The following is a 211,645-nucleotide window of genomic DNA, read 5'->3' as shown; positions in this document are numbered from 1 at the left end:
GGCAGGTGTGCGGACGGTGCCGGCGGGTCGGGGCCGCTCCCGCAGGGATGTGCGGGGAGGGTGTGCGGGAGCCCCGCACCGCGCTGCCTCTGCCCCGGGATCGACTCAACCGCGACAGTGCCAAACTTCGGGCAGGATCGCGGTCTGGTGGGAAGCCTCGCTTCGGGATGCTGTGCCCGGTGTGAGGGCAGCCGTGGGCCGCTAGGGTGTGGGGTTAGGAGGTGCCTTGCGGAGCTCGTGTTCCTGACAGTGTGGATTTGGTGGCACGGAGAGTGGGACACCCGCACCTGCAAGGTGCTGCCTCGTGTCTTAGTCTCTACTTTGCTCTAAGTGCTGCATGCATACAATCGTGGTACCAAGGTTTGAAGAGACCTTTTAAAATCGTCCGTTCCGACCGCCACCCGGCACTTGACACTGTAACCCCTGAACCACTAAACCGCATCACCCAGCGCCAGATCCGGACACCTCTCGTTACAGCTCCAGGGGTGGGGACACCACCACCTCCCTAGGCAACCTATTCCAGTGCCTGGCCACTCTAACACTGGCATTTTCCCCAAAATCTAATCTGAATCCCCCCGTCTCACCTTAAGGCCGTACAGTTGGGTGCAAAGGGCTCTGCCTGCAGGAGTGCCCGGGGATAGCCTGGAGCCCTGCCCGGGGCGTGGGCTGGTGTGCTGGGTGTCTGCTGGGTGCACAGGCAGCCTAGCGGTAGAAATGTTTATATATGAACATCAATATGCATAGCCTTGATAATTCCTCAGCCTTGGTACAAGGGGCTCAGAGACCTAAGCAGGCAGGGATGGCCACATTCATGTCCTGAAACAATAGATATGTTTTCTATGTTTACATTTGCTGTGACAACAAAGGTACTCGTGCCAAGTAAGAGGAGGTTGAAATTCAGACTCTTTTGTTTGTAACCTTGTGAGAAGAGACTGATTTGGGCAAGGGAGCTCAGCCTGTGAGGGATGAAGTTCCAGGTGCTGTGAGGCCAGTGGGGCTGATAGGAGCTCCTGGTCTCAACAGTGTTGGTGAGCCAAGTGTGAGGTCAGGTAAATGGAAGGACTTCTTGTGGGCTCATAGCCTTGAGAGATCTGTTGATGAAGGGGCTGTGAGAGCCTTATCCTAGACTGAGTTTTGCCCCTTCTAGGACTTAATTTGTATTAGAGACCATTTATATGGGACGATAGTGTATGGTGGTGCTTGTGAGCTATATCCAGGGCATCTGAAGCGTGTGCTCAGGTGGACACGTTCTCTCAGGAAAACGTACTTGATGGCGTGCATGGTAGAATAGCTTTGTTACAAAGTGGCTGATAAGTTTGCTGGGCTTCAGTTTGCTGTGACAGTGTTGTGGCAGCACTCACAAGCTATGCATGGGGTGGGTGGGGCAGCAGGAGTTCGGAGAGTCTTGCTGCTTTGCAAGAAAGGGACCTGTGTGGGGACAGGAGAATTGGAAGTTTTATCTCAGAGCAGTGGATGCATGCTGTATTTCTCAATTTGTTGTCAGGGCAGTGTAGAAGGCACTGGCATGTGGCAGCATTGATTTGATATGTGATAATGGAGCTGAGGAGGGTTCTGGAGAGCTTGTAAACCTTGCCCCCTGCAGGGGCTATGTTGACTCATGGAGGGATATGTTGCTTGCAGGAGCAAATACCTGTGCCATATATTAAGTTACTGTGAGAACAGTGCAGGTGGAAGCAAAAGGAAGTGATTATTCACAAGGTGCTTGGATGGTTGGTTGCGGGTGCAGTTTTTAGGTGAGCTTGTGACATTGCAAGGAAGGGTCTGCTGGTGGAGAAGTGGTATTGTTTGGGAGGCTCATTCTGGAGGGGCAGGTGTTTGTGCTGCGTGTTGTTTGGTGTGAGGGCAGGGTCAGCAAGCAGGTGGCTGCGCAGTGGCTGTGCAGCTCATGAGCTAAGTGGATAGTTCATGACAATCCAGGTGAGCTTGTAGTCTGATAAGAAAAAGCAGCAGATACTATATAACTATAATTAGTTACAGGTCAGTAAGCAGATTGTGTATGTCCTTTTAGTTGTTGGAGGATTAGGATTTTTTCTTTGTGTATTTTACCATTAATGTGTATGTATTATCTCCACCAGAGAAAATATTTCCCTGGATGTCATTGCTATTAAATATGTATGATGTAATTCAAAATTGCCTAAGAACCCATGAAGAATTAAAACCCTCAAACAACTACATTAAAAATAAACTATTCCCGAGAGGGAAGGGAAGTAATTTGCCCTTGGAGTATATAAAGTTTTTATGTTTTGTACAGCACACCTTTACCAATAAAATATTGATATGCCAAACATCAGGGACCTGTAACTGTTTAAGAATTAAGGCTGCTGTTAAAATTTAAAAAAATAAATGCTATAGCTCTATGCTGCCACAATTATTTTTGTTTTAACTCAATGGTTACATGAATATTTAACTTACTCTAGTAAATAAGCCGTAAGTGTACTCCAGCATGATCAAAAAATCTTTTTCATTCTAAACAGCTGAGTTCATATAGTTTAAGAAATAATAATAATAATAAAAAAATCCACTGCCCAAAATTACAGAGTTTTCACTAACAGAAAAATCCAATGTTTGAGTCTCTAGCTAAAATCTTCCTATATTTTTGCAGGAAATGGTAATATTAAAGAAATTCCCATCATTCTGTCAGATCTATTCTTTTTTGGTAAATATGGTTGATAACCTGGTTTTAATTGGATAGTGGGCAAAGTTTTAAAGGTTTCAGTAAAAATGTCATGTCCCTGTGTGTAAAATGATTACTGTAATTCATAATTTAAATGAAGAACTTCAGTTTTTGTTGGAATGGAAGTAATACTTTTAAGTACAGTGCAGGCACAATGGAAATTGTTCTTATGTTACCACTATGGTATCTGAATGTGTTTGTTTTTTTCAATACCATGTCACCACTAGCATTCTGAATGTTTTTTCTTATTCCCTAAAATTCTGAGTTTATAAATTCAAATAATTTTGTCCCTTATTTTAATAAAATTAGCAAATCTTTATCTGAGGGATTATCTAGAAACAAAATTCAAAGGATCAATTAATTAATTTTTTTTTCCCCCCTGGGTGGAACAGTGCAGATGTCAAGTACACCAAAAAAAAAAAAAAAAAAAAAAACAACCCAAAAAAAACCACACAAAAAAAACCCCCAAAAAACCCCAGTTTAATGGCAAAGGTAGGGGGTTTTTTTAAATGTTCAAATAATGACCGTTGTCTACACATTGTGCCAACAAAAGCCAACTTAAAATCATAAGTCTTTAAAATGGTATTCAGTTTATGTGTTAACTCTAGTGAGGAGGTGGAAATTTCAGTGGTTGTTACTATTCCTGAGGAACCTAAGACTAACATTTTTCATGCCTATATTTACACAGCTCTTTATGTAAAAGAGTGCTCATGGATAAATTTGATATCAGATTTCTGAGTACTCACAATTTCTATAGACAGCTCTACCCTTGAGGATACATTAGTTAGATGTTTCTTGGCATATCAGGGCCATGTTTGTGTTTCTCAGTCACTGTAGACAGCTTCTAGGATGGCTGGATGCAGTGTCCCAAGTCTACCTGTGCAGGGGGGAAATGGGCCACTGAATAACTAAATCAATATGATTCCAACAGAAGCTGTTTATTGTTTACATTACATGTCAGGTATAGATTCTAGGTCTACTATCCACGTGGGCATGCATTTATGGGTTGGCTAAGCTGCTTCTTCATGAGGCAGGCACACATCCTTCAGGACATCCAATTGGTCAAGCGTCCATCACCACGTTGTGCTTCCCCTATCTAGGGTTTACATTTTTTGCAGACATTTTCTCAGCTCTCTTCTTATTTTTGACCCTGTTGTTTTCTCAGTAATCTTGATGAATTCCTGAGATTTCTAACAACAAAACTGCAGGTGATTTGATAAGATTACTCACAGCCAGTTTGGCTGGTGCATCAGAATGGCCTATTATACAGATACATTGCTACACACCTGCATTTTACTCAATTGCAGCATTATGTCACAGGGTGAAAATGAGCAAGGACAGAACAAAATTACACAAGGCAGTGGGTCAGTAGGACTAATCAGTGTGAGACTACGAGTCAAGAATAAGAAATGAGGCAACTGGTCACCAGCACAGAAGAAATATTTCCATTCTGTTCAGATAGAAGAGGAGGTGAGAAGAACAAATGTACTTTTTTCTGCAGAGACTTAGTGCTTGAGAGTAGGTAGATGGTTGAGCCAGCCAGTGAAGTAGTATCATTAATACCAAAGTTGTTGATCACCTACAAGCTTGAAAGATAGTGTGGTGCCACACTGAGTGCTTGGGATTGCCATGATCAGCAGTGCTAGTGTTGGCTGCAGTGCTGTACATCAGTGCTGCGTTTCCAACAGCCAGGTTAAGCTAGCATGGTGTATAGAAAGATCTCAGTAGTCCTCCCTGTTGTGCTGTTCTCTCCTACACTTCAGTAGTGGATGTGCCTCTTTTTGTGCCTACACACAGAAATTTGTCTTGTGCTTATTCACGCTTCTTTGGTCTTGCTAATAAAAACTTTTCATCAGGATGCCATCATGTGCACCAAGATCAGTGAATGCACTAAACAGTGGTAGTGGATAGAAAGACTTGTGTAGGGCATCATGTATGGAGTCAAGAGTGAGAAGAGTACAAAAAGTGATTTCTGTACAGATTTTCTGGGCATGTTTGTAGCAGGGGTTGATAACTGCAACTAATAATTAACTGTCTCTTAAAAAAAAATTTACTGTACATTAAAAAAAAAGGGGGAGGATTTTTGCAAGTCATTGAAATAGTGTGTGAATGAAAATAAAACATTAACATTCTCTTAAGTCTGAAGAGAATGCTGTGACTGTATTCCTCAACAAAATCTGATAGGCATGTGGTGGTTGCAGCCATAGTGTGACAGAATAAAGAATTATATCAGTGAACTTCCCTAAATACCATTCTCCTTTCCCATGCAAGATGGTTGCACAATGCCAAAAAAAAAAAAAAAAAAGGATGACAAAGATTTTGTGTTCTAAAGAAAATATATAATTTTAAATAAACTTTAATTATATTGTTTACAAAATAAAGATACTGTCTAAATAGAACCATTATAGTAATTCTTATGTATATAGGAAATAAATCCAAACTATAGAAAATGTCTTAGTTGCTACTTAATAACTTGCAGAATTTACTTTAACTGAAGTATTCATGTAGTAAAAAGACAGAGAAAGAAGATGATTGGTATTATAGAAATTAAAGTAAATGAAACAGGACACCATCTTCATTTTGACCAGGACAAGGGATTAGAATCATAGTTGAACTAGATAGTGTACATACCAACAGGGAGCAGGTGCTCCTTCTCGCTTGACTGAGCTGCTCATGTCACCACTTGATAATCCCCCAAGATTCAAGGGAGCTGAAAGCATGTGGGCTAGTGGCAGTGCCATATTTTTAAATTCCCTTATTAACTCTACTTGTTCAATTTTTTTTTTTCTTGTGTTAGAAGAGAAGATAGTGAAAATGGGTTTAGCAATGTTTGACAAAACACATCATGGTCTTATACTTGAAGGTGTAATTATTCTTTATGTTTTGTGGGTGAATCCAGTAAAACCTGTAAACCCAATGACACAGAGCAAATTGGACCTAGTACTCTCCAAATACACACAATTAACCATTGGTAATAATAACAACTTTATTTTAAGTGCTTCAGTTTCTGTGAATAAAATTGACTGTAACTTCTTGACATGTCTTGTTTGATGTGATGCTGTAGTTCTTTTACCTCTACTGCAGACCAAGCTAGATTTCTGAGATTCCTGTGTAATGCATCTCCCTTCCATCACTGTACTTCAGTGCTTCCTTAGTCTTATTTAATCAGTAGCACAGCTTTGGGTTTCTTCATAAACACCATTAATTTTTGAGGCTACATTTTCTTCATGCAGGAAAAGCCAAATCTTTATTGTATAGGTCATATTTTATAGGATTATCAGAAGGCACTGTGTTAGATCTTACTGGTGGACAATACATTCACACTTAGTTCATTGGTCGGTGCATGGTATTTTGCATACCTATCAAACTTCTGTATTTTTAGTTTACATTTTTTTTCTACAGATTCTCAGGAGACAGATCTTATTGCTTATGCAGGTGCTAGTTGTTTTTCACTCAAGAATAGGTTGTTGTGTTAACGAGCTCTCATACCAGGATTGTTTTCGCATGGCAACTTGCAAATTACTTAGCTGCACCCAGAAGAAATGACAGGTTAGCTATTAATTTAACAGAGCAGGCCTGATTTTATGAGGCCTTTCTTGCATAATTCTTCTACCTATGACAATTAGTAGTTAATTTTCACTCTATGGGTTTGATTTTCTGCTGTACCCACAAACTTGGATGTCATTTACTGCTAGTTTAATATAGAAAGAACAATATGATGTCACTTTCACACCTTTGCTGCTTGTATTGTTTCCTTACCCTAAAATGTTACCTTATTTCAAGATCCTCAGTCATGCCTATGTTTTCAGAGTGCTTGGATTAAGTGTTCTATCATTTTTCACCAAGAGAAACCTCATTTTCCCTATAAATCTTTTTCAGTATCAGTAGTTTTTACTCATGAATCAGTGACTCAACATTTACATTAAAATAGGGACAAGGTTTTATGAACGTTATGAAACTTTCAGTTTGACTTTAACTTGGCTTAAATCAGCTCAGTTCTTATTTTGGGTAAGAATAGGGAAGAAAACAGTTTTCAAAAAAAAGTATTGATGTCATGACGGGGAAAATAGATGGTCCCATTGGGTCGGGAATAAGGTTTTCTCAATGTTTAGTGGAACTGAGGGAAAAAATACATGAAGTGGGTAAGCATACAGTGATGTTCTCCCCAGCATAGACATCAGCACTGGCACACTGTTTTTTGGGAAGCCCAAGCCAGAGGCTGAATCCCCATTTTTGGAGGCTAAGATAGACTTTCTGTGCCATCAGTTCACTTTTTGTGTCTATTTAACATGTCCTTCTCAACAAGAATTTTATAATAAATTCCATGAAATAATTTATATAAATAATTTACTTAACTTTGTATAATCACTATATACAAATATATGCAAATATAACAATTTAAGTATTTGAAATGGCATTGCTCAGTCCCTAAAATGTGACTTCCTAACACATAAAGAAAAAAACTGGCATAGTTTGGGACTAGTAAACTCTTTATGAAAGCACAGAACTGTCACAAGGTGGAGAGGAATAGCTAATCTGTGCACTAAGATGTATGTGTATTTTCTTGTTGTGGCAGTATTGAAGAAGGGTAAAAGAGTATTTTATTTTAGTTTTTATTTTGGAACAGAGGTCATCCTTCTAAAGGTCACAACATGCAAATAAGAAGTTGAGTCAGAAATTTAGAATTAATCTATGAAAGAATTTAGCGTGGCTTTCTTTTCATGAACTACTAAATGCTGCATGGTAATGTTTATGGAGGTTCTTTTTTATTCTTGGTTCCTTGGTTTGTTTACTTGAACAAAACCAGAATTTTAAAAAAAGGAGTCTGAGGGCAGAAGAGGTGATGATTAATTTCTCCAGAACACAGAGTATAGGTCATTTTCTTTAGGAAGGGCTGTAAAAACGATTAGAGCCTTCAAGGCTCTCCATTTTTTTTTTTAACTCAATAATTAAAAGCTTTTCTGAGTGTAAATTATAGTTCTGCATGAAATGTTAAGAACAAAAGTAATGTGAACTTCCACAACAGAATTGCGTGAACATTCCCACAACAAAAATGAGTGTGAATGTTGTTTTCCCATGAAACTTTCAGCCTGCAGTTTTCAGAGGAAAAAAAAGAGAATTCCACAGTATTTTTATCATGGCACTAATCAAACAATGAACTGACTCCTTCATCATATTAGAACATCTAAAGTACTGTTTTCTGCATGTTTGTCTGAAATTATTAAAGATACTGCTAGCCTTTTGTACATGGGAAAACTGCAATCAAGGCATAAACTTGGAAGGAAAATGGAGATCTTCCCAGGATGCACAGAAGAAACAAGATGGAAAGTAAGCAAAACAATAGATTAAATTCTGACCCCTGAATTTAATGGAAAAGCTGGCACTAACTTTAGCTAAGTATCGATACTACTGGGAAGGACATAGTGTAATGATCATTATGCTCCATGGACAGTGAGTTGCTTTGATGTCTGTGTCAAAAAGTTACACAGAATTTTTGATAGTTTAGGGGATGACAAGTGTGAGCAAAGTGAGGAGTACCTTCTTGTGCACAGAAAAAAAGTAAGTAATTAGGAATCATCATCTTGGAAAAGATGCTGCTCAAGGAGAAGTGATAGAATTTTAAAGGTTCTGACTGGCACAAGGAACAGAGAATAGAGGACAATTAGTCATGCTCATATCAAAAGAAAATGGGCACAAAATAAATCAACAAGCAGCAGGCTAAGAAAGAGAATGCTTTGCAAAATTTTAACAAAAAGATACTCTTAACATAGGATGTTTTAAGTACCAAGTGCATATGTTAAAAATTAATAGAGAAATTCATGGATGAGAGGTCTGTCAAGCAGTATTAAGCACTAGTACAGAGAAGCAGCCTCCAGCTCAGAAGGCCCCTTAGCAGGGGAGTGCCAGAAAGGATAGGATTTGCAAGGGGAGGTTGTTAAGCTTTCCCTGTTTTCCAAAGGGTTTGCTGTTGGCACTAAAAGGTCAATATAGGAAGCCATACAGTCTTTCAGTCATCGCACTTACTATCTTTCAGATAGTTCAGCTCAGTATGCCTGTTCTAGGACATCAGCAAAGGCTGGGGTTTGTCAGTTTGATGGTGTTAGAGGGTAATCTTCATGTTAAAGGTGAATTTCTTCTGGCTCAGAAGACTGATTCAAAGCCATCTACATTATTTAAACCCAACATATGGACTGCATAAAGAATCCTGGGCATCAAGGGCTGTCTAGCAGCACAGAAGAGGTTATTTTTATATTATAATGAACAGTACAAACAGGTGAGCCTCATCTCAAAATAGGCCTTAAGCCCATACCCAGGAGCACAAGAAGTTGCCTGTTTTTTAAAAATGGGGAAAAGTAGGCTTAATGCTTCCATGTGTAGAGAGTTGATGAATCTAATTTTCTCAGTTCAAGAAACAGACTGATAAACTGGAGTGGGTTCAGGAGAGGGTCACCAGGGTGTTGGACTGTGTAGCAGTTGTTTTCTGTGGAGAGGGGAGGGAGCTGGGCTTGTTCAACCCACGGAAGAGATGGCTGTGGGGCCCAAACAGCAGGCTGGCAGGGAGGCTGGCCAGACAATAGAGTCGATGGGCCACAGTAAAAGCGACAGTCAACATACATTAAAATAGGAGGATCTGACTGAATATATGGGGGGGGAAAAGTGTTAGGATAATTAAGCAGTGGATCAAATAGCCCAGACAGGATTTTCAACATCTGTTCTTGAAGGTTTACAAAATTTGACTGATAAAACCTTGAGCAAGCTGGTCTGGATTCATTGTGACCCTGTTTTGAGCATGAGGTTGGACAAAAAAAAGCGCCAAGAGTCACTTCCAACCTGAACATGTCAGTGATTAAAGCCACTGACACAGCAACTGTATTTGGATAGAAGATAGTATTTTGGAGAATGCAAAGAAAAACATTATTCTCAGCAATTGCACCAGGAATTGGATAGTAGGGCAGTAGCACAAAGCAATATCCTAGAGGAAGAATGGCATGAGATTATGGCTGCTGACTGTGAAGTTTTATCATTAAGACCTCTTTGTTCAATAGTGGCATAGCAGTAGTTCTGTAAAACCTCTGTAGTTTTGACTTAACAGAAGAGCAAATTATTCTACTTTCTGCCATTTCTGTCCTATCTAAAATGTATGCTCTGTAACAATGTGGATCATTTATCAGTTAGTTTTCAGTGAACATGGATGCAAACAAACACAGCTCTGTATATGTCTGTAAACTGAGACAAAAACTTTAAACATGTAGAGTCAAAAAAGACTGATTATGGCACTGGAACAGGTTTCCTAGAGAAGTTGTGGATGCCACAATGCTGGCAGTGTCCAAGACCAGGTTGGATGGAGCAACCTCGTCTAGTGCAAGGTGTCCCTGTCCATGGCAGAGTGATGGGAGCTAGATGAACTTTAAGGTCCTTTCACACTCAAAACCATTCTATGATTCTAAACCAACTGTGTAGAGTCAGGCATGTGTATGTACATAGTGAGGAACAATCTCAGTCTTGATTCCATATTGAAAGTTCTGGCTTGTATAATTTTCATTATTCAAGACCCAAAGGAATGCCAGGGCTTCAAGCTACCACTAAGGCTTAATTTTCCCTGTACCCAGTAAAAGAAACAGCAGAGATGGATGCATATTACAGTAATACTTTTTCTTCTATGTTTTGGACAACGACTTAGTTTAAGGTACTCTTCCTGTTTCATGATCTCCTACAGGTGAACTGCTTTCCTCTTTGGGTTGCAGTTGAATAATCGTTGAAGGAGGTAAGGAAAACAGATGGTATTAATAGAGAAAGAGTGTTATAGAAGCTCACCATTTTTAATCAGCGATTCAAATAAATAATTTTTAATCAATCTATAATTACAAAGCACATCGATTGTAGGTGTAAGAATCCCGTCTCAGCAGCAGAAGCCTTTCCCGGCGATTCGGGGCATTTTCCTCTCTCGTCCACCAGAGGGCACCCGCGGTGCAGGTCTCCAGAGCCGCGCAGGAGGGTCGCCAGAGATCTCGGGAGAGCCACATCTCGTAAGCTTTACTGGGAGAGATTTCACATTTCCGCAGAAGTTTCAGCATAGCAAGAACTTCGGGAGTTAGTGTGTAATATAGGAATGATTTCTCTTTTTAAAGTTAAGTATAAATCAGTTTTAAACCAAATTTTTCAAAACTAAAATGGATTGTTCCAAATCTTACTTTCCTCGTCAAGCTCTGTCACTATTGATGGCACCATTGCTTTCCAAAGCATTCAAGCCTATAAAATGCCCATAAATTCAAGCATTCAATGCCATCATAAAAAATTCCATTTCTGTAGATATGCACGGCTAGAGCTTACCCAAACTCTATTTCTTCACTATATATTCAAGTAAGAATTCTTTTCTATTAATGTATTACTAACTTACCTAAAACATTCTTTCTAATATTTGCAACCGCAGAATTTCCATTTCTGAACTCTGATCAGCTTGGTAATTCAAGAACAGATAGAAAATCATAATAAATATGGTCTTGTTGATCTTTTCACCTTCATCTTTCATTTTCTGTTGGTCTCTTATTTGTTACGTGACAGACACACTAGTATAAGTTTGTACAATCCTGTATCTCTTTTATGTATTGACAGATCTTGGTGACTGTTTTCCTTCCCTTATTCCAGCACTGATTTTTCTTTGTCACAAAAACGCTCAGTTCATTTGCCGGATTCTGTCCCTGGTTTTTTTGGACCAAAAAACCAAACCAAAACAACAACAACAACAACAACAAAACCAAAAAACCCAAAAAAACAAACAAACAAACAAACAAAACAAAACAAAAAGTATTTTTCAGTGCAAAACAGCAGAAATATACATATTATTTTGTAAAATGATGCATGGCAGATATTCACTTAAATTATTATGTGCTTGTATTTATTTTGTGTGTATATTTGCTTTGATATTAAAAAACTTTCCACTTCTGTTTTTACTGGGTTCTTATTTGCTTTATTATAGTCACCAAATTAAACAAGTCCACCAGAAATTTTGCTCTATTTAAGGTATCTTCTTGCTACAATGTCCTCAGTTTTAACCAGAGGAAAGAGCAGTGCCTAAAAGAACCACGTGCACAGGCCGTACTTTCTGTAGAAGCAAAGGACATCAAAATATCCCACAAAGCATGTTTTTAGTCACTCCAAGAAGAAAAACCCTGGTGGGAATCTGGTATGAAGAAGAGTAGAAAATACATACCCAGATGTGTTGGTAGCCACATTTTTTGACCATCATTTTGTGACTAACATTTTCCTGGATTTCCATGTTGGCTGAATAAAAGATGTAGAGGAAGTACAGTCTGCAAAGAAGACACAGTTTGCTTTCTGTGTCAGCATGCTTGCTATTATAGAAGGATGTTTTTTGGCATGGGAATGGTCTTTGGTTAACACAGAAAAGCCTTCAGGACACCAAATCACAGCCTACACACAGGGCAAAGTCACTGAGAAAAATGACGCAGAGTAGTTCAAAAGTACACAAGGATGCCAGCTGGGCACAAGTGGACACGAGAAAGAGTCCAGCTGGATATGAAGAGAAATCTCTTCACCATGAGGAGAGTCAAACAGACGAGCAGAATGTCTGCAGAGATGTTGCCTCCCTCCTTGGAGGCTTTCAAGCCCTGACTCGCTTTACTACCTGCTGCTGATTACTATTTTTGTAGCACTTCACACCAACACTCTTACACTGGTAAAGTTATTCTGTTGTAGATATTGCTTAAATTTTCCCCTGCCTTTGGTGGTGTCATCAGTTACTTTTCAGTTTGTTTGTTACATTAGGTATCAGTTCAAATTTGTCATGTTTGTGCAGTCTCCATTTTGCAAACTGTGTAATGTTACCTATAATGTTACAATGTAAATGTCATCTGGCAGGTATGTATGTTTTTCCCTGTTTTCTATGAAATAACTTACACTTGTTGGTCTTTCATAAATTAGTTATTTTGTGGTTTTGTGTTCTCTTAAGTAGCATACTCCAAGTGTGATATTTTCTGGCATTGTACAGGTTGATTTAAAACATTTTCCAATGTGTAAATATTTATGTTATGACTGTTAGTACACTCACCATCATCTTTGCTCATGTGTGGTTTCATGTTGATCACCTTTGAAGTCCTAGCCATTGCAGATGTTATCAGGTTTTATTCCATTTGGGTTTTAGCTGTGTTGACTTTTGGCATCATTCAAACAAGTAACACACTACACCAATGTGTTGAAAATATGAGCACTTTCTTTAAACACACCTGACATTCAAAGGATGGATTTCTAAATAAACCAAAAGCATTCATTTTTGTTGCTACTAGCTATTTCCTCCTTCACAATGGGGTTCTCTAGCTATATCTATGTTGGGTTTTGAGAGTATTCATATGCATGCCACTAAAATTAGACTGGGTTTGTAAGTAAAGCAGGTCTGCAAGAAAGGTCTCAGTGCACATTTTTGTATGAGATAAAGCAGCTCTGAATGATAGTAGCATACCATTCTACTTGATAGTAGTGACTAACCAAATATTTTTGAAAAATAAGCAGTTATAAGTTAGATGAAGCATTGCTAAGCAACTTCAAAATTTGTTTCAATTCTACTTTTCCAGTTGTCAGAAAAATAATGTTCTCACATATACTTAGAACATTCTCTCAAAATTTGGAGATTGCTCAGCTGGCTTGCTGCAAAACTATCACGTTACTGCTAGATAAACATAATTAAATTGAGTGCAAGGCTTTGCTTTCCTTATCTAGAAAACATTGTGAACATCTTGCTGTTGACATGAAAATGACTGAGTAGGAAATAATGGTATGTCCATTTTTGTAGGGTGATTAAGATTGTCCAGGGAAAAGGTGAGACAGTGAAATCAAATACAAGGTTTTATTTGTGAGAGTAAATAGTTAACCTTACTGAGCAGCATACAGCATTTTGGACAGTTGAAACATTTTAAGGGAGGTAACAATAGCTTCACATGCACTGAGATGGCTTTAAAAAAGTTGGGATTTAACAGAAAGAAATGCTAAGTAGCAGGAGTGTAGCTGCACTACTGCTTTATATGGTATTGCTTGTGTAACTCTGCCATTGTGTTAGCTTCCACTGTCCAAGCATTCTGCTTGCTAATTGATGTCAATGAGCAGGAATGGGTCCAGAAAAAGTTGCTAACCAACCAAACAAAAAACCCACCTACCACAAAACCACACTGCTTTGTAGCAAAAAACAGATGAAATTTAAAAAACTCCTCAATCTTTGTTATTCAGAAGGAGTTGAGAATGGCCTAAGTTTGTACATAGAAAAGACCTCTGATACCATAAGGCTATTTAATAGATAAAGGCATATCATAATCCAAGTAAGCAGTCTCTTTCTGGTATATTTATTTCTTAATTGTGCTTTTTCTGAGGATGACAGGAAGCATTGCTCATACTTTCTGTTTAGAGTGAAATCCTGGAGTGAGGTCTCCAACACTTGTAACTCACAGCCCTAGCCACTATGGGGAGGTCATGGAAAGCAGGTATGACATTCTGGCCCAAATGAAGTTTATGCTACAGCATATATTGACTTAGTGAATTCAAATTTTCACTCTAAAAAAAAAACCACCAAAAAAAACTTACCAAACTTCCCATGCTCAGCAGAAAACCAGAAATGTTTTACTTGCACTGACTTTCTAGTTCTGTTTTGCTCATTCTTTCCAGCGAGATCCTAGAGTGGAGCTACATAGCAGTGGCATCCTGCAAGCAGCATAGGAGAGAACAACCATGTGCTAAATAAGCAAATCTCACAGCAGAAAGCAGGGTCATTAATGGAATGGGGATCAGTCCTGTGGGAGAAAGTTTATTTCAGGAAAAACAGTAAGAAAAGGAACGACAAAAATTTATTTCTAGATAAGGATTTTTTAAATATGTTGAAAAATGTTTCAGTTTTAAAATGAACCACACTGACATTTTTTAGTGTTATTTAAGCAGAAATTAAGTGGGTGAAGCTATTTTCAGGGGGGTTTCTCATTGTGCTATTTTAATAGTAGAGGGTATTTCTTCTGTTTTCATTTTTTCCTGACTTGTGGCGTTGTTCTTAATGCTGATAGCTTTTCTGTAAATCATTGTTAAATGCACTTCTCAGTTGTCAAAGTTATGAAGACATTTTAACACATATTTTAACTTCAGAGAAAAGAAGCTGAAATACGGGGGAAGATGGGGAAACTATGGCTCCCCATAATTGTGGCTCAGTTATGGATTAAATATTTCTTAAAGCATCAAAAGCATACCCATTGGCTACATCAGTAAAGGGAGATCCAATCCTTAATTGAGTCAGATTTATAGGGATTTTTTGTCCATGCCCACTTACACATCTGGAATGTACCATAGAATGATGCTTCACTCTTGTCTCCATTTACTGATAAACAGAAAAACTCACAGGACTCTAAAACTGATAACATCATAAAAAGAACTGCCTTGCATAGTATTCTATACTGAAAAAGGTTGAATAAGTCTGAATGCATCAAGATTAGCTTGTGTTTCATTAACAAACAGATGAAAAGAAATCTAGCCCAACCCATTTGGCTACCCTATATCAAAGGATCCCCTAGTATCTTAATTTTCACTTCTGTTTCTTTTTATCTTATGGCCTCAGCTCCTGACTCTCATACTGGTAAATAATTCAAAGATAGAGTAGTAAATCACTAAATTATTCAATGTTTTATATTTTAGATATCTTAGTTTTCATAGGTGATGTCCTGGGTTGAAGTATATTCTATCACCATCTTCGTGAACTGTTGAAACCATGTGAGGCAGTGCTCCCTGCCTCCTCCACTCTGAATTGTCTTCTGTTAATGGGCCCATCAGCACCTTTGCCACACAACGCACAGATAACCCCCTCCTGGACTATCTCCTGTTAATGGGCCCATCAGGCCTTATCACATGACTCACCATCCCATTGTGAGATGCTCCACCCAGAGGGAGGAACCAAGCATTTCAGCCTGGATATAAGCTGAGACTCTGAACACCATAGGGGTGCTTACCCACTGGATTCCCAGAGGATCCGAGCTACCAGACCTTTCTACGGGATCACTGCTTCAGGAGGACCACCTCATCTGGACTGCTTCCATCACTCCGCTCAGGTTGTATTCTGACTCTGCCAGTGGTCTTTTGTATTATTGCATCTATTTTATTTTACTTTCTTTCCTTTTGCTCCTATTAAATTGTATCTCTGACTTGGAGCCTCTCATTTGTTTTGCTTTCAAACCACTACAGGTGACTAGCGAGAGCCTCCCATGTGGTAAGTGTCATCCTCCCTCCTGTCCCTTTTCCTTCTATGGTTTTCCTTGCCTTGTCTCTCCAGTCTAGAGACAGCTGTCATCATTCAGGCAAGGCAGAGGGTTGCGGAGTTTGATGGGACAGCTTCTGAACTCAAAGTGATGGCAATGGCATAGACTGAGAAGTATTTCAGACTTCTGAATTAACTTCTGACATGAGAAATTATAGTAAGGTGGGGATCTGAGCAGTTACAACTATCCCTCAGTACTGCCTGGGACCATCTAATATACAAGTGGAGAATGCTCTTTTACAAATTTTTATGTATCTTTAATACTCTGATAAAATCACAGGAGTGGAAGTTCTCCACTCAAAATACTACCTACATTTTTAATCATCTCTCAGATAATAAAGTTAGATTATATTTAAAAGGGGTATGCATGCCTTTGCTACAGGCCAAGGTAAGTTTGTGTTAATGAAACTCTTGAGGAGATCGAATGTAAATGGAAGGCCTTTATGTAGACGTAACTGAAAATTATTATTTAATCACATCTGTTGCAGGCAATGCTTGTGGGATATTCATTAAAGTCCTCTGTACACTGAATTTGACTCAGTTTATTAGTATCAGTCCAATTTACTTTGCGAACAATTTACATAATTATAAAAATATGTTTTAGCAGTGTAGGTCATTTTTGTAGTTAACTTTTAGTCACAAAAAGAATATAAGTATTTCTAAGTATATAAGACTACCTTATCTAAAGATATCTAAAAGCCATGTTGGTCGTAAAGTTTATTTAAACTGGTTGGAAGCCCACGGATTCTATAAAACCTTTAACCATGCCCAGATTCACTTCAGAAACTAAGGTGTCCTGTTGAAGTTAACACTGTCACTCTAAAATCAAGAGAGACACTTATAAAGAGCAGACTCCAAATCTGTATTCTCCAAGGGAAATTACACCTTTAGTTTAGACATCTCAGGTGCCTCACATGACTTGCATTCAGGTTTCACCCCACTTGCTGGTTGCTTACACGTGTTGACAGGACCATAACTCACTTCCACAATTCCCTTGGCCTGAACTAACTGATAATGCTTAAAGCTGGATTTAAACTTGTGATTAAACTACTTTAGGTTTATTAGCTCTGTAGTCTTCACACCACAGGAACACAGAAAATCAAGTGAATGTGTGTAATCCTTTGTCTTGCTGTAATTGCAGAAGTGTGCTTTGATGTACACAGCTTCCTTCTCTGTGCACTGGTAACACTTCTCCAGAGGTTTGCTGTGATGCACCACAAGCAGCCATGGGATACACTCAGACTCCCACTGATTTATGTAGTAAAGCTCAGTACTACAGAGGACTCTAAAGGAGGCTTGCCAGATTTGTCATTTGGAACTAGGCTAGTCTAACTTGGCAGTCAAACCCAGGTTCTGATTGCAAGAAATAATTCTGTGGGAATGATAAATCCTGTGTAAGAAGAAATGTGTGCCTCATGCAAGCTCTTGTTTTTGGTTATGTAGTCTTCTTCTTGCAGGCCTTCTGTGGTTAGGGTTTTTTGGTTTTTGTTTGTTTAATTTGTGTTTCTTTTTTTTCTCACTCCTGCCAACAGGCTTAGTGTATTCTGTTCTAGCCTATTTTTTTTTTCTAATTTTATTCTCCAGGCATCAAATCCTCTGTTGAAGTAAATTTTAAAGTTCCCTAAGGACCAGTGAAGTATCTGTAACTCATTAACAGTTCCTTAAAGAAATAACCTCTATTCTAAGTCCTGGGAAACAGAATGATATTGAAACAGGAGAGACAAGCTCAATGTTGCTGATGAATCTTTGACCAACTCAGTCCTAGAACAGTTTGTGAGTTCTAATTTTTTAACAAATCTGACCTTTTAGTTTTAACACATGCACCAGAATTACTTCTTCATAAATAGGTTTGAAAGCATGTCAAGCTATGATTATTCATACTAAAAAAAATTTTCGACAAACACAATTTTGTTATAAAAAAAAAGTTGTTTCTCTCTGAAAAGTGTCTTCCCCTTGTAGAAGCCCTGAAGATAAAGAGCTAATGTGTATATCTCATGCACTGATAGGGGTGAAGCCAACGAAGGATTGTTGGAAACAATACACTGTGACAAAGAACAAGATGTGGCTGAAGAAGAGTGGGGGCCATATGGAGGTGAAGCAGCCCTTTTCTGGGAAAAATGTCCTTGTTTTGGCTCCTGGAGATAGGTACAACACAGTACAGCACTGGCACTGGAATGAGGTGAAGATGCTGGCATGGACTGTAAGGGAGGATCAAACCCGCTCAAGATCCCTGAAGTCCTCCAACCCCTTTCCAGAAAGGTCTAGAAGAACGAATTGCACCTGCTAACTGATTTATTTAGAAAGAAAATTAACTCTAGGGCTACAAGGGCAACAAAAATGCATCTCCAAGAAGTCTGGCCACATCAGCTGGATCAACATTGGAGCCAGGACTGGTGATTCTTCCCTTCCCTTCCCTTCCCTTCCCTTCCCTTCCCTGCCCTGCCCTGCCCTGCCCTGCCCTGCCCTGCCCTGCCCTGCCCTGCCCTGCCCTGCCCTGCCCTGCCCTGCCCTTCCCTTCCCTTCCCTTCCCTTCCCTTCCCTTCCCTTCCCTTCCCTTCCCTTCCCTTCCCTTCCCTTCCCTTCCCTTCCCTTCCCTTCCCTTCCCTTCCCTTCCCTTCCCTTCCCTTCCCTTCCCTTCCCTTCCCTTCCCTTCCCTTCCCTTCCCTTCCCTTCCCACCATGTGCTTACCCTAGGTCAGGATGTGAACGTTTGTCATGTAAAATATGACCTCAGTAAACAATTGCCAGTCTAAGCTGTTTGAACATAGTCGGTTCCAGCATTAATAATTGGACACAATAAGTCAATGGCTAATTGGCAAGATTAAGTACAGAGTTTACTAGCAAGATTTATCTGGATTCCACTCACCAGGAAAGGGAAGAAACCAAAGCAGTTTGTAGCAACTCCAGGCGTCATCAAAATGGCATGTTCATGGTAAATCACTTGGCCTTGCTCCAAAATTGAATTTCTCCATTTTGTATAAACCAGTTTTGACGTGCTAAAAATAAACAATTTAGAGATTGAGGCAAATGTTACGCTTGATATATTACATGGCTACATTTCTTTAAAGAACCTTCCATTTATTTAAATATGGCCCTTCTATGAGGTAGCATTGGAATTTGCATTCCTAGTGAACAGGAAAATTTATTTGAATTGCAGTGCATAAACACACAAATAGTCATGCAAACACGGTCTGATAGGTTCTCCCTTTGGACTGTCATCTTCTATTAGTGCTGAAATCCTCAGCTCCCAAAAATTCATAAATACACAGGGTGATACAGGATGTTGACTTGCAAAATGTATAGGTCAGTAGGCTGGTTTAGAGGGCATGCGACAGCCAGATCTTTTCTTCTCTTTTTGCATGCACTGCGGTCTTACATCTAGCTGCAGTCTTTTAGATGCTACTGAAATCAGGGTTCTTTTACATCAGAGACCATAACTAGATAGCTCTAGGCTTGCTCATCAAGCTTACATAAATCTACAAAACTACTTTCTTAAAAGTATAATGGTTAAACCCTGAGAATATTACTCCTAGATGAGAGGCAAATAAAGTATGTGAATGCAGAGATACAGATTAAATATGCACTTATTATGACTTTCTAGATTATTGTGCCTATTTATTCAGCAATAAATATAAATAAAATACTTGTCATTTGAATATTTCATTTTTTGTGTTGCTTGACAGTATTGAAATTGAGCACTGAGATAGCATAATAGTAAATAGCTCTGCATGAGCTCAGAATCCTGGATGTGTTAATATAATTGTAGCTACTATGTTGATAAAACTGTTCACTATATATCAGTTCGTATGGCATATGCTAATTTATAGAAATTACTTTCTAAAAATTTGAAACTCTTTACAACTAGACCTAGAAAGTGGTTATTTATCATAGTAGTATTCCATTTTTAAATACTATTTGGGCAAATTAGCTGGTTAGAAAGGACATAACAGTAGGAGACACCAGCTAATACTGAGACTTGAGAACCCTTAGGCATATTTGTTACAATTTAAAATCTATGTTTCATCTTCCTGAAGTTAAATCAGGCACAAAGTATTTTCTGAGCTGAAATAATGCTGCCCATTAAGTCTGCAGGTCTTATACAGCCTAGTCTACTTGTAGGATCTTAAACTCTGCTGATACCTTTTTTTGCTATTTGCCTTCATTTTCCCAATATTTGCATTATATAAATTTTAAATTAACACATTTTACTAATTTATAGATGCTTTCAGACTATGTGTAGGATTTTACACATATTCATACAGAAGTATTAGGCAAATACCTATACTTCCCAGCAAAGCTGCCTAAAACCTGGCCATGACCTTTTCATTATGTATAATGACTTTTAAAGACATATGGATACTTCAATCTAAAATAAGCCAGAAGTTGTGGTTTGACTTGTTTTGGAAAATCACATTTCAGCACTTCTCTTCCTAAATTAGCTGCTTGACAACTTACTTTTTTCTTGTGCAATACAAAATCCACCAAAAAGCATGCATTTTCTACTTTACAGGTAGGGCAGATTCCATATGAAGGCAAGAAGAGGAAGAAGAACTGTGGTAAACTTCATTTTTTATTGTGTATGTCTTTGGTTTGTGAAACAATAGAACTTGTGGCAAGCTGTTTAGGGCATGGCTATATGTGTATATATATATACACACACATACACACACACAAATATATGTATTTGTTCATAGGAAGAAAAAGTAAGGTATGCCTTTTACTAGATAAGGAATATTTTATTGCCATTAATCTTAGCAATGTTTCTCTAGGCCTAGACTGATGTTTTACTGAATTCTCCAAATCCAGAAGTATTTCAGGTTTGAATAACTTAGGTTTTGAATTTTTGAACTAACACTTTAAAGAGTAGTATACACTGAGAAATGAATTTTTCTGGAATATTAATGAATAGTGTTCAAAGCATATGATACAGATTTTGGCATGTTTACTACTGGTAAATATAAGCAATATTTCATGATATTGATTTATTTACTTTGAAATGTATATATTTTGAATTAAAATGCCACTATGAAAAAAAATGAAACATATTAAGACCCGATAACACTAAACACTGTGAATGGTTATTTTTTTGAGATTGGGTTTATCAGTGATATTGGAATTCAAGATAAAAAGTGTACATTTTTTTCTTTTTTTTTTTTTCTTTTGGTTGCTGTACCACTTACTAGCAACTGGTTATTTTAAGACATGTTGTAAAGGGTCAAAGAGTGAAGAAAATGCCTGTGCTAAGACAACAAATACCACAAAACTATAATGTATTCTGTCTGTATTTTTTGACTTATTTTGGCCCCTCTACTGAAAATCTCAGTGCTGCTTAAGTATGCTGTAGAAGAAGTAGCAGTTGGATTTTTTGTTTTTTGTCTCCTATAGCAGAAACGAAGTGACATTCAGCTTTTCTGTTGGCTTTGCTGCTTAGGAGTGCTTAGTATGTGTGCACATGCATATAAATAATTCCCTTTTTATGTAGTTTTTTTGCCAAAGTGCCCTCATTTGAGTGACATTTTTGCTCCATTTACATCAATGTCAAAATTTCCATTAACTTCCCCAGGGCTCAGATTCCACCTGTTTCGTCTAAGTTCACCATAGTTCAGTCTCATGTATTTAAAAGCATTTATATTTTAATTGCTTCAGTGGAATGCAGTTGTCGTGACCGGCAAATCTTGCAGAGGGCAGAAAGGATCATCTGGCAAGCAACAATGCCACATAAGGGCTTACACAACGGAACAGAAATACTGAGCACTACATTCAGTGAGAAACTGTGTGGTGAGGGGCGTTTCAAATTAATCTCCTTTTACAACATTTTTTTTCAAATAGGATACTGCTGCTTTTAAAGAGTTTTGTCCAAGTTTACAGCTTCATTCCTGCATATCTGTTGTTGTAAGCAACAGTTGAAAATGTGGGTCTAACGAGATGGAGACAAAGCTGTTAACATCGCACAGACAGAGCGAATTATGCAACTTGGCTGGTTTGGATATCTAATCATGACAAAAAAGAAATAAAGGCTGAAAGTGAGCGCTAGCAATAAAGAAAAGTTTTCTACAAAAATAAGTCAGTGCTTTAGCTCCCCAATTCTCTCACCTTTTCCCCCTGCATCTTGCCTGCAACTGCAGTTGTAGCAAAAGCTGTTCAGTGGAGCACTTTTGCCTTGGCACAGGAGATGGAACGTTCTCCGCATGTCTGTGCTAAGTATGGCTTCAAACCCAAATTTCTCTACTTTCTGCTTCTTGCTGTGTTTGCCTTGACTCTTTCCTGGATCCAGGTCCAATTCTGTCTTCTGTGTGCTTTAGCTAAACTCTGAAATAGCTGGAAAAATGTGTTGCTGCAAAGACAAGATGGGATATCATCCATTTGCTCAAGGCATCACTGCTGCTTCAGCTTAGATTATCAGTGTTTCCAGTACTTCCCAGATTTAAAGCAGATAAGACAATGTATAGACATTTTCTCTGGAGTGCATCAGTAACTGCAGGTGAGGAAGTGTTTGGGATTTCTAAGCTGTTAGTGGCAACAACAGATGTGTCACCAGTTGTGGCTTTGCTTATGATATTACGGGAGGCAGAGAGAAGCCTTTTTTTGGAGGTCATGACAGAGGTTTTTAAACAGTGAGGTTTTTCTTGTTCCCAATTTTCATGTCACTAGTCATTTGAACTGTTTTTAATAATGTGAACACTGTTGCACATAAATACATACGATGACAGTCCCTAATGTGGTGCTCCTCAACCAGTATAAATCACTGTAATTCTTTTATGTGAACTAGAATAATCCTGTTTAATTGAAGATCTGGCCCAGAGTAAAGGAAGTGTATGTGTTAGTCAGGGAAGGTTGTAGCAGTTTCTAATTCTTCTGCTTACTGCTTTCATGCAGATGTGATTTTTTTTTTTTTTAAGTTGACATGGTCCAAATAAGGTATTTAGTTTTCCAACTGCAGTGTCAGTATTTTGCAATCGAAGCAACATCCTTGGTTCAGGAATTGTTTCATTATTGCTTCACAGGAAATGACGACTGTATTTGGGTCTGGACCTTGAAGCATTACTGAAATTTTAAGAGGCAGAAATGTTTCTTTTAAGGATAAACTGATTGTATGTGCAAACCCTTATGCAATTAAAATGCTTAGCTACTTCAGAGCTTATACTTGATTGAAATTAATGAGACTTTTTATATTCATGTAAGGTAGATGAATCCATGTATTTAGGACATGTAAAAAGAAGAAAAAAAATTAGAATTTTTGTAGCTTGCAGGAGCAATGAGAAATGCAGTTCTTCTCAAAAAAAAATTATCATGCCTTTTACTAGGGGCAGAACTTTTACAAACAGGATCTCACAACTCTGAAACACAGAATTAGCGCTCAACCTTGAAGCCTTTATCAAATGAACAGTCTGAAGGAGAAGAGTGCTCCGATGATTTGTCAGCTGTGAGATTGGGCTCTTGTACCTCACCCTGAGAGGTAAGATAGCTTTACTTTCTATAATTTACAGAATGAGCAAGCAAGAAGTGTGACTTGCCTAAAGTTACACCACAAGTCTGTGGCAAAGCTGTGGAATAAAACACCCCAGCAGATGTGTACGTAAGCTGCAATTTCATCTTTCTTTCGCGATTCTAAGTTGGGAAGAACAACAACTGTTTTGAAATTCAAACCAGGAAGATAATCATGTCTTTCCATGTGATTTGTTGGTTATCCTGGCTAGTTATCTTGATTGAAATGAGGAAACACATTCCAAAATCTGCTGAGTGGGTGGGAGGATTTTAGGTATGGGAGCTGGGGTAGAAGAGAGTTTACCCTATATATTTTCTGAAGACCAATTGGTTTAATTGATGTTAAGCTGATAAATTTTCCTGTGGCCACCTTCCTTTTTTTCTCCCATCAGAATTATTCACCTAGAAAAAGGTAAAATATGTCTTGGAAATATATATAAATATATATAAATCATATACATAAGTCCTACTCTGTCTTCTGTATATCTGTTTCTGGTTGTTTTACTTCTCTCTGTCCTTCTATCTAGTTCACATCTTTAAGTGAAATACGGAAAACTGCCACAAGCACACTTGGGGAACCTGAAAAAAGTGCAGTTTGGCACATTCAGATAAGAGCCAGTGGCAGTGCTCAGTCTCAGCATTTCATCACAGATAGATGATATTATAAGTGCAAGAACATTCAGGTTTGTAAATGACAGATTTTAAAAGGCAAAACAAATTTCTGTAATTCACTGTGCATTACAGCATCAGTGCCATAAATAGGTGTACTCTTTGTTTCTTGCATGGCTGATTTTTAAATTTATGATGAAGCATATAAAAGTACATAAAATTAAAGTATGCCTACACTTAAAAGATAAAAGCTAGTTTCTGTCAGTGTAGTAATGTACATAATTGGTTCTTCACAGCTAGAAACCAGATACTCTTTCATTCATGCCTTCACACCATGGCTGTCTAATTTATGGAACTGTTGAGAGGGTGCTTTTTAGATAGGTAGGAGGAAGGAGAAAAAACGCCAAACATTTCTTACATTGTTACCTGACTTGGGATGTACACATAGGATTATGTAAAATCTGTGTCTGGGTGGCTGTTTGTTCTTTCTTGCAGGGTATTCTGTGCTCACTGAGTGGGAGGGTCACACTGTGAGACTAATAAGGACAGAGCTGCATCCCCCTCTACCACTCTTTGGAGACTCACTCCAGCAACTCCTCCGCATTACAGCAGCTCTGTACAGGCATTTCCAGTGCTTCTAGGGGACACATCAATAAAAAAATTAAAGGTAAGCCACTCATCATTTGTAGTCAATTATCTAAACATCTTACATGTGCACACCCACGCACACTACACCATTCCTGGCTTGTTTTGTGGTGTTTTTGTTCAGGGGTTTTTGATTTCCAAAACTGTCATTTAAGTTTATCATTGCTAACATTAACTATGTCTTATATAAACATGATCTATACCGTAAGTTTTTAACGTACTGTAATCAGCCTGTGCTATAATATTCTGCTAATGACTGCGTAAATACATTGTATATGCTAGTGGGTGACTATAGCTATATGCGAAGATATGCAAATATAAACAGCCCAGCTAAATAAGCAGTAATTTACAAAACTGATTAAACTGTTGCGAGTTGCCACAATGCTGATTGCGCATATATTTACATTTAAAAACCTACCTTGGAATTAGCACGCGTGCCGGCCGGCCTGCACGCAGTTGGTGGGACCGCGCTGGTGAGTGAGCAGCGGCACGGGCGGGCAGTGCCCTGCGGGGAGGGGGCACCGCGCCGCCCGCAGCTCTCGGGCAGAGCCCGGGGATGCCGCGGGCCGAGTCCCGGCCCGATGGGGCCGGCTGGCCGCCCCCGGCCCGCGGCGGCCCCTCACCTGCCGGCCCGGCGCAGGTGCCGCCGCAGCGCCCCGCGGAGCGGAGCTGCCCCGCTCGCAGGCGCCGCCGGCCCGGACGAGCTCCCGGCCCCGCTCGGCCCCGGGGCTGCGGAGGAAGCGGCGGCGGGCGCCTGCCCCTCGCTCGCTCCCCGGGCTCCCCTGGCTCCCGGCGCCGCAGGCAGGGGCAGGGAAGACGGGGCGGGCGCGGCGGAGGGAGCCCGGGGCGGGGGCCGGGGGCGAGGCGCGGAGCCGAGAGCTGGAGAGCGGCTCGGGCAGCGGGGCGGGGGCGCTGCCCGGGTGCCCGCCCAGCCGCGCCGGGGAGCTGCCCGCTTGCCTTCCCGCCCGGAGGGTCGGACCCTCCCTCCGGCAAACGCGGCTCGATCCAAGGGAAACGAAGCTGCCGGCGCTGCCGAGTTAGTCTGTGCTGCCGAGGGCTCGGGTCGCTCCACGGGCGCCCCGTAGGCTCCGGTGCGCCTGTTGTGCGAGGGAGCGGAGCCTCCTGGAGAAGCCGGCGGGAGAGGATCCAAGCCCGGAGGTGCGGCGGCAGCGAGGGGGTGGCGATGTTGGTGATCAGAGCCCTTCGGAAAACCAGACCTCCAGAGCGGCAGCTCTACTGAATTCCCGATGCCTGCTTGTAAAGCAGGTGCAGGAAATTAAATGATAATTTATTTGAACATGTATTCTCTTTGCTGCCGATGGGAAGGCTAGAAAAGTTAATCATGATGTAGTTGCTGTCAGTGCGTGACAGAATAGCTTTGATGCTGAATAAGGTGCCTTGCGAAAATAATTACAAAAATTGCATCTTAGGTATATTATTTGCTTTTCTGACAGTAAACATTATTAGAAAAAATATTAGACTTTTTCAGCGTTGCATTAAATTTATGTGTATTTATACGTCGCGGTTGGCTTAGGAGGAAGCTTTTGTCCTCTAATGACAGTACCAGTTTGTGTTGTTGAAGCCTGTACTTTTGTGAGATTTAAACTGGAAAATGAATATTGGCTGCTCTAGGCACTTTGCAAAGTGGAGAAATACTACATTTTGGCTTCTTCTGTGGTTAAACTCGAACAATTGCATGTTGCCTTTGTTCCATTTGAGGACTACTTCATTAGTCACTGTGAGTTTTGTGACACCAAACAGTATAGCTAAAATATTGAAAATTGAAAAATAATTTGGGGAGAAATATCAAACAAAAATAGTAATTACAAATGAAATGAACATTCAGTGCCTTTGCAATTAATATCTGCATGTTAGTATTTCTAAGGTGTTACTTCTGAGTTTATTAATAAAGAACTAAAAAGGAGTATATTCATCATCTATTTCCAAACTGGCATAAATCTTTTTTGTAGCTCCTTAAACAGATAAATTGCACACTTGTATGTCACTAGCAACTTCCTCTTCATAGTTACGAAGTTCTTGTTTGTAGTTTTCTGACGAGGTGAGGTGAGAAGAATGAGATTGTTCTGAATATGCTTATTTTTTGTTTCAGATTTGTTGCCGTTTGTTCACTTGTGTCTGGGGGGAGATGAAGTACATTGGATCCTGCATAGTTTGGCTTTGTATGGCAGTCTTCCTCCTTCCTGTTTCTACTTCTGTGGCTGTTGGTGACCAGACAGGTACTTCCACTTTTCTTTCCCATCACAGACCAAAGGCATAAAACTCAGTACTGAAAATTTTTAGTATTTTGCAAGAGAACATAGAAAAGAAGCAATATGAACAGGTAAAATCATACAGGTTTATTTAAAATCTCTTTTCTGAAAGCAACTAAGTTTGAAGCAGTTCCAAAGCAGCCTTTCTGCTTCCTGTGCTTGGAACGTTCCTGTTAGGAGGTAATTGTAGTTCCTAGGAGTTTCGTTTTGTACTTCTCCTACCATAAAAAACAAGATTATAAATCAGAGTTTTAAAAGCTTTTGTGAACAAAATCATGTGGCTTTATTAGAGCAGACCAGTTATCACATTGGCCTAATGCTCATGTTAACCACACCTATACTTAATCCCTAGACTGGGTCATATGTTTCACACATAGTGGAAAAAACCCCTTTTTCCTGAGAAGATGGGGGAAAGGAATAGAAAGATATTGTTTGATTTAAAAGCTGTTATCTGTCTTCTGCAAATTTTCTCGTATTTCTCTGTTTTCTTCTTTCTCTTGCTTTCCACATGTTATGTAGTGTTATCACTTAAAGTCTACATTAACTCCCCAGAATGTGATAAATTCTGTCTTAAAGACACATCACATGTGCTTGTCAAAAATGGAACATCAGTTTTCTAGAATTACTCAGCCTCAACAAGTACTTTAACTATTATTATAATTTTTTACTTATTATAATTTTCCTATAATTATTAGCAAGGAGAACATGTTTATGGCTATTTAAATTGAATTGGATTTTTTTTTCTCAAAAATAAAATTAACTCCTAGTAATGCTGTTCCATTCCAGAAATCTTATGAAAGATAATAGAAACTACACAGACACAACAACTTTGAATCTCAGTAACACATTTGTAACTCAGGCCCAAGAAATTTAGTAGTCCATGACTAGGAAAATAATCCTTTTACTACCCCTGGAACCTTTAAGTAGTAATAATGAATAAATAATAAGTGTAATGTGTGGGCTCTGAGGTAATAATAATGCATTGTGAAGAGCCAGAATTTAAGTCAAAGTCTTTTTCCTCTTATATTTTTAGGGCAGTGAGGCTAAGTGCTCTGCTGATGAATTATTCTTAACCCCTCTGAGAGAGCAAGCCTACATCATAGCTGTGGAATCATTCTGTCTGAAAGAAGAAAAATAGGTTTTATTCTGTCATTTCTAGGTGGTGGGTTGCAGAAGGAAAGTTTTTAAAGTGCTAAAATGGTGTGAGTACAGAAAGTTCCTTAGCGATATAGATTGAAAATTGACCAAATTCCAGGAAGCATTGTCACTTTTTTTTTCTTTTTTTTTTTTTTCCCCCTAATGAAATGATGCCGTAGTAAAAGCTGGGACAGCCACAGAAAATGTGGCAGATGCACTGAACTGTGAATAAATCGTGTATCTGAACTGTGTATTACGTTCTGTTAGAAGTTTGTAGCTAAGCAGCCAGCAGTGAAGTTGCAGTTTTCCTTATTCCCACAACTGGATCAAATAGGGGTCCAACTGAACTGCTAGGAAGCAAAGGAGAGATTGAACCTCTCCTGTGAATAACTGAGAGTGTGCACTTGAAAGAGGCTTCTTCAGTTTGTGGTGGTACAGGCAGATGGTGAGGAATAACAAGTCAATAGCTGCCAGCTTGAGCAGCTCTGCCAACTACAGGTGTGTGAGTTAAGCTCAGAGTTAAACTTCAGTTGATAACAGGAAAGAGACTGTACAATAGTTTGTAGGGATGGTTACTATACAAAAAGGAAATGCAAGTTACAGACCAGAAGGCAGGAGTTGGGAAAGAATGGACCCAGCAGTGGTAAAAGTAGTACAGATCTTTCTGCCAACCTTTTGTTAATCTGCTCTGTTCTGCTGAACCAAGTCCTCTGTGTTGCAAAGTTGTCTTGTTCCAGTTTAAAAATTTGTATGCAGATGAATCTGTTACAAATTTGAAATGTTCTTTCTCCATGAAGAGAGTAATATCTAAAGGGGTTTTTTTGTTGTTTTTCATATCTTGCACTCAGTCACTCTTTCTTCGGCCTTTGTTCCCACCCATGCACAAGTTCTGTTTAAATCAGCATCTGGCCTTCAATATCTACCTAGATGATCTTTTTGGTTGCCTTCCTTCAACAACACATGCATAGCATTTATTTCTCTGGGCTAAAATAGATGCTTTTCCAGCAAAGCACATTTAGGTAGGGTCTGAGAGTACTATATTTACATCTTGAACTTTCTCACCTGATCTACTTAAATCTAAAGGAATGGCTTCAAATACATGGAAAAGGGTAGACTAGAGTTAATTTGAGGGTGGTGAGAGAAAGAAGTGTGTTAGGGGAGTGTATGTACACATACACTTGTGTGCATGTGTCAGGGAGAGCTTTCTGAGCATACATATGCGCTAAAGATACGTTGTGACTTATTCATTGGGCCAATATTGTAATAAATAAACACCAGTATTGAAGAAAGAGTTAGAGGCTGAGAGAGTATACTGGATCTTCTTGGAGCAGTCCTCTTTAGGCTCTGAGGGTGCCACTAAGCATTAGACTCACATAGAGGATTTCTTTCAGTTTTCATGTTTTGGTATGCTTAGTGTTCATTAGAAGGAAGAATTCGCTTCTCATGATGAAGTATAGCAAATCTGAGAGGAGGGAGTTCAGGAGTTTTCCACGGGCATATTTTTGATCTTACTGCAAGCATACTTTCTTCATGTTGTCAACTTATTACTATTGGGAATATTTGGGGTCGAGCATGGACGTAAGCTCTTTCTGTAGTGACATGTGAAGATCTAATTTGATCATTCCTGTCTCATTTCCAGATCCTTGCTTCGTTTTCAACTTTCTTTTACAATTACTGTTTTTTAAAGTCACTTGCTAATCTATGAAAAATGTAGTATAAACAAAGTCCTGGGACTTAACAGGCATGGTGCACTTTCCTTGTCTTTTGACATGGAATGTGTTGTGAAAAGTATTGGCTATGGATCATGATTTTAGATAGGCACTTTAACCCAAATACAATGAGTGATTTCAAGTATGCAAATCAGTTCAGCTTTTTGGTTTTAATGTTTCAGTACAGCTAGATACTTCTTCAAATCAATATAATGACTCTACAGTAACTCTCACATACAATGTATTCATATTCCTGATATTCCCATCCAACCTGGCCTTGAGTGTTTCCAGGGATGCAGCATCTACCACCTCTCTGGGCAACCTGTTCCAGTGTTTTACCACCATTATTGTAAAATCCAGTCTAAATCTAACCTCTTTTATTTAAAACCATTACCCCTTGTCCTGTCACAACAGGTCCTGGTAAAAAGTCTGTACTCATCTTTCTTACAGGCCGAGTGGTCTGTAAGGCTGGAGTAAGGTCTCTCTGGAGCCTTCTCTTCTCCAGGCTGAAAATCCTAACTCTCAGGGGAGATACCCCAGCTCTCTGTTCATTTTTGTGGCATTCATTTGCACCTGTTCCAGCAGGTTCACCTCTTTATTGTGCTGGGGCCCTGGAGTTGGATGCAGTAGTCAAGGTGGGGGCTTCTCATGAGAGCTGATGGGCAGAATCACCTCTCTTGATCTGCTGGCCATGCTTCTTTAGATGTGGCCCAGGATCCATCATTATTCTCAAAGCATTCTTGTCAGGGCTGCTCTCAATTCCTTCAACCCTCGGCCTGTTTTGATACTGACCCAATGGTCTGTCGCAATAGGACACAAAATAAAGATGCTTTACTCCAGTCAGAAGACAGTAGAAATCAGAAGGCTTCATTTACAATTCATTCAGCCCTTTTATAAAATGCTGTGCTAAGAAGACACGTTATTGGTCCATAGGGCTGACACCTCTCCCATTTGCTAAGTAACAGAAATAGCAAACAACACCTGTTGTTACAGGAAAGGAATATTGTTTACACAAGGTTGTTTTGGGAAAAACAAAACTGTTGAAAAGTTTCCCTTGGGAAGAGCTAGCAATTCTCAGGCTCAGAAAATATCGGGTCTACACAGGTCCAGCACCTCATGAGGTTGTTGAACCTTACAAGATTCCCGTGAGCCTAATTCTCAAGTTTGTCTAGCTCCCTCTGGATGACATCCTGTCCTTCAGGTGTGCCAAGTGCACCAGTCAGTTTGGTGTCATCTGCAAATGTACTGAGGGTGCACTCAATCCCTTCATCTATGTCATGAATTAATTAAATAACATCAGTCCGAAATGTTACACCATTTGTCACTGATTTCCATCTGGACATTGAGGAGTTGACCACTCCCCTCTGGATATGACTGTCCAGCCAATTCTTCATCCTCCAAGAAGTCCACCCATCTATTCGCAACCTCTTCAATTCAGAGATATTGTGGGGACCATGTCAAAGACCTTGCAGAAATCCAGATGACATCCATAGCTCTTTCCTTGTCCACTGATGTAGCCACTCCATTGTACAAGGCTATGGAGTTAGTCATGCAAGACTTGCTCTTGGTGAAGTGGTGCTGGTTGTCTCAAATAATATGAAGTCCTGCTTTTCATGACTTACCCTTCTTTATAGGAGAATATAGTTCTCCAGGGGTCTAGCATGAGTATCCTGATTTTTGAACTCAGTTACTTGGATTTCTTATTTCTGCCTGCCAATGCTGTTGTGTTACTTCATAACTATCTAACTAGTCACCAGAGTTGAAGTTGACTTCTTTACTGTATCATCTTCCCTTCATTCTTTCCACCCTTGTCTTAACATATACATTTTAATATAATATAATCTTTACAGAGTAAAATAGCAAATACAGTATTTGTTATTTTACAAAAAACAGAATACAAAAAAAATTCACATCTTATTTCCTGGTGCCTGTATACTTGAGGCTACAGATATGTAGGAGATCTGAATTCTTGACCTTATTTGAAATCAAGCTGGCTGGGTCTGCTTATCTTCAGTATGAATATGTTTGAGATGGACTCACTGGATATCGTTGCTGAAATTTGCAAGTGTTTGGCTAGCTCTGAAGAGGCTGCCTATGTCTGTGTATATATGAAACCTGATCCAGTAAGCGTATGAGAAAAATCTTGGGTAATATAGGTTTCTGCCTGAAGCTTGAGTCGACACAGGATGTGGGTATACATTAGGTTGGCCTTTGCTGTTTGGCCACATTCATTGGTCTTGCCATGGTTACTGATGGAAGCTTCAGTGCCTTTGCAATGTATATGTCAGTGGTGGTAGATGGCAGCTAAAAACTTCACCTGATCGTGAAGTTTAATTATAAAGTAGCACATGGGTACTTGTGAAGTGGATCTAGTCATTACAGGTTGCACTAATCTGGAGAAGCCAAGACTGCCCATTGGAAGTTTCAGTTCCCACTCAGGAAGTGCACAGAAGAGATATCTGTAAGAGGGAGACGGAAGCACACACCACAGTCTCTTCTGTCCTCGTTTGCATGGAATGGAAAGCTGAGCATGGTGCCTAGATAGAAGTTGTAGTGTGCTTCAACAGGTGTCCTGATCATTCCAGGAATTTGGAACACGCCATTGCGTGTTGCAACAGATATGTCTAGATGCAATGCCCTTTTTTTTTTTTCTTCTTTCATAATGCCATTAGAAAGCAAACAAAAAATTCTTACTAATCTTAGTGGTAAGAGAGAAGACGATGATCTGAGATGTACCTGCTTGGTCTGCATAAATTAATATTTTCAAGATTATTGGATTGATTTTATATTAATAAGCTCATAGCTAGAACTCACTGATTTGTAAAGATCCAGGCCAAATTTTTTGTATGGATAGGTAAATTCATTAATTTAAAGACAAGTTAACTTGACTGTTGATATCACTGGTTTAATATGAATTTTTTAGTTCAGTCCACACAGATGCAATTTTATCACGTGCAGAGCAATCTAGTGTATAAATGTAAGTTTGTTCTTACTATTTCATGAATTTTATAGTAATGTATTTTAACAGGCCAGATAGGTTCATGGTTTCCCACTGGATTAGCAGTAAGGGTTTATCTTGTTTGTTTTCTTTTCTGTATATCTTTCAAGTTTCCTGCACGTCCTCATTGAAGACTATAGAAGCTGGGTAGTTGTAAAAGTAGTTGTTCTTTACTGCATTGCTAAAATCAGCCTCATAAAGCAAAGTTGTTACAGTCCGTGCCAGTATGCAGAAAACCTTCTAGCATGAAGTCTACAAGTCCCATGAAGAAGCACCAGCATCTTATCAGTAGCAACCACGGCAGTGGCAACAACAACAGCATCCGTGATCTGTGTTCCGTGAGCATGTTAGCAATCTCAAAGCAGGGCATTTTATTCTATTTTTAACCAATCAGGTGGAAACACAATGTTACTACAGTCTTGCTAAGATTGATGAGGGAAAGTACTGTAATTTCTTACACAAATTCTATGTATATAACTCTATCTTGTTCTATCTAGGAATACTTAGCAGGATTACATTGTTTTTGTTATGACTAGAACTTAGTTAACTTTGCAAAAGGCAATGCGACTTGAACTTTAAACTAGGCTTTAGGGCTTCTCTTACTAATACAGGCTCTTATTTGTTTAAGGCACTCTACTTATTTAAAACTGTACCTGCATTTCTACCTTATGTCTGTGTGGATTTATGTATTTTAGTTTCTTTGATGGTTTTAATTCAGCCCTCACATTCCTGAACACCCCTGGACCTGTGTGGATGGGGCCAGAGGGATTTTACATCCCAACAAATATCTTCATGTAGACCTTGTCCTTCAGCTGCCCACATGTTGAATGGGCAAATTACCTGTTTTGTCTCAGGCTAAAGAAAATTTAAGAATCTGCTAGCAATACTAAAAATCGTGGAAGAGGTTAACTATACAATCTGTAACTGCAGAAAGAATTTTCATCACTGTATAGTAATGAAAGTTGTCAGTCTTGGTATGGAGAGGGTTTGGTCTTGTAATTTGAGAGTTTTCCCTTAGCTCTCTGGTAAAAGGAATAGCACTGAACTAAAGGAGTGCATCAGCAGCGTGCAATAGAAGATTCACCGTACTCTTTCAGTTCTTCTGGGGATGTGGAATACAAACAAATTACTAACGCTTGGATGGCCTATCTGTGCTGTGACTGTTATGCCACTGATAAAAATAGGTCCATGGTCCAGTCTGTGGCATGTGAGGAATCATTGCTATCATCTGGATAACACAAAAATTAAGGCTTGAGTCTTTATTTGGACTTGGAAGAAAGTGGCTGTGAGGAATAGGCTTGAACTTTCTAGTCTTTCACTGCTCAACACTCATGTAAGTTAATGCTGAAAAGAAAAGAGCACTTGTGTCTCAAGTTCTCTAAAGCTTACATCAGTTTAGGGTAAAATTAGCAATAAGTACACTCTGCCTGCACTTATAAATACTGTCAAGAATTTAACCAAAAAGGGAATCTGCCTTGAAATTATTGAATATTTTTGTAAAAAGCCCTTAGGAAACATGTAGATTTAAGGAAAACATCTGTCCATGTATGTCTGACAATCTTGTGCAACTTCAGCCATAAATGGCTTCCTTTAGCCAGCTTACTTCTTAGAGCTATAGTTATGTAAATGTACCCTAACAACATTCATTGTTTTAGAGAGTAGAATATAGAATTCTATAGTTTAATAATCTGAATTTGATTGAAGGTTGAGGTTTGTTAACTAAAGGGCATCTAAGGTGAACCTGTTTCTGTCCCATGCTGTGTGTGTATGTATTAACTGGTGTACTGAAATTGCTGTGTTACTGTGTAATTTCAGCGAATGCTTTTCTCACTATATAAAACTTCCTGCTAACCAAGAATGATGAAAGATTTCACTTCAGAGCTTTCAACATGAATATTCTTTACAGTTTGGCATCTTTTCTAGGGAAAGGGAATTTACAGAGTTTTTCATGCATATATTTCATCTCATTTATCTTGAAACTCTATCTGTACATGCATATCCACGTATTTATGGATCTATATAAGGGAAAGAAAAAAAATATTCTCTTAGAGCCTAAGAAGTAAACTAATTTATCTGTGATGTTACTTGTAGTAGTCAATTGTTAGTTGTAACTGTAATTTTACACGTGGAGGACATGGAACATAATGAATCTTACAAAAAAAACCCCAAAAAACAAACAAACAAACAAACAAACAAAACCTACTCAAAAAAAAACCCCAAAAAACACAACAAAAAAGTGTTTTGCCCAGTCTATTCTTTAAATACTTGGCATAGCTTTCATTAACCATGGTATCAGGAGTTGTCTTCATGTCTGAATTATATGGTATATTTTCACTTTTATTAGTTATTTCCAATTGGCTATTCTTAATCCAGATCACGTACTGAAATATATTTAATAGCATTTAAGAGTTTTGAAGGCTAAAATGCTTTCTACATAACTACAGGATTAAGGACAAATTTCACATCCTTTAAGATTACAAATATAGCTATTTTTAATACCAGTATTTGGTCTGGTTGCTCTTACAAAACATTTAAATATAGATGATTTCCAGGTTAATCATAGAACATGGCTTCATTTTTTTCATGGAACTAGTGCTTCAGAAAGCACCTTGACCTTCACTGTTCAGCAGCTTCACATACACCTTGGACATCTTTTTAGTTGCATCAGTTCACAAAGCTCTTTGCTTGATAAGCTGACAGGACAAATATCAAAACTTGTCATCTTTGATTTGCTAGTTTTTTTAGGATTTAGCAGGGCTGTTTGCAAAACTTGTTAACTAGTGAGCCTTATTTCTGACCCTTGCGCAGAAGTGACATTTTTCTGTATTTCTTATGGACATTCCTGTATATCTATTAAAAAAGAGCATAAAGGACTTACTTCAAGTAAGAAGTAATAATAATAATTTTGCATACAAATAATACAGTGTCTTATCTAAGGGTTCAGTTAGATTTAACTTCGGTTTACCATGTTCCAAATTTTAGAACGTTCTGTTTGCTTACCAAAATACTTTGGTTCAGACTTGCTCCCCTAGTTAATTTTCAAGCTTTTTTTTCCTAAAATGTAATATTGTTTCAAATTCATGAATGGGGAGAAATATTTTCTAGTAATGCAGTGAGAAATACAAAAAAGAACTTGGAACATATATTACAGCTTTATATTGTTGTAAATGGAAACAATGTGGTACAAATTTAATGGTTTTCTTCTGGCTGTATTGTTTTTATGAACTTTAATCACAGGCAGCTGAATTAAAATGTGATACCAATTCTATCTGCTTATATTATTGGAAGTGAAGTATAAAATCTGCTCTTGTTTAGATTTTGTAATTTGGTTTGTTGCTGCTTTTCATATCCTAAAGAAACGTTCATGTCAATAATACCATAACTTCCCTGATAGTTTGTTCAATTCCTGTTATTTGGATAACATTTTGCAATAGATACTAAACTGTGTTCTCTTGAAGGTGCTGTGTGTCCTTTAATGAAAAAAGTTACCCGTCATCTCAAACTAATCAACAGAGACAGTCTTGCTGTATCAGGTAAATGACCAAGCTAATATGGATATCTATATTAATTAGCTGGTAATGATTACTGGATGTAGTCATTGACTGAAGCTGGCCTTTAAATTGGAAGGTTAGGACAGAATGCAATCCCCAAGCATGAAAACCTGCTGCTGCACTCAGGAAGGTGACATTAAAATCAGAACATGTTTTTCCTTAAATATTGGTTCAAGTTCAGAAGCCACATTAATTTCCATGAGTTTTTCCAATCATCCTGCCTTCTTATCAATTAGGATGATAAAAGGAACTAGAAAATTCTCTTTTTGGGTTTTAAAGTCATCTACCAAGTGAATTTTGCATGAATAGTTATAATAAAATAAATATTGAAAGTTTCTGTGACTCCAGGTTCTGCTTTTCAAAATAGCTTGTCAGTCCATATTCTAGAAATGCTAATATGCTTGTATTCAAGTATGCTAAAAATGATTATTTACTTACAGTTTTTAAATTCCATTAAATTTTATCATATTGTGCTGTGTTTTACAGGGTTTGATCTGGCAGAAAGCTTTTCTTTAAGGCAAACATCTTGTGGTGGGGTAAAGATCTGTTTTAAACTGGGAAGTGCCCCTCTCATTAGAGATACAAGGTAAGATACTAGTTTCATGCTTAGCTTTTAAAAGAGAGAGCTCAGACTCAATGATACTAATTAACTGAATCACTGAACATGTATCCAAAAAATGCCACAGAAAGCAATATGGCTGTTTTAAGACTTTTTCACTTTTTTTTCTGTGGGAAGCATTTTGGTTTCGGTGCGCTTTCCTTCTGGAATCTGGGAGTATGTAGGTAAGTTAATTGTGAATAACAATTTCTCAAATCATGGTTCTAATTCTGAAAATTCTACTTGTAATACATTAATAGTTATAAAACAAAGGAAACAAATAACTTTTATGGTACGACAGGAAGTATTATACTAATCTCCCTCAGTGAAGTTGTCTGTCCTCTCTCTCACTACTGCTGGCAAGGATAAAAAGAGAGAGTATCACCGTTTCCTTGAATGCTATTTTTTTTATTTTCCTGGTATTCACATTTTGCTTCTGAGCAGCAACAGAGTAGTGGGCACTCTGTAGAGGAGAAAGTAGGCAAAATCCTATTCTGGCACAGAGTGGGATGAAAAGCAAGAAACTGCATGAAAAATCAAAAGGACAGTGAAAGAGAGTAAGGCAAAATTGGATTGGATGGATTTAAGTTTGCATAGGGACAAGGAAATGTCAAGAAGCAGTTAGGAATGTAGTTTCAAGTTCCCTGTGCTCGGTGGAGAGAGAGGATCTTCTCAGAGCTTCTTGGTTGAGATGTGCTCTGAGTCATGGGACTGTGGTTTCTGTACAGCGTGTTCCTGTGATGACGAGGGGAGCAACTGTATTCCCATGTCTTCAGGTTGGGTATTTTGTGTTGTAAGAGGTCTGGCTCCAGCTTGCCTAGTAAAAAACCACACCTGGTCCTTGGACTTCCCCTTTGCTTGGATCCTGGGCATTGCACAGAGGGACTGTGAGTAGCATGAGGCCAGGGGGAAGGAAGAAAAGAGTTGGAGGCACCCAGACACAAAACAAAGTGATCTTTGTGAGAGGAGAGTGACTACAGAAAGAATTTGTCTAGCAATTTAGAATATTTAGGTTCTCCAAGTTTTTCTGATATATTAGATACTGTAAGTGCAAATTTTTATACTTGTGTAATTCTGCAAAGTTAAACTAATCACAATCTTTTTTTTTAATACAATGGACGCTAGCTATTGAAGGAAAATTCACTAGACAAAATTATTCGACACAACGAGTGCTCTTTGTTTATTTGGACCTTTCCAGTATTATCCACATTGTCTTTAGAAGAAGAGCAGGAGATAGTAGGTAACACCTATAATTGTCTTTACTAAAAATATTTTGAGAGATTTTTAGTAAAAAAACTTTCCTTTAAAAAAATTAATAATTTTTTCCGTTTTTAACAAGTATTTTTTTCCCAATTTATGGGAATTTGATGGAAACATGAGAATTTAGAAAGGTAGAAAATCAAGGCAATAACAAAAAACATGGAGCAATTTTCCTTTGGGCATAAGAAACTAAGTAGTGCTAAGAAGTGCATCTTGTGTGCTGACTTTATTTTGAAACAGTAAGAAAATCAGTGCCAAAAATGGAGCAGAGAAAAGCTAGAAATCGCAAAAGGGTTAATTATTTAAAATTCATCTTACTTTGATGTAAAATTCTTGATTCAAAGTACTGATTTCTAAGAATTTCTGAGTGGTTTCAGAAGTGGTCTGAGAGGTCATGTTGAGGTTAAGAAACATAAAGCTTTTTTCTCGGCTTTATTTAGTAGGCCTGAAAACTGATGTCTGTTTTTTCTTCTTTTGAAAACTGTTTATAAGTGAAGGCAATGAAATGGGGAATTCACACCATGGCTGATAGCTGTGACCTAGCAAAACCCTAACTATTTGCAAGGAAAGTCACAATGGTTGTTTTGTTTGGCCTTTTTTTTTTTTTTTTTTTTTTTTTTTGTGCTACATAGTTTTTTCCTATATTTTATCTCATCAGCTTTTTGAAGGGAGAGAAAAATGGCTAGTTTTTCTTCATTGTCAGTGTAACTTGGCCAGGGGCTAAAGAATTTCAGTTAGGGGTAAACCTGGAAGGGAGGTGGCTTGGCTTTGATGGTCTCTTGGTTCTCACGTTCCTCACCATCCCTGTTATTTTCTTCTGTGTTTTCTCATTAAAGAAAAAAACTAAAGAGAAAGTCTTTCTAGTTTCCCCTAAAAATATGCATCTCTAATGGATGAAAAATTTAGCTGGATGAAGCGACTAAGATGATGATTAATAAAATGCAAATCAGTGCTAATATATGAATAAAGTTAGGCTGGAAAATTAATATAGTTAGGCAGAAAATTAATATTATGTTATTGATGATAATAAGGTACAAGATGAGATTTTCAGTCATCTTGCTGTGCAAGTAAGTACTACCTCATACGTATACCTTCCTGAATAATAAAAGGGTTAAAAGTTATTTTCAATAACATTCAAGCATAGTAGAATTTCTGTTAAATCCTTGTTCTTCATGGCAATAATCTTGCTCATCCTTTGTTAACCTTTCTTCACAGCAATGCATGTCATTAAAAGATGAATTCTATTCTTAATTATTTCAGTTTGTTGAATATAAATCGGCTTTTTGATATTGAGATAACACTTTGGACAAATGGTTTTTATAAAAAGTATTTGAAGTGTTTTACTTTTTAAACTCTTCTGAAGTTTTAGGATGTTCTTTTTAAATAAGGGCAGATGGCAGTCAGGGGCATGAAGTCAGGTTTTGGGTTTTTACATGGTAGGGTTACAATAAAGGATAGTCAGAAAGTTGGGTATTTGTCATCATAACCTTATAATTTACTATCTCAGTTACCTATGAGCAATATCTTTTAAGTAATTATTTTTATTTAAACCTACTTCTCTTACATTATGTCAGGTTGTGTGGTTCAAGACCCCTTGTGTTATTAGATGGCCTTAGGGATCATTCTACCTCAGAAAATATTTTAGTAGATGTGGAGTGCAGTAAGCAGCAGAACAGTGTTTGTTATCCATCCTGCAGGAAATTGAGAGTATCTGATTAAGCTGACTAGCAAGTATCAAGTAACTTGGCACATCTCCTCTTGCATTTCATTCATACAGTTGTAGTGTGGGTAATAGAAAACTATGCTGTGCCATTTTTCTTCTGTGATGCCATTTTGGTTTTTTTCAATGGACCTGGAGTAGTGTTTCACCTATTTATATGTTGTAAATAATTTACAATGCACTGTCATCTTGGGAAATTGATTACGTTTATTTATGTTTGACTTCAGCTGTAGGTCTTTATCTCTTTCTGTGATGCAGTTCTGTATATATTTTTATATTCTGTCTTGTGATAACAGATGGATAGCTTTTCTTATGCTTTATGTAAATGACTGTAAAATATTAATGTAATGCCAGTAACACTTTCCTGATTAAAAATGTGAATTGCTTATTGAAGTTCTTTGTGGACTTTAACAGAAATTATTCCTGAGGAAAGAAGTGTATCTGAGCTTTTGAGTCATAAAGAAACTCATAGTAAAGTACTGTTAGGCAGACAGTCTAATTATATAGTCACAATCACACCACAGAATCATAGAATAATAGTAACCATATAGTGGTTTAGTCTTATCTCAACAAATAACTTATAGAGTCATATTTCTTCTCCAGACTTTAACATGTACTACCCACGAAGCCTATTCTAGTGTGGCACAGAGTTTGCTGGCAAAGGAGAACAGGGCATTGTGCTAGTAGCGTTCGTTCCTTTAGACCTGCCAACAGTATTCGATAATTCTGGACATGAATCCTCTTAGGTTTATCTGTGTTCTTCAGTTGACTTAGAGTAAATAGTTCTATGATGAATTAATTTCACTGTGTTTCTCTAAAGATGCATCAGACATCAATTGTTCCTCATTCTCACTTTTCTGAGTTGCTGGTAGGCCATTTTTTTCCTCTTCTGAAAGCACCAATAAAGGAGACAATAAGCTGGCTTCGGCTGGGTTTCAGAATGTTTTTGAAATGGATGTTCATGATTAGCAAATCTTCATGGCATAGTCACAGCTTTCTTATTTTGTAGTTTGTTTGGCTTGACAAACCGTATTAATTTACTGAGGAGATTATCATAGCTGGCTGTTAAATGATCTGAGTTACAGCAGTTGGGATTACTCTCACGATCCTTTTAGGAATTCTTCCCCTTTCTTTGTAAGATACTACAAAAGAGCTTGGATTTTGTCTGTATTTGGACTACGAGCTCCACAGCAAAGTTGTTACTCACTGTTTCCAGAAGAGCTGTGGCTTGGGCCTTATTTTCAGAGAAAGTTTTTCACCTCCTTGGGATGTCTAGCTACTGGAGGAAGAAATACCATTCCCACTTGCCTCAGTAAATTCCAGGTGGGAGGATTCTTTCTGCTAAGAACAGAAATTAGTGATGAATAATACCTATGTGGGGTTTTCTGTTTGTTTTTAGTGCTAACCTTTTTAATCACGAAAAAAATGTGGCGGGAATTCCATTTTCCTAGAACACAGCTGGCATCAAGTGAGGGGTTTTCTGTGCTCACTGTTAGAAGCCTTTCCATAGCCAGCAATTTGCTTTCCCAAAGCCACCTATCTCTACGTGATTTTGCAACCATTTACTTTGCTGTCTGTTCTCTGGCTGTATCTGCTGAGACCGCTTTCTTCACCAAACTGAAAAAATACTGAGTTCCTTTCATAAACTTCAGCTCTCCATGAAGGTCTCATGGGCATGATTTTTTTATTAATTTTGTACATGACTTTTGTTTTGAGCAGAAGAGTTAGTTTCAACAGTTTTGAAAAATATTTTAAGATGTATTTTAGGAAGTTTTTATAACTATTTCTTTAAAATGGTACAGAATAGAGAGATGTGATAGTCACTGGTTTCCAGAAGAATTCATTGCCATTTTCAGTCATGCTTTAAAAGCCTTCAATGAGATATTATCCCAGTTTTGAGGCAGCAGTTACAATTATTCAAACCAGCTTTTATCTGTGCTCACACAAAAGTTCTGCTTGCCTTTGGTCTGTTAAAATATTAGATGGTTATGCAAGAAAACACCTCTCCTTTACTATACCACATATTTATTTGAGGTTATTTGAGCAGTGGGAGCCAACAATGCTTAGACGGAAATGTCTGGTATTTTGGTTACAGGGTATTTTCAAGAAAAAGGCCTTGCCTTTGGAATTTGATTCTGCAGTGTGGGAGCCTGAATGTAGTACAAATACTGATGTTTCTTCTGGTCTTTTGAAGTAGTGGATCAGAAGCTGTAGTGATTCAATCTTTCTTTTATCCTGAAATAGTGTATTCTGTGTTTATTTCCAGAAACTTCAACACTTACTCTATTTTAGAAACTAAAAAGAAGAAAAATATAGTGATTATTGTTGAAAGAACAAATTGATGTTGTACCGACCTCGTAAATCCCAATTATTTAATTTCATTGCTAAGGAGAAAAATGAGGCTTCTTACCATGTAAAATGACAGACCAATGCTTCAAGAATAATCACCTGTGAATGTCTTTCTGCATTTTGGGGCTTGTTTCTGCCTGAAAAATTTACAAGAAATATGGCAGTTTTAATGGATTTTTATGTCCATATTGAGTTTGAATCATCATACAATTTAACATATAATTTACTATGTAGAAAGAATTGGGAAAGCAAAGGTAAAGACAGAGGTGGCAGAGGGGAAGAATATATTTAAAAATGTATAGCATTTACATTAAAAGCACACTGTGAGGGAATAGAGAGTTAGAAAATCTTTTTTAATTAAACCACTGACTGTAACAAATTAGAATTCTTTGATCTGTAGTGTGCTCCCCTGACGGTGGAGCACTTAGCGGAGCAGTGTCATACCAGTTGAAATGGTAAAACACTGTTGGATGAAGCAGACTCTTTCTTTTGCTTTTTTTTTTTTTTTTCCTAGTGATGATATTTTTGCTATAAAGAACTTGCAAATAAAGGGAAGAGGCTTTTGTGAGGTGTGTTCTTTAAGGACACTCCTCCGCTGCAAGAGTGTGCAGGAAACTGGCAGTGTCCATGTAGAATCTCATGTACCTCATGGCAAGCAATAAACAAATCCAAATAAACAAAGCCAAAATTATTATTTGGAGGAGAATAAAATTAGGAGCTTGCTTTCACAGCACCCATCTCTATCTCTCAGCCTCATCTCACTTCCTCCACATCAACATCAGCCTCTCTGTTCAGCGAGGCTGGCGGCTGATCCCTGTGGCAGTGTCATCTCAGCAGTCACAGTGGGGAAGGAACAAGATAGCCTGTCCCCAACCCCAGCAGCACTGCCTTTAGCTAAAACAAACTCTGAAACTGTTCCTTCAGTTTGTAATGGTTTAACCTGCCCTGTGGAAAACAATCCCAGTGTTCCAATTAAAACAACGGCATCTGCAATTTCACTTTTGCTATATATTCCTGTAGGGAATTCCCTTCTATTTTCATCTGATTTGGATGCCAAAACTATTTTTCAGTTTTCTTGTTTAAGATAGCAAAATGGAAAACATAGATTTTCATAGATACTACAATTGCAAGACAAAGTTATTGTGTTATTAGATTTCTTGATTCAGCAGGAGATATTTACCTAGATGCTTCTCAATGACCCTTGCTCAAAAACTTGGGCACAAATTCTAAAGAAGGTTGTTCAATTTACCAGTACATTAACTGAAGGATCCTTAAGTGATGCCAGAGTGAGGGGAACTTTCAGAAAAGTTTACATGCCTCTTACTCCCTGCCAAACATGCTGATTTTTAAAATTTTTGCAGTGTTTTCTTGGTTTATCTTGGCCACCTTTTTTTGAAGCAAATGTCTGACAAAAATGAGTACAAGGACAATGCAGATCTAAGTCTTTAACAAAGATTGATAGTCTTAGAACAAAAGTGCAGTTGCAGAATCAGTACAGATGAAGTTTTTTGGAAAACCAGAAGAGCTATGGGTATCTACAGCCATGCTATATGCAACCATAGAGAATTCAGTGGTAAGTACTGGGCATAATGCACGCAGCTGAGTATAGGCTGTAGCCCCATTATGTTGTATATGGAGACTGAAAGACCATTTATCAGTTTTGCTGATTGAGCTGAGAGGATTCAAGTGTCTTTCAAAATGCATATAATTTTTCTAGCTGAAGCAATGGTGCCACATGCTTCAAAAGTAATTTATCAGCAGACTGGAAAAAAACCCAAAACAACAATCAACCCTGTAATAAATCAGATCTTTCTTTTTCTGGCTTTTGTGATTTAAGACTGTGTAATCTAGTTTGCTTCAGCTATGCTGTCAGGCTTTTCTCCTCTTAACTAAAGTTACATCTACAAAAAGATGCTTGTGTTGATATATCTGTGTTTATACTAGGCCTTTTTGTTTAAAAATGTCATAGAGATATCATACCCTTCCCCCCACCTTGCCTCTGAGTTTTTAGGTTTTATATCTAAAAATAGTTAATGGACTGTCTCACAGCGAAACTGCCTGGTGTTTTTTTCATTACCCTAATTTTCATTTATTTTTATTTCATTCTGAAAGATTTTTGGCTTCTAGCATTTCTATGTGGTTAGCTCTTTACAGTTTTTATCATCATGCTATAAAGTATTTTTTTGTTTATGGAGATAAATTGACAAAATTTTAAAAATACTTCTTTGATTTTAAATGGACAGTCTAGTTCATGTTCTGGGTTTTTCACTTAGAGGTCTCGGTATCAATTTGAGTTCAGTCCTAAGTGTACAGAGTTTGCTGATTGCAGTCTTGCCTGTCTCGAGTGAATATTTGTCATGCCACAAACTAATTTCAAAACTTGGAATGATTTAATAAACTTCAACTTGAAAAACAATCTGTAATCTATAGGAACAAGATGTACAGATATTGGTATATTAACAGAACCACATGCAAGAAATCATGTTATTTTTGGATTTAGTAAGTGTGACTAGTTGCAGTATCTCAAAATTCTATTTAAAGAAAAAATCCAAAAAGTACTCTGGGATTGGGCATGACAATTTAGGCTTTGAATAACTTATTGATGGTTCCTAATATGGCACTGTGCTTCTAATTTTCATGGGGTAATTAGTGTATCTTTAATTTTAGGGATTAGATTACTAATTATTGATATACCTATATTAACAATGTTAATGTTGAAGTCCTTGATAAACTTTGATTTACATCTTTTACTCAGTTTTCTTTGTGAACTCTGCTGAGAGTTCTGCTTAGATTAGATGTTAGGAATTTTTTTTTTTTTTCTCTGAAAATTTTGCAAAGCATTGAAACAGGCTGCCCAGGGATGTGGTGAACTCCTTATCCCTGGAAGTGTACAAAAGCATATGGATATGGTACTTGAGAACACGATTTATTGTGAACACAGTAGTGGTGCTGAATTGGACTTGATGATCTCGAAGGTCTTTTCCAGCCTTAACAATTCTGCAAGTCTATGATTCTGCAAGAGTTTGGTAAGAAATATGCATGCTCATAGTCTATGGTGAACAGTATTGATTTACTCAAATGCTTTTGAATACATATCCCAAAAATATCCATTAATTAAGGCATGTGGAGTTTGCTTTCGACCACTCCTGGGAAGTAACAACACAAATAAAATTATTGCAGGGCCATGACTCTACACACCTTTTTTTTTCTTCTTACTGGATCTGTGTCTTACATGAGCAGTTCAGAATGCTAAACATTAAATGCCAGTTTGAATTAATCGATGGAACTAAAAGAAAAGTATAATGGTGTTCACCAGGAGTGTATACAATAACAGGAACTGATTGCCAAGACTTGCAGCAAGAAGCGATATTCCAGCTCAATTCTTGTACCGAGGACCCTCCGTGGTGAATGCACTTTGAAGTACAGCATGTGCAATTGCAGCATTAAATTATTGCTCTTGCTCAGGATGGACACCTATCAGTGAATTATACAGAATTAGTAGATAATGCTCACTCATTTTATAGGTAAAAGTGGTATTTGGAAACAGTGGGCTTGGGATGTGAGTCTTCTATTGCAGTAGTTTGTTTGACTTTTTTTTTTTTAATATCTCCTGTGAGATTAAGTTGCTGAGAATTAGAATGTTTAGCATATGACATGTGGACAATATATGATAAGGACAGTAACTAAAAAGAATAATCATATGGACACAGGCACTGGAAGAAAATGTATTACAAAAGGACTAGGTATAAAATGTAAGTTCTAGCAATATTTTAGCAATGAGGCTGTATATGATGATTTGAATGTCTGAAAAGGAAATGCCATCTGATATCTGTTAAGTCAAAAAGAAACATAGACTTTGAAACTATTTCTTTTTTTTTTAATAGGCTATGTTTCTTTCCACAGAACTTTTTTTTAAATTTAGAAAGTGATAAATAATTGCATTACTGTTAGTATGTGGAGACAGATACGCTGTGCTACCAGGAAATTACATAAGCTTAAGATTGGTTCGTTGTGAAAGTGTTAGGAGCACAAAAAAAACCACTTTGTGATTCAAGATAGCTGATATGATTTCATGGAAAGGAAAGTCATGACTCATTAACCAATTAGAGTTCTTGAAAGATCAAAGAGTAATCGCATAGCCTTGCTTCTTTTTTCTCCTTAAAAATAAGTTAGAATTGCTCATATGAATTCATATTATGCCTAAGAGTACATTTCTTACAGCATCCTTATTTTTTGATCACAATTACATTTAAGTGTCATCTCTTTAAAAATTTACTTTGATTTTGTTCAAACACATAAATAAATGTGTACTTCTACCCAGCTGGCTCTAGATGATCCTGTGTGAGCAGGGGGGTTGGAACAGATGACCTCCAGAAGTTCCTTCCAACCTCAGCCATTCAGAACCATTCTATCATTGTATTATAAACTGTTCTATTGACAGTTTCTCTTCTTAAGAATATAGTTTCCCATAATATTAGGTAATTCCATTGTCAAGCATGTAAATTATAGGATAAGTGTGAATTCATCAAAATTCAGGTTTTGTAATGGGGTGATGAGTGAACTAAGTACTTCCTTTTTTCAAACTTCCAAAATATTCTTTTCATCTCATTGCATGCTTAAATGTTACCATTTTATTTTATGAAAAATATTGGTGATTATAGTGATATTTTCTTTACTGTTACAACTTTTCTACTTTTTATCTACTAGTCTGATATATACATTAGGTAACGTTCTTTGAATTTTCATCAGCAGTACAGATTCTAATCTCAGTCTTACTGTTGATAAAGGTGTTAATTGTTCATTCCATTTCTGTTATTTTGCATGAAAATTACATGGATGATTTAGCCTCAAGTTGCTATAGTTGTTGCATTGGTTTAATGCAAAGCTTTTCTGCTGTGGAGCCTTCACTATTTTGAAGAAAGTTTGTGAATTCCTAGCTTATCACGCTTCCTTGCTTGGATATAGGAGACCTAGCCTAATTCTCCAGTCTGAGAAGGGCTCCCAGTCATATTCAGTGTTCTTTTAAGCTGGGTGTGGTGTGTTCTTTTGACATGATGCTTAGAATTCACCTAAATAAAATGTTTATTGACTTATCTGTATCACTGCTTGAGGTATCCTCTCAACACATCTGTCTTGAGCCAGATGCAAGACCCCATCTCTCTTTATAAGCCTTGGTTTTTGTTTCTCTTCTAGTACTTTAAACGGAATACCTGGACACTCCCCAGCTGGATCTGATAGTAACAGGGTTAGGAAGTCACAGGTCTTTGGTCTATCCTGTTAAATATAGTTATGACTCAGCAGACAGCAATGTGGGTATTTTTAAACTGCATTTATTTTTAACCCCATTTGATTTGTAACTTACAAAAATTCTCATTATTAGAGAAATTGTGAGAGTTGCAGGCTAAGTTGTACATACTCTTGTGGGGTTTTTTGGGTGGGTTTTTTTTGGTTTTTGTGGGTTTTTTGTTTGTTTGGGTTTTTGGGGTTTTTTGGTTGGTTGGTTGGGTTTTTTGTTTGTTTGTTTTTAACTGGACATTAATTGGACAGTCTAAGTCCTGAGACTTAATAAAAATAATTTCCAGTTTCTGAAAATGCTAGTAAGGCTTCTGATGTGACGCAAATAAGGTTTTTGGTTATTTCTTTTCCATACTCATTTACTTAAAATTTGTGAATGTTGACAGTTTTTATAAACAGTAAAAGAGCACATTATTTTTCTAGTTATCCTTCTGAGTGTAAGCAGAACAGCAGGCTTAAATATGCATAGACTATTCATGCGGTGTGTAGGGGGTGTTAAAGCAAAAGCATGTTCTCTCTGCAGCTTCACTCTTGCAGCTGACAGCGACTTTTTCAGGCCTGACCTTGCTATCTGGTGTCATTAACCTTCTTTCTTACTTGGATCTCTTCTCTTGGTAACTCAATCTTCTCTACTTACACCTTCATTTTTGGGGAGGTCAGCTGGAACCAAGACAGGTAGATTTACCCATTTATAACAGACCTGGAGGCTTTAGTGCTTTTGGTCTTGCCTCTGCCATTTTTCTCAAACACTTTTTAGCACAGCAGGCTTGCAACTTTAGCCAGGAATGAGTTTGTTTATTTATAGGCAGTCTTGCATACTGAAGAAGAGGAGGCTAGTTATCCAGACGATTATTTGGGGTTAGGAAAAAAAAGCACCCCTCAGTTTGGTGCAGCTGAACTCCAAAGAGCAGCCCTAACTCTCCTTTTCCAGTGCCAGCCATGCTGCTAGGTTCACTGTGAGCGCTCAGCATTTTCATGAGAGGGACGCTGGCCTGTGAGGTGGTTTGCCCTTTACCATCAGCCAGGGCTGTCTAGGACTTGGCAGAATGAAGCCGGGAAGGAAAGGGAGAGCCTGTTCCAAGTGTAATCAGCAGTTCACTTAGCTGGTACTTGTTCCATTGGTTCATTGTAAAAACCTACCAGAAGTTTGGGATGGGGATGAGGGGAGACTAAACAGGAAGAAATTGGGTGTTCTATGGAAACAACGTTTTTAGGTTGGGTAGCATGATGTCATGCAGAAATACACAAGGTGCCTTCCAAAACCCCAGCGTGAGAAGTAAAAGGGTGTGAGTCTCTCAGCACGAAGCTCTGCTGGAGCTGACTCACCCTCCTCTGTACCAAACTAAAGAGACCATTGTGCGATCCGTTAGTGTCTCTAGGTGTCTGTACAAATGTCTGAGGAGAAATGGATGCTTTGATTTCTTCCTCCTATGGGGAAGATTATATGGATATATAAGCCAAATAATTCCTGATGTCATCCTTCCTTTCCATAATATGAAGTGCGTTTTCTCTCTGTCTTCATGGTCTCCAATAGACAAATTGTCTACTGTAGTTTGAATTTTCTTTACTTTTCCTGGCAACAGCCACCACTTAAATATACAAATATTTAATACTGTACAATCGGTCTTGCTTCAGGGTAGGAAGCATATAAAACCATATGCAGAGCAATTTTCTCTGTCAGTTGCCTGCCAGAGGTTACCATAATTTTTTTTCATTAACATCATCAGAAGGTTTCTTGATTAGCTGAATAATTTCATTCCATTGTAGATAATCATATTTAGCATAAGAACTTAATATCTCATTGACTTCAGAGTCTGACAAATAACAGACTACTCTAATAACTAGACCTGTTGTGTTTGTTTCATTTCTGGGAGCTAACTAGAGGGACCATGTGAATTATGAAACAGTTCCTAAAATGTCAAAATAAAAACATGGGTAGATGTTGAAAGAAATATCCAAAGTTCCTCTTAAAGTATTTAAGTTCTCATCCTCTTCTCTTGATGGTTGCCATCCACAATTTGATTTTAGGATATTTAGGACAGAAAAGTGGCATTTCTGCATAATCTCCAAAGACCAAAACTCTTGATGCAATTCTTGAATGAGCTGAAGAAAATTTAAATCTCTGCCATTGTCTTAAGCACATCTTGGGTTTAAATTTTTAACAAAGACTGTATCTTTGTAGGCAATCAAACCCAGTAAGAAAAGGACAGATCATCACACTTCTCTGGATTCTGCTGTTAATCTCCAAAGAGAAAACTTTGGGGGTTTTTTGTGTGTTGCTTGTGAGAAATGTCAGACCCTGAGTAGATTTTTCTGTAGGTGCAGTCAATTTACTAGTGTGGTTCTGAATAAGGAAAAGCACTGAAGGTTTCTGGGATGTTCATGCTGAACCATTAAGACCACGTTTTCTTGTATGCAGGGTGGTTTCAGTCCCTACAGTGAATCACAGAAGTAGAAACCTATTATGAAACTGGGGATGAGGGATGCACACATCTGAAGCTCTGCATGTCAGTACTTAAGACAAAGTAGAATGAGGAAGAGCACAATTCTCAACAGGAAATTATTTGAGTTCAAAACAGATGGTTTTCTCTTGATTACTTTTATATTTTCTTGTAGATGGATGTTGCTGCTACCTACGCTGAACACAGATCTTGCATTAAGAGTGTTTCTTTTGTTTAGATGACCAGAGAACAAACAATTGAGAGATGGGGAGAAAAGAAAGAAAAACGTGGGTCTCTAGTTCTTTCACACAGGGGAAAGCATTTCCTCTCCATCTGCTTTCCCTGAATCATGGAACTGGACACTTTCTGGTATTCCTCTGCCCCATGCTGCTTAAACCAGCAAGTGTGTAATTTCATCAAAAGTGCTGAAAGCTGCCTTCTACAACAAGACTCCAAAATTCTTTGTGGACCTGAAATTTCTAAAAACTTCATCAAAATTTAGCAGAATTCTACTTAGGAAAAGGAGAAGAAAATTTGTTATATTTCCAATATCCATTATTATATATTATTGCTTTTAATTGTGTTGTTCTTTTTACTGCTGATTTTTTTTTTCCAGAAAACTTAAAATACACAGAAATAGGCTAAACTCGAAAAGCAGACAGTTAGTTTGACATCTTTAAAATCAAAGGAAGACTGGTCTTTGACTTTTTTAGGGACAGGAGTTCACCATAATTCCTGTAAATAAGGATAGAGAATACTGCTGGAAACCCTAGGGTAAAAGTACTTTGCACAGGCATAACAGTTTTGGTATTTCTGTGCCTCTTTCTTACCACTATTTTTAAAAATTGCTTTTAAAATTTTGATATCAATACTTTAACTTCAAAAAATTCTTGAACAAACCTTTATATTAAAAGAGTCAGCTAATCTATACCTGCTCTGTAAATGAAAGCAGAGGCGTGCCGAAGTATATTAAATATTAGGTAAATCCCTCTTCTCAATGCTTAAATAATCTGCAGCTTTGCTTTCAGCAGTACATTTCATGAGTGGGTTGAGCTCTCCCTAAGTAATTAATAACTCTTAAGCTGTCTGAATAGTTTCCCTTGAATTGCATCATATAATGTGTCGTATGAAAACAACTTGAGGCCTAACGTAACATGAAACTATATAGTGCGTCTTAATGTGATTTGAGGAAGATGGATGGGAAGGAAATTATTTTTTATTCTGACAGAAAAGACAGCTGTTCTTTGCTTTTATTTGAAAAGAATTTAAAATACACTTTCTAGGCAGGGATTGGTAAATTGTTCTAGTTTGTTGATTCCTGTTCTTCTGTTGTACCAGTCAAGTTAGGTAAGAACTGAGAATCAAAAATATAGCAATTCGTGGTAGAAATATTGATAATAATGTGGAGATTTTTGTATTTGATCCAGCTGAGCTTTTCCTTTTTATCCAGATCAGGTCTGAGTTTAAACCCATTGCAAACATGAAAAAGTTAACATTTCAGTGTCTCTATCAACGAAGTACAAAATAAATCATTAACCAACACAGGAAAGTTTTTTTAAACTAACTGCTTGAGCTCTGGTCACAAAATTATTGTAACATTGTCATGTTACAAGTGGCATATACCAGGTAATGGTATATGTCAGCTGGAAAAGATATGTCTTGCCATAAATTCTAATCATCTCTCACTTCACTCTCAGGAAATGCAAGTTGGCTCATCTTTCTCTTCTTGGAAGATATACAGCAAGCTGGAGGCTTCATTGATACTTGTAAATACGGAAGTTTATCATATACTGTAGTGTATTCTCATTCGATATGGAACAATTAGAGTTCATAAGATTTAAAAATAGATGCTGCTTTTCCATTAGTGCTTTTTTTAAAAATAAAAACAAAAGGTAAATAAAGGATTGCCTTACTAAATTTGATATGGGTAACTCAATGCTGCTTTACAAAGATAGAACTGAAACTGTTTATAGCACAGTGAATACACAGTTAATTCATTCATAATTACTTCTTTTAGTATGCTTGCACTAGCAGTTCCAAGTGGTATCTGCATTGCAGAACTTTTGAGGAAACAAGTGAATAAAGAAAATACTTTGCTAAAAATCATTCTATACTTAATCTTTATAAACAGTGGAAAGTATGCACAAATACAGTGGTAATATTCATGCAACATTCTTGTAACTTCTCTTCTAGTAACCTCATAATGTACAGTCCTAATATACACCTGTTTTTCGGAAAAATTATGGCTACATTTGATCCAGTAAAAAGGAGGAAAATGCAGCAAAAACCTTTGCAACTCTCTATATGCTTATACTTTAATAGAGTGGCACACAGTTTTTGCAAGAGTGTTTGTGTTTGTTGCCATTCTGGCTGCATTTGCCTCATGTTTCAACCAGTGAAACGTTAAGAAATACCTGAATGTATGAATTTGTAACATATCTATGTACAATCTAAAACCTTGTAGTGTTGGGAATCTTCCTGCTGGCTATTGATGGTCTCCTCAATTTGCCAGCTGAGGCCTCTGCCAGCTGAGGCCTCAGTCCAGCAGACCAGGGTGGTATAAATTCAAACCCCTGTATTCAGTTCATGTACTTCAATTCCTGCTATTGTTTTCAGTAGTTTCCACCAAGGGTGTGCTTTGCTTTGAGAACACAGTGCTCCATTCATCAACTTAAATTTTTTATTATGTACTACTGACAACATGGACAGAGGGAGAGAATCAAACTGTCAAAATTCCACCTAAAGTATAATTTAATCAGGCTCTGGGCACCTGAGTCTGAGACTAATTCAAATTGCCCACTCTCAAGCACCACCCAACCCCTAGTGGCGCCTAAAATGAATAATTTTGGACAACTGATTTCCCCTGGCGTCTGGGCATAAATTCCAGGAATGCTTAGAAGCACCATGGCTTAAGCAGACAGGCATGTAACTCCCACCCAAGTTTCATTGTGACTCAAAGATATGTGTAGAGATGGCAGAACATTGCCCATGTCCCTAGAGGCACATAAGCCATTGACTGTGCCTCAGTCATACACAGTAAGCTTGGACAGCATTGGATTCAACAGAAACCACAGCAGTCATGATGTTTTGAGTGTAGAAGAGGAAGAGAGCACCTTTTTATTAGGCTTAAAGTTTTGAGCAGTCATGTGGGAAGGATGTCTGGTTTGGTAAGGAAATTAAACAAGAATGGGAGAACTTAACTGTTGGTCCACTGAAAAGGATATTTTGTTTTAATGAATACCTCCGATTTTTTGCTCCCAGGTGTGATGATGTAATTTTGTTCAGACACTGTTGTCCGAAAAGGCATCTGGTTGAGAGATCAGATGCCAAGCATACCCTTATCTGCCTGTCCGTGTTAATTTGTTCTTTTGTCTTGTCTTTATAGATAAATTTGCACAGTTACCAGTTGCTACCCATATTTCTGTAACATTATAACTTGCTTAGAACCTGTCATCTCTCCTGCTGCTTTCGGTGAAGACACCATGATTTCCTACCCTAAGTTCATGTTCTCTGTTTGTGCTGTGTATATATCTGTAGACTTTGAGGTGAGCTTGGTGTAGGTTTCCTTCACCCTTTTTGTCTTTCCTTTTCTTATTGTTTCTATATTGTGCCATGTAGAAAGGTTAAATACTCTGTGTTGGAGTACTTTTTGGGTGGTGGAACAACTTGCTTTTGAATTTTTATATTAACGTTTAATGTTGTTCCTTTATTGTTTTCACGCTATACATAATACCTCATAAGTTTTCTCAGGTTTTAAATGTTTGTAGATGTGATCAGGTGAAACAGTATGGTAAATATTCAAAGAAATTCTGAATTTCAGAATCAGTATTCTGTGAAATTTAGTTCATTTTTCCATTTGGTTTTTTATTTGTGTCATCCAATGTCATCATATATTTACTGTTTAAAACGTGTACATACTTTGCCTCTTTTTGAGGATTTTTAATTTAATTTACAGAGTAGAAGATACCATGGTAACAATACTTAAATATCACTTAAGTGTCTTACTAATCATCTGTACCTAAGTCACTTCAATGCTCAATGCATCCTTTTTTTATTCTATTACAGTCACTTGAAGTCGTTCAGGGAGCAAGAGCATATGAGATATTGTGTATGGTAGCAGATAGCCTGCTGGTGTTCTGGGTATTTCATCCCATTATTTTGTTCCTTTTAATATTCACCATCTGGCTAGAAGGGTTGACTGTGAAGTGTATACTTTAAAGCATCTGTTAATGATTTTTTGGTCACCAGGGAATCTCCACATAGGTACCAATGATAACTCTTCTCAAAAAAAAAAAAAAGGCACTGCTTCTTAACTGTGTTAAGTTGTATCTCTGGTAGTTGTATATTAAATTTTTGATGTTTGTTGTCCAGATACTGGAACAGGTTTCCCAAAGAGTTGCAGAATAATTTCCATTCTAGATAGTTCCAAATCTCTGCAGGACAGGACCTACAGTAACCTGATACAATTTTCAGGTTGTCCCTACTTTAAGCCCAGAGTTAAATCCATTGACCACCAGAAGTACTTTCCTACCTAAGTTAGATTCATGAAATAACTGAATTTATCCTTGGTCCAATTCTGCTTAAATCTCGCCTGTTTAGTTGACTTCACTGAAATCAGTAATGTCCTTAAGAATTAATTTGATCTTGTCTGCTTTTCTCATTTCTCCCAATATAGTTTTCTTTTTCAGCTCAAAGGTAAGGGAAGTTAAGAGTGAACTCCTGCTGGGTTTTGTAACGCTGACCCATACCTTAGCTCTTCTTTTGTTTCCTGAATAGTTTGGTAAACAGTTAAGGAAGGTAAATTTGTATCATGTATTCTCACATAACCAAACTTATTTCAGAAAATTCTGAAAGAAACACAATTTTAAAAGACTTAATACTGCAACACATCTAGATAGCTGTGAAAGTGTTAGGAAGGCATACAGTAAAGAGCGATGGAGTGGTGGGTGGGTGTGGGTGTGTATAAAATAGTGCCACCTTGCCCAAAGACTGCTTCTGCTTCTCTTCCAGACCTACAGTAACAATCATGGTTTCCCCTCCTTTCATTTGATGAAGAATTCTGATCATTTCTCTTCAACGGTTGTCTGTCCTTTGTCCATTAATGTGAATTACGTAGTGTCCCCAGTATGGAACCTAGCTGGGAAAGTTAATTGATTTTGGAGAGCTAATCAGATGCTCCCACAGCCAGATATCCTGTCTAGCTTACAGCTGAAAACCTGAGATACCATCTCCTTAGCCTGCCTGGGGTGCAGGAAATCATAGGGCTGATCCCATCTGCAGATAGTTTATTGTTCTGCAGTCACAAACTCATGCCCAGTGAAGGCATTTTTTTATAAATCATGAAACATATTCTTTATGCTATATTTGAAATACAAAGTATGAAATCTAGGTCTAAGTACAGCCAAGCCTATTCTCTTTTGCCTTGCCTTTTGACATTCCAATGTCTATAGCTGTACAACAGCATAGGGTCCACTAACAATGTGGGACAGCAGCCAATTTGGTCCTACGATAAAACAGGAATCAGCTGTGGGAAATAAGCCAAAGAAGCGTGATTCCCACATAAGGGACTTAAATAGGTGCTAGTCCTTAAAGAAGCTCTTTGGCAGGATTTAGGCTTTTCTGTACAGGAGGCATTTTTCCTGAGATCCTAAGTACAACAGTTTCCAGGAGGGCTGTGGGGCTATTGTTTCATCAGCTATAGTGCTTTGGTCTTTCTTTGCCCCCACGTTTGTTGTTTGCTTTATTTTGTTTTGTTTTTAAGAAAACCTGTATAACACATTGCCATAAAATTATAATCCCATCAGTATTTTTTTAGAACTAAGCCATTACTTCACATGATGGTAGGAAATAAAATGGCGGAAATTTTTCTGCTGTGCGGGGGGTCCTCAGGCTTCCTGAGCTCTGATCCAGGGAATGCTTTTTGCAGCATGGCAAGCTAATTGCAAACAGCAATGTGAACACTTTTGCTACTCCTGTGGTGTGTAGAGATCTGTGGTTTTAATTTTCTCACCTCTGTCTTAGAAAATAAATACTTTGAAATGCAGAAGCTTCAAATTAAATAAGTTGATTGTACCATCCTTGTTTATTTAGTACAGGATTAGTGTATTTTTAATGGTTACCAAAGTCTGTAGAGTTGAGGTAGGGATTTCACTTTTTGTGAAATACAAACTTTTCAGAGTTCATGGAACTGATGTTGCGGTGCATTCTATGATATAGGTCAGACTTTTTTTGAGACCTTGATGCATCTTAGGTAAGAAAAGAATAACAGAATCAAACGACAGTAAATCATTTGTTCTAAAATACATCCCTTTTTTTTTTTTTTTTTTTTTGAGCTTGCTAAAGTCCAACTGTTCTGATGTTCAAGATGTCCGAGTCCTTGCCCATGGAGGTCACTGGATCAAATCCCTGCTCAAAGCAGGTCCAACTTGAAAGTTAGACCAGGGTATTATGAGCCCTGTCCAGCTGTGTTTTGAAATTCTCCATGGATGGGGATTATTCCACAAATCCTCTGCAAAACTTATTCAAGTATCCCAAGCAATAAACTGGGGAAAGATGTATTTTAAAATATGTGGAACATTCACTTTGCATCATTTCTTTTTAGATTCTTCTTTATATTAATCACAGATGCTAAAAAATTTAGAACAAAAATTAATTACAAAACTTTAAGTCATTTATTCTTAACAAGAGACTGAAATGTACTTTTAAGAAGAAACACTTCTGAATTCTGAGGCATGTGTATGAGTGGGAGCAAGTGTTTGACTTCTTGTTTTCACCAGGTATTATTTCTGTTAATTCCTTTAAAGTGATGCCTTTTTTTATACAAATGACAAGAAAGCTTTTTCCTCCCTCCTGTTCCAGGCAAGTATTTCCAAATGGTCTTCCTGAAGAATACTCTCTAGTTGCTACGTTCCGTATACGGCGAAATACCAAGAAAGAGCGTTGGTATATATGGCAAGTTTTAAATCAGTATGACACACCTGAGGTTAGAGTCGTCTTTGGTTTATTTCTTCTTCTTCTTGAAACTTCTTCAAAGTTTCTCCTTCTTTTTTCCCCCATGTAATATGGCACATGTAATAATGGATGTTTCATTAATGGAATTAGCTAAAGTTTATATGAAATACAGACTGCTCTGAGGTAATTGATAATTTGTTGCAGAATGACAGATATTTAGCAAAATCTATTCAGTTTAGACTGCAAAATAGAATAAATGCATGTTATGATTTGTAGCTGATAAATATTTACCAAGTTGCATAGAAGGATGCTTCATAACATAATTCTTGCCCAGTGTATGTAGTTGAAATATTTTTGTTATACATGGTTTACGTATGTGCTTCTTTCTTATGACTTTTAAATAACCACTTCTTTTATTTTGTCTTGCTTTCAGATCTCTGTCCTCCTGGATGGTACAAAAAAGGTGGTGGAGTATATGACCAAATCCTCTCAGGGAAATATACTGCACTACACTTTTAAGAGTCGAGAAATTTATCCATTGTTTGATCGGCAGTGGCATAAGCTTGGTATTAGCGTGCAGTCAGGGATCATTTCCCTCTATTTGGATTGTAATTTAATTGAGAGAAAGCAGACTGATGAAAAATTCACCATTGACTTGCAGGGAAGGACACTGATTGCCTCTCGTGCTGCGGATGATAAGCCTGTAGATGTGAGTAGTATAAAAGGACAAACAGATAACTTGAAGTAATGTTTTAGCCACGCTTTTACTAACACACTTGTAAAGAATCACGTAGATAAAATGTTCAAACACAGTCATTGTTTTTGAGTGTGTATTCTTAATTTGAAGTCCTTAAGTGTTTTTCTCCAAACATTATTCAATGCTGTAGCATCTGCTAAGACAAAGCTGTTGCCAAAGTAACTGCATAAAACTCAGTCCTGGTTTAAGGAGTCTGCTTTTCTGTATTTAATTTGGAGAAAGAGCCACCAAATTACTACAGATATATTATTGCTACATTTAAAGATATCTTGCAGTCCTATTTTTTTCTTTCATTTATAGTGAGATTTATTTATAGGTTTTTATCACAGGTCTGTTACACTTTTTCTGTTTTTGATAAAGGGGAGACACAAAATAACGAAGGATTACCTCTGTATTGAGGTCTTCCAGAGTAATTCAGCTATGAAGAAATAGGGGCACATTTTCCATAGTTGTCTCTACCTTACCCAAAAGGGAGGGATTATGAGATGGCCGGAGGTGTGTTTCCTGCAGCCTTTGGTGCAAGAATTCCCCAAGGAAAGCCCATTATATTCTGTGCTTTTTTCTGTCCCAGGTATACTCTCCTCTGTTTCCTCACACAGGGAGGAAAGTAATTTGAAAGTAAGTCATTTGAAAGCACAGCAAGTAATTTGAAATCTTCAGGAAATATCTGTTTGTTTTAAGTACACTGACATGCAGCTACCAGGTTTAAAGCATCTGCCTTGGAGTTTATAGTGACCATCAGAAAGCTTCAGTGATGTTATGTACACTGTAGGGTTCCAGAGGAAACTAGCACATGGTAACTGCAAGCTAACATTGGAGGAGGAATCATTCTTGTGGGGCATTAAGCACTTTGGCCTGGACTCAGAGCTCTTATTTCATGGATCCAAGCTCATGCTTTGTTTTATATTCTAAGACTTGAGTTCAACGTTTTTTGAAATGTGTGTACAGTCTCCTCATTTCCAAATAGTATGCAGGAAAAAGAGCAGGGTTTTTTTGCTGGTTGCATGATATGAGCTGGATAATTCTGAGTGGAAGTTGTCAATTAGGATTTCCATGTTTGCAGGAAAACATTACAGGATTAAAGCTGATGGAGGCAGCAGAACGGATCCTGTACCAATGGTCACTTTTCTCAATACTAAGTACAAGAGGGAGGTTAAGAGGATATAAAACTGGTGCAGAAAGAGGCATATGAGGACAAGAATAGCTAGAATTTTACTTGCTTCTCATCTCACCAATCCACCCAAAATCTCTGAAACACAAGCTTTATGTACAGAATTTGTGATTTTTGTTCTTCTGGTGATTTATTGGTAATGTCCAGGCAAAGGTCTGTCCAAAGCAATAGATGTCTCTGATAGAGCGTTTATCAAACCTTTATTTTAGTTTCCTGCTGAGGAAAATTGCATTCCTGAAAAGAAGGTTTGCAGAGGATGTCTACAAGGCTAAAATGCCTGTGTTATATAGCAAACCAATACAGATGGATGCAACTTACATGAAAATAAATGAAATCTAAAATGTGATTTGCATCAAAGTAATAGACTGCATAATTTGTTCCTTAAATAATGAGCCATGTAATTGTTTTGGATTTGTCTTTTTCTAGCATTTCAGAAATGTGCAGTGGTTCAAAGAGGAAGTTTACTATAGGAAGATAAGAAAAAGCATGCCATAATGCATAATTTTCTACACCTCGTATTAATTTCTTTTATATTTCTTAATAGATTGAACTTCACCACATAGCAGTTTATTGTAATTCACAACTTGCAACAGAAGATACGTGTTGTGAAATATCTGCAGACTTGGTAAGTTATCTGTTAAAATTCAAATGTTAATACAAAATAAATTGCTTTACTGTTTCTTGCTAAAGAGTTGTAAAAAAATTCAATAGAGGTGGTAGTTTAATTACCTTCTAAAAATGAATTTCGTATCTGGAGTCATGGTACAAATTTTTGCTGCCTAAATTAATGGTACAGTGGAACATCAGCAAAAGGCACTAGGTGTTGCTAGTGCTTTTTAAATGCATTTCTTAACATAGATTTATGTCTAATTAATAACTCAAGAAGCCTCAGAGAGTAGGAAACAAATCGCTGCGATGACTTGAGAACAGTTTCAAACAATAGAGGCTGTTTCAGTAACAGTTGCATCTTGTGAAGCTTTACAGATGATATAAACAAAGACCATGAAAAAGTGCATGAGAGTGGAAGAGAAGGAAAAATGATGTTCAGTTTTCTTCTAAAATGTAGGAATGGGTCTTTCATAATTGGCAAATTATAGTGGTAGGTTGATGGTTGGACTTGATCCTACAGGTCTCTTCCAACCTTGATGATTCCATGAAATACTTTCTTCTTTAGAATGCACATGCTGATATGTATATACTGTTTAACATAAGGGAAAGCATTGATTTAGTTTAAAGGGTTCACTTTTCCCTCTTGTTTTGATAGACAAGAATCAGTGCAAACTAAAAGACAGCAGAACCACAGCTTGAAGTTGTAGATGTAATTATTTTGCTCAATCTAGCCCATTAAATAAGAAAAAGAAACCACAAATCACCTTAGAAAGACATTGTGTTAAATTATTGGCCTGCTAATTGTAAGTAATCTGTAAGATCAGGCTCCTCTGAGACAGTGGACAGTGGCATCACCACCAAGGTTGTAGTCAGCAAAAAAATTCCCGAAGCATATAGAAGAACTGATTGTTTACATCCACAAAGAGATAGGGGAAAGTGTACCTGGATTGGAGAGACAAATCTGCCCAAGAACAGAGTAGCAGAAGACTGCTATGTGTTCAGAGGCATGAAAGAAGCATGATCTAATTTCAGGGGGAGATTTCAATTTTAAACAATGATTAATAGTTGAAATATGTTTCTAAATATATTCTTGATAGTAATGCAGACTTTCTCTTGAATGTATAAGCTTATGAAAAAGTGAAATGAATGAAATTTCTGTAGATTCTACTTGGTGCTTGGAAATACAATTTATTGAGAAGTTATGACACAGTGGCAAAAAAAGCAAGAACAAAACAAACCCTAATTATATATGAACACAAAAAGCTCAACAGTAGGCTATATAGCTAAAAGCATCATCAGTTTCATTTGTATGTCTTATGTTTAAGATGTAAGAAATGGTGGACTACTTGTTGATGACTTTCATATTGAAATTAGCATTACAAATTCTGATTTATTTTTTCACAGCTTTCTTACCCGTTATAACAGCTATGTTTTCAGTAATTTAAAGGAAGGAGTTTATACTTGGATGCAAATTTCTATGCTGAACAGTAAATCCCAGGGCAATTTCTCTGACTGAAGCCTTAAGAAAAAACCTTATTACGTCTTAATGAGAGTTTCTGAAAGTTAGCAGGTTCTGTTGGTTTGTCCTGTAGTATTTCTTCAGGTTGGCTCAGTTCTCAGGAGTCAGAGACAGGTAAATCTTGGCTTCAGGGCTTTTTTGTTTGTTTCCAAGCTGCGTATGCCAGAAATATTCAACAACAAAAAAAAAAAAAAAAAATTCCTTCGCACTCACTTTTATATTTTGCACTTAGAGGCTGGGCAGAGGATAGGATAAGACTGAGATGTACTATCTTTTTTTTTCCTCCCTGTGGACATTTTCTGTTTCACTATTTCTAATTTTGAGAGACTTTATTCCTCTTTATTCCCCTGTCTTTTGGAAGAAAGAAGTGGGACACTCATAGCAGTTTTAACGGGTATTGATTTTAGAACAGAAGAATCGCAATATCTAGAATTCATTTTTTTTACAGCTTTTTTCTCTGTCTGGAAATTGTTGCCACCTTCCATGCGTGGTTTGTACAGGAGCATTAAAATGGAAGGTAACTTAAAGCTAGTGGTTGTATGGTATTTACCTATTAACAAAAGTGGACCCAAAACCAGAGAATCTTTTTTTTTGTAGTGCCCACGTGAGGAGAGGTTACTGACTACGACTTCATCACCACTGACTGTTCATGCCACCAAAATATACACACTTCCAGGGATGCAACAAGAATCTACACCCAGATGCTACTGCTTTCCAAATAAAGTATAAAGTTTTCCTGTCACTTTTTAATGCATCATGCTGTTTAATCCTGTTAGATATAAGAATAGTTAGCGGTTGTTTGTTTTTTTTTCCGGTCGTGAAAAAATCTTACTGGTTTGCAGTATTGTAACATGCTTACATTGTATTTCCCAGTTAAAAAGCAGTACATTTTGGATTTAGTTAATGTGAAGTTAGAGATGTCAGTAAGGTTTAATTGTTTGAATATACACCCAAAAAAGTACCATGGTAAAACTGAGAATTGTATTTAGGCATTATATTTTGTGTAAATGTTTTTACTTGAGAATGAATTATAGTCTACATAATGTTTGTTTTCTTTTAATACTTCTCTTGGGTGTTGCACCATAGTTATTGAGTCATTTGCTTTGTTAGGCATTTTTGACAAAGACAGGAAACCTAACTAAATATATTTTAGATCTGCTTTGTTGACTTTTTTATTTCTTTTAAAATCAGGGTGAAGCAGGATTGCCGGGAGTAGCTGGCTTACCAGGCCAGAAAGGAGAGAAAGGTGAAAAGGTAAAATATCACTTGAATCCTCTCTTTCAAGTCTTGTCATTGGTTTATCTTTCTTAAATAGGAATTATATGGTTCCTGTTATTCCTTAAAGGAATCTGCCTGAACACAGGTTAGATCCTTTATCAGACAGTGTCTGGCTCTGTGTTTGAGCTCCCTGCCAGGCATCTTTGGGGTCACCTCATCAAGTCTGTGGAACACAGTTTACCTGCCTGGGAAGCACATGCCTCCCCAGCCCCATCACCAGGCCCTGGACAGAAGGTGTAAATATAGACTGACAAGAATTTTTCCATATCACGTGTGTATATCACTGCGGATGGACAGAATTCCATTTGGTGAAATCATCCTTGCAATCATCAGTAGGAGGGTATGAAGTATGACGTCAGTGTATTCTTTTACAACAAGCATACCTGAAACTTTGTGAAGCGTTGAAAAATTGTGAAGAAAGAAGAATCTGACATTGGCAGGTCTCTAGGGCAGGCCAGTTGGTCCTTTCCTTGGGCCCTTTCTGAATTTTCCTGTAGTGCTTACCATGACATTCTTATGCTATGTAGCTTGGAATTTCCTAATTATATAGGTCAACAGATCAGACGTTTTCCTTTCACACTCCATTCCTTAAATTTTGTTGAAGGATGCTGCATTAAGACATGTCTGGGAATGTGTTTTCCATGTGCTATTAAACTATTGTAAATCTGCCACAAAGACAGTGAGATAGAAATTGAGTTCAGGCAATGCAGTGTGAGAGGAAGATGCCTAGAATGTCCTAATCCACAGGTTAGGATGGAGTTATCTTAACCCAACATCCTACTTTGCAGCACACCATTTATTATGTGATCTGAAATAGTTAGTGAAGACAGCCAGGGGCTGCTCCTACAACTGTAGTGTCTGGCTGAAAACATTCCAGTTCTGAGAAGGCTTATCTACACAGTTGGTTGAAATTAAGAACATTCTGTGATAGTATATTGCCCTCCACCACAACTCCTCCCCTCCAGTGCATATTTCACTTTTGACACAAGCTGTATTTTTAGGCAAAAAAAAAAAAAAAAAAGAAAAAAGGTTCAGTCATGTTAGTTTATATAATCCAGCTGAACCTAGAGGGACTGCTCTGAGTTTCCAGACTTAAACACAAAGTTTTGATCCTGAGTGTATTAAACAACTGTCAGTTTTTAGTTTTACACTACGCCACCAGCATAGGGAGTTTCCTAGCGTTTTTTGGGGAAACTGCTCTTCTGCTCCTGACCTGATCCATTGAGACCATTGTTGCTCTTAAGTTGGGAAAGCAGACATCACAAGTCTGGGTTTTTTTGCCGTTTAATCTCCCAGCCAATTAGCAGTATTTTCCATGCTAAGCATAGTGCCTCTAAACAAAGCATGTGAGTGCCTGTTGTGACTTCTGGTTCTGTTCTTCCACTTGTTTTACAAGAAGAGCCTCATTGCATGGATTCTCTCTGCATGGAACTATCTAAGAGTCAATGAACCCTCCTGCACCCAGCAGTTTAACCTAAAGAGAGCGTATTGACATTTGTGAATGTCCTTTCACAAAATTGAATGAATCAGCAGCGTAAAGTCAGGGCTGGTACACCAAGCAGGTAGAAAGCTACTTAATTTGAACTTTTCTTGTAATTGACCAGTACTTGCTACTTCCTAGCTTTGCAGTGGGTGGGATTTTTTATTTTTTGGGGAGATGGAGAAGGGGGGTTGGATGGAGGGCACAGTATGACTGTGATCAAGATTGGCTCACTGACCTTTGGGAGCAAACAAATCTTGTGCTAAATAGTGCCTGCCATGATGGAGCGGAAAGCAGCATTCTCTGAGATTTTAATACCATTTTTCTCATTGACTCTGCATTTATGTAAGTTTTCAGTAACACTCATTCTCAATGACAGCCTTGTTACATCAATAATTAGATCTGAACAGGCAGAAAGGTTTCAGAACATTCCAGGCATGTAGGATACATGGTTTATTGTCAGATTATGTAAAGGAAACGAAGAGACTCTGGTTGAGCATCTTGTAATATGTTATACACAAAATAGGCAGCTTCTTGATAACTTTGCTGGCCAGTTACAAGAAAACTGCTCTTCTCTAAGTTGTATGTGGCTCCTAAGTATGTTTCCCCCTTTGCTTGTGCTCAGCTTCTCATTTTATTGTTTCTTTTGCTTCTAAATCATATTACTATGGGCATCCAACTTACTATATTTAAATTTCCTTGCCATTGCAGCATCCAAGTGAAAATGTTAATATTTTACCTTCTTTCATGAGAACTTTCTAATTGTATTTATATTATCTCATTTGATCATGTTCAGCACAACAGCTCTTATCCTTTTATTTATCTCATTCCAATTTCCCATTCACTTTAATTAATTGTATGATTGAATTTACATCTTTTTTGTTGCTGTGGGATTGACGAGGAAGTCTCTACCTACACAGATTGACATTAAGCTATATTCAATCCTCTCAAAATGGCCCTTTTCTTCAGTCTAATGTCATTGTTCCCTAAGGTCAGACTGTTCAGGAGCATCTAAGCTATCGCTAAGTATAAAATATGATAGCTTATAAGCCATTTTATGCATTTTGAATTTTATTCTTAGCCTGTGTCCAGTTCATTCCTGTACTCTTGGCTCATCTTAGTACCTCTGAAGAGGTCTGAGCCAAAATTTAAAGTATATTGCAGGCCCAAAAGAGTGAAGTGCCATATTTTCACTGGAAGAAACATTTATGCAAATATTGATACATCTCTGGCAAGCTGTGCATCTGAACAGGAGCACCTCTGATCAAAATTATGCCATTTGTGTGGATGAACTTCCTGTTTGCATACCTGGCCCTCCATTATGACTTCATGAGGACAGTTCTTCACTCAAAACTATTCTCAGGTACTTTGGACATGAAATAGGTGGTTTGCTCTGCAGGATATTTTTGCCAGGAGATCAGCTTCTGTTCTTTAATTTCTCAGTAATTAAAACTGAAAAAAATACCAAGACCAACTTTGTTTGCTACTTACTAAGTTTACAATTTGGACTATCCCTAAATAATTTGCTGTATTATTCTCATGGCAGCTTGATTCTTAGCACAGTGTATTTCACAAGTTGCAAGTGGACACAAGTTAGGTGGAAGCCTCCTGTGATCTTAACACATTTTGATATCTGCTGTGGAGTTGGGTTTTGTCTTCTGCTGATCTGAGTGAGATATCTACTGTGTTTTCTATTTGGTTGCAATTTGTACTACTTCAGCGTCATATTTAGCTGCTCAGAATCTTACAAACGTATTTGTTGTTAGCAAATGTCTTTTGATAATGTTGTAAAGGTCCTGTTTTGTCCTCAGTATGTAGAAATTCTTGCGAAAGACAGAATATTGATGACCATTAATTGGAATCATTGCGTATATGCTGAATATATAAACCGATTTTCTCTCTCTCAGAGCCTAAAAAACCCCTATGTTTTCTGCTTTTATTTCTTTTAATCAGACTTAGTGCTCATGAAATATTTTAAATTGAGATCTAAACAGAATTAAATATTTTGATTTAACATTAAACTAATCCTCGCTGTGCTAATAGGTCATTGGTTAATGCTGTAAGTGAAGTAGGGACCAGAAAGCCAGAGGCAGATTGTTTTCAAATGTTAAAATGCCTGTTGATGCACACCATGGAGAAATTTATTGCTATTCAACTTCGTTAATTTAGATTTTACTTAAGGAAAAAGACATTTAAAAGTCTATTTTGGGATTGGTAGAGATAGGTTTATGCAATGTATTATTGCCCTAGGAAAATATTTGTAATAGAGTGATATGAAAAAAGATCTCCTGGAGAATAAGTGAAGTGTCTGAACTGTTCTTTCTGCCTGTTTTCCTCTCTAGCCTTTCTTTCCTGGTACTTTGACTTTCCTCTTAAAATCCAGTTGACTTGAATCCACCTAAAGCATATCTATTGTACTATACATCCTGGAGAATGACTCCTTTCTGGCCCAGTCTTTGTTGCTGAGGTTATTGACAGGGACCTAGAAGCTGGAATTCAAGAAAAGGAAGAAAACTGAGCAAAATATGGCTGGCTGGCTGGCTGGCTGGCTGGCTGTTATGACAATGTCAGCAACTTCCAGTATACTTAGTAAAATAAAATCTTACCAAGCAGAAGGAAAGACTTCATGCTTACCAACCTAGGAATTTATGGATAGTCCTACTTATGTTTTACCATCTAATCATCCAAGTTTTCAAATTAAAAAGGGAAAATATCAGTAGGAATGCAACAATTTTTTTCTTATTAAAATTCTGGAATGTGACTTATTGTCTTTTTTACCATATTTGCCATTCTAGTATTCTTCTCAGTCCTGAGTTTAAGTCTTCCTGAGGAGTGGAGATGGTGGCAGCAAGTCCTCACCACACTGAGGTGCTCAGAGGTGTGGAGGATGTCACACTTCCCCAGTGGGGCCATTCCAGAGCTGAAAGAGGAGCAGGGGAGACAGCAGTCACTGGCACTGGTGTAGGAGTTAAACCAGAGACACCCAGCTCAGGCCTTGGTGAGGCTGAGCTCCTGCACTGATGGGACAGAACACAGCTGGGGGCTTCTTCTGGGAGTAACACGGATGATACTTCCTCATCTATATACTCCCTGCTGCTCCCACAGAACCAGAGAAACCCTGGAGTCATGCTGCCTTTGGGATGAGTTTTCTTTCTCCTAACATATTCTCTGAATATGAAATATTTTTTTTCCTTTTTGCTAACAGACACATTTTTTTTACCTGCATATTTCTGGTGATATTGTGTCCTGGTTTAGCTGGGACAGAGTTCATTTTATTCACAGTAGCCAGTGAGGATGTGTTTTGGCTTTGTGTTGGAAACAGGGTTGATAAGACAGGGATGTTTTCATTATTGCCAAGCAGTGCTTGCACAGTGTCAGAGCTTTTTCTGCTCCCTACCTCACCCCACCAGTGAGGGGTTGGAATTACAAGGAGCTGTGAGGGAGCACAGCCAGGACAGGTGACCCCAACTACCAAAGGGATATTCCACACCCTACACATGATGCCATGCTCAGTATATAAAGGAGTGAGAAGAAGGAGGAAGCAGGGGGGTATCTGGAGTGATGCTGTTTATCTTCCTAAGTCACCATTATATATGATGGAACTCTGCATTCCTGGGGATAGCTGAACACCTGCCCATGCATGAGAAGCTCAGTTGAAAAGGATTTTCACTGTCACCCTTAGTAAATCCCGACAGTAGTCTTACAGCTCATGGTTCTACCTTTGGCTGTTGTTACACTGTGTGTACCCCATAGCCTATAAATGCCAGCCTTGTACTACTACTGTACACCACCTTACAAAGCTGCTTTCCTGGCAACTTATTCTTCACTTTTGTGAAGGACTTTAAGGCCTGCAGAAGGAAAAGAAAATGCCTTTAAGAAAAAAATAAAAATATTAAAGATGCATTTCCTGTATTTTTTGTTTTAGTCTGTGATATTGTTTATATGAATACTATTAGATACCTATATTATCTGATATATATATTCATGAAGGCATGGAAAAACTGCCACCTTTCAGCCTGTGGTTATTAAAATCACAACTAGAAGATAGAAGCATAACTTGCAGATCGAATTTGCAGTGGAAAATAATTGTCTTCAAGATGGGGAGTCAGTCTGCAGTTAGTGGAACAGAAGTGTAAACATACCTTGGTTAATTGGCTAGTAAGTCATACAGGATAAAGGCTTCCTGGCATATAGCAGGCTGTGTAATTTTAGACTATACAGTGTATAAAAATACACCGCTGAAGGTAACAAAGTGGTACTGGTCTATTAAAATACTGGCAAGTGGCAGAAGGGAACAGAGGATGCATAGATAAGAGAGTGACTCTGTGGGTGATTAGATAAGGTAACCTTTACCTCTCACAGTACCAGTGGATTCATGCTATTCACACATACAGAATTTTGGCCTATTTTTGGGACAGAGCTGCTTAATGTCTTTTTCCATCCTCTGGGTGAGGGGACCGAATGCATGCTCAGTAAGAGCAAGTCCTGTGAGGAGTGACTGAGGGAGCTGGGGGTATTTAGGCTGGAGAAAAGAAGTCTCAGGGGTGACCTTATTGTTCTCTACAAGTGCCTGAAAGGAGATTGTAGGCATGTGGGGGTCAGCCAGGCAGCCAATGACAGGACAAGAAGAAAAGGCCTCAAACTGTGCAACCGAAAGTTCAAACTGGACATCAGGAAGAATTTCTTCATTGAAAAGGTCCTTGGAAGGAGTTGCCCAGGGAAGTAGTGGAGTCACTCTCCCTGGAGGCATTCAAGAAACAACTGGATGTGGCACTCAGTGCTATGGTCTCATTGACATGGTAGTGTTCACTCAAAGGTTGGACTTGATGATCTTAGAGGGTTTTTTTTAACCTTTTTGATTCTGATACAACTCTTGATTGTGTACTTCTGGCCAATCCTACTGCTCCTTTCTCAACTTCAGAAAGGTTAATATCTTCATTTCAGACGAGAGTAATGATGTTATTCTTGCTGGAGAATGTTCTTTTCTTGGTAGAAGTAGAACACCTAATGTTTTGTTTTTAAATGAGCACTATGTGGTTTCAGTGCTTTTGTTGGCATCCGAATGATTTTTATTTTAATTTTTTTAAGCCTTGTACTTTACATTATTTAGCAAAATTTCTGAGTTTGTTTTCTTATGTTATTTTTAAGACTTATGGTCCAATTTACAGCTGCTCAGATCTTCCATAACTCTCCTGATCAGTCAGTCATTTGTCTCTCAAAGCTAAAATTTTCTTATAGATTGCTTATGGTTTGAGTTTTGGTTTCTCTGAGAAGAAAAAAGGAATGGAGAGAGGCATTTAAGTAGTGTCTTTCAAAAATATTGCAGGCACATGACTTTATATAAATCTGTATTACATGTTGAGCTTTCTCAGTGTAAAGCTGAAAATGGGCCCTCTTGGTTTCAGTCTTCTGTTGCAATTAATTCCTTTAAAATTAGTGGACTTGCTTTTATGGAAATGTGGATTTGCAAGTATTTATCTGATGAAGGACTTAGTTGTTATGGGTGTTTAAAATGCATTTATTTTGCTGATTTTAGTGTTACATGTAAGGCATCCTCCTCCACAGTGGTTGCATTACTAAAAAGTCAGGTAGGAGATGCTTTTCTATTGAGTCTGACATGATCTGAGTGGTTGTTAACCTCAGAAGTCTGCAGATCTTCTAATTGATGGATTTGTTTTGTAGGGTGAGATGGGTGCGAAAGGGCCAGATGGTGCTGCAGGTCTGCCTGGTGAAAAGGTATGTTTGTGTTTGTTGATATGTGATTTAACTCACAGGAAGTGTTCATTATGTCAGTGGCTTCTCTGTAATTGTGAACAGAAATGGGAGGATAGAACATTTCTGTTGGAACATTCGTGTCTTCCCTGCACTGCCATGTTTTTATAGCACACTGAAAAAGCTGTTCAGATCAAGAGTATTCCCTGCCAATGTGCATGTTTGGTGGGGGTTTTTGCCCAAGAAGAGGAGGTTATATACAGAGCTGTAGGAAGCTACTTGTTCCACTTGCCCAGTTCGTGGTCAGCAAGCTTAGATAAGAGCTCTTGTGTGCTCAACAGTCTGCTTGGTAGAGCTTGAGATAGACACCATTGACTTCTTAATCAAAGATTTGGAATAGCCATGGCTAAGAAGGCATCCCAGCCTAGTGGTGTATTCAAGGATAAGTTTTGCTTCATTTCAGAATGTTAGTGTGCAAAATAAGACCGTTGTATGCTCTTATTGGGTTCAGTGGTCTTACCTGTATTAGAAGAAGCCTGTAAGTCTAATATCTAGCATCTTCAGTATAGAGACAGCCCTCATCCATTAAGGAAACAGCATGTTGCTGTCAGGCTTAAACTCTGTGGGTTTACAGGACATAAAATTATGAAATTGTCTTTTATTTTTACCTACTATTTCTGACTCAAATTGTGATTTTTTGAAAAATGGGAGGTAGATGTATATGAGCGAAGTTGAGAGTAAAAATCAAGGTATTTGTTGCTGATGTTAAATTATATTGGTAGAAAAATGGACAACAGGCTGAAAAGATGTTCAAAGGAATTTGCAACATTGAAGAACTGTCAAGTGGTATGTAGAACTCAGAGAAAGCAATAGGCAACTGATGCAGATGAAGAGCAAAACAAAGGAAGCATAATGCATTTCATGCCAGACTGGACTAGCTATTACTATTCGGGAAAGTGATCTTGGAATTACAGATCAAGGAAAACATGGACTGACTGTTTAGCATGAGTCAAATAAACAAACAGTATTTAGGAATTACCAGGAAGGGAATAGGGAGCAAAGCAAAAGTATTTTAATGTCACCATTTTTAATGAATCCGTCTGTATTATGCTGCAACTTGAATGATGTATACAGTTCTAGTTCTCACATCTCAGTGTGAATATAATAATACCAGAAAAGATTCAGAGGCGTCAAGAGTGCTCAGGAGCACCAGACATCTTCCAATTAAAGTGTGACAATGTGGACATCAATCTGAAAAAGGCACAATTCAGAAAAAACGTGTCATATTCTGTTCTCTGTGCAGTCCTGAATGGAGCAGAAGAGATTAATAGGGATTTAATTGTTTGTTATATTCTTCAATGTGTGAATTAGGGCATCAAACCTATCTGATAGCAGGTTCAAAAAGGATTGAAAGGGCTTATTCTTCCTGTTACAATATTACAGTTTGAACACCACCACAGAACTTGGAAAGTCTGAAAATGTATTAGAAAATAAATGGACTAAAACTCCATGGAGTATGTCAGCCTTCTTGACCTTCAAGAGGCTGGAATCTGGGAAAACCACAGGAGAAGTCTTTATGGCTGCCCTGTTGTTATATTTTTCTGTAGACATCTGCTGTTGCCACAGTTGTAGTCCTGTAATTGACTGGAGACACCTTTGTTTTGATCCAGATCAAGAGTGTTTTATTTTACTGTGCTCCTAGATGTGAATTAATGGAAAGAGTTATTGTAAAGCATTGTAGATTGAGATTGATCTAGAATGAAGCTGTGTTTTCCCTTGGCTCTTTCTGTAGCTCCTACTCTGATGTTATCATGCTTTAAACTTACCAGGCTACATTGCTTTTCCAGTCCAAGTTATTATTACAGTTTCCATGGTTAATATTGTTTGGGTTTTTTTGCTAAGTGCCTTGCAAATTCATTGTCAGGCCAAATCCCAAAGCTCCTGTTAGTTTACATGAAGCTCAATAGTCAGATCTTATTTAATATCCAGACATGGTACTTTTCATGAACATTACAACTCTTTTAATTCAGCCTATATAAAATACCCTTGCTGCAAATTAAAAACGAACAACCATGAAATACAAAACTGTTGAAGCTTAAAACTTCTAAAATAAAAAAAGAAAGCCAAGTATTCTGTACATGCATAGCTAGATGAAGAAACTAAGATCATCTATCCAGCTTCTGCTAGCCTGAGTGGTCATGTCTGTATGGAGTAGTGCATTGCTCTATGTGTCAGGTCTTTTTGGAGCTAGAATGAATATTTTCCTCATGTTGTGAAAGGTGCTAACGTGTTCTCTCCCAGGTGATGCATCAAGAGCTATATACATTTGTAGAATCTTTTACTTTTGTGCTCCCTCAAGTGTGGTGTTCCGGATGCTAACACTGTACATAGAGTTAAAGAAAAGGGAGGAGCAGCACCAAACCTGTTTGAGTTGAAGAAGCATTTGGGCAACACCTTGAGGCACAGGGTGGGATTCTTGGGGTGTTCTGTGCAGGACCAGGAATTGGACTTGAAGGTTCTGATGAGTCCCTTGCAATTCAACATATTCTAAAAATACTCTAAGCACTGTTGTTTGCAAAGGCATTTCCTGTATTTCAAGATGTTGAGGTGCGGACTGTGCAGTGCTGGGAGAGCATTCTGAGAAGTTACTGCTGTTTTTGTATCCTCTTGAAGCCTTCAGCACACGTTATCTGTTGTTGGAGATGTTAAATTGCTTAGAATTGGCTTTTCTTATATTTTTTCACTGTGTATTTCTGAGCTCTGTGCACATGTGCCCCTGAGTCACTAGTTAGAAACAGGAAGCAGGAAAAATAAATGATACATTTTTTTTAATTTAACTGAAATTTGGGGCTTCAAAGAACAACAAGGTGCTCTTGATAATTTTCCCAAAACCTATCCACTGCTATGCTCCTTTGCTTATACTTCATTCCCTGGGGAAAGTTCCAGAGAATAAATAAGCAATAGATTTTACTCATGTGGTTATGCACAAGCAACAATATCAATTAATTTGACCTATTTTAGATATTTACCTTAGTATGAGATAAACTTGGCTGTTGGAAGTCCTGTTTCTTTAGACTGATTATCTCAAACATACCTGACGTAGTGAAAAACTAAACTTAGAATAATACTATGCAGTGAACTTTATTAATTGAGATAATCTTAACAGGAGAATCTCACAGAACACTGTTTGATGCTCACATACTTAATTTTCAAGATATGAATAAATGGTGAGACATCTGTGAATCTTCATATATGGCCTTGACTTTCAAGGATGTTAAGTGTGAGAATTGTTCAGTCTGTCTTCAAATGTGACACTTTGCCTTCTGTCACTTTCAAGACATACTGTCACTGACAACATAATTTCCCATTCACTAACTGCTACAGTGGATTTGCCACAATCTGCTGGCTAATAGGTGCACAAGTAAGTGGTGTCGACTTCTAGGAGGCTCTTGCCAATTAAGAGGTTGGATGCGCTGAAGGCTACTACAGAGAATAGAGTTTAAGACTTGATGACTCTAGGGCAACATAAAAATAGCCTTTAAACCCTAAAGAAAGCAGAGAAATGTTCTGGCCATAATTCAGCAGTTTTGTGGATTTTTCTGATGCAGTTCTTGTAAGCTGCCAAAGTAAAAAATGAGGTTGTCATCGACTGGTGGTGCACCACAAGATGCCTGTTGTCTCATCTGCCTTTGGGTTAGAAGAAGTCAGTGTCATGGTGCTTATGACCAATCTAAAGAGTCAAGAATCTTATGCAGACCCTGTGGAGCCCTACCTCAGGCCCCTAAAGTCACAACACAGTAGATAGGACCATTACATATGTGACTGTCTATTTGATGTCCTCCTATCTAGTTCCTTCATCCCTCTCCTTTTTCAGGAAACTGTCTTGAGAGATTTTTCTTTTAAGTAGTAAAACCTACTTGGGCGAACAGGACAAGCTCTTGAGATTATCAGAGGAGATAATTCTGAGGTATTTGTTTATAATTCTAAAGTAAGAGGGTAGTAGTCATTCCTTGGAGGGATATTTGCTTCCTTTGTAAGCTATCAGAAAAGATGGAATACAGTGGCACAATCCCTTTCCTGCAGTCAGAACTGATTTTTAGCTCAGTCTTCTGGGCACACTTCTTCAAGGTATCTGTCAAACCATGATACAAGAACAACTGGAAGTTATGGTTAATCAGAATCCCTATGTGTGTGAGATCGTAGGCTCTGTCCTTCTGGCTATGTTCAGCAAAGGCTGTGAGAACAGAAGAAATGTGTTGAAATAAGCACTGTGTTAGCCTGCTTTTTGGTGATTAGCAAGTGAAATTGCCTCTGAATACACTTCTGAAGCCATTTAGTGTAACTGGATTGTAGCCAGAGTGCTGGTTATGGCATGAGAAATTAAATCTGTCCCTGAGGTGAAGGTTTGAAGTGACTGGACTGATTTAAGATATATTATGACCTAGGCTTCAGAAATTAACCAATCCTGATCTAGCAGTTAGACTCATTATGGCAACAAAACCTGATTGCTCAGCCATTAAGAATGGTCTTCACCTATCACTGCTGTGTACAGCATCACATCACTGGCATAACCTGAGCACAGTTAATACACCACTGTAGAGTATTTCTATTTTTAAAAGTTTACTTATTTTCTTAGTGTTCCTGTACTACTGAAATGGAGAGACAATGTTCCTGTCGTGTGACCCACAGGCTTCTCCCTAAATGAAGTCATAATGTCTTACTTCCATACAGGTTGAATTTGTGCAGGTCCTTTCCATAGCACCCACTGGGGGATTGTTACAGACTTCCCTGGTGTGTTTGTGTTGGGTCTCTGCACAAAGCGTATCATGTGATGGGTCCTTCCACTACTTACAGGGGGTTTATGAAAAAGGAGAGAGAGCTACCTTTTAAATGGACAGATAATGATAGGACAAGGGGGAATGGTTTTAAACTGAAATATGAGAGCTCTAGATAACATGTCAGGAAGAAATTCTTTACTCAGAGAGTAGTGAGGCACTGGAACAGGTTGCCCAGAGAAGTTGTAAATGCCCCATCCCTGGAAGTCTTTAAGGTCAGGTTGCATGGAGTCCTGAGCAACCTGGTCTAATGGGTAGCATCCCTGCCCATGGCAGAGGGGTGGGAATTAGACGATTTTCAAGATCTGTTTCAACCCAAGCCTTTCTATGATCCTCCCTTTATGCTGTATTTCCAGGCTTTCCAAACAGTCTGACAGCACTTGGAACCATGATTAGATATCAAGTCCTCAATCCTTAAAAATGTGTTAGACATTTTATGAGGATAAGGGGGGCTAAAAATTCCACCAACCACCTGATCTCAGTGTTCTCACTTACACGGAGCTCATTTTTTATTTTCTTTCATGAGCTTTTTGTAAATTTGCACAAGCTGGGTTTTATTTTCCTCTGTATAGTTGAGATTTTTTTTTTCCTGCACTTCTTGTGTCACTCATCCAAATAAGTCAAGTCCTTTCCTTCCCTTTGCTTCTAGCTCTATAATGCCATGGCAACAAAACTCCAAACTGAAAGTTTATTTAAGTTCTGGATGCTAAGTTCATGGAGTCTTGTTTGGGTTGTGGAGTTATTTTTTGCTCGTCCGTGATGCCTTGACAGTCAAGGTGAATTTCTCGAGCATTTTGGCACATACATTTTAGAGAGTAGACAATCTCTGTACTTGAGAAGTTTAGCAGAAGAGTTCCTGGTCCTGAGACATGAGCTGCCACCTGTGGCAGGTGCTTTCATACAAAGTATTAAGCCTCTTGGGGGGCTGGGGACCTTATGACTCCCTCCAAGTACCTGAGGGGAGATTGTAGTGAGTGTTGGTTTCTTCTCCTAGGTAACAAGTGACAAGATAAAAGGAAATGGACTCAATTCACACCAGGGGAAATTCAGATTTCATACTAGGAAAAACTTCTTCACCAACAGGGTGATCAGACATTAGAATAGGCTGTTCAGGGAAGTAATTTGAGTCAACATCCCTTTAAGTGTTCCAAAAATGTGGCATTTGGTGACATGGTTGAGTGGTAGAGACATCAATGGTTGGACTCAATCCTAGAGGTCTTCTCCAACCTTAATGATTCTGTGGCTTATGTGTGTTGAGTCCTTCTAGTCAGAAAGGCCTTATGCTTCTGAGAATGTGCTGATGGCAGTAAGGCTTAAAGGACTCAAGGTAAGTAAGGTGAATTATTTACTCTGTTCCTGGCCTTTCCATATTTTTTCTAATTTTTCTATTATAATTTTTTTCTTCAGTATCAGTGACTACATTCCAAAAAATGAAATCGATGTACGCAGCAAGATAATTCAGAAAATTCAGATTTACCGAATTAAACTGGATTTTTCAATTTCCCTTTATCCAAACCTCTATAGTAATTGCTTTCTCATGATACAATGATACAATTCATGGTGATGGAGATCATGTGTCTGTGCTTCTTAAACTACATTTTGTGAAATACTTGTGGCAACTTTCACTTTGAATATTTGACTTTCAAATGACTTAACTTTATTGTTTTAGGGTTTTTCCATTGATTTTTTGCAATCTAGATTATGAACACTAATCTTAAAATATTAAATATATTGAGATTTTTTAAATAGCTGGTCTTGCATGTAAGCTTGAAAGAGTGAGATATTCATTATGCTGTGCATTTGCTACTTCTCTCTATAGATCCTCCTGCAACATATTAATAAAATAGTTTAGATTAAAAAGAGAAAATAAGTGCCTATGTAAATCAAAAAGTGTTTATTTCTACACAAATTAGATTTATATTCAGAAGATTTACCAAATTAAACTGGGTTTGTCCATTCCCCTTTATCCAAACCTGTATAGTAATTGCTTTCTTATGATTCATAGTATACGATTCACAGTATACAATTCATAGTGATTGAGATCATGTAAAATCATGTGTAAAATGTGATTGAGATCAAACTCGGACCAGAGAAAAAACTAAGTGTACATTTCAAGAGATGTACCAACTGTATGAATGCTATTTTTACTTCAAGTATTGCAAATGAGATTTACATGAAATGAGTTTTACATGAGACTGTTCAGCAGGTAACTGTAAAAGGATTAGTTCTTATTTTTCAAGCATGTGTATTTGTGATGATGATCCAACAAAATGTACATGAACTCACATATTTTTTGAGCTAGAAGATAATACTAGAATAAATAATGCTGCTTGCAGTGTTGTTTTTCTTGATTTAACTGTGTCCTATGGTTATCTTCACTTTTCTCAAGTCCAATATCACTGTCCTGTCTTCAGTTTTAACTGTCTTGGAAACCAAACACTGATTATTTCAGTTTTGATAAACTTGATAATCCTTTTGGAATAGGGTTCTCTTTATATTTGGAACTGGTAAGGAAATAGTTAGTAAAAGGCGACTCGAAATGGGATATAGATACCATTTGTGGGATGAATACTATCAAGACTGCTTCCTGAACAGTCCACTTTGCATTGCCTGGTGGGAAGAGCTCTCCTTTCCCTTAGTGGTACCTGAGAAAATGAGTTTTAAAACAGCTGCATTATGAGATTATTTTTTCAGTATAAAAATGGCTTAGAAATGCCTAATGCTTTGTTTTCTGACATGATTTAACTTGTATACATGAACTTAAAATTTTGGGAAAAAAAAATTTACATGCTAGTGTAGCATGTGACTTCAAATTGCTTTCAGAGATGTTTTTAATACCCCTCTCCATACTGAGTTACTACAGGATCAGGGCTTCAGTGTCATGAAATCTACAAATGGGAACTTATTAAATGTACATCCAAATCAAAACATCATTGTGAACATCCTTGTGACCATTGATCTTCTTTCCCCATTGCTCCTGCTGGACCATGCAAATTCTAGAATTTTCCAGGGTATATTTGACTTTGCAGAAGAGCCATGGATATTTGTCCTGTTGTGCCAGTTCAACGTATGCTTCTGGAGCATTAATCACTCGTGTAAGTGTACAAATCTGAGGAGGCGTTGGTGTTGAGTTTTCAGTAATGCAGTCTTTTCCTTACAGCTGTCTTGAAAGATCTCTGGACATATTGCCTTCTACATTTCATGTCCTGTACAGATCCTTGACAGGGATCAGGATATTTCTGAAGTATCTCATCAGCGTCTTTGAGAAAACTTCCAAAATGCATGTGGAGCACTGGATAGGTACTGCTTAAAGCCATCTTACTCAGTTTATCTGTCTTTTGTTCCGTGCCATCCAATTTATGAGCTCCTGTCACTGCTAATCAGTTATATTTCAATATTCTTAGATCAGGTACGGACATAAATTGTTTTATACAGCTTCTGAAAAGTCTTTGTGCTGCTTTGCTCTGGAGTCTCTAACAAAAACAAAATAACATAATCAGTAACAGAAGAAAAATATTTGACATCAGAAATCATTTCAAAGTAAGAGCTGTGAGCTGTAAGAATGTGGTCCAGTTGGAAACTTTATTATAACTAAGTTTAAAGCCTTGAGCTTCAGAATTGCTGGTGATGGTAAATCAGGCACTTGCATGCCATCTATTGCAGCAACAAATTTTCTACAAGTTTTGTATTCTTTTCATGTTTACAGTGATACCTTAGTGTAAAATAAATATACATCTGATTTTAAGAGATCGAGGCATATGAAAATAGTCGGTCTCAGTAGATTTGTGATACATAGATATGCTTAAAAATAAAATAAATTATATTACTTGAAAAATATACCTTAGATCATTATGTTTTCCAAAACTTGTTTCATTGCTTCGGCATGTATGGTTCTTGCCTGCTTTCTCTTGCTCTCTCCTTAGCATTACAAGAAAGTGTTTTGAATAGCCTTTGATCATAAATTTGATTCCAGAGAGCCGTCTGCTATGCTGACTTATTTTTGCCTTATTAGGTGATTTTTGCAGTTCACAACTCCAGGAACTGTTGAGCTCCCTGGTTTTTCAATTGCTAATGCCAAATGACAGCAGTTCAGTTCAGTTCTCGAGAGAAAGCTCAGTGGAATCAAATTACCTGGCGTGCAGTGGCACTGCTGGAGTGTTATTTCCATTCTGGAGGGAATGGTGCTGGTGGCTGCTGTAGGTGTTGGTGAGCAAAGACTTCATCTTTTAATTAAAGAATCATTGCTTTTTGAGGGAAAGGAAATATACTTCAATCTCATCTGAGGAAAGTTACAGCATTGTCTTCTGTGCTCTCATGGGTTCCCTCAAAATCAGATTAGTATGTCTCAGTAGAATAAAAGTACAAATGTGATTTTGGAGCCAGACATTACTTGTATTGCTTGGCACCAAAGCTGTGGTCTCCTGCAGGCAAGTGACACAGGTGAGATAAGAGTGGGAGGTATAGATACCCTCTGGTATTTGCATTGGAACTGCAATAGCCAGCAGAACGTGGCTGGTCATGGGGGCTGGAGTGCAGCACTCTCCTTTGTGATGTGATGTGAGGTGTGACCAAAGCAACCAAAGGTCACCCACCATTCATTTTCGAGGGGTCTGGGATGTTGGGAGCAAAGCAGAGCATGACATAGTGCCATGCAGGGCAGGCCTTTGTTAGCCTGTTATGTAACGTGGAAGTAAAACATAATGCGGTTGTTAAATAATGCAGTCATTAAATGCAGCCCTTTGTTCTGTAATCAGAGAATCATGAATACTCTAGCTGTGAGTCTGCCTGGCTCTGGGGTTCTTAGCTGTGTTTGAAAAGCCTCAGTCAGGACCTCATAGAGCTTGAAAGGGCAGGGAGAGGCTTGAGGATCCTTCTTCAATTGCTTATAAATTGTATTTATTGGATTCTTTCTGGAAGGTTTCTGTGGCACATAGATTTTAGTCTTGTCTGGTTTTTTCCCTTCATTTTTGAGGGTTGTAGACTGTAGGTTTTGAAACTGAAATTCTGAACTTTCTACATCTCATCAGAATGCGGAGCTTTAAGTACCCATTATTGCACTGTAAAAGTTGGCAGCACTGTGTTGCAGGAAATGGACTAATTGGGGAGGAAGGAACTTTCTCACTGTACTGCCGCATTGTACATCTTGTCTGACACATTTTGCTTAGTTTTGTTTTTCTTTTAAGGCACTAGTTATTGAACTTCACAGAATACTAGATTTTTTGATCGGATGAACAATTGATCTATATTAGGATAGTTATGGATATTGCTATTGTGCTTCACTTATATTATATATAAGAGTATTTTTCTGCCTGGATAATAACTCCTGTTATGAGTAGCACACTGGATTTTTACCCTATTCACTAAATGTCAATCAATGCAAAACAAGCACATTTTTTAAAAAAAATCTTCATTTCATACAGTAGAAAATTTCTACATAGTACAAATTATAAGAGGTTGTAGATAATACTGTTGGCTGTGATGACTTGTGGCCTGTTGTCTCCTTCGCCCTTTTTATAGTGGGTGAGTTATATTATTAAAATTTTAATAAATCCAGCTCATTTTTAATGTCAATGAATATATTTCTTGCCCCAAACCCACTAAAATTGTAGCATGGGTTTTATATTCCAAATTCAATGTAAATTTTTTTTTTTAAATTCACAGATATCAAAGTGTTGGAAATAAAAACTCCATTTTGTCAGTATAGTAAAATCATTCACAGGTATTGCAAACCAGAATGGGGTTTTTTGGGGTTTTTTTTTGTTTTTTTTTTAGTTCTCCCTGCTAGCCTGTATTTATAAACACCTAAGATCCATACTGCATGTCTCAAGTCTGAACTGATTAAATCAATGTGACATGCTGAGGCTGGGCCAAGTCTTGTCTAATCAGCAGTCAGTACTGTTGCTCTGGCATGAGGCTCCCAAAAATAGAAACACAAGAAGTCAAACAAGTAAGTGGAAGGGCACTAAAAGAAAAAGTGCTGCTAATTCCACTGTTGACTTTTTGTCTAGTGGATTCTTGTTCCCAGGCCACACTAAGTAAAGCAACTGGCATGGGGTGTGTGTTCCTGCAGATGGCTCAGCAGTGACACACGTGGACCAGCTGGGTGACAGGTGTTTGATTTGTGTTTAACAAGTACTTCACACAAGACAGATTTTTTTTTTTTTTGCAGATACTGAGAAGCTAGTCAGCTAATGTTTTTCCTTCAGAGTCAACACCCCTTTCACTATGCTCCCTTTCTATTGTGAATGACAGTTCTTCTGATTGTCCCACACACATGAAAATAATATGATGTTATTTTGAGCTCCCTGTTTTTTCAATTACTAAAGCTAAATGACAGCAGTTCAGTTCTCGAGAGAAAGCTCTGTGGAATCAAATTACCACAGAGAAATTAATTCATAATTAACTTTGATTAATAGCTGTAACCTGTTCCCTTTACACTTGGAAGATGCACAGCATGTTACTTCTAGCTATTGACAATAATGTCTCAAGAAATAATTATTTAGCTGTCCACCTCGCAGAATGAAAATTAAAACTATGAGTGGAAGGAGAATGCCAGACTTCTGGGCGGTGGCCATTGTACTCTGTGTTAGTGTGTCTTCCCATAACATAACAAGGTTTTGGGACTGTCTCAGACAGAGTAACACAATCCTGGAGTTCCTTGTGCAGTGGAGCATACAGTATTGATAAAGGTGTACCCAAGGCCACAAGGGAAGAGCAAAGGTGGGAAACTATTTAACAGGTGGGAATTGTGTACCATGTGTACAATGCTGTTCCTTAATAAATTTTTTAAGCTTTGTTGTAAGCTGCATTACAGCACACTGCATAATTGGAGAGAAATTGTCTCATTGGAAATCTAGGGGGTGGGAGGGGATTGTGTTTTTTTTTAATGAGAAAAAGACATTTGTTAGTCATTGCCATGATAGCAACTCTGCTAGCAAAGGCAGCAATAAAAATAGAAGAGAACCAGGATGATTTTGCCAATCATCTTTGATTAATGGGAACCTAAGCAGGTAGGATGTGTAATGTAAGAGTGACTGTGGCCAGTTTGTCTTCCCCATGCCATTTCTCCATACTTTCATCTGAACATTTTTGTCTTCTGTTATTAAGTCCAGGAGTTGGAAAAGGTAAAGTTTCAGGATCAATTAAGAAAAATGCATGACTCTCTGCAGTGACAGGGTTATACTACCAGTGTTGTCAAACAGCCAGAAGAAATACTACCCTCTAGAATACAGTGTACTGGCAGTACTTCTGCTGAACCACAGAAGAATGAGAAAGGAATGCAGCTGGAGAAATGGGTGTCAGAGTATTGTTGATTCTCTAAATAAACATTAGGCTTTAATGAGTGGATGGTTAAAAACTCACACAAAAAGCTTGTGTCCCTTGGATAGCGGACAAGTTGCTTTCTGTGAGGCATCCCAGATGTAGTACGCAGAGTAAGCTAATAAGCCTCAAAGAGGTTAAGAAAAGGCCTGAAAAATAAAATTACAACCCTACTAGGCTGAGATGTCATCATTACCTACAGAGGTGATCAGAATTTATGGAAATAGAGACTTACCTTTAGGGAGCAGCTCCAGGACTCCTGTGCTGACAGTAGATCTGCTGATCCCAGATTCCCAGGTTAGTCTAGGTGAGTTGGAGTATAGATATGTGCTTGCTATGTCCTCCTAATCTTTCTCCAAAACACGGTAAATGTCAAAAAGCAGAGTTTTGGAAGTGAGGAGAGACATTTCTTGGAAAAGCCTTAAAAATCAGTGTGTAAGTGGAGACCTGGAAACTGTATCTTGAACTGCTTTATTTATCAGTGGTCGAAAAGAGGTTTGCAGCTGCAAGCACACCAACAATATGGCATTTCAGGAAAAGTACTGATACGAAAGTCCTTAGATTAGAAATTTCAGTCTATATGCAGTTCTATTTATTTCTGATTTACCCTAAATGATTACTTTTTCTACTGCTTTTATGCATTTCATATCTGTTAAACATTGAAGGTTAAACATTCATATCTGGTTAAACATTGAAGTTAGTATTTAATGGTCTGTGGGACTGACTTTTAGCGTAAACTTATATTTGTGCCAGCTGAGAATCTGCCTCCTGAATCTTCAGATTGTGGGAATGGATAGCGATAATGATGATGAAAATGATAATAGTTCTCTTATGAAAAATAGCTTCTGAGATGTAAGAGGTTGACCAATGCTGTTTACATTCCTAATATAAACCTGGGAGTCCAAATATTATGTTGAGTATAATAGTCATATTGTATTATATTATATTATATTATATTATATTATATTATATTATATTATATTATATTATAATAGAAATACCTCAGCAATATGTTCATATTGAATAATGCTTTTTAACATACATCTAGAATTACTGCCTTTCAAATATTATTTGAGCAAGGCCAATTAGATTACTTTCCAGTTCTCTTGAAACTTTAATAGGATTTGGATTTGCTTTAACACTATGTTATGGTTGGATTAGCAATAAATTAATAGATGGTGTGTAGGTCAGGGCAGTTTTCTTTTTGACAGATCTACTGTAAGGGAAAAAACAGTTGCAATAAACTATGAGTTCTCCATGAGTATAAGATCACTTCAAATTTCCTTCAGTTGTGTTGCTTCAGATAATGGAAATATCCAACTGGTTAGACTTAATCTTTTAAACTGTTCATCTATATTCCTTATAAATCTTTGAGAATTTTTTTTTTTCAGCCTGAAGTCTATTTGCATTTTCTTACTACTCTACAGGAAATGTTCTCGTGAATTTTATTTGCATTTTTTATGCTCTGTGTAAGATGTTGTAGGTCAAATGAACTGGATTGTTTTCCAGCCCATGTTTAATTTGTGTCTGCACTGCATATTTAAGTTGTCACCTCTTCAAGGACGTGCAGTAGCAGTGAATACCACTTGTAACTGCCAAAGGCAGAGAGAAGACCTACTGATAGCAGAGGCTCTGCTTCTGCTGATACATTTTTGATAGCACAGAAGCCAGTCCTTGACATATGTCCCAAAGACTTTAGTCAGTTTCTTACAAAAGAAAAAGGAAAAAAAAAGAAAAAAAATAATAAAATGCAGTATACCTGGCTGTAGTTTTGCAGGACAATAAATTGAGTGATCCTTTCATCTTTGGTTTTTCAGAACAGCTCCTCTGACTTCATCTGTTGGGTAGGAATAATTTGTGGGAAAAAATATAAGAAAAAGCTTTTGGCTTATGTACTTTGTGTATGAAAATGTTTTATGTATTTAAATTAAGATATGCTTTATGTATTTGAATATAGTTATTGTGTGAGTTGCATGCTTTTTGAGGTATGCTCATAGCTAAAAAAAGGAAACTATGCCTAATAGAGAGAGTGCAGTCTGGAGTAAAGTGCTCTGTAGCCATGTTCTTTGATGCTCTGAGCTGCCTACAACTGCTGATTCTTTAGTTTGAATACAAAGCACCAAACCTCAGATTTTCAAGTGTCATTTAATTTGGAGTATATTACATCCAGTTGCCTGAATGAGTGGGCAAGTCGGACTTGTCCGAAAGATGGGTAATGGGAAGTGATGGGAATGAGGAAAAATTAGTGTCTTCTGAACTCAATCTATGTTATAATGTGCAAATAAGATCAGTAGGGTTATTTCCATTTGCCTTTCTCTTGAGCAGTAACTTAACATGAGCCCTCTAACCTGCCCTGACCCCCTTGGCTGAACCATGGTGTATCGGCTCCACTGGGACTGCTGTGGAAGCAGGACAGAGCAAAGGAAATGAGCTATTTACCTGTCACAAGCCCTTCCTCATCAGGCTATTTTAAGGGAGGATCTTATTCTTGCTCACATGGATCAAGTTTGCATCAAGGATAGCGCTGAGTAAGTACCCAGAAGTGCTGGTGGCTCAGCAGTAACCCAAAGGGAATGAAAGACTTGGTAGATGCAGTGAAGCCAAAATGTCATCATGTTCAGCAGAAACTGCTTGTCCCAATTAACCGAAGAAATTCATGGGGCAAGTTTTATAAATATCTTTTGAATACCTTTTTATGCAACTAAAATTCTATCAGATGATCCTAACCATTAACATGAGCCTGTTTAAAGAAACAAGGAAATATTCCAGTAGGCTAAGAGAAGTGTCATATAATGGACTGTAATTTGTGTGGGATTTTTATCTGTTCAAGGCAAGGCTTAGCCCCTGCTGGTGGCTCTGCACTGCCTGGGTACGTGCTCCACGTAGGAGGATGCTTCTCAAGCCCACTGACAGTACGTTGTTGTTGAACATTCCACTCCATTTCTGCAATGCTAAAAATAGTTGTCCTCATTTTAAAACACCAGGCTATTAGATTATTCGAGGGGTCTGGCATACTTAGACTAATGGAAGGCACATATCCATAAATTATCAAAACACAAAGTAGTGTTTGACCGTGCTGATTTTGCTTCTATTAAGATGAGTTTCCTTGCTAGTAACCCTGGAGTATCAAGCCTACTCTGTAAATCAAGCTACTGGCAGTGCCCCAGTAAATTTAAAAATAAAAATGTTTGGTTTTCGCATTGAGAATGGAGAAGCATATGACTGCTTCTTGGTGGCTGTCTTTTTTTGGTTTCTTTCAATTTTGCAGAATCATGTCTGAAAAATGTTTAAAGTATTTTACAGTAATTGTTTCTCTTTCCCAGCCTTGAAGAAAATCTCATGAAGTTTCAACATGTTTGCCATTATAAATCTTGTTACTGCTTAAAATAGTCAAATAGCAAAATGCATTCCAAGTGATTGATAAAAGTTTCTTTCAACACTTGGGGTTTTTTGGTTCCTTTTCCTTTTTTGGGGGGTTTGGAGTTTTTTTTTTTTGTGTGTGTGTGTTCAGATAGTGTGATTCCTAATTCATTTTTTGCTACCATATCATTTGACAGTACAGGTAACAAGCAATGCTCCTCGTAAAGTTCATATGCTTGTATGTTAAGATAGCCTCTCCTTTCATTCTTTTTATTTTTTTTTTAATGTGAAAGCCCTTTATTTGGGGATAGGAAAAAGCTAAATGTTGAAATCAATGCATAAAAAACTGATGTAGATGCATTCTAAGAAGGTTGTTATATACACACACACAAACCATCTTACTCTTACTTTCAAAATACTTAGGAATAAGCCAAATCTCTAATTTTAGAAGGTGTTGAAGTGCAATTATAACCTGAAAAACCAATAAATTAAAAATATATTAAGGACCATGTTTATAAATACACTGCACATTTCCTAAACAGTTAAAGCAATCACAACATCAATCATTTTAGATTTAATAAGAATCAATACTGGTAGTATTGATGCAAAAGTGTATTTTTGCATTGTTGTATTGAAGAAATAATAATTTGTAGAGCACTGATTAAACAATGCAAAACAAAAGACCTATGGCTTGTCTTCATATAAAAGCATTGTAATTGTGTTTTGGGGGTGTTTTTCTAGCTCACAGTGATCCAATATAGCAGGAAAGATGAAATGTTATTATCTGGTAGCAGAGTATAAAATATTTTTCACAATCCATTCTGTAAATCTAGAGAAAATGAAGGGCTAAAGATTACTTGTAATGGTTAATTAGAATTTTCCCCCAGTATACTACCATGTATTGTTACAGACGGGAGCTGGAAAGATGTTGGAATCTGTGCCATGAGTTGAGTTACAAAATTGCCATTTTAGCAAGCTATTTTAAAATGTATTTTAATTGTTGAATGTCATGAGGGCTTTGCATTTATTTGCTTAATTATTTGTATCATTCTGATGAATAATCATTCTTTTATTGGTTCTTTCTGTTTATAAGAGAGACTGGAGTTTTTTCCTTTGTCTCCATTCTTTTTATGTCTGAGGCATTTGTCTCCTGCTTGGCTTGGAATCAAACAAGTGATCTTTCAAAACTTTCTTTTGTTGCTGAATTTTGGCATGGACAGAAAACTCAGTTGGGTGGTGTGCAAGTTACTAGGGCCTACTTCTGTCAAGAACATCAGATCCATGAATGGAATGGAGAAAGCATTTCATTTTAGGTTCTTTTAATAAGAATTCTAAGGTCCTATTAGAAGCCATATGAGCACAGATGAATTCTACCAGAAGTTAGCTCAGTAACTATAGTTTAATTATTACAAAAATTAATGTATTCATGGTGGCATATTTCATGAATCTGTAAATGGAGGGTGTTTCTTAGCTTTCAGTGGAAGACCCAGGCTCTCATGAGGTCTGTAATTATTTAATGCACTTTGCTAAGAAGAAATGGAAAAGAAAATTACTGCAGTATTTTATATTTTAATTCTAAATGAGACATTATTAGGCTTTTAACTATACCTTTTCCTTGTAAGTCTATATATTAAATGCAGAGTTGAATTGTCTGTAGCTCTCAACTCCAAGTTCTTGATTTGTGGTTTTCTTTTGTTCAAATGCTCCTTATTCAAATATTGAAGAGGAAGTTTACTGTGTTACTCAGCTTGAATAGTTACCTTTTAAAAACTTTTTTGGTTAATAAGGTGTTTGGTTTTACTTATGTGCAGTTTCTGTATGTAACTTTTAAGCATCTGGTTCCCCAAATGGAATTTGCAAACTCAGATCCTTAATTTTCATGGGCACTGTAAGGAGAAAGTCATTTGGGAGCCAGGGGTGACAGTCAACTGCACAGATGACTTACTTTGCTCTTTTTTTAAAACATGGGTTAGAGGACACAGTAAATTAACAGTCTATATACAACATTCACTTGGGAAGTAGGGCAAGCCTGCCTGGTTGCAGAGGAGCAAGATTTGCATTTCTTCCTGCTGAGTAAGTTTGGCACTTGGAGATGAATGAAAGATCTGGAATGCCCCTTTGAGCAGAGCCTGGAAACCAGCAGTCAGCCTTGTGCTTACAGCTCCCTGTTGGACCCAATGGTTTAAGGGTCAGGCCCTGTGTGCTCAAGTGCCTCATATGTACTGGGGAGACAGTGGAAGCTGTGGTACACTTGTGGGGGTTTTAGGTGCTTGGGTAGCATGCAAGTGTCTTCTGGACTGTCTCCTTTGGAATAGAGCCTGAAATAAAGCCTGAGAAAGTTTTTCATGTGATCAAAATTCACTAAATTTTGTAGTCCAGTTTTCTGAAGCAACCTACAGTTATATCTGCAACAGAACTAGATAACCTGTAATTGTTAATGGCCTATTATTTTGAAAGTGGAGAACACAATAACCAAATAAAAAGTAACAGACATGAATAACCCTCAAAATTAATTCAGTTATTCCATAGAAAAGGAGTGAGAAGCAATGCATGCCCAGATGCCTTTTTCTCTTAATTTATCTCAGTCATGAGTTGGGTCTCTAAAAGGCTGGCTGTGTACTGTTTGTTTCAGGGGGAAGCTGGCTTGGTAGGTGCTCCTGGCAAACCAGGTCTTTCTGACTCCAAGGCAGAAGAGAAACCAAACAAATACACAAACAAACAAAAAAGCGTTTCATTCTAACCATTTGCAGTCTCAAGATCCTTTTTTACCAGCTGTCCGGTATCTACATAATTGGCTCTTGAAATACATATCCAGTTTCTAATATTATTTAATGTGGAAGAGGAACTTTACTATTGGCTTCTCCTTCAAAAGAGAAAGGACATGTGGTGCTGGGATACAAACCTGCCCAGCAGTATTATTTGACATTAAGACCAGTTTCCTAATTCTTCAAACTGTACAGGTATTTTCAAGTACAAGATTTCAGATTCAAATTTTGAAATTTGAGAGTCTTAAAGTCTCAGCAAAATGAGATGAGGAGCAGCACTTCTTCCACTTTTCCATTTTAATCTTTTGCTCCTTTCCAGAAGTGGAATATTGTAGGAAGACCAGAACTTGAAAAAAGAGACATATTTATTATAGACCTTGCTGGTAATACTTGTTAAAAATGCCTCTTTTCATGGTCAGATTTTTTTGTTGATTGCAGATGTTTTTAATAGCAAATATTTGCAAGTAAATCTTAATGTCTGTCCAGCTAATAATTTTAGAAAATTGTAGGGGAAATAGTTCTGCTGCTTCAACAAATTGACAGACCACACAAAAATTTCCCCATTATTTTGTTGTTATTAAAATTTCAAGAAAATGTTCTGCAATGTGACCTTGATGCGATTTGTGTATCTTTAGGGCAGACACTTCCTGTAATATAGCACAAGGGGAAGGAAGGAAGGAATTTATTTTTTGCAGATGAGGTAGCCAGCATTTCGCTCAGCAACAAGATTACCACAGTCTATCAATTTCTACATTCAAAGCCAGGATCTCACTGACTTGTACTGTAGGCATATTTAAAACACTGAAAATCAGATCAGCAATCCTGCAATGTGTATCAGGACAAGCAATCAATGATTGTCCATGACAAACTTGTGTGAAATGTTTTGCTTAACTTAATGTGAGTATTTTGCCACACAAAGGAGAATTTAAGTCAGTCATACATGCTTTTTAAATTTCACCTTTTTATTTCTGCAGCATTCAAATTCTTTGAAGTAAGTTACCAGTGGCTCATACTGTTATATTTTTATACTGCCAAGTGGAAATCTTCTAAACTTCTTTACCTACATTTTGTTGACTGTATTTCTTCTTATCTCTAATTTGGAATATTTTGGTTTTTAAATTCAAATAATGTGCAAAAAATCTGGGCTATTTCTTAAACATAAGACACTGTTGATCACTAACATTGGTATGGGCAAGAACTGACTTGTTGAACAGCAACATGGCTGAAAATGATGGAGAGGTAGACACAAGACTGCGTTATGAGCTAACAGTGTTCTCCTACTAGAATAAAATAAACCACATATTGGACTATATAATTAAAACCACACCTAGCAGATCAGGGGGAGATATTTTCACTTCTTTGCTTGGTGGTGCTGCACCTGGTGTGCTGTGTCATGCTTGGGAGAGTCCTCCACCCTCACTTCCACAAGAGATGTGGAAAAACCAGAGAGGGTCCAGCAGGGAACCAGTTTATGTTCAGGAGCCTAGGAAAAAAAGACATCTGAGGAGAGTTTCAAGGAGAAAATTTTTTTGAGTCTGGCAAAGAGGAAGCCAAGGAATGATTGAAACTGTCCTGCAAATCTGAGGAGCCCAGCTGAGGACAGCTTCCTAAAACCCCAAGAACACTTCATGTTGTTGTGCAGGGAGTTGAGTGAGTATGGCCAGCAGAGATGAACAAGATGCTTCTGACTGACCTCAGACAGAAAAGAAAGTAAACAGTGGAAGCATGAGTGAGCTACCCAGTAGGAATATAGAAACACTGCCAGAGCATGTGATAATGGAGTTAGGAAGGCAAAAATTCATCTGGAATTGAAACTAATTAAGAGAGTTTTAAGGGAAGCATGAAAAGCTTCTGTTAAGTGCATCCACAAAAAAAACAAAGCTGAAGAAAACATTGACCTGCTGCTTAATGGGGTGGGGTATGAGGAAAAGGCTGAGAGTACCCTTTTTTTTTTTTTTTTTACCTTGTTTTCTTCTCTAACAAGTTTTCCCCTCAGACCTCCCAGTTTACTTAAGCATGTTAGCCGAGAGTGTGATGATGAGCCACTGGCCACCAAAGCAGAAGAGAGTGTTAAGGAGCACTTAAGCTACTTGGATGCTTGCAAGATAGAAAACATTATGCATCCAGGGGTGCTGGGGCAGCTGGCTGATGTCACTGCAGGGTTCCTCTCTGTCGTTATCAAAAAATTATGATTAGTAGGGAAGGTCACTGATGACTGGAAACAAGCAAACATCGTGTCCATTTTCAAGAAGCATCCATTGAACTTCAGGCCAATCACCTCCACTTCTGTCCCTGGAAAAAATATGTAGCAAATCTTGGAAGGTATGTCTGAACAGAGGAAGGACTAGAAGGTCACTGCAAACAGCTAGTGTGGATTTACCAAGGACAAATCACACTGACCAAACTAATTGCCTACTCTGATAAAATGACTGTCAGTTGGATTAGGGGAGAGCAGTGGATGCTGTATACCTTGATTTCAGCCAGGCTTTTGGCATAGTCTTCAGACATATAATTACACTAGATCCTGTGAGGTTCTGACTGGATAAATGAACAAGTGGGTGGAAGATTGGGGTCAAAGGTGGAATGATGCTATGCAGTCTGACTGCTACCTAATAACAAGTGTCATACCCCATGAGGCAATAATGGGATATTATTTAATGTCCTTAGTAATAACATGGTGATGATGGGGTTCTCAGCAAGTTCATGGTCGTTATCAAATGCAGGGTAGTAGTCAGTGCACTGGAAGGTAGGGCAGGAACGATATTGTCAGCATGCTGGAGAAACAAGCTATCACAGAACTCTTAAGGTTAAGCAAAGGCAAACGTGAGGACCTGCCTCTAAGAAGGAATACTCTCATACCACAGTACAGGCAGGGTGCCAAATTTCTAGAAAGCAGCTCTACAGAAAGGGAGTTGGGAGTTCTGCTGGATGCCCTTTGTTTGCATAAGGCCAAAGGCATCTTGGGCTACCTTAGCAGGTGCATGTCCAGCAGACTAGGAGAAATGATTGATTGGTGAGTGCTTGTGAGACCACATCTGGAGTTCTGCATCCACTCTGGAGCTCCCTGGAGAGGATAATGAGCAGCTCCTTGAGCTGAGTCCAGCAGAGGCCCACCAAGATGGCCAGGGCTTGAAGCCCATGATGTAAGAGGGAAAGCTGAGGGAGCTTGGGCTTGTTCAGCCTTAAGGTGAGATGATTTGGAAAGTGGTGGATGGTATGCAGATTCATTGCTGACTGTAAATACTGGGTGGGTGTGGAAAAGCCAGAGTCAGATTCCTATCAGAGGTGTGCAATGAAAAGATGAGAGGCAATGAATACAAGCTAAAATTAGAGAAATGTTGACTCTACCTCAGAATAATTTTCATATGATGAATTTGGGATTGAGTGAAAACACAAATGGGAAAGCCAAATGAGGAAAACACTTCCATGAATTTTTAGAATAAGTGTTAGCTGTGTTGTGGAAAGCTGGGGAAAAATGGGAATCATAGAAAACCCAGATTGGACAGAGTTTTAAAAAAATATCTGACACGACTTTTCACAATAAAAGGAAACTAGATGAACTGAATAGAAATCATATACATTTGTAAATTATTTCAGGAATTAGCCTCTCATTTTTAGGTGAGGACATGCAGAATTTTATTTCACTAGATATCATTTTGTATGCTTGATCTTGGGCTCACTTCTAAAATTGAGCAGTTGATTGTATTAGCCACCCCTGCCAAAAGAAAAAAGTAAAAGGGAGCCACTGTAGGAAGTGTTGGAAAGTCCAGAACTATTTGATAATTTATACTTCTGCACACCTCCAAAGCTTTGAATTTAATTCCCAGATGTGTAGTACATGATCAGTACATGATACATTACTTGAAAGATTTGACAAAATGCTGCTAAGAAATTTTGCAAGTTATAGTCAGCTGTTCTAGTTAACCTCACTTAAACCTTATACTTCTATGTAAGGGAATTACTCTCTCTGAAGGGTGAAAGAATGTTTAGACATTGCTCTTGGTTTTGTTGGTTTTTTTTTTTTTTTTAAGGAATTTTAAAAAACACCATAAGCTTTCCTTTGGATATTTTCCACTCTTTTCATCTACAGATGTATAAAAAATTATGTGTGTTGTACTGAGGCCATCAGACTGAATTCTGGAGACCAGAAAAGACATGCAAACCATCTCCTGCTAGATGATTTGAGGGCAAAAGAAAAAGTTTGCATTCTTTTAATTAGGCAGGTTTTGTGATGTCTGAACATAATTTTGCCCATCTGTCTTCTGTATGTCCCACAAAACATTCATGTACACATTAATAAAAACCTAGAGCAGGTGTTATCTTTGTATAGTATAGCCAGTCTGCAGATTGCATTTGATGAAGATGTCAACATAGTAACCTGGTACACTATGATCCTTTTCTGAGCTAAAAGTTAGAAAATTAGAGCTGGAAAGAGCATTTTAATAGGCTTTTTTCGAAATACCATCAAGCAAAAACTTCAATCTGCTGAAATAATCTGAGCTTGAGTTAGTAGTTTAAAACTCACCTCTTCTGTGTTTTCTTTTTCTTTATTTTGGTTTGTTTTTAATACTTGGGTAATTGGATATGGTTTTCAAAGTGAAAGAAGTTAGTTTTCATAAATCATATCTGTATGTTTTTTTCAATTGATCTGGGTTGGAGAGCTTCACAGTTGACTAGTCATATTTAAAATTAAAATTAAGGAATAAATGTATTAAAATCAGTTCTGCAGAAGAATAGTAGTACTTTAATAAATAGGTCTAGAGTCAATAAATAGTTGAGAATTTTTAAAGCTGAGAAAATCCCTTAGGATAAATGGAAAAAAAAATTACTCCTATTAACTGACAAAACTATAGAAAACCGTATCATTTTTTGTTGACATTTCACACCTTTTTGAATGAGAGAAAATCAGCATCCAAATTATTTCATTTTTACTTTATAATAAATTTCAATGCAGTAAAGTTATTTTAAAGAATACAATTACTTGAACAATGTTTGTTTGAGATTTGTATTTTACGCTTTTGTGTTCCAGGGTGAACGTGGCTTTCCAGGTAGTAAAGGTGAAGAAGGTGAAAAGGTAAATTATTCTGTCCATGTAATTTATTGGTTTAACAATATGATACATGGCCAACCAAGTAGAGCTTTGTTCTGAGTGCCTACCTTAACCCTTTAATTAATAAAATTCTTAAATTTTTGACATGTAAATGCTTAAGAATGAGAATTTCTTTATGTATTTACTGAGTGTCATCAGGGCTTCTTTTAGATTTTTTTTTTCCTATAAGAAAAGGTTTTATGAGGAACCAACAGAGCCTCTGCAGTGGCAGGAAATAGTTCCATAGCTTGTATTAAAATGGGAGCTAAACTGGCTTTGTGGAAGGCTGTCTTGCCTGATAGAATGCCAGCATTGGGTGGCATTAGATGATGCAACCCAAACTTCTTGTGTTACTTCTCACAGGTAAGTCTTCCCAGGTCATCTATCAAAGGCAAGTAAATGTGTGTTGAGGGACAAGTGGAAGCAAGAGCTGGATTATAGCTTGTCTGATAGGAATTAAAGTAACAGTGGTGATAGTTTATGGTTGTAACTTCAGTTCTTAACCATGTTCATGCCTGTTTACTGTTTTTTCACTAGTTTTGGCTGGTTTGGATTAGGCAACCTGAAATAAGAGTCTTTTCTTGAAACAGATAGTTTCTCTGTGCTTCAGCCTACTGTCTAAAAAAGGTGCAGAAAAGCATTTCTGCTGAATTTATATATCATAAAGATGAAGAATGACAGAAGCTGCTATTCTGGCAATATTCAGACTGATGAAAATAGAGAGTAGGTGGCAGCTTCTGAATTTTAAAAAGTGTAATATATTTGTGAGTTAGGCTGCTTTGGACATGGATATATTCACTCACCCACTGTACCTCTTCAGAAGTGTCAGACAGCTTTCTGTGTTAATATTTTAAAGAAAGCATGCTATGGATTAACAGAATTGAAGCAGATTTAAAATGTGGAGGGTTTTTTTTAGGAGGAAATATCCCATTAACCAAGAAGGAAGAAGTATCAGAAATAAAAACCAGCATCCATAGCAACTAACATTTATAGTGTGAGAATTCAGCCTCTAAAAAACCACTTGTTAAACTTGCGTGTTTCTAACTCCAGTGGCAGATCGTGTTTCCTAGGTAGTATCATTATTCATCAATTCTGAAAGGCTTGTGGATTTTTTTTCTTTTTTTTTTCTTCCCCATATTTGCCCAGTAGCTGTGCTGTGCTCTCCTTGAGTTTAATGAATAAATTGTGTTTGAGCACAGGCACATGGTTCCAGCTGTTGCTGCCACTCTCTTTCCTTGATTTCCCTTATTTTAAAGCAGAGATAAAATGACCCAACCACTGGTAGTCACATTTTTCTTATGTGGAAGCTAAACGAACATGCTTAGGCCAATTTTTTTCTTTTTGTCTTGTAAATTCAGATGATAATGAAAAGGTCACATTTAAAAATACTTCCAGTGTTTATTATTATGCTTACTATTATTTATTATTAATGCTGCATTCAACTGCCCTTCAAATTAAAGGAAATACAAGAGTGGAAGGATCTTTATATTTACCAGTCATAACTCAAAATAGTTTGGGCTAGTCTCATCAGAAGCTACACACGATATTTGTGTGGAAAGCATGTGTTTTAAGGCTGTGGGAAGTAGGTCTTTAGCAGTTATTCATTTCAGATTTAATTCAAATAGTTGTTTAAGAATAACAATAACAATGTAGAGTTTCAGATACTAAACTCCAACATAAAACAAAATTTTTGCACAGTCTATTTTGCGTATCACCTAGGGTGGGACACAGCTACCTCAGTGTGGGATATTTGCCATTCCAGACTCCCTGCAGAAGCACATGGAAATGAGCCGTCCTCAACTTTTGGTTTAGTGATCCTAACATTTAGTAGGATCGAATACTTGAAACCACCTCATCCTTATACCTCATTTCATCAAATGAAAATAGTTGTTTTTTGTATTATGTTCTGCTTTGGCAGAGCAATCCTTGTAAGGATGTAAGAGAGACAGAGACAACTGAGGTGACAGAGAGTGATCATTTGTACATTTCAGTTATGGGAAACATCTATAATGTGAATTATTGAGGGAGATTCCTTTATGCTGTTTAAGAGTTTCTCTGCCACACTTGGTTCTTCTTCAGGAATCTAAAAATCTTGTTCTGCTTATGGTCGTGGCTGAACTTGGTTCCCTTTACAGAAGCCAACAGTGGTATGGGAAGTACAGACCGTGCAGGTGTTATGTTGCAAGTTTTGTCTCCAAGGGAAATATACTCTCACTGTGAATTTATTTTAATTATCCTTTGTATTCTGTTTTCTTTGTGTTACATAGATTATGCATAATAGATTTGTGTTACATAGATTATGACGTTCTTATATGATAGTCTTATAACTGCCACAAAAACATTGGTTTACCCATTTATAGCGTGACTGAAAAAGTATATGCTGAGAGCAGTTTTAATTGGTTTGCTGCCAAGTAGGCAGATGATATCATGGGGATCTGTTCTCCTTCTACTACTGCTTAGAATTTTAATGTTACCGTATGGGATAGAAAATATGCCTATTACATTTCATGATGATAGGAAGTCAGAAGGTACTGATAATAACTGGAAGAAATCTTTAAAATACAGGATGTTCTTGGTAAATCAGAGATGTAGCCTGAAAAAAGAAATGAAATTGCAACTGAAAGACTAAAATGTTCCAAAGTGAAGTATTGTCTGCCACACTAATTTTAAAAAAATCCTATTAAAAAGTACTATTTGGTATTGATATGGCTTCAATTTTAGATTTTGAAAGGCCGGCACTGAGAATGACTGGTGCTCTCTATCTGATGATACAGAACCTTTGAGGAAGGATTGCATGATTCACTCTTAGTGTGGAGTCAGCTGAAAATATGTGAACAGTCTTCAAATACATAACATTGCTGCAAGGAGGAAAGAAATGATCTGTTTGTGTGTCTGTAGCGCATGCAGAGCAGTGGGCTGGAAACGCAGGAGTGAAGATGCTATGTAGCCATTAGGAAAGGGTTTTTAATTTTAACACTGTTGCTTGTTATGGAAGTAATTTCCTCTTCCAGTGGTCTGCAATTTTTATCCTGGTAACACAAAAGGGAATAAACTGAAGACTTGCTTCATGAAAACACAGGAGATGAGATTATCTTAAATGACCTTGCCATTTTCTGTTAATGGCAAAATTATGCAAGGTATCCCTTACACTTATTTCTAATTCGTCAAGCACAGAGGAAAAGCAAGACAGTTTCTTTTTGAACATACATACTTGTTTGGTTTTAATATCCAGTTAATAGTTTTCTGTGATAGGACTGTAAAGCTCTGGAACAAGTTGCCCAGAGTGGTTTTTCAGCAGCAACTTTTCCTTGAGGTTTTCAAGGCAAGTCCTGAGCAATCTGGCCTGGTTAACAGGTTTGGGTCTGGATTTCAACCTCTGTAGGTTTCAATATCTCAGACCTATCTTGAAACTTGCAGAGGCTGAAATCTTATTTATTATTACTTATTTTGATACTAGAAGTATGTGCATCACTTGGGGGTTGTAACAGGCCCAGTGCCTGCTAGCTAGGTTGGAAAAGTCTATTGAGACCGTCAAGTCTAACCTATGACTTAACGCTACCTTATTAATTAGACCATGGCAGTAAGTACCACATCCTGTCTTTTTTTAAACACTTCCAGGGACAGTGACTCCACCACCTCTCTAGACAGCCCATTCCATGCCCAGTCACTCCTTCTGTGAAGAACTTGTCTAATGTCCACTCTAAATATCCAAATTAGACAGATAACCTCTAAGATGCCTTTTTCCTTTGTTAAATCTGTAATTAATTATTTTTCCTCCTGGTTATTTGCTTTCCTTGGTCACTCCAGTTAGTACTCTTTAACCAGGTCTCTGAGTTTTTCCTGTTGTCTTGCATACATTTTGGGTTATAACATGTATTTTCTTTAGTACACTTCACAGATATGATTCTTTCTGTAACTGAGCTAGAACACTGACAGTTCAATTTTCTGGGACACATGGAATGAGAACACCATTTGGATTTCATTAACATTTAGCATTATATGTGGAACAAACCTAAATTTTATTTGAAATAGTGGTTATAAAAAAGCCAACACATTTACATGTTAATTATAGCTGAACAAACATGATTTGTTGGTCACTAATGGATAATAGTCATTTCATAGAGCTGGGAATCCTAAATTCCTTGCCTTGCTTAGCTATTTCAAAATGCTACTATACAATCCCTCTTTGTGTTTTAAGTCAGAAAGGCAAGGTACATTGTTATATTACTAAATAACAGGGATAGCTAATATCTCAGAAGACTTGGAAGCTGTGACAGTAGGAGGATTGCTGTGCTCTGGACAGGGACTCTTCAATTGCAGTTTTGCTGGACTGGCTGCTTTCCTTCATAAAGCATATGCCTTTTCTTCTCACACTTGAAATAGAGGATTTTAAAACTGGATGTCATTGGACCTGAACTATGTAGCAGTTTATGTGCTGTGATATGCACTTGTAAACACTTGATCTCTGACAAAGTTATTATTTTGCTATAATTCTGTGATTAATATTTCTTAGTAAAATGATATTTAAAAGTCACATGTATTTGAATAAGGGCAACTTTGAGAACAAAACCATAATGATAGTTATTTTTTATTTCCAGAGTTTCATCCTTTTTACCTTACATATTCCATGCCTTAATTGTGCTTTGGCCTGTGTATACATATGAGAAGAGAGGAGGAGTCTGGGTCTTGTCCAGCCTAAATGTAGAAAAAAATTTCATCTGCCTAATTTTCTTCTAAATGCAGGATGTTCTTTGTATATATTTACTATTTTCTGAAGTACAATTTGAATTATCCCAGGAAACAGGGTTTCATCTATTTCCTTTAGAAGACAATTCCTAATAGATCTTAGTGTCAAGAAGATTTCCTTGATGTTCAACCTTTTCTACTTCATCATATAACACCTAATAAAATACTCCTCTGTCTATCTTCTATGCATCAAGAGCACACAAAGCTATAAACTTCCAGGGTGTCCCCAGGTGTAGTCTTTTGTTTCAGTCTTCAATATGCTTTTCTTAAATAAGCATAGGGAAATGAGGAAAGAACCACCTTTCCTAGGTCTATCATGCTCATTTGAAGCTAGTCATTATTAGTGTTTCTAATATTTTAATGTCTGTATCATAAATTTCAGTAGTAAAACCAGACAGCTTGAGTACTGGGGAAGCTTCCAATTTACTTGAAAAGTAGAAGCTATTGCACATAGATAGAGGACAAAGGTCTACAATTAAAATTACTAAAAAACTACTATTAAGAGAAGTTCGTAACAACAAACACTGCTCACAGCTTCTATTTATGAGCTGTAGATTCTTCTAGAAATGCATCAGTCTGAGCAAAAGATTATAAAAGTAAATTCCATAAACTGCAAATCTTGGTGTAACTATGGACACTACCTGCTCTTAATGTTTCTGGAGTATGGAACAATGTCCAATTTGCATTACAGACTTAGGATCCTATTCTCTACAATGTGAGTGGAGTTGGTGCCACTGCGCTTAAAATTTGTCTCTTACCTGTGCTAGCCATCAATGCAGATACTTTACTGAGGCAGGGAGAAGAATATTTGAAATCCTGTTTCATGCAGGTGAGACTGAGTACTTTACCAGCTGGATATAAATGTGAAGAGTGATTTTTCATACTTGTCTCCCAGTGCTGCATAGGGAAGTATACAAGTTTTCCTTCTCATCTTGTAACAATATAGTCATCTCTTTGAATCTTCTCTTATTTCTCTCCCTAAAATATTTGCAGTCACGTTGGCATCCTAGTAAGCTAAACATTAACTTATCAGGTATTTCTGTGGTATTTGGCTTGATCTGGCCATCTTCCTGTTGCTTAATGCTCTTGCCCTTTGAAACAGGCTTAATCAAAAGTGTCTGTTGGGAATAGTGCCTAGCCTATGCTAACTTTTGAACTGTGCCTGGGAATTATATGAGGAAATGCTAATTGGTCTCATTGAAATGCCTGCAAAAATCCTTCACAGCTGGGGTCTATCAAATTATAGAGATGACCAAGTCCTAGGTCCCAAGCTCTATCACTGTTTCATTTACTTACACATACCCATTTGGTTAGATTAAATGTTCATCAGGCTCAGCATCCTGCTTCTAATGATAGCCTGAAGTGGTGCCCTGGGAACAAGCATAAGGACAAAGTAAGGAAACATAGTACTCTCTTCCAGCCTTCAATTATTTGAGACTGCATCTCAGCAGATGTGTTTTCAGGGAATGGACTTTTCTCTGACTACAAAGTACAGTTTTCTCCTGGATTCATGTAAACTTTGAGCATCTGCAATATCCTGTGGTGAGGAATTACACCGTTTATCTTTGTGTTTGAAGAAATACTTCCTTTTGTTTATTTGAAACCTGCTTCCTCTTAATCTGATTTCATGTCCCCTACTTTTTCAGAAGGTTCCTGTTCTCCTTTTCAGTATCAATCAAGAATCAATAAGCTTCTATTACACATTCCTGAGCTGTCTCTTTCAAACTGAAGAATATCAGTTAACTTAGTGTCTCCCCCTATGAAAAATGTTCTGTATTGGATCATCCTTCCTAGCTGCTTCTGGATATTACTGAGCTCTTTTCCAGTGTTTAAAGATGGAAAAGGCACTTCAGTCTATGTAATATCAAAGTGAACTTCTTTGTTTTATTCTCTGTGCCTCCTTGTCTCCCTACAGGGACTTTTCTATCCTCTCTTTAGCTTTTAACTTGAGCTTTGGCCTCAAGATCTCATTCTTGGTTATTTTGAAATGGTCATTACCAGTCACTGCATTTAGGAAGTTGTGTTTGTATTCACTGGTGTTATGGCTACATAGGGGATATAAGGATTTTACAGTCTTCATCATTTGATGTTTATCTACACTGAACTTCATTTGTCCCCTTGTTATGTCGTTTCATCTTATAATGACTGTATTGAGTTTGCCACAGTTCATCCTCATCTGTTTTATCGTTTTAATTTGGTATTTTCACCAGGTTGTTGTGTACTTCAAAATGGTTTTCTTTGAGGTTTGAGTATAAACACTCCAAGTCTTGCTGAGAGCAAGATTAGCAGAAAACTGAATTTTCCAATATATAAATGCTGGTGTGGACTCTCAACATCTTTCTTCTTTGGTTCAGAAATGTAATATTTGATAGGTCTGGAGGGCTTTTGGCATTAGAAAGGTATCTTTATCTTAAGCTCTGAAAATGGCCATTTGCACATATTGAGTACAATTGTTCAAAAGCATCTTGAGCCTGGCAGAGTTCCGAACTCTGATGATCCCTGTGGGTCCTTTCCAAATCAGAATATTCTGTGCTTCTGTAATTTACTTTGGTCCAGAAAGCTCTCCAAATTCCAATTCCTCCCACAATGTGGGAGGTTTCTTGCACGGTAGGCCCAGATGTGAATCTGTGGAGAAAAAAGCTGGCACGGTGCTCTGCAGAAACAGCCATGCCTGTTCTGATGAGCTGTGTGGGATATCAGGAACATTGCAGCTTCCTTAGGGGGCATTTTGTTGACTTATGAGGTTTTATAGTGTGAGCAGAGCACTGAGTCCTCTGGATGTACTGCTTCCAGTAAAGGTGCCTTCTGTGCCACTTTGGAGATTTCTGTGAAGTCATATCCAGAGAAGGATGACTGGATGTCATTGCAGCTATAATTCCTAGAGAAAGCTGTTGCTAGTTTGGAAACAAGGCTGTAAGCTTTTTGACTTGTAGCTAATAAATGGTAAGTAATTTAAAATTAATGTAACAATTTTTACCTGTAACACATTGTGTAAATTTAGCAACTGAGAACTGTTGCAGAGAGTTATTCTTTATGAAAAAGACTGAACTGACAGGTGTCTAATGAGAAGAAGCAATAGGATAATCTAATAAACCGTATTGATGCCGCAATATTTGAAACTGACATTTAGCATAAATTGCATATATGCTTAAGGAGCTTTGTAGTTCCTATAGTTTAGCCTCATACTTTGACACCTCTTTAAAAATTCTTTTGTTTACTATTTATAAAATAGGCATGAATGCAAGGATATAAATTTGTAGATGAAATCACAGTATCATGGAATGGTTTGATTTGGAAGGAGCCTTAAAACTCAATTAGTTCCAGTCCTCCTGCCACGGGCAGGGACACCTTCTACTATACCAGGCTGCTCAAAGCCCCATTCAAACTGGGCTTGAACACTTGCAGGGATTGGGCAACTTCTCTGGGCAACCTGTTCCAGTCCCTCACTACCCTGACAGCAAACAATTCCTTTCTTTTATATAATATAAGTCTATCCTCTTTTTCTTAAAGAAGTTTAAGTCAATGGGCTCTGTATGTGAGCTTTTGCAATTTTGAGTGAGAGTTGTTTTCAATGAGGAAAAGGATTAGAATTTATGAACAATTTGATGAAAGAAGAAACAACAAAATGGTTACAGACGTTGCTCACTGTAGATGAGGAGATGACAGAATTGTTTTCATTAATATACTAAAAATAGAAATCAGTGTGTGCATATGAGCAGGGGAATCTTTCTACAACCTGCAAAGACAGATGTGGAGTTACTACCGAAAAGTCAGCAATATCCATCTGTAAGTATATTTAAGTTCCAGACCACTTTTTTTTTTCCTCCACTTAGCAGTAGTTGATGTTTATTAATGTAATACTGTCAGTGATAAAACTGGTCTTCCTCCCAGTCTCCTCCTTTCCATTTGCTTCTTCCTATCCCCAGTGTCCCTGTGCACTGCTATTGCAACTGTTAGTTTGATTCCTAGTAAAATAAACAAGTCAGGGAACTGTTTAGACCAAAAAAGTGCCTCTTTTTACTGGGTTTATGTCCCATTCTGTTTCTCCAGACTGGTATGTGGCTATTCTTCATCAACCAATGCAATTCAGAAGAATAGGCATATTTAAGTGACTAAAAGGTGCTGCAGACCTATACAGATTACTTTTGGGGTTGGAGAAGAGCAGTATGATTTTTTTTTGGATGAAGCTACACTGCAGGATGTACTTTGGGAACAAGCCTAAGGTGCTACAATTTCTAATGGCTCTTGAATTCATGAAACCAGATTAGAACTACTCCAGTGTAGGTCTGGAATAATTCCAACAAAACACAGCATTAACATCTAGTACGCTGTCCCATTTTCTCCATAAATCATCTTTTTTGTGCTTCACTTTATGCTCATATGGACTTAAATAAAAAATACTTTGAAGAAGACCTGACATAACATGACATGGAAGTCAAGAGTATTAAGGCTGTTAGAAAGCACAGAAGTTCAAGAATGGCAAATTGTGCAGAAGGATGTGCTAATGTAGCTAACCCAGTCAGCAGCTTTATGATGCTACTTTTTGCAATATATGCATTTATCCTCTTTGTGTATTGTTAAATTTTAATTTAAGAAGTCAAAGAAGCTGGATTTGAAAAGCATCTATTTTGCAACCGCTGCTGAGAGTTTCTGTGACTGTAGGTGAAATTTAGGTGAAGACTGAGTCATCTTAGATGTCTACAGGGAGCATATCACTGATCTTCCTGGTATGGTGAGGTGCACAGATAAAGAAAAAGGCTTTATCCTGGTTGCCCTTTTAAGTTTTATGTACTTACTGAAGGCTAGCAATATGTTAAACTCCTCGTTTTGGTAGCTGGCCAGTAGATACTGTCCAGATTTCCCAGGATGACCTTTCTAAAGGTAATTCCTCCCATTCAGAAGGCTGCAGAATATTGTCCCACCAATTTATTCTATACCCACTGATTTTTCACTCATCACTGCACGGTGATTTAGCTAGAAGAGAAATGTAATTGTTTCTATGGATGGTACCCATAGAATCTATATGGGCTGATTGTATGGACAGTAGCCAGGAAAGTGGGAGCTTTTAATTTTGATCCTCTCAAAAGGGGAGAAAACTATCTGAATTAAATCTCTACTTGCTAAGTTTTGTGCAAAAGGCAGAAATTTCCTACTTTTCTAATTATATTTTGAGCTGGCCTTAGTGAGGTCTGACTGAGCAAGGTGGGTATATTTTGAACACAGATCAAGTCTCCACCTCAGATAAATATCCATTAGGAGACTGGACATACCACATCTTTAAACTGTACCAGGGTTTGTATGAGCTTTATTAAAACATCAGTTTCCTGGTATAAAATATGCATTTCTATGACCTTAATAAACTTATTGTAGTCTAAGAAAATAGAGATAACTGTTATTGCTGTCTGTGTGGGCCTGATGAGCATGGTTAATAGTCATAGCTACAGAGAAGGCTATTATTCTGGCTGTCATGTGACAGAAATAAAGCTAGAAGTGCAGCCTTTGGCAGAAAAGACATAGCAGTCCATCAGCTTGGGCAAACACTTGACGTGGCTTTAGCCATCTGCAGAACATCTTTTAGAGTATAAATAACAATAGCAAAAGCTATGAAAGCATGTGTGTCTAAAAAATACTACGTTCTGTGAAAGCAATACTATTTGTCAGCTGATGTCAAGAACAGATTGGCTTTTGGTTGCCTTAGGAGACAAGCCCTGAAAAGAAACTAGTTTATTCCTCCTACGGAAAAATCTTCATTCAACACTAACACCAACCCGGTATAAACAGAAACCTCCCCACTAAATGGCAGATAGAATTTTAAACAATTATAGCTGCAAGTCAAATCCATTTCTAGTATTTACTTAAGAAAATGAAAAATAATCTGCTCAGTAAATGAGACAGATTTTTCTTTTGAGGTTTTAATCTATTGATAGATACACAAGATACTTAAGTGCAAAATTACTGGGAAGATCAGCGAGGGGAAGCATAGAGCCAAATTCAGTTAGTAGTTTTGCTCTTGAGCAGTGTAAGAACAAAACTTAGGAATAGCTCTGGGGTTTGTGCAAGTTGAGACATATTATGATTCCCTTGTGTTAGGCAATGTACAAAGACAGGGTGGACTATTTATTTAATCCAAGGGTTATTATAATTAAAATGTAAGAATTAAGACAGAAGATGGATACTTGGAGAACAACCAGACATGATTGGCTAATTAAAAAATAAATAATTCAAAAAATGATGCTACATCTATTGTGCAGATTTTGTATTCATAACACTAGAGGAAAATTGGATTGAAGGGAGTGGTTTTTGTGTGGAAATAAATGGCATGACCTTGTGTAAGCCTAGTAGTGCCAAGCTGTGCACTGAGTTTTTACACTTAGATGTCCTGGTAATGTCCTGGTTTTTAAGTGTGTGTGCATGAGAACCTTCAAAGGAGAAGATAAATGATGACCAGAGTTTTAACTATGACAATCCTAATGGGTAGGTGAGAACAGGATGAGGGAGTACTTGTGAAAATAGCCTGGATCAAAGTAGAAGCTGTGTAGAGGGATGAAAAACACTTTTTCTACGGTCTGGATGTGGACTGTATCTCAGAGACTCACTCCAAGATAATTCCAGTTCTTGCTGACTAACAGAATCAGTGTTTTTTGCAGTGACAAAAAGAGGAAGCTTTCTCAAGTTAAAAATGTTGAAAGAAATATTTAAAACAATTCAAACATAGATTAAATATGAGGTACTGGAAAGTTAAGACATGCTCTTGGCGAGGAGTCAAGTCTGGATGTAACTGATGACTCACAGAAATGATTGTTGATTTTATATTTGCAGATGAGATTAGCCAGAGACACTGTAGAAGGAGAGGAAAACTGGACCATGAGTGTTCCCTGTATGGCCTCTGCATGGAAAGATGCATGTCTGAGTTGTCTGACTGAATTCAGGAGTCTTTATACTTTGGAAAACCTTTTGTTTTTGGATTATGAGGAAAGGTATAGCACAATAAATTATATGCAGTACACCAATTTTTAAACTGGAATGGTATTCTATGTGTAGAATTTATAGTAGAACTCAGCCAAATTGAGTGAGTAAAGAATAGAGTATCCATTATTATTCAGAATGATGTTTTTTTGAGTTTTTAAAATTGGGGCTTTCTGGGGAGTTATGTTAAACAGCTGTTTGCATCCACTAAAGCCTTTGCACAGAAATACCAAGTAGGATTTGAAAATGGTGATCACCATGAAAAAGCATAGTGACTCTTCCTTATAAACACATTTTGCTTGACTGATGATACTTTCTGAAGAGGGTATTAATATATTCAAGTGAATGTTAAGAATACATATTATCTAGGAGACTGAAACTCTGCTTTCAGATAGCTCATGCTTTAGATTGTACTATTTTTCTTATTTCTGTGAGTAAAATTTTTATGTTGGGTTAAGAATTTTTCTTTAAAGTTAGGTCTGGGAATAGATGATCAAATGATTACCCTAAAGAGTGGAGTTTTGATTGTTGATTTTGATAGTATTTTTCTCCTTGACATTGAAAGTTTTAAAGGAAAAGAAAAACAAAATTAAACGGTTGTTGACAGCATGAGCCATGGCAGGATAGCATACAAAACAAATTGTGCAAAACACAAAGTCTAAATTTTGTGTGACAGAAAGAGAAGCCACTGTGAGCGTCTTAAGCATGATTAGGATATGAATTATTTATGTTGGGACATTTATTATTGAGAAATAAACTAAATTTGAGATTGTGATTAGATTTGCATACACTGTAGCAAGCAAGAGTAAGCCAAAATCTCAGTATTTTTTCTTCTTGTGCTGGCTAATATATGTCACCCAGAAGGATGAGGTTGTGTCTTTATGTTTCTTTTACCTTAACAAGTCTCTTAGATGAAAAAACGTTCTGTGTATCTTATCTTTTCCACTTACCACAGCACATCTTAATCCCTTTTAGTATTCATTTCATTAATGATCTCTGGCTCTGGTCATCACTAGGGAATTTTAGGCAATCTCTTAGATTTCCACAGGATAGGATTACACTGAAGATAATAACCAAGATGAGACTCAGTAAGGAACACATTAAGAGATCATAGGACTTTTCACTTGTGTTTTCAATCAGGCATTGCTGGTAGCCTTGCTGTGGCATTTTCTAGATGTAAAATAATAGAATTGGACATTATTTAAGGCGTAGTTCTCAATCATAGTTCTGTAGGCTATGTTATAAATTTTTTCAAAAAGGCTGTGACTGAAGACACTGTTTTACCTGTCAGGGTGCCATGGAAATAATAGACTGTTTTAGAAATCGGTGCTTGTGGATGCTGCGATGGGAAAGTTGAACTTTCAAAAAGAATGTATGAGAAAGGAATGTATGCCTAAGCTATTTGAATGAATGTGGATACAGTCCTACAATCTAAAGAGGTTGCTAGCTCTTCAGAATATATTTATCAGTGTACTCCTGTTTTGCCCCTGTTATTTGGTTTCATTTCCATTTTGCTCTTCTGTATCTATGAACTCATTATTCATTCATTGTCCTTAGAAATAATGGCACATGGACAGAGGAAACATCTCGGTCGTATTGTTATTCTGTACATTGTTAGCGTTTGTAATAATGTTTGTCTGTCTTTCAACACCTTCATGAAAAAAGAAGACTTTGTTAAGTGAGAGAGTTTTGACTCCTTAAGACAGATACCTGCAAGCACTGTAATCTTTACTCAGCAAGGACATCATCCTAAGAAAAACTAAAACTATTTTGACAGGTGACTTTGGCACATTTTTCAAGAGAGGGCGATCATAGCAGGACCCAGGAGCAGTTGGGAGGAAATGTTATCCTGAAATAGTGTTCAGGTTATATCTGCCTCGCCCACAGGAAGACACACATACAATGGAGTATTATCAAGTCTGCTTAGAGCATTCTCAAGCAAAATCTACAGTTAAGACAAATTCATCCTAATTTTAGATCATTACAGTACTTCTCCTCCTTTTCAATACAAATTCCACCCTCCATGCCCCATTTGGCTACAAATAAAATCTGTTATTTGTATTATCAGTATGGAAACCTTGATGTCCCATTTATAGCATTTTTTTTCCCATGTTTGAGATCCATCAGCATATTCTATGTTCATTCTTTCCTCCTAATTTTTTTCACACTTTCTAGTTTGGAGAAGAGCAGAAAAATATGATGCCCTGAATGAACTGTTATTTTTCACTGCTCTCACCTGTGGCAAGTAATCTAGAATAATTGGAGGTTTTTTTCAGCTTGCATTTGACAAATGGAGAATGGAGTTTAGCCTTTTAAAAATGTCTTTGTGTTACAGATTTCTGTGCGCTATGTGATCCATGACAATACCCAGATCCTTTTCTGTAGTAGTGCTACAGGGGTTATTCTTGTTTGTGCATTGGATTTCTCCATTTGGAAAGCACTACACTGAAAGTTTTATTGGACTTGGGGTTTGGGTTGGGGTTTTCTGGGGTTGGTTTGTTTTGGTTTTTTTTTTTTTGGTTGTGGTTCTAATTGATCCAAATAATTTTACAATATAAGTTTTTTCTACAAAGAGTAAAAATGAATGGCTGCCTTAGTCCTGATGACAGAATGAGGCAGTTCATTGATGCAACTTTGGAGTCTTAGGCTGGCCTAGATTCAGATTGTTCTTTGCTTAAGGTTTTGCCTTTAGTTGGGGTGGTAATTTGCCTTTATATGGCCTCTCTGGTTACAAATGCTTAGAGCTTGCTTAGGAATGTGGCGTGTGGCACCAAGCAGTAATTAGCCCCTGTGAATATTTTCAGTATTGCTCAGTCTATGTAAAAAAAGCAGGAAGGAAAGATGTTTCTCCTGACATAATATCCAGTATGTTCAGGCACAACACTTGTTCAGGACTCTTTCACAATACAGCAAAGGCACAGTTTGGAATGAGCAGATTTTTGGTCATTGTTTCTTGATAAATGTATCTACTGAACTGTCTGTTCTCCATAAAATTTTGTGATTTATTCCTTTGTCTGAGTAACCTAAATGTAATGACTTGGGAAGTCACAGGTTTTGAGATGACGTCCTTCCTGATCATCCCTGTTGACTTTTGTTTTCTATAATAGAAGTGTATTTCTGCGATGTAATATACTGTCTCTTTCTGACCCTGCTTAGGAAAAACTCTTATGTTCTACAGGGTTACAGCCTGTTTGGAAATGAGCTTTGTGTGTCACTCTTGTTTCCTTGCATAGTACCTCCCAGTCTGAACTGAGACAAAATCATTAGTTTTGCCTTGCTTTCCACTCCTTTTAAATGTCTCTCAGCAGTCCTGAGGTGCTTCACCTTGTGTATATCCATTTTCCTAAAGCATGTTATCCCATATTCTATGGAAGATTTACAGGTTGGGAAGTAAAAATATTATTGGGATGGAGCTCTTCAAAACTCCAGCTCTTCAGACATCTATCAGAAAATCAGAAAGAAACAAAGGTTGGGTTTTTATTAACTGAAGTTGTAGATTTTTTAAATTTATAACTTATGCAAGAAAAATCAATAAGCATTATTATGAGCTGAGATCAGCTTTAAAGAAGCTATGGAGAACTGGTCACAACACAATAAAATTCATGTAGAGCATTCTGCTGAGACAGAGCTGTAACATAATAGGAAAAAAGTATTAGAAAAACAGCAAGTCATAACTGTCTTAAAGATATGTAGCTATAATCATGGAGTTTCAGAGGTTAAAAATTATAAGGCGTCCACACTGACTTAGTGGTTTTATATAGCTTGTGTACTTAGGAGAGTAATTCAGCAAGTGTTAACAATGGCACTTTAAAATTCTTCCAAAAACTAATACCAGGAATTCCTGATTTGTATCATTATCAGGGTGGTGTTGCAGAAAAATCTTCATCTTTTTAGTTCAATTTTTAGGTCTTTAATGTATTGCATTTCGAAATATATTACTTTGCCATTCTTGCACGGGGGAGATAGTGTGCAAGGAAAATGGGGCAATCTTAAAGTGGTCAAGTGAGTAGGAGGCTGGTATTCTCATCTTGCCGAGGCTGTGGATGCACCCCTGGCCCTAATTACAGGATGCTATCACTGAATTCAGTGCATCCATTATTACACACAGCAGACTGAATCCCTCCCAGCAGTTTTTCTGGAGCAACCCCATCAGCTTGTTCCATCAGGGTAATGGAATGCAGAACTCACCCAAAGAAATACAAATAATTCAGTGCTACATCGGGTTAGTTTTAGTTAACTAATAAAAAAGACTTAACGCTTTCAGAGTTTTGTCATCCTGTTTTTGCAATAGTCTTTAATTTTCTCATCTGAATGTAGTATAAGCAGGCAGCGGCACTTCATATAAAGTGACATTAATGCATTTTTCTCTCTTTTTGTTAATCTATAAGGTACATTGCCACCAACCCACAATGTTGATTATTAACAGCCTCCTCTGCACTGCAGAGTGGCTTCAGCGACTCTGCAAATTGGCTAGATTTGAAGCTGTTAATTATGCAGTATAGTGTGCTTCATGCAGACAAATGAGCATGACTTGGCTCAGTCCTTGTGAGAATAAATTGTAAAAATTGGACCTCTGTTTGGTTTGAATTCTGGCTTCGCAGAGAACACGGACGTTCCATATGACAGGCTTGGCAAGTACCAATTGTGTACTCCATTAAAAAATCGGAATATGTTCATAGCAAAGTCTCACACCTGGCAGAAAGCCAGGGGCTCTGCAGAGGTCCAAGGCTCAATTAATAGGTGGTGCTTTTTATCATTTTGTCAAAAAAACTGAGGAACATCTTAAATCCAAATATTGTGTAAATCATAAGGAATGGGGGGGTTTCTTTCTCTCCTACATTCAGCAGCCACACTTGTCTGTGTCTAGGGCTGCCTGGCGGCATTTGGAAGTCACCGTCTGCCTGCTGGAGAGGAAAAAGAACGTTCACCGACACGTACTGCTCATCTCACAGCAAGGCAAATGATAAGGGAGGGTGAGGGGACAGGAATCTTTTAGTTAGGCTCTCTGTTTAGCTTTTTATGGCAATGTAGATGTTCCATTACAAATCATAACAAGATACTTTTACCTTAGGTTTTCATCTATGCATCAAGGTGTTTACAGGGTGCTGATACTTCTGAAGAAAATCTGTACATATTTGCATCATTTTTCTTAAAGTGTGAAAGCAGATACACAGGCCATAGAAGAAAAAAAACAGCTCCATTAATTGGAATGATTGGTAAATCTTCTAGAAATATATTCAGATAAGGAGATATTATGTCAAATATATGTATGTAACTTTATAACTGTTGCAAGATTGTAGCAGTGTAACTGATACTAGTTGAAATACCTTGAAAGCAGTATTAAATGTTCAGTATGTCACACTGATGAAAAGTAAAATGTCATTTTTGCAGTTCTAAAAGTTTAAGTGAGCTATTTAAAAAGAACAGTACGCCTGGGATTTCAACTGGGTTCTTTTTAAACTGACAGTGAAAGAAAATTACTATCTCAACCAATGTATTAATCCATAGAACAAAGAGGACTCTATAGTTTAAACATACTAAAATAGTAAGTGTTAAATTCCTATAACTCTTTGGTGTCATTTGAACTTTGCAGTAAATGCACAGATTTATCTGGTGGGGTTTTTTTTTTGACCAATGAAAAAGGGAATGCTTGAGAGAAAACCTTAACAGCAAGATTCAAGATAGTGGGTAGCCTTAAGTTTCTTATCAACAAGATGTATTGAAATGGAAAAAAATGAACCAGGAAAGCCATCTTGGGAGTGGTATTATTAAATTCACAGTTTGCAGCTGCTAAATTGTTAGTAGGCTTCAGTTGTTTGACAAAGCTCATACAAACTCATTTTGCAAAACTGATTATTAGTTGAAATGCCCTCTGTCATTGCCACGGGAGAAATAACTCTGAATCAGGGCTGTGTCACAAATGGAGTTAGCTGAGTGATCTCAGTTCAATGCCATTTATCTAACAGAATTATGAAGATGATGCTGATATAATGAATAGGTTCTGCTCAGACAAATATATTCCCCTGGAGATAATGGAAATTCAGTGAAGAGCTCTTTGTTTTCTTTGGTTTATATGAAGAGCTTGGACTCTAATCCTCGTAATTCTATCAAAATTGTGTTACTTTATGATTGCTTTTTTTGATTTGACAAACTTCATTTGAGGGACAGAGATGCAATTATAGAGCTCTTTACGCTTGTTGCTTCTGGATGGTATTTTCTCTTAAATTATGCTTCTTTAGCAGGTATATTTTATCCACTTTGATGAAATATGTCTTAATTAGAATAGCATGGTTGTTGGAGTTAATATGGCACTGAATTCTTTCATGTATTCTACAAAGATTATCATGTTCTGTAGTCAGTGTTTCATGAGCAAACTCAGGAACCAGCTATAGTCAGTTCCGAAGGAACCTTCCCACCATTTTATTTTCTTCTGATTAATAATGTTCATGTTCATACTTGTAAGAAAACTTTCAGAACAAAAGTTGTTTCCATTTTTCAAATGCAAATAGTGAACCATATACCAGTATGGGTCAAAGGAAAATAATAATACTGAGGACTTTGTAAGTAAGCGCTTACTTTAAGCATCTGATAACAAAACTGAATCTCAGAATGAAAAAAGATTAATGAAATATTAAGATTAGGATTTTCAAAACCAAAACTGTTCCTTGGTGTAAATTTGTGCTTCATGACCATGTTCTTGAAACACAGCAAGAAACAAGAATGTTCTTTTTTGGTGAGTCTTTGTGGATGTTCAATGACAATTTGAAGTACAGAGAACTTTACCTACCAGAGTGCTAGACATTTTTCAGGGGCATTCATTTGGAAAGAATTTCTGTTGGAATGTAAGAAAGAGTTTTTCTTGTGCATCCAGCAATGTTCATGTAGAACAGACCAGAATGATAAAATATTTTTCCTGTTAAAAAGGATCATGGGTTAGTGTTTGCCATGAGTATATATAATAATATAAATATTAATTCTTTTAGGGTGAAAAAGGAGATAAGGGAGAACCAGGACTAGAAGGCCTTCCTGGAACAGAGGTAAATGGAACGATAATGAAACAGTCAAGTTACAAACTTCTGGGTGGATGATTAAGAAATGTAATTCAGACTTTATTTAAGAAGAGTGATGGGTTTGGAAATTGTGTATGCCTGGAGATTTAACATCCACAAGACAGCAGGGGAAGAAGAGATGCATTCATGTGACATAGGGGTTCTTAGGGCTTCTTGTAAGGAGAGCTGTGGGTAAGGATCTGGTAGGTTCTGTGATGTTTCTGCTCGTTACTCATGAGATAAATTGAAACAACCATGGGAATTAAACATAGTACAGATGAGAATCATTCCTTGTTAGATAGTCTTCTGGAGAAGAAAGTATTTTTGGAGGTAGGGTAAAGCTGTGGTTTGGTAGCCTTGGTTTCTGAATGAGAAAATACACAGGCTGTTAGCCATTGCTGGGTGTGTCACTGACTTGACTATTACATGCATCTCTTGTGATAGAATCAAAACTTTTGTTTTTTTCACTGCCAGATTTCACTGCCTGTATAATTAATTGGACTGAATCATATTTAAGGTAGCATAAATCTGTGTCTAAAAATACTGGATAATCCTGATGGCTAAGTTCAAATTCAAGTTTGAAACTGAGCCTACACTATAGGTATGACTCTGAAGTAAACCCTACTTTTGCCTATTTTAAAATTTTTATTTATTTTTGTGTATGTGAAACCAAGATGAGAGGACAAAAAACCAGTTGGTTGTTTTAAATGAAATACTAAAATAGACAACAGCATGATTTCAAAATAACAAGATTTAAGAAGCCACAGTAATAAAGTCAGGCAAGTCAAGCTGTTTTCTTTATACCCTCTTCCTGTCCTTCTCCCTCTTGACCTTGATGGGGGTTTCCCTGGCTTTAGGTTTTGATGCTGGATACTCTTGGCTCTCCAGTTCCAAAGCATTGCTGTTGAAGGCAGAAAGCATCTCCCAGATGGGAATGACTGACATTAGGACTAGAATCCAGAAACAGGACTTGGGTAAAACATTCAGCAATACTTTTTAAAGCACCTTTTCCAAAAGAATAAAACGGTCAGCATTTAACTCAAAAATACTATGGCAGTCTAGCTGAGGCCATGAAAATGCAGTAACACTGGCTACAAAATTATGACACCTTTTACATCATCTGGCTTTCTATGCACACTATTACCATAATTTTTTTTTTTCCTGTTTCAGGTAATTATAATTTAATGCCGCATATATCAGGCTAATTTTAAGTCATAGTGGATGTCCTTCATGTGAAAACATACACTGTGTACTAAGCTGAAACTAAATTTAGGTATTTGAAGAGGTATTCTCTTGTAGCCTGTCTGTCTGTAAAGGTGAACCGTATACTTCTCTCATGCATACATACATGCTGACAGCATGGAAAAAACACATCTGTGTTTCTTTCAATAGCTCTGGTGACATTTCTGTGTTGGTCTTACATGATCTTCTTTACTACATGAGATCTTGTTCCATCAACCTTTTAGGAAGAGTAAGGTATACCAAGTATCTGATTAACTCTAGGACATATTTAACATAGTGGCACTGTGAAAGTGAAAAATACTGAACATTTATATTTTTAAATATTTACTGAACTGTTGCAATGTGTCAGTAAATGGTAGAATATTATTATTATAGGAACTGTCATTAAAACATTAAAACAGAAGTAAAACTTCATATGGCAGTATAACGTATTTTTTGAATTCACACATAATTCCTTTTTAACAACAATTACATAAAATGCTTTGAACTCAGTTATCACTCTGCATGGACATATCAGTAATTAAATTTACAGAACTGTGTATCGTTGACTTGGTTATTATCAGTGTCTCTCTAACTTGTTCTGCAAGCAGAAATGTAACATCTGATATTTCTGCAATAATCAAGTTAATCTACTTACATTGGTGTAATCTGCAGTGCTGTATAAAAACAGCCTGAAAACACTTAAAGCTTGTGGCTTTGCCTTCTGGCAGGTGTTGTCTCTGCCTGAGGGAGTGAGGGTTTCCATCCTCACAAGAACTTGAAGATGATGACTGAACATTTCATCTTGAACAAATGGTAGAAACATATTTGAATGTATTTTAATCAAAATCAGAAAAGTAGGTGTCACAGAAAACTTTTGCATGCTGTTGCTAAGTTGTTTTTTCTTAGCTGTACAGAAAGTTCTTGCTAGAAAGAAGTAGCTTGACAGAGGGGAAGCCAGACCTGGTTTGGAGACTAGGCTGTAGTGATGATATACCTAGAAAGTTTTAATTTCCTCTTCTTGCACTTGTTGTGCTAACTGGCTCAGCTAATCTCATTGAGAAGCAGGTTTCAAGGCGAGAACTGTGAATATATCTAACTGTTCTGCACATCTCCCAGTTTATCTCTCCATTAATCTGAGCCAAGAACTACAATGCCGTGTCCCAGCCTGGGACGTTATTCAAAATCCATCTGACAACATGAATGCTTGCTATAAATACTACTAATGTGGTTACCATTGTTTTTAGTTTCTTAAGTAGTAGTTATAAATAGCTTAATATATTACTAATATTGTCCTCTAGAAGTACATGTCCATGTCTCTAAGCAGATATTTGCTTTTCTAGGATGAGCAGCCAGTTTGCTTGAATAGTATCTCCTTCATCCATTGAGACTCTTTTAGTCACTTGACATTAAACTTTGGTGCCACATTGCTGCCACTAAGATTCTGTAATTTTTTTAACATGTTGTTGCCCTTCACCTTTTTTCTTTTTGATATTTTGTTTTACAGTTGGGTGTGAGATCTGTCTGCTTTTGTAACTGAAGAGTTATGATTTGTCTGGTCTAGTTGACAAGGTGGTTATCAGTGAAAGGGTGGACTCAATGATCTTGGAAGTCTTTTCCAAGCTTAATGATTCTGTGGTTCTGTAATAATGCTGTCATTTGTATCACTGTAACAAATGGAACTTCATGGACACACTATCGGAAAAAAAGTGATAAAACCGCTCATAGCCTGTGTGGAATATGGACAAATTTGCAATATAAATATCCATGAAACTACCTGTGGAATACGTTCTCTGTTATATCCATATGTCTGCCTGTTGATCTGAAGTGAAAAGTAAATCTTTATCACCGAAACTTTTGGACTCATTTTGAGTCATGTTTTCTTGATCACTGGTGCAGGTAGGAATTAATGCCATGGGACGCTGCTAATTACTATTTTCTGACAAAAGTTAAATCTTTCAGAAAAATTAAGTCAAAACCTCAAGTTTTATTGTATCTGTCAGCATGTGTCATGCACAGCTGGTAGAGGAAGAGTGTCTTCCTTGTAAGTGGGAAAGAAAAAAGTAAAACAAATCTGAAATTAATATCTAGCATATATATTAAACCAAGTGTTTAATTAGTTATTTTTATTTCTCTCGCTGGAGGAGGTAATCCCATAAGTGACTTTTCTAAAACTTTCCTACATAAAACTTTATTCTTTACATACCTGATGTCAAAGGATGGACATCTTAAATTCAGTAAGCAATAAAAGAATCCCAGGTTTTTAATGGAAAGATGGAAAACATATTAAACCTTTTTATTTTGATAGGAAAAGGAAATTAGAAATGTGATCATTTTTAAAGGGATCCTGCATATAGATAAAATAGCAATAGTTGTTTACTTTCACACCCTCATGGCCTGTCTGTCTAATATTGAACTCTCTTAGTATTAGCATTGCAAGGAAATACCTGAATAGGAAGGGAATAATCCTGTTGCTTGAAAAAGTGAAATTGGTAATGAAATTTTTTTTTTTATGGAGTCTAAGAATTCTGTTAGGAACAAAAGTATTAGGAGATAGCAGATTTAATTTAGGGTCCAGTAAATTCTAGTAATATACCGGTTTGAAGTTTTGGAATTTCATTAATGAGAAAAGAGCTGTGACAGTATTTAAAAGCACCTGAGACATAAACTGAAAAAATATATTGTTTGGAGCTATGAACACTTTGCTAAATTAGAAAAGTTATCCCAGCATATCCAGGTTGGCATTGTACAACTCACTTTGAAGCTGTGGTTAACTTATGTTTTAAGGCTGCTCTGTGAAGAAAATGTAGTACTGTTCTTAGTGGTTAGAGTATATCCAAGCTTTGTTACTGATCAGATAACTGATCTGATCTATAATAATGTGGTTGCACATTGTTGGTTAGAGAGTTGGGCTGTGTACTGTGTTTCCAGTACATAAGATAATATGTATTCCTCTAGGAGATTTAACCTGGTGTGACATTGAACCAGGTTACTCTAATATAGGCCATGGAGTTGCAAATAACAAATTACATTTTCCCCAAAAGGTATCTTTTAGAGTTGAAAACCTGTTTTCCTGAAAATATTATTGCAGTCTGACTGCATTATCCATTGCCGCGTGTGCGCAAAAGTTTATGCTGTACAAATAGGTGCAATTCCAGTAGGCAACTACTGGCTCCTGCAAGGAGCTGCTAGAGTCTTCTGGTTGGGATCCAGCTGATCTTTGCAATTTTTAATTGAGAAGAGTACCTGGTGTCAGCTGGTGGTACACCAATTTTTCATTCATTCCACCAGAAGAAATACCATTGTCGTCCCCTCCAAACAAAAACACTGGCTCTAATTTAATCTTTCCCTCATTGACCCCAATTCACACCCTTACTGACATTTGTGATATACTTGTCCCAGTAATTTCTCTGTTGGTTGAAACTTGTATTAGAGTTATCAGTCTTATTTTACATGTGTACTTAGAACATTTCTCATTTCTGCTATTTCTCGTATTGTTATCTTGTTAGCTTTGAATTTGCCTTGTACATACATATTCTAATACTTTACATTTTGGTTTCCATAGAGGAACCATTATGTAAGTTTATCAAAACCTGTAAAAAGACAAAGCTGTAGTCCTTTTAGAGGAGAAAATGTTTCAGCTGAAGACTTTTTATGAACTCATGAATGTATAGGATTATACTGGTCGCAAAAATCTAGAATTAGACTGGGAGAGAATTCAATACCCAATTAATTTACTCTCTTTTATAAGAGCTGCTGGAATTTTTAATCTGTTCTTGAATTTCTAGCAAATCTGGTAACAGGCTCCTTAGATAAATAGAAATTTGTTTGTTTTCAAAGCTGACCTTGTTCTCCTGAAACATTGCAGAAAATGAGCTTTTCTGACTTAAGGCTTGGTCTAAAATCATCCAAATTGTATCTGTTTAGATAACCACATTTATTTTAATGAGGCATCCTGTTCTGGTCTCTGCCAGAGACAGATACCCTACTGTACTGTTCTAAAAGGGGTTACAGATTTGACTTGGCACAGGAATTCTTACTTCTTATGGCATTTCAGAGACAGTGAGCCAGCAGCTAAACCTCTCAGCAGCTTCAAAAGGGTGACTGCAGGGAAGAATAGGCATGGTGCATTCCCAGATGTGTTTTTTGCAAGCCTTCACTATGTCTGGAACTTATCAAGTTTATATTTTTAAATGCACATATAATGCGTAGGCAAACCAGAAATACTTCTAATGGGTCTATAACACTGAGTCCTTAAAAATCCTTCAAACACTGTGAGGTTTCTTGTAAAACATGCAGTTTCCCCTTGTCTTTTTTATTTGAGGTCAATTGCTGTGGTCATCATCTCTGCAGTAGCTGTCAGACTGCACACCTCACTGAGGTGCTCTTGCAGAAACACTATTAAAACTTTAAACACATCAATTAGGAAAAAATAAGGTTCATAGTTTGAAAGTGCATGGCTCAGGCTCAGTATCTTTCATCTGCAGTTGCATTTTCTATTCAGTAGAGACAGAGATATATGTCACCATCTGTGAGTCGCAGATTTTTTTTTAGCCTTATCTTCTGTCTTCTGTAAACATACAGCCTAAGAGCTAATTCCTAAACTCGTAACTATTGTTCCACTGCTGATTTGCTAGTATTGATTTTGAACCAAATCCATACAGTCTGCATACCTGAAAAATCCCTAAAATGGCTTTAAGAATATGGATTGGTTGTGTTTCATGCAGTCTTTCAGAAGGAGGTTGAAAGTAAAATGTAGCAAATGGAGACAATATTAGAGCAATGTCATAAATATGCAGATTGTAAAAAGAAAGCAATTTTTTGGCTTGGTTTTTGAATCCATCTGCCTATTACATTTTTTAAGTTCAAACAGCAAAACTACTTCTGATTTAACTATTACATATTTGGCAAGCTTAATAAAGAACAAATCAAAGCTAAATCAGGGGTATTTACAACAACCACAAATTTAATCCAAAGTGGGTACTTAAATGCTCATATAGTTCTAAATGATGTTCCTTCCAGATGGTGAATTAATGTAATTTTAGCAGGAAGTGAAGTTGCACAAATACGCAGTATTTAGAACACTCACTGATTTCATGTTTCTGTACCCACTAAGGCACAGATGTTAGTTACCATTTTTGTGCCAGTTGTATCTATCTTCCTAATAATTGCAAACTGAGGAAGAGTGTTTGCAAGGACAAAAAGGGAGCTGGTAAGAACTTTAGTTCGTAAACCCTAATTCAGATGTAAATGATCTTTTCTATCCTTGACCTATTTAACCTCCAGAATAATAACCATGGCCTACTTGTGGAGCATCTCATTGTGATTGCATCTTGTATTGCCTACATTGTTGCCATTTAGTTTCTAAGTAAAATCTTTGAAATTGTAGAGGTGTCTCTGACTTCAAAAATACACGGTCTCTCATGCCACTAAAGCAGTGGTCAGAGGGAAGGCACAAGACAAGTCTCTCGGCTTAAATAAAAATGCATTCCTGGTAGGTTGGTCCAGCATGAGAATTAAGTTCATTCATTGCTGTAGAATAGTTTGAATTTGCTGGGCATATTTTGAAACCTCTCACTTTTCCATTTGCTTTGCAGCAAGGAGAAAACAACAAAGATTTTGTGCTGGGTACTAAAGATATTTTATGGACTTTTTTTGGGTGCTTCTGGTGAGAACTTCTTAGTGGTAGAATTTTATAAAAGATATTGCAGAGGGTAGATTGAGATTAGGTGTAAGCAGGAAATTCTTTACAATGGAAATGGTGAACACTGGAAAAGGTTTCTCAGAGAGGCTGTAGATGCCCTATCCCTGGAGACATTAATGAATGGGTTGGATAGGGCTCTGAGCAACCTGATCCAGTTGTCAATGTTCCTGTTTGCTGCAGGGGAGGTTGAACCAAATCATCTTCAGAAGTCCCTTCCAACCCAAACCGCTCTGATCCTGCGAGTGTGAAATGGCTGTGTACGTAAAGTGTAAGGCTAGGCAGTACTATTTGCTTCTCCTGTTGGAGGCAGAATTAAAGAAGGAGGTATGGAGGAATTGATTCTTTCTGTAATTGCCTTTGTGAACAAGGGTGAGAATGAGAGTGTTGGAAGATTTGCAGCAGTTCTGAACTGCACCTTCCTGGAGCTCACCAGTTCAACACTGCTACTTAAACATAAAATCTGCAGTTCTCTCTCCACCTCTGCCTCTTTCCCAATTTTAGTAGCATTCAAGTGAATGTACTAGCACTCTCTCTAATATTCAATTTTAACATTGTTGGCCATGCAAGACTGCAAAGGAACTATGCATTTCTACTCACTACTTACCACGATGGGGCACAATACAGTAGATTGGTTTTGTATGTTTAATTATGTATTGAAGACACATGTGGTCTTTGATAGATGTTTGTCTGTTCACAAAATAATGAAAAGAGAGAATTTCGAGATGGTACTAATAATGTGATAGAATTTTAAAGCCTATTTGTTTAGTGTATACTAATTCACAGTGCTGCAGGATTTTGTCCCAGAATTTTTAACAGATGACAACAAATTTGCTTGTCTATTTTTGCCCAGGGACTAAAAGGTGACCCTGGTAGTCCTGGTGTGACTGGTCCAAAAGGAGAAAAGGTACCTTTTTAAATCTATTTGTGTGTATATGTGATTGTGCATGATATTCTTCAGCTTTGGCCACATTGCCATAACTATGTGTGGCAAACACCCACTGCTGCCATTTGTGCAACTTAAGGGCTAAAGAATATGAGTACAGGCTAACCATAAATGCAAAGGACAAGTACCCTTTATCACAATGAATTTTAAAAGGAGTTCTGTGCAAGACCCTAAATTTGGTGTTCTGAATTGCTCTCTGGGTGCAGTAATTTGCTCCCATTAACTAAACCTGAAGGTCTCAGATGTGATTTGTACGTCAGTGACCTAATTCCATGAATATTTACACAGTCAGATGTCTTTACATATGTGAGCTGTCACACTGGCTTCAGCGGCCACCTTGTGCATGTAAGCTGCAGCTTGTAACTTGACATATGGAAATGTGTTTTGAAGGATTGCTTTTTTTGAGCTGTGATTCACTTATGCAGAGGCCTGGCTTTTTTTTTTCCCCATTAACCTGTGGTGAACTGTGTATATCTCTACCATTACTAGAGAAGAATATCACTTTACTCACACATTTTCATCATCAACGTTTGATGATTGTACTGAAATCACTCCTGCAGCACTGCATATTCTCTAAAAGGTCTAGAGCTTAAATATGTTTAACTAAAAATATTGTTGATTTATTTCCTCTCCTGTTTTAACTAGGGAGATGCAGGACCTCCAGGACCAGCTGCTTTAAGTGTGAGTACATTAAAAAAAAAAAATCCCTAAGAAATTCTGCATGTTTTTCACTTATTTGCAATGTGAATACACCTAAAATAAGCCTAAAAAAGTCCCTTTCTTCGGATTGCCTCTGCATTTTCTGTGTGACTTATAAAGGGAATTCTGTAAATACAAAAAAAAATGAGCAAGTTTAAAACAACTTGTTTCCTCCCAAATGCTAACAAGGATATTATCTTGTTTATTCCATGTATAAATAGTATAGACTTGTTCAAGTGAAAGAATTCCCTTGTTATTTTTAGGGAAAAGTATTTTTCAGTAAAAGCCTGCAAAAATGATCAGTGCTTTTAGGGTACTGTATTCTGGCTAAATACTGCTGTATGAATGGTGGAAAATGTTCTTAATTTCCTTGCAATGGTCCAGGCCCCAGGCATGCACAAAGCCTGAAGAAAAGCGTCCCCAAAACTCTCCAGGGCATGCCTTGTTTGCTTCATAAAAGTGATAAATCCTATTCTGAATTCTGAGTTCTAGTGGTTTTGCTCGTGAGCTGACATGAAAAGCCTTTCCATTCAGAACAGTCTATTTGGGCAAAAACAATTCAAAATGGTGCAAAATAGTGTGGCAAAAATGAGAAGAAAAAAAAAAAAAAAGCTTCCAAATTCCCAGGCTACAGTTTCACAACATGAATAGCTCTTCTCACAGACTCAGCGTTATGAGCCACATCTATACTATTTACTATTCATATTACCCATGTAATCCTAAATAAATTTCAAAAGACCTGTCATTCATAGTGTAAATGATTATACATTATCTTTTCCCTCTCTTAATTTTCAACACCATAGCAGCAAACATTGAAGGAAATAACAGAAACCCATAAGTTAAAGATAAATTCTACTCTTAAGGTGTCAAAATTAAGTTGCCATGTTTTAGACTACTTGTATTTTGGATTATGAATTATAATATCCTGTATCTTGATTTCCCTGGAAGAAGTTAGTGTTTTGTCCCAAGATCAGTGACTCTGCTTCAGTTCATGTCCTGCCAGAGGTAAACAGGTCCATTTATGTCCTTTAGTTCTTGAATATTCAAACTGTTTGTTGAAAGAGTTAATATATTATTAAAATATTATTAGTAACCTGCAATTTTACTGTAGTAGATGTACAGGACCATCCCCAAGGGTCACACCACACACCTGAGAGCATTGTCCAAATACTTCTTGAACTCTGTCAGGCTGATGCTGTGACCACTGCCCTGGGGAGCCTGTTCCAGTGCCCAGCCACCCTCTGGGTGTAGAACCTCTTCCTGATACCCAAACTAAACCTCCCTTGACACAATTTCAGTGCATTAACCTGAGTCCTATCAATGGTCACCAGAAAGAAGAGATCAGTGCCTGCCTGCCCCTCTTCTTCCCCTTGTGAGGAAGCTGTAACAGCAATGAGGTTTCTCCTCAGTTTCCTCCGGACTGAACAGACCAAGTGACCTCAGCTGCTCGTCCCTGGAAGGCTCTTATTCCTCCTTGTGGCCCTCATTTGGAGATTCTCTAGGAACTTAATGTCTTTCTTATATCGTGGTGCCCAAAACTGCCCCCAGCGCTGGAGGTGAGGCCGCCCCAGTGCAGAGAAGAGTGGAACAACCCCCTCCCTTACCTGGCTGGCGATGCTGGGCCTGATGCCCCCAGGACAGTTTTGTCCCTCCTGGCTGCTAGGGCACACTGCTTTCAGATTGACTGAACTTACTCCTTCTGTACCTGAAGTGATCCAATGTCATAAAACTGGATCAAAAATTGGTCAAAATTGGATCAAAAAATTGTTGTTCAAAGAATTGCATTTCTTTGATTACAGAATGCTGTGCCAATGTTTCAGTTCATTGACTCCAGCACAACAAGGTATCCCTATGTTTGTACATTTACTGATGGTGATCTTTACACTTTTTAAAAGAAAAGATTTAAATTTTAGGAAAGCAGACTTCAGAGAGATGTTAGTAACTGATGTAGACAAGAGTGAGTGTGAATGAGTTTAGCAGTTTGAAGACAGACTACAGCAGAGTGGGAATACACAGCCCAGCAGGAAGGCTTTCTCTCTCTGCCACTGTAAATAGTTGTGCACTTCTCTTGGCAAGAGCTAAAAGAAGATGAATTCCATGAGTGGTGGTGTCTAGGGGAAAATTCAGTTTTCAGAGTGGTTTTATTTGTGTGACTTCTGAGTGGCTGTGACTGTTATGATATATAATCATGAAAGGAAGATATGCTGTGAATAAATAGTAGGTCAGATAATATCACAGTTCATGTGTCACTTAATGAGAACTTACTGTGTCAGAACCATTCATGTTGTTATAGCCAAAATATGACATAAGTGTTTCAGTTATGAATCCTGTTGAAGTATTAAAATGTTCCGTTCATTTGGGATGAAGGCATAATGTCATAAATTTATCCTCTGATTCTAGTAATTTTTATTTTTTTCCTAATGTGAAGATTATTCTTTTGAATCTAAAAGATAAATGAATTATTATGCTGGGGGGCAGGGAGTGAAGAGGAGTGAAAATGATGACACACTGTTAGAACTATGTCCTAAGTATGACTTTTGGGCAGGGAGGAAGGGAAAATTAAAAGGAACCAGGTTTTGCTCAAACTGGACAACTGGGCCTGGGTCATCAACCTTCTGCCCCAGTGCAATTGCATACAGGGACAGGTGGTAAATGATGGCATCACACAAAGCTCTACTGCCCTGTGCAGCTTTTCCATTCATTCCTGTGTGTTTCCATAGAAATCATTCATCAGTGGAGTAAGCTGGATGGGGTCTATCATATATTCTTATTTCAGTATAAACTAGACCACCAGTAGTGTTGTTCAGGGTCAGAACATTCTCCCCATACACAGACCTGTACCATGCTTCTATCCTTAGCACAGAGAGTGTGAAGGTAGCAAAACACTGAGGCTGCTTCACTGTAGCAGCTGGTTGGTCCAGGGAGAGCTGCCTGTAGGAAATTTACACAAGTATGTAATAGCATGCGGTAGAAATTTCTGGGTTGGTTTGTTTGGGGTTTTTTTTGTCTGTGCTGTTGGCACCTGCATAAGTCTAAAAGATGTCAGTGACTCTGTGTCTAAAAGTGTTTGTGCAACCCTGAGGAGTAGGAAATCCCACACGGCTCAGAAGCATGAGAAAAGTGGAAAGAGGAGAAAATACAGAAGAGAAAAGAGATTGGTACTTGGAGGGAAAAATGTATTTTTAAGTGTTCAACTGACAGATATAGCCATTATAGGAAGGAAGGAAATTTCAAGATAGTATGTATGGCAGAATTCATAAATACCCAACAGCTGTAACAACCTATTAAGTAGATGAGCATATGCCAAACTGCAAAAAAGGCAAAACAATAGCACTGCTTTTTAAGATGCAAAAATTATTTCATGAGTTTGAAATTGAAATTTCATGGCTCAGAAAGTGCATCTGAAAAATAAAGCTCTGAATCTTCCTGTTTGATGTGAGTTAGCAGAAAATTTCACACTGAAATCCTAACAACATGAACATTTAACAAAACTTCTCACTTGTAGCAATAGCAGAGAATTCAGAAAGAGATGGGATTAGAATTCCATGTATGTCTGTGCTTTTATTTAAGACACATACGTAACTCTTGTTAAAACAATTTCATCAATCATGCATTTAGAATTGGAGAAAAGAAACAACATTGTAATGTGAAATATGCTAAGCTGTAAGAAGAAATACGTGATAAATTTTATAGGATTTACATAGAACCCTAATGAAATCAGCAATTCTAATAGTTCTAACTCTATTTGTTTGACTCAGGCATTATTCATGCAAATACATTTTATTGTAAATTTGACATATATTTGTGTATACTTGAGCCCTTTTAATAAGGATGTAATATTTTCCTGTGTTTCTATGAGTCAGTTAACACTCCCTAAGTCCAGGTATATGAATTTATTTTTTCTTCTCAGTTTTATGGGAGTAGTCCAAAATCATAATTGACTCTCAGCCTTTCTTTAAGTTGCCTCTAATATCTCTGCTATGTTCTGAATTGCTCTGTAAGTAGTAGATGTCTCTTTTCATTTGTATTTTTCAGGTGTCTCATGAATAAATACTGTGATTATATTTTGAACTTTCTTCCTATATTACCTCCACTTTATGCAGCAATATAGGAGATGTTTAAAGCCTAAGTTCCCTGATATATTGTACTGTAGCTGATGAACCTTCAGAGAGTAAAAAGGAGGGATTGTTATGGTGTGGTTGTAGTACTGTTGCAGTGTAGTGTGGTTTTGTTGGGATGTGGGATTTAGTGGCAGAAGCTGGGGACTGTGTTCTGCAGGGTCACAGCTGGCTCTGCAGCTTGCCTGCTCTGGTATCCCCAGCTTAAGTCTGTGCATGCCGTGTCAGAAGAGTGACAGGTGAGGGAAGGTAGCACAGCCATCTCTTGTAAAATATATGATAACTATTCCTCTCGACACTCGATATGCTGCTTTTAGTTCCTGAGGAAAATGAGCGTCCGTCCGTACGTTCCTGAGAACCTATCCCTTTCAGGAGTTATAAAATAGTCATCCAGATGGCACCAAGTGTTTACTCAGAAGCCAAGGCTTAAGTTGGTCACAGACAGAAGTCCCCAGGACTTGCTTACTAAACAGATATTTGGAATGTTGGCTCCTAGGACTGGTTAAATCAATCCGAAGGAAGCTGGTGCACAAGTGCCGCGTGGAGGCGGCTGTGGGAGGAAGTTGCAGATTCAGGTCTGGGCAAGCTCCAGTGTAACTTTTGGCTCTCCCCTTTCTAAACAAACATCAGCTACAGATTGCACAGCTTTCTCCTCAGTTATTCATGTGGAGCTAAAGAAATGGACACACACTCTCCAGTAGTAAGCAACTCATATAATATTACCCTCACTTTCTTTCCAAGTAATGACATAAAGGAAAGTAATCCTATTTAACTAAAGAAAGTATAGACGGCAAATTACAATTTCATTCTAAATCACTTCTTTTCATAAATAAAATTCAGGAAAATCTGAATTTTATCTATCTGAGCTTTTATAATGGAGGTGTATTAATTTCTTGAAAATAATAAACTGTTCAGTTGTTTTGTCATCAAATGCAGTGATTGCTTAACTTCCACAGTATAACTTACTAAAAAAATTAAGTATAGCTTATATTTTCTTCTTCAAAAAACACTTTTTAATTATGGGAACAAGTGCCATTAAGATTACCCCTTTGGTGAAATAGAAAATCATTCAGCAGTTACAGTGTTTTTTATCTTCTGGATAAAAGTTTTTTATCTTCTCTATGCAGTAGTACTGACATTGAAGGCACAAGTGAGAATTGAAGCCTTAACCTTACAGTAAATTTGTTTTTCAAAAATTCTTACTCTGATAAATTGGCATGAATGTGGTTTATATGTCCTTCGTTAGAATAATGATTTGAAAGTTGTCCCACATACAATAGACATCAATGTAATGAATAATTTTGATTTACTCCTCAGGATTTTAATTATACTTCTTTTGCTTAGCAAATAAACCTATGTTTATTAAAAGTACTAGGTTCATGAATGTAAACTTCTGTGTAATTACCCTTCCGATTTCCCTTTCAAATTATTGTCTCTGACAGAAAGTGCATTTCAAGTGAAGTTAACAGAGAGAGCTAAAGAAATGGCCAAACCCAAAGAATAATGATGTCAGTGACGAACATTTTCTCTTTGCTCCAGTATTAAATTATCAAGGAAATGTCGCTGATCATGTTTTCTGGCAGACTGAAATACTTCTGCTAAATGCTGTCTCCTTTTTTGAAGAAGTAAATGGATTGAAAGAAGTTTAGAAAGAAAAGTGGTGTAAGAGCAAAACAACATGGTGACTGCAGTAACTTTAAGGGGCTGAGCAGGCAAAACCTGCTTCACTTGCTGTCTCACAGTAAGAATGTGACTGAGATCAGATTGTGTTTAGAAATCGTTAAGATAGTCTAATTTCCCTCATAAATGGTAATGCAACAGGAAATTAGTCATCCTCCTGTGATTTTCCTGTGCCATTTTTCCCATTGTAACGTATTTGTAACACTGAGGCATGTCTGCAAGCTCTGTGGACTTCCGTGTGGGTGGTGATGGACAGTGGTTTGGACAAGAAGTGGAAAATATTGTAATTGTGTTTTAAGGTCTCCCTCTTCCTCATCCTCCTGTTTGGGGTTCAGGTTAGGGCACCGTGACAGTTGCAGCAGGTAAACTGCCTTGAAGATACCTGAGAAACCAACACTTTGACCACCTTAACTGGAGGGAAGTTATCCATATTTCAGTTCCTTTGCTTGCTGAGTGTGATAGTCTGTTTTTACCTGAGAGGAAGCCATTCATTTACTCTCAGTATGCTACAATCAGGCCAAAGAGGAAAATATTCTCCAAACAGGGTAGAAGGATCACAATGACCTGCACAGTAGAACATGTTCTCTACAAACACCTAGAGATTAAGTGGATGCCTTTAAGACCTATTGAACTGCATCTGGTTGCATTCTGTCTGAGATGCTGTGCCATTCTTACATCAGTGCAGCCACAGCAGTCCCATCCATCCCACAAGCACTATTTGGGTGTCTGACGAGTACCCTTCAAGTCAGTCAGGCTTTTTTTCTTCACCGTGGCCACCCATTGTGTTATGTCAGGAATTTGTAAATCTCTGGTCACTTTTTACCTGACTCCTGGTTACTGTGATTCCATGCTGCTCTACTTGTGGAGTTTACAGAGGGATCATTAAAAATCTAATTCAACAATGTGACAGCTTTTCTTTATCCTGGCAAGGGCTGTGCTTTGAAGAGCTACATCAATTGCTGGCAATGTGAACTGCCAGCCAGTTTGCTTTTAAAAGTGGTTCAGCAGTGATGTTGCATCAGTGGAACTATACCTTTCTGTTTATCAACATAATGTTTTGAAATTCTTTTATCATATCGCATCACATCATACTAAAATGTTGAGTCTTTTCAAAGTAGCAAGTTTTATCATTATAAAAACTTGTGTATTCAAATGATTAAAAAATGACCTATTCTTACATTATCCCAAGGCGTTTCTGCATACCTAATTTAGACTTTGTCTCTGTCATTGTTTAACTCATCTCACTAAATTTAGTACGTTTTTCTCCTTGTCTAGTAGCATTTATTCTGCAAATTGTTTGCTGGAATTCATAGTGAGGAGAAACTGGGTGAAAGTAGCTCGTGTATAGAACACACAAACCAGTCTATAAATCAAATAATTTTTGCGACTTTATTAGACCTGCAGTATTATTGCTAACATTTGTATTATATTTAATTGTATTGAGAAGGAAACAATCCTTCTCTTCGAAGCTTCTCAGACTGTATTCCAGCAACACTACCTACAAGTGCAGGAGGCAGCTGTCTACCCTTCTGCTTCAAAAACTATAGCTATGTTTTGAAGTACCTTTCAGAGTCCCAAAAATACATGTACTTGTCTAATATTTTGCTCCCTTGGCATCAACTATAGTCTTCTGTGAGAAGTAACATGATTAACACCTTTAAGTAACCTCACTATTCCACTTCAGCTGGGGTTTTTTCTTTTTTTTTTTAACATTCTTTGTTTCACCATAGAGTCACAATAAAAACTTCACTTTTTGGAGAGTATGTTCTTAGGCACTTTCAATTAGTTATTAAATTTATGAGCAATACCTCCACCATGTCTCTGTAGATGCTTGTTGTAGTGTATCAGGTATTTAAAAATGCTTTTGTACCTTCAGAGTCACAGGACAGGATTTTATCCCTTCTGCAGTGAGTGGCTTCTGATGGCTCCACACTCATACGCTTTAAATTAACAGCTCTTTGAAACTTAAAACAGCTTAACTGGCCGAGCTGTTCACTGATTTTTCTGTGACTTCCTAGAATATTTTTCATCTACTGTCTCAAGTTAAATAATTCTTATTCGTTTTCATCTCCTGATACTTGCAAAAATATTAGCTGTTTGAGTACTAAAATGTTAATTCCTACAGATATTTTCAATACAAATTCTTTTTTAAACTCATTTATTCTACTGCAACATTTTTAAACCTGTTGTTTTTCCTAGTTTCCTTCAACTAAGGCTTAGACTAAGTTTTAATGACATTTCATTTAAATACCTGTCTGCATGTTCTTCACAGTGTGGTTGCTTTTTCTATCCTATATTCTAACCAGCTTATTTTCCCTTGTCAACACTTCCTTTTATGGTTTACCTCTCATAAGGGATTCACAAGTTTCTGCTCTTCATTTTCAAGATTTTGTACAAGCCTCTTGTGCCTACGAGTGCATCATGTATCATCTCTCTTCATAGCCACCCTCACTCATGGTGGTAGATGTTCTAAGTTTCAGTTGCACTTAGGAAGGTCTCCATTTTACTGGCTTTTTTTTTCCCCAAGCTACATGGTAATGTTTGAGACATTTACATTTCACGCTCCTCAAGCTCCTTCAGGTATGTTACTCCAAGGGTTTGTTTGGTCCGTGACAGAACAGTCTTTGTAGACTGTATATGTTTTTTTAATTCACTGCTCCACAAAGTAGGTAGAAGGCTTTCAGCCTCAAAGTTGGCCTGGCAGAGTCAGGAAAATCCCATGTGTGTTAAGTCACCTCGAAGGATAGCATATTCCTGCCAGCCTGATGTCACACAAATAGTCTGGTTTTATATCTCACAGTGCCTTGTGCTGTTCCTAGACATTGTTCTGCTCATCGCTGCAGCCATGCTCTTGCCAGTTCAAAAGTGTCAGAGTGACAGTGATACATAGTGAATGATTTCAATTCCCTTGCATTACCTGAAGGAAACCCATAAGAAAGGTGGGGACAGACTTTCACTGAGCCTGTTGAGATAGGACAAGGGATAAAACTCAAGGAGGTATTAAACTGAAGGAGAGTCAATTTAGATTAAATATAATAACAAGGTTTTTTACAATGAGCGTGATGAAACAGTGGAACCATATTTCCCACAGAGTTGTTGGATGCTCCATCCCTGGAAATATTCAGGTCCAGGTTGGTTGGGACTCTGAGAAACCTGGTCTAATTGAAGACGTCCCTGCACATTGCAGTAGCATTGGACTAGTGTTGCTAGAGGACACAAAAAAACCACACTCACCCGTCAGGTTGAGAAGTGAGGAGAGAAAGAGGAAGTTTATTATGATTTGGGGTTTAAATAGAGTTTGGAATTTTTTCAGGGATTGGGGGCCAAGAGTGATACCTCTCTGACCCCATTGGTCAACTTAAAAGTCCATCAATTTGTCCTTCCCCCTGGAAAGGAATGTGTTGTTTACAAAACATCAAACATCACCCTTTGTTTATCTTACAATTCTGAGAAAACTCCAGTAGAAATGAAAACAATCAGAAGGCTGAAAAATCAGGGTGACAGACTAAATGACCTTTAAAACTCTATTTGAACCCAAACCATTGTAAGGTTCTATGATCTTAATTGCTTTGGCTGTTGTTTGCCTGGAGAGTTTGTTCTAGTAGATTAGATTGCCTTCTGACATAAATGTTTTGAACACAATCCACAGCATATACCATAGATGGATAGATGGATGGATGGATGGATGATAAATTGATATAGGTATGTTTATTCAGTCTGTATTCTATCCCTTTATCTGTGGTGGTGTGCTTTTCTGACCAACTGTGCTATCCGTGGTTGGAGGGAGTCAAATCTGATCTTTGATCTCCAAAGGAAGCTCTCCAGAAATTAAATAGGAATGCAACCCAAGTAGATATTTTAGTCTGCCTCCCTACAAACACATATTTCTATTCATTGCCAAGTTCTATAGGAGTTCAATGGTAGATGTTTTAGTCATCTGTTTAGGCAGAATTCACTGGTAGAAGGTTTCTTTTTAATTTCTCCTGCAGGTTTCTTCTGCAGTTATTTTTCCATGATCTCTTTCAGTGAATGTTGAGCAGAGATAGCATTGCTAAGTCATTGCTTTGTCCAAGTTACTACAGTTTTAGAGCTGTGTTAGTTAACATGGCCCATGTTGTCCTATCACATTTTAAACGGAAGATCCCACTGAAGTTGGTGTGAACTTTTACCTCAGTTTCAATATCAGGATGTGGCTCCTTGTACAGGGGAGTCCTCCCTGCCTAGTTACCAATTGTACGCAGCTCTCCTCCCTTTCCTTGAAGATAAATCTCCTTATCTGGTTCCTTTTTCTTGACAATAATATTGTAGGGAGAAGAAAAAGAAGAAAAGTGGATAAAAATGTTGGCTATTATCACTATTGTGCAGTTACATTCTTGTGTAATTCTTGACCCCTTGGAGCCTTATTGTACAGATATGTGAGGCTGAGTATTTCCTCCCCCATAAAACGGACATTACAGGTTTTCATCTCATTCCCCTGCATAAAGTTGTCATTAAAATGAAAAATTAACAAAACAAAATTCCATCTCTTCCTGAATTCCCAGAATTTCTTTACAAAATTAGAATATTGCTAGCAGTTGTAACACTGCAAGTTCCACACTACCTAGATGAGAAAGTAAAGAAGCTTTACAGAGGTCACACTTGACATGCTGCTTTATGGATTTGTGCATGTATAAGCTACATAACTTGCACTGTAAAACTTATTGTGGTATTAGGTGTTGGACACAACATTCTCATGCATATTTTAGTTCCATAAACTTATGGTGAAAGATGGAAATGGCGTGCATCAGCTCTGTAAAAGATCCTACACCTTATCCTGTTTACATTATAACTGAAATGATAGGAGAAATATCCTATTATGAAATACTGTCTGAGATATATATTTTAGCTTCAGTGTTGGAAAGTGGAGGAATGGTAGAAATGAAAAGCTCTTGAAGTGACCACTTCTTTTTAAAATTGAAGTCAGACTACATTCTAATCAAGTAAAAACATTACTTGAAAATGTATGAGCTAGTAGCTTTGGAATGCCTACTTACTTTCTGAAGTTTAAATATGAAATCAGAGATCATAAACAAACTTCTGAAATTAATTTCTAGAAATCTGGGTATTTTAAAAAGTCGTGATTGTCAGGGTGCTTCAGTTCACCCTTACTGGGTCAATAAATATGTGTAATTGATTCTGAGCAAGGCATTTAAATTTGACCAAAGACATAACTCATGCTGAAGCAATACACGAGTCTGAGTAATTTTAAAGATTTAAAAAATTTAATATTCAAAATTCTTAAATAAACAAAATGTAAGTTCTTTAATTTTGTGACATCCTGTAAGAATACACAATATAACATGCAAAGCTTTTTTTTTTAATTATACAATGCAGAACTGTTACATATTCTTTGCTGATTACATTGAAAATGATTTCACATTTCTTGTTGCTATAATGGAAATTGGATTGCTTCCTCAAAGTAATTTTTTAAATTGTGTTCCAAGGTGACTCATGAAGTAAAGGGGAAGCGGGGGGAATAGCTTTTCTAAGTTGTTCTGAGATGTTATTTGAAGGCTTTATGATTATATTGTATATTAATTAGATATAAAATTAAAGCCCAAAAGCATCAGAACTGGTCTCAGTTTGATCTGTGACTGAAAAAGGCAGATCCTTGTACTGAGTTCAGAAGAAAAGCTCACAATTCAAGGATATATTCAAAACACTCAAATTTCCAGTGCCTGTTCAGGAGGGAGAGAGAGAGAGAAAAGAGGCACTAAAGTGTTTTGAAAAACCAAGCCAGATATGCAGAGGAAGCAGCGCAGGGCTGATTCTTAGGATCCAGCAAGCATAAGGCCTTCTGCTATATTTAGTTTCCTCTCCCTGCCTTTCCCTCCCCCTTCAGTGCCTATATTTGAATTTGAGTTGTAGAGTAAGTTGTCTTTCATTTAAAATAACTTTTTTGTCATTTTTTCATGGCATCCTAACTTAACAAGATAAATCTCTTTTCAATTCATATTGTAGTTAAATATAACTATGCTTAATTAGTGCTGACTTACCTCTACTTTCCCGAAGGATACAGCCTTTATACGATGGAATGTGATGAATAATTACCGTTTGTGGGTTTTTTTATTGCACCTTAATATAACATAGTAGGAATTGTTAGGAATAGCAAATTCTTAGTATTAGAAATAAATACCTTGTCTTGCCATCTGGATCTCTGGTCTAGTCCTAATTCTATGGAAAAATGAAGGATGAAAATAGCTCTGAATGTTATAATTGTTTAATATTTTTATTTTCAGGGTTTGCTGGAGGGTCCCCAAGGTCCACCTGGCAAAGAAGGTCAAAGGGTGAGTAAACTTGGTGAACAACTGGTGAGTATGCTAACAGCTTGATGTGCGACTTCTGCCTAAGCACTAATAAAAAATGATAAGGTAGCAGCTGAGTATGAAGCATGCTGACAACAAAATGAGCCTTGACACTTAAGGTTTCTCTTCAGTTGAAGGAGAATTAACAATTTCAGCCATCTAAAGTGTTTTAATGACTGGCAGCACAGATGTATTGTGTTTTGTGCAGTGTGTTTCTGCTGTAATTTTAACTGAAATAATATTCAAACTTTTCAGTATTCCTTTTTTAGCAGAGGTGAAGTATATCTTACAACATCTAAGATATATAAAGATATGAATTCAGGGTAATTTTCTAAAATATTAGCAGAAACCACTAGTCCTGACCCATGTCTTTTAATGCCATTATGCAAGTGTCAGCACCTAACATACGCGTACAATTAATATGATACAGTAAAGGGGCTGGGGGGAAGAATATGCCAAATACGTTAAATAAACCTTTGGTTATTTAGAATTTTAACAGAATTAAGTAATTGACTGACTGGTTTCTCCATGTTTGCATTTATCTTCCTGACTTATTGACTTGGTGATTCATTAGAACAGATAACAAGTATTTATGATTGTGGTATCACAAGAATTAATTCAGTGTTGTAAATTTATAATCTATTATGTTCCTAAAAGTTCAAGAAGATATTAAGACTCAAGCATTTCAATATTTTTTACAAATTAAGTGTGTGTCCAGTTTGCAGTTTTGAAGTTGGGTCTCAATAATTCTTGGTTTATTTAGGCGTCTTGATATTCAATATCTCAGTTAAAATATCTGAAGTAAAAAGATTCAATGTTTCTCATCATTGATCTTAGTAAACTACAGTGAATTTTTACAGGCTAATTTAATGATTCCAATAATAGTAATAAAACTAACAGAAGACTAGCCCTTGAACAAAATGAGTAATGATGTGTAGGCCCCAAAGCTATGTTTTATGTTGGTTTTTAAGTTTTAAAAATAGTGCTGAATTCCATTTAAGTTGAACATGAAGATATGAAAGCTGAGTTTATTTACAGTTCTCACTAAGGACTGAGAACTTGTTCAGAAAAGAAATCAGTGTAGTAATGGAGAATTCAAAGCTGTGTAATTAATATGTTATTAAACACATTTACTAGCATATTAATGTCCTTATTAAGGATTTTATAATTATCATGATTATATGGTTAGGCAATTAAATATCTAGGATACTATGAAAAGATATTTGTATCCTCTTTTAGCATATTTTAGGGTTGCTCTGTGGAGTGTTGAGTCTGCCAAAAGATTCTCCTTTAGGAACAGTTATAAACATTCTTGTGTTTTAGAACTTCACTCTTGGAACTTCTTCATTTTTTATGCAAAAAATTCACAGTTAACACTCTGTATTATATTTAATGGTGGATAAATGGATTTGGAAAATACTTTTTAATTTTTTTCCATTTTGCAGTAGGAATTAGTGGGTTGATACTTTCATCATGGACATTTTCCTACTGACACATAAAACTGAGCTGCTGTCGCACTCCAGCCTCTATAAAAAGGGAACTCTGATGGTTTTGTAATCTCACCATGCACACAGCTGCCTTGAGCCAAACAATGGGAACAGCAGACTGTGGTGCCTCAGCATCTGTCTTTATCTTTCTACCACTGAAATGCTCACAACAATACTTCTGCTAGCCACTCCTGCCCAAGCATTAACAACATTGTTGGCAGTCTTACTTCAACTCCCATGTGCTTTTGCATTTCCAATACATTTAATTACACAATAACATGCCATTTGTAACAAGATCTCTGCTCTGTTTAATGACAAACAGGGCAGTGCACATTTAATGGCTATTAAATGCTCCTTTTTATTCAATTATGGATGTCATGTTCCTCTGTTCTATTTTCAACAGATCCTCCAAATCTTTCACATTATATGAAGTTATTGCTTTTCTCATGGGCTGTCGTTTGAAAATTGAGACATATTATTGAGTGTCTAACTAGCTAATAAAATTTTTCCCAACATATTATTCAGGCCTTAAGGCAATATTGTGTCCATCCTGAAGACTGGAATTGTAATATATTAGGGAAAAAAGCCACTCCAGAAACACCTGGGAGTATCTATTCCGTTTGGATGTCAACACTTTGAGGACATGAACTTTTCTTTTAAACTGCCGTTTGTACTGTACTTGCTATATTCAAATTTTAAATTTCCTCCTACATGTGGAGCATTTTTAAGTGTTCAACTCTTTTGAAAATTGGTCTTAGATTAATAAGGAGTTGAGAGGACAATCATATAGTGTATAACTTACCAGACCTCAGAATACACATTGAAACAAGGAACTGAGGTGAATCAACAGTGTTAATGGTGATATTGAAGAAACATATAGAAGGCTTATTTAGGTTAGAGCTAGTGACAGGTAAATGGCAATAGAAAATGAGTGGAAAAGAAAAAAAAAAAAAAAAAAGGCAAAAAAAGCACACATTTCCATTTTCAGAGTGTTTTCAGTGAGGTTTTATTATATCAACCCAGATCAGAGTTCAATATTAGAACTACTCAGAAATACCAATGGTGCCCTGTCCCAAAGTGGACATCCATCTCCCTGCATTCACTAAAGAGGGAACTAGGAAAATTGTACTCCTACTGAGAGGAATATGTCTGAATTGTAGTATTTCTTTCACCTCATAGGAATAATCTGCACAAAAAATTACATAATAAAAAGTATATAGTAATTATTCTAGAAATAGAATAAGTGTTGTTATTATTTTAATAAACATAAAGATAACCCATCTGTAGGTTTTGAATTCAAAGTTATGTCAACCTTAAAATGCTTTTTGACATATACATTAAATTGTCTTAGAAATGCAAAATTACGTCATTACTTAATTAGATTATGTCAATGGTTTATTTATTTCAAGTGTAAAGGCGGATCAATACATCTTTTCAAATAAGGTGACACAGATACACTGCAGGCAGAATTACTGGTGTCATTTGAGCCCATGCATGATTATTGAAATACTGAATGTGTCACTTTATGTGCTTGGATATATTATACTGTATATATAATATAGTAATATAGTATATTACTTGTGCATGGTCATACTGAGTTATCATCTTACTCCCACATCAAAGAGCAGTTTAGGTTCTTACTTGTTTAAGTGATGGTCAGCAATGGAAATTGATGACAGAAATGTGTGAAATATCTTCTATCTTAGCTGATATCCCTGGATGCTTTCCAGATATCCTAAAAAATAAAAAGGTTTGCAGAAAGCAGTACACTAGTGTGATATGTTTACAGAAATGTAGTGTGGGGAGATCATTCAGAAGGAGAGAGATGATGCCCTGAAAATTCTTTAACTAATTTTGTGCAGCATTAAAGGACCCTGTATCAGGATGCTCAGGTTCTAATATTTGGCTTTATTCAACAGAAAATTACAAATTTTCTAAGAATTTCAAGTAATGAAGTCATGGAGAACAATTAGTGTGATGATAAATAAAAATTGGATTCATAATCATATTAATTCTCTCATGCTACTCTAGTAGAAAAATGCGTAAATATTTCTTTTCTGAATAAACAAATGGATTAACAGTCTAGCATTTGTCAGGAGTATTGGTTGTGTCTGTAAGAGTACACTCGTGGTTCCCATTCTTTCCTCACTTATTGTGACACCTTTCCCTCTATCGCCTTCATTGTCTCTTCTCATTGTGCATGTGGCTGGCTTATGCAGGAGAGCAACCTTTGTGAGCAATGGGTACAAATAATGATCTTCAGACTTACACACCTTGTCTCCTTTGCACGGCACTAAAAAGAGAGGATCAGAGTTTTGAGATCAAGTGAAGGAATTTGTTTTCAGTTTTGCACGGTATACTACCATGCTTCATCTACACAAAAGAAACTTCCTAGAATTTTCAGTAGCTCTACAAGAGATCTTAAAAGATATTCAATGATTCATCATATATTGTCCATCCTTAATTAAACTGTTATTCTGAAGGCAAAAGTAATTGTCATGGCAGAAGACATCATAACCTGGTTACATCACAACCTGGCCATATTCAAAGAGGGCACAGTGAACTTATTTCTCATTCTTCAATCAACCTGAGACTTATACAATACTCATTTAAAGGGTTGTAACAATGTCATCAGTGAATGTAGTTAAATTTTGTGTGAGCATGTAGTGCCCCTGTGTTTATCTTTTTGCCAAGATACTCATTGCCACTTACCACTCACATTTGTGTTTTCCTGTGGGCTCAAGGAGTCCTCAAATGTTTGCTCTTAAAAAAGTCTAATGTTTGTTTCCTCTTGCTCTACAAGTAGTGACTTTTTATAACATTTTTTAAGGTTTTTGATCCTTAACGAAGTGGTTAGACATGAGACCTTACTCAGCAGGAGCTTTGGGTTTCAGTTCTGGTTACTGAAAGAAATGGGCCACTAGCAACAGCTACTCATTCCTTTTCCCTCATTCCTGGATGAGAAATACTAGGCTACTCTGTGGGCAGGCACTATGTTCATACACAATTTTTCAGTGTCTGTCACGTTGGCTTCAGGCGTGTTACTGCTGCAGCAACCTGATACTATTACACAACTGCTCAGAATGACATCAGGAGCTTCAGAAGGTAATGAGACATTACTCAGAAAAGTCCCTGGTCCAGTATTACCAACCCACAAACAATAGTAAGATTGGGTATTAACCTAGCATTGCATGGAATTTAAACCACAGTGGACTACTACGCCATCTTCCTGGATTCCTGTGTTATGCAGAACTATTATTTTTCTCAATAACCCTGCACTTTCTAGGTCAGCTCATCTTTTGCAAAGTCCAGCTTCCACTTTAAAGAATATCAACAACAGACTCTTTGCAAGTCTCCTTGAATTCTTTCTTCCAGTGTTTCTTGTCAATCCCACATTTCAAAATACACATTTTATTTTACACTGGGCATGTAGCTAATCCTCTATTAGCCTTCAGCAACTGGGTTTTTTAATGTCTTCTTTATATTGAAGAGGTATTTAGAGTTTTTTCTCTATAATCAAATCACCATTCCATTGATTTTTGAAAAAATTCAACTAGGGGCCTCCAGCTCCCATGCAAGGAATTTTCTGAAGTCTTCAAATAATTTTGCCATGTTGCTGTATATTCTTAAAAATTTCTACTACCTATAGTTTTCAAGCTGCATGGAGCTTTCCAGATTCTGCCTTTACTCTGTTAAATGCAATGAAGTTTATATTTCCAAAATACAATTCCAAATGTTTTGAAAAGTAATGCTTCATTTCAGTTAGGTATCTTTATAGCAGGGATTTTCCCTGAACTTGCTGCAATTTTTATAAATAATATTTTTTTCTGAAAATCATTCAATTTTTGAAATATAATATTTCAGTGAATTCCAAAAATTTTCTTAATGCAAAGGATCAAGGCAATTTTATTAGACAGCTATACTGTGAAATCTAGACAGGGTGATTTCGCATTCTCAGCTGGCCTCTGGAAGAGGCAGGCCCAGAATGCAGCTGAAATACGCAGCAGTTTGTGCAGCAGTTTCTGCTTCTTTACAACCCTCTTGATGTCTTCTTGAGCTCCTAGGCACTTTTGGGGGGGCTTTGGGCACTTTTGGGAAGCCTCAGGGGTCACTAAGGATGCCTGTTGCTTCCAGGTGAGGCTAAGGTAAGGGTAGCTGTGGCAGGTTCTGTCAAACTGTCAGGTGTCCCTGAGCAGTGGGCACCACAGCAGTGAGGTCAAGCCCCCTCTGCCTGTGCCAGGATGAGGACTCTGTAGGAGTATTTTGTGCAGCCATGGCAGAAGCAGCCAGCAAATGCAGCAGTTGGCACAGCAGTTGAGGCACAGAGGCCAGCAAACCTTCACTGTCCAGCGTGCACACACTTAGAGATGGTGGTCACAAGGCACAGGACCCAAGCGCTACTGAAGGAGCACAGACAGCTGTTTGCTGTCAGACTTTTGTGCCCAGATGGAGGACACAGCTGTCTAAGTCCATAGGGCCTCACCTATTACAGTCCTCTCTTGATTATTTTGAATGGTCATGGTGACTGAGAGAGGCTTCTGAAGACTGGAAAAGAGCAAATATCCCTTCTGTCTTCAAAAAGGAAGGTGCAGAGAACTATAGGCCAATAGACTTCAACTCAATATCTGGCAATGTGAAAGAGGAAATCCTCCTGGAAACCATTTCCAAACACATGGAGGACTAGAAGGTGATTGGTATAGTCTGCATGGATTTATGAAAAGAAAATTTTGCTTGACCAAATACATTGTTTTCTACTATGATGTGACTAGGTGGATGAGAGGTGAGCAGTGGATGGCAACCTCAAATTTAGCAAAACCTTTGACATTATCTCCCATTATCTTTTTATAGACAAGCGGACAAAGTACATGTTAGATGAGTGGATGGTGAGGTGGATTGAAAACCGTCTGAAAACCAAGGTCCAGAAATTTTTCATTAGAGGCACAATGTCCACTTGGAAAAGAGTCATTAGTGGTGTATCCTGGGGTTGCTACTAGAGCCAGTACTGCCCAGTGTCCTCATTAACAGCCTGGAGAATGGGACAGAATGTAGCAGAGAACTGGGGCAGAAGAAATCACATGAAATTCGACAAGAGAAAATGCGAAATTCAGCATCTAGGGAGGAATCACCCCAGATATGAGCATACACTGGAAACAAACTGGAAGAAAGCTTTGTGTAGAAGAACTGTTTGGACAATAAGCAGACCATGAGCCAGCAACACATCCTTGTGGCATAAAACAGGCCAACAATACCCTGGCCTGCATTTGAAAGAGCACTGCCAGCAGGTCAAGGGAGATATCCTTCCCCTATGCTCAGCACTGGTGAGACCACCTCCAGAAAGATTCAGATTTCCTCAGGGGTGTCAAAATGCAACTGGAGAAACTTCCATGAAAGGAGCCACTGAGAGCTGGGACTCCTCAGCCTGGAGAAGGCTCAGTGGGAATCTAATCAATGTGTAAATACCTAATGTAAGGGAATAAAGAAGAGGGAGACACATTTTCCTCAGCAGTAGTTGGTGAGAGGACAAGAGGCAATGGGTAAGAAATTAAAAAAAAAAAAAAAAACACCCAGAAAATTCTATCTGAACACAAGAAAGCATTTTCTCATTGTGAAGTTCATCACATACTGATGCAGGTTGACCAGAGTGGTTGTGGAATCTCCATCTGTGGAGATATTCAAAAGCTGAGTAGATGCCGTCCTGGACAATTGATCCTGCTTGAGTACAGGGATTATACTAAGTGATCTCAAGAGTTTCCTCCAACCCAGACAATTCTGTGGTTTTTATTTGACTAGCTCTATCTTATCCTCAGCATAGCTGCCAACAACTTCATTTTTATGGATTAATAATTTTTTTTAAAGTCTTTTCTATGTATTTAAACAGATTATTTCTCCATCATGGTGGTTTCCCTGGTTCCAGTGGTGAATTGGGTTCAAGCATTTAAAAATCTTTCCACAGTATCAGAGCCATATCCTTGACTCTATATTCCTTGGGATGTTGCAGGTGTCCCGAAGTAAATATTTTTGAAAGAACTTCCTTATTTCCAATAGCTGTGTTTATTAAAACAAATACTTCACTTAAGAGGAAGTTATTTTAGTATTATCTTAGTAATAAATTAAACACTTCCTAAAACTGAGAATCTGTTGTCATATCTAGTGTTTCAACACTGATTTCACTAAAATTACATGTTTGGAGGGATCGTGGGGAATTGCAATATTTGCCTTATGTTAATAATCAGTTTACTCTCTGAGATTACAAGTTTTTCTAATCAAGCATGGATAAAGTTAGTTTGACAGAGTGGAAAATAAATGGATGGAGAGCTGTTAGATTTTCTTAACATAATTATTTAAAGTGGCATCAAAATTAATTTAAATTCAGATTGCATTTATCTCATTTATAGAACTTAAATATTTCTTTGACATAATTTGTTTTCTAGTTCAGTGAGTAAATGTTGTACTTAACCAATTATAAAACGAACCTTACAGAACAATGATAATGTCTGCATTGCAGGTTAGCCTTCTGGCACAATGCAAAACATTTTCTTCACAGCTAAATCTCTGGAGTTGTGGAATCTCTTTTACTCTTCTGAGTCCTTCTTGACTTTGATGTAAGTTTTTTTTAAACATGAGAAGCTCCAATCTGATTTGATTTTTTAGTTAGAGTTCTGTATGTTCCTTCACTCTGACATTTAACAGTCCAAAAATGCTTAATGTAAAACAGTTTATCTCCCAGAATGTCTCTACCTTGAAGTACATATCCAGTAAATTAGAATACAGCATAAAAATATTTCTTTTTCCCACTTTGGCATTTAAAAATGGAATGAAAAGGTTGTAATTTAGAATGCTAAAGACAGATTTGTCAATTAGGAAAATTCTGGTTTTTCCCTTGTTAATTTCCACTGTAGAAATTAAAATCTAACTTTTAATGGAATAGCAGAAATGGTTTAACTTTTAAGAGGCTCATTTAGAATTTCAAACTCTCTTCCAAATACTCTATTATTAATATTTCTTTTAATGTCTTTTAGTCAAAGGTATAGAAACATGAGAGAATGAGAAAATACATCTCATAGTTAAAAATTGAGGTATAAACTATCTAAATACAGTTGAAAACTATTTCTTTGAGTTATTTTGAAATAAAATTGGACTTTTTCCCTTTTACACTTGAAAAATTGTGATGATTTTTTTCTAGCAATTTGTTGGCAAAAGAGGTCAAGGCATTCAACTTCATGGCATTGCTATGCCTGTTTAAGGACTTTTTTTTGTTGTTGTTTATTAAATGCATTTCAATTTTATGTAGTCTGGCTAGGCATTCCCTTAAAACATTTTATTAATGTCATAATGAAGAAACTAGAGATTTTGTAAATCATTCCTAAAATCATTTTGGAAACCCAAGATTGACCTCAGGAATGCTTCTGCATTAGTGAGGAGCTCCCTACTTTTCTCCCAAAACAGAGAATTAGGCTCTGTGTGCTTTATTCTTCTGTGAGCTGTGTTTCTGTGAAAGGTTTTAGTGGGGTATGATGAACAGACTTGCACTTGGTTTCTGCAAACAGCCTTATTTCTTGCCTTCTGGCCTTATTTCCTGTGATTTTGTTCAGGTTTAACATCTAATATAGAGGTTAATTTGTAATGTGCTGGTTACCATAATACATCCTCGAGGCCAAAGTTAATCGGATTGAAGAAGGGATTGTACATTCGGATCCTAACACTGTATTACTGAAGTTAACAAGGTTTCGTTGTCTGCAGCATAGATTTTCAATTTAGGGGAGAGAATATCCAAGGTCTTGCTGTAATCTGAGTTGGTGTAGGCACTGGAACTTTTCTGGCTTCTTGGTGGCAACTTTGGGCATCTGGAGGAGCAGTTTTTTTAACTGCTCACTGTTCCACTCATGTGGCTGTTTAGGTACCCAAGGGGCTGGTGGGCATCTGTGGGTTAGGCACTGTGAGAAAGGGGTCTCCTGTTTTGGTTTTATCTGTGCCTTTTTAAACCTGGTTTTGAGGATTAACTGAGAAAATCATAGTTTATCTTGGCAAACAAATTACATAAACCTCATTAATTTTGCATAACAACTACGGTAGTTAAGACTTTAAAGCCCAGATTTCTACTTTCCCTAGAACTAGTTCTTGTTTTGAAATGTGATGATGTGTTTCAAGAACCACTAATTAGCACTTTCCCTTGAAAATTCACATGGGTTTATTCTAAGAACTTTTGCCTTCACACTCAAGTATAGAGTTTTTAAATTATTAATTCCATAAATCATGTAGTGTTTCTACATAGCTGCTTGATTTTATCCTTAAATAATCCACTGCTTATTTTTAAACACTAGGATTAGAGATTTTACTCCTCTAAAGTTATAGAGATGTGAATAGATGGATATGGCATGATACAGCAGGGGGTTACAATACAGTTTTTGAATTTTTCCACTGTGTACTGGACCTGTAGCAGTGCCCAGGGGCAGCAGTCAGGACCAGAGCACAAAGCCTATGGAAGGATGGCCAGAGCCTCTCTTCTGAAGAGCTTTCCATCTCATGTCAGGCAAAGCTCATCAAGTCATTTCAATTCACGGAAGGGGTGAAGGAAGAGAGTAATAAAGAATGCAGCTGCCCACATACTTCAGCTAGGCAGTCAGCTGGGTTTCCTGAAGCACATAATCTCTCATTTACTTTATTTTTAGTATTTTATCTTTTTTTTCGCCCCTAACCAAGCAGTTGTTATTTGAATGATTTGTCATTTGAATGATCTAGCTGAAGTCTGTCCTTTGAGAAAGAGCAAAGTACCCTGCTGCACAAATTAGTTGGGGCCAGGCATTTCAGGAGTCAAGGGGACAGCATAAAATATCGGTAACATTTAGAAAACTTCTTCCCACATTGATAGGCAGCAAAAATTTATGCAGCACAAAGGAAATAACCAAGCAACTGTTTTGGTCTTCTTCAGGTATTCTAAGCAGCATTAGACAACTTGTTGACACCACATATCGTTTTTAAGTGAATGTAGGTGTTATTGCAATTTTTGTTTAGTTAAAGGAACAATGTGATGCCTAGGACGTTTATTTATATTTTGAGTGGTTTTATAACCTCAATATTTGCTCGGTGATCTAAGCTAAATAAAGGTAACAGCCCTCCTGTGTGGGCTGTCAGCCCTCTGCACAGCAGTGTGGCACTAAGTACAGCTCTCATGGGGCTACCAAGACCCACTGCTGAGCAGGAGATGGGAACTGTGGCTCTCTGCTAAGCCCACTCTGAAAACCAGAGAGGGCACTGAGATTTTTTCGCTTGTTTCTTGCCAGAAGGATGACTCAAAATCAGAATGTAAATATTTAGTCATGGTCTGGCTCGTGGTCTGCTCAAGGCAACATCATAATGGGCTTGTCAAAAACATTCTTCTAATTGTTTTAATTACCCTAAACAAAAATATGGACTTTTTTACTTTTTTTTTTTAACTTACACTGTTTTTATTGTATATATTTTAATTTTTTTTCTCTCTGCTGATGTTGAGAAGTCATAGAGAAGCAGGAGCGCTGACAAGTAGGTGGAGCTTTGGGTATTCCTAACACTGAAGTCTCTGTATCTGAAAGGCATTGCTGAAAGGTAGTGGCCTTTCATGTATTTTTGTATTAAATTCAAAATACCAAACCGTTTATAAAGGTGCTCGGAGGCAAAAAAGGGACTTTTATTATCCTATAAAAAGCTTATGCCTCATACTGATCTGTGTGGTTGTTTTACATGCAACATTGCATAATGGCTAATAATATGATGTGATAAAAAGTGGGGCAAGTGTTTCTTCTGTGTCTCACTGGGTATGGGTTCTAGTAATTATTAAATGACAATTTTTATTTTTATAACTGGTTTTTATTCAGAAAGTTCATCAGGTCTTGTCTTTATGTCATATATCACATTTTAGTTCATCTTGTAAACAGAGATAAAATTGCCTTCCCAACAAATTCCATGTTTTCCTGTGTAATTAACACCTCGTTCACAGTTGTGTCTGCCAGTCAAAGCCCTGTCTTCTTCATCCTGACACTTCCTTGATACTTTGTTTATACTGCTGTGACTTTAAGTGTCACCCTCAGGATACTTTAAATAAGTTCAAACAGGAAAAGGAAGGTGCTTCAAGAAGTCAGCACTGTAGACCATTATAACTCAGGGGGACTGTTTTAAAAGTATGGAGCAATTTATCTTTGTTTATTACATTATTACCTCTCAGTCTGGTTTTCATACTCTCTAAGGGAAGTTTACTGTTTTGTTTTTTGTTTTTTTTGTTTTTTGTTTTTTTTTTTTTAAAAGAAAAGGTCAGGAAGTATCAGTTTCCACCTGTATTTCTGGAGTAGAGATCAGTCCAAAAGTATAGATGTAGCAAACTGCAGCCCCCTTTCCTTGTGCTTATGTGCCTTTCCCGGTGCTGTGCCCTGTCAGGCCAGGCAAGCTCCCCAGTTGCTCAGTGAACTTCATCAATGAGCTGACCTAAGTCAAAACCTACCCCACCTTAGCCCAGCTGGGTTCCCAGCTCCAGCAGGTCCTGGGGCTTCAGGGACAGTGTTACCAGCCCAGCAGAGAATGTGCTGGGAGTGGGTAGTAAGAGCCAGTAGAGCCTTGAGCCCAGTCTAGGCACCTTGTATTGTATTCTGGTTCTACAGTGTACCCTGAGCTGCCCTGGTTAGAGCCCTGCACGTGCAAGTACTGGCAGGATTAAACAGCTCAGCACGTAACATATGTCTCAGCTAGTTAAGACCCAGGAATTTGGCACTCCAAATATGCTGAGGTGGTTTTGTTTCACACTGCCCTTAAAACACTGACTGAGGACATTCATAAAACTGTGGTGGCAATGTGCACGTTGTGTGGCACCAATTCAATGGCTGAAACACATCCACACAATCTTTGTTCTGTTGCTTCTTCAGCTTGAAGGGCTTGAGATACCTGCCTCTCTCAGGAGAGTCTCTGGCTTCTAGGCAAGAGGTTGCCCTGGAGAGCTGCAGGGCATGAAGGAGAGGGATTTTCCACCCTTACTGTCATCCCCTCAGCACAGATCAAGATTAATGAAAAGCAGAGCGTGAGAGTGCTTTCCTACAGATCAGGGCTCTCACCTGAAAATAGCAAAACTGAATTTCACTTTCTGTTCCTGAGAATACTTCTGCAGTCTATGTGACACTTATTTAATAAACTATAGAAGCAGGCTTAGAAGTAGGGAGCATAGCTTACAGAAATATCACTATGTGTTGATTGAGAGCCGTCAGCCAGAATTTTAATTTCTTCACTTTTTAAGCCAAGTTTTCAGCAGGACATCCCCCTAATGCTTAACATTAATTTACATTTGCCATATGCAAGGGAAAAGTTTGCTCTTAATGTATATAACACTTTTTTCTTTGCCATTTGCACCCAGATATTAGTTGTTCTCAGCTGTTGTTTCTAAAAAATGTGCATCAGATTTCAGCTTGGCAATAAAGATGTTAATTCCTGTAGATTAGTTCCATTTATATGTTGATCTTCCTGAAAAAAAAGCATATGTGAAAACAGTTGTTCAAGCAAACTCTGTACTAAAAAATTGTAATAGTTACATATGCATGTATTTTTTAGAAACTGAGTGGAAAGTCTCCCTTAAGTAGACTTTTATGGACTTTATGTTTTAGTGCAAATGATTTTACATGTGCATTATATATTAAGAGATGGTAGTAATTGCACAAAGAAGGTGAATTGTTTTTGCAAATAAATCTCTGGCTTTTGTGCTCATTATCACATCCCAGAGAAAAAGGGTATGTGTGTTTATTAATTGGGTTATACTGCACATATGTACTGACTGTGCAAGTCACACTGCTGCAGCACGGTTTAACATCCCAAGCTCCAGTGTGTTCATACAAATGTAATTTTTTACACCTCATCAAGATACTTTGTTAATAACCCTATCAATGTGTACTCATATTTGAGACAAAGCTTTACAACGTGACATTGTTACTGGGATGGGGATGCAAACGCAGTTTGTTATAACCATTAAAAGCAATCCTAGAACTACTCAGATAATATTGCAGTGAGTGATAATTTTTTTTTTTTGCTAATACATAAGGCAACAATTTTTTTTTTAAAATTCTTATTCCAAATGGGTCCCTAACCACAACATTTATAAATGTCTGTTGTAATTTTTTGTTTCCAGGGGAGACGAGGCAAACCAGGCCTTCCAGGAAAACCAGGGCCACCAGGACCTCCTGTGAGTAACTTACGAGGGGAATGGGAAATTTTCACTCTATCCTTGGACTTTGCTAACTCTTTTGTAGCAGGTTGCTGGATCATAATTATAGTTGAAAATAATTGTTCTGTGTGTACTCTGCTGTACTAAACGGCTACTACTGGTAGCCATTTGTTGCAGCAAAAATTAAAGGACTGGGTCCACAGGTAGGAGGGACTGTACAGTAGGGAAAGAACAAGACAAAAAACTTCAGCAGAGGAAGCAGAAATTGGCATTTCAAAGAAAGACTGGCCATGTACGCTAACTGTGAATACTGTGCTTTCATTCCCTTTGCGAATAGTGTGATGCTCTGTAGAAGAAGGGATAATTTCTGTCTCAGAGGGGTAATTTGAAAGATGAAGGACTGTGTGAAGCATGTGCCAACTGTCTGAATGATGGGGAGGATTATACCCAGCACTGGAATAAGCACTCAGCTGTAGTTCAAATGAGTTGACTGAAGAATTAAAAAGATTAAGAAATACATGACTTTATGAAAGGATTTGTAATATGAAGAACTAAAGGGTTTAGCTCAGATCTAAGAGGTTTGGGATTTTTTTTCTTCTCTATTTTTTTAAAAATGATAAAGTATTTAAAATTCAAGTCAGGCATGAATGTATGTTAGTCTTCAATGAAAGCAGCCTTTTTTGGGTGAGGAATACTTGGTCATATTTGTAAAATTCTCTGTATATAATATTGTAAAATGCTGTCACGCGCAAATACAAAACAGCCATTTATGGATTAGGTGAACTTCTGCTGCTTTACATTCTTAGTATAAGCAAAAAAATTATAATCCCTTCTTTTGCTTACCTGGATAAAGGCCAGTGGTTTATGCATCTGAATATTTGATTTATATGCTTCAACCTGGTCTTACATGTAGAGAAGAGAACAATGCACTGCTGCATGGGATACAATGGCTAAAATGAAACAGGTGTCATCTACCCCTATCCAAAACAAAAACTGCATAGATTTCATAAATATTTTTTTTCTTGCATAATGTGTTCAGAAAGAGGCATTTTTGATGGAATTCATTTATCCTGCAAAAAACCAAACAGTTAAAAATCCCTCCCTTTCACTTTTTCCCCCTGCATACAGTTATATTGAAGCTTTGCTTCTTTGAGTCTTTTGCACAGTCCTAATGCTGAGATGGTATTGCAGATTGCAGGAGGCCAAACAGAGGAAGGGAGTGATGCAGAATCTTTCTTAATACAAGTGCCAAATATAACCTTTAAAGGACGAAAAAGCAAACCATAGCAGAGGTCAATGTTAGACCTAATCTACTTAGCTTTTTGTGAGCTAGTGAAAAGCTGTCTCTGTGTTACAGATTTCTGCCATCCTAGATTTGCTGGCAGGTCAGGCTTGTGAAGATGTATGATCCTTGACAGATATACCAGAAATCTTGAGTGGAAGCTAAATTGCTCTTCTATTACTGAGACATATCTCAGATTTTCTTACAGCAAGTGGAAAGCTCAAGTTTTTCAGCATGGCAACATCATTACAAGGAACTCTGTATTGGGTACTGTAGCCTAGTACTACATACAGAAAAGCATTCCTTAAACAGCCAGGGCTTAAATGTTGGTTTAAAGTATTTGTTTCTGGTATAACTCTCTTGATGCACTCCTCACTTTGGATACAGCTATACCACCATCTTGTGTTCCTCTTCCAAGCCTGAGAACATAACCTGCAGAAAAGGCATACTCTAAAAGCAGTAATGCCTTCTAACATGCATTGGCAGGATCCCCACGTTTCAAGTGCCACAGCTTGTATGCACCAAAAAAAACTCCAACAGGATCCGTCATTCCCCCTCTCTTTTTCAAGGCTCAAACTATATTCAGTTTTGCTGTGTTTCCAGTTAGCCTTCGCTCCTAATAGTAAGCAGCTTCTTCATGCAAGTGGATGCATTGTTAGTCCTTGCTTTGGCTTTTCCAAAGTGCAACAGAACGGTCACACCTGCAGGGTGATTGCTGTCAAAAGTTTGGCATACACAGAGTATAAAGTGGTTGACAGATTGACTGAATATGAAAAAATTAGACTCTCCAGTATAAAAAAGTTTGGGCTTTGGCTGATGTTTCAAAAAAAAAAAAAAAAAAAAAAAAGGAATTTTTTTTTTTTAGAAAAAGGAGATTCAGTCATTAATTGTTAGGGTAGCTACAGCGTGCAGTGTGTGTGTTTGAAATTAATAAATTTACCTAAGTTATTTATCAGTTTATGTCATGATGTTGAGTATTTCATAGATATCTAATAGATATTAGAACAGTCAAGAGCTCAGTACAGACAAAAAAGAAAAAAAATGAAAACACAAAAACTGTGAGAAGGAGATACGATACTCAGAGTATTTATTATAAAGAACTGTCCTAATAACAATGTGTACATATAGGGGAAAAGACTGGGGTAAAATTAAAGAAAACTGGAAAGTTACAAAAACTGCAAGTAGCATGAATGCTGTGCTTTCATGTGACAGGAATGTAAAAGCACCTGCTAACAGTCAAAAATCTACTTGTCACTTGGCAGCATTTAGGACTTTTCTAACCTTCTATCAATATCTCCTCCTTTTTCTTTTTTTTTCCTAACCTAATTTCTGGGAAATTTTTTTCAGTAAAATTAGTGCTTGGAGTGAGTTTCTAGTCCCTTAACATCATCTGCATAGCTTGGTTTAAAAACCTATATCACTGTCAGAAACATAGATTGATTGGCATCTGATAATGAAACTACTAAGTTAAAGTGGGATTTTCTATGAAATTTCTTCCAGATATCCTTTCTTTTGTGTCATTTTTTTCCTTTTTTTTTTTCCCTCTTTGGAACAAATCCTGTGCTCACAAAAGGGAAGGAGTCTATGAGGATTTTTACTGATCAGCTGTAAAAAAATATTTTTATAAACCCATGGAATATATTCCTCAATTGAGTAGTTTTTTAAAGTCTATTAAATATTCTTGACTTTTAAGGTGTTCTTTGATTCCCTTCTGGTTCAGAATTCGTGGTATGCATCCTTGCTGTCTGATGTTTTTGAGTACTGTTCTGTTATTTCAGTACAGGAGAGCCGAGATGTGTGCTCACACCCATCTCAATCCGGCAGGTAGCAATTTGTGCTGAACCCAAGAATCCAAGTAGAGCAGCAGCTCCCTCTAGTGCTTTTTGGCCCTTTCTCCACTTGTAAAGCACCTGAATAGCGGTGAAAAGCTTCCGTTAAATACACTATTCACTTTGCTCTCACAAGCATTCTGAAAATTGTGATTGTAAAATCAATACCTCTGTACCTTTCAAATGTATTTTATATATTTGCCTACTTCCATTTTCTTCTAAAGTCTCCTGAAAGAGAGACTGTCACATGCTTCTATCCTGCTCAGCATGGTTCTTCACTGAAATTGAAATACTGATTTTATGAAACAAAAAGAATTACTATGATAATAGGATTCTATGAGGTTGTAAGAACAGCATTTTGATCACACTGCAGAACTGAGCTGATTGCTGTTTTCTGCCGTAGCTGCTAACTAGAAGTCTATAGGATTCAGCAACACAGACAGGGTCCCCAGCAGACCACAGCTTATTTTGCATTATGCATTGACTTTCTAGATACCACACCCTTTCATTTTAAAAGCAAGTCAAAGAATCACAAAATTAATAGGATTGGGAGGGATCTGTGTGGGTCATCTGATACAACCTTCCTGCTCAAGCAGGGTCATCTGAAAGCACAGGATCGTGACCTAGATGATTCTTGAATCATCTTCCAGCATTGTTCTTCCAGCAAGAAAGACTCTACCACCTCTCTGTGCAGTCTGTTTCACCATGCTGTCACATGCACTGTAATGTATGAAAGATATCTGACCTTGGTATCCTCAGCCTAAGGATGTACGGGCCCAATTCTGCAGTCTTCACTTAGGCAAAATCCTTCTCTGGTCTTGGGTTGTAGAATTACTATCTGCCTCATTTCTGTAGTGTTCTGTTAAGAGGAGATAATTTATTTTTCTGTTTGTAATGCCTGATATCTGTCACTGTTGAGGCTGAGGGTTTATGTATTATTTATTTATTTATTTTTACCTTTAAATGAATCAGCATGTATATTTATTAACATAGATGGGCTAGAGAACAGAAAAAGGGAGTTTTACTCCTTTCTCTATTGCGAGTTAACTTTATCTTTTCAGTCCTAATTTTCTCTGTCTCTACTGTTATGACTGGAGGAATTCCATTTCTCAATAGCTCCCTTTTTAGGGATTTAACTTGTTTTTAAAATCAAGAGTGCTAAGCTACAGTTGTGCTACAGACTTGCACCAGTAACAAAAAATTCAGAAAAATTCTTTGAGATGAGTCTGGCTTTTGCCCAGTTCTTCTTTGGCAGAAGTGAAATGTTATCAGCACTGGTTTGTCAAGGTAAGAAGCATGAGGACTGCCTGCTCTGGCCAAACACAGTCTTTTCCAACCTACCTGTGGCAGAGGTGGGAATCAAACTTAGGGTGTGCTAAATCACAGGCTAGTAAACTGTAATCACAATTATTCATTCTCTTAAACTGACACATCCAAAGCTAAGCTATTCTTTTCAACCAATAGATGTAATTCATTCATTTCACAATTTCTATAGCTTTTGAAGCTCATAATTCAGTTTATCATTTACCTTTGCAAAAAGCTGAACTAAGTATTTTTTATCTCCTCAAGTATTTTTGCTTGGAAGATGAGTTTTGTGTTACTCCCTAAAGTTTTAAATTAAAATAGGGTTTCATTTTTGTCTGCCTTGCATGTGATGCAGCAGAGGAATTCTCTTGAACTTCTTTTAATTACATACACTTTTGGTGTTGTGATTCAATACATATGTCAGTGCCCCCAAACTAGTTATCTTAAGTAGCCAGCAGTTCACCTTGAAAATTTCATTTCCTCTGCCTCAGGAAATACTGTCATTCCTCTACCAATATTTTGGAAGTGAATGAATGTTATCGCTTAATTACAATAAAGAAAAAAATCAAAGCAATGATAAGTGAAAATTGTCAGTAGCATTTCTGGTTTTCTTGGACTTTCAGCTACTTCTTAGAAGAATATTGGAAATGCTTACATTATAGTGTGGGAAGGGTTGGCAAAGGTTGGCCATCTTGCTTGCTTCTATGCATTAAGGTTTTTTTATCCATATCAAAATGAAATTTATTTCTTGTGTCCTATTGTGGCAGACATCAAGTTTTCATCATTCTTTCCATTTTCTCTTTCAAATAGTTTTACAATATTGCACATCTGCCCTGATGAGTTTCATGATGTTTTGCATTAAAATAAACAGAAAAACAGTGTCTTATTTTAATGGGCAGGCCCCAAAGTGAAATACAGGGATTAACTGACTGCACTGAGTCACTCACAGGCTGTGTTCTCTGAAATAGCCTATTTTTGAGATGCAACCAGTGCAATTTACTTCTTACCTGATTTATGCGTGGACTGTGAGATTGGGTAGACTTTTTTCAACAGTCTCTTCTTTACAGAAATGCAGATAAACTATAAAAGTTAAGGGAGGAAAATACATTGTAAACCCCAGTAATTTTAAAGTTTGGCGCTATTTCCCTTTAAGCACCTGTGTTTCTATTCCTGCCTTGTCTGTAGAAATAACATCTGAAACCTGTTTGCAATTTTGGAAAACAATCAGGACACATTTTCGGTTCTTTTCTTATTCATACAACTCTACTCTCTGTGTGCTTCGCTTCTCTCAATTACACAACTTGATAATAGAAAAAAAAGGAAACCCTGCTCAAGTGTGGCTCAAAGTGGCAGATGTGCAAAATTCTTCTTCAAACGCTAGAAACTGCTGGTACAATAATTCTTCAACTGCTTTTAATTTAATTGATCCTCCACTTTTAAACCAATGCTGCTGGGTGTTTTTTTTTTCATCTGTAGAGACTTCAGAATAGATGGTGCAACTATACTGGTGTAGTGAAACTGTGGAAGAAAGAGACTATGGTTTAGGAAAAAAGTTGAATAAAAATATTTTCTGTTGTTGAACACTTGTTTTATTAGTTTTTATCATGGAAAAAATGATGGAAATATAAAATAATTAAATTTATGTCATTTTTTGGAAAACAGAAACACTAAACTGGTAACACAAAGTCTGGGGCATAGTCAAGAATTCAACCCAAATGCCTAAAGTTCTCCTTGACTGTCTTAATCATGAGACATTCTGGTGATTTTTAAGGATATGTTTGGTTTTCAAAACTGTGCCAATGTATTTTTCATCCTGTAAAAAATTATTTATTTATGTACAAATAATATCTGAGAGTTTGAGGATGAGGGCAGACACAGCATTAAGTTCTTCCTGGGTTGTGTGGCTGCAGCAGTTTCAGTCATGGAAAAAGAGTAAAAGAAACATGGCACATGATGTCGAATGCAGAGGGAGAATAGGTTCTTATTTTTGACTCCTTGCAGTATTTCAGAATTTTTCAGGTATCCAGGGTTCAACGATTCAACATGGCAGGTTTACAATGTTGAAATTGAGATGTCCAGGCAGTGTCATCAAACTTAAGGCCCAGTTCTGGGTTGCCGGCTTTATTATGGATGTCAAATCAAAAATTCTGCCATTAACTTCAGAAATCAGAGTGGAGTGAGATCTTAGTGAAAACATCATTAGTATATCCATCTTACTTTAAACATAAATTTAAAGTGACAATTCACTTCGAAATAACATGAATGTACTTTTGTCTCTTCCGAAGCAGGAAAGAAGGAGGGAGTGAAACACCTGAGATGTTTCATGTGGCTTCCAAATTTTCCTAGTATCCGCACTAAGACAAAAGCTGCAGAGGGTAAATTGTAATTTTTAAAAGCCTCAGAGGAGGAGAGTTGCTTTTGTGCCCTGTATGTGCTACATTCGGGTCAATCAGCCTGAGTGACTTACTTGAATATATTGTAATCTTATTAATGAAATCAAACATGTCTTGCAGCCATCATGAGTGGTTGTTGTTCATATTGCATTATGTGAAAGCTTCAGCTCAAAAGAGAGTAGCTACAATAGTTTGTGAATTTAGCTGAGTCTTAGTTCATAAGTTCTTGACTGTAGTTTCTGTGTTCTACTCCATCTACCAAAATTAAAAATCTCATTGAGGGCATGCTTTTTGGCAGAATATGCCTAAAAATGGAGGCATTTCATGTCCAAAAATGTTTTTTCCCAAACACATATTTCAGTGTTTCTGTCCTAAATGTTCATTTGATTTGTTTTTAGTGTTGAATTTTTTTGATGAAGCATGTGTGTTTAAGTAAAAACTTGCAATGCTAATAAAACTAGAAAGTTGATATTCTGGAGAAGCCTGGCTTTCCTCAATTTCACTTACTGTACTCCCAGGTTGAAAACCTATCTTTTTTCTCACACTGGGAGCTGCCTCTGCAACGAAACTTGTGCTTTGAGTTAGTGGAAAGAGTTTTGAAATGCTGCAGAAGAAGAATGTTGTTCATACCAGAAGGGACTTGTATTAAAATTGATATGGATTTTATTTCTGCTTTCTCTGACTGACTAATTCACTTGAAAATATGTTGCTGGTTTTCAAAATTCAGAGATTAAAAAACTGGCTTTCTTCTTCCTCTGTGCTAGAAAAAGGAAATAATGAAGTTACAGAAGATAATTTACTGTACTCTCAAATAAAAATCAAAAATCTTTTACATCCCCACTGCTCTTTAAATACAGATATGCAAACATAAAATTAGTTAAATTAAAATGACCTTCTGATGCATATTTTTCCATATAGGGTCCTTCTGGACTCAAAGGAATTCTGGATTCATTGAACAAGCATTATAATGAGGTATGGAGATTTGATTTGGTGTCTGTGTGGGTTTATGACTGTCGTATCTAAGGTAGAAATGACCACGGTTTTGATACCTGTGAACCACATTCCAAATTAATTCAAAACATAATTTCTTTCCTGCTCCCCTTCTGCATCCCTTTACAAGTTTCAGTCCATACTCTAGTCACATACCTGCCATGTCCTCTATCTTGCTCCATGTGTCTTGCCTCCCCTCCATCTTCTACTTACTTGCTTTAGACTGGTAAAACTCAAAAAGAAGATGTGTGGACCACCTAGTGTTAGTGTGAAGCACCAGCTCCCCATTTCTAAACCTAATTGCTTCAAACTGTACTTGACATTTCTTTCTTGACTAACTCTGTCATGATTCTAAGAGTAAAATAGAAAGACAAGGAGGCATAATTTTGAAAAGATCTGCCAGCAGTCCATGAGAATTGTCCCTATGTTCGTATTATGGACTAATAAAAATATTGTGTCAATTATAAAACCACCTGCAGCTAAAAGAACTTAAAAGAAAAAAATGTTTAAATTGCATAGCACTGTGTCCATCTTGACAGTGCTTTTACATTCTTACTGCAGGTATTTCAAGTCATTTAAGATGTAGTAGTGTCTATCATTTTATGAGAATAGAGAAGTTTGCTTAATTGATTTGGGAGCATGTAACCTCTCTGATGAGAAAACTATTTCATTCAAAGATTCATGATGCACTCTTACAGCCTTATTTCCCCAGTACAGTGGTTAATGTGTGTATCACAACTTGAGTCATGCAGGTCAAGCCTGAAGGGAATTAATTTCTTTTAATATTAGAATGCATTAACTATAAAGAGCACGTGTATTCAGGGTGTTTTTCCTATATAACATTCCCAGATGGGTGCAAAAATCTTTCCTTGAGCAGGGACTCTGGAGTTAAATTCATGTTAAACATACATTTCCAGCTGCTTTTATCACTGAAGTTATTTCTCTGATATTAATTCTGATATTTAATCCATTCCAAATCAGTATATAACCTTAGAAGCATGAATTAGGAATTAAGCATACAACATTTTTATTCCCAGAGACTTAATTTCTGTATTTGGTCTCCTGTTCCATATATATATATGTTGAAGTTTTATATATTTTGATTTTCACATTTGGTTTCTTTACCAGTTTATTTTTCCTGCCAAAGAGCTTTCATTGATACCAGCACTTTTTCCTCTATTGATGCTATATTTATTTTAACTCATTCCCCACCTCAGCCTTATTAATCTCTTTTATCCTGATAGTCCCTTTAAGGTTAATACTGCAAGAGGAAATACAAACAGTGATGACCAGGAAACGACACACACCTGTCTTCAAAAATCATGTTTCTTATCATTATAAGGCTCTAAGTATTCTTAAGGTAGCTTGTATTTCCTAATTAACAATATTCTGGAAAAAATATAGACCAGCTGGTATGTGTCTATAAATTAATTATCTTTTAAATCCTGGATATCTTACCAACTTTCTTCTTCCTTTAGCTGTCTAGTTTGAAAATTTTAATGACTCTGTCATGAGCAATTAACTGTTTAACCAGGAAATGCTGCTTGATTCCAGATGAAAGAGAAGCTGGCTTTCTGATTCCAATAGAAGGTTCTAAATGTGCAAACTTTAACTAAATACTCAGACCCTCCTAGAGTCAGCTTGAGTCTACAACAACAAATATATTAATTCCTATACATTTTATGATGGGAATGGGTTATTCTGATCAAGGACAAGACCAAAAGGTTCTTCAAAGAAAAGAACAGCTTCTCTGCTTTGCCATTGATTCACTTAGGCAGATGTATGTACCAGTAACTTGCCTTTTTTCTGTGTCATACTAGTTACCTAGCATGACAGAAGCTGATTTTTTCCACAGCTGCTTGGAGATATCAAGCAGTCTTTCACATTCCAGTATTGAATATGCAGTGTGCCTCAGTTATTTGTATTGGTAAAATGATATTTGAGTGATGCTGTGAGGTTTTTTGAGGTTCCTTACAGCACAGGGAATGGTGGTGTCATTTTCCATCATTTTATCCATGTTCTTAAGGATGCCACAAAGTCTTCTTTCAGTTTGGTGTTTAAAGTGTTTAGGTATTATCTACATTTTAGTTGTTATAGGTATTTTACAAGCAGAAAAATAATAGGATATTAGTAGGGCTTCCTTGTGTTGCTATTTCTAGGAGCCATGAAAAACGGATAACAAGAAATGTGGTGGCTCTTAAGACGTATCATAATTAACCATGGTTTTTTTCCTCTTTCTCTAATTTCTCTGTTTCTTATCAGATTATTTGCAATTTTTCTGATTGCTGTATGGTATTTTCTGATTGATGTAATAAGTATTGGTAATTGCACAATGTATTTAAATAATTTATTGCAACCAGGATTTTTCTGGGTCAGCATCAATCACTTTATCAGAGTGATTTTTAAGGAGGCTGGAGTGCAAGCCTTTAAAAGCATCATTTACTTGATCCATATACACAGTGAAAGAGCACTATAAATACAGTTGCTGATTGCAGCAGCAAATTGTGCTGAACAGCAGACCATGATCAGCAGTTTTTCTTTAATGTAGGTGAGAGGAGCCTGCCGAGTTAAGTAGTGGCATTGATCCTTAATAGGGTGGGAGACAGTGCTGGAGCATTGCTTCCTTCATTCGTCCTGTGTGCCTGTTTTTACATGTCACTATTTGTATATTCCTTCTTGTTATGTCTTTTGCTTTTTCAGCGTAAATCAGATGCTTTGCATGTGTTCGATAAATGCAGTTTGTTCTCTTCTTTTTGCCAAGAAACTGGTTCTGCCATGTTCTGTATGTTATATTCCTTCTGAGATGAATCAATGATGCCTCATGGTTTGCATTTATATACTCTCAGGCTTCTGTTATCCTTTCCTTGGGCTTTCAAGGCCTCTGATTGTCATCCTTCTTACTTACCAGGTTTCCATATGAAGATATAAGGTCATTTACCGAACTTGCTTCTAAATGTCTTTGGACAGGGCATATAGATCAGTTTAATCAAAAATGTTCTCCAACACATAAAAATAAAAAATTAAGCCAACACACAAAGAAATTGAAGCTACAACACAATCTAGTCAGGAAATGCTTCAGAATCATTATAATTTGCAGCAATTTTAGATTGTTATGGGATAATTTGTTATTAACTTTCTAAATTTTTTTTTGTTTTTTGCTTTGGCATATTTTACTTTCATTTGGTCATAAAGAGCAAATTACCTGTAAAAATGCAAAGGACATAAAGGTACTTATTTGGTCTAATAGTCTTTTCCCTTTTTAAAATTTTTTTGCTCCATAGATGCAAAAAAAAAAGAAAAAAAAAAGAGCATAACTTCGTATAAATCATAATTTGTAGTGTACTCATGGTAACTGATACCTGGATTCTCAGTCCTGTGGTAGTCAAGTACTTCACATCAGTACTCAGGTATCTGGGTATCTGCCTCTTGCTCTGAAGCTGATTTGGATAATTAGTGTGCTAACAGTGTTACAAACCCTAAACACCAAGGACAATCCATCAGGAAATTAGCATTTCTAAAATAATATTTTTTAAAAAAGCTTATATTCAGTTACCATCTTCTGAAACTATTAACAGGGTGTAAATGGCACATGTATTCATTGTGATGTTTTCCCATTTTAGAGCCATAGAAACTGGAGCATGGCAGGGGGGGTTGGCTTATTCTGAGTTCCTGCTCACCCCAGGCAGGAGTTCTAGGATTGGGATTCCCTGGATCTTGACTGGAGCTCATTTTTCGGGGTTATTGGAGTTTTGTTTCTTTTTCCATTGTCATTGCAAAAAAATGTTCCTCTTAGGAAGTCTGACTTTGTGAAAAGTTTTGCTTTGTGTTTTATTGTGTCTTTACCTTGTACAGAAGAGTAAATAAATGCAGTGCAATAACAGCTGAGCAAGCATACAACCTGAGCCTCTAGTCCTTAAGTCTGTCTTCTTTGAGAAGCAATGTGAGGAGCCTGTTCCCTCTGCTTTGTCTTAACTTCTGTAGTAGACTTAAATTAGTTCTACTTTTTTTTCATTTCATGGTGCTAAAAAGTAAAAGGCTTGTGGTTCTTTTTTGTAGAAGTTGGGTTTTTTGTTCTTTTCTAACATTCTTGAGAAATGTATTGTAACAATGAGCATAAGAATATGTTCTTTGTGTTGAACTAAAAAAAATCATAGATTTGAATATCAAGACTTAGCATAGACATTTCCCTTTTATGCTTTTGTTCATTTTCTGCTAGTGGAGTGTGAGTGCATGATAAAGGATGTGTTCTGCAATACACTACCTAGTTCTATTGTATTGGCATTTATTATTATTCCCTGTCTAGTAGTAAATTTGGACTTCTGAATTTACAACTGGTAAATTACATTAAACTGTTACAGTAAATAAATTGTTACTGGAAGTAAATAGAGATGTTTTCTGATCTTTCTGGTGATGTTTCTTTCCAGAGTGATACAAGACTACTAGGAGTACTTGGGACCCCTGGACTTAAAGGCCAGAAGGGAGACACTGTAAGCATTTGGAATGAATTCAGAGAAGTTACAAAGTGCCTACCCAGCCTGTCCCTGCCACCCTTAACACAGTGCATTTTATTTGATTTATCCCAATGGGCTTTGAAGGAATAGATTTTTGAGATGACTGGCACTTTGATCTGTGTAGTCCAATATCCCACTCATCATGCTATCCTGCAGTGGCAGCATGTGATCCTCTCTCCTCTAGTATAAATAGAAAGGGGAAATGCTGAAAGAATTATGTATGGTTTCTATAATGCCATCTGAGAAGTCAAATGAACTGCCCTGCCAGTTATGTGGGAAAGACTCTGAAAAAGATGAAATTCAGAAAATATTTTCAATAGTAAATAATGAATATTTAAAGCAGTTTCTCTGCTTTAAAAGAGGCTTTCAATACCAAAAATACTCATAGACAGCCTCTAAAAATTACATGAAAGTCAAATTCTGAATCCACACCATGTGGCACTACATTGTTATAGTTATCTGTCCTATGTAAACAGCTCAATTTAACAATTGCATGCCATTCAAACTTGAAGGAGAAGAGACAAGTGCTCTGGATATGTGACAGAATTGACAACATTTTATTGAGAAACCTGCAGATCTGCTATAGAAAACAGTTATTTAAATTCATTTGCACATGTTTAAGCTTGATTTCCATTGTAACAATAATTTAGATTTTGTGGCCCACACAGAACAAAGTACAGTTAAAGAAGAGGGGGTTATTTACATTTGCCAGAATATAAAGATTTTAAATATAATTAATTTTGTTAAAAGGGTCCAAAAGGAGAATTGGGAATGACTGGTGCAAAAGGAGAAAAGGTGAGTTAATTCCTTTCGTCTGTGCTCGTGTGTTCACCAGAAGTTGATGCAATGTACTGATTATAAATGAAATCTTGTGCAATATATAGGAGATCAAGAAAAAATATTTGGGCATGGGAAAAGTTGTCAGTCTCTAAATGTCCTTAGTATTTTATTCAAGCCCCTCCTTGGGAAGGTATTTACATATCCAAGTAAATTTCCTGTTCTACCAGCTCACAAAGTCCTTAGCTTTAAAAACATTCAGACTTTACTTACTACCAGTTCAAAATTATTTTTATATAAGTTTGTGACCAGAGGCTGCCTCATGAATTAGGTGCCAGTCATACTTTTCCTTGTTATGTATGTGATCTTCGATATCTATTTGAAAAAATAAGATGCTTTAAATTATTAAAATTTACAAATCAACATTCTAATTTAGTATGTTTGAGTTTAAGCATACATTTTACAGTATGATTTGAGAGGTATTACTTGGGAACAGATGTGTATTTTGCTTTTCTAGGAAAGTGTGCTGTTCATAGTTCTACTGATAAATAGGTGTAAGGGTGATTTTGCCATTCAGTTATGAGGCTTCTTGGTTTCTTTGGTCATATCTATATAAATAGTTTTCATGCAGGCAGAATCATTCTTTTTACTTCCTGGTAACAGAGATTCAGGATTTTGTGTGTTATAAATCACCTGTGTTTGAGAATTTTTTCAGGTTTGGGGACATAATCACGCTCTTTAGTTCATGTTCCTGACCCTCTCTTGTGCTCCTGCTTGAAAGGATCATAGATGTCATGGTTTTGGCATTAAATCAACATCATCCCTCAAGTAAACTTTTGTAGTCCATATATTTGTATTTTAGACAGGTTTAAAGCAGCCACATTTTCCAGGACTCTTCTGCAAAACCAGACATATGTACTATCTACCATTTTGAATAAATCTGTTAACCTCCTTTCTACTTTTCCTTAGGGAGAGCCTTCTGAAAAAGGGGACAAGGGAGACCCAGTAAGTGTAGCATGTTTTGAACTGCTATGAATAATGTACATTTGAGATTACTTTCATACCATATTCATTCTGTAACTCTTTCCTTTGTAGATGTTCATTAGATGCAGGGATTATGTGGGATAGCATATGTATTGTCCTCTTACATGTGCATCAAGGTCTCCCAGGTTATAAATAAAAAACTAGAGGTGCCCAGTTTTTCAGCATTTCTGTTGCTGGTACTATCCGTGTACTAAACTGAGTTTAGAGCACATGGGTTTTTTTATTCCCGGAAGGTTCTTTCTTTCAGCTGTTTCACAAAGTTTTATGTGGCCTGAACCACATAAAACCGCACGTTTTGATGCCACCGGAGTGGCATTTAACACCAGGCTGTTCTTGTACAGCCATTTTATGTGTGCATAACTTTTTCCTTATTTTGAGGCAAATTTTCAGATCATGCATTCTGTAATATTGTAATTAATTACTGTCCTCTCATGATATTTGACAAAAACTCGTTGTTTTTAATATAAAACTCAAGATTGCTGAGATATTGGTGGTTAACATATTATAATAATCAGAATAAGTCCTACTGTAATAATGTGTGGGTTTGGAGGTGAATACTGGATACCAGAAGAAATGTAGTGGTGAAGAATAGGCTTTTGACAGGAAATGGTCTTAGGAAATGTGTTTTCAAATATTTTTCCTTTAAAATATTGGGAAAACTTGCAAAACATTTGGTTGCAAAAGGAATATCTTTCAGAATTTGCAAAAGCCGTCAGAAATTATTTAATATTTTCTCAATATTTAAGTTTGCAAACTTTATTAAAATATTTTAAGGTAACTAATTAAACTCTTAGTTGATCCTGCCTAAATTTCTAACTTCTTATTTATTATTTTCAGGGAGAGACTGGAATGGAGGGATCAAAAGGAAATAAGGTATTTTTGGACTTGTACATGTAAATGTTGCTAGGATATGCAGCTGATACTGGGAGACAGAGCAGTAAACTTCGAATTTTTATTTTCTCAAACAAAATCATTAGGGTGAAATGGGATATCCTGGACCACCTGGTCTTATTGGAAATCCAGGATCAAAGGTAAGTGAAAGTTATTTTGTCCCATAACAATTGCATTCTATGCTGTTATATAAGAGGACTCTGAAGCTATCAACTCTTTAGCTAGTACTGATGGGCAAAGAGTGCGAGGAGTTTTTATCAGAAGTCTCTGTTTGGATCATGGCTATTTTACTTAAAATTTATATTTGCATGAAGTTCTTGTTGCTCTCAGTGTCACTCAGAAAGAAATATTTAAGCAACGCTCGTGTGACTTTGTCACTTGAGAATATGAGCACCCATTTTGCAATTAGAAATCCAGTGGTAGCTGGGTGAGGCATTAGTGAGGCAGGGAGTAACCACTCCCAGTAGCTCCTTTGTTTAATCCAGAGAGACAGCAGGTAATGTTAAAGCAGTCATGGCCTTGCTTTGAGTCTGTCCACACAGGCAAACCTCAGGAAGTGCGGACTGGATGAGTGGACAGTGAGGTGGATTCAGAGCTGGCTGAACAGCAGATACCAGTGGGTAATAATCATGGCACAGGGTCTAGTTGGAGGCCTGTCACTGGTGGTGTCCACCAGGGTTAAATACTGGGCCCAGTCTTGTTTAACTGGTTCATCAAGGATTTGGATGAAGGAGCAGAGGCCTCCTCAGTAAGTTCCCTATGACACAAAGCTGGGAGGAGTGGCCAGTACCCCAGGGGGCTGTGCAGCCCTTCAGAGGGACCATGACATGCTGGAGAGATGGGCAGGGAAAACTGTCTGAAACTCAACAGAGGAAAGTGCAGGGTCCTGCACCTGGGGAGGAATAACCATAGGGGACAACTTTCTGGAAAGCAGCTCTTTGGAGAAGAACCTGCAGATCCTGGTGGACAACGCCATGAGCCAGCAGTGCCCTTGAGGCCAAGAAGGCAAATGGTGTCCTGGGGTGCATTAGGAAGAGCATGGCCAGCCGGGTGAAGCAGGTGATCCTGCCCCTCTACTCAGCCCTGGTGAGGTCACATAGGGAATGCTGTGTCCAGTTCTGGGCTCCTCGGTATAAGAGGGACGTGGAGCTTCTGAAGTGGGTCCAGTGGAGGGCAACAAAGATGACTAAGGGATTGGAACATCTCTCTTACAAGGAAAGGCTGAGGAAGCTGGACCTGTTCAGACTTGACAAAAGTCAACTGGAAGGAAAACTCATCACTGATTATAAGTATCTAAACAGAGGTGTTGAGGTTTCCAGGCTCTTCCTAGTTGTGTCATGCAATAGGACAAGAGGCAATGGGCAGAAACTGATGCACAGGAAGCTCCATCTGAACATGAGGGTTGGTGACTGAGAAATGGAACAAATTGCCCAGGGAGGTTGTGGAGTCTCCCTCACTGGAAGAAACTGCAGTGTGCTCTGAAATGACCCTGCTTGAGGAGGAAGGTTGAACCAGATAACCCACTGTAGTTGCTTCCAACTTCACTCATTCTGCAATTGTGTGATTCTGTGAAGAAAGTAACTGAAGCATAGATGTTCTTGAGAATCTCTCATGATGCCTTGAATTGTATCAAAGATAGAATTAGAAACTATTAAATCTAACTGCCACCCAACACTATTCATGTTGGATAGTACCTGAATTTTAGATCATGAAAAGAAAATAAGGCCCTTTGAGAATGGATGTGGCTATAGAAGCCACAAAATTTTTGTCTTAAAAATGATTCTTGAAATCTTGATCTATTCTTTTGTTATGGCTTTCCCTTTAGGTATTCTCTTTGTATTTACTTGTATTTGCTTTTTATACGTATTTTGGGTTTTGTATATATCAGTCCATAAGACTCATTGAACTAAATGTTAGAGTAAGGGAGAATGAGCAAACTCTGTACTTCTTACTCCATGTGTAAAATAATTCTTAATGCCTGATGTTTTAATTTATTTATATATAAAAAATGCTTTACACCCCATTACAGTAGTTGTTTGACTTTTACCTCAGGTGTGTATTATATCATTTCACAGGGACTGCAAGGCCCTCCAGGACCTGTTGGACCCAGGGGACTGCCAGGAGAAGTTGTATGTATTGTGCCATTTCTCCAGCTGTAGCTGTGGTGCGTGAGCAGTTAGCCAGTGAAGCAGTACCACAGAAGTTACCATAGCTGCTCCTTTTGTGGGTGGTACTGTAGCTGCCAGGTGTTGAATAGGGTGTATCCAGGAAAAGTGGGATGGGATGCCTCCCTCAACAGGCCATTATCTTGAGTTTCAGTAAATTATCTGTATCCTGCTTCTAACACTGTTTGACAGCCTGGAGCAGATCTAGATATTGGGGTCACTGAAATGAGATCTTTGCCCTTCTTGATGATCTCTCCCTTGTTCCCCTGTTAGCATTATGTTTGTTGGGTCCTGGCTTCCCATTCCAACAGGGAGATCATTGCTTGGCTCTGATGGTTAAGCCATGAGTGGTCTTGGTTTGTGTTGTGCAGCTGCTTGCAGTTACCAGGCACAGATGTTTCTGAGCAAGGCTCCCCAGAGATGTACTGTGCTTGTGGGTGTGAAACTGGTGGGCTGGGACTTGTCAAGCAGTGGTACTTCTGGAATGTTCCTGTATGTATTGCACTTTTGGGTGCTCCACATTCAGGTCTGCCAATTGATTGGGCAAGATGATGGGGAGTGGGAGTTTAGTGTCCCTGTAACTATTACGCCACTAGGCAGCAGCTTGATGGGTCTCCTGGATGGTTGGGATTACTCAGACTGGTAGGCACCTACACCAAGATCCAGCACACTTGTGACCCTTGTGCTCTGGCCAGGAAGAGCAAGGGTAAAATATCAATCCAGTCTGGATTCTCTAGGAAACATCTTAAACTATGAATCACCATTATAATAAACCTAAAAGTGCCCTGGGCATTTGATTTGACACCCATATACAGCAGAAGCCTCTCCTGGGGCAGTGGCTTCCTGTCTTCCTTCCAAATTATGGCACAATCCCCCTTTCAGCATGCAGACAACTATTTTCTGCCTAATTCCCTGTGTTTCAGTCCGCAACACTAGTGGTGTCACACAACCTAATAAGTGGCACCTACCCCCTCTTCTTGGTTCTTGTGCCTCCCTTCTTCCATAAACCATAAAATGGCTTCTAAATAGCATTTTGGAGTGGTTAGATCTGAGAAGTGGATTAAGAAAAGCGGACAATAAAAAGCTTAGGTTAGACTGGCAGTTCAGCCACTCACTCGAAAAGGGCTGGGATTTCCATCATTACTCTAATGGTATGGTTTTGGTTTCTATCTTTTTTCTGCCAACAGAAGCATCTAGAAGATGGTGCTGCTGCATTATGTCTTAGGCCTTTCCACACATGCCCTGAGACTATATTGTGGAAGAAGATTCTTATTTTGAACATACTTTTAAGCCAAATACTTTATTAATTATAAACTACCCTTCTGAGTGGTGCAGAGCTGGCAGACTTTTTATCAGTAACCTATTAAAAGTCTTAGGGATGTAAGCTAGGTGACCAGTAGAACACAGCATCTTCAGTTCTTGACAAGGGAAAAAACCACTGGTATTTAACTATTCATGTAGTCATTTTATACTGTGTTACTTATTGACCATTTTATTTTATCTCATTCTCCTACTCAGTTGAGGCATATGTTTTTTCAGTTGTATCTGATTTACCTATCAGCTATTCAAAAGTTTGTAAGCCTTATCTGCTGTGCTTCTTTTTATGTATAAATCAACATTCCTACTGTGAAAGATAAAAAATTACTCATTTGTCTCTTGCTTGTTGCCATCATCCCACTTGAGTTCATAATTGCTATTTTTGAAACTAGTGTTCTGATGGATCTTTGATCAAGAGAATATTATGAACAGATAAATAGTAATTAAAATATATGTAAGTCCTAGATCTAGGTGATCCTGAAGACTCGTATCTGTGGACACAATTTTAGTATGTAAAAACATAAATTTAAAGATATTATAGAGGCATTATGTTTACCTATAAGCTCCTTGGTTTTTTATCTTCTAAAGAAACATTATAGATTAAAAAACATAGTAATTCATTTTATGAACTATGATGACAATTATGAAAGTTTGAAAATTGTTTTACCTTAACTTACATGATCAAAAAGTCATCTAGCAGATAAGAATTACTTCTTTTCCTAAAAAAACCACTTGAGCTAGATCCAACCAATAAAAAAAAAAATTTGGTAAATCCTTAGAAGAGAGTGAAGAGAGGCTGTATGTATTTGATGCCAATATCAAAAGTGGATAGAGTAGGCCATGATCAGTAAACATAAATTTCCATTTCCGTAATGATTTTGTGTTGGCATAAGCAGAATATTCTTCATTAGGGTACTTTTTTTTCTTTCTTATGCTTTTAGTTTGGATGACTGGGTGAAATGAGTAGCTGTCTGTCTGTATTAAGTACAGAATGAAGCAGAGAAAGCAAACACAGCTGCTGAACGTTCACTACTGGCATGAAAATGTTGTCATCTGTCATATGTCAGTGTGCACAAAACTGTGTTTTACACTGAGAAGAAAAATTAAAACAATATGTGTTTCCTTGTCTTTTTCTTAGAGAGTTCATTTTTCAGTCCAGCTTAAGTTTCTTAATACTTAGATTTTACATTTTGGTTCAGTTTGGGTAATTTTATCCTTTAATATGAAAATTAGTGGTATTCTTAAAAAAATGCTTGACTAGTTGGCTGAATAACATTGAAAGGTCATGGAAGAAGTTTTCTGTACTTGTTGCAGTATAGTGGGAGAACTCAATTAAGCCTTACTTATTATTGCAATAGTTTCTATTTAGATTTTAATATTTTTCATTTATCTTCATTTCTCTGCATTTATAAAAATCCTTCATGAAAAGGACAAGGGAAAATGCTGAAGTTAAAATCAAAATGTGAAAGATAAGAAGATTTAGACAAAAGAAAGGCTGAAACATACTTTACTTACTGAAAACATTTGACTGTCCATTACGTATCTAAAACATTTAAAGGGGGTTGTTAGATTAACTAATGTAAAGGAGTAGGAATTCATTGAGGCTTTTAAGATACCAGTTTGAATAATTAACTAGTATGGGAAATCATGCAGCCCTCCGTGGGCAAAGAAGATGAGACACTTACTTAAAATTCAAGTTTTTATGTGCTGCTGCCTTCCTTGAAAAAATGGTTGATTTTCAAGTCTTGGAATTACTTTTAAATAGAAGAAATAAACCTTTTGGTCTCTGCCATTTTCCCCAATAGGGTCCAGAAAATAATCTTGATTATTACATTTTAACTTAAAGATAAATGATTTATATATTTAATTAAGGAAGCATTCATTAACTTACAGTCTTTAACATTTGGGGTCAATACTAATGCACAGTAAATATTCCAGTGTAAACTAATTTTCATCTGTATTTTTATATAACCATTAAGGGAATAGCTATAAAAACATACAGTTATATTTTTATTAATTCCAGGGCTTACCAGGAGATCCTGGGGTACCAGGAAACCCAGGAATTAAAGGAGACAAGGTATGATTCAAGTTTTTTTATTTCAACTTGATACATTAAAGCATTTAAAATTTTCACTCCAAGAGTAACCTTCCATTTTTCTGTAGTGCATCTGCGTGGCTGCTGTATGAAGTGATTTTAAAATGTACCAGCAGCCACCCCCTGTGTCTTGGAGAAAAAACATCTCTGCATTTGGAGATGGCTGAGGCCAGTTTGGCAACCCAGTTGCTCTTTAGATGAATAATTTAAGTAATATTTCAAAGAGGTTGGACTGTGCCCTTATATTAAATCCGTGCTGTGCAGAAATGTCATTTCAGGTCCTGACTACAGAACAACCTTTTCAGTGTAGTGTCCTACTCAGACTAATGTGTGAAATCCCACTTCACAGTCAGACATACTCATCTTGGCACAGCTCTAGGGCAGCTACTCTGGCTCAGATGTGAGCCAAGGCTGGATCTCCTTAGGACATTGTGTTTTGCTGCGTAGAAATCCCTTAGTTAGAATTCAGCTGCATCAGCAAGAGCTAAAAATTATGTGTGTATATACTGAATGCAAAGAAGGAGAAAAAAGAGGACATACAGGTGTGCCCTGAGCTATGTGATATGTTGTGGTATTTATACATTGTGGAGTACAAGGGAAACCAATAAACTCCAGTCTGAAGAAGTGAGCTGAAAGAAGGACAAAGAAAATAACTGGAGCAAGGACAAAAATGTACTCATCTTGCAAAATGGGAAGTAGTGGATTCAGAAAGAATCAAAGAGGATGTTGCAGGAGCCTGCAAAAGACAAGAGGACCGCATAATAAAAGGCACAATTTTACTGCATGAGCAGCAGGAGTCTAGAGATATGGAACAAGAGACACTACATGTACTGAAATAAGGAAGAAATGTGTAAAGAGGAATACACTGAAGACCCCAGGTTTAGCACTAGTGGTTGATAACTGGGGAGAGACAGCTGTTGTTTCAGCTGTTGCTATGAATTTGTTGGCAGGGTTTAATGACAACCTGCATATTAGGAGCCTGGGGAGCAAGAAATGTAGATCAGATGCATTGTAAGCATGGAAAACCAAGAGAATACTAGTTATTATTAATGGTTATATGACCCGTGTCTCCAATTCTGTAACTTTTTGAAGGAAAATATGAGGGTTTTTTTCTTCTCTATATCTTCTCAAAGTACTGGTGCTTTCTATTATAAAATTGATAATTTTAAGAGTTTTTTTCATAAGGTAAAATTCTCATATTTCAATTAGTGATTCAAATTTATTATGTAGGGTGACCCTGGTGGAATTATGGGACCGCCTGGACATCCAGGTCCAAAAGGAGATATGGGGCCTCCTGGAACAAGTCTGCCTGGAACACCAGTAAGTTCATAATCTGAAAAGACTTTCCTGACTTTATATTCTGCAGGAGAAACTGGGAAAGAATTCTCACTGTGCGATGTAAGAAATCACTGAATGGTTTGTGCCAGAAGATACCTTAAAGATCATCTAGTTCCAACGCCCTTGCTGTGGGGAGGGACATCTCCCACTACAGCAGATTGCCATTCAACCCTCTCTTGAACACTTCCAGGGATGAGGCATCCACAACTTCTCTCAGCAACCTGTTCCAGTGCCTCACCACCCTCACAGAAAAGAATTTCTTCCTAATACCTAATCTAAACTTAGTCACTTCTAGTTTAAAGCCACAAAGCATGTATTTTTTATTGTAATTTCAAAATGGAAATATATTTGACAATGGTATTATAAGTGCACTAAAATATAGTCTATAAATACTCTAAGTATCACACATGATCCTAGTGACACTGGCACTGACAAGGAAGACATATAAACTTGTCATAGTTTATTTCTAAGGGCTGGCTAATTTTGGCCATTAAATTCATCTAGTCTCTTGGATTTCAAAACATAATTTGGTTTTTTTCCTTGGTTTTTTCGTATTTTGTTCTGTTTTGGGTTTCTTTTAGGGTCCCACTGGTGTTCCTGGAAACCCAGGTCCAAGGGGACCTAAGGTATGCAAAATGCATTATTTCTGTTTCTAAAAATATTTTTTAAAATATAATAGGGTAGTTTTCATTTTCAGAGCTGTTGTGATGGAAAGCCTTGTACCTTTCACAGGGAGAAAGAGGACTACCTGGTGTACAGGGAGCACCTGGGGAGATGGGGCCCCCTGGAATAGGCGTTCAGGGATCACCAGTAAGTAAACCAACACCCAGAATTTAGGCTTCTTGCTGTTCATCACTGAGCAACTGCAATGGGCAAACAAAACATAATAAAAAGCCATGAACTCCCTTCTGGCCTAACTCTCAACTCCCAGTTTGCTTCCAGGGTTGCTGTGCAGTTTAAATTCAAACATGAAGCAAGTTGACACAGACTGCTAAAGCATTCATAGCGAATAATTTGTACAGCAATAACTGTTTCATTATTCAGCTTTTTTCCCAGGTTTCTTTCTTTTTGATGCCTTTAAATAAAGCCACCTGCAGTGTCTTCAGAGTATTCAGAAAAAAAAATTGCTGATGTTGATGGTGTACCTGGTAGGTGGCACATGTTACTGCAGGAGTTTTACTCCAGTGAGTGAGGCAATCTCCCTTCAGCCGACCAATGTCTATCACCTGACACAATTCAGTTTACGGACAGTGCTCTGGTATAAAAGGAAAATGTTTGTGAAAGGTGACTAGACATTCACCCTGAATGTCTCAATCTAAAATAATAATACTTCAAGAGAATTTTTTCAGTTACAAAATTTTCAAATCTGAATTTTAAAAATTACCCATTTGTATCTAAATTATCTGTTTTTATTCAACTGTTCATTGGCGCTTTTTTTATTAATCTTCTTGTTAAATATCAAGTTTCACCACAGATCATTAAATTTTGGAAATGCTTGCCCTGAAAAATGGGCATTCACATAGTCTTGAGGTCTCTAACTTTGGCAAAATTACATTTGGATTTAAAGCCAAACCTTAAAGCAAGTCTTTCTCGAAGTGAAAACTGCACAAATATCCCACATTCAGCATTTTTTTAATGAAGTTCATCTCCCTTATCCCAGAAAGTGTAACTGCTGATTATTTGGTGTTTTCTTACAGGGTCCTATAGGTCCAACTGGTTCATCAGGTGTGCAGGTAGGGTAAAGTCAAAGTTTTCTCTTTAATACAAAAATACATTAATGTAGTTTAAGAATTTTGCAGGAAAGGTATTCTTATACCCTAAATGACCTTTTGTGCTCTTAGGGCCCTAGGGGACCTCCAGGATTACCAGGAGTTCCAGGTACCCCTGGTATTAATGTAAGTGACAGTATTATATATATAAAAGAAAAAGTAATGTGTACCTCATCAATGATTAAAGGCCGTCAAGTTTTACATTTGTTTCTAGGGCACTCCAGGAAGAGATGGAAAGCCAGGACTACCAGGCCCTCCAGGTGATCCTGTACGTATACAGGGAAAGCTTTTTCATTTGCTTTGGTGCAAATATCTTAAATTTATATGAGGTGAAATAGCCTAGCAAGTCTAGAAGAACCAGCGATATAAAGTAGAAGTAGTTACTTGGGAAAGACAGGAAAACAGCCCTGTTACATACCTTGGCCTCAATAAAACTGAGACTCTCTTCATGATGTTTCTTTAAGCAAGAAAAAATGCTTAGAACTAGTTACTATGTAGTTAATGCTTATCAAAAATCATGGATCTGAGTGTCTCTCAGCAGATTATTGTCAAACTTGGAAAGAGAGGTCTCTCCATTGCTCAGTTCTTGTCAGTGATTTAATTTGATTTGGGTAAGTAGATAAAACTGTGAAATTGGAGTGGGAAAGATTACCTGCTTTTTGAAGATGTAATCAAAATTCAGAGGCTGTCTGAAGTCAACAAGATTTAACTCGAGACAGATGAGGACAAAGTGCTTAATAAGGAAAACCAAAATCCATAAGTAGAATAAGTGTGGAAGGCACAGCTCATTGTAAACTAAATGAAAGTAAAATATTTGATGCTGCTATTAAACAGACAGGTCTAAATGGTAAAACTCACAAACAGGGTAATTATTGCCTTCTGCTCTCTTGAAACACTCTTCTCTTTGGAAAGGACATTTTTTCAAGGAAGATGTAGCAAGCAGGAGTGAATCTGGAGAATTAAGGCTATTTTAGCATTTTCATAATCCCAGCATAAATCATACATACATATTCAGAGAGCAACATCATCATACTTATTCAGAGTATGATAATACTCTGAATAATAATGAATAATACTCAGAGTGTGAGCAACACACGGTTATGGCTCTAGAGATTGTGTTTGCAGTCAGGCTGGACTTGCCTCACACAGAGAGGGGAGGGGCTGTGTGGCACAAACGCAGTCAGCTTGTTCTCGTACATGTGTGCCCTTTGCAGCTGGGGTTAGGACCTTTTCACACTGAGGGATTGGGGTTCTGTGCCATACACCGATAGAGCAGATAAAATAAGAACATTAGAAAAGAGGAGAGACTGCGGAAATTACGCTTCTAGTCCAGCAGGAAGACCAACAGGTGACATGGTAATAACCTGCCTATCTGAAAAATGTCATAAGGAGAAGGGTGAAAAGTCAGTTTTCAAGTCTTGTCACAAGTTTTTTAGAGCAGTTGATCCTGTCTATGTGCAGTTTACCTCTGTGCAGAGGATGAACTCGCACCTTACATAACTATGTCCTCAAGTTGTGCTAGGTGGTGTTGTCTCCCCCTAAGAAACAACTCGGCATGCTTTCAAAGGTGGTTATGCCACCCTAAGATGGTGTACTCGTGATGATATTTCTGGTTAATTATGTTCAGCAGTGTGTCTCTTGAGCTGATCTGAGACACTTACTGCTATTAACTGGCAGTTTTGGAATATGCTAAAAAAGTGCTTATTTTTTTCTTCTTCCTGATGGAAAGAATTGAAACAGGCTAAACAAAAACAATCACCTTATTTTGAATATGTCTAAATTTACAGTATGCAGATTATACATATAATACAGATTGATATGATTTTAGATTTAGCTACTGCCAGACAAAACAAGAATTAGTAATTTGAGAGTCTGTGAATAAAGCTGATGATAACCAGGGCAATGAGTTTTTAACAGGGAGTCTTTAAATGCAAGTTTAATGGTGGGTCTCAGAAATCTGGGATCTGTTTCAGTGCAGTATAGACCCATTGACTGATCTTTAATTGGGTCAGCTTTAGTATTGGTAGCAATTCAATTGTGGCACCAGGGAGTTACACACTAAATATTAATGTTTAAAGGCAGGAAAAAACATTACATCTGTTGCTTTTGTTGCTGTAGCTGGATTATTTCCAGTATCTTTTTTTCAGTATCTTATTTATTGAAGTTAGCTTTGGCATCTCCAGAGTTTGTGCTACAGTTCACAGTAGAGTCAAAGCCTAGGAGAAAGGAGGAGGAAAACAATTGAAGATAATCAGGTGAGAATACAAGACATTCCAGTAACATTAAGTTGTTGCTGATGTGCTACAGAAGCTACAGTATTAGTGTGTTCAGGAGTTATACTGTTGTCATTGTTTGAGAAATTTCATTTCATTTGTAGCGAAGAATTACAATTGATAGGTTTGATAGACTGTGATATTTAACTATATCTGAAAACCTGTTTTTTTCTTTTGAGTTTTCATTAAAAAGTAGCTTCAACCAACATATATATATTATCAGCTCTACGTGTAACAATATAAAGTTTAGAAGCAATGAAAACTCATCAGAATTAGAAGTGCTTTGTAAAACATTAACTGCAGATGCCTTTTTTGATTTCAGGTTGCACTTCCACTTGTGGGAGACATGGGTGCTATACTGAAGGTAAATTTTTTTAGAGATTAAATGTCTTTTTTTGCTATAAGCACACTTTTTAAACAAACACATGAACTTGAGATCTTCTATAGGTTCAGTTCTGACTTGCAGGGCTAGCCTAAAATATTATTGTGGTTTTTTGCAGATTTTTGTTTTCTTTTTAAAAATATTTACGAAATATATTTTACAGAAATTTTGCAAAATAGTGTTTTAACAGCATGTGAGATAGTAGCCAGTGAGTGCCTATTCAGCACATCCAGCCCAGAGTATGAATTCCTACAAATACACCCTATTCTCCACTTCACTTTGTAGCATTAATTTCAGTAATATGCCAAGTGGGGAAAATAGTGTAGAATTTCTAAGATAATATTTTGAAAAATAATGAATTTGGAGTGTTCTGCAATATTCTGAAATGAAATTGTTCTCGGGAGTATTTCATTATGAAAAGCACACATCATTTCTACTGTCCTTTATTAATATATGTACTTAGGGTTTATTGACTTTCCTATTTTCAAGTCTGATTTATTTTAGGTCTTTCTTTCTGTTTGTAATTGTACTGTCTTTTTTGCTGTACATGCTCTTCTTGTCAGAGCTCTCTTTCTTGCTGATTCTTTATGATTCATTCTTCATTTCTCGGTGTTTTGCAGTTAGCACTTCTATATGACTGCAATTTTGCTGGCTAATGCTTCTCTCAGCAATGCAGGGGTCATTTACTTTTAAATAACTACAAATTTGAAGCTGGAGAGAGTAACAAGTAGCCTTCATCTCTGACTAATCCTTAAAAGGAAGATGTTCAAACCTAAACATACGTTTGTCTGGGACTATCCAAAATTAAGATAAAGTGTGTTAGCATGATTTGAGTAGAGAGTATAAGAGATGGGAAGGAAAACACGGAAGTCTCTCTGAACAAGTACATGGTTTAGAAGAGAGCAAGGACTGAAGAGAAGGCTTTGGGGTAAAATGAAGGGCTGGGCAGAAAGGCAGGAAGGAAGCAGTGTGCACAGATCAGTCTGCATGGATCAGATCTATGTCATAAAAATATTTATTTCTCACTTCGTTTTCTGTCATCTCTGCAGGGTGATCCTGGCACAAGAGGTCCTCCAGGCATTCCTGGTAGAGAAGGACCAAAAGTAAGTTTTGAAGAGTGCTTTCTTCTTCTTAAAAGCAAAAGGCCAGATTCTTACCTTTGCGAGACTTGACTTCTTGGTCTGATCAGTATCCCTGTGGCATTGAGCAGCCTCTAGGTTCAAATGATTTTTATGTTTCAGGCCTCTCCATGTGTCAGTTTGCCTTTTCTCTTGATTGAGTGAGAAAATAGCCTAAGTTGAGTCCCAGGCCTGGATAGCTTTTCTGTGTCATGCCTCTATTAAAGCTGGCTCAGATCTGACTGCCCTGCTGTGCTTTGCTATCTACAGACTCATTTTACGTGAGTCAGTCACAAGAGAATTCTGCAGGGAAGAGGCAAACTTCCCATGTCTCCCTCAAGTGTGCAACACAGTTGGACCATCCTGTGTCTTTGCACCCCGTTCCCATGGAAGTAACACAGCCATTTCCCTGGGACTTGAAGTTTCACTGACATCAATCAAAATCCTGCTTCACTGGAATCAGATAAAAAGCCACATGGTTTGACATTTAGATGTCTTCTGTCGTTGAGACTAATTCCATAGAACTGAACTTTCTCCATTTCAGCAACCATTCAAGCTCTTTGGTGTTAATGCCTCCATCTTAAGGTCTTTTCAGCATTTTGCCTCCTAGGTACAAACTACTCATTTCCTTTCACGTTGCTGGGGGGTATTATTTAAAAGCTTTCAGACAGTTTTGACCCTTTGCTTTATGTTTTAGGCACCATGGCTGGGAGGGCATCATGCTAGCACATATTGAACGTGGGTCATAAAATGCCCTATAGAGCATGGAATTCATTGTTCTCTAATAGAAAATATTTGTTTAAATGTTATGTCTTCGTAGGGAAGCAAAGGTGAACGTGGATTTCCTGGGCTTGCAGGAGAAAAGGGTGATGAGGTAAAATGACTTCATTTCTACAGTGGTAGTAATTTTATCTGAACCTGACTAAAGACTTAGACTGAAAATAAAATGGACAGAATGTTATTTAGTTCTTTAAAACTGCTGAGATATTAATGTAGTTCTACAAATCGCCCTTGATTCTGATTTTTCAACAGGATTGAATATTATTATTCAATTAAATAACATCTGTTTAATTTTCTGTGAATTTTTTCTCATTTGTATATTTTAAATCCTCACATACATTTCTATGCTGATTTTTAAGGATATAGGATAGAGCAAAAAATAGGCTAATGCCAAATATTTTCAGAAAATGCTTTGTGTCTATAACATATTTGCTTTCATTTTGTTGGTTCCCCTTTAGAATTCGCTTTTGAAAATTTTCCATTAAGCAAATAATCTGATGAGAACAATATTAGCAGCATCTACTATTAAGTGGAAACTAAAAAATATTTGAATAGGCTGAATTTAAAGTATTTACAATATTGTGCATCTCATGTTACATCCTTAGAGTTATTTTTATGTCTTTATGGAGAAGGAAAAAAAGCCAAATGAGTTGTGGTGTCAAATCCAAAATAGCTGCTATAGTGTTCATTTTGAATTGAAATAGTTGCAGTTAACATGAGCAAGAGCAATTTTAAGGGGGAAAAAAAAAAAAGAAAGAACATCACCACAACAGAAGCTATTAAGCAAATTAATCTGGATAAATAAATGAATTTCTTAGTGATCCTAGTCAGCTGAAGAGTTAAAATAAGTAGCCCATTAAAAAGTAGGTGGTGAGCACTCTGAAACTCCAAAATACTTAATTGGGATTAATCACATACAGCTCTCTTTCAATTTAGGAGTGCTGGTTAGAAGACACAGCACCTATAAAATACAAAAGGAATTCAGATTGTATTGACTGGGGAGTTAGCAATTCTTTATAAGCATGTCACATTTCTTTGGCTATCTTTCTTTGGCTTATCTTTCACTAAGGCTGTGATCTCTTAAGAATTTTTAAAGGGTAGTAGAACGAGAGAATAGTTTTCAAAAAAAATGTATTCATCCTTGGCTTACAAAAGTAGACAGTTTCATGTGGAAAAAAACCATGCAACTCCTGCTACTGTTTTGCGCCAGAATTAAGCATGTTGTCAGCCGGAAGTATCATGCTTATTTTTTCCTTTGGTTTTACATGATATATAGAACTCATTAAGTCTTTGCTTCTTATAGAAGCAAGTGCCTCCTGAGGTGTGTCTTGGTTTGGAAAGACAGGTGTCTTGCTGAGGAAGGCAGGACCCTCTCTTGGAATGGAAAATGTAAACCCCCTCCCTCCGAATTATTATAATTTTGAAATTAAGGGGCTCTTGGGCAAAGATATGGGAATAGAAATAACAGTTCTTTACTAGGAAAATTAAAATAAAAATGCAGCAGTACAAAAAAAGAAAAAAAGCAATCAAACAAACAAAAAAACTACTGATAGAGTCAGAATACAACCTGACACCCTGTTGGTCAGGGTATTGGTAGCAGTCCACTTAAAATCGTGGCTGCAGTCCTCCTGGAGTGACAGATGTGGTTCTGTTGAAACAATGATCCTGTAGAAGCGACTCTGAAGGTCCAGTGGTGGTGTAGATGGGTCTGGTCTTCCTCTGGGAATCCAGTGGAAACAGGCTGCTCTGGTGTTCTGCATCTCAGCTTTTATCCAGGAAGGAATGCTTGGTTCCTCCCCCTGGGTGGAGCATCTCACAATGGGATGGTGTAATTTTATCAGTCATGTGGTGAGCCTTAATGGCCCATTAACAGCAGATATGCCTCTGGGGGGAGAATGGGTAGTGGAAGAGATAACACTGCCTCACCTGATTTTAACAGATGATAATAGAATACATACTTTTGGTTACATCTTGCATTGCATTCTAAGACAGGTGGAATTCAGATCATATTCCCTAAAAGGATGGGACAACCGTAAGCAAACTTCCTTCAGAATTTCACTGAAAAAATAAATGAGAAAGTAAAACATACTTTGTGTGCCATATAGGATACCTCTACCAGTCAACCTTAGGAGGATGAGGCGTTGGCAAAACAATTTTAACAATTTGAATACTATTAAACAACTGAGACATAAATAAGATATTGCAGGGAATTAAGAAAGTAATTAGGTAACAGCAAGTTTATGACTGGCAGATTTTTCAGAGGAGTCTAGAGAAAATTTATTGTATATTTTTCATTAATGCTGTGTTAATAAGTAAGTTATTCAAGTGTTTCTTCACCATTTGAGAGTTGGTGAGCTACCTTAGCTCTGATATTTTCAATGTTTTGCAGCAGCTTTTGATTATGACATGGTGAGGGTTCATGTGACTATTTTTTTCAGAAACACGTATGAAAGCATTTTAAAAGTAACTTCTTTTACAAATTTTAATTTTTTTATTTTTATTCTTTTGCTGGAATGGGAAGAAATGGGAAGAAAGATAGAGGCCCACCTGAATCCTTTTGAAATATGCTCATTAACTTCCATATGCTTTCCAATCACTCTTTAATCTTTGTTGAACTTATCTTCATTTTCAAAGCACTTCTTTTTTCAGGGGAGAGTTTTTTTAATATCAATAGTAAGAGTTATAGAAAATCTTCCTTTGGTTTCGTATTAATTTTTCATGTAAATATACCATCAGAATAAAGGAGTTCAAAAAGAGCAGAGATCACATTAGTATTTACCTTACCACTATGGAAAGCTGCGGAGGCAGATCAATGTCCTCTGTGTGTAGGAGCAAGAAAGGAAAATCAATGTCTCTCCATCTCTACATTTTTGCTGATTTATTTCTCTCTGAAGTTTTTCCCTCAGTCTCTCCCTCAGAGCACCTGTTTCAGGGTTCCTGACCTCTGTGGCTTTCCAGGCTGCCTCCTTAGCCATTCCTTCTTAAACACTGCATTTCAAATGAGAAATACACCTTCTCTGAGGGGATTTTTCTTGTCAGAGGATGGACAGATGAAGTTAATCACTGCTTGGAAGAATCTATTTATCTTTGTGGATTATAGGGAGAACCAAGAGCATTAGCTCTCATTAGTACATGACTTTTACATGTCTAAAATTGCACCTAAACCTGGTGTGGCAGAGGAAAGACTCAATGACATACAGGCTTGTCTCAAATCCCGCCTCTATCCACTGTAGTGAGTTGCACGGCTGTATGTTTAGTAGGTGGATACTAGAGTCCATTGATTTTCAGACAAAGGAATAGAATACAAGCAGGAAAGTAGATCATTAAATACGATGTAAAATGTCATGTTCAATTACCAAAAAGTCAAATCAAAAATGAGGCAGAAAGTATCATTTAATTTAGATAGCATCAGGTAATATTGAGAAGCCTGAGTAAATGTCTTCTCAGAAGAAAAAAAAAAGCTTGTTAATAAAAGAAAATAGAAAATTAATCTCTAAGGAAAAGCTTGAGATCTGTTCTTATCTGCACAACTAAAGACAAAACTATTTACAAAATATAGGTTAAAAATGTGAAGGGTTGAAGGACAAGTGTTTATCATTCAAGCAAGAAGTTGCCTCTAAACTGGTTCAATGATAACCCAGTTCTCTTTCCTACCTGGTGGGGCGGTTACTTTTTTAACCATTTCCAAAAATAATGCCCACATTTTAGAAGCAAATGTGCTGTAATACAGGTACAGTACTGCTGAACATGCTGAACAGAGGTATTTTTGAAGTATAAGTGGGAGAGGAACTAGACATGTGCTCTTTTAATTTCCAGGGTCTTCAAGGTGCTCCTGGACTCCCAGGTATAGCAGGACCCAGTGGCCCATCTGTAAGTGTGTGGTATCACCCATGATCTAATTTATTTCTGTAGAGGTTGCTATAACTGCCTAGTTTCTAGTCCTTTCTTTTATCTTTTAGGAGAGTAACAATAAAATCTTACCCTTTCTGGCTCTAGTAAACTATACTGGTGTTGATGTTACTGAAAATACCATTATTGTCTGGACTCAAAGTTTATGGAACTGAAATAGATTTGAAGTTTTGACTTTACTAGAGAATCTGTGAGGTTACATGATTTATGATGTGCAAACTTGCAATGAATTATGTATTTTTACCCAAATTAGAGTCATGTTAGCAATAAAATCTAAAAATAATTCCAGCTAGTCATTCTGAAAAAAATCTAGTGCCGAAACAAAATAATTACTTAGTTTCACAACTCAAACCCAAAGAATTAGAAGAAGCTGACAATATTTTAAGACATTGAAATATATCATTAAAATTGTTGGTGTTATTGGGAAAGGTCCTCTTCGAAATTTTTTCAAATATTCTTTTCTACTTATGGGATGGAATCACATTAGTTGGTATGATCATTGTTCATTCCTAGGTTTCATGGCAATACTAATACTTCTTTCAAAAATTGTAGCACATTTAAGAAGTTTAATGTGGAATACTAAATTGGCATTTAGCAGTAAAATGTGATTCTCAGCTGTATCAATATGTGCCATTTAGGGTCACCACATTTAGTTTGTCAAGGTGAAAATGCAATGGTGAAGAAAAGTTTTACCCTTCAAAGGACTTATCAGGAGGACACAGCAGTTGTATCAAGGAGAAGAGAAATATTTAAACCCGAAGGAGAAGTATAATTAGGTTTAAACTACCTACAAAAAGCATATTTTAAAAACATAGTGACACTGCAAAAATATTGTGTTTCATTTTTTCCTAACTTATATCAACAATTCTGTGTTGTGCAGGGAGTCCCAGGAAGACCTGGACATCCTGGTCCAGCTGGAACAAAAGGAGAAAAGGTATTTCATCTTTTTATTCATGGTAAAGGTCTGTGAAGGTTTGGCAATCCTATTAAACTGTGTTTAGGGTTTTTTTTTAAACAAGTACAAGAGTGTAACAAGAATGTGGCATACATTTCAAATTTTTATTTGTGTTTCACTACAAGTACTTTCCCTAATCAATGCTGTGCATATGGGCTTATATTTTGAAGTGCAATTCTTGTGGTATATTTAAGTTGCAGAGAATTTTCTTCAGGTATAATACATATAATGTTTAGGAAAGTGAAAATATGTTTCTAAAATAGATATGACTAGTGACTGCTTCTGTGCTTCTCTTGCCTTTACCAATATTGTACTCAAAAGTAATTGTACAAGCACTGAAAGTTTTTGGGTGTTACTTACTCTGAAAAAATATGTAAGCTTCCTTTATGCTTAATTTACACTCTCTTAGCACTGCTTTTTTCCAAAATTTTATGTGTTTATCAGGAACTTGATATTATTCATTATGACTAAGACGTCAAATTCATTTTCTTGGGTACCTCAGATCAGTGTAATACAGCAGAAACAAACTGCTGCAGAATACTTTTTGGGACAAGTTCTACATTTTTTGTACGAATACAGCTTTTCTTTCAGTAGTACTCTGGAATTTTCCAGGCGTAGCACTGCCGTATCCACATGTGTGATCCTAATTCCCTACAAAGCCTTGGTATGAGTAAAAAAGAAAACTATTTTGAAAAGCCCTGAAGTTATTTCAGTATAAAATTTGAATGAAAGTTGTGTTCTTGCAGATTGCAGTAACAAAAATTTACCCCCCTTATTTCCTTTTCGCCTAACTGAATGCAAAACACAAGTCTTTAATAGTTTCTTGTTCACAATTCACACATAGGTGGGAATGAGAAGCCTGTGCTCTACAGGTCATGTCTCATCATTCTAAACATGCAAAAGTCAGATGGCTGAAGAGTAATGAAGTAAACTTAAATAAAGCCCTGGTGGATTTCTCCTCTGTCCTTCATCTACACACTTGAGAACTGATCACATAATGTGCTTTCTAAAATAATTGGATTTTAATTCCCCATGAAGCTCTTCAAACCACTTTTGGGAGGCTGACAGTTTCTAACAATTATTACGGCCATTTGAAAATTATCCTAGTATAAATGTTTAGTAAGAATTATATTTTTCTGCTAAACTAATTATTGGCATGGAGCACTTAGCTTGATTTTTGCCACCTTAGTAATTTTAAATTTGTGACTTAAGTGTCTCACTGACATACATTTAATAAGATCAAACAAAGCCAGTGAAAAATTCTTGACAGACTTGTTCCAAATTATACAGTGTATTTATCTGAATTGTAATGATGAGATTTTGAAAAGATTTTTTGGGAAATCTTTTGCTGAAACTTCACAGACCCCATGATTCTGCTGAGGAAAAATCTCAGCAACTATACTTTTTATAATATAGTCAATTCCGTGCACAACAGCAAAACAGGCCAGAGATACAGGCAACAACAGATGAATATTTTATCTTTTTGGTACAAACCAAAAAGATATTCATTATATCTCTTCATAAGGAAGATTCTGTAGAAAAAATTGTAATTTATATTCAATATGTTTCTAAGTACACTGAATTTCTAAAACTGTAGCTCTTCTTTATTTACATATGAATGACCAACTGAGGATTGGCTTTTGCAAAATAATATACAAAGCATAAAATAAATGTTAGCTTTTATCTGCCAGTTGCTTAGAAATTCATATTAACAACTCCTTTTTTTTTTTTTTTTTTCTCCCCTTCCTCTCCCTCCTGGTACATATGAAATGTTTCCCAACCCAGGTTACCACTGTTATCTTGCCATAAGGAAGTTACTACCCATAAAGCAGCAAGTAACTAACAAAATAAAAACTAGTACAAAGCAATGATTCACGCCTTCCCTAAAGCTAAAGCAGGAACATTGCAGGAGAAGTTATTCTTGATATTACCTGCTCTTATTGACTGTATCTCTTGTTTATTGTCATTATGGTCATCATAGCTTGAGTGTGGAATAGATGTGGCCAGTTACAGTAAATGAGTTACATCAATCTCTTGCTGTACTAGGGTAGTGAAGGTTCTCCTGGGAAACCTGGACCACCTGGGCCTCCGGTGAGACATTTTGTTTTATATCTTGAATTTATATTAGGAACAATGTAATGTAATATAAAGAACTGAGAGTTGATCTAATAAAAATTAATATTGCAGGAAGGTAACAGTGTCTTTTTTCAAAAGGTTTCTGTATTCCATTTTTTTTTTCTCTCAATTCATCACTGAGTAAGTTCAGATCACTAAAACCCTCTAAGAAAACTGCTCAAATTAGTTAACCTTGGTATCCAATATTATTAGAGTAAAATTGTCAGCTTGGATACCTGAGAACCCAGTCAACCTAAGGAAAGTCTATGGAGCTCACTGGACTCTAAATTAAGTGGAATAATACCTAACACAAAGTTTATTCTGGAGAATTATAATAATAAAAATCAAAACATGGTGTATACTAATTTACAGGTTTCTTGCTTTATAACTAAAAAAAGAAAGTCCCAAGCTGTGTTGGTGTGTATCTAATGTTCTTCTGAAATCTGGAATCTTTGACAAATTGAGAACAAAAGGATACCACAGCTTTGCTGAACTACAGGACTTGAACAGGGCAATAGTTCTGCCTTTAGAATTCATAAGTGACACTTACTTGGTTTTTATGCTTTAAAGGGTATGCCTTACAATGAAAGAAATGGAATGAGCAGCTTATATAAACTGCAGGTATTTCTCTTTAATGTTAATTGCTTTTTTTTTTCAATCCCCACCCAATTTTAGCCCAACTCAACTTTTAAACTTGCTGTTACAGGGAGGTGTGAGTGTTGCGAGTTATCCGGGTCCACCAGGACCTCCAGTAAGTGTTACCAGAGTTCTAATTTCTAGTAGCTAATTGACATAGAAAAAGAGGAGGATTAGTTGAATGGAATTTGATTTTATTTGTGAAAGATTGAAAAAATAAAGATATGATTGGGATGTAGCAGTCTGTGATTTTATGTTTGCCAAGCGGTTTAGCCCATTTTGGAGAGTGGTTTATTCTGATTCAATCATTTCATCCTAGCAAGTAAAGGCTGCAGAAATGGTACATAATTTGGTATTGGACTCTTCAGTGAAAGTATTCTTATACTAAAAATGTGTAATTTTGTACTTATAGTACAGTATATAGTATAGGCATAGTTTTGCAGTGGATAAAATTTGGTGCCAGAAATGAGAAGCTCATGAATTCTGATCTGAGTTCTGTCACTGATTCACTAAATGTAGCTACAGTGCCGAAAAATATGTAAAGCTAAGAATTATATTGTGGAAGTGATACAGGGGTGGTGACTTTCACACCGCAGGTGCATCACCTTGCAGCTGGACACTGTTGCTTTCATTCCATGGAACTAAAGATGCTGTGCACTTACTTGCATTCTCCTCCTTTTTAGCACCATAGGCAAGTTCTGTTTTGACATGATTGTCTCTTTGGTAACCACAGTCATGGGCTGGCACCGAGCAACAGAGCTGTCTTTCTCTGCATTCTGGAACAGCAAAACAAAACCCAAAATATTACTAAGATTTTGTACTAAATTAATCAGCTGAGGGGGCTGGAATTGATAATGATTCTAAATGCACTCCATTAGCAAAGTATACTCATAGTGCAGTCTTTTAAAAAACCCATCTTATCGTGTAACTGTTTTTCTTTAAATGCGGCTTGGCTTGTTTGGTTCTTTTTGCAGGGTCCAAAAGGGGATCCTGGAACAGTGGTATGTATGTACTTTTTGGTTTTGATAGAGAATTCCCCAAGTAGTTTGACATACAGTACTTCTGAATAACAATAAGAAACCCAAACCAAAACCTCCTATCAGTCAATGACAGCAAAACATGGAGTTCTAAGACAGTTTTCTAAAACAGTTTAATAATTTGAGTTTAAAAAGATTCAAAGTCTCTTTAATTTTTTTTGTTTGTTTGTTTTTGTTTTTGTTTTGTTTCACCATAATGTCTGGAAGCTGGATGCATCTTTCTGTACCAGCACCCCCTTCCTACTCAGAAAACACCAAGTACCAGAGTTTAGGTGGGAAAAGTGAGATCTGTCAGAGACTTCAGGAAATCCAGACAGCAATTTCCCATGGCTTTTGATTTAACTGAGAATTGCAACTGGAATTGTTGCCTGTAGGTTAAATGTCCATGATAAATTATCAATTTTCTTTTAAAAAATAATTAAAAGGACCTTCCCACTCTACTCTAAATGTTAAGCTGATTTTTCCAGTGGAGCATGTTTACAGTGGAGCATGTTTACAATTTTCTTTCAAAACTTTAAGACCTAGCCAGGGATCCAGCCTGTGTGTCCCTTGCTGCAGAGTAACCTTTGTTTAGGGAAGAAAGCACGGAATTACTTGGAGGTTGGTTCTCTGGTTGACAGTGTATGCTTACACCCCAGGGCTGTGCTGCCTGCAGGTGCTTCAGAGGTCACCTTGGCTTGCAAGAGCACTGGAGTGGAGTCTTTTGTATTACATCTTTCATCAAAATAAAGCCATTGAGCCAAATACTCACACAGAGCATCTGGGAAAAGCTTCATTTGCAAATCAGTAAAACAATGCATAACAAAATCTGTTTACCTAATAACTGGTTACCTGTTTTAGTAATCTCAAGTTAAATAATCTGCTGTTGCTTACTGCTCACCATTTCCCACGTTGAGTGGGAAATGTATGCAATCTTTTATTCCTATCTTTTAATCTAATGTATGCAATCTTTTATTGAAAAAAAAATTAAAAACAGGGAGACCCAGGACCAATGGGATTACCAGGACTGGAAGGACTCCCAGGGGAAAAGGTAGGACACTTAAAAAGAAGAAGGGATTTCTTGGTGGCCACTGTCTGCAACTAAATGTCTTCTGAAGCCTTGTCTGGTTTATTTTTTGTGTTTAAGCTAATGTTTCTGTGAGAAAATCTTTGCATAGTTGCTTATATTTTCCTTTTTTACTTTAGGATGGGTATAAATAATATACTCACCAAGCATAAAATTTCATTTTCTGCAAATTGAAAATTGTGTGTAGGAGGCCTTGTAGTATTCTCGGTAGAATATTACTATACTTGATAGTAATTAGTTAATTTTTTCCTATGTATGGTTCTTGTTCTCTCTTTAGCATCATCTTACCTTTACAGTCCATCTATCTTGTTCTCAGCCTTTTGCTTTCTAATTGTGGAGGCTGATTACAAATTTAAAGAAAAGCTTTTCATAAAAGGCTAAAAAAGTCACGATTTTGGTATTCATTTCTAAATATAGCAAAGTGCAAAACATTTAGCACAGAAATAAAAAAAAATCTGTAAATATGTTTTCTGTCGACAAAACCAGTTTGATTTTCTCTATATATTCTAATTCAGGAAGAAAAAAGAGTAAATTTCTTTGCAAATGAATTTTTTCGCAAATGAATTTTTTCCAGCTTTTTGAATTATGCTATTAAATGACTTTATGCAAAAGTTCTTCACTAAAACCTTTTTTTCATCACAAAGAAATATAAAATAAAAGTTTCCCTCTCAATATCACTGTGCATTCCTCCTACCAAGATCTAAGGTAGGTATCTATACTAGATGCTTAAATTACATGAGATGCTCCCTGCTCTGGAATTCTACAGTTTACAACCAATTAAAGACTAGTCTGATTTCAAAATGAGCAAACACAGGAAGACATTACAGGTTTAACTGAGACAAAGTGGGGACAGGAATGAAATAAAAAGAAATAAGCAATGGATCAGATCATATAAACTAGCTGAGTGGGTGTTTGGCCCTCTCCCAAAATAAAAGTATCATTACTTTACTAAATTTGGTCAAACTTTGACATTTATGGTGCAAATAAGTGAACAGAATCTCAGAGCCTGCCAGTCTAGGTTTTAATTTAGAGCCATGACGTTCCTCTGTGTAGCAGAATGCCATCTTCTACAGACAATACTGGCTGGAATTTCATGATAATTTCATGAACTGCCTTAAGAACTTTATGTCCTCTGGATAAAATGTGCCCTCCCTCAGCTGTGCTGACAGTGGCTGGTGCAGCTGTCCTGCAAGCCATACTTCTGAAAGGACCAGAATAACCCTGAAAAGAGAAAAAAATATTGCAAGGGAAGTAAGTGTTAGGCATTTCTAGTTTCACTATCATAGCCAGCATATAGGGCTGAGCAGAGCACCAGTTCTGGATCTGGAATAACCACTGAGGCAGAGTGCAGGGCTCCAGACAACGAGCCCTGCCTACTGCAGGTGCTCAGCACTCCCCATTCGGTGTTCCAGGGGTGCAGGTTGTGTTCCTCACTGAGTGACCACTGCCAGCCTCCAGAGCAGGACAGGCTGAGCTGTGTCCTCTAAGCTGCTTCCTCCAAACACCAGGTCAGATACGTAACTTGTCATCTGTTACACTTTGTGTAAGGGAGTTAAGTGTTTCTAATCAACGGCAATTTCATCGTGCACCTGAACAGAGTGATGAGGATGAGACAAGCCACCATTACTTATAAAAACAGAAACCAAAAATCCCCAAATTTCCTGGCGCTCTCATGCAGAACCCAGTGTGGCTTATGCAGCGGTGTTTACAGAGTTTTAATACATCTGCTCCAGGTAACATAAACCCATCTCAGAAAAATACTCTCCTGTTAGTATAGCTTCAGCAGTGCCAGGGGTTTTCTGACATTAACCTAGAAATGAGGAGCCTGATTTTTTTCTTACATTTTTAACCAATGTTACAGTAACAGAGCATAGTGTTGCAGACCAACACATCAGTGAGTAAATACCTCTGGGTGGAGTTTTACCACTTGTTGAGCTCTATCTGTCTGCTTTGGATTACAGTCCTATTGAGAAAGATGAATTTGTGCCTGTAACTCATCAGTTCCAGCCAAAAAACCAACACTGTTCTAGCTTAAAGCAGAGATGAAGGTGTCTGTGTGCTATAACAAGAACCCTTGTCCTGAAGGGGCCATGGCACAAGCAGAGGACATTGCCTTATAGTAAAATGGATGACTGGGTAGCAGGAAAGAAATAACTTCTTAGAAAGGTACATCTTAAATATGGGGATGTTGATATGAAAGTGAATTACCCTGTGTAAATTTTGGTCATTTTAATGACCACAAATTCTAATTATTTGGAGAACTACAGATAAGTCAGAGACTTTCCATTCATTTCATGGGAGGCCTCGCACAGGGTCAAAGGGAAACCTTATATGAGAGAAGTTAAACAAAGGATTTTGGTTACTTGCTCAAGACTGCATATTGAGCCAGTGCCACAGATAAATATTAGCATTTAGCCTGGCTCTTGTTCTCATTTTCAGTTCACTTCCTTGGGTTTTACTGGGAATCCACCAAGAAACTTCTGGTTTGATTGTTGTAGTTTAAACAGAGATTTATCTTTTCTTCAGGGTGACCGTGGACCAGCTGGGGCACCAGGAGTGTCAGGGACACCGGTATGTATATTCTTTAAAGAAAACTCAGGTTTTTAGAAGCTGAAAAAACAGGCTAAGCTAGGTGCTGAGCTGTAATCTCAGTTGCTGTGGAACACCAGTGCTTGGCTCGTACTTTATACGTAGGTATGAAGATTACGAGTTTTCCCTAAAGAAATTAGAGTTTTAATAGCAACAAGGGTTCATATTATCATTAAAATGACAAGACTGAGTGGGGTGAATACATAATAAATCTGGAATTCGAAGCTGCATATACTTAGTTAATAAATGTGTGATTCTTCTCATTGCCTCTGTTTAATAGAGATAGAGATGTTTTTTATGTTCCTGGGCATGCACAAATTTCTGAGCATCTTTCTACCACAAAGAAAAATCATGAGCGTCAGTTATTGCCACCCACAAGGATCTGCATATCAAGTTGATCAAGCGTTGGCTTTAGGGGAATGCTTTGTCAGCTATTTAGATGTGGTATTCAGAGAAGTTTCTGAAAGTCATAGAGGAATTTTGTGGTAGGTGAAAGTAAAAGAAACTAATAATAAATTGAAATTATAATTATTTGTTTGTGTTCCTAAAGGAAATGAAGATATTAGATTGCATTCGCAGTTTAATAAAAAAGTTTATCCATATTTCAGGAGGCAATATAGAGTTATTTATATGCAAATATGTTTATTATTAAATTTTGGCAGCTACCAATACATTCAGGAGATGTTTAAATTATAAATATGTGTTTTATGAAATAAAGAGAAGTGTCTGCACATTCCCATTTCCATTAGCCACTGATTTAGTCTATTTACTGTGAGTTCCAAGAGAGAACATCATCTTAAATAGCCTAATTTCATTGGGTTTTCCTAAAAGAATTGCACATTTAAGAGGAAAAGTGTTTCTCTGAATTTTATAGTAGATGTAAGAATTTCAAAGTTTGTTGTTCTGAAACAGATTTTACACTGTTGATAATACTGCTGTAGCTTGTTAGAATGATCACAGTTGTGCATTTCTTCTGAATTTCCCGCTGGACATGTCCCAAGTTTTTGGATATTCTCTGTTCAAGTTGGACATGAAATATTTAATGAGGTCCCTTCTTCACTGATGGAGTTACATTCTGTTGACTATACTTAGTTCTAATAAAATCCACTAAAATAAAATATTTCCCCCTGAAATAAATTGTTTGCTTTCACATTTTATGCTAAGGAGTTTTAATCAACAAAATAGCAGACATGTGAGACAAATGTTTTTTCAGTAGTCCAGGAGGAATTTGAGACATATCCACATATCTTGCTGGAAAAGAATTTGTCTTCCTTACCTGTCATTGTTCCCTAGGTTGAATAGTGCACCCTTTTCCCCATGTGGGAATATAAACCTCTTATTTTCATTTTGGTGTTTTACTGAGATTGTCAGGGAAGCTTGGACTGAGATCCTGCAAGCATTGCCACCAAGGCCTATTTCAACATGAACCCTCAGTCCAGCTGTTCCCAGAGTTGTCCCTGGTGTTGATGGGTTTGATCTTTCACTTGTGCAAGTCACCTGAGGATCTGTCTAAGGATACCTTCAGGAAATGTAGATTCAAGTAGCTAAAAGAAGGGCATCCGTCAAAAAAGAGACATTTAAAATCAGCATTTAAATGATGTCATAAGGGAAGATTGTGAATTCTGGCAGGCTGAACATGAAATGACAATAAAAGTGACCAAAAAAGGTCATGAAGAAAACTTGCAAAAGGCGTTAAGTCAGTAGTAAAGTCACATACAAAAAAAATCAGGACTAGAAATAACCTGAAGGAAAAATCTTGATTTTACATATACACTGAAAAAGTTTAATCTGACTATGACTTCTTCAAGGTGGAAATCATGGTGTTTTAAAAGAAACTTTCATAAAAGCATCTCAGTATTCAGGAAGGGTAAAGAAAACCAAACAAAACCTAATGTTATTGCTGAGTAACATTTATCACAAGAGCCTGTTCATTAAATACAATAAAAATCTGGTAAAATATTTATTTTTCGTCTCTTAAAGCATTAATGAACAATACCATGAATATTTCTCTCATATATATATGTACTCTCTAATTTTTGATATAGACAAAAATTTTATTTGGCTTACTAATAATTTGAATCTGTAATATTCTCTTTTTGCAGGGAAAGCCAGGATCCCCTGGGTCCCCAGGGCTGCCAGGAGAACCTGTAAGTACAGATTTGAGTTCTGTATTCTGGATTCAATAGCAAACAAATATTTCAGACACCTAATGGAAGATCTTTTTATGCAGATTTACATTTTCTTCTTTCTTAGGGTGAAAGAGGACCTATAGGAGATATAGGCTTCCCTGGTCCAGAAGGACCACAAGGAAAACCAGTAAGCAATTTTATACTGAATATATATATTTTGTTACAAAAAGATGTGTTTTAGTTTATCAGAAGTTACAAAAGAAAGGACATTACATCTTGCTTTGTGTTAGAGTAGGTAACTTCTGAAAAGCACACCGAGCTGTGCTGCTCAATATCAACCATCAAAAAAAGAATTCCTGGCATTGTGGTGTTTTAATAGTTAATGTTACTGAGATGTTGCCTTTAAAGGTCATATGAAGGTCATTTGGATCTTGTTGACATAAAGTTTCCTCTTGTACTTTTTCCAGGGGGGCAATATGAACCCAGACACTCAGCGCAGTCAGTAAAGGATGGGGTGAGAGAATAGGTTCTCAGTTTCAGTTTAGATAGAGAAGCGTGTGCTTCATGACTGAATAAACTTTGAGACTCCTCTGTATACAGGTGATGCAACACTGCAGCTGAGGCATTTAGTGTTCACTTAGGAGATGTCTAATGTGCTCCCTTTATGTAATAAAAGCATGACAGCAGTGTAGTCAGCACTGTCTGAGCTGGTTTAAAAAAAACTAGTTTATATTCCAGAAGGGGTTCAGCAAGGGTAGTGCAGGACTCATTATCTTTCCTGAACTTTGGTGTTTTGGGGATGAGCATGAGCGGCAGACATTTGCATCTTGTCAGCACATCTCCACGTTACACTTCTGCCTTGAAAGAAGAGACAAGTTCTCTGGCCACAGAAGCAAATCAACCCAAGTTGCCTAATCTGTGCAAAAGTCCACTTTTGCAGTATATGCAGAGAAAGAAGCATTCCTGATGTCTCTGCTCATACAAGTCATACTTTCTCACTCAATGAAACAGCTGTGAGTTTGCTACATGTGCAGATCCATAAATATCCTACTAAATTAAACACTGCCAGAGCGTTTATCTCACAATTATCTGGCATTGTACAATTGTTAATATGCTCTCTGACATTATTTTGGCCCGTACCAGCTAGGACTCTCAGATCATGCCATATTCCAGTCTGGAGGATAATGTAGGCCTGGAAAAGTTTCCAGCAGGTGCTATGAATGCAACCACCTTCTTTGGGGAAGGAAATAGCTTTAATCCAGGAGACTAAAACGGTGCCATCTACAAGTCCTAAGGACCAAAGAATGGATCTGGACACGGCACAATCTCTCTAAGAGCAGAAGGGTATTTCAGCACCAAGTCTAGAGTAAAAGAAATCTCTCAAATGGTTGTATTATGACTAGCTGGAACTTAGAAAGTGCATGTACCTATTCCACAAATATTCCACATTTGCAAAATTTCCCTATAATTTGTCATTTAATGTTGGATGATCACTAGATTTGGTGCACATCTTGATGCTCCTTGTATTTCTATATTGTAGCCACACAAACTGCTGCTTCTGCAGCTTCAGAACATTTACTGATATGGCACTAAACACTGCGTTTTACTTTTCATATTTTTAAAACACTTAAGCATATTAATTTTTTTTCTTAGGGAGTCAATGGAAAAGATGGATTGCCAGGTCCTCCGGTAAGAAAACATGCTTTTGTGTATTTTATTCCTCACAGAAACCACAGCTGTTAATCCTAGGCAGTTGCTTTCCATTCTGCTAACACATGAATACACAGCAAAGTCTTGATAAGTTTATCTTTTTTCAAAAACCATTTTTCAGGGTGCTGTGGGGAGACCAGGAGACAGAGGACCCAAAGGAGAACGTGTAAGTCCCTATGATGATAATTTTTTCTCTTGTTAACTGAGCATATAAACACCTCAACAGCACCTATCTTATAGGCAAAATCAAGAAATTAATTCTCTGTGAACTTCAACCAGTCACCTAGACATCTAAGAGGTTTAGTTCTAGACACCACTTCAAGGAATTAGAGTTGATTTGGCTTCTGCATTTAGAGGAAAAACACAATTTGTAGACTTTCTGACACAGTTGGCCTGGGCAGTGTAAACTGATCAAGAAGCTGAGTGTTGGAAAGCAGATAATACAGTTGTGCTGTTGTCAGACTTTGTAAAAGCTATGAACTTGCCCTGTTGTCATCCCTTCTATGTCACAAATACAAATCATGTTTTATATAGAATAAGCTTGTCGCACTTTGGCAGCAGGAATGCCAGTGCAGTACCTGGCTGCTTCCCAAGCACTTCAGACAGTTCTGTTCATGGTAACAATGTTCATGGTGGGCAAGAATGATTATGGGAGGTGAGAGATGAGCTTATGTGTGTTTGTATATATATATATATATATATATATATATATATATATATATATATGAAAGATGGTCTTCTTATAACATTGCTAAAGTCCTGATGTCCTAATCAAATGGCTGCCACATTTATTTACGTTTATTTGATGACTCAGAGAAATATCTCCCTGTTTAACCTGGAAAAGGAAATGCTGCCTTATGGCATTAAGGAGACATGAGGGTTTAACAATTATTACAATTATCCCTTAAAAGATTAACTGTTTGCAGTGTTCTGGTTTTGACTTTAAGGACACAGGCCTGCATCTGTAAAAGGGATTGCAATGATTACAGAAAATAAAGTCAAGGTTTTCTTGCAGACATTTCTATTACTGCTGTGCAGCATGCTCCTTCAGTTTGAGAGCAGCTGTTGTAGTTACAGGAAAGAGAAGCATCAAAATTGGAAGGACGGAATAAAATTCCTGAGGTTTTCTTGTCTTATATAAGAATGTCCTCATAGAATCCATTTAAAGAAGTAATAAGCCACCTGGGCTGAAATAATTTTTATATACCCTTTGAGTGACTGGACCCCGCTGTTATTACTACTTTATAAAATGAGTGACAAACTATTTGAAAACATGTCTTATACCAACCAGTTTTCTAGTGATTTCAACAGATACAAGTGCTAGTGGTTTGCTAATTTTTTGTTGTTATCTGCATAACTTGATCACAGATTGTCAACCTGCTGGAGTACAGCAGGTAGAAACACAGGAAAAAGAGCAGTTCCCTCTGAACAGAATTTGGTACAAGATAAAATGCAAGAGATGGGATAACACTAGAAAGTAGAAACGCTATATAAGGCTGCACCTTAGGCAGAGATCACAAAACACAAATGTTCTGAATTTTGTACAATTCATAGTGGAGAGTTTAAAGAGAAATCTGGAGGAATATATGACCTAGTTTATGAATTTTTACAAGGACCTTTTTCAAAACACAAAGAAAACAGTGAAGGCAGTTAAGAATGCGTGTTTGAAAAGTTGCTGTAGTATTTGATTTGCCTCCTACACATTGGCAGCCTGTAAAACATGGTTTGTTTAGAAGAAAAGGATGAGATTCACACTGCCATAGTGCCATGGTTCTAGAGAAACCTGCCTTTTTCTCTATCTGGTAGAAGAACTATCTATACCTACTTTGCAGGGTTATAAACCTGAGAACTTATATATCATAGAATCATAGAAAGACCTGAACTGGAAGGTACCTTTGAGGATCATCAAATTCCAATCACCCCGCCATGGGTCTTTCATCAGACCAGGTAGCTCTAAGCCCCATCCAGCCTGGCCTTAATATATTTCCAGGGTTGGAGCATCCAAAGCTTCTCTGGACAACTTGTTCCAGTGCCTCACCACCCTCACAGTAAATAATTTCTTCCTAATATCTCATCTAAACCTACTCTCTTTCAGTCTGAAGCTATTACCCCCTTGTCCTGTCACTACATGTCCTTGTTAAAAATTCCTCTCCACCTTCCTCCTAGGCCCCCTTTGGGTTCTGGAAATAACTTAGATTAACTATAATTTTGTGTAAATGAAGATATAAAATAGTAGGCTTCTAAGAAAAGTTACTGGAAACATCCTGGTGTCTTTTGCCTGTGTGAATTTGAGCACCTAAATTATACTTACGCCATAACTGACATTTCTAGATTCTTGTATAAGGGCTAAAAACTTTATATACTCAAGTTCTGTCCTTGAAAAATGGGCTGCAGGGTCAATTATTTTTGTAATTGACTTCAACATCAAAAGTGCAAGAAAACAAAATGTATTTTCAGAGACGAGGTTCAGCCTGTAAAATCATCTTCCCTGCATGTCTCAGTCTGTTTCTGAACAGGCAAGAATTTTCTCTTTAGCATTCTCGGGTGACTTTTCAGTTTTGTTCCACTATGTGCAATGGTTTTCTTTCTGCTTTCCTCTTACACAGGGAGATCAGGGTATTCCAGGAGACAGAGGTCCACAAGGTGAACGAGGGAAACCTGGTCCATCAGGAGAAAAGGGAGATGTGGGTCCTGTTGGCCCTCCAGGAGACAGAGGCTACCCAGGATCACCAGGTCATCAAGGTCCCCCAGGTTCACCAGGACCCCCAGGGTTCTCAGTAAGTGAATATTAATTTGTCTTGGTTGCTTGTGAATTCAGACAGTTATGAAGGTAACATGGGCTGAGCAGTGGAAATTCAACTGAGGAATAGCACAGTATTAGAAAAACTGATGATTTCTCTCAGGTAATTTCAGTGTTCAGTTAAGGTGGAAAAAAATATACCCACATGAACAGGCAGTTATTTTTAATTATTTTTTAAAACATCTTCTATGGATGAACTTTAATTATTTATTTCTTTAGTTTGTGCATATCAATATGGCTACTCAGTACAGTTAATTTTCATGTTTTCCATAAGATTAAAGCTAAAGTCTGGGCCTTTGAAACTGGGAAAGAAAAGGAGGGAGCCAAACTTGATTCTCAATGGAAGAGAAATCAACATTTAAAAAGACAGTGAAATGCTGCTTGCCAGTAGTAGATATCTCGGTTTGACTGCACGAGCACACAGGTACACACATCCACGTTATGGGTTCTTTTTCACCTCAATCAGATAAGGTAAAACTCTAAAACACTTTCCCAGTGAAGTTACTGGTGCTGTGTTTCTGTTCTGGTCAGCAGTGCATCAAAGCAAGTAGTCTCCAGGGAGTGAGTAGCTGGTGAGAAGTCAGCAGATACTATGCGAAAGTAAAGCAGAGTGTTGTCACCAGACATCTTTACTTGTCTTGTGCATCACATTCTGATCATCTTGGCAGCTGAGAGTGCTTCTCCCACTTCATGCCACTAGTGCCTTTCCAGTATTATAATGTCTTTGAAGTGGCCTTTGCAGTAAAATAAATAAATAAATTAAAACACTTATCTGTTGGTGAAAGGTTTATATTTGTAATGCTAATTTGAGCATTTCTTATTTTTGTAGCATCACAAAGTGTCCTCTGTATATTCCTTCTGATACATATCAACTTTTTTTTTCCTCATCAGGCTGATGCAATTTCACTTGAAGAATTAAAAAAATATATCAAACAAGAGGTTCTTAAGGTGTTTGAAGGTAAGAAAAGGAAGTATGACACAACTAAATCTGAAATTCTGCTCTAAATTTCTTTACACATCATCTGACTTACTTTGGACTTAGCAGCTACCTTGTTGCTGTAGCTGTGTTTAACAAGTCTACTTTACCTGACTCTGTTCAAACAATGAGAAGTTAGAGTATCTGTTAAACAGAGTATTTCCTTATGTAAAAGATTAGCACTGAAGGGTAGTCTGCTCCAAATCATAATAGCAAACATAAGTATGTGTCATTGTAGATACATATATGTATCATCTATTACTGCAGATACTCCTTATCTATAACATATCATTAAGATATTGAAGTATTGCTGAGGCAGAGACCATATTTACGCTAATTATTTTACCCACTTAGTGGTTGACTGTCTAAATAAGAGAAAGTCTCAACAGCTTTCAGTCACATAGGTCTAAATTACTGTGCAGTTTTCTCAGCAAATATCCCTGCTGAGTTCCAGAACTCCCTGTCAGACCACCTTCTGGCAGTTTTAGGCAAGTTCCAGATTCAGCCAAGGCCTTTGTATTATGTGAGATTTCTTAGATGAATCCTTACTCTGAGAAGGAAATATTTTTCTTCCCCAGAATTCTTTTAGTCATGGTAGAAAAGCTGTGACTATGATAGGTTTCTGAAACAAGATTCCTCTTGAACATCCCTTAACAGTAGCTTCTCTTCCATTGCAAAATGCATTTCTTATGTCTTCAATATGCTTTGTTATTCCGTCATTAATATTTGTGGATAAAACCCATCTTTTAGGGATAAAAGAAATGATACAAATCTTGAGACTTCTTAACCTGTTCAGGCAGTTTTTCACTTTATTGCAAGGCTATGGTTTTGCGTATTATCACCTTTCCCCAGGGTGCTACTCGTCAGAGTTTGACCTACTACGGATTTCACGAACAGTTTGTTGAGTGAAGTCACCTCCTTTTCCAATTCAGATAGAAGTATTCAGTCTATTCACAAAAAGAAAGCATTAGAAGGTGCCCTGCCTACAGGGAATAAAAGAGTTTTGTATTTATAGCTATTCCATTTTCTAGACCTCGCTACTGTGCCTGCAGACCTTCCAGTTTTGGCATTGTTTCATTTTGTTTACTTTTTATCACCTTCCTCCTTTTTTGCTCGATGCCCACTCTTCTCTAGCTTTTTTCTTAAGTCCTAAAACTCCACCACAGCAAATACCCACTGAATTGTGGAATGTTCAGGGGTTTAATCTGGTATAAATGAGACAAAGTCAAGGTTAGTACCTATTTTATCTACCTTTAAGGAACACTAAAATGTGTTCCTTAAAGGGCACTTTATCCCACCAGCATGAACATTTCTATTCTGAAATATCTGCAATTAATAATCTCTGCTGAGCACTTTCAGGTTTTTTACAACTGTTTTCAGGGTTCCAGCACATTCCAAGGACTGTTTGCAGTATTTAATCTCTACTTTGCAGCTTAATTTGAGTTACAAACATAGACGGTAGCCCTCCATCATGGTGTTAAGTACTAATTATTCTGTCTATGTGTTTTAAGTACTTCCATGTACAGGAGTCAGAAGTTATTTGAAATATTGGAATATGTTAGTAATAGAGAGTAGTAATAGAAACTTTAATACAAATTCATTCTGATTATTTCAAAGGGTAAAGACTCAGACATGAATGTGAGTTGGAACTGAAGGTCTCAGTGCTTATTGGAGCATTTAATACCTTAAGAAGACTTAAACACCCTACATACAGAAACTTTAGCTGGAGCTTTGGGATTTTTTTTTTCGCTTTTTTGCTAGCAGATTCCTTACTGAGTTTTTCTTTTGTCTTTGATTAATGAAGAAAGGATGGCTCAATTTGTATCCCAGCTGAAGCTGCCTGCTGCAATGCTTGCTTCCCAAGCTCATGGAAAACCAGGGCCCCCAGGAAAAGATGGGTCACCAGGGCCACCAGGAAAGGATGGTTTGCCAGGGCCACCAGGAGAACGTGGAATTCAAGGTAAGAATTCCAAAATATGTTGCTTTTAGCTGTATCTTGAAATCTTTATACACTTGCTAATGTTTATTAAATATGCCAGGATTACCTATCTAGCTTTCTAATGATTAACTTTTAAACTTATGTACTTATATTTCTCCAGACCACATCTAAATATTAACCCATAGTAAATGTGTGTATTTTCCTGATTAAAAACTCCTAATCAGTGCATTTTATTCTAATCTGTTATGAAGTTAATTATTGCCAGATATCTAAATCTGACAGAACTACTATAGCAGATTTTTTTTCTGCAAAGTAAGGAAGAAAATAATGCCATGACTCTTGCTGTTTAGATTCAGCTTCATATTGAGAGACCATCTTATTTAAGAAAGAAAATTTGATCTCCTAGTCTGACTGCTCTCAGCTTTCATCCTGAGAAAATACAGGGCAGGAAAAACTGAAGAAAAATACTCTTCTTTAAGAAGCAGTGACAACTGAAGTATTACTAAATGAATTCTTCTTACAGTGAAGGAATATATTGTCATAAGAAAAAAAAATCAGAGTAATCAGTTTTTTCACTATAACCCTAACAGTAATTTGTGCATTACAACGCACTTGAAATTGTATAGGATTCTTGTTTCGGTGAACTGTCCTTTACTGAAAAATTAGCTTTGAGGATCCAGGTTCATTGTAGTTGTGCTCTACTGTAGAGTCAGCCTTTCAGAGATTAAAAGGAAGAAGAGACCAGACTAGAAGAAAAAAAGAATTTATAGATGAATAATATTTTGTGGGTGGGTAATGTGTAATTTGCAGTTTATCTGTAGGTAGTTCTTTATTATCTTTTGTTAGTTTGGTCTGCTCTGGAGTCAGAGCAAGTCAGACTGGAATGAAGAACATGCCAGCAAAGCTGAAGATGTGTGGATCCTAAAGCTATCAGAAGAATAAGGACTTACTAACATTGATAAACGCAAACCCCTGACAGAAGCTTGAAAAGTGTGATGAGCTCAGAATGAGAAGAACAAGAATAAAGGATCGAGGAAAACAATAAAAGGCTTAGAATCTTACAACACTGATTTCATCGTTGCCTAAATATTCAGATCACTGCAAATAGTCACCTTCAATGTCAGTGCCAGATTGTTCAATGATGATGTATGTACTGGATAGTCTCAAATGCCTCTGGGAAGTGAAACATTGCACTAGGTTTCATTTCCAGCTAGTGAGCATCAAGACTAAAAGATGATGGCTATGCTTGAGAAAAAAAAAATCCAAAAAAGCGCTGCTTTTCCATACCTTATACTTAAGTAAAATAGTGCCCCATGTACGCAGGATTTCCATTTGTTTTACCAAAATGCTCAATGCTTGGTTTTCTGATTAGTAAAAGTTAAGCTAAGTGAGAAGCCTTTAATTCTCTGATGCATCAAAGGATATACAAAATTAAATTTCCAAGGAAAGAAACCCAAAACTTTACCTTGCTTATTTTTTATACTGCAAATAAGAGACCATCCTGTAAGAGGAGCACACTTATACATACCCTTCTCGCCTTCCTCAGTTGTGCCTGTGCATGTTACTGCTTTGTGCCAAGAGTAAAAAGAAATTCAAATCTCTGAGCAGACTGAAAAGTATCCTTTCATATTCCAGCTTGTCTTCAGCCATAAAACACATAGCAAACAAGACTTCTTGGTGAAGCACATTATGTGCATGTGTGGCTGGGCCTTTCCAGGTAGCATGCTGTGTGCACAAGTCCTAATACAGACTTGGTATTGACTGATAGACACTTCTTATTATATTTCTCTCTTGGGTGTAGCCCAGATTGCCAACTCCAGGGGTTTGCTGTGTGCAGTAATATGTGCCTGGGCTGGCAGAGTGAGCCACTTGTGCCACACAGGCAGGGAGAAGAAGTAGATGCTTTCTGCAAGCAATTAACAGGACCTCTGTGAACATGCCCTGTTTGTAATGCTGCATGCAGAGCCTGCTGGAGCCAGCCAGCTGGAAAGGCAGGTGCTACTGTGTGTCTGGAGAGGTGTTTAACGTCATTTGTGGATTCACAGGGGTCCCTCCATACACCTTGAGTGTGGTGCTGGTTCCCCTGGAAATTGGTCAGGAATGATTTAGCCAGATTCCAACACAATCTCATTCTGCACAGCAAACAAATAGGTAGAGGGTTAGTCCCGGAAGCAAAAAAGAGAGATACTAACTTTTGGAAGTGTAGGCATGGGTTTCAAAAAGTGTATTTAAAGAATTGCTAGACTCTTATGCATAGAGCCATTCCCCTCTAAGGAAGTCCAGAATTTTTACCTGCTGGCCTTCAGCAAGGTTGCTCACAGTGTTCCTCAGATCCTTCCCAGTGGTTCAGGCACATATAATTTATAGAATGGTTTCATTAGAAATACAGAATGCAAGCAAAATATAATGAAGAATTGCAACTTAAATTATGAAACACAGAATTGGTATTCAAATAGCGGATGGAAGATTTTTATAGACATTTACATATATATATGTATTCATTTCAAAAGCAGCCTATGGCGTATGCATCCTCAAGCTGATGCTCTGAGGCAGAAGTAATGGTTCTGCATCTCCTTAAGGTAGAACAGAGGGACTTTACTCTGTATGACTTTTAAAGTATGTTAATATCTCCTAGAGAATTAAACCGTTTATTTAAACATTTTACAAACAAGATATATCAATGTCATCCCTCTGCAAACAGTCAGTCAGCTTGTCGTGTTAGAGGATCTAGCTTAATTAACTCCACTGACTTAATTGGATTTTTAAAATTGTAATAGTATGTGAATTTTAGTCCATTAGATGAAATGCACCTTGGGATAATTTAGCAATCCAGAGATACTTTATGTTAATATGACTTGATTTTTTTTCTCAGTAGAGAAAAGATTTCATCCTAGTTAAAATTCACTCTTTCTATCAAATTAAGGAAATGAAGTTTTTTTATAGGTTCTCATAACGTGTGGTAGCCTTGAGGAATCAAAAAAAAAAAATAGCTCAGCTCAGAAAATAAAAATACTATGTAATGAATAGTGAAAGCTCCCTATTTTTATTGGTAATATGTTGTAACGTTTTTGTCTCTTATTATTATTAATTTGCATGGTGGAAGAATGTAAAAACCTTGGCTTACATCAGGAACCCATTGTAGTGGATGTTGTCTAGACACAGTCGTTGTCTAGACACGGTCACTCTTCTGAAATAGCTGCACTGGTTTCAAGAGATATCCTGCAAAATATTCTCTGTTGTGGAGAAGTTAACCTCTTTCACTTTTATTTGAAACCCAGCTGCTCCCTCTCAGCTGAGAGCTGTAACACACAGGAGTTCAGAACGTGTATTGGTAGCTGGATGAGAGGGCTTCATCTTAGCACCCTCTCTGTTGCTTTGCAGTCTTTTTAAGAACACTGAGTGTTTGCACAGTAAAACACAGTGGATACTTTGGTCTTGTTGTTCCCTGTTTTGGTAATCTCTTTGCCTTGTATTTGTGTTAAAGAATCTCAGATTTCTCTAGATACTTGATGTGTTAGTTTCAGGTGCTGCATTGTCCATGCTGATGGAAGAGGTCTCCATAGTATAGCTGGAATATCCTTCTGGAATAAACTTCTGGAGCAGTTTAAACCCTTTTACCTCAGGGTTCATGGACATGAACTTGTGTCATTTCCATGTAGAGCCGAGGGTGTAGTGGTAGTGACACTTTTGACCATGATGTTTGTGGGGGGCACCAAACTAAGAGTTGAATTCCAGCTGTTACTACTCATCTGTGAAGAAAAGCTTATCTGTATGAACAAAAACTTGCTACATACTGCCACCAAGTGTTTACCATACTGCCCACGTTGGGTACATGTTTATAATAACAGAACTTTGGGGTTGCAGAAATCACAACAAAACTTCTGGCACCTGAGTGAAGGCTTCTGCTAAAACAGTTATCTTTTGAACTAAGCAGGTGCCTCTTACTGGAATTGTAATTCTACCAGGAAAAGTAGATAACATATGTGCCTTTACATGAAAAATAATAAATCAAAATCTGTTTTATGTGCATGGTAGTATTTTTTCTTTGACTGTGCATGAGTTTTTCGGTCTAAGCTCAGAAAGAAGGTGATATTTTCCTCTAGAGGTATTATCATGGCCCTGCTTCTGAGCAAAATATACCTCATTAAAAATCAAATATTTTCCTGCTAAAATTATGCATTACACTGTTCACATTGTTTACATATAAGTCTGTTTATTAACATTCTTGCATTCTATCAAATAAAGCCTTAGTCTTCAGTGCTAGCAGAACTTACCTGCCACCATGTAAAAACTAGTCCCTTTGGATATAGCCAGTAATGGTTTACCACCACCCTGCATCATGTATCTGCATTGGCAGACTGCTCTTTGTCCTGTCGTGGTGGTGGGGTTTCTTTTCCTTATTTTCTTGTATTCCAGTGCTGTTTACAGAATCATTCAGTCTATCTCAGTCGTTTTCAATTATGGTGTGTCAGAGACCGGCAGTAATGCTTTTCATGGGGATTTAAAATGTGATATATGGTACTTCTAATTTCTCTCTCTTCTGAATAACTAAAGAAATGCAAAACATATGATTAGTGGCAGCACTCTATTGTAAAATTAGAGTTAACTGGGTTTGTAGCGGGAAATGCATTGTAACTGTTTACTGTAAATTAAAAGACATTGAGAAATATAAAATAAATAGGACATGTAATGGATCCTGTGGTTGTATGATTGAGCTTTTCAAAAAGTAGCAATGCAACCAAGTTGCACAAGATTTTTCAGAGCAAACCAACTTGATGTACTTATAAATACTGCTCTGGTCATCGGAGAGTAAATCCAAGACTCAAAATCCCACACAAACATCTACATATTCCTTTTCCTTAGTCTTTATAGCTTGTGTGTGTGTATGCCTTGTACAATTTTGCTTAACATAACTCAGTGATCAAAATGCATGATTAATTTGAATTTGGGTTTCGTGAGGTTTTGAACTGTTGATTTCCTTTAGTTATGCTATGAATGGCATTCTGCATGCATTTTGTCATTTTTTGCCTCACTGTAATTTCTTTGTTGTGGTGCTGAGAGTAGTAAGATGACTGATGCTCTGTTTTGAAAGCTGAAATGATTGCAACAGACTTTCTACCGAAGTGTATAATGAGCTTGTGTGTAACAGAAAGCTTGAATGCTCTGTGTACCATTCCTACTGCATTGTCTGTCCTAACAACCCTGAATTGGTACCCACAGCCCTCAAAGTAATTTCCTTCTGGAATATCCTGTAAGGTAGCAGTGTTGCATAGACCACAGCACACTGACAAGACAGCCTTTGCCATCCACCTGTCAGTGCCAGTTAATCTTCATGAGACATCAGGTGGATTGACATGGCTGAGCTCTTCTCTTTTAATTCAAACTAAGTTACGGTTCTTCACAAGAGGAAGAACTCAATACTTTATTGTATTGCATAGGTGATGCTAAAAATATACTGGTCCCTGAAGCAGGAAGATTGTTATTCCAAATGTGACCAGAAATCAGCAAACTATTCTTAAACTTTTGTCACCTTACATGCCAGCATCTGATGTGCTGGGTATAGAAGAGGGTTTTCTTGTAAGCCCTTTTGAAGTCAGGGTTTGAAGCAGGTGTTTCCTTTAAAAATGCCTTCATCCTTTCTCCTGCATAATGAAGGTACATTCTTAACATCAAATAATAAAGAAAATATTTTAATGATAGCGAAAAATCCTCTGCTCTAAAGCAGCCAGAGTGTTTCCATGTAATAAAACTTTTTAAAAACAGTTCAAGGAGAAAGAAGCAGGGTTGGGCATGGGTTGAAGCACCTAGGAAGGTGGAAGCCATTTAGATAACTACAAAATTGTGGCCTGTGAAGAAAAAGGACTCAAGTACTCAAAATATAAGTAGTAATCACATCTTGTTATGATATGCAGCTACTTTGGTCAAAGTAAGCTTCAAACCCAGAATCTGCATAAGCTCCAAAGATGCCTCATTCCATGTGAGGGCAACTGGGCAACACTGGCCAGGGAATGGGTCTTCTCTCACATATGATTGTCTAATCATAAAGCTACCAGTTTACAGTCTAAAAACTGCAAGTGTAAGGATTTATGCAGAACAGAAGAGGGTAAAGACCACATTTGGCTCTTTATTAGAGGAATTCCAGGTTACCTAAAATCTTGGGGAAGGGTCCAGCTAGTGAACAAAGCAAGAGCCCTTTGACAGATTATGTAACTGTTACTGCTAGAAACACTCATATTTTCCAGAAGGAATTTATAATCTTTAGAGCTGTCTCAGGAAAAAAAATCCAAACAGATTCTGAAAAAGAGAACTGAGCATGTGCTTTCCAAATATATTTGTCTTGGTAATTTCATGTCAACAAGATATACAGAAAATCACTACCTAAAATAAGAGGGTGCTCTTATTTTCATATCTTTATTCTGTGTAGGTTATAGAGGACAGAAAGGGGAAAGAGGCGAGCCTGGAATTGGACTGCCTGGTAACCCTGGACCACCTGGCCCTGCAGGTACAAGTCTCCAGATTTATTTCTGCTACTGTTATTTATGAACTAACAGGCCTTTCTCCGGTGTTTAACACTGGTTTTACACTCCTGCTTTTCCTCCCAAGCTGGGTCATAGCGTGAGGTCAGCCCCACCTGCCTTCTCCTGGATGTGCTGGAATGCAGATGATGTCGGTGATGAAATGCAGGGCACTGCACGTGCTCTGGTGAGGACTCTGCTAATTCTAGCTTTGTTTTACCAGCTGCTGGCCTGCCAGGCCCACCAGGAGCATCAGGGTCGCCAGGACCGCAGGGGCCGCCTGGACCCAACGGGAGATGCAATCCGGCAGATTGCTATTACCACGTATCACAGACTCGCTCACGCACCAGCAGGAAATAAAAACCCTCTCCCTCCCAGACACTTGGGTTCACAGTCACTTTTCACACTTTCCAATAAGTTATGTTTTGAAATATTTGCTGCATTTTTTTTTTCTCTTGACACTGCATGGTATATAGATAATTTGTAAGGCACAAAATTGAGCCTTTTTCTATGTTATCTGCAGTGTCATAATGATGACATGATGTCATATCTTTTCCAGAGTGCATTCCAGGTGTTGTTTCTCATATTTATTTTGCTTAGAACAGAAAATAGGCCCAAATAATTTTCATAAACTTCTTTCTTCAAACAAAAAATATTTTATTAGAACTTAAGACATTATGTATGGCTCCATATGTAAGCTGGCTTTATTTTTCTTGCTGGTGGTGAATTTCAAATGGAAAAAAAATACATTTCTGAAGTTACAAAGTGTACTTGTTCATGGCAAATGCAGAACCTGAGCTGGAGCACTAGGAACTCTGTTTAGACTAAACATTCATGTCCCTCAAGAAGGCTCCAGCAAACCTTCTGAAAATTGTCTGCCATGCACCAGGAATGCTGCCCACCATTTCACGGTCACATCCTAGATGGCAAAGAAGGCAACAAAGATGCGTTTATGATCTCCTTATCCCGTCCAAAGATGAGCTTCAGACTGACTGGAAAACCACCAGGTGTAGCTCCAGAAAGTGTCTCCTCTGACTGAATTTTGACCCAGCTGGGGGCTTGTATGTTCTTTTAGTCGTGGTTACTCATACTCCAGATATTAAATGCAAGAGGCTGCTGATGGTGTTCCAGACTGAGAACTGGCACTCCTTCTAACCATTACGTGGACTGAGTGAGGGCACTAAAGACTGTAATCAAGCTGCTCTGCCATTAAGTCTGCCTACAGCAAAGGTGACCCCTTGCTTTAGAGCAGAGGCTGGTGAGTACATAGTCCAAGAATGGAACTTCACAAGCCTCTGATCTCCGGGATGGCACCGTTTTCTTCTTCTTCATGCTGAAATAAGCTTGAGAAGAACATGGAAACTGTAGAGTGCAAAACTTACAGGTCCTATTAACTGGTTACAGAAAATTTCTTGAGTTCAAGAGAAATTTGGAAAAAAATACAAAACCCTCATAGAAAGGTGTACTACTGAGAGCAACATCATCCAAATTTCAGGCATTTAGTAAAGGCTACAGGTACAGTCAATGTCAATTATGAACAAAACAGAAAAATGTGTAAACCCTACAGAATTCAAAGGGTTGAGCAAAAGAAAGGCTGAAAAAAATCGATCCCACAGATGATCCTGAAAAGGAGTGAGTAGGGGTGGCCAAAATTTCACTTCTGGTTATTCATTAACAAATGATCCTAAATTAGTCCTGTGGAATTTTGTACAGTGCAAGGTGCTATTTAGAGAACACAGGTATCTATAACCTACAACCTCAAAATGCACCTGTAGTACAAGGCCCTGAAGGCTCTTATCCCATCATTTGGAAGTCAGTCACTCTCCCACATCAGGCAGGGAAGTAGTTTTGATAACTCTGTGCTTGAGTTATCTTGAGTTACTGAGCTACCAGGGAAATATTCTCAAGCTGGATGTGCTGGCTTCCAGAGAAGCTGTTGTGATACATGAATCTGACTGACTTCTGGGTTTTGCTTAAAAGCAATGAGAATGACTGGTGGGAGTCTTTAGAAAAAGATTCACATTGGCATTAGTTCTGAATAGGGTTCCTAGCACTTGCACCCAGAGCAGAGGAGCAAGATGAGAGCAAGAGGTGACAGAATGAACTCAGGCAACACCTGGGGCACTCAGGACACTTTCTGAAAGGGAAATCACACATCCCTGACATGTTCATTGGTTTGGTGTTTAGAGGAGAGATGGTGCTTGCTACAAAAGGACATTAAGGGAAACACAGGGATGAAAGGCTGAGAGTAAACATCTGGGACAGGAGAGGGCAGCAGGAATGAGGGCAGCAGAAGACCTGTGGGATACCATGAAACTGTCTCCTGAAGGAGGTGCAATGCACCCTGCAGCTGTGGATGCCTTGGGAAGTCTGGGTGCTTTATCTGTTCCTTGTGAGAATGGGGTCAAAAGCCCACAGGCAAACCCAGTCCTCACACCTCCTGTTCTCACCCCCCTCACTTCTCAGGAGGCAAGGGCTGTCCCTTCTCCAGGCCAGTGCATTCTTCTCTGCAGGCAGTGGGCACCTGACCTGCTGGGCTGAAGGTGCATTTGGGACAAGGGGTCCTGCCTGAGCTTAGCTCAACACAAGCTGCTCCCACTCCAGAACTGCTGTACCCATGGAGCATGTTTTGGTTTGCTTTGTGGAACTGATCACCCTTCCAGTTCTGGTCCTCAGGCTGTGGGAGTGCTGGGAATGGTGAGGCAGCTGGAAACTGAGCACTGAGGCACCAACCTCTGTGCGGGCCATGGGTCTGCCTGCCCAGAAAGTACAGCCTTGCACCAACACATCTTGGTGTCTAAACACGGACACCAGAGGAGCAACAGCCCCACATACTGGTGTCCCTTCTCTGAAAGGAACTGCTGGTCAGGTATCTTGCATGAACATTTTCTCTTTCTTTTTTGGGTTTTTTTTTTGTTTGTTTGTTTGTTACTTTTCTAGTAATTCCAATATGTGTAATAATCGAAACATTTTTTACTTTATAAGTTAATTTTGAACTTAATTTTCTGTGATAATATTGAAAAGGGTGCTGTCTTGTGGTAGTACTTGTGTGACTTCAAGGTTGCCAAGCAGCCCCATCCTGGAAGGCTGTATATAGACCATTGTGCCGCATTGGTGGTATCTGTATATTTTGGGGCTTTTAGCTTGCTAGAACCCAGCATCTGTTATCTGCCAGATGCAATTGCTGTATTTTAATTTACTTGAACTTATTGGAAAGCAGAACACTTTTTATATTTGAAGAAGTTTTATTTTTTCATCTATGTTTCCTACAGATGCCTTTTTCTTTTTATAGGCTCAAAGAGAAAGGTCTTTCTAAAATGTAATTGAATGCTTTCAGTTGATTTGCAGGTAACTTTGGTAATTATCTTGTTGTATTATTTTTATTTTGCTAAAAGCCCACTTTAATTTTCTCATGTGAGAAAATGGGTATTTTTTTATATGGGCTATCTCAATACCTATTTTATGATGCCACGTTCTTCACTGGGGTAGAACAGAGTTAATCCCAGCTTAACTTTACTTCACACTGGCTTGCTCCTACTTTGCATTTTTAGAATTGAAAGTGGAATATAGCTGGAAATATGTGTCTGCATGGTTTTCAGGTTTGGCCCCTGAATTTTCTTTGCAGTTTCAGACTGATGTTGTCTTAGTTTTTTGGGCAGGAGGCCAGGGAGGGAAGAGGGAATGCTAACCTATTTTGCAATTTGCTGTATCAGTTTTGTATCTGTTTTAAGCAGTTCGTGCTGCAGTAAGCACTGCAAAGTAAACACGAGGGATTATTTTTTTCCAGTAGCATAAGGTCTTTTATTCTGCTTTGGCTTTGTTTACATGCAACAAGACTCAGAAGTGAAGTAACTTCAACAAAATGTTTAAAACCTTTCTTAAAAGCTCCTTAAGCTTTATCCTAGTTCAGGGTCAGACTATTATATTTTATGGCAAATTGTTTTATCACCTGTCAAGAACGTGTTGGGATTTTCTTTAAATAGCTATGTACACAACTACTCAGTTTGCCTAAAGTACAGAAACCTGCTAAGAGGGAAGCTTTCCCGAGGCTGCAGCAGACCTCCTGCTATCCACATGGTGGAGTGCAAAACATTCTTTCAGTACAAAGATTAAAGCCCAGGCATAAGTCACCCAGCAGCACAAGAGCTGACCCAGCCATGTGTATTCTCACAGCACAACAGTCAGTGCTTCTGATTTTGTTCATGAGACTGACTTTTTTTCTATTTCCTTCCTTCAAATATCTTTAGTTTTGCTTGGCAGTATTTGCAGAAATACTGCCTTTCTTGGATAACTATTGTCAGATAATATTGATAAGATTTAATTTGTGTTTATTATTATATTGTGTTATATGTTTGTTACAAAATATGTTGTGGTGGGACGTCTCATGTTCAGGCATCATTTATGTCCCCTGCATTGATGTTTGTCTCCAGGGGAGGAGGGACTCACCTATGGTTCGTAGAAACTTCAACAGTATCCAGTGTTCAATTGGGCAGCAGTGCAGCCTGTTTTGAGAACAGCAGGCAATGTTTTGAGAACCAATATTCTTACCTTAAACTGGATTTGGTTTCAATGTTAAAAGAGCACTGTGATACAGAAACAACTGATTTTCCATCCTTCTCTTACATTTTATGATTGTGGGTTATGACAGATGTTAAATATGCACAACTTTGTTGAAAAAGTGAGGGTTTTAATTAATGGATATTCACACTCAATATTTTGGATATTATTTTTCACAAGGGTGAAATGTTATTTTAATGTCTATGTACACTCAATTTTTTTTCTGAAATGTTTATATGAAAGTCTTGTAAAAACCTGCTAAATTAGCATTTTATAAACTTGTTTCTTCAAACAGACTATATAAAACCAGTCACTAATCTTACATTTTGACTAATGCAGTAGAATTGTACTGCTCGATTGTGAGATGTTAGAACAAGAAAAGTAAATCAGAAATCAAAACATTTCTGGGTTAGGGTATGCTTTTACTGAGTTTTTCACAGTTTCTGGATGTACCAAGTCATGCAAATTTTTCCCGAAATCTGGTATGTCCATTACAATTTGATTGTACTGGATGGATGTTTAAATCACTTCCATGTACATAGGTGGGTGCAGGCCATGGAGAACAAGTTTAACCCAAACCTTGTCGTGCTTGGTATTTAAGTGGAAAATTCAAGCTTCAGTACTGTAAGGAACCATGGTTTTCAAATATTAATTGCTAACACACATTACAGTGTCTAGACCAAAATAAGTTTGTAGCTAAAAAGATGGGAGTCTACATGTCTTTTAGCTGTTTTCTTTCTTAGTCTGCTATTTTATAAACATGAATGCATTTAGTTACTTCCTGCAATTTTAATGTAAATATATTCTGTCTCCAGTCAGGATGTTTGAAGGATTCTCAGTGACACCTTGGTTTTTTGTATTCTTTCATTTCTGAATTATATGCAGCTGTCACTGAATGAATCACAGAACATGATGACTGGTTGCTTCCTTCCTTTCGTATATTTTTGGTTTGCAACATTTAAGGTTCAGTTCAATGGAAATATATTAAGTGGATGAAAAACAAGGTTTTACATTATTATGTGGCCATGTACATCTGAAACAGAAGACTGGATGGAAATGGAAATATTTGACATACTTTCTGTTTGTGGCTCTGTCAAAAATGTCAGCCTTTCCATCTGTGTCAAATCATGAGAGGGAGGATGCAACTGCAAATGGGAGAAAGGAGAGGCACAAAGCCACTGCAGTGAGCTCTGGGAGAAGTCAGGGTGGGTTAGCTGAATTTGGGGGGGTTGGATTTTGACCCCAACTGAAGTCAGTTTTGTGCTTTTTAGACCTGGTGGAACTTAGGGATCCACAATCTGGATTAAAAAAACAAACAAATAAACAAAACCAACTAAATGCAAAACCTAGGTCTTAATATGCATATAATTTATGGAAATTAGTACATTCTCTGAATGCAGATAAATGTCCTGCCCAAGTAAGAGATAATCACTTTTATTCAAGAAACTGACTCACTGAACTTTAGGAAATTTTAGGAATTTTCATTTTTCTCTTGCTGCCTAACTCTCCCAGGAGGAAAAATGCCAATGGCATTTTAAAGAATTCTAAGTAATAATTTCACCACTAACTTGATTTTCATCCTTCTGATTTCATTGTGACTTCAGAAAGTTTGTTTTGTTCATTGTCTGAAGCTGCCGGTCATCCTTTTGAATGCACAGGCAGCAAGCAAAACAGAATAGGAATAACAAAAACTTGAAGCGAGGGAATAAAACTGAAGCTGCAGCAAATCACAGAGGAGTAACTTGCCCTACAAAATATGGATATTTCTTGTCTACCTGTAATCCATGAGCAGAGGAGATGCAGCCAACTGCATTTTTTCAGTATAAAGGAAGCAGAGGTTACATAGCCAAAAGATAATACCATGATGAGCAGGTCAAGCAAACACATTTCACCCAATTATCTAGCAATTTAACAATGTTTGTGGAAATGCAGCGTTTGTATGTAAAGCACAGCTTTTGTGTTCTGCCAGGATGAACTAACACTGTTGTCACTGAAACAAAGTGTTTCTTGGGAAACTTGGTTTCTTGTTCATTTTGTCCTTCAAGTAACCTTCAAAACAGCACCTGTTGACATTTTCATATTTGAAGGAAAACAAATTTTGTTGCAGATCTTCACTTTGCTCTGGTGAACTCAGATCATGACTAAGGTATTCAAGGACAGAAAATGTAGTGTAATCCTCCCTGTCCTTGGTTTCATGCATCATTTAGGAGCTCCAAATTGTGCCCTAGATCTTCTTTGGCTACAGAGACCTTCATGAAACATTCAAGATTTTTTGGTAGCAGTTCATACTAAATTCCTTGAAACCAGTGGTGTTTGAGGCAGAAAACTTAAATATAAACTCTTATATTAACTTTATGTACATATAATCTATAAATGTATAATACATCCATCTCTGAGCTGACTATGTGGCAGCAGAGTTATGAATACTTGCTAACAGAATGGTGTTCTGTACTTGCTAATAGAATGGTGAATGGTGTTAATCCAGCTGGCCTCTGGTCCCTAGTGGGGTTCCCCAAGGCTCAGAATTGGGGTTGGTCCTGTTCAGTGTCTTTATCAGTGACCTGGATGAGGGGATTGAGAGCACCCTCAGTCAATTGCAGACAACACCAAGCTGGGTGAGAGTGTTGATCTGCCGGAGGATAGGAAGGCTCTGTAAACTGGGGAGTCTGGACAGGCTGGTTTGATGGATGATAAGGATTGCCCCAGCCCTTGTGTCGGACCTTGGCCTTGCTGAACCTCATGATGTTCCCTTCCCTCCAATGTGTTGGTTGCACCACACAGCTTGGTGTTGTTGGCAAACTTGCTGAGGGGGCACTTGATCCCATGGTCCATGACACCAGCAAAGACATTAAACAGTGCCAGTCCCAATATGGACCCTTGAAGAACTGATCTCCACTTTGACATTGAGCCAGTCACCCCAGCTCTTTTAGTGTGGCCACCCGGTCCATCTGTCAAATTCACGTCTCTCCAGTTTACAGACGAGGATGTTGTGCAGGGCAGTGTCAAATTCTTTGTCCAGAGAGATGATGTCGTTCCCTCTTCCTTCATCATGAATATAACCCTATCAGAAGGCCACCAAATTTGTTAGCAGTGCCAGGTTAACAGTCAGGCTCAATGACTGTAAAGTTCTTGTCCAACCTACAAAAGTCTAAAAACTAGTTTTATAGACCCAGATTTTCTCTGGGTTCCTGCCTATACTGAAGTATCTGATGAGCTAAAATATGTATTTATCACAGTGCAATTAAAATTCCAGGACTAGAAGTGATGACAGAGATCATGATGGGTAAAAGATTTTCACTAGTCTTCTGTTCAATAAATCTCACAGAATTTTATGATGCTGAACCTGAAGGAGATGAGAACAAGATTTACTTGGGATTTCACTGAGATTTCAGGAGCATCTGGTTAAAATTGGCAGCATGCTGACAGTGGCTTGTGAAACCTCTCAGCCTCTTTGCACTGTGCCTTCTAAATTTATTTTTAAATCCTTTTTTTCCTGTATCATCATAGTCAACGCACCTTTATTTTAAATTCATAATCCTGTCTTTATTTTCCAAATCTTTATTTTACCTGAAAGTGCTGTTACTAAAAATCCTGTCTCTGGTATGTTATGGTGCACACTCTACCATTTGTCAAGTACCTCTTTTCCATTCTTGTGTAAGATTTGGAATTAAGAATTAGATTAACAAATGCATCCCATAAGGATTTACAATCGGCCTGAGGCTTTTTTTGTTCATTACTTTAAGTTAAAACTTGTGAGTCAGCTTGAAGGCAGAAAATCTGTCACAATCTAAAGATGTCCACTTAAAAAAAATCTGCATTGAATTGACTCTCAGTGTTGAATTTGTTTGATGTAACAATTCTTATTTGGGTTTTTCATATGAAATATTTTTGCTCCTACATGAGTTTCCTTCCATTGTGGAATTTTATGCATTTTTCAGATTATATTTTCTAAAGCACTTCATAATTGTATTTAAATGTGGGGGGGTTGCTTCTTTTGATTCATAAGTTTATGCATTGCATACAGAAAACAATATTTTCTGTTATCAGGTGAGATTTTTTTTCTTTTCAACAGTTTTACACACTTTATAGTCAAAATAAAAGTTTGCTGGTGAAACTACAGGTTTTATTACTAGTGTTTTATTTGTTCCACTACCTGAGGAGTATTTTTGAGGAATCTGCCCCAAGTCAGTAAAAACTGACATAATTCAAAAACTTTTGAAAACCCCTTTATGTGCTCCCAAGCCACTCACCTTGTGTGGAATCTTCTGGATTTGTTCCTCACAAATGAAATTCTTTGCACTTTGCCAATTTTGGTGACTTCTTGTGGTATTCATGTAGGAAATCAGGTTTGGTCTGAGGAAGATTTAACTACTATTTTTTGCAATAATTCCTCTTGGAGCATACATCATACCAGTACTTT

General features: G+C 37.4%; 1 protein-coding gene and 1 long non-coding RNA gene across 5 annotated transcripts; one reads left to right on the top strand and one right to left on the bottom strand.

The window, feature by feature from the left end:
• Window positions 1-10,495: 10,495 nt before the first annotated feature.
• Window positions 10,496-25,222, bottom strand: LOC136287211 (uncharacterized). Of its 3 annotated transcripts, XR_010720099.1 has the most exons (7): window positions 25,149-25,196; window positions 24,504-24,722; window positions 22,085-22,325; window positions 18,858-18,987; window positions 14,285-14,401; window positions 11,907-12,006; window positions 10,496-11,394 (listed from the first exon to the last, which is right to left on the bottom strand). It is a non-coding gene; the product is annotated as an uncharacterized lncRNA (long non-coding RNA). The 3 variants fall into 3 exon arrangements; XR_010720100.1 differs by lacking the exon at window positions 11,907-12,006; XR_010720101.1 differs by lacking the exons at window positions 22,085-22,325; window positions 24,504-24,722 and having other exon boundaries at window positions 25,149-25,222.
• COL19A1 (collagen type XIX alpha 1 chain) lies at window positions 24,670-203,028 on the top strand. Of its 2 annotated transcripts, XM_066179717.1 has the most exons (50): window positions 24,670-24,752; window positions 26,841-26,967; window positions 36,303-36,377; window positions 36,882-36,981; window positions 56,917-57,040; window positions 57,443-57,718; window positions 59,482-59,562; window positions 61,663-61,788; window positions 62,257-62,319; window positions 69,506-69,559; window positions 92,845-92,889; window positions 111,600-111,653; window positions 119,441-119,494; window positions 120,179-120,214; window positions 132,309-132,356; window positions 145,998-146,051; window positions 153,761-153,814; window positions 158,257-158,319; window positions 159,094-159,138; window positions 160,090-160,125; window positions 161,002-161,037; window positions 161,142-161,195; window positions 163,131-163,184; window positions 166,561-166,614; window positions 167,863-167,952; window positions 168,552-168,596; window positions 168,703-168,780; window positions 169,668-169,703; window positions 169,812-169,865; window positions 169,954-170,007; window positions 172,335-172,376; window positions 173,444-173,497; window positions 174,333-174,386; window positions 178,109-178,162; window positions 179,082-179,135; window positions 181,203-181,247; window positions 181,842-181,892; window positions 181,978-182,022; window positions 182,882-182,908; window positions 183,921-183,974; window positions 186,537-186,581; window positions 188,702-188,746; window positions 188,853-188,915; window positions 190,382-190,417; window positions 190,560-190,604; window positions 193,045-193,215; window positions 194,130-194,196; window positions 196,019-196,174; window positions 202,578-202,655; window positions 202,892-203,028. In XM_066179717.1, exons 2-50 carry the CDS (start codon window positions 26,877-26,879, stop codon window positions 203,026-203,028), a joined length of 3,357 nt encoding a protein of 1,118 aa, XP_066035814.1. In that variant the 5' UTR covers window positions 24,670-24,752; window positions 26,841-26,876. The 2 variants fall into 2 exon arrangements, with proteins under 2 accessions (XP_066035814.1, XP_066035815.1); XM_066179718.1 differs by lacking the exons at window positions 24,670-24,752; window positions 202,578-202,655; window positions 202,892-203,028 and adding exons at window positions 25,175-25,203; window positions 197,000-197,594.
• The last annotated feature ends 8,617 nt before the right edge of the window (window positions 203,029-211,645 follow it).

This window comes from Chamaea fasciata, unplaced genomic scaffold (genome assembly GCF_029207755.1).
Source record: "Chamaea fasciata isolate MVZ Bird 193981 ecotype frontalis unplaced genomic scaffold, bChaFas1.0.hap1 SCAF_3, whole genome shotgun sequence".
Lineage (NCBI taxonomy): Eukaryota > Metazoa > Chordata > Aves > Passeriformes > Sylviidae > Chamaea > Chamaea fasciata.
The sequence above is the reverse complement of the archived record's forward strand: the minus strand, read 5'-3'. Positions and strand labels throughout refer to the sequence as shown.

Excerpts from the sequence above, each read along its gene's own strand:
- COL19A1 (XM_066179717.1), top strand. The coding sequence starts at position 26,877 with ATGAAGTACATTGGATCCTGCATAGTTTGGCTTTGTATGGCAGTCTTC. Across the intron at positions 160,126-161,001 it reads AAGGGGACAAGGGAGACCCA|GGAGAGACTGGAATGGAGGG; the intron begins GTAAGTGTAGCA and ends TATTATTTTCAG. Across the intron at positions 188,747-188,852 it reads CAGGGCTGCCAGGAGAACCT|GGTGAAAGAGGACCTATAGG; the intron begins GTAAGTACAGAT and ends CTTCTTTCTTAG.